This window comes from Mixophyes fleayi, chromosome 11 (assembly GCF_038048845.1).
Source record: "Mixophyes fleayi isolate aMixFle1 chromosome 11, aMixFle1.hap1, whole genome shotgun sequence".
NCBI lineage: Eukaryota > Metazoa > Chordata > Amphibia > Anura > Limnodynastidae > Mixophyes > Mixophyes fleayi.
In genome coordinates, this window is record NC_134412.1 from 51,684,634 (window position 1) to 51,972,991 (window position 288,358).

A 288,358-nucleotide genomic window follows, 5' to 3' on the forward strand; every position below is an offset into this window, starting at 1 on the left:
TCACACAATGGCTATAATCACAGTTACCAAAGGGAACAAATGCTTAAATAGAAAGTTGTAAAACATTCTCATATGTCTGAATTTAAAAAATGGGAAAAAATTAATATACGTGTAGTTCAGATAAAACTAAATCCTCTATTCAGTAAGTGGTAGTTAGCAGATCATGTAAGCTTGTAGTGCCCTACAAATTAGATATCCTTCAAGCTTACATGACATTTAGGATACCCTTTGTGACCAGATGGAACCTTGCCTGTTTAGAGGGAAGAAGAAAGATCTTCCTGCACAGTTTATCTGGGTTTCTCCTACTGGTGTCACCTTGTCACCATACATTCGCCGACTGTGAATGCCAACTGCGCAATAGATATAGCAGAATTCAGCTGCCACCTCTAGGCTTCTTCAACGGCACCTAGAACTGCTTACTTTTGGGTATATGGTATAGCTGCTGCAGTACCTCATTGCTGCGTGCCGACTGGTAACTCCTGACCACTGGGTAGCGGGCAGAGCATTGACACAGATGCTGGGTTCAACACAGGACAGCCAGAGAACGGATTAGGGTGTAAGCTCTTATCTGTTGGTCGCAGGATACAGCAGGTAATAGTTTCAGGCAGAATCTTCAAGCAGTGATGTTTTATTGCTCATTGCTTAGAACAGTTGCACACTAGTTTGAGGTACTAGCGATCTCCAGAAGTTCAGATGATATAAAACGGAGATCTTTTAATACTGATTCTGACACACATGTTGGCAGGGAGTAACCCAGTCCCCTTCTGAGATGGCACCATAACATCTGAGATATTACATTGAATGTTTACCATTCAGATGTAATATTTTCTCTAATCTTGCATTTAGCTTAACAAATTCACATCATTCTGTTATGATTCCTAGAATCAACTCTGTTTTATTGAAACACTTCTGCTTCACCCAAAGTATTTTTATTAATGCAAATATACAAGGGAGCCAATAGGTGCACGGAAACTGAACGGTAACTCAGTTGAAGCAACAAAATGTTTCAGACTTCAGAAATTGCAAGTTAGTCCATAACAACAACAGTTCCAGGATATAATGAGTTAACCGCAGTACAAAGAAGTAGGTCAACCAGGTTTGAGCCACAGATGCAGGGAGTGGATAAATGGTTCAGTCTATAGCAGTGTTGGCTAACCTGTGACACTTTAGGTGTTGTGAAACAACAAGTCCCAGCATGCTTTGCCAATATATAGCAGCTTATTGCTGGAAGGGTATGCTGAAACTTGTAGTTTCACAACACCTGAGTGTCACAGGTTAGCCAACACTGGTCTATACTAGCAACACTGATTCAAGGTTGGGTGTAATGCTAGCTGTGGTCTGTGGGGAGAGATGGTGCTGGAGAGCAACACAGCAAAAGCAGAGGCCAGATCAAGCTGCAAATCTGGATGGTGGAAGACATTGAGCGCAGGTAAGTTCCAAGTAGCGGACACCACAGACCTGAGGCTGGGAAATGGTATCACGGATACCAGGCAGAACACAGGCAAGTCCAATGGAGCAGAGAGTGGACATCATGAACCTGAGGCTGGGAAGTATAATTGCAGATGAAGGGCAGTCTCAAATACCAGGCAAAGGGTCAGTCCAGGAAGAGATATGTGTAATTGGGTTCACAGGCAAAGGTCAAACTGGAGCAGGTTTATCACAAGGCAAGCAGACAAACAGCAGCAGCCAGGAACAAACGAACTGCAAGGAATACTGACTGAGGCAGGTATATAAAGCAGTGGAACAGATGCAGGCACTAATCAGGGACGGAGTTTAATCCTGCAGACAAGGTGGAATGTTCAAGGCAAAACGGCAGCACTTCTGGTGGTATTGAAGCACTGTAGCCAGATAAAAGGCAGAGTTGTAACACATTCTGTGATTTCCTAAATTACTTGCTGGCTGCATTATTCAGACAGGTGCTAAGATAAAGAATGAAAAACGACACAGGAAAGGAAGGTAAAGGCCTACTGTTGTGCATTCAGACTTAAAAAGTATGTTGGACAATTCTGACATGAAAAAATGTAATTGGCATGATTAGCCTGCCATCAGAAGTTGCAAAACAAATTTCCTATTACATAGCAGAAATCAATACATTTCCAATACAACACAATATCAAAATTAGTGCATTTGCAAAGATATACAGCGCACCCCTAATTGAAATAAATATCTACAATAAGTTAACTATAAGTGATCCAGTCCCACCCTTCCTAAATATGATTTGAGTAAACAGTCGTGCAGTGACCTATATAAAAGTATAACTGTAAATTGAGTTAAATTGTTATTGGTGTTCAGATTGCAGATTACTGTGTACATTTAAATCTGTGTAATAAGGTAAAGGTGGGCATTATTTGAGAAAATGTACATACAAATCGCTGCTAGCAACTCATATTGAAGCTGTCTGCAGGTGTCCCTACTGACCACACAACCAGCAAATCAGGGGACAGTTGTGAGAGGCGATGTTGACGGAGTTAAGAAACACTAAAATTGGGCGGAAAGAGAGTGAACAACAGATGGAGACTTAAGGAAAGCAAATGGAGTACACTGTATTTAAGACAGTGGGAGAGGAGGAATGACCAAGAAAACAAATGACATGGGAGACAAAGTGAGGGGGGAACCTAAGAAAATAGCAGGGGGAGTTCAAGGGATATAACTCTGCACAATTGAAGGAATGCTGCAAATCAGAGACTTTGTAGTCTCCTTTAAATAGTATACCAAAAATTAACAAAATTGTGGTTGCATTTCACTCTTTATTGCTGTGATGTACTATGAAACTATACTCAAGGGGCTTGGCTTGGGAGCCACCCTGGATTGTCACATCGTAGAACTGCTATGAGTACCCTGAGGGATTGTACCCCTCCTGCACACCCGCTGGCGGACAAAATGCCGCCCATCCCACGCCTAAAAGGAGCGCCAGTACAGTGGGTGCTTTTGGTTGCCTCCTTTAAGAATTTTGGGGACCTCTCCCTCAGTGGGGCCAGCTGCCTTTCTGGAACAGGGAAGGCGGAGCATCGAATCTCTCCAGCGACAGGGTGTGCTGTGAGTAATGGCGCAGGAACTGTGGGACCCGTGCCTTCTATCTGTACGGCCCCAAAACTGATTTCCGACACCTAATCGAGCCCCTCACCCACCACCCATTATCATCCACTTACCGGTGAGCTATGTCCCCTATTGTGACTGATTGACGAGAACCTTACCTTATAAGTGCAGCAGTCCAGGCACTTGATGCAGCGACGCTGTTCACTGTGGATATCTGGGACTACCACTACCATCACACACAGCACGTCCCTATCTCCATAGACACAATGGAAATGCTAAGGCAGCCATATTCCCTTCTCATCCAGCTGATTAGGTGCCATAATATCATCATCATCATCATCACCATTTATTTATATAGCGCCACTGATTCCGCAGCGCTGTACAGAGAACTCATTCACATCAATCCCTGCCCCATTGGAGCTTACAGTCTAAATTCCCTAACATACACACACAAACAACACAGAGAGAGAGAGACTAGGTTCAATTTTGATAGCAGCCAGTTAACCTACCAGTATGTTTTTGGAGTGTGGGAGGAAACCGGAGCATCCGGAGAAAACCCATGCAAATACGGGGAGAACATAGAAACTCCACACAGATAAGGCCATGGTCGGGAATTGAACTCATGACCCCAGCACTGTGAGGCAGAAGTGCTAACCACTTAGAAACCGTGCTGTCGCCAACATATACTCGGGCAGTCTGTGTATCACTGTTAAAAATCCCCAAAGCGTTGCCTACTGTACAGGAGAATCACTGCTCTGCTGCTAGAGAGTCGTCAGCAAACAAATCCCTTCCAATACTCGACAACAGTCTTACCTGAATCAAGACGGGTAAAGCTTTATTCCATCCCTACATTTATCAGGCTTAGCTAAATACAAGTTGAAGTCCTGAGCCAACACCACCACCTAGTGGTGACAGAAAGAACCATTAATCTAAAGCAAGATCCTGTCTCTCTGAGCCAACAGTTCCACCTGGTGGTGAAAAGTGAATATCAACAGCCTTATCTATTATATAATCAGCCACCCTATGCACTGCACACATTGGTACCACTCGGCTGGCCGCTCACTAGGTGATTGACAGAATGGGTCTCCACTCAGGCCTCATGGCTCCCTAGACCTCTACATGGCGGAGGTGGCTCCATATTTCACTTAATTTATGTAATTCAAGGCTGTCTTTTCTAGTGTGACTATGGTACCACGCTTACCACTCATGAGCAAGAACAGGAAATGTCCTGCAAAACGGAACTCTGGGAAACTGGCAGAGACACCACAATGCTCTGATCTTAGACAATTCCTGAAGACCTCACCACCTTCAACTGCTTTGTCTGCTTCTCCATCGAGCTCCTCTCCTCGCTCCCCAGCATCAGATATATCTTCAGCACCTGACATGGCAACTGTTGGGCACAGCCTCTCAGAACGGTCAGGACCTAGCAGCCATTCTGCAACTAATAAAATCGCTTCCCAGAAAGGAGAAAGTACCGTTGAAAAAGACTACTCTCCAAAGACTTTCAAGTATTGGAGATAAGTCTCCATGAGACAATCCACAAGGAGATGGCCCACCTCCAATCCGACTTCGTCTAACTGGCTGTCTATACTGGAAAAACTGTCTATATTGGAAAGCCATAGAGAGGAATCAGAGGAATGCCAGGACAGACATCAGGAAGTCTTAGAGCGACAGGCTCAGGAATTTCAACTGCTTATCACCAGAGTAGATGATCTTGACAATAGTGGTCTTAGAAACACACTGAGAATCCGCGGTGTTCCAGAGGACATCTCGCTTCAGGACCTGGTCATGTTCCACACAAAAATCTTCAACAAGATTCTAGTTCAAAACCCACGGGAACACATCCACTTTGACAGAGCTCATAGGGTCCTAATACCACGGGGTGCCCAGTCAGATCGCCAGAGAGTCGTTATTTGTCAGCTCCACTACTATGCGCAAAAGGAGGTAACTATACAAAAGTAAGAAGCCTGGATGGGATTGATTATGATGGACAGAAAATACAAATCTTCCAGGACCTCTCCTCTAACTCTGTTGCATGCTCAAGCCACTGAGTGATGCACTTCACAAACGGAGCATTAAATATAGGTGGAGCTTTCCGTTTGGCCTCCAAGTCACACAACAGGCTGACAGAGTCTGTGCACTCTCCATCAGATCTGGCTCCCTTCTGCTCTGCTCTGGACATTCAAATTGTCCAGATTGGCTGGACTACCTTGCAAGACTCCATCCGGTGTGAATAGAGTCATGGCGGGTGATGACAGACTGCTCAGGGTGACCCCGGAGACCTGAAATAATTGTCTGCGACTCCCAGAAGTCTTGGCCCATGATAGTCTGGTTATTCCTTTGAACCCTGCTTCCCTGATAATTTCTGATGTTGTTTAGCTTTGTAACTTTAGCAGGTTTCGTTTTTCTTCTTAAATTGCAGGTCTGTTGAACAGGAGCACTTGTCACTCTTGAGAACGTCTGTGCCTTGAGATTGCTGAACTTTATTGGTTGTATTCAATTTTGTAATAATATGTTTATTGCAGTGTAACCCCCTCACTTAAAGATATGCAAGATAACACCACCTTCTCTCCCCTGAGGAGTAGCTGTCCTTAACTGACACCCAAACCCCCATTAATTATCACTTCAACTGGTCTCTGCTACCCGGGAGCCCATCAGATGTTCTCAGTACCATAGTCCATCTATATATATATATATATTTATATTTCTATGTAACCATGTTCTGTAAAGCTCTATACAGTCTTTCAAAGAATGGAAGCTAGTCTTTCCTAGATATCTTACCTAATTTTTGGATTTAGTAGTTACCTTGGTCACTAATCCCTGTTGACCCCCACTGCAGTACAGTTTTTCCAGAAGATGGGAGTGTCCCCCCTCTTCCTGGAGCTGTATTTTTGATGTTCTTTCAAAGTTATACACTCTATGTCTTCTTCTCTTTTTCTAACTTCTCTTTCTCTATATCCTTCCTCTCCCCACCCTTTGCTTCCTGGAGCTATTTCTCAGATGGTTCAAGTCGGTAGTCTTCAATAATGTTTACCCTAAGTCTAGCCTTCTCTCATGACCGATGTCATGAGTCTAGGTCAATGCCGAAGGCCTAAACATTTACGTGAAGGAGCTGATGTTGTTTTTGTGCAAGAGACACATTTTAAACAAGGGACTTCCCCGGCTTTCCGAGATCATTATTATCCCAACCCGTACTTCAGCAAGAACAGCGCAGGCAAAACTTTTGCTGTGGCCATTATGTTTTCTAAAAGTCATCCTTTTACTATCCTACAGAAAAGTAGACTTGTAGAAGGGAGAGCCCTCATGATAAAATGTAAACTCCAAGACACTATTTATACCTTTGTTAATTTATATGTCCCAAACCAGGGTCAACACGCGTTCCTGGAGATGGTTCTGGAGAAGATGGCAAAGCTGGCTGAAGGTTTCCAGGTGGTGGGAGGTGATCTCAACTAGCCCCTGCATCCTGTTCTTGACAAATCTAATAAAGCTCCCAGGTATCATGGATCCCTACATGGGAAGGTAAGGCGCACTTTACATGGTTCTCAGCTGGTTGACAACAACCAATGGCCAGAGACTACACTATCTTCTCACACCCACATGGAGTTTACTCCCATATTTATTACTTGCTCCTTTCACATAGTCATCTCTCACTGGTACACTCAACATCCATAGGCCAGGTGACCTGGTCAGATCTCGCCCCTATTCCCCTGTCCCTACACTTAGCTCAACCTAGGGTTAAGGGTTGCTTAACGAACTCCTCTTGCAAGATTCTTATTGTAAGGCAAAAATCGAACAGACCCTTTATGACTACATCAAATTTAACAATGCCTCAGAGGTCTCAGTGGTGTCAGTCTGGGAAGCCCTTAAGTGCGTCCTCTGTGGCAAATTGATCCAACTAGGCTCATTTATGAAAAAACAAAAAAAGAAGCCCTAACTGACCAGCTTCTCAAAAAAAAAAATTGAACTAGAGTGCAGACACAAAGCCACTTTGTTCCCCAAGGTACTTGAGGAATTGACTGAATCTAAGACAGCCTTAAACAGACTCCTATAAAACCTGATTTTTGGAAATGCCGCAATTGATACTTCGAGTGGGGTAACAAACACGGCTCCATGTTAGTAAAAGTCTTGCAGGCTGAAAGAGACAAATCATTCATAGCTATGGTCAAAAATGAGAAAGGTAAAGAATGCCTTCTCTCATCGGACATAGCGTTTTCTTTCCACACTGTTGAAGTCGTATAATTGGATGAATAAAAGTATATTGGTTTAATATTGTTTAGCCATGCAAATGCGATCCGTACGCCACGTAACACGTGGCGTAGTGCGTTCGCACGGTAAAATACGCACGCACACACTCGCATTACAACATTTAGTTATTTATATAATTTCATATTGGTTCTGTTACACTGTAATTCAGGAGCAGATAGTATTTGGTTTATTATTAGTCTATATATATATATATATATATATATATATATATATATAGTGATTATAATGTACATTGTAGTGTTATTAAAGGTTTAGGTTATAGGAAAGGTGTCATGCCTGATATCATATTGTTCCCCTAATCATCAGCAGCTGTCCGGTGCAGTCGGCGAAGAGATCGCGCATTGCATACTTTAGTTATTGATATTAGGGAATAATCCTTTGTATGATGCTGGCTATGAAAGGAGCAGACCCCCCTGGAGAGACGACCCCCACCTTTGGATTCCTTAGATTGAATCAACCTATGATCTGTTTACACTGGACCCACCCAACGTCTGGACCTATAGGAACAATCTACGTCATCTCTATTGTTCAAGTGTAACACTGTACTGTATATAATCATAGCTGCACACACCCTGGCCCTCAGTCAACTCTGACACAGTATTCTAACAGATATACTGTCCACCGGGTCCCGTGGGTGCGCAGCGTGCGCAAGCGATTGCATTGGTATGTACTTATCTTTTGGTATTGGCTGTACTGTACTTTATCATAATATAATAATGTATTGAATTGTTGACTATTTACATCTACTATAATAAATCACTTCGTGCTTTGGAAACACATACAATTGAGTGGGCAATGCTTATTTTAAAACAATAGAATTACTTTAATAATTTGGGGGCTCGAAGGTGAGTTACGTTACCGGCAGGTATGCAACGCTTACGTTATTCGGTTCCTCAACAAAGGGTGGATTGACGGACGCGTCGCATAGCAGGAAAGAACGCAGTGTGTTTAAGACCTGTGGTTCACTTTGTGTTGAGAGACCGAATGTCCGTTGTTGCATAGACTGAAGGAACGCTAATTAGAATCTAGGGACAAGAAGGAAAAATGTTTCTTTTTATTGTCGTTTTACGTTTTAAAGTGTATTGCATTGCTGAGCGTATGTGTATTTCCGGCTGTGCATACACAAACTTCCAGTAGATTTGCCACGTGGTTAAACAATTGTTTTGATAGTTATACATGCATAGTATAAATTACTTGTGAAAACCTCTGAGACATTATTACTGTTGTTGGGAACTTTTAATTTTCTGCGCAGAAAAGGTGTATAGTGTGTGATTTTGTAACGTAGATACACTGTTATTATTCATTGTACTCAGTTGCTGTCTGACGAGGCGGATTGCCCAACTGAAGGACGTATACAGGGCAGGTATACCGAATGCGAAATCCGAGTTTTCGCAAAGCGCTACCAATAGATCGCAAGGTTTGCTAATAATTAGTATTGGTAGACTGTGCGATCTAACCGCATGACAACCATCAGTGTGAATTGGTGAAACAGCTAGGAGGAATTATGTTGGAAAGGCTGGTTGATTGAATCGACTTTGTTCTCCCAGTTATAATAAACTCAGCAGATTTTTGTGGTTTAGCCAGGGTATCGAGGAGCTGATAGCCCTTGGGTCCCACAGTGATATTGTCTGTGTTAGGGGTCCTTGTTTAATACAAGAGGAAGTGAGTGGACGCGGCTTGAGCAAATACGTCCACGGCCAGTAAGAGATCTCTAGCGGTAGAGTGATTGTAGCAATTGTTGTTCAGTATATCTGTTTTCCGCATAGAAGGTTGTGGTAGCCGGGCTATCTAAGACACTGTTCAACATGGGTGTTAAGCATACGCTAGAGATGGCCAATGTACTGCCTAAAGAAGGCCTTAGGGATTCAGCAAGGTTTCGTATGTGTAATAAATATGGTGCATACGCAAAGGCTTATTGCAACACAGGGGTCGAGATGACCAAAGAGTGTGTTAGGCCTTTCCCAACAATAGGGAGTTTTAATGCAGAGGTACAAAATAACGTAAAAGATAAAGTACGGTTGATTAAGTCAACGAAAGTGAGAAATGCACATAATCATTGTTTAAAATCATGGCAAATGGAAGGTAACACGTGGCAGAACAGCGAATGCACAGCGGAAGTGAGTGTGGCGAAAAACGAGTGTTCAGCGGAAGTAAGCGTACCGGAAACAAGCATTCTGGAAGTGTGCGTTGCTAAGCGTGGCGAACTGAGCGCAAACACGCCCCCGACAAATTTGGTCGGGGCGGGAAGTACAGCCAATACCAAAAATGTAAAAACTGTAACTACTAACTTGTATGTTGTTTTAAGTAATGTTAAAAGTAATGTTTCAGGACAAATAAGAGGGACGGCCCCACCAGCAGGGGCAGCGGCTGAAAGTGGTGAGAATAATGTAAAGGTTAACACAGAGGGAGACATCCATTGTACTGCAGCAGCAATTTCAGCAACCAGTTCAGAACATAGTCATTTGGTAGACTTACATCCTGTCTGCACTACAACAGCTCCCAATAGGAAAGCGGACAGAGATGGTGACGTTCCCTTAAAACATGTAGCAAAGCATGATACATGCACTAGATCTGAAACATTTTCAATTTTGTCTGATTTCCCTGATCCTAGGAAAGATTTGACCAAATGTCAGCAGTTTATTAGATATTATGGTAATATGTATGAGCCAACTAATAACGATTGGCGAGTATTATTGAAAACCTGTCTTCCTCTCAATACTGATATACAAAAGTTCATTAAGGTTTGTATGTTGGAGGAGGATGAATCATTAACCGAGGATGATAATCAGGACAATATTAGACAAATAATCACACGGTTGGCCATATATTTCCCAGTGATAGTGGACTGGAGTAAAATTTTTACTATCAAGCAAATAGATAGTGAAAAAGCAACAGACTATTTTTGCAGGGCTCTAATAGCGATGGCCAAATATACTGGGGTATCAGACATAAAAGATAGTGTACCCTACAGAGAGGTTGCTGTTAAAGTTCTAATGGATGGCCTCAGGGAAAACTTGAAAAGAAGGGTGCAAACTTCATTACCATACTGGAGAGGAAGTAATGTAAGTGTTCTCAGGGAGTCAGCTATAGGACATGATAAAAATATAGGTAAAGAGGAAAAAGCACTAAGTGATAGGGTAATGATGGTAAGTATCCCAGCATTAGAGGGATTGCACAGTGTAATAACACCTGGGTTAAGGAAAAGAAACAACATGAGTTGAGGAAGTGTTTTCAATGCAATAAAATAGGACACCTAGCAAAAGATTGTGTAGACATGACAAGGACGTGTTTTTACTGCCTTAAGAAGGGACACAGGAGTAGGAACTGTGTAGAGAAAAAAAAAAAAGGGATACCTGGGTTGGGAACCACATAGACACCCACAAAGGAGGCGTACACAAGTTTCAGAGGTTTCCTAACAATTGATTGCACACCCCATAGCCATTAATACTTTGGGGGAGAACTATAACCAACTGTAGAGTTCAGGTCAGACATTGCAGTCCTACAACCAGGGGGGTTTAATCTATGGTAAGTATTAGTGTGTACTTTTAGGAAGAAACGGAGTTTAAAAAGTAATCTTTGTTGATTTTGTTTGTTTGTTTTATGTTGTCAAATGCTTGTTTTCCTAATTGCTGGCCGATGGTAAAGAATGAGAATGCTTGGTTTGTTTGTTGTTTAAAGATAACTATCTTGTCTTTTCTTCACAGATAAAGGCAGACAAAAGAAGTATAGACTAGTGTTTAAAAGGGGTGAGATAGAGAAATAGAAGAATTACTCTTGAAAGACTAATTAACAATAGACAAATGGAACACTCTTTGTTTTAGGCTGCAGTGTCTCATGATAATTTTTTTGGCTGAGAATCATTATCCAACAATGAAGTATATACATACTTTGCTCCAAAATATCGTTTAGGTATCTCAGACGAGTCATCAACAGTTAATTTTTACATTTCTCTATTATAAGTTAGGAAAGTCCGTTGAAAAGGTATGTAGTCAATGAGATACCGAGTTCTTAATGAACAAATGACGGACGACACTGGATTGCACTGTTAAGACCCCCTAGTCAAGTATGGGGAGGGGTCATAGTTAGCAAATAGCTAAGGGGAGCAGTGGAATGAATACAGCCATTTCCCCATAGAGTCAGAGTCCAATCCAGCTGTCATTTTGTTGTAAAAATCTCCCTTTCTGCATGTATGTTTGTATTCAAATCTTTATATTCCCATCATTCATTGCTTTCCTATTTCTCATTCTTTACACAAACGCTAGTACCTCTCTCTCCCTCTCTCCCTCTCTCTCTCCCTCTCTCTCTCTCTCTCTCCCTCTCTCCCTCTCTCTCTCTCTCTCTGCTCTGGTAGAGATAAAATCAGACACAGTCTCAACAATGGGGCTAAAACATATTTTTATTTTTTTACATAAGACAAATCAAGAGATACACACACTAGATTGACATGAGTTACAGAAACAGTCAGGGGTTTTGTTTTCATGTGTATAGAAACTGCTGATTTTAAGCAGAAAGGTTCTGTTGTGGAAATACGATTCATGTTTTATAGATTGCATATCTGTTTTGGTTTTTTTTGTTTTATGATTCGTGCCTCCTGTACAAAAATGTGCCTTTATATGGAGGCACAAAGGGTGGATAGGAGATTGCTGGAGGTTAGGCATACAGATATGCATCTCTGTATAGAACATTGAAGTAGGATTTTTACCACAAGATACGACATAATGTGAAACCCTAGAAAATGTAGAATTTTCATGTTTTATATTTTTTTCACTGTTAGACAGGCATGTACTGGATACTGTTATATTTGAAGAAAGTGTTATAGAAATAGACCCCTTTGCCTTTCCCACTTAGTCAAGTAGCTGAATATGAGGTACTGAGAATGACATGTGAGTTGGCAGAGGGAAAATCGATTGATATACATTGGTCTTCAGCATTTTTCTAGTCTAGGGGGCGATGTTGAGGTGACTGAGAAATCGTTTTATAGCAATACCAGCACATGATTAGGACACTACATAGAGGACTTTATACAGTGACACAGTTACCAACTGAAGTAGCTGCTAGTAAGGTCCACACTTACACACACGACCATACATGGCAGTCACACCAGGGCGAACATAGCTGTCAAATAGACAGCAGGGTTTTATGTGACAGTTAACAAATCTATGTTTTGATTTGCTTTTCGTTGTATTGTTTTAGTTCTAAAAGGTGAACACACACACACACACACACAAACATGCACACATACACATATTGGTTAATATATGAAGATTTGTGTTACCTGAGGAATAAACTGTCTGGAAGGTGAAGAGATATGGTGAGGAGTCTGGTGGACTCTGGAAAGATGGACAAGGTAGACCAATAGAGCCATCCCATATCCCTCCTGCTAATGGGTTTTCCTCCAGGTAAAACAAATACACGTCATCCAATTGCCACCATGCAGAATCCTCAAATATACACTGATGTACCAATGAAAAATGTCTGGGTAAAGGTGTATTGAAATGTGTCTAATGTATTACTGTGTCATACTCAAAGCTTTTGTTATTCAATGTGATAGCCCTAGAGTAAAAATAGATGATAGGGGTATTCATGTTATTGATAATAGAGGTATAATGTATGAGTAGTGGTAACAAATCACATACTTTCAGTTAGCCATAAACCAGTGTGAACATAAAGTAGTGGTACTAGGTAGAACGAATTGAATAGATTAAGAGCTGGAACTTGATTGAAGTGACTGATAGCTTTGGCCACTAGTCCTTTCCCGCTACCAAAAGATCACTCCTGGGCAGACTCCTAACCTGTCAGTTTTTGAAATGTTCTTGACCCCTCGTGAGATGAGATTGTAACTGGGAGGCTAGGTTAGATCTTGAGAGAAGGTAAATAGTGAGACAGCAACCAAGAACGTCCAAAACACTGTTTCCTGAAAAGTCACACTAACTGTCAGAATGTTGGATCGGGAGAGTAAGTTGCGGAGCAGAAATTTCTTAAGCTTAGGTTATTTGACAGACAGGTACCAGGTGTAGGCTACCAGCATCACGGCTTCAAGGGTAGCAGAGACACACTGGTGCCCATTCCACCCACTGCAGAGGGGCCAACACTCAGAAAAGGGTCCAAGGGCACTCATGAGTCTGTACTGGAAGGCCTCGAATGCAGTTAGTAGCACCTGAGCCAAAGGCTAAGACTGTTGTCCAGCATGAAGTTGTAGTTTTTCCTGCTTTGTGTTCTCTCATTTCATTCTCTTCTCAGGGCGGTTAATTCTTTTGATTATTAGCAGGTGACAGAGACTGGTTCAAGTAATGATAAGGAGGTATTGGGGAGGAAGAAGTTAGTAGCATAATCAGTCCAGCCAATTACTCTATTCAATTCAGGGGTAAAGGTAAATTTAGAAACCTTGGAGCTTGGAGAAAGTGCGAGGGGCTATTGTCTGAGTAGCATTACGTCCGTAAGTACGGCGACCCCATGGTTAGAAAAGAGATACACCCAGCGATGCCAGTCCAGTAATATTCGGACTTGAGCAGGCATCCTTGAGAATGATTATCATTCTTGGGAGGGTAAGGTTTTAGACCAAACAAAGTGCTGGGCATGCTCACACGTGCCTTAGTGATTATATCAAGTAAGATTAGTTCTCTTTCCACTAAATATCTTGAGGTACCCGAACTATAGGCGGGAGGGAAAAAGTAGGACACCTAGGTCCCTTAGTCTGAAGTCTCCCCATGCTTTGCAAGACGATCACTGTTAAACCTGAGTATTGGGAGACTGGGAAGAACGAACAGACAATAGCCCGCCCACAAGTGTTGATGAAAAGAACTGATGACATTATTAGAAGTGTGTATATTAACGCAGGCTGAAGGAGATTGCATATGACATTATTGATAGACATAGGATGATGCTATTGATGAACATGAAGTGTTTAAATGTATTCTGAGCTTAAAGACATGCGTTGGACAGAAGAACCTGTTAAACTTGAAGAACTGTAGTAGAGAATTCTGTATAGCTGATACATGTTCTATTGTACCTTGTACCTTTCCAATTAATGTATTAAGTGTTTTATTGCACCCTTGAAGGGCATACAAAAGGTTATCTCCAAGCTCCAGAAGTGTAGGGTTTAAAGTAAAAGAAGAAATCGTTTAGGGGATTAAGAATCTCTCTTATGATAACTTGTTTAGATCTACAAACAGCGTGGTCATACACCAAGGGGGATTTTTATTACATAACAATGAAACGTGGTACTGAGATCCAGCATATAACATCTTTAAGGTGATAGTTTAGTATACTATCAAAGGGTGGACTGTTGAAGTCATATAATTGGATGAATGAAAGTATATTGGTTTAATATTGTTTAGCCATGCAAATGCGATCCGTATGCCACGTAATACGTGGTGTGGTGCGTTCGCACGGTAAAACACGCACGCACACACACACATTACAACATTTAGTTATTTATATAATTTCATATTGGTTCTGTTACACTGTAATTCAGGAGCAGATAGTATTTGGTTTATTATTAGTCTATATATATATATATATATATATATATACACATATATATATAGTGATTATAATGTACATTGTAGTGTTATTAAAGGTTTAGGTTATAGGAAAGGTGTCATGCCTGATATCATATTGTTCCCCTAATCATCAGCAGCTGTCCGGTGCAGTCGGTGAAGAGATCGCACATTGCATACTTTAGTTATTGATATTAGGGAATAATCCTTTGTATGATGCTGGCTATGAAAGGAGCAGACCCCCTGGAGAGACAACCCCCACCTTTGGATTCCTTAGATTGAATCAACCTATGATCTGTTTACACTGGACCCACCCAACGTCTGGACCTATAGAAACAATCTACGTCATCTCTATTGTTCAAGTGTAACACTGTACTGTATATAATCATAGCTGCACACACCCTGGCCCTCAGTCAACTCTGACACAGTATTCTAACAGATATACTGTCCACCGGGTCCCGTGGGTGCGCAGCATGCACAAGCGATTGCATTGGTATGTACTTATCTTTTGGTATTGGCTGTACTGTACTTTATCATAATATAATAATGTATTGAATTGTTGACTATTTATATCTACTATAATAAATCACTTAGTGCTTTGGAAACACATACAATTGAGTGGGCAATGCTTATTTTAAAACAATAGAATTACTTTAATAACTCCTACTATTCCCGTCTCTACAACATCTCGAGCAAAGCCCCTTGGGTAGACTTATCTAATAGGAGCCCCTCAATAAAATCCTATTTACAGGAAATTGCATTTCCCACTGTCTCAAACGTTGACATAGTCCTGCTGGGGCAGCCCTTCACCTATGGTGAATTAGCAGACGCAGTCAAATCTACCGCCCTCAGGTAGATTTGACTGCCAAAATGACTTCTCAATATCTTGCTACAAGGCTTTTAAACATAAACTCTTACTCATGATGGTGCCAGCCTTCAACGCTGTCTCAGAGGACACCCCCTTCTTCACGCAATCCTTAGAAACCCACATCGCAGTGATACATAAAGATGGCAAGGATCTGTCTCAGTGCCTGAGCTACCAGCCGTTATTCCTACTTAATGTGGACATTAAACTATAGTTAAAACTTATAGCCACTGACTGAAACTCATCCTACCGGGAATAATCCATTCTGACCAAGTCAGATTTATCCCAGGCTGGGAGGCAAGGGATAATACCACTAAGGTTTTCGATCTGGTCTACTCGAGTTCTAATACCCCCTCCATGTTATTATCCACGGATGACGAAAAGGCCCTCGACCGTATTAACTGGTCATTCCTGCATTGGATATTATCCTATATGGTTCTATGAACATTTGCCCTCCATCGGATGTTAACTCTCTATCGCACCCCCACAGCCTGCAAAAAATTAACAGGACCCTCTAGGCAGTGTCGGACTGGGGCATGAAGGGCCCACCGGGGGACTGCAACACTAGGGGCCCACCAGAGGGGGTGTGGTCAGTCATAGAGGTGGGACCAGACACTAGAGGGGGAGTGGTCAGTCCACAAAGGACAGCTAGCACCTTAGTGTAGTATAAAAAGCATACAGTGTGTGTATAAAGAATACACAGTGTTGACCTGCCCTTTACATTGGGCAGAACAGTCACCAAAAATTAGGATTGTCCCACTAGATCAGGGTTGGCTAACCTGTGACACTATTGAAAAAGACAGGAAGGACATGAAAAAAGGGGCACTCAGAATCTATAGATGATTAATTGGATAATTGAATAAAACATAACTTTTATTGTTATATGTAAAACATGTATACTCCTCATAATTCCGAAAGGCTAGCGAAATAATAAAATCCAAAAACATATAAAGTGAATTAAAATTGCAGTTCAACTGCAATAGCTCTGTGATCCTGTCCAAAATATATTATACTTTATATAGGACAGTGGATATTCATTGTATAGTATATTATGATAACCCGTCCACTAAATGATTTTACATATCAAAATAAGGAGCTACGCATCCTCTATATCATATCATATGTATTACAAGTTAACCCGTGCATGATACACATGCATTCAAGTCAAATCAAGCTACTTAAGGTGTTAAAAAGGTTCTTGTCATGCATTTGGGCCATAGCCCAGGCCTCAACCACCAACCACTCCCCACTGTCACCTACGGCAACCACCAACCAACCACTCCCAACTGTCACTTCTCCTTCAAGAAATATATATATATTTTTTTTAAATCTTTATAAACACTTTTAACAATTAACAAATTAAATTAACAAATTAAAAACATCTTAGTATACCAAATTGCAGCCCTTTCTGAATTTTTTTTTCCACACACACTAAGAATTTAGTAGGTCAGTGTATAACTCTGCCCAGCAGGTGGCGCTGCAGCTTGGTTTTATTTTTTCCACACACACACAGACAGACTAACACACGCCACTAGACATTTATATTATAGATAATATGCAATCTAGTCTATAGTGATGAGATATCTATCCACTATTATTTCAAGGAAATTAATCCCTTGCTTTTTAACCTATTAGTACAATATGACTCTTGGTCCAATTGGCATTGTTTATATGCCTGTCTGATTTTATTTAAACATATAAAGCACGGAGAGGCTAATTGTATATTTCTCCTTTTATGGTGTATTCATTTTATATCCTTGGCGGTTTTAGATAATACTAATAATCCGCTTATCAGTTATTTATTCAGACATACACAGCATATAGAGATTAACTCTCAGTAGTAATTCGTTTTGTAATGTGATATAGAGGTGTCTCCGTTTGCAGTCTGTTAGTTTAATAATTACCTGTCTAAGTAACACTGGCACTCTGCTTGTCAGCTATTGTTATAGGCACAGGGGGGTTAATTCTTAATGGTGGCTAACTTGAGAATGCAATACTGTATTACGTCTATAGCTTATTAGTTCAGTGTGATATGCAGTCTAAAAGACACTGACGATTTGCCTGTCAGCCATCATTGTTGGCTGCTGATTTATGTAAGGCACGGGGGATTAACTCCCACTGATAATTAACTCTAAAAACCAAGCTAAGAATACTTCCCTATGGAACCTCTTAAGTCAACATAATTAGCAGACTAGATAAGGTTAGCGATCTGCTTGTTAGCTGCTATTGAAACATATAGGGAACGGAGAGGTTGCTTCTTAATAGTGGCTGAATTCAAAACAAACTACTGTGGTTCCTTAATTTGCATAGCCTCTTGATACAATGTGATAAACAGTCTGAATAACATTAACAGTCTGCCTGTCAGCTATCGTACGGAACGTATAGGGCATGGAGACTGATCCTGATTAGTAATTAGGTTTAAAGATTCCCTAGACTAGGGAATCTTTAAACCTAATTACTAATCAGGATCAGTCTCCTTGCCCTATACGTTCCGTACGATAGCTGACAGGCAGACTGTTAATGTTATTCAGACTGTTTATCACATTGCATCAAAAGGGGGCGGGGCTTAACCGCGGCCGGGCCTACCGGTGTACTCTAGGAGCCAGTCTTTATTGATAATGGCACCAGACAAGGATGCCCCCTCTCCCTCTTAATCTTCGTGCTCTGTATAGAAGCCCTGGCCAGGTCCATTAAAGTCAACTCTGATATTTCAGGAGTGCAAGTGGGGAGGGTGGAGTATAAATTAGCGGTTTTTGCAGACAACCTCCTAGCCGTGGTCATCAATCCAATCATTTCAAATCCCAATTCCAACATTTCGGTTCCTTATCTAATTTCAAAATCAATTATTCAAAATTGGTGGCTTTGAATTTATCACTATCCTCCTATGTGGTTGAAGGACTCCAGCAGGCGTTTGCATTTCAATGGCACCCGTCACACATTAAGTACTTGGGTGTGTTCATCTCCAAAGAACTGCCGCAACTGTTAGACCTTAATTTTGGTCTGCCCATAGCTAGGCTGCGTACTGATCTGGGAGAGTGGCGGAGTAAGACCTTTTCCTGGAACTGCAACTCCCGCATTTCCCTTCATACCATAATGCTGCGATGTTGGTGAGAATCCTGGAGTGGTCGAACACTAACAGTGAGAAGCAGTTGGTACACCCTGTGGCTAAGTAAATTACCCCACACTACACACCCCAGCATTGGCCCTACCATCTTAAAATGGTCCAGACTCAGGACTCTTTCCAATCTCTCCTCCAATATCTCGTAATGACTCCTATATTTGAAAATCCACTATTCCCCCCGGGCTCACATATCTGTCTTTCTAAGTCATGGGTCCGAGCAGGGATCATAAGTGTCGGCCAGCTGTTTAATTCCACAGGTGTGTCCTCCTTTGGTGAGATCCAGGCTAAGTGGGAACTTCCAATCTTGGAAATATGGAGATACCTCCAAATTAAGTACTTTTTGAACTCAGGGCTCCCTCGTAGAGATGCAGCAAGAGACCCAACAGTATTTGAATCAATGTGTTTGGCTGCCAGTAGTCCTCCCCACCTGCTCTCTAACATTTACAAACTCCTCATAGAAAATCTCTTTAGCTCCTTGCCCAAGTTTACCATGGCATGGGAACAAGATCTGGGAGATCAGGTTTGAGAGGCAGAATGGCCAGCTATTTTTGAGACCGCTCATGGTTGGTACGCCAGCATTTCTGTGGTCGAAACCCACTACAAAGTGCTATCAACATGGTATAGATGTCCAGCCCAATTAGCAAAGTTTCATCAGCGAGACTTGGATTCCTGTTGGAGATGTCAGAATTCCGCAGGGTCTCCTTTACACATTTGGTGGGATTGTACAGCACTCCGACTTTTCTGGTCCCAGGTCACTGAGGTCTCTGCTAAAATATTAGGAACTGTGGTCCATGAAAGCCCTGCCATCTTAACAAGATCAATTCCCCAATCTCCAGCTTCAAAAAAATCCAAGAATTTCAAAAAGCAATGCTCAAACATATATTGGAAAGTATATATAAAATACACAATTTATTAAAATACATAAAAATATAAAAAGGACAATTGCACTGCAGAGCTACTGATCAACTGTTTCAGCTTAGTAATACAAATAATTATGAGATTTATTTGGGAGAATAACAGTTTATGAATAAGAATAATTATTTTAGCAGCTATTTGAGGTCGAATGAACATGGTTCTTAAATTAGGAGTGTGCAGATAGTAATCGGAAAAGTCCTGTCCCACAGCTAATCAACCAGCAAGCACTCTAGAATAATGAAAGACAAAGGAAAATCAAAAATACATTTTGAAATACAGTTTACTTTTGATTTTCCTTTGTCTTTCTTTGTTCTTTGCTAAACTACTATAAATTGTGTATTAATATGTGGAATCTATACAGCACAATTATTGAAATTTTATGTTTAGGTATTTTTAATAAATTGTGTATAATATATAAGATATATAATATATATAGATAGAGAGAGAAAATAATTTTTTACTAAACAATTTTACTAAACAATTTAGAAAAAGTCACATTGTAAACTGAAACAAACTCAGAAGAAGGTAAGTTAAGACAGTACAATAAAGGCAGTCTTAAAGAGACTGAGGGCTTAACTTCCAGCTGCGAGCCCCAAATCATTAAAGTAATTTCATCGATTTCCAATAAGCATTGTCTATGTGATTTGTGTGGTTCCAAAGCACAAGCAATTTATTTAGCAAAAGCAAAAGTTTAGCAGTTCAATAAATAAGTACAGTACAGCCGATACATGATACATACATACATACGTTGCGCCCGCTGCGCTCTTTGCTGGATCCAGCTAGTCAGTCCTGAAGATTGGTCAGTGTGACTGCCTTAGCTGATTCCAGGGAGCTGTATATATACATTTAGTGATACAGTGAAGACAATACAGGTGACTTGGCAAGTTTCCATAGGTTCAGGCTCCAGGAAGGTCCAGTGTAATGCAGTCCATAGTTCAGTTCAAACAACCCTCTCCGAGGGTGGGAGTCAGCATTCTGAGGGTGGGAGCTCTCCAGATGATGCATTCCAACGTTGCCACCAAGAATCCAGTTTAAACTAGTCTATTTACATTACACAGACAATATCATTCTAAACATTTATTCCCTATCATCGATAACTAAAGTACGCAATGTGCGATCCCTTCGGCGAATGAACCGGACAACTGCAGATAAATAAATGATTAGAATGATACCAAACATGACATGCTTCCCGTGACCTGAATTTTAGATATCACTAAAGTGTACATATAAACTTATAATATATAACTATAAACCAAATAACATCTGCTCATAAACAACTGTGGATTGGAACTATCTTAAATATGAAATATATGTAAGTGAATGTGTAAGTGTGAGTGTATGTGTGCGTGATTTATCGTGCAATTACGCCACGTGTCGTGGCATGTTCGCACGGTAAAACAATATTAATCAATATACTTTCTTTCATCCAGTTATACGACTTTGACAGTATTTTCATTGATAAAAATGTACAGTGAACTACACTCCGGAACCTTTCAACCCCAAGCAAGGATTAATGATGAGATATCGTTAACAATTTTACCAACAACTGAAAAAAAAAGTACCAATCAGCATGCCGATTCATGTGAACACACTAAACATGTTTTTATGATTCACCTTCAGTTTTGTGCTCTTCCTCTGTCATAACTATCAGCTGAAAATATTGTGACTGCACACTTCATAGAAATCTATGGACACTGCAGAATCGGCACAACATTGTTCCGTCGTTCAACAAGATTTTTAATTGGGTTTAAAAATTAAACAATGCAATGTGCTTTGGAACGATAATCATTCATTGCTGCAACTTACACTCTAATGGGATATCGGGCCAAATGGTCGTTTATCGTGTGATTGGCCTGATATTCGACTGAAAACCCTGTTAGTGTGTACCCAGCCTAACTGAGTAAAGACAGATAGTGGCAACAGACTGCAGCATCTCAGAAATACACTAAAGAAAGTACTGTAAGCTGTAGACTGTCTGTACTTGTATGGTGAATATTAGGTTGGATTTTGCTGTCTTTGGTCTGGTGGTTTTATGAGTTACTTTTCTGTTTAAGATACATCTGGCATACTGAGACACAAGTAGAGTGGTGTGTTGATTGCAGATATTTGTAGGGTGTTGTTAGGTGCTCCTTTGAGTGGTAAGTTGTGTCGTGTTTGTATGCTGTGGAGGAATATGCATGTTGAAGGAAGGGGTGTTTATTCTACTTACCTGTATGGTAACATGTTTGTGAGAGGTCCAGAAGTTTGCGGATCCTCTGTAATGTTCTGTGGAAGGAAGGGGGACGAGATGGAAAAAAAGTACAATGTTTATAGCTCTATTTGCTGCTTCCTATAATACTCAGGAAAGCACATCAGCAGCAACAAGGCATTCAGCTAAGGTCCTAACAGTGGAACTAACAACAGTTCCTTAGCTACACAACAAAAATGTAATAACCGCTACATAGCCCACCCACCAACACCAGGACCCCTCATAACCCTGCCTTAACCACCCCTTTCATACACCATCCAGGTAAGTACAATTAACACACCTTACTTCCACAGGTAATTTCCCTACAAGCCCCATCCTTTCCCTAACTATTCCTATTAAAAGTCATCAATTTAAAAGTGTATTGGTACGATACTGTTGCAGATACACTAATAGACTTAGATGTAGTGGAATGTGGTATGTGTATGCGTTATAACAGTGTTGGCTAACCTGTGACACTCCAGGTGTTGTGAAACTACAAGTCCCAGCATGCTTTGTCAATATATAGCAGCTTATTGCTGGAAGGGTATGCTGGGACTTGTAGTTTCACAACACCTGGAGTGTCGCAGATTAGACAACACTGCGCTAAAAGAACAGTCTCCACATTATTCATTAATAGCCATTATATATTTTGTATTTTCTTCTATTCTATTTTTTATCTATTAACTTATCTATATTATCATTATTATTTTCAACTTCTTAATACCCACAATTATGTAAGAATATAAGAATTTCTATAAGCATCTGTATCCCTAGTAGCCTCTTTTCTGACATTACCTGCATACTCTCCAATCGTTATTCATTCAACACTTGCATTACCCAATGTATTATATAATATCTGTCTGTGTTTAAAATGTTTGTTTGTACATTTAGTATCATATTTTTATTTGTCCATATATTTTCATGCTGTTTTGTTATTACAACTGGTATATCTATAGCATAACACTTACACTTCCTGTTTAGCCTACCCATTCTACAATTCTCTCCCATCCTCCGGTCCGTTTGGTTTACCCATTTATTTCTCCAATACTACTATTCTGCCTTGCGTATTCCTCTTTAAACTTTTATGTTTATCTTATAATGTTCTCTCCCTTTCCCCACACCTTGTATGCTTTCCTTCTCAACATCTCACATGGCTTAGTTTATATCAGTGGAAACAAATATGTTTTTTTATTTTCTTTTGTTTTACTCTCAAGCAAAACTGATGCTCTCCTATTTCTGTTTGCAAATAGCCCCTCATGTTTTGTGTAGGGGCATACTAAAGTGACATCTGCCTTTGCCCCACTAATGTCATAAACCCGACCTGGGTGCCCCCTTCCAATTTTTACTGTGCATATTCCCTTAAACATTGAATTATCCGGCCATATACTGATAAACTCGACCATCATTTTTATTTGTGTTATTCTCTAAACCGCTTGAACTTTGTCTTAAACGAATGAAGTCATAAAAAACTAGAGATGCTCACTGACCCTCGTGTTTTGGTTTTGGATCTGGATTAGCTTTGGGTTTTGGTTTTGCCAAAACCGCCCTAGCTATTTTTTATAAAATTTAATTTTTTGGGGTAAAATCACATAATTTAATTATTATTTTGTACCTACATTATTATTAACCTCACTAACACTAAATTCCAGCGATTTCCATTTAATTTTTACCATCTCACAGGTACAATATGCTTTTCATACACTTTCAGCCAAATACTGCAGAGATCTGGCTGGATGGTAAGCGACAGAGCAATGACTCAAAAACACGGCAGTTTCTACCACATCTAGGACACATTGGCACACAGCAGTGGCAGAAAAGAAAAGTGGGACAAGATGGAATTGTCCTTGGATCATGAAACCAGTTATGGTTCATTGGATCGCTCCACCTGTTTCTTGGATAAGTGAGGTAATTCTACAGCTAATACATGGCAACAAGCGCTGACTTCCCTAGGATGCGTGCTTTTATCAGACACACCAATCCAGGGTGCCAGACAATGCACTAAAAAAAGCCATTGAAATTCATAGCAAAAAGCCAGTTCATCAGTGAGCTTCGAATCAGCCCCAATTCCCACAAAATTATAATCTAGTTAGGTGCCTTTCATGTAAAGTGCTGATTAAAAACACAACAAAACACGTGTGGGAGAATGTGGCCTCTAAGAGGCTGACTACTAGACACAAAGACATTGCCTGGATGGCTATCCAGGGATGTCTGCCTCTCAGGGCATTCATGCACTCCCGGAACCTGTGCCGATATGTCCACTGCCCCTTCTGCATCACAAGAAGGAAAACAGCACAGCGTTTTTTTGGGACTGCCCCACTGCACAGGCACTGTTGGATGCCTTGGAACATGAACATAAGGACAGTGTGCCCAGAACTTGCCTTTCATACCATTCGCTATTTTATGGATTATTTCCTGGGACCCACATCATTGGGGCAATCCAAGAGGCCTAGAGCCTAATGAACTGCTTTAAGGACGCTATTTGGCTTGCCAGAAATCGCCTCATCTTGAAAAGGGAGAAGATGACCATCCTGGACAGTCGCAAGCTGATCCACAGCCTACTAAGAGACTATAACAGCATTGACAGCCGTGAGTAAGAGGAAGATGATTAATTTTCTGTCTTTCTCTTCATCATTGACTGTTAGCAATGGAGCACTCGTCTTTGGGTGTATATTGGACTCCATACTTTGTAGTGCAAATTCAGAAAAATACAGTTTAACCACTGCTAGGCTCTCCCTAAACAAGCTAACAATGGGCTTGTTAGAGTAATGGCAGAAACGCACATTAGTGCCAGGAAAGATTAATAGTGCAAAATGGAATTGTCCTTGGAAATATGTTGGATCTTACAAAGGACATGCACACTTTAACAAACCAAGCACTTCAGCGACAAGGACTGCCACTTTTGTGGCTGAAGTGCTTGGTTTGTTTGGGTCCCCACTAAACCAGCAATGCCCTAAAGGCATGTTAGACCAACAGTGCTGTGAAATGAAGTCTACACTGTTAAGATGTTGTCGTCATCATCTTCAGCATCATCTTCACCCTCATCAGTGTGTACATAATCCCTGACTATTAATTTATCTCTGCTGGAATCCGCCATTAGAGAAGTGCCAGTTCTTGGATGTATTTGCCGGTAAAGGCCTTCCTCATGGAAGATGTAGTTCATTTTTATGAACATCATCTTTTCCACATTTTTAGGAAGTAACCTCCTACGTCGATCTGAGTACACACTGGAGGGTGGGCAGCTTAGGTATTGCAAAGCAAGTTTGTACATGGGTTTACAAATGGCTTGTTTTTCCTCCCAGTATGGAAAGGGACTGTCACATTTTGATTTCAATTAACTCTTGAAAATAATCCACCACCATCTTTTGCAGAAAATACAGATTTTTTTATAAGGGGGTATATGAAACCCCCAAACACTTTGTTGTGCAAATTCAGAAAAATACAGTTTAATCCCTGCTAGGCCCTCCCTAAACAATACAGAGCTATAGAATTTATTTCAGCGCTCACAAAATTCAGCTTTTTTAGAAGGGGTATATGACACCACAAACACTTTGTAGTGCAAATTCAGAAAAATGCTTGCTCTATACTGCCCTATTCCTGCTCTATACTGTGACCGAACCAATCTCTCTCAAATGGCGCTAGAACACCATGGAGGCGGGTATTTATTGATTCTAAAACTCGCGAGAACCAAGATCCGAGATCCGACGACGTCACAATGACGTTTTGCCTTGTTTGGAATCTGAACAGTCGACTCGGCTCAGTACTCGGATCCCTGAAGTTCGGGTGGGTTCGATTTCAAGGAAACCGAGCCTGCCCATCTCTATAAAAAACTGTAGTTGTTAAAATAGATCAATTATATACTGGTGCCGTTGACATTACTTCTTACTTCCAGCATCATACAATCCTGATAAAAATTGCTTGGTTCTAAAATATACCTAAAAAAATATCCTTTCGGTTTATTTTACATGGACCATTGGAGAAGTCACTCAGGAGCAAAATATAGGACTAGCAATTTAGTTTAACTATTAATAGTGTCTAACATACATCATCAGTTAAAATATAGCATAATAACAGAAATATATGAAAATCAGATTAAATAATGTTATATAAATATATAAAACATCTCTATCACAGTTATTTTGGTTGGTTTGTTAAGGGGTGGGAAGATAGAAGTGCAATATGCTGTGATCTATAGTTTTTCGGTCTTTCTCAAAGACAATTTAAGACTTTCTTTGCCCTAAAATTCCCAACAGGTTAATGTTAATGTTTATATTTATTTGTAACTGCGTCTATATATCACCTTTAGAAATATATTGGAAGCACAGTCTGAGTTTTTCTGCTGAGAATAGATGCATTGGGTCACAATATCATTAAAGATATATCAAGGCCACAGCCCCACCCCCTTCTATCTATTAAGCTCTCTATCATTCTAAAGCTGGTTACACACTACAGAAAATTTCTCCCGATGAGAGATCTGTAACAATTTAACCAAGGATTGAAAGTCTCGTTGAGCATGCCGATTTATGAGTACACACCTACACGATTTATCTACAGATCTGTGCTTCTCATCTGTTATAACCATCAGCTGAAAAGATTGTGACTCTGCACACTCTACAGATATCTGCCAACACTGCTGGTTGTGTCTGCATGCATACTTCAGAATTTGCCTGACTTTGTGGATAGTGATTTTTAGTGCGTTTATAGAGAGAGATCAATAATTGCTAGACAACTGGGAAACAGAAAATGCAAAGAAAAAAGTGTAGCTATGGTAATTCAGAGGTAAAAAGCAAGACAAAAAACATTTAAATGCTACTGATAGACCTACTGATAATTGAAACACTGAACAAAATTTATGTTTATAGTGGCATATGTATAGAACAAAGTTTGTGTTAAATGATTGCACCCTGAGTTTCTGTGGGCCCACACTGAGCAGCACTAAAAGGATCTTAAAACAAGGATAACAATTATGGACGTTCATGTAGGTGACGGTAAACACAAAGGTAATAGCCTGTTTCAAAAGTACTAGGTAAAAACAGAAATACTGCCTGTGGTACGTTTTCTTCCTCTCCCTACACCTAAATTTTGGGCATGTGTTTATCACGTTGGAGCACATGAGCAGGAAGAGTAACACTTGTAGAAATGCCATTGAGCCTAAAATACAAGTTTATGCAATGCAAACAAGCACATGTAACCCCCTGTCACTGTGTGTAGTGTGGTGTGCAAAGAGTACACAGTGCACCTCCTCCTCAAGCCCTGGCTAGCTGATGGGCATGGGTGTAAATGATCAGGGGGTCCCTGCACATGCAGGTGTTTCTTTGTAGTTAGTGGGACACAGGTGATGTCACTTTGGTGCAGTGTAATAGTCACAATCATTTGGGCGCCAGACCATCTCTATGATAAACTGAACTTTTATTTACACTCCTCTTCCTCCAGCACGATAATCATAATGGTTGCAGCAATAAAGAAAAATATATACAGCTCCTCACTCTCTCCAGCACAGTTCTTAATGTTATCCAGATGTTAAATAACATAATTTTCATGTCTCTTGCACTCCATACTCACTGCAGATCACCCTCCTCTGCAAGGGCACTCACATGGATGCTAATAGGCAGGCAGCTTCTCCTCCATGCAGCTCTGACACACTCTGTGTACCTCTCAACTGCAGCTCATCCCTCCTCTGCGGGGATGATGTCTCCTGTGCTCTGACACGTCACTCTGTGTACTCCCAGCCTCAGGATCTGACACTACAGCTACCTTGCCTCTTGTAGCAGCCCTCACTCCAGGGCATCTTCCATGCGAAGTGTCCCCCTCTCTCTTGGGTAATCTATAGTGGCATGGAGTTCTCCCCCTCATCCAGGGCACACATTCCTTGCCCTGGCTCAGTCACCACGCTCAGACAGCCAGGCAATGCTGGGGGAGCCTGGGAGCTTCCACCCCAGGTCCCCAGCTACATCTCTCCTCTCCTCTGTCTCTCTCTATCTCTATCCCCCCTTAATGACAGCCCCTCCTTCCTTTCACTCAGTCTCACAGGCTGGGCTGTGTTATCACCATGGTAACCAGTTTATGTAACTTTTTATAAACTTCTAGCTTACCCTCTAGGTGACCCCCTCCTGTATTCACTGAAGTGCAGGGTTTTACTAGAACACCACTAGGGGGGTGTTACACACATATTGAAAAGTCACTGGTCTTTGCATTTTTCCAGGAAAAGAATAGTGCATTATGTGTTCATTTTACAAATATATGGCACTATTTTCCAGACTTTTGCCCATTTACAGCAATGATATAACCGTTTTGTTGAGTTATCATACACTATCTCAAATCTGTATTTTGTATAAATAAGCTCAATCACCAGATACACTTTTGCTAAAAGATTTCATCAGCTTCAGACCAGAATTGCCAACTGTAAGCAAATTTGCTGAAATTCAGTAAATCTATAGTAACATTTTGATCTGTTGGAAAAGGCTTGTACACATGGGAGGTTCATTTAGGTTCAATGCACATTCTTAAAGATTATTTAATGCTGATTTTTTAAAAAATAACATAAGCAAATGCAGCTGTACAGACACCCTGTAAAAACGTTCAGTTGGCTTGGCATCAGAATCATTCACAGCCATTAAAACTTGGTAAAATATAATGAAGTTAATAATGTATGTAGACTATGTTGCAGGAAAGCCTTGAGAATATGCTTTGAATGTAAAGGCAAACTACAAGCTTTTAGTATACAACAGAATGATGACAGCGCACCAGTCCCGTGGCTGATATTTACTGGCGTGCTGCTATTAGCGGAGATTCCCAACTTCCTAAAAGTATAACAAAAAACAAACTACAGCGCACAACAAGTTAAACCAAAATTGAACAAATAAAACAAATGTGTGTAACACCAGCAATAGAAATAGTAATAGACTAATGCATTACATGAAGAAAATAAATGATCCTTGATTGATTGTAACATTGATTATTGTTCAGAGATGCATAGTCTGTAGGACTAAGTATGTATAATAGGTGATTCAAGAAGAGATAAAGTGCAATCCAAATATACCAAATGTTGATCCCGAAGGCAAACTGTCTCAATATGAGATATCACTCATGATGACGTCCAAATGAACATGAAAAACAGTGGTGATAAAGAATCAAATAAGCCCCTGGTTTACACAGCCACAATAAGAAGAAACCTGTTACTTACATGTATGCTGAGGAAGTCATTCCTCCATCTACGATCGGTCCATCTCTGTCGGCTGTTCAGATACTGAGGTCCCAAGCAAAATTGACTACATGTGTTTTGTTGATTTTATCGAAATTATTTCTAAAAAGGTAACAGGCAACCTCCAGATCCGTAATACAATTTTATTCAATAATCATCAATAGTAACTGACACAATAACACTGTATCAGTGTAAAAGAGCCATATAAATTGAGACAAATCATTGTGAGGTATAGCCGCTCAACGCGTTTCGTCCTAATTAACAGAACTTTTTCAAGAGCTATCATCATTCACAGCCATTAAAACTTGGCAAAATGTAATGCAATTAATAATGTATGTAGACTATGTTGCAGGAAAGTCTTGAGAATATGCTTTGAATGTAAAGGCAAACTACAAGCTTTTCTCTACCATCATTTATTGTGCCATTTATAAATACCCCATGCCTTCCTGTCCTATGTATAACCTGCTGCCTGTCAGCTGTACCTAGGGCTATATCTTCAATTTTCCAACAAGAAAAATTGCAGTTTACATTTTTCTATTTTTTTACTGATTTAGAGTCAATGGACCTGATTCATTAAGTGTCACGATATGGAGGACTAGGAGTGCCCGACTAGTTTGCCTGGTTTAGCATTACCTTTCTTTGAGGTGCGGAGTTTAATGGAGAGGGAGGTTTTCACCAGAGGCTCCCGCAATGGAGTATGGGCTTGGCGGCTCCCTAACCGCAGGCAGCGGTCCTTTCAGAGGGCAACGGGTGAAACCTGTAGGAGAGCCTGAAATATTGAGGAACAGAAGAGGATGTTCTGCAGTAGTGGTTACTGAAGAGGTCCAGTGGATCTAGGCAGAGCCTATAAGCCAGAATACAGTAGAAAGAGGTTCTGCAGCGGCAGCTGCGGATGAATCATGTGGTGATTGATAGCGCTTTTGAATCAGGAACACTTGAGCAAAAGGCTTCTGCAGTGGCGGCTGCTGATGAATCCTGTGGTGCTTGGCAGCGCCTTTGTATCAGGAACACTTGAGCAAAGAGGTTCTGCAGCGGTGGCTACCGATGAATCCTGTGGAGCTTGGTAGCGCCTTTGTATCAGGAACACTTGAGTAAAGAGTTTCTGCAGTGGTGGCTACTGATGAATCCTGTGGAGCTTGGAAGCGCCTTTGAGTCAGGAACACAAGACATAAAACAGAGATACAGGAGCCAGTACAGGGACACGTCTAACCTGGAGGAGAGACCTGAAGGTCTGGCAACTTGGTAAAAAAGCAGGTGCTTTAAATAGGCAGAGCTGAGAGGCAATTAGCCAGTCAAGAGAGTGCAAGAAGTAATGAGCCGACCAAGTGGGTGCATGCTCACTTTAGCCCAGCAAGTGAATGCAGAAAGAGGGAAACAGGTGAGAACAGACCATAATGCAGGTTTAGCTAATGCAATGTGTGACATTAAGGCATGCAAAGAAAAGAAAGAAGTAAATTTTCTCCTGGACACCATGTTACAATGCAATGGGTGCAAATTAGTTTATTATTTTGCACGTAAGGAAAATATTGGGTGCTTGTTCATGTAGCACACAAATACCTGATAGCTTTATTTTTACATTGAAATTTAAAGTTGATCTAGAACATGCCCGGCCCCAACTATAAATCTGTTCCCACATTTTAAATCTACCTTCCCCTCCAATGCAACATAGTTTTGCCAAGGTGCAAATGTACTCCTTTGTTTTGCTTTGCTTTACTTAATGAATCGGGCCAATTATGTGTGCAATACCACCCACCATGTACCTAAGTAAGTAAATCTTTCAAAGTTAAGTTTGCCTTTCTTTTGCTGAAATCATTCACGAGATTCGGAAACCTGTGAATCAATCAGTAAAAATAACATTTTGTATAGGAAGTGTCTTTGGAGCTAGTTTTGATCTTTATCTTGGCTACTGTGAATGTGAGCTAGGGTGTTTGCAGCATTTTTCAGCTTTTTTCTAATTAAATCTGTACTTTTTTTGCTTATACACTTAATATATTATCCATTTTCAGTTAGATACTTGCTCTGCAAATTAACTTATATTGAATATTCTGATTATAATAGAATAATTTCAACCACATCTACTGGAACATGTTTTTGAGTAAAAAAGAGTTGTGTATAAGGAAGGGAATGTGATGTTTATTTCAATGATAAATAGACATTTATAAGACATGTTATTTAGTGTAAGAATTATAATGAAATATATTATATTGAACCACACCAGTCCCCTGCAGTATTTACTTGATTGCCAATTAGGCATCCATGAGATGAACAATTCAGTGTTTCATTTAAATACATATATTGGATCTGTTATCCAGATTGCTTAATTCTTTCCAGATAAGAGATTTAAAAAAACAATATATTACAATACAACTGTTCTGTTATCATAATGTGTTTTTTAACAAACACATTAATTGCAAGGCATTGCCTAAAGAAAAACTTACCAATATCAACAGAGGTATGACAGGGAAAAATAATTGACATAATCTACAGTAGTATAGTTAGTGTGTTCATTAAAATGTTGTGGAGGGGGGCGTAGCCTGGCAGCCATATTGAGCAGCATATCTTCTGATCTCCATACATATTGGCTCAATAATCTTTATTCATCGGTGTCCCCACCACCCCAAACTTGCCGTACTGCTGCCAAGAGATTCTCCCGACACACACTGGGGAGCCGTGGGACCGCTTACTACCCAAACACATACGGCTCTCCCTGCACGCAGGCCTTGATGTTCCAGCCCAGCCTGCACCTAGCTGAGTGGCATCCACAGAACCAGATCCCCCTCTTGCCTGGGACAGACATGGCACACAACGTGCTGGGAAATACCAGCCACCCTGGTGGATCCTGTGGCTCAAGTCGGAGCCTCCTCATCAGCCCTAGCTTGACGCTCCCATCCCAAGAACATTGTACCAGAAATCCCCTTGCGTGTCAGTACCAGGGTGCCCCTGCTCAATGTGACACTGTTTTCTATGGGGAAATTCAAATGTGAAAAAAAATCTGCATGAGGTGTCGGATCGCGATGGCCGTTCCCGTTCCGGAGACACCTTGCACAGTTTTTTTTGAAGAAGTAACGTTTATTTTTGCTTGCACCCCATAGAACTGCGTGCAAAAATGAGTGTTACTTTTTACCATAGTAATGGTAAAAATGCACAAACGTGATGTTCCTCAGAACATTGCTGCAAATTGAATCTGCCCCTATGACATTGTACTTACCCAGTTCTGTTGCTACTCCCCTAGTAGTAAGCTCTAGCCATCTATGTGACTTCTGTTGGGGCCAGTGAATTGCCCCTGTCACTGCCACACCAGGCAAACAGTCTAGAACTGGCACTAACTCTATGTTGGTAAGCACCATCACCCGCACCCTGAATCACAGGTCCTGGGCTCCATATTGTGCATACATAAAAGTTCTATTTACTGTCTCTCTGCTCATCTGAGCTCCTTTAGTGACTGCATTACATATCTATCATACCACAGTGTCTCTTGAAGGTTTTCGGACTGGTCAAGTCAGTCAAACAAATTGCATTAGTGGGGCCAATGCGTGCAACTTAACTGTTTAACTCCCTGCTGATTATGGATTTCAGAACGGGGCTGTGATGGTCTCCTGCTGCCTTCATACCACAGCTTCACCTAGTGTCCTCCAACAAGTACTTCACTGTACTTCGACTTTGTCCCCCTCCACTCTCTATGTCTCCTCAGTTTGAATTTCTACCTCATGTTCTAACGATCCCCTTTGACTGATCGGGGAGGTCTTTCCTAACTAGCTACTCATTTGTCTCTGAATGGACCTCTCCAAGTGGCCACCACTGATCGATTTTTCTGCCTACAACACCATAATGCACTGACCTTCCTACTCAGAAATTGTCCTGTTCTTGCCTTTATTAATTGGGACTTTACAGAGAACAGAATCCACCAGAACTACCCCAACAAATTTGCCTTGGATACCAGATTGGAACTGCCTGACTCTTCTCAGTCTCCAGTGGACTCTAACTCTGTCGATGATGACTCGGTGCCTGTTACCAAATATGACTTTCTTTCCCTGATTCAGGAAATTAATTTTTTCCGTTCCTTCATTCATACTGAGGTTCAACATGCCCTTCACACTCTTTGGTCAGAAGTAACATCTCTGGGTTCGCACACTGACCATATAGACCTTCGGATGGAAGGTATTTTCTTACATCAGACCGCCTCAGCTGAGTATATATCGCAATTTTGGGGACTAAATGCTATCCATAATCATCAGGTGGACATGAACAATCGAGCCCGGAGAAATAATCTTTGAATCAAAGGGGTCCCTGAATCCATTGAACTGATCTAGCTGGACCCTTATCTATGGAAACTGTTCTCCCAATTGGCCCCTGAAATACCTGAGGAACAACTCTCCCTGGAATGATCCCAAGGGCCCTTAAACCTCGACCGCCAGATCAGTTTCTGCCCAGGGACATTATCCTCTGCCTTCACTTTCATTACAACCAAGGAAGCTGTTCTGCAGGTGGCGAGGAAATTGCAAACTCTAACCTATGAGGGGCATAACCTCTAAATCTTCAAGGATCTTTCCCCCACCATTTTGGCGAGAAGAAACAAAACTCCAGCCTGTGACTTCTGTCCTCCAGGAGCACAATATGCGATATCACTGTGATTTCTCCTTCCGACTCTTTCTCTTGCATCAAAACCAACAACTGATAGCCAAATCTTTGGATGAAGCCCACATCCTACTACTTTGAATCAGCCTCACTCCACAATCTCCTACTGTATCTGACCACCATAGCAATACTGCGCTGGGCCCTTCCACACCACAAGCACACAGGCCCCTAAGGAGAGACTGGTCTACAGTCCCGAAACTCACCAAACCGTGCCTCCATGACCCCTGAACTCCATACTACAATGCCCTCTGTCTTTGGAATCACACTGCCTCCCATGTGCTTCAAGACCCCATCTGAATGGTTCGAAGTAGCGCAAGCTGTGCCTTATATAACTTGCTTCTGTTCTGCTAGCTGACTGTTTCTGCAGCCCTGGAACTCCTACCCAGGGCTGCATCTTGTTGTCTTTCACCCTTTTTCCATCAGTGTTTCTTGAGTCCTTCTTTCCTTGTTCCTATGACTGCCTCGCTGGAAACGAGTTGACTTCATATCTACATTAAATACACTGTTCCCCATAGCCTGTCTAGAGACTTCTTCTGTGTCATGGACTACTTCCACTGGGACCAGGACTGTTGCAGGTGCTGCCTTTATCTCAATCTTGCTCACGGTTTGCTGTACTGTTGTAGTTTTTGTTTGTCTCTCTCCCTTTATGCCTTTATGCCTTTCACAGCTAGCCTCTCTCTCCTTCTGGTGTTGCCTTCTTTCCACAGCTCAGAAGATGGAACCTGCTATGGATGCATGCCTGTTGCTACTACATCCTGAGTTATTTGCGTCCTGTGGTATTGTTACTTTATTTTTCTTCTCTTCTCTCTTTATTATTTTTATCTACTTTTGATCTTGTCATGTTAGAGTTTCGCCAGACACATATCCCCACTGAGCTCTAGGCTCTTTACTGATCCCCCAGATGACTTGTTCATCACTCCCCATTTACTACCAGCACTATACACGGATGAACATTGATTTTATTTGGTCTCCGTCCTTCTTTTCCAACCACACTTCTCTTTCTTCACCCCTGGTTGTCAGTTCTTTTTTTTCCCTTCATTTTTCTCCCTATCGTGGTCTGCTGATCCTCACTCTGTGACCTACCCATAATCTTAAATTTTGTTTCCTTTAATGTAAAGGGCCTCAACTCCACCCAAAAGCAGGCTAAACTGCACTCTTCACTCCAAACTCTGATAGGTGACTTAGCCTTCCTTCAGGAGAACCATTTCATTAAACATCTATAGCCTGAACTCAGATCTAAAAAACACTCCTTGACCTACCATGCATGTGAATACCTCCCGACTGCTCTGATTGGTTGACCTTAAAAAGGGGAGGGGCCTAAGCAGCAATGCATTCAGATTCACAGCAGTGTGTGGGCGAGGCTTGTTTCCCCCTATTTTGTAAACCTATATATTGGGAAGTATACAGTAGATTGACGCAAGACATAGATAATTTTTCAAACCTTTACCACAACATTTGGTGGCTCAGTGAACTAACAACCAGGTTCTGTGTGAGTGGTTGGTGGCTATGTTGTAGGTTCCTTTCCCCTTACAAACTTTTTTTTAAGTTGTTCCTTGAATGCTGCTGTGACATACCTACAGACTGTTTTGATTGGCTGACCTTTAAAGAGGAGGGGCCTAAGCTCCCATGTGTTTCGCTTCACTCCAGTGTGTGTGTGGGGCTTAATTACCCCATGTTATTAAACTAATATATTGGGAACTATGCAGTAGATTAATGCAATACATAGGAAAAGTTCTCAAATTTAATGTAACAAGTCACTAGGCGGTTCAGAAGGCTGTCGGCAAGGTTCTGGTTCTGTGTGAGTGGTTAATGGCTGTGGGTTCAAATCTCCCTGTAGTTTTTTTTTTTTGTAGCTGTGCTTTGAATGCTGCTGTGACATGCCTCCCGGCTGTTCTGATTGGTTGATATTAAAAGGGGAGGGGCCTAAGCAACCATGCATTCAGATTCACAGCAGTGTGTGGTTGAGGCTAGTTCCCCCTATTTTGTAAACCTATGTAATGGGAAGTATACAGTAGATTGATGCAAGACATAGGAAAAGTTTTAAGACTTGTATAAAAGCACTTGTTAGCCCAGTGGACTAATAGCCAGGTCCTGAGGGAGTAGTTGCTTGATCAAATCCCCTTGCAGTTTTATTTTTTTAAAAGTTGTGCCTTGAATGCTGCTATGATGTGCCTTCCAACTGTACTGTTTGGCTGACCTTAAAAGGGGAGGGGTCTAAGTGAACAAGCATTCAGTTTCACACCAGTGTGTGGGCAATGCTTGTTCTCCCCTATTTTGTGAAATTGTGTATTGGAATGTATACAGTAGATTGATGCAAGACAAAGAAAAAGTTCTTCCACTAGCAACAAATCACCAGGTGGCTTAGATAACTAACAGCCATGACCAGTGGGAGTAGTTGAATGTCGTACTGCAGGTTCAGATCCGCTAACAGGCTTTTTTTTAAGTTGTACCTTGAATGCCGGTGTAACATTTCTCCCAACATTCTGATTGGTTGGTTTTAAAAGGGGAGGGGCCTAAGCAACCATGCACAAGTGTGTGTGGGCGAGGTTTGTTCCACCTTATTTTTTAAACATATGTAAATCGAAATACACAGTAGATTGATGCAAGAAATAGGAAAAGTTTTCAGACTTGTTTCAAAACATGTGGACTAATATCCAGGTCCTGTGGGGGTAGGTGCTGGCTTGAAGATGATGATGATAAATATGACGATGAGGAATATTATAAATATGATGATGAATATGATGAATATGAGGATGAAGAACATGATGATGTTGATGATGATGAATCTGATAATAATGATGATAAAGAATATGACGATGATGATATTTATGGTGATGATGAATATGATGATGATTATGATGATGGTGAAGATGAATATAATGATAATGATGATCATGAAAATGTTGCTGATGATGGATATGATGATGATGAAGATGGTGAAAAATATCACAGTGATGATGATGATGAATATGATGATGATGGTGATGAATCTGATGATTAATATGATGATGATGAGTATACTGATGATGATGATGAATATTATGATGATGATGATGATGAATATGTAGATGATGAATATAATGATGATGATGATGATTAATATAATGATGATGAATATGATGATGATGAATATGATGATGAAGAAGATGATGATGAATATTTTAATGATGATGATGATGAATCTAATGATGATGATCATGAGTATGATGTATATGAGGATGATGATGATGATGAATATGATGATGATATTGATGATGATTATGATGACGATGTGTATGAATATAATGATAATGAAGATCATGAAAATGTTGCTGATGATGAATATGATGTTGATGAAGATGATGAAAAATATCACAGTGATGATTATGATGAATATGATGATGATGGTGATGAATCTGATGATGATTAATATGATGATGATGATGATGATGAATATGATGATGATAATGAATATAATGATGATGATGATGAATCTGATGATGATGAATATTATGATTATGAATATATTCTTGATGAATATGATGATGATGATGAATATGATGATGATGAATATGATGCCTATAATGATGATGATGAATATGTAGATGATGAATATAATGATGATGATGAATATAATGATGATGAATATGATGATGATGAAGGAGATGATTAATATGAAAATGATGATGAATATGTTAATGATGATGATGAATCTGATGATGATGATGAGTATGATGTATATGAGGATGATGAATATGATGATGATTCTGAGTATGATGAATATGATGATGATGAGGAGGATGAATTTGATGAGGGTGATGATGATTATTGAGGTGATGATGATGATGATGAATATAATAATGATGATGATGATGATAATGAATCTGATGATGATGAATATTATGATGATGAATATATTCTTGATGAATATGATGATGATGAATATGATGATGATGAATATGATGCCTATAATGATGATGATGAATATGTAGATGATGAATATAATGATGATGATGAATATAATGATGATGAATATGATGATAATGAAGAAGATGATTAATATGAAAATGATGATGAATATGTTAATGATGATGATGAATCTGATGATGATGATGATGAGTATGATGTATATGAGGATGATGAATATGATGATGATTCTGAGTATGATGAATATGATGATGATGAGGAGGATGAATTTGATGAGGATGATGATGATTATTGAGGTGATGATGATGATGAATATAATGATGATGATGATAATGAATCTGATGATGATGAATATATTCTTGATGAATATGATGATGATGATGATGAATATGATGATGATGAATATGATGCCTATAATGATGATGATGAATATGTAGATGATGAATATAACGATGATGATGAATATAATGATGATGAATATGATGATGATGATGAAGAAGATGATTAATATGAAAATGATGATGAATATGGTAATGATGATGATGAATCTGATGATGATGATGAGTATGATGTATATGATGATGAGGAGGATGAATTTGATGAGGATGATGATGATTATTGAGGTGGTGATGATGATGATGAATATGATGATGATGATGATAAATATGATGATGATAAATATAACGATGATGAATAAGATGATGATGATAAATATGATGATGATGATAATGATGATATATATGAACATGATGATGAATATAATGATTATAAATATGATGATGATGATGATGATAAATATGATGATGATGATGATGATGACTATAATGATGATGATGATGATCAATATGATGAATATGATAAAACTTTAAACTTCTGGCAATAACAGAAACATGGCTCATGCAATCAGATGCTGCCTCATCTGCAGCCCTTTCACATGGTGGCCTCCATTTCACCCACACTCCCAGACCTGGAGGCAAACAAGAAGGTGGGGTTGGACTACTTCTCTCCCCACAGTGCACATTCACAGTTCTACCAAATGTCCCATTACTCACGTTCTTTTGAAGTACATACTGTTAGGATTTTTAACCCATTCTCTATGCGCATCGATGTGATCTATCGCCCTCCTGGACCCCACCAACAATTTCTTTCTTTCTTCCTTTCTTCTTGTCACGCCCGAGGATTTGTCTGTACTGGGTTGTGTTTCTGGAGCTGGACTGGTGGCTACGTGGACAAAGCTGGGTGGCCTGATAATGTTCCTCTGCATGTAGTGAATGGACTGGTGCAGATGGTGATTACACTAGCAAGGGAGAGCAAATAGGAACAGGATTTCTGGACCGGACTGGAACCAGAAATGCTGGACTGGACTGTAAGCGGAATGTTGTAACCGGAATGCTGTAACTGGAATGCTGAAAGAGGATTGCTGTAACCGGAATGCTGGAAGAGCATTGATCTAACCTGAATGAAACCGGAATGCTGTGACTGGAATGCTGTAACCGGAATGCTGAAAGAGGATTGTTGTAACAGGAATGGAACCAGAATGCTGTAACTGGAATGCTGGAAGAGAAATGCTGTAACCGGAATAAAACCAGAATGCTGTGACTGGAATGTTAGAAGAGGATTGCTGGAACCAGAATGGAACTGGAATGCTGGAATGGAAACAGAGTGCTGGAATCAAACTGGAGCCAGAATGCAGACTGCACTGTCAGAGCTGGATTAATAGCAAGATTGCAAACTGCTGGGAACCAGGTTGACATCAGAAATACAACGTTGCACTGGCAACAGGTAAGTGCTCTAGGAAGTCCTTTTATAGTTGTTGTTGATTCCTGATTGGTGACCAGGGGCAGGCTGGCCCGGGGGGGCAGGTGGGCCGCTCAGTCTTACCGGTGTTAGGGCCGGGGGGTGTCTATTTTCACCGGTGGCCGCATCACAATATACGTGATACAGCCGCCTCAGCGCCGCATCACATGTCACGTGATGCGGCCGTCTGTGCGCCCCCCGGGCTGACATCTGCCAGCTCGCGCCTGTTGGAGACTGCAATCAGCTGGGCAGAAGCAGCACTCTGAGTGGCTGAGATGGATCAGGTGACTATATCTAAGATGGCAGCTCCTATTGACTGGTTTTGGAGGGAATCTGAAATGCAGGCTGTTATTACCTGATTGGCTGAGAGGAATCATGTGACCAAATCCAAGATGGCCGCACCCATACTCTGGAAGGATCTCTGGAGTGGAGACAGACTTGACAGCATCTTACAGAGAGGTCTGAAACCAGCAGAGCCTGGGGACCGCAGAGACAATTTGGAAAGGCAGTGAAGAGGTAAGTGACAGGACCTGAGAGCCTGGTGTGTGACACTTCTGACATCCCCACCATCATTATGGGTGATTTCATCATCTCCATTGCTAATCCACATTCTAATGCTGCTTCAAAACTGCTCTCTCTAACCTTCTCACTTGAGCTCTCCAAGTGGATTGAATATGCTACTCATCAGGATGGCCTCTGTCTTGTCTCTGTCTTAATGTTGTTTTCTCTAAACTATGCTCAGTTTCTAATTTCCTTAACACTCCTTTGCCCCTCTCGGATCATCACCTTGTTAGGTAACATTAGTTACTCACTCACTTCCAGATCTTTAACCTCCCTGCTGTCAAACTCTTCCAAGCCTCCTCATACCTGCAGGCATTTTAACTCTATTGATTTTCAACAGTTTTCCACCTCTCTCAAACACCTTCTCTCCCTAATTTCTACATTCTCCTCCCCTGATACGGCAGTTCCTCATTTTCACCATACCCTAGCAACTGCCCTTGATCAAGTGGCTCCAGTGACTCTTCATACTCCATGTAGACTTCATTGTCAACCATGGCACACTAAAGTAACATGAATCTGCAAAAACTTTTTCGTAAAGCAGAGCGTCACTGGCACAAATCTTGTACCTCTAAAGATTTCAGCGCATATTCTGCTATCTATCACTCATATCAAAATGCTCTGTACACTGCTAAACAAGCATACTTCCAATCTCTAATCTATGCTCAGGCTTCTAACATCAAACACTTTTTTAACACATTTAAATCTCATCTCAATCCACCCATCCCAAACCCTCCGACTAACATCAGTGCCTAGGATCTTGCTTCCTATTTCAAGAACAAGATTAATAAGATCAGACTTGAAATGGTATAATCTCCCTCAATAAGCAATCAGCTCATTTCCTTCCCAGCATCCTCTGACACCCTCTCTTTATTTGATCCCTGAAATGAAGAGGACGTTTCTAATCTCTTCTTATCTTCCTACTCTACTTCTCGTCCTCTTGATCCCATACCCTCACAAATTGGTAGGTCTCTGTCTCATGTGCTCATTCCACCTCTAACTAAAAGCTGTAATCTATCTCTCTACTGGTATCTCTCCATCACTATACAAGCAAGCAGTGATTTCTCCTATTCTAAAAAAACAAAATTCTGACCCAAACTCTCTCTAAAATTACTGCCCCATCTCTCAGCTCCCATGCTCCTCCAAACTTCTTGAGAGAGTAGTCTATACTCGCCTCACATGTTTCCTTTCTGCAAACAACCTATTGGATCCTCTTTAATCAGGCTTTCACTCTCAACACTCCACAGAGACTGTGCTGACCAAGGTTGTCAATGATTTGATCACAGCTAAAACTAAAGGTAAGTACTCTCTTCTAATTCTCCTGGATCTCTCTGCTGCATTCAACATTGTTGACCACTCTCTCCTCATACAGACGTTACAATCCCTAGGTCTTCAAGACACTGTTCTATCTTGATTCTCATCCTACCTATCTAATTGCTCTTTCAGTGTTGATTTCTTTGGAACAACCTCCACTCCACTTCTTTTATCAGTTGGAGTACCACAAGGCTCAGTCCTAGGTCCTCTGCTATTCTCTATCTACACCACTTCTCTTAGAAAACTAATAAGCTCCTTTGGATTTCAGTATCATCTTTTTGCGGATGATATACAAATTTATTTATCCTTTCCTGATCTCTCAACAGTTGTGTTGTCTCGCATTACTGACTGTCTTTCTGCCATTTCATCTTGGATGTCCTATCGCCAACTCAAACTCAATCTTTCAAAAACAGAATTAATAATATTCCCACCCAACAATAGAAGCTTCCTGTCTGACATTTTTATTTCTGTTGATAACATGACCATAAATCCCACCCCGCAAGACCGCTGCCTAGGTGTAATTCTTGACTCGCAACTATTCTTTGTTCCCCACATCAACTCTATATTTATATCATGCTGCATACATCTAAAAAACATTTCCAGAATACGTACATATCTCACACAAGTCACTGCAAAAACTTTCATTCATGCACTCGTAATCTCCCGCATCAACTATTGTAATTCCCTCCTTACTGGTCTTCCCAAAATCAAACTTGAGCCCCTACAAACTATTTTGCGTGCAGTGGCTAGATTGATTTTTCTTGCAAATCATTTTATACCTGCTGAGTCACTCTGTCAGCCTCTACATTGTTTGCCTGTTTCTCAAAGAATCCAATATAAAATTCTTCTACTAACAAACAAGGCCATCAACAAAACTGAATTGACATACATCTTCTCACTTGTCTCAAAATACCTCCCAACTAGACACCTCCTTTCTGCACAAGAACTGCATCTCTCTTCCATTGTCATTACTTCCTCCCATTCTCGGTTACAGGACTTTTTTCGGGTTGCACCCAGTTTATGGAATTCACTCCCTCGCACAACTTTCCTATAGTCTTCAAACATTCAAGCGAACTTTGAAATGTTGATGATGATGAATATGATTTTGATGATGATGAATATGATTTTGATGATGATGATGATGATGATTAATATGATTTTGATGATGATGAATATGATGATGATGAATATGAAGATGATGATGATGAATATGATGCGGATGATGAAAATAATGATGAATATGATGCATATAATGATGATGTTTGTGTTACAGACTTACCTCTCCTCCGTTCCAACGCTGCTCTGTCTATGTCGGAAGCCGCACTTCCAGGTTTCGCGGTCACATGACCACATCTCGGGGCGGGGGTTTTGAATCTCTTCTGGTATTTAATCTTCACTCTGACACTCGGTGAGTCTCAGAGTAACTTACCTGCTTCCTGGCTACTGTTTTCTCCGTGGATCTCTGTGCTTGCAGCTCCTGTGTGTGAACCCCTGTGTACCAGTACCTGCCTGTATTACTATTCTGGATCTCCTGCCCCTGAGTACCGACCCATCATGCTGACTCTTCCTTTGATTTCTCGTGACCCTGACCCGGATTGTCTGACGTTTCTTTGCCTCTGCCCTGTACCTTTGCCGTCAACCCGTGTACCGAACCTGGATATTCTTCACGCTGAGCCTGCTCGTTGATTCTATACCTCATTGCTCCCTTGTCTACTAGTCCCGGCTGTCTGACTACACTCTCTCTACTTGCTGCTCCTCCTATGATATGGCATCTTGAGGTGAGCCTGAGGACCACCGCATTCGACTTCCGACGGCTAAGCCCATCCCGCCTTGCGGCGGTTCTTGGTGAACACCGGGGAGTTTGTTAGACTACGCACCTCTGGTAAGCCAGCACTAATCAAGATTAGTATCAGATCCAGGTAATCCGTTACAGTTTGCTTTGACCATGGATTCAGCAGCAAGGGACCTCTTGGAGCACTTGGTAGAAAGAGTTGAGAAACAAGAGGCCAATAAAGAGTAGCTTCTAAAATTCCTTCAGAGCTTATCTGCCAGGATGGATACGATTCAGAATACCTTAGCGGCTATCGAACCTCCTGCACCCGTGGTTGCTGCTCCTAACCCTCCGCCCCCAGCGGCGGCTTCTACCTCTCAGTTGCAGATACCTAATCCCCCTAAATTCGATGGGGGCCCTAAACTATGTAGAGGATCCCTGAACCAATGCTCCATTCAGTTTGAGCTTCTGCCAGGGAATTTTTCTTCTGAAAAGGCCAAGGTGGCCTATGTGATCTCGCTCCTGTCTGGTCAAGCCTTGGCTTGGGCCTCACCTTTGTGGGAGCGAAACAACAACTATGCTATCTTCTTGTCTACATTCAAGAAGATCTTTGATGAACCTGGGAGGGTGTCTAATGCTGCCACCGGCTTATTGGGTCTGCGCCAGGGAACCCAGTCTGTGGGTCGGTACGCGGTCCAATTCAGAACTATGGCTTCTGAACTCCGCTGGAACAACGAGGCACTCATGGCTACCTTCTGGCAGGGCCTTTCTGACTGTATAAAGGACGAGCTGGTTTCACAGGAGCTCCCCATGTCCCTGGATGTTCTAATATCCCTCTGTGTCAAGATTGATCTATGTTTCAAGGAACGTAACTCTGAGAAGGGGCAATCTCATCGCAGTATAGTTCGCCTGGCCCCTAATTTTTAGATGCCCGTACTTCCTCCCCAAAGAGCCGATGCAATTAGGAAGAACTCGCCTATTGACCGAAGAAAGCGAGAGATTTCGACACAGGTTGTGTCTGTACTGTGGGGAGAGCGGACACCTTCTGAGTTCCTGTCCAAAAGTTCCTGGAAACTACAAGGCCTAACGAGTTCGGCAGAGGTTTCGTTGGGCCTCCGTAGTCAGTCTCCCTCTACCTGCCATAGTAATGATTGCCTTATTATTCCAATTTCCTTACAGATGGGATCGACTACCTTTTCTCAGTCTGCACTCCTTGATTCTGGAGCAGTGGGTAACTTCATCTCAGCCGCTTTGGTGAAGCAATTCTCCATTCTTACTCAAGCCTTGGAACAACCTATCTCTCTCTTGGCCATCGAAAAAAAATCCTTGAATGATCTATTCTAGTGCGTATTACTTCTCTCATTCTCCAGAATGGGGCACTTCATCAGGCGAGTATTTCCTTCTTAGTGATCCAGAGATCTACCAATCTGGTCATTCTTGGTCTGCCTTGGCTACGTCTCCATTCTCCCACTTTAGACTGGCAGTCCGGTCATATCCTGTCCTGGGGGCAATACTGTCCTACATACTGTCTTCAGAGGGTGGTTCCCAAAGACTTCCCCAAACGTCACAGAATATTCCTCTGACACTTCTACCTGAGCCTTACCAAACCTTCACTGACATCTTTTGTGAAGAAGAGGCCACGAGACTACCTCCTCACAGAATTTGGGATTGTGGTATAGACCTCATTCCTGGTAAACCTGTTCCTTGAGGTCGTGTGTATCCTCTCTCCGTTCCTGAATCTAAGGTCATTAAGGAATATGTTCAAGAGAACTTAAGAAGGGGCTTCATTCGTAAATCTTCCTCTCCTGCTGGAGCAGGCTTCTTATTTGTAAAAAAGAAAGATGGGGGCCTTCGCCCTTGCATTGACTGTAGAGGCCTAAAAGCCATTACCATAAAGAATCGGTATCCGCTGCCATTGAATTTGGAATTGTTTGACTGTATTAAGGGCGCCACCATCTTCTCTAAACTTGACCTCAGAGGAGCTTACAATCTCGTACGCATAAAGGAGGGGGAAGAGTGGAAAACAGCGTTTAACACCCGGAATGGTCATTTTGAATATTTGGTCATGCCCATTGGGTTATGCATGTTAGGAACTTACCTTGTTCCCGTTCCGCTGCGCTGTCAGCGGGAGCTGACAGCGGTGTCCATCTCTTCAGCGCTTCTTCTGTTAGCGCTGCCGCACTTCCGGGTTCTCTCTGCTGCTGATCATGTGACTCCTGGGCGGGGAATTCAAACTCCTATAACTCCCCTGCTCTGACACGCTGCCTGTGTCAGAGCAATGTGTTTCCTGTTCCTGGCTACAGTTCCTTTGTCCTGACTCCTGTGAACCTGCTCCCTGTTAACCCCTCTATTCCTCCTACTCCTGTGTACCTACGTGGCTGTGACCTGACTATTCTTTGGCTTATCCCTGGCACTACGCAACTGGCCTATCTTCTGTGTACCGACTCGGCTGTGTTACCAACTATTCTCTGGATCTCCCTCTGGCACCGCATACCTGATACCTTCTGTGTACCGACTCGGCTGTGTTACCAACTATTCTCTGGATCTCCCTCTGGCACCGTATACCTGATACCTTCTGTGTACCGACCCGGCTGTGTTACCAACTTTTCTCTGGATCTCCCTCTGGCACCGTATACCTGATACCTTCTGTGTACCGACCCGGCTGTGTTACCAACTATTCTCTGGATCCTGCCACGCACCCATTGCCTCCGTGCATCTACCGGTTACTGTTCCAGACCTACTACGCCTGGAATTAACGGTTAGTGCCTGTACTTGCACCGCATTGTCTATTTTCTTGTCTGCCTGCCATCACTTAGAACTTTCTCCCTTACGTCAGTAGGCTAATCTGGGGGCCGCGACCTGCGGTTCTTCGGCAGCTAAGCCCACACTACCTTGCGGTGGTTCTTGGTGAAGACCGGAAGGCCGTTAGACTCCGCGCCCTAGGTAAGCCTGTGCTAATACTGACTAAGGCATCAAAATCGTAACAGTTTGCTCTGACCCCTTATCTAACTGATGGAAGCGACAGGGAATCCCACTGCGAGAGTACTACTGGATAACTTAGCGGATCAGGTTGAGGAACAGGGGAAAAATCAAGAACAGTTATTACAGATTCTGTAGACTCTGTCTAACAGGTTGGATACGCTCCAAGCAGCTCAGGTGGCAGCTCCTAATCCTCCACCTGCTCCGGCCCCACAGCCTGCCCCCGCTCCAAGCGGTTCAGCTGTATCTGCTCCCACCACCTCTCAACTCCGCATACCTAACCCACCCAAGTTCAATGGGGATCCTAAGGAATGCCGAGGCTTCTTGAATCAGTGTGCTATTCAATTCGAACTTTTGCCCGGAAACTTTCCCACACAGAAAACTAAAGTCGCTTATATTATTTCCTTATTGTCTGGTCAAGCGCTTGCCTGGGCTTCTCCTCTCTGGGAACATGATGACCCCATTCTCCATAATTGTGCCACTTTCTTGGAAACCTTCAGACGCATCTTTGATGAACCCGGACGAGTCTCCAGTGCAGCTTCTGGACTCCTCCGTCTGCGCCAGGGTACCCTTACTCTGGGCCAGTATGCCCTTCAATTTCGCACTATGGCGGCCGAACTTCGTTGGAACAATGAAGCTTTAGTGGCCACATTTTGGCAAGGCTTGTCCGATCGTATTAAGGACGAGCTAGCAGCCCGAGAGTTACCCACTACCCTGGATGCTTTGATCTCTCTCTGTAACCAGATTGATATACGTTTCCGTGAACGCACTCAGGAGAGAGAGAGTTCCCGTCGATCTACTTTCCGTTTCGCTCCTCGCTTCCAAAGTACTATTACACCGGAGGAAGAGAATATGCAGTTGGGAAGAGCACGTTTATCCCAGGAGGAAAGAGAGAGGCGGTTCAAGAATCGTTTATGCCTTTATTGCGGGGAACCCGGTCATGTCCTGAGTCAATGTGGGAAGCGCCCGGGAAACGATCGGACCTAACTGATGACGGAGAGACTAAGTTAGGTATGAACATTCTCTCTCCTGTGGATTCTAGTTTTTCTATCCAAGTTATTCTGCAATATACTGATAAACAATTGTCTCTTCCAGCGCTTATTGACTCCGGTGCAGCGGGGAACTTTTTACGAGCTGACATTGTAGAGCGGTTATCATTGCCTAGGCAACCCTTAGATCCACCTATTGCCATTACAGCTATAGATGGCAGTCGTATCATTGGAGGATCCATTAAGAACAGAACTGTCAACATGTCTCTACGCATTGGAGCCTTACACACTGAGGAAATCTCCTTCTTAGTCCTTCCAAAGGCTATCAACCCGTTGATCTTAGGCCTACCTTGGCTCAGACTTCACTCCCCCACTTTAGATTGGCAGAAACCGGAAGTTCTTGCATGGGGTTCAGAGTGTCATTCCCGATGTCTTCCCAGGATTCATAGACCCGCTATGGGCTGTCTTCCAACACCCTCCGGTATTCCTCCTCAATATCATTCGTTTTCTGATGTCTTTTGTGAAAAGGAGGCTTCCAAGTTACCCCCTCATAGACCTTGGGATTGCTCCATTGAATTGTTGCCGGATAAGATACCACCTAGAGGACGGGTATTTCCATTATCTCTACCCGAATCAGAGGCCATGTCCCTATATATTAAGGAGAATTTAAACAGGGGTTTTATCCGGAAATTCTCGTCACCAGCAGGAGCAGGTTTCTTTTTCGTAAAAAAGAAGGACGGCGGATTGCGTCCTTGCATAGACTACCGTGGCCTCAACGCCATAACGAAAAAGAATAGGTACCCCTTACCCTTAATCTCTGAACTCTTTGATAGGATCAAGGGAGCTTCAATTTTTTCTAAACTGGATTTGAAAGGGGCCTACAACCTTATCCGTATTAAACAAGGGGATGAATGGAAGACGGCGTTCAATACGCACGATGGGCATTCTGAGTATCTTGTCATGCCATTTGGACTTTGTAACGCTCCTGCGGTTTTTCAAAATTTCATTAACGAAGTTTTTCAGGATTTCCTGTATCAATTTGTTGTCATCTACCTAGACGATATTCTTATTTTTTCACCTGATATTATTACTCATCGCCATCATGTCTCCTTGATTCTTCAACGCCTTCGGTCGCATCATCTGTACTGTAATGTGGACAAGTGTGTCTTTGAAAAAACGCATCTTCCTTTTCTTGGTCACGTGGTTTCTGGCTCCGGATTACGTATGGACCCTGAGAAATTAAAGGCGATTTCTGATTGGCCCCAACCGGTTGGACTTAAGGCCATCCAGCGTTTTATTGGGTTCTATAATTATTACCGCCACTTTATCAAAGGGTTTTCGTCTGTTATTGCACCCATCACTTCCCTGACCAAGAAATCTGCCAACGCTAAGACCTGGCCACCAGAGGCGGTAGAGGCCTTCAAGTATCTTAAAGAAGCCTTCATATCGGCACCTATTCTTCAACAGCCAGATTCTTCCTTCCCCTTTTTTCTCGAAGTTGACGCATCCTCCACTGGAGTAGGAGCTATTTTGTCTCAGAAGAATTCTACTGGAAAGTTTTCTCCCTGTGGCTTCTTTTCTCGTAAATTCTCATCCACCGAAAAAAACTACGGCATTGGAGACAGAGAACTACTTGCTATCAAATTGGCCTTGGAGGCCTGGAGACATCATTTGGAGGGAGCCAGATTTCCTGTTACTATTTTTACGGATCACAAGAACCTGCTTTATCTACAAACTGCATCCTGCCTCAATCCCCGTCAGGCCAGATGGTCTTTATTTTTTTCACGATTCAATATGATCATTACCTTCAGACCAGGGTCCAAGAACAAGAAGGCTGATGCTCTCTCTCGTTCCTTTGATTCTATGGATACCGAAGAAGAGAGTGTTAGGTCTATTCTAGATCCAGAATGTATTTTGGCTACTACTCCTACTCAGGTGATCATTCCTCACGGGAAGACTTTGGTTCCTCCACATCTCCAAACTAAACTCCTTAAATGGGCTCATGCCTCCCGTTTTTCTGGTCATGCCGGTATAAAGAAGACCTTGGAATTTATCTCCCGTAGTTATTGGTGGCCGGCTATCCGTTCGGACGTTCGACAGTTTGTGACGGTGTGTTCCAATTGCGCTCAGAATAAAGTTCCTCGTCAAGCTCCATACGGTCTGCTGCAGCCTCTGCCAATTCCGGATCGACCTTGGAGTCATCTCTCCATGGATTTTATCACAGATTTACCCTCCTCCAGAGGGTTCTCAGTAGTGTGGGTGGTCACCGATCGCCTTTCCCGAGCCGCTCATTTTGTGGCATTAAAAGGTCTCCCTTCTGCTCCTATTCTGGCTCAACTCTTCATTAAAGAAATTTTCCGCCTACATGGCTGTCCAGATATTATCGTTTCTGATCGAGGAACTCAGTTCGTGGCAAGATTTTGGAGGGCCTTTTCTCGTCTTTGTGGAATTAAGTTAAATTTCTCTTCTGCGTATCATCCGCAAAGTAATGGTCTCACGGAAAGGACGAATCAAGAATTGGAGAAATTCCTCAGATGTTTCATTTCAGCTAAACATGATGATTGGGTTGATTTATTACCTTGGGCAGAATTCGCCCACAATAATAATTCACACGACTCTACCTCCATTTCTCCCTTTTTTGCTCTTCAGGGATTTCATCCTAAAGTTCCACCCTTCAAAGAGTTAACCGCTTCTGGGGTTCCTGCAGTGGATTCCCTTCTATCGGACTTCTCGTCTAGGTGGGATCTTATCAAACGCAAATTACTTCACACCTCTGCCATCAGTAAAAAAGCATTTGACAAAAGAAGAAGACCGTCTCCACTACTTACTCCTTGTGACAAAGTGTGGTTGTCTACAAAGAATCTTCGCTTGTTGGTTCCTTCTAGGAAATTCGCTCCCCGATTTATCGGTCCCTTCAAGATCATTGAGGTCATTAATCCGGTGGCCTTTAGATTAAAATTACCCCCTACCTTGAGGATTCCCAATGTCTTCCACATTTCCCTTCTCAAACCACTTGTTGTTAACAAATTCTTCTCTTCAAGAAGACCTCCTGCTGCTATTTCTGCACCAGATCAGGAATTTGAGGTGAAGGAGATTCTAGATTCTCGGATTTCCAGAGGTTCCTTGCAGTTCCTGGTTGACTGGAAAGGTTACGGTCCTGAAGAACGTTCTTGGATTCCTGCACGAGACCTTCATGCTCCGAGTTTGTTGAAGAAATTCCATACCAAGTTCCCTCTAAAGCCTTATAGGTTGTCCGGAGGCCACCCCTGAAGGGGGGAGTACTGTTAGGAACTTACCTTGTTCCCGTTCCGCTGCGCTGTCAGCGGGAGCTGACAGCGGTGTCCATCTCTTCAGCGCTTCTTCTGTTAGCGCTGCCGCACTTCCGGGTTCTCTCTACTGCTGATCATGTGACTCCTGGGCAGGGAATTCAAACTCCTATATCTCCCCTGCTCTGACACGCTGCCTGTGTCAGAGCAATGTGTTTCCTGTTCCTGGCTACAGTTCCTGTGTCCTGACTCCTGTGAACCTGCTCCCTGTTAACCCCTCTATTCCTCCTACTCCTGTGTACCTACGTGGCTGTGACCTGACTATTCTTTGGCTTATCCCTGGCACTACGCAACTGGCCTATCTTCTGTGTACCGACTCGGCTGTGTTACCAACTATTCTCTGGATCTCCCTCTGGCACCGCATACCTGATACCTTCTGTGTACCGACTCGGCTGTGTTACCAACTATTCTCTGGATCTCCCTCTGGCACCGTATACCTGATACCTTCTGTGTACCGACCTGGCTGTGTTACCAACTATTCTCTGGATCTCCCTCTGGCACCGTATACCTGATACCTTCTGTGTACCGACCCGGCTGTGTTACCAACTATTCTCTGGATCCTGCCACGCACCCATTGCCTCCGTGCATCTACCGGTTACTGTTCCAGACCTACTACGCCTGGAATTAACGGTTAGTGCCTGTACTTGCACCGCATTGTCTATTTTCTTGTCTGCCTGCCATCACTTAGAACTTTCTCCCTTACGTCAGTAGGCTAATCTGGGGGCCGCGACCTGCGGTTCTTCGGCAGCTAAGCCCACACTACCTTGCGGTGGTTCTTGGTGAAGACCGGAAGGCTGTTAGACTCCGCGCCCTAGGTAAGCCTGTGCTAATACTGACTAAGGCATCAAAATCGTAACAATGCAATGCCCTGGCTGTCTTTCAAGGCTTTATGAATGAACTCTTCTGAGACCTCTTGTATCAGTTCATAGTCATCTACTTAGACGACATCCTCTTCTTCTCCACAGACCTGGTATCTCATCGTAGAAACATGTTGGAGGGTCCTCTGTGCTCTGAAAGATAGCAAATAAAATATTTATTTTTGGGTTAGCCACTAAAGGTATCACTCCTAAAATACTTTTGTCTTTTTTGACACGAAAGTATTTAACATCACAATGAATTTTTAAACAAATTCTGGTAGCATGTTAGCATGCAACATCGTAACAATGAGAGTGTGTAGCAAAACTCTACTAAGAATGACCAAAAGATGTCACTATATCCTTTCCAGAATAGTATGATTAGACCTCATTTCATATTCTTTGCATTTCCCTTTGCATTTCCCTTTATTTTCTATTCTTTTTTCACGTCCTGACTAGCTTTTATACTTACTTTTCTTAACCTCTTTCTTTTAGGACAAATAGGCTTTTATTGAAATAAATATTTTTATTTTATACGAATCATATAGTTAGAAAGTAAAATATGATCACTTGTTGTTGTTGAGCCCTCTTTTGATTACAACATTCCATCATTATAGACTGCCATCACAATTACATTTCAGAGTTCTAGAGCAGAATTATTTGCGCTGGGTTTTGACCATAACTACATTTGCAGGTTACAGAGATGGGATGACCTGACTGGAGGTAGGCCTCAGCATTACACTATGGTCTACTGTGTTAATCAAATGCTCTTTTGCTGAGGCCTGATTTTATCTGATGTACTTCCGGTACAGAGGACTCCCATTTTCAGGTGAGAAGAATGAAAAATTAATTCTTAAATCCAAACTTATAGGGCAAATTAACCTTTAACTATGTTCACACTCCTAATAACTTTCATGTAGTTACTGCTATCCAATAAATTTTCCCTAGATTTATTCTATGCTAACTAGCTTTTACCATAGATGCCAAATATGTGTACTCTATTAGAGGTACAGTATGGTCTTAATATGTGGGCAATAATAAAGTGTGTGCACATGTTTAAGTATGTTTAAAATTTGTTTTTAATATTTTTGTAAACCTTTGAATTAAAAGATTTTCATTAATCTCCATTGGGCGAGTCACATTTATATTACAATAGTAAGGGCCATCTAAGCTCAGATTAGAGCATATTGACACATACTCTAGCACCAAAGGCACTATGAGCACTAGGGGGAGTCATTAAGAAGAGCAAAGCATAAAAAAAGGAGTTTCTTTGCATCTGGGCCAAACCATCAGGGCTGCCAAAAGGAATTCAGGGCCCCAATACAACTTCATGGGGCCCCCCTTATAATTGAACATGCAAAAGAATTCCATTTATATATTTTTTTATTTTTAACTTTTTATTTATAACAGCAGGTAGACATAAAGCACAACCATACATAACAATGACATTAATCCAGTATCAAGAAAATAAAGTGCACAGAATTGTAGAAAAAAAAGAGATAAACGAAAAGGACATAAATTGCATAGATGTAACTCTCACAATGTGGTACATTGCAAACGGTAGCTGAGAATTAAAGGCCTAAAGCCAAATATAACAAAAGTGGAGATTTATCCCGTACCAAAGATAGACTATGTAAGGTTGGGAGTAAATATCAAGTAGGGTAATCTGCTGGTTATTTTTTTTTAAGGATTCCATTTTTAATGCCCCCCCCCCCTTTTTTTCATCACACTGTGCCTTTATGCTTCCCCCTTCTTCATAACACTGTACCTTTATGCTCCCCCGATCCTTCTTCTTCACACTGTGCCTTTCTGCGGCCCCCCTTCTTCATCACACTGTGCCTTTATGCTCCCCCTTCTTTATCACACTGTGCCTTTATGCTTTCCTACCACCCTTCTTCATCACACTGTGCCTTTATGCTCCCCCCCTTCTTCATCACACTGTGCCTTTATGCTCCCCCCCTTCTTCATCACACTGTGCCTTTATGCTTTCCTTCCACCCTTCTTCATCACACTGTGCCTTTATGCTCCCCCCTTCTTCATCACACTGTGCCTTTCTGCTCCCCCCCCTTCTTCATCACACTGTGCCTTTATGCTCCCCCCATCTTTATCACACTGTGCCTTTATGCTTTCCTACCACCCTTCTTCATCACACTGTGCCTTTATGCTTCCCCCCCTTCTTCATCACACTGTGCCTTTATGCTTCCCCCCCTTCTTCATCACACTGTGCCTTTATGCTTCCCCCCCCCTTCTTCATCACACTGTGCCTTTATGCTCCCCCCTTCTTCATCACACTTTGCCTTTTCCTTCCCTCCCCCTTCTTCTTCATCACACTGTGCTTTTATGCTTTTCCTCCTTGCCTTCATCTCTTTTAATTATCTCTGTATTGGCTTCTTTTATGTCCTTTTTTTTCTTTTCTTCCCTTCTGTCTTTTTGTTTCCTGCTGGGTTCACTCTGCGCCGCTCCTCACTGAATGTCATCACGTCACGCCCGGCATTCAGTTTGAACAGAGCAGAAAGAAAGGAAGAGGAACGCCGTCGCAGCGATCACGTGAGTATTTTTTTTTAAACTACCCTGCCCCACCACCCCCACCAACGAATGGGGCGGGGTCACCCCCCACCCCTGGCAGAAAAACAAAAAAATACAAAAGAAATAAAAATTTGGGATTTAAAAATAAATAAATAAATTCCGGCAATGAGGGCCTGGGCCAAGACCGGGCCTCCTGGCATGTCCGGGCCTGGGTAAATAGTACCCGCTCCCCTCCCCTCTTGGCGGCCCTGCAAATCATGCTGCATTGAGGGGGGAAGTAAATTTAAAATGGGGGTACAGATTTATAGTTGGGGTAAAGCATGTCCTAAATCAACCTTCAATTTCAGTGTAAAAATATAGCTATCAAGTATGTGTGTACTAGATGAAAAACCAACCAGTATTTTCCTTACATGCAAAATAATAAACTAATTTGCACCCCTTGCATTGTAACATAGTTTGTTCCGAAGATCATTTACTCCTTTTTTTTGCCTTACTTTCCTTAATGACTCAGGCCCTAGATCTTCTGGTGTTCAGGTATAATGTAATACAGAATAAGGTATTTAGCCAGCAGCGCCTGTCATAATATATCGGCAGTGTCAATGCCCCACCATTACATTAGAAAAATAAAGGCCTGTCTCTTTTGAAGGTTCCATTGATTACAGCCCCATGACCAGCCATACCATCCACCCAGACACATAACCAATATCATACTCAATATCCACACACCAGAATCCCTGTGCTGCTCTTTCTCTTTATGTTATGCCCAATGATTATCTTAATGTTTTCTGATCTGTAAATGCTTCTATTTTTAATATAAAATAAAGTATACCTATACTTTGCCAGTTGCATGCCTAAGTTATTCCAAACCCATAAGATTGCTGGGCATCCTCAGCTAGCACATAGGTCTATTTCCATGCAAACCAGCTAGTCTGAGTGACAAAAGAGCTACACAATGCATCTGAGCAGCAAAAACAAGAGGTTGTCAGCATATGAACATGCCTGTCAACTACTTTAAGACTCAATGTCAGCCAATAAGAAATTGATTAGTGTTGGCAGCACTATTATACACCTGTATTTTGAGATCCCGTACCAGTTTATGTTTGCCTGTTGCAATGTATTTATGTCAGTTACAGTACATTGTAGACACTGATTACAAGGGACAACCAGAGATTTAGTCCTGGCAAGTTCAAGCACAGTATAGAGATATCTAGCAATTTACAAATATCTGATCCTGAAGTCCTGTGTATGAAACATTATGAAGCACTGTCTTCACATCTGTCACTAACAAGGAGAGGTTATGGTGTCTATAATAATTTGGCTATATGTCTCTTGGGTAATACAGAAACACTGGGATTTCACTATCCTACATATTACATATATAGTGGTCTTTTTCATCAGCAGTTGTACGTTGGACATATCATAATATAGTTTAAATTTTTAACTGCCTAATTCACTACTTGGGACTTCATAGAAACTGTGGCAAGAGCCCGCTACTGCAGAAGCAAACTTCTTCCTTTTTATGGTGCTTTATTGTCAGGATGGTAAATGTTTTGACACCGTATACTTGCACAGCAATCATGGAGACCCTAAACACTAGCTATACAAAGTCCAGCTCTCTCTCAGGACCAGCCAGCTCACCCAGCGTTGGTCTCCGTGCACAAATGATATAAACAAGATTTTATACCTGATACTCCTCCCCCAGCCTAAGCTTGATGGACAGGAGACACACCCACCTTCTCTTTAAAAGGAAACGCCCATCACTGGCTCTGTAATTCAAACAGACACACTCTGTCTGTTTGCTGAGAGGAAGGATTTCAAGTCATGTAAGTTAAACCAAATTTAAACTATTGCTTTTCATACATAGGTCTTTACATTCAATCTAGGTGCATTACTGCACAAATGTTTTACTCTACTTCCCTGCTTTCTCTGCATATTGCCAGCTAAATGCCTCCTTTTGTTACAATACATATATTAATGGATAAGAGGCACACAAATAAATGCATACTATGTTTCCCTATAAATAAAGGCATTCAAGGATACATATATAATATCATATATGAGGTGTGTTTAGTTTGAATAAAACACGGAAATTGTATCTGATTTAATAGGCATATTTCCATATACTGGATGGTATGGGTTGTTACTTTGTCATAGGACTAACAGATGAGATGATTGGATAATTTTTAAGGCTATATAGTGAATGTGATAATACTAAAGTACAGTACACTGCTACCATACAGTTTACTATTATCCTGAGTTTTCACAATGGATTTGTAGTAGACAAAACCATGTCTAATACTTATTATTTCTCTAGCCTCGGGATTACCTCTCCCCAGGGCTGTAACTAGTCACAATCACGAGGATGAAGATGGTTACTCCTACCAGCAGTTGGTACTACTGAGTACTGAGGAGCGGAGTCTAACACTCCTCTGGTTTTCACCAGGGACCCCCTCAAGGAAGTATGGACTCCGCTGCAAGAGATGTGCAGGTTGCAGCCCTCAGTATCAGTTAGCTGGAGAGGTGACCAATGAGGCAGCGGTGATGGTGCGCCAGAATACAGAATGGAGGCTTGGATGCAGCAATGCACACACGAAGGATAGTTAGCAGATCCGGGTCAAAACCAGAGAGACAGTCACAGCCAAAATCAAAAGCAGGAGAATGGTCAGGAAGCCAGATTCAGGAGCCAAAGGATAAATCAGGAATAATAAAATCCAAATGAGCAACAGGAAAACAGGAACAAATGCTGGAGCAAGGCAGAAGACCAAATACTCTAGTACCCAATGGTGTCCGAGTGATCTTTAAATAGAAGGAAGTACTCCTTGATTGGTGCTGCATTTTTCTGCAGTAAGAACGCAACCAACCACTAAACAGAACAAGAGTGTCTCTTGTTGCTATGCTATGGAATGCGATGCCCTGCGCATGCATGCAGATCAGGACTGGAGAAAGTCTCTTGTCGCTATGCAATGGAATGCAATGCTCAGCGCATGCGTGCGAATCAGGAGTGGAGAATGTCCAGTCGCTATGCAATGCAACGGGACATGGGCATCGCAAGGGGGCGGGCGTCCGTCTAGAAGTAGAAGCAGGACTGCATCTGACACTAGAGCTCTGTGATAAGGGCGACCAACCAGGGCGCAACGCTGAAGGGTGTGCAGTTTATGAATATTTTAGGCTCATTTGGTTAAAATTGAGGGCTAGGGGGGCAGCATTTCGTTTCTCGCCCGAGGCACTAAAATTAAACTGCCAAGAAAGCACCCGGATCACTGATACTTTGGATTACATTCAGTGTAGTAAAGATCAAGGTGTTTTTGAAGACACAAGTTGTGGATTTATTGTTTGCGTTTAGAAATGGTCAATTGCTTGGCAGGCAGGGTGCTGGTAAAAAATGTAAACTCTCTTTAAAATTCTGAAACTTATTAGTTCAAGTTAGAATTGTCTTGGAACACATAAGAGATTTTGAATGCTCAAAATATTTAACTCATTCTTGTATTACTTAGTATCATAGCCTATAATCATTTATGTCTAAGGGCCTGGCACCAGATATCAAGCCTCAAAGTTTTAAGAAGCATGCCCTGGATCTTTGCTTTGTAATATTATTATTTTTTTCACATTTTTTTTCCAGCTGCTAAGTGAAGGATGTTCATATATGCTCATGCTGATAAAACAAGGAATGAAGGGTTTGAAGAGCTGGTTGTAGCGCTGCTCTGGTGGGTCCAGTTGCAAGCCAGACAGCCACTGCTGATAGCTAGGCATGAGAAAAATAAGTTTTAGCAACAGCATGATGAGTACTGCTGGTATATTACTGGGTATTACTGCTGTGTGTATTATTGGACACTAGATGTGAAGATATTGGGTTTATCTGGCTCAATTGCGCTGGCTGGCCATCCAGTGGTGCTTTATTATACCCAGTCCCTTCTAGGGGTTCCCCAAGTTACTTGATAACTGATAAACAGTTATCAAGTATAACTGCACTTTAATTATTACGGAATACAACAGAATGAAAATACACTTTGAACAAATGCCAGACAGGATTAACACACGCCCTATCCCTTACCCTTTTAGCACACCTTTTCTCCTGGATCAATGAGTCCCAGCTGTATGACCCAATTGTCTTCCCTTCTACCAGTGTGTTAGGAATCTGATACAAAGTCCAGCCAGCACTAATCTAGTAGTAGCCAAAAACTCCAATGCATGGGCTATGCGACACAACAGCCTCTGCAATCTGTTTATATTTTTCACTCTGAAAATCCAGGTCTGTATCTCTCCTTTTAAACACAGTTAGATTTCCCATGGCCTTACATAGTGGGACCCTCTGAGAATGGTTGTCTGTCAAAAGAGGCTGTTACATCATCCATCATCAGCTATTTATATAGCAACACAAATTTTGCAGTGCTGTACAGAGAACTCACATCAGTCCCTGCCCCATTGGAGCATGCAGTCTAAAATTCCCTAATATACACACACAGACAGAAAGAGACTAAGATCAATTTAATAGCAGTCAATTAACCTACTAGTATGTTTTTGAGTGTGGGAGGAAACCGGAGTACCTGGAGGAAACCCATGCAAACATGGGGAGAACATGCAAACTACATACAGATAAGACCCTGGTCGGGAATCAAACTCACAACGCCAGTGCTGTGAGGCAGAAGTGCTAACCGCTGTGCACCGTGCTCCCCATCTTGCCTTGTGTCAATAGTGCAGGCTGGTGGTGGTGGTGTAGGGATTGTTATTGTGGCACACATTAGGCCCCATAATAACAATTGAGCATTGTTTAAATGTCACAGCCTACCTGATCATTGTTGCTGACCATGTGTACTCCTTTATGGCCAGAGCCTACCCATCTTCTATTAGATAATGCTCCATGTCACAAAGCACACGTCATCTCAAGCTGGTTCCAAGAACATGACTATGAGTTCAGTCCACTGCAATGGCCTCCACGGTCAACAGATCTCAATCCAATAGAGCACATTTGGGATGTGGTAGAATGGGAAATGTGTAGCGTGAATTTACAGCTAACAAATCTGCAGTAACTGTGTTATGCTATAATGTCAACATTGGCAATGATCTCTATGGAATATGATCAGCACCTTGTGGAATCCATGCCACAAAGTACTAGAAAAGTGTACCTATTAAAGGAGCCATACACAAGTGCACACAAATAAAACCCATGCAAATACTAGAAAAACATGCAAACTCCACATAGATAGAGCCCTGGTTGAAAACATACACATGACCCCAGCACTGTGAGACAACAGTGGTAACCACTGTGCCACACATCTATAAGTAGAGATGGGCGGGCTTGGTTCCCCGAGATCCGAATCCATCCGAATTTCGCCTATCTGAGTACCGAGCCGAGCAGGCTCAGTACTCTGCCGCCCATTTGAAATTGAAATCAAGGCAAAACGTCATCGTGACGTATTCATATTTCTGAGCTCGGTTCTCGCGAGATTTGAAAAGCATAGATACCTGCCTCCACAGCAATCCATCGCCATTTGACAGAGGGAGAGAGCAGGGTTAGGTCAGAGGCTGTATTAGCGCAGGGACAGAGCAATAATTGTACACCATATTCTTTCTATTATTCTTTCATTTCAAATCTATTCAATTCTATTATAAAATCAAATTCTGTTTGCAATTGTTAGAGCAGCAAGACAGGAGGATAGAGGAGGCTTATTTTTCAATTTCTTTGCACTACAAGTGCTTTGGAGTCTCCCATATTCCCCAGTGTTTAACACTAATTTTTCTGGCTGTCAAAAAAAGTCATATTTGTCAGCAGTATCAATATAAGACAATATTTTGCACTACAAGTGATTTGGGGTGTTCAATATTCCCCAGTGTTTAACACTAATTTTTCTGGCTGTCAAAAAAAGTCATATTTGTCAGCAGTATCTATATAAGACAATATTTTGCACTACAAGTGATTTGGGGTCTCCCATATTCCCCAGTGTTTAACACCAATTTTTCTGGCTGTCAAAATAAGTCATATTTGTCAGCAGTATCTATATAAGACAATTTTTGCCACTACAAGTGCTTTGGGCTCATTAAAATGGATTCAAAGCAGTCCACATATGATCAGAATCAGCAACCAGGTTCTGTCACCAGTCGTGGTGGTAGTGTTCCCAGTACGTCATCTGGGAAAGGCGATGTAAAAGTACATAGTCTTTTTAAATCAGGGAAAAAAACACACACCAAAAAACAATTTACTATGTTGAAGTGAAAAAGAAGTGTAACTGAGGAAAAGTTAAGTACCAATAAAAAATTTTTTGCCAACATTCCATTCTACACACGCAGTGGCAAAGAAAGAATGAGGCCTTCGCCTTTCTCTATTAGTGGCAGATTTAAAAATGTTACAGAGCCTTCTTCTTGTATGGTCACTCGTGACCAAGCAAGACCAAGTAATTTGGAGTCTAAAAGTGGTGCACAACGACTGTCACGCGTGAAAGCCGAGCTGCAAGAAAACAGTAAGGCATTAGAGGATAATGTATGCTCTGAATCAGAAACGACACCAATCCCTGTGGAGAGTCCATCCACCAGTGGTATGTCTAATCGTGAGCATTCTGTTAGTGACAGTGTACCCATAAAGAAGGGTCCTTTCAGCAGTTCTGCTGATGTGTGCCTTAACAGCCCGAGTGTAGCCGGTGATACACCAATTGAGGATGCCACTTTGGAATTAGAAGAGGATGAGGGGGAGATTTGTGTGGGCGACAAGGGCACTAATGATTATGTTGATTATTATGATGCAGACAGATACCAAATTGCCTTTGTGATTTCAAAGGGAAAGAGAAAGGGATGAGGGAATAAGGGAAATCCGCTCCGCACAAGATAACAACCAACCTCACTTTTAAATTAAATTTATTGCGTGAGGGGGTGCTTAGGTCACATATATAACATGTAAATTGAGAAAAGAGAACAAAGTAATGGCCTATATAGCACTCCAGGTATGAGTGAGTAATGGGTTAATACATGAAATTTTATTGATATGCATTAAAAATAGTATACAAAGGTATACAACCAATATTAAGAAAGCAAAATTTTAAAAAAAAGTGTTGAAAAGATAGAGTTAAAATATAATGACCCTGTGGAGAGCCAATCTTGTATATAATTTTTGCAATGGGAGAATCTGCCAATTATGAATCCCTTATACATATATACACAGGATTAGTTAATTGTTGTATGGTGAAAAGGATATTAATGGCATTTTAAATATCCTATAGCATGGTAACAATGTTTCATTTTCCAATACACCTTAATACTCCTGTCATATCTATATGGACTCTAGATGGCAGCAGTACATTGTCTATTTCTCCACAATGTTATTCCACTGGAGAGTGTCTCTTAACAATAAGATATATCTTAAGATATAACAAGTGCCTTTGTATATTCAAGTATTCCTGTGCGAAAAAAATCATCTGTAATGTAGCTTTTATTGTTCAAAACATATAGTTATCTCATATATGTTTACTTGCTTGTATTAATGAACTTGTGCTATCCCACTTCAGAGTGTCTACGATTTATTGCTCTCAAGTTTTCATTGCCCATTAGTATTAATATCTGCTGGTTGTTTACATAGCATTATGGTAATGAGTATTCAGAGGCCAATCGTTCGCACAGCCTTTCTATTGGGTAACATTAAGCTACATGAGTTGTGCCTTCATATAGTTCACTATGGTAATGAGTATTCGGAGGCCAATCGTTCGCACATGGTTTTTTCGCACAGGAATACTTGAATATACAAAGGAACTTGTTATATCTTAAGATATATCTCATTGTTAAGAGACACTCTCCAGTGGAATAACATTGTGGAGAAATAGACAATGTACTGCTGCCATCTAGAGTCCATATAGATATGACAGGAGTATTAAGGTGTATTGGAAAATGAAACATTGTTACCATACTATAGGATATTTAAAATGCCATTAATATCCTTTTCACCATATAACAATTAACTAATCCTGTGTATATATGTATAAGGGATTCATAATTGGCAGATTCTCCCATTGAAAGAATTATACATAAGATTGGCTCCACCACAGGGTCATTATATTTTAACTCTATCTTTTCAACACTATTTGTTAATATTTCGCTTTCTTAATATTGGTTGTATACCTTTGTATACTATTTTTAATGCATATCAATAAAATTTAATGTATTAACCCTTTACTCACTCATACCTGGAGTGCTATATAGGCCATTACCTTGTTCTCTTTTCTCAATTTACCAAATTGCCTTTCTCAATTTCTATTTATATTCTAGACTCTATAACGGCTGAATAGTTTTCTATTTTACTCCTAGTGGAGAGAGGTTCTGATGCAGACAGATACCAAACTGCCTTTGTCCATTTATTTTTATATTCTAATTCTACAGTCTATGCAGGCTGTTTTTTTCTATTCAACTACAATTGGAGGGCAGGGGGGTAGGAGGTCATAGACAGCCACCAAACTACCTTGGTCCATTTATTGTTATATTCTAATTCTACAGTCTATGCAGGCTGCTTTTTTTCTATTCAACTACAAGTGAAGGGTGGTGGGGGGGGGTCATAGACAGCCACCAAACTACCTTGGTCCATTTATTTTTATATTCTAATTCTACACTTTATGCAGGCTGCTTTTTTCTATTCAACTACAAGTGAAGGGCGGGTGGAGGGGGGGCAGTAATAGACAGCCACCAAACTACCTTCGTCCATTTATTTTTATATTCTAATTCTACAGTCTATGCAGGCTGCTTTTTTTCTATTCAACTACAAGTGAAGGGTGGTGGGGGGTCATAGACAGCCACCAAACTACCTTGGTCCATTTATTTTTATATTCTAATTCTACACTCTATGCAGGCTGCTTTTTTCTATTCAACTACAAGTGAAGGGCGGGGGGAGGGGGGGGCAGTAATAGACAGCCACCAAACTACCTTCGTCCATTTATTTTTATATTCTAATTCTACAGTCTATGCAGGCTGCTTTTTTTCTATTCACCTACAAGTGGAAGGCGGGGGGAGGGGGGGGTCATAGACAGCCACCAAACTACCTTGGTCCATTTATTTTTTATATTGTTCAGTCTATGCAGGCTGCTTTTTTTCTATTTAACTACAAGTGGAGGGAGGGGGGGGCTATAGAGATTGAAACTAAACTGCCTTTGTCCATTTCAATTTATATTGTACAGTCTATAACGGCTGAATTTTTTTGTATTTTCTACAAGTGGAGGGGGCCCTAGAGAGACAGAAACCAAACTGCCTTTGTCCATTTCTTTATATATTTAACTATAAGTGTAGGGTGTAATATATACCCAAAGACGATGGCTGCATTACCAATAGGCTAGGATGGAGAGGAAGACAATCATATTTGTGTGCAGAATTAAGGACGGCCTACCAGGGATTAAACTGTTTTCTTCCTAATTTATTAGCTTTAGAATTACCTTACTTATCCAAGAAACAGGTTGAGCACTAAATTCGGTTATTTTATGCCCAAAATCATTGATTTTTAAACAAAATTGCAAAACAAAACCAAAACACGCAAGGGCGGTTTGGCAAAACCAAAACCAAAACACGACGGTAATCCAGATCCAAAACCAAAACCAAAACACGGGGGTCAGTGAGCATCTCTATCGATAAGCTAGATTTAAGGTTACATTATGTCTTTTATGAGGGGTGTTGGTGCCAGAAAGGTGAAATCAAATGCTTATTGTGCCCATTACAAATGATAGTGAAATCAGACCCTTAAAGAGGATATCACAGATGGGAGGATCACATCTGTTGTAAGCAGAAACAGTGGCACGAAGGATGCATATAAAATCACAATTTTATTCAGTACATTACAAATATGAATTGACAATCACAAAATACAAACAATCCTCATTCCCTATCTGTTTTCCTCTTAGGCTATGAGATTTATTACAAAGATCCCTAAATTAACATATTCAAGTTAATAATAATGAATAATAATTGAGTGGGCTATGGCTACATCTAGCTGAAACAAAACCAGTTAGTGCACTTATTAATCCACCTTTTGAATGTGTTTTTCTAACAATTATTGTAAGACCACCTCCAAGCCACAGGGTTATCTTGGGATCTGTGGGGGTCCTATGGCAATGACATTTAGGAGAAGCTGTTTTAATCTTTAAACAAAAGTGTATAAATAATGAAACCTTTTTCTTATTCTCTCACAATCCTGATATTAACTTTATTTGTTATTTGTATTTATTTATTTTGACTTGTTTCCAATGTACCCTGGTCTCCAGTATAATACGAAGGGGGTCCATGATAGTGCAGTTTCAGATAGATCAGGAGCTTGTGTGTTTGCAGAATCAGTCCTCTCTCCCCGGTCACCAGGAGCTCCACTGCCTACTCTGTATGTGCTGAACAGGACGCAGTGCATGTCACAGTGAGCCCTACTATGTTTGGTGATAACCTACTTAAGGGATCACTGATATCAAGAGATATTCCAAAACAATTTGGGTGTCTGCGAAGTGCGAACCCTGCAATAAGCAAGTTGTCTCCAAAACTACAAGCACTCAATGTGACACTGGTGCCAACTTTTAACCAAGGAGGATAGTGCTCTGAGTCCACCAGCAAACCAGGCAACACCTCCCTAAATGTATAATTCCCACCTGTGAAATATATTTTTAATAATATGCAAAACAAATGTATTTTTTTTTTGCATGTGGACATAATATGAGGCCCATGAGTTTGTCCAGTCCACATTTAGATTTGGCCTTTTTCCTCCCAGTCAAACCCAACATTAAATCAATAGCATTTACATTAATAAATAGTCCTTGCACTACCCCCATCGAGTCTCGACATTAAACAGCATTCATATTTTATAAATAGCCAATTTCCCCCAAACAGCCACAACATTAGATCAAAAGCATTCACTTTTAATAAATAGGCCATTTTTCTCCCAACCAGCCCCAACATTGATTTAATAACATTCATGTCAGGCGCAATCCCTGCACTTTTGCTCTGTGATTCGGTACCGTATTGTCCGCAAGGCTCCTGACTTCAGTTACCCCTGACCACTCTCCTGTATCTGCCCTTTTGTATTTTGCCATTGCTGGCTTGTAGCCGGTTGTTCTACTAGTCCTGTGTATACTTCATTGCACTGGTGACTAACTGGCAGAACCGCAACCTGCGCACCTCACGCAGCAAGTCCATACCTCCTTGCTGGGGTCCCTGGTGAACACCGAGGGTGCGTTAGACTCCATGCCTCTCAGTCTAGTTGTGCCAATACCAATCAGTGGCAACTCAGCTTTTACTAACATGGCAGTATACTCTGGCCATGAGTATACAGGAAGAACCATCGGCTCAGGATCTACTCTTACATCTGGTCCAGCGAGGGGATCAGGAGGAAGCGAAATAAGCTCATCTCTTGCAATGGATTCAAGGTGTAGTCTTCCGCTTGGATACCCTGCAGGGTTCATTACCAGCTCGTCCAGCTGTCCCTACAGTAACAGTAACCACCTCTACGGCTTCTGTTCCTACCAGTTCTGTAAGCACCAGGGGCCACGAATACCCCTCCAGAAAAATATGATGGAGACCCAAAGAAGTGCCACGGGTTTCTCAACCAATGTGACATACAATTCAAATTGGCACCTGAGAACTTTTCTTCAGACAGAACCAAGGTGGCATACATGATCTCCCTCTTTTCAGGTCAAGCATTTGCTTGGGCATCTCCTTTGTGGGAACGGGATGACCTTCTGCTCCAGAATTCTACAACTTGAAAGTTTCCCTAAGGTCTTCAACGAATCTGGGTGTGTATCCTCTGCTGCTTCAGGCCTTTTAGGTCTATGTCAAGGAACACTATCACCTGGTCAGTATGCGGTGCAATTCCAGAACACCGTTGGAATGACAAGGCCCTTACTGCTACTTTTTGGCAAGGATTAAATGACTGCAAAAAAGATGATCTAGCCTCACGTGATCTTCCTTCCAGACTGGATGACTTGAATTCTCTGTATATCAAAGTGGAAGTGGACATACGTAATCGAAAATGTGCCCAGGAACATGATCAGGGTTACCGCCCCCACAGACGAACCCATGCAGATAGGCCGGTCACGCCTTTCTCTTGAAGAACAGGACAGATGAATGAAAAATTGCCTATGTTTTTATTGTGGGGAGCCCGGACACCTCCTCTCCTCCTGTCCCAAGAGACCGTGAAACGCCTCCTCCTAGGTGATAGCAGGGAGGTCAGACTAGGATCCCGGTCCTTTTCTCCCTGTTCCCAAAAAGAGTCTGAGTTTCTTATGCTGTCACTCTCCTTTCTCCTGATAGTCCTCAACCTCTGTTTGACTTTGTTTATTCAGTGTCCGCTGGAAGCTTCATATCCTCCAGTTTGGTTTCACAGCTTCATCTCCACACGCTCGTTTGCCACAGCTTTTGGCACTCACTGTAGTAGATGGAAACCGAGTTTCCAATGGCTCTGTCACTTGCATTGCTGTTCCTATTCGACTGTTGTTAGGAGCACTTCATTATGAATGGATAAATTTTTTAGTTTTCCAGCAACCTGTCAACCCGATTTTTTGGGGGTTTACTCTGGTTGAAGACACACTCTCCACAATTTGATTGGCATCATGCGCAAGTGGTTTCTTGGGGTCCTCTATGCCAGTCACTTTGTTTGGCGCCAGTTATCGGCTATTTCCTGTCGAGTAAGCTCTCCTCAGGTAATCCTTCCCAAAGACTACTCTGACTTTTTTCAGCAAAGTTGCTGCAGAGCAGCTACCTCCTCAACGTCCCTGTGATTGCCCTATCGATATGGTACCAGGCAAAAGTATACCTGGGGTAAAGCCTTTCCGTTGTCATTACCAGAGATACAAGCGATGTCAGAGTACATTTCCGAGAACCTACAAAAAGGTTCTATCCTCTCCATCCTGCTGGTGCAGGATTTTTTTTGTAAAAAAAAAAAAGACTGTTCCCTTCAACCATGCATCGATTACCAAAAACTCAATGCCATGACTATGAAGAATCTATATCCACTTCTGCTTATTTCCGAATTATTCTATTATTCTATTATCCGTGGGGAACATATCTTTACTAAATTGGACCTAAGGGGTGCTTATAACCTAATCAGGATTCGACAATGAGACGAATGATAGACCGCCTTCAACACCAGAGACGGTCACTACGAGTGCCTCCTGATGCCCTTTGGGCTCTGTATCACCCCTGCGGTCTTCCAAGAATTTGTTAATGAAATTTTCCAGGCCCTTTTATATCTATCCGTTGTTGTCTATCTAGAGAATATCCTAGTCTTCTCTCAAGACCTCTGTGCTCACCGAGCACAGATTTGGGAAGTGCTTCTTTGTCTACGAAAGAATCCTCTTTATTGCAAGCTGGAAAAATGTCTTTTCAAATTACTCCAGGTACCCTTTTTAGGATTCTTGGTGTCTGCCACTGGTCTTCAAATGGACCCAAGTAAGGTAAAGGCCATTTTTGACTGGCCCCGCCCCAACCAGCGGGGTTAAAGCCCGCCCAGCGCTTTATTGGATTTACGAATTACTATCGGCAATATATCACCTTTACTTGTAAAGGTGGTCAAGTGAAAATATGGCCTACTGAGGCTGTTCTTGCATTTCAATCACTCAAAGAAGCCTGTCTTCCGCCGCGATCTAGATACAACCTGATCAATCCAGGGCCTTCTTCTTGGAGGTAGACACCTCTTCAGTGGGGATAGGAGCTGTGCTCTCCCAGAAAGGTCCCTCTGGTACCTTCTTGCCAGGCGGGTTTCTTTCTAAAAAATTTCCTCGAACGAATCCAGTTACGGTATTGAGGACAAGGAACTCCTTGCTATTAAGTTTGCTCTCGAGGAATGGCATTATTTGCTAGAAATAGCGCACTTTCCAGTCACAGTTTTCATGGATCAAAAGAACCTTACTTACCTCCAGTCCGCCCAATTCTTAAATCCCAGGCAAGCTCATTGGTCATCATTCTTCAGTAGATTCCAGCTAGTCTTGACCTTCCAGCAAGGTTCCAAAAATATCAGACCTGATGGCCTCTCTCGATCTTTTGATCCTTTGGATGCAAACACTTCATCTACGGCAAAATCCATCAATCCAGTCAAGATTCTGGCTTTCACTCAATCTATGGCCAAGTCTCCTCCTGCAAGTCGCTCCTTTGTTGATGTCCACCTTCGCCCTAAATGTTTGAAATGGGCCCAAAGCTCTAAGTTTGCCGGCAATGCAGGCATCAAGAAATCTTGGCTTTTCTCTATCTGCATTACTGGTGGTCCTCCTTGCCCTCGGATCTCTGCAAATTCATTCAGACCTGTGAAGTTTGTGCCCGACGTAAGACTCCCAGAAGATGTTTTTCTCCTGGTCTCTTTCTTCCGCTCCTTATACCCGAATTTCCATGGTCCAGTATTAGCATCACTTTAATCCTGACCTCCCATGCAGACACGGTTATAATGCCATTTGGGTAGTGGTAGATAGATTATCTAAATATGCTGACCTTGTGCTCCTAACGGGTTTACCATCCGCTCCTGACCTGGCTCACCTATTCATTGAACACATCTTTTGCATCCACGGCAGTCCTCGCAAGATCATTTCAGATCGCAGGGTGCACTTTATCTCTAAGTTCTGGAGATCTTACTGTAGACATCTTGGGATCAATTTAAAAATTTCTTCAGGGTACCATCCACAAACCAATGGCCAAACTGAGAGGGTCAACTAGGATTTCAAGACGTACCTTCATTTCTATTGTTCCGATCAACAAACCTCCTGGAGTGATTTTATTCCTTGGGCTGAATTCTCACATAACAATCATTCACACAAATGTTCCGGATTTACTCCTGTCTTTACTATCTTCGGAAGACGCCCAGACATACCTACCCTCTCAGAGATACCCGAATCCTCGGTACCTGCAGCTCAGAACATGGTCCACAATTTCTCTCAAATTTTATCCCAGGTACAAACTAAATTACAACAGACCTCAGATCGCTACATATATTTTTTGGACTGTCATCAGAGAAATTTCTCTATGCTTCATGTGGGTGATAAAGTATGGCTATCTACCTGCAATTTCAAACTCCATGTATCATCCATGAAATTTGCACCTCGCTATATTGGTCCATTTCCTGTTTTCCATGTGATTAATCCGGTAACCTTTAAACTCCGATTACCATCCTCTCTCCGGGTACACAATTAATTTCATATTTCATTGTTGAAACAGCTCATACTCATCTAATTTAGCAATAAATCTCATCCTTCTCCTCCCATCCAGACCATCCAGGGTGAAGAATTTGAGGTTGAACGCATTCTTAGAAAGAGAATGCTCAGGGACAAAGTCCAATTCTTAGTTCATTGGAAAGGACCCGAACAAAAGATCATGGGTTAAAAAAGCAGACCTCCATGCCCCCGTCTCAAGGCCGCATTTCAGAAAAGTCTAACGGCCACCTCCAAGAGAAGGGAGATGGCACCATTCCCGCACTTCTCCCAGGTGCCAGGTAGCAGTCGCCTGTCTGACTTCCTGCTTGCATCCTGTTGCTAAGCAATGGGATGCTCTTCCGGATTTTAGCCTCCTTCAGGCTGCGCATGCGCATTTCAGCTGCGTCCCATTGCTGGGCAACAGGACACCTTTGCCGTGGCTCCATCTGCGGTCAGCTGCGCTCTGACTGCCGAAATCACTCTTCTCCTATCAGGGTGTTAGGGCCTGATGCTTTTCTGCACTAAGTCCCTACAGGTGCAGTTCTGAGTTTTACCCACTAGTGGCCGCTATGTGGATTCTGTGTCTTCACTCAGCTGCTCAGTGTTATCTTGATCACCAGACCATAAAGACTGACCCGTGGCAATCATTCCCTGCTGGTTCATTGTTTGTGTTACAGCTCTTGATATCTGCATGTGTTTCAGCTCTGGAACCCTGTTTATGTTACAACTCTGGATTTTGCTATTTATAATTACCTGGACTTTGGACTCTGATTTCACTCTGCATCTCTGGAGCCTGGCAAGTTTAAAAGACTTTTGTTTTGCATATTATTTCTGGACATTTTGTTTCATCCCTTGCCTGGCCCTTCAGCCACTGAGATCCACCCCTGCCTGTATTCACAATAAATATTTAAGTTTACCAGCATCATTGTTTCTGTACATTAATATTGTGGAATATACCTGAGAGCCGTGACACAGGGCTTACATCTTCCTATTTAAGGACCTCACTTCCATTTGTACCTTACCAGAGTATTGGTTCACAAATATCCAGCATTCCAGTATTCTGTTCCCTGTTCCTGTGATTTGCTATTTGGATCCTGACCTCTGGCTTGTTTAATGACCATCCCTTTGTTCTGTGATTCGGTACCGCATTGTTCGCAAGACTCCTGACTTCAGCTACCCCTGACCACTCTCCTGTATCTGTCCTTTTGTACCTCGCCATTGCTGGCTTGTAAGCAGTTGTTCTACTATTTCTCTGTATACTCCATTGCACTGGTGACTGGGAGAACTACGACCTCCGCACTTCACGCAGCCAAGGCCCTAGCTCCTCGCGGGGGTCCCTGGTCAACACCAGGGATGCGTTAGACTCCATGCCTCTCAGTCTAGTTGTGCCAATACCAGTCCGTGGCAACTCAGCTATTACTAACGTGACAATTCACATTCAATACACAGACAAAACATTGCATTAGTAGTTTATAAATATATTAATAGCCTCTGTATTATATTAAGGGTCCCCATTTAACATTAATATCTTCCACCAATTCTCACACACCGCAGTCACCACATAACATTAACCACATACACACACACACTTGTTTTTATTGCATCGTGAGGACCCATGTCTGGAACATGGGGTATAGGGACACCCATTTCCTAATGTCCTGTCGACAGAACAATCATAGGGGTATGTGTAGGAGCGATTTGTCACCAGAGTTACCACATGAGATTTACACTTTGACTTTGCATAAAGAACTAATACAGAATGCAAGATGGGGAAAGTGTCATGTATTTTGACTGTCTGAGGACATCCACTTGCCCGCTTACACCAACACCTAGCCATGGAGGCTACAACCCTGTTCAACCACTTTGCATCATTTCAACAAGTTTGATCCCTCTTTAAAGCTGTTATGCAGTTCTTTATGTAGAATTTCACCCCCAACCAGTTCCGATCTTTCAGTGTGGATGATTCAGCTATGAGGCACATCTGTATAAACCTCATCAGGTGTTTCTCCACAGGCTGGACCTCCTCTCTGTTCCAGGATTTCCTCCGCACTTCTTTGCAACCTGAAAGGAATTAGAGTGGTCCATTATAGCTCCACAAAATACAGAGGAGGCAAAGTTCTTCTGCCTAGCAAAACTGTGTGCTACACCTACCTGTGGAAGCAATGGCTGGGCACTGGTCCCGTGTTGCCAGGTCCATGCACCGCCTCTCTTCTGACATGGAAGTGTCGACTAAATGCTTGGCCCCTTGTCCCTCTGTCACAGGGGATTGCTCATCATCAGACATGTCGCTCTGTAGCTGAACCGGTTCAGAAAAGAAACAGATATGTAAATGACAAAGGTAAAAGTCAAAAGCATACATCAGACACCAGATTTTCCACTCACCGTCCGGATCAATGTGCATCTTGTTCAAATTCTTGCCTTTGAATTCGGCCAGTCTGCTACTCTCGAGCGCCATTAACAGTTTGCTGATCATGGCGAGTTGGAGGATACCTACTGGGAGACGGTAATACTGCTGGTGCACCTTGAAGTCATGCCCAAGAAAGTCTGCTAACTGATCCAGTTCTGTGTCGTTTAGGTTGAGGACCTTCGAGAGAGTGGAAATGTGCTTTCGAAGCTTCATGGAAGACAGCATGTGGGGATGCTTGGCCCCACACTCTCGGGCAAACAGTCGTTTGCAATCGGAGCCTCTGAAGTGTGACAAGACAGCTGGTCTGGCCTATATGTAGACATTTTGGCTATCCACTCCACATTTGTCATGCTTTTCTGCGAGATTTTCCATTGCAGCTTGCATAGCTGGTGTCAGCAGGATGGAGACTTTTCTCCCTCATTTCCTCGGATTTCAATGCAAGTGAACTGTCGACAGAGCTTCCCCGCAACCTCAGAAAGCGCTTGGGACACATCTTCGTGGAGATCCGAGGTTTCTCTTGAGGAGAAGGTAGACAGCAACATTTTTGAAACTTCCCCTTCCCTTCTTTGATTGAACAAGATCACCTGTGCCAGGGTGACTTTTGCAAGTAGTGCCCAGTGGTTAACCGTAGGCTTGGTGGATAGCCCACATCGGTAAGCTTGCTGCTTCTCATCGAGGTATAAGTACATCTTTTTCACATCTTCCATGAAAGGTAAGAGCTGAGGCATGTTCCACTTGGACTCCTTAAGAGTTTTCAAGGCACCAGATCAGATCAACTCGTTCCATCTCGCCTCATAAAGCCTACCTGAAATTTCATATGTTTTCAACCACAGCAGTGCAGCCCTCCATCATGGCTTGGCACTCTACAATGCTCGCTATCTTTTGCAGGCTGTGCCTGGTCTTGATTGCGAGCGAAGGCGTCTTAAATGTACCTGTCTTCACGTTATAGATAGCTACCAGCTTCACAGCGTCTACTATGTGCAGAAAGTTCGATGGGGCGGTAAAGTCTTCCATCCTCTCCAAAGGGATAGCTCATCTGGCCTGTAGCAGTAGGCTGCTGTCACGGCAATAGGGTTTCTAGGATCCGTCTTTGGACCCCTGAGGCTAGCTGTGGCAGAAGTGTAGTGGAAACTGGGAGGCCGGATAATTGCCTTGCTAAGGATGATGGTTGAGATCTGTATACAGCAGACAGGATTGAAGCAGCAACCAACAGCAACTGTGGGAGCCTGGAACCAGGAACTGGCAATTTGCTGAGTGTAGTAGGAGACTCTTATAGTCTGCAGAGGAAGCCAATTGGTGGATGAGATCAGGTGTTCAGACTCAGCAGGATATTTAGCAAATGTCCCACCCAAGATGGCAGCCTCTAGTACTGCAGACATAAATCACGCTTGTCCCAGGATAGAATGCTGCATTTGACTAGGAGGGAGATGTACGGTGATATGGTACCGCTGAGTGGTGGAAACAGGACTAAGACAACGATTTGTGACACCTGCCCATTTCTCTAAGCTTCTGACGGATGTGCTCGTGCCTGCCAACATCTGATCTGACCCGGTTGAACAGATGCTGTCCCATCTGATGCATTGATCATTTTTGACTGCGAGTAAGACTTCATCCTGGGTCATGTCACTCAAGAGCTTCCAAAATCCATCACTCATGTTAGGTGGAACAGGCTGTGCAAAGGCGCACAGTGACTGGACTCTGTTCTTGCCAGGTGTCATCTTGTTGCCCCTTCGGTTTAGCTTACATCTCTTCATGTGTCACCACAGGTATTTCCTTGCAAACAAGCACTGATAGGCTACACAGTGCATGAAGCCTTCAGCATCCATCTCTTTGTCTGGAAGTTTGCTCTGGACGAGAATGCCATGGCCTGCCCTCATTGCCTCAGCATTGTGTGCAAAGTTGCCCCATTGTGTGCAAATGTGCCATTTGCATGCACCTTTCTTTCAAGTGCTTGGGGACTTTCAGGGCCCAACCTGCTTCAGTCTCATTGCAGTGAACATGCTCCATGTGCCGGGCATTTTTTAAAAGGGACTTCTCACAGTATAGGCAGTACTGCTTTTTGTTATACGCCCTGGAGCCATCACTATTTCTGGATAGCGTTTGGACAGACACTGCGTCGTCTCTCTGACCCTCTGTGTTTAAAACACGGCTAGCAGAAGGTTGAGAATGGTCGTACATAGAACTCATCTCTGTGTACCTGCACTCTGCTGCGCTGGTGGGCAACGGGGCATCACCGCTGGTGTCTAAATCGCTCTCCTCCGAAGTGTCAGAGGCATACTCATCTCCATGCTCATGCTCTCTGGGCTATAGTCGGAGCTACCAGTGGGCTCTGTCATGCTTCACTGTCCCCACTTTACATTCAGCAGCAGACGGATTAAATTTGTGTCTTTACCTGCTGGGTGTACAAAGCACTGGCAGGATGCAGTCACTTCTGTTTCCTGATCCTGCTATACATTTGGACGGAATACTGGCCTATAGCGGGGGAAGGCACACACACTTTTTCTCCTCTCCACATTGAACATACACACACTTTTGTTCCGACAAATGTGACTTATGGGGACATACCAAATTTTTATGCTGAGCATATCAGCAAGGTCCCCTGCATTGATTAGCCTTGAGAGACTTTGTGGGGACATCAATTTTTGTCCCCACAGTGTTGGTGTGTAAACAGGTCAATGTCCCCACAAGCATATGAATGCAAGTACACACACACACACCAGTCCCAACCAAACATTAATAGCCTCTCAGTCCCAATAGTATAAGGGGAGGAAGGAGAAAGTGAATGTAGTTGGCTGAGGTAGCTCATGCCACGGGTCAGCCACCAGGAAATGTAGCAATACCCAGGCAACCAATCCGCCCCCTTCCGAAGTGAAAACACAGAGGAGCAAAGTCTTCTGTTTTTTGAAGGCCCCAGGCAGCAGATCAGTTCATCTATGGGCTGTGCAAGAAAGTCTACAATATAATCAACCACAAGGACACATACCACTCTGTCCCCCAGCTTACCCCATACAGAAAGTCAACAACCGATCATTTTTTTCTGTGTAGGTACAGGTGAGCAGGTGAAGATAAAAGAGGGATTCCACTTTCTGACTGGGACCAGGCCCGGCGCTCCCATTAGGCAAGGTTAGGCACTTGCCTAGGGCACCGGGCTCTGGAGGGCGCCACAGAATACTAAAAGACTTTAAAACTGTGCGGCGACCACTGACCATACCTGTCACGGCCGCAGCACAGCATTCAGATACATGGGGAGGGGGGGAGAGGCTATTTTGTCACCACCGCCGCCTCTCTGCTCCGTCTCCTCCCCTCCACTTACTAGTGTCAGTGAGTGGAGGGGAGGAGACGGAGCAGAGAGGCGGCGGTGGTGAGACAAGGTAAGGGGAGGAGGGTGGCGATTTTTGCGGTGGGGGGGGGGGGCGCCGCTTTTTTAAAAATGCCTAGGGCGCCGTGGACCCTAGCACCGGCCCTGACTGGGACAACAAACTTCAGAGATTTTAAATTGATAATTAATACATTTTTAAAAAGCTTAAACACAGTTGTCCAAGGCAAAAGTTGTCTGTTTTATGTACTCTTAGTAGTGGAGACTTGAGACGGTTATAGATAGACAGGCTAGGCATGGATAGTCTTTCTTTTGACATGTGTTCGCTAATAGCAATTTGTGACCATTTGTGTTCTTTTTTTTGTTCAAAGAGCGGCTGGTGAGTTAGATTTGTTTGATAAGGGTTTATTGGAAATGTTGTCTAAATGGATTGTTACTTTAGGAAAAAGAAAAAACGTATTGCTTCATTTATATACATTATTGTGTTTGTGTTTGGAGGTATGAGAGAGTATTGAGAAAGATGCGTTTGTTAGAAGTAGATTTGGGTATAGATTTCTTTATGTCTCCCTGATAGCAAAACAATTAACATTTATATACAATTGTTTTGTTTTGGAAAAATATATTTATGGAGTAGTGTGCAAACTAGATTCATAGTATCTGATTAGTCAATTAGTGAAAGCTGTAGGGTAGCAGCAGTGGAGTAATTAAGAGAAAGGAAGTGACATATGATTGGTTCATATAATATTCTTTGTGTTTAATACTGAGGGTTGTGAGTACAAATCCTACCCTTGAAGAAATTCTAGAGAATAAACATGTAGGGCAGGGGTTGGCAACCTTTTTCTATCAGAGTGCCGGCTAAAATCTAGTGAAGCCCAGGTGTGCCAGTTGGGTGTGAATATATATATATATATATATATATATATATATATACATACATACATACATACATACATACACGGCTGCCTAGAGAAATTCATGGCCCCAGTACAGCAACTTCATGTGTCCCCCTTTATAGTAAAGCATGGTAAAAAAAAATGCTGCGCCGCCGCTCCACAACATTTTTTTACCATGCAAGTGGTCGTACAATTGGGGGTGTGGCAGTACATCATTGGGGGCATGTCTAGCAGGTGAAAAGCACCAGGCCACTCTCTTACAGAAAAATGCATTACTCACACATGCCCCCTTGCTCAGCAGCTTTGCTCACATATGTCCCCTCTGCCCACATGCTTTAGTCACACGTGTCTCCCTCTGCCCACATGCTTTAATCACACTCGACCCCCTCTGCCCAGCACCCTTAGTCACACATGCCCCTCTCCATCACCTTTAGTCACAAATGCCCCCTCTCCAGCACACCTTCTTCTTACCTTATTCTCCACTGCACAGCATGGGAAGATATCCAGCAGCCCACCGAGTACCATGTGACCACTGCAGTCACATGACCTGGCATCTGAAGATACCTGAGCTGAAGGGGATTTAGCCACCACCGATCCCCCCTGCACTCAATAATTTTTTTTAAAAAAAGGACTTTTAAAATAAAAAAATTATTTTCAAAGATAGGTCTCCAGTGAGGACTCGGGTCACCAAGCAGGCCTGGCCAATTTGTAGCCGCCCCCTCCCCTCTCAGCAAAAAAACGTTATGCCGCACAGTAGTGCCCCAGTTCACATCATATCTCATAATTGTTTCCCCAATTCATCTTATGCCTCATAGTTGTGCCCATAATTCATACTTTGACATAGTTGCCCCCAGAAACTTATAGTATACCACAGTTGCCCCCAGAAATATATAGTATGCCACAGTTGCCCCCAGAAATACATAGCTTGCCACAGTTGCCCCCAGAAATACATAGTATGCCACAGTTGCCCCAGAAATATATAGTATGCCACAGTTGCCCCCAGAAATACATAGTATGCCACAGTTGCCCCCAGAAATATATAGTATGCCACAGTTGCCCCCAGAAATACATAGCATGCCACAGTTGCCCCCAGAAATATATAGTATGCCACAGTTGCCCCCAGAAATATATAGTATGCCACAGTTGCCCCCAGAAATACATAGCATGCCACAGTTGTCCCCAGAAATATATAGTATGCCACAGTTGCCCCCAGAAATACATAGTATGCCACAGTTGTCCCCAGAAATATATAGTATGCCACAGTTGCCCCCAGAAATACATAGTATGCCACAGTTGTCCCTAGAAATATATAGTATGCCACAGTTGTCCCCAGAAATATATAGTATGCCACAGTTGCCACCAGAAATACATAGTATGCCACAGTTGTCCCCAGAAATATATAGTATGCCACAGTTGCCCCCAGAAATACATAGTATGCCACAGTTGCCCCCAGAAATATATAGTATGCCACAGTTGCCCCCAGAAATACATAGTATGCCACAGTTGCCCCCAGAAATATATAGTATGCCACAGTTGCCCCCAGAAATACATAGCATGCCACAGTTGCCCCCAGAAATATATAGTATGCCACAGTTGCCCCCAGAAATATATAGTATGCGCATGCGCAGAAGCTCCTTTTCGGCCATCACCGGCTGCTTTGCTGAAGCTGCTTCAGTAATGAAGCAGCTTCACTGTGGCATAATGAAGTATGGGTAATGAAGCTGCTTCAGTAAAGCAGCTGGTGATGGCCGAAATGGAGCTCCTGCGCATGCGCAGAAGCTCCGTTTCAGCCATCACCGGCTGTTTTATTGAAGCAGCTTAAGCGTCGGTGTGTCGGGGGTTGCCGACCCCTGATGTAGGGTATTATCCTCACGAAATAGGTATTCTTTAGAGTGATATTTTAGAGTGATTTTTTTATTGACAGTGTGATACTTCTGGAACAGTTACACCTGCTGATCCGGACAACTTCTAGTGTTCGACCTTGGTATCATCATCACCGTGGACTCAAGATAAGTGTTGTTTTCATGCTACCTTTTGTAAGGATCTTTAATCTTGTTCAAAATAAAAATTAAATGTTCTAAAAGATTTCACACATGGGCAGTTGTATTTCCTACACAGATAATAAAGTGATTATAAGTGAGAGCTGAGGATCCTACCTGTAGTACATATATCAAGTATTTGATAGATAAGCTTTATCTTTATTTGAATAATGTACGTTGCTTTTGTTCAATAGTTTCATTGAAAGTACATTAATTAAGTAATAATAGTTTCATTGATTGTACATTAATTATTAATAATACACCATGAGCGCCCTTTCTTCCTATGTTTTTTATCCTAAATCAGTGATGGCTAATCTGTGATACTCCAGGTGTTGTGAAACTACAAGCCCCAGCATGCTTTGCCAGCTATCAGCTAGTTATCTACTGGCAAAGCATACTGGGGCTTGTAGTTTCACAACACCTGGAGTGTCACAGGTTAACCATCACTGTCCTAGATTATTCCATTTCGGGTGTGGATGTTTAGAAGAAAGGAGTTGCTATTCGCCTTTGGATTTAGACGGGTGGAGCGCAAGCTCTTTAGCCAGCTGCACAGCGGAGACAAGTGGAGAGTAAGCTCTTAAGCCAGCGGAGAAGAGGAGACAGGTGGATCGTTAGCTCTTTAGCCAGCGGCACAGCGGAGATGGGTGGAGCGTATGCTCTCTAGCCAGCGGCACAGCGGAGATAGGTGGGGTGTAAGCTCTTTAGCCAGCAGCACAGCGGAGACAGGTGGAGCGTAAGCTCTTTAGCCAGCGGCACAGCGGAGATAGGTGGAGCGTAAGCTCTTTAGCCAGCAGCACAGCAGAGACAGGTGGAGCATAAGCTCTTTAGCCGGCGGCACAGTGGAGATAGGTGGAGCGTAAGCTCTTTAGCCATCATGGAGCACGCAGGGAGAAACACAGCACGTCTAACACCAGGCTAATAACACGATCAACAGGCACTGAGGAGAAGGTGGAAGTGCTTTTTGGAGCCAAAGTAGATAGCCAGTAGGAAGCATGCAGAGCACATAAAGGATAGAGTCCACGCATGCGCAGATCCGGAGACAGGACGCCAGCAGCTGAAGCATGGAATCAGCGGAAGGCAGGTGAGTTTGTGGGACCTCGGTTATGGAAGCCGAAGGACCGACATGTGACAGTGTGTTTTTAACGCGGCAAGGAAACCAAGAGCCTCCCTTAATTTTATTGATAATTTACATTTTTATTCCTGGGAGTGGTTGTGTAGGTAGGGCCCCAGTGCACTGCTTTGCCCGGAGAGCTATAATACTGTTAAGATGGCCCTGCATGTACGACCTCTGTTTAAAATGGTATTCCTGGAACACAAATTTCCTGTACGTTTTCATGCCCTTATTAATAACACAGGTCTGCAACCAAAAAGCTGTTTTCATAATTTTATCTGATTCTTATGTTTTTTGGTGCGCTGAATTCGAAAATGACCACCGTTTTTTCCTGGGACGTCAGGTTTTTTCACAATCGAAATGTGCCTTGGTCAAACAGGTAGCTGGAAATCGCTAAATTTCAAATTCATCATACTTGGGGGAAAAAAAAACTGAACATGGAAAAACAAATTTATTTTCACTGTCAGTGCTCCCAAAAACATGAAAATACATGTTTATTGGTCCTGATGGTAATCACTGCATTGTTGATTGTGCTTGCTAGAGGGGTTGATGGCTCAGTTCCACATTCAGTATGCTTCTTCTGAATTGAGGCTTTTCATTGACTCTTCCAAAAGAAGCTTAAAAGCAGTTTTACTTCACAATGGTGGCCGTTATGCGTCCATTCCTGTTGCTCATTTGGTGTACTTGAAGGAGACTTATGAGAACTTGGAGTTGGTACTCAAGAAAGTGGGTTATCAAAACCAAAACTGGTTAGTATGTGGGGATTTAAAAGTATAGTGTATGCTGCTGGGACAACAGGCTGGGTACACCAAATACCCTTGTTTTCTATGTTTATGGGACAGTAGAGACCGACAAAATCACTGGAAGCAAAAAAATTGGCCACCAAGAAGTCTAGTTGTTGGTGAAAAGAATGTTCTCAGAGATACATTGGTACCCCCTGAGAAGGTTTTATTACTACCACTCCATATAAAATTAGGATTAATGAAGCAATTTGTTAAGGCACTTCCCAAAGATAGTGAATGCTTCAAGTACTTGGGATCCAAGTTTCCAGGTTTAACTGAGGCAAAACTGAAAGAGGGGGTTTTTGTTGGCCCGGATATTAGAAAACTCAATATCCGACAAAGACTTCATCAGTTCAATGACTCCAACTCAAAAAGAAGCGTGGGTTGCCTTTACTGTGGTCATAAAAAACTTTTTGGGAGACCAAAAGGACCCAAATTACAAGAAAATGGTGGAAACAATGTTGAAAGCGTTCCACAAGCTTGGTTGCTCCATGAACTTAAAAGTCCATATTCTCAACTCACACCTTGACTATTTTCCAGAAAATTTGGGAGCAGTGAGTGAAGAGCAGGGAGAACGTTTCCATCAAGATATAAAAGAAATGGAAAGAAGGTATCAAGGGAAATGCAGTGTTACGATGATGGCTGACTACTGCTGGATGTTGTACAGGGATCTTCCGGAAGCCACCTACAAGAGGAAAAGCTTAAAAAGAAGTTTAGAGTTTAAAAAAAAATGATTTCACAAGCAATCTACTTGAGTGTGGTGTTAATTTTGTCGCCACCTGTGCAAATGAGTTCATATTTTTCATGTAAATAAAATATTTGCGTTAAGAGATTTCTTTAAACGATGACCACCCGTTTGTTCGAAAACCTGACGACCCGGGACAAAATGGCTGTCATTTTTGGATTCAGCGCACCAAAAAACGTAAGAATCAGTCAACTAAACCAAAACAGCTGTCCAATCTAATTGATCCCTGTCAGCAAATACAATTGAAAAACTTCTCTGCAATTAAGGTTTTGGTACTGCATGTTGCATACAATCTTGACCAGATTGCAAGATCATTAAAGAACCAATACCTGAAATAAAATTATAGCTGTAAAGAAGAAATCTGTTATGGTGATTTTACAATTGTGCATCATTAATCACACTTTTCCATTATAAACTATTGTGACAGAAGCACTGGGAAAGTGTTGAATGGCAGAGGTATTCAGTATGTCCCAGGCTTTGTGCTTTGTGTACATTAAAACCTCAGGGAGATTGCTTTGGTGTGTGGGAAAAGCTTCCCAAAGAGTGTTTCTCAGCTGTAGGAATAAGTGATAAAGGCCCTTGGGGTTATAAATGGAGTGAGATGGCAGGCTCCCTTCATCAGGCCCATTCTGGATCTTCTGGGCCTCTAGTCTAAATGTAGGCTGATTTGCAACTGTGCCTGTGTTGTAGGTATATAAAAAGCAGTCAAGCTGGATATGCAGTCTGGGGAGCAGGTTGGATGATTCTGCAAATGGTGAGCAATTACATTTTTATGTTTTGTATGTGTGTGGGACACAAGGTCCTTCACAGGAGAGAGGGTCTTCCTCTGTGTTTAGTTAGTGCCAGACAGGAAAGGTTTTTTTCTGTTTAATAAAACTGGCCAAAAACTGACTTGTGTGACTTCTTTGCTTCTTTCCACTGCCATCTACCCCAGGAGAAGGCATCTGTTCCCCTAATGTGCTTATACTATATAAACCATTTAGCTTTTTACAGCTTTTACACATTGCCATTTGCAGCTATTTATAAATATATCATCTTACGTGCTGCAATTTTATACTTGTTTGGTACACACGCTATTATTAATATATCCCCTAAAAAATTTAACTGTGGGCCAAAATAATATTGTGTAACAAAACCTTTTCTTAATTGTAACTGTTGCAACTTTTTTAAAATAATTCTGCCACTAAAAAGGGGTGTAGCCTGAGTGGGATTCTCAATGGCAAGTTTTCAACATAACAAAAAGAGGACATTTATCAGACATTTGGGCTACATATTTTAGCCTCCAAAAGACACACATTTACCATCAGCAAATACCTGGTGTAGCTCAAGCACAGCAAGCCTTTAAACAGAAACAAGGGGCCTTATTAATTAACAAACAAAATACTGACATAATGTGCATTTCTTTTAAAACGCACATACATCGGGTATAAGCACAACTGTATTCAACTAGAAGCAGATCTGGAGATATATCTGTTGATGAATACGGGTCTAAGTCTTCTCTGCTCTAACAGACAATAAGCTGAAGAATATGTCCAATAAATATGTGGAATATCAAGTCACAAAAGAACGAACAAAAAAAAAAGCATTCAGTTAATGTCACCTATTAATAATATAGTCAATAATGACAAAACATTTGAAAAAAAATGTTTTATTAGTCCCCTTCCCAAAATACATTATTATGTTTGTTTACTGTACATAAAATGCATTTTTACAGTTGCTCCTAAGTGCAAGCACATGTTATAGCATGTATACACAGCCATCATCAGTAGTAATCAGTACTTACTCCCGACCTGTAGCTGTTGCAAGTGATATGACTGAAAATTACGTACCTTAGAGATGCCTAAAGCTTGAATCTGATGTTGCCTCATGTGCTTCAGCTTGGCATGTCCTTACTGTGCATTGACTATGTGCATACGCCCATTCCCCTGCCCTTTCCGCCCCTGAAATCGTAGGCTGTAATAAGGGTCCTTTGTGCTTGAAGATGAATTGGACATTTGTGCGTTCTGTGCCTTGTGGTCTGGTTCTGGGCATAATTGTGCCTAGAGTAATTGTGCGCATTATATGCAACATATTGTCATTTACGCTCCTTAATGAATTAGAACAAAAGTGAGAAGAAGCAATGATGCCATCTGACATTACTATAAAAGTTGTGCAGGTAAGAGGACCTGTTTCAAAACTAAAAAAATAAATAAATGAGTGTGGGTGGGTGAAAACCAGAATAGCATGAATGCCGGAACGCCAAAATGATTTGGCTCCCTGCAGCGCCCTCTGCTGCTTGGTGTCTTGAGTGAAGCTTGTTGTGTTTTTTCCTCCTATAAAGTGCATCCTGTTCTGTTACACAGATATGTTCTCTGTAACATGTGGAACAACTATTCTACATATCATACCTACATATTATATTGCATATATATTGTATTGTGTGTGTGTGTACACGTGTGTACATGTACATATATATATATATATATATATATATACTCATAATATATTTATATATACTTCTGTATATCATAGCTATATATTCTAATTATCCGTTCTACCTGCCTGAATGTATGTCAGAATGGAGCACTGAGTGCATTACCCATCAATTCTGACTGCCGATATGGAGCTCCGAGGGCTCTCAGTATCTTAGACAATTATTCCAGGTGCCGATATGGGGCTGTGAGTACATTATTCGTCCATTTCGGGTGCCGGAATGGGTCTGCCAGTACCTTAGCCATCCATTCCGGCAGAATGGAGCTCCAAGGACTTTAACCATCCATTCCGGCTGCCGGAATGGGATTCTGAACACCTTAGCCATCCATTCCGGCTGTCAGAATGGGTCTGCCAGTACCGTAGCCATTAATTCCGGCTGCTGGAATAGAGTTTCGAGGACCTTAACCATTCATTCCGGGTGCCGGAATTTGGCTCCAAGGACCTTAACCATCCATTATGGCTGCCAGAATGGTGCCCTGAGGACTTTAGCCATCTATTCCGGGTGCCGGAATGGTTATGTGAGTACCATAGCTATTCATTTTGGGTCCCAGAATGAGGTTCTGATTACCTTACCCATCCATTCCGGCTGCCAGAATGGAGCTCCTAGGACCTTAGCCATCCATTCTAGCTGCCGGAATGGAAGTCTGAGTGCATTAATTATCCATTCCTGCACCATGGATGGATGAGTAATATAAACAAAACCCTATTCTGACACCCGGAATGGATCGCTAAGATACTCACATGTATTTTGGCACCCGGAATGGATAGCTAAGGTACTTAAACATCCATTCCTGCACTCAGAATGGATTGCAAAGGTACTCAGATATCCATTCCGGCACCCAGAATGGATGGCTAAGGTACGCAGAGCCCCATTCCAGCAGCCAGAATCGATGGTTAGGGTACTTTGGGCCTCATTCCGGCACTTGGAATAGTTCTCTAAGATACTTAGAGCCCAATTCTGGTAACCGGCATGTATGACTAAGGTACTGAGCATCCATTCCGGCACCTGGAATGAATGGCTAAGGTACTCAGACATCCATTCTAGCACCCGGAAAAGATGGCTAAGATCTCGAGACATCCATTCCGGCACCAGAAATGAATGGCTAAGATATTGAGACATCCATTCCGGTAGCCAGAATGGATGACTAAGGTACTCATGCATTCATTCTGGCAGCCGGTATGGATGCTTAGGGTACTCTGAGCCCCATTCTGACTGCCGGAATGGATGAATAAGGTACTCAGAGCGCCATTCCGGCACTTGGAATAATTGTCTAAGATAATGAGAGCCCAATTCCGGCAGCCGGAATGGATGGTTCTGGTCCTCGGAGCTCCATTTCAGGAGCCGGAATGGATGGTTAAGGTTCTCGAAGCTCCATTCCGGCAGCTGGAATGGATGGGTAATGCACTCAGCGCTCCATTCCAACATACATTCAGGTAGGTAGAACAGACAACTAGGATATATATATATATATATATATATATAAAATTATACTAGGAACTAGGAAATATATATATATATATATATATATACACACACACACACAATACAATATATATGCAATATAATATGTGTAATAATTGTTCCACATATTACAGAGAACATATCTGTGTAGCAGAACAAAATGCACTATACAGGCAAAGAGAACACAGCAAGTGTCACTCAAGACACCAAGCAGCAGAGGACGCTGTAGTAAGCTGACTCATTATGGCGTTCCAGCATTCCAACAGTTCCAGCTTTTACCTAATCCCTCATTTTTATCTTACAAATTATTCCAGCATTTGTGCATAAGAAAATTTAGTCCTAACCAAGCGTTGGTTCTAAAGCTGAGAATAAAACAGCATTGCTATTACACAATGTGTTAATAATAATATAAAATTTAAACACTTTTGCCTTTAAGTGATAGTGAAACGGAGATCTCTGAGATAGGCTGCCAACACAGGTGGTAGGTGCAGAGCTAGAACGGACAGGTGTCGACCTTACAAATGGGCTGTCAAGGTGTTCCAACTGCCAGCTGCTCCCATCCCTTCTTCCTCCTCTCCTGGCCCAGTCGTGGTATGCAAATAGGTGCTTTGCATTGGCTGGTAGCCAAGGGCGCAGGATGTTGGCTTGTGTCGGAGAGGTGTGGTGGCTTCTCTAAACTTGAATTCCGTCTGCCCTCATAGTACCAGCATCTGCCCCCTGCTTCTACCACCTCCACATCAGGCAACGGAATCAGGGCACTCAGCGAAGGTCCCTTACTTCAGCAGGATGGTTAATTTGGAGTACAGTCATCCAGGTATGCACCCTGATTATCCCTTGACTGACTATCAGAAAGCACTCTTTTTATAAGTGGGCTAGGACTTTCTCCAGCAGTGAGTACAGTGTCGTGTGGAGTTATTTCAACACATTTTTCTGAAATATCAGGTTACATATGTTGAGAAAAGAAAGATCACTCACTAATCCTTTCTTCTAGACTGAGGCATCTCTGTTTTTGTCACTCTGTAATAAAAATAGTTTGGATGGTTATCTCACAACATGAATTGTAATTGCTGCTACCTTTAGAAAGTATTTTTTTTTATTAGAATAATGTATGAAGGGCATTAATAAAACTGAATTGAACTGTGATGGTATAATATTAATATCTAATAATAAGTGAATGAAGAAACTGCTTTTTAGTTTATAGACAAACACAAAACATAAGCATTCCATTTTATTACGGAAGAAATTTGTGTTGCTCACCACCATTACTACTATTATTTACTATCTTATTAATCTTCGAATAAATATTTATATATACACATAGAAAAGTATGTGTGTGCGTATGTATATATGTGTGTGTGTGTATACATATATATATATATATATATATATATATATATATATATGTATGTATTTTTATTATTTATTTACTATCTTATTAATTACGGTGCAAGTTCCATCTTCAAGTAAATAAATATATATGTATGTATGTATATATATATATATATATATATATATATATATATATATATATATGTATATATATATATGTATATATATATATATATATATATATATATACACACACATACATGTATTTATCTATCTATATATATATATATATATATATATATATATATATATATATATATATATATAGAATCACTTCAAGATTAATGACCCAATGAACTAGGTGTCCTAAGGGATAGTTGTGGTTCTGTATATGATCTTAGTGCTCCATGATATAATTGGAAGAGGACTTATAATCATTTATATTAGCATGTATTTATTTTGATTGCCTCGCTCATGGTAAGTTAAATGCAAATTGCAGTTTTAGCATATAATACTTTTCTTTAAGGAGCAAACAAATAACATAGAATTTACTGACATGCGCCAACATCAGAAATCAGAGCGAGGGAGTAGACTAATGCAATGATTGTCCGAAATAACTCTTATTCAGAAAAGTCTTTCTAGGGGACTTCAAGTAAGTTTCTTGGATGTAAAGGGTATTTCAGTTCTTCTGAAATGATTGGAGTCAGTCCACCCGTAGTTCATATCACGGCATGAAAAAATATAAAAAGAAAACGAAACAGCACATAGTGTAATCTGTAAACCAATTACATAAGGAATAGACGCCCTTCACAACTAAAAGTGCATCAATAGTAATGGAATCAGGCACCACGTGAAATCGATAATCTTCTTACCCCTAAATTCTATGTTATTTGTTTGCTCTGTTATTGGTATGGTTCGGTGTTACCTACTTTGAATTTGCTACAAGCCGCTTACTGATTGTATCACTGTTGCGCCATATTGGATTTGGTATATTTTGATTTACTTTTCTTTAAGGGTCTAGTGGTTTATGCGCATGCTCAGATAAAAAATAAAAAGCGTATTATACACCAAAAACGCAATTTGCATTCAACTTAACATGAGCCCCTATGAAACAGCTGAGCTCACCACTTTTATTATCCTAATATATAATGTATTTATCTATTTATTTTAGGTTGGTTCGTATGAATACTTATTGAGTGTTCCATGGTAGGGAGATTATATAATTAGTAAAATAAAATCCCTTTTTTTGAAGACCTTAATTTGATATGAAAATACTACATTTTGTATTAACAAAGGAGTGCTTTTTCCTTGCCAATCCAGCTTATCAACTAGATTGCAAGTAGCCTAGAGGTGTCCACACATGGGCATATCTACTGCTTGACCTGAGCACTTCATTTCTGGATCTACAACCAGTTTGGCCACATACCACTGTTGGACCTTTGGAACAATACTATGGAGAAAAATTAGGACCTATTGCTGAGTTAGGAGCAACGCAAAACAAGGACCAAATTTGCACCTTGGCAAAACCATGTTGCATTAGAGGTGGAGGTAAATTTAAAATGTAGGGACAGATTTATAGTTGGGATACGGCAAAAAAGAAAGCTGTCAAATATTTGTGTTATACATGAAAAAACAACCAAAAATTTTTTTTGTGTGCAAAAAAAAAAAAATCAATTTGTACCCCTTGTATTGTAACATGGTTTGTACAGATGCAAATTTGCTCCTTTTTTTGCTTTGCTCCTAACTCAGCATCAGGCCCTTAGTGTGTCGGGATAATGACCACACAAACACAAATGCAGTCATTAATCTGCTAGTTTTTCTGACTTCCCTCTCAACTTTAGAATAATCCCAATCAGATGTTAATTGGGAATGCTGGAGTTCTTCATCTTTTACTGCCATTTGCAGCCAATTAGGTCTATACTAATTGCCTGGCAAAATCATGTCATGTGTGCACAACTTAACTCAGTTACCTGTTTGGTCTTTACCAGCTGCTCTGAATTTAAATCATAACATATTTGGCTGCTCACAACACATATATGCTGCAGTTAATTGCTTTTTGGTTTATATAGTGCAGTCCCACAGTTCCATCCTTCCTATTAATTCTAATTCAGGTACTGGGATGGGAGAAGCAACATAAAGAGACTTGTTAACCCCTTCATGGCGGTGGATACTGTATACCCATTAGAACAGACCACATGTATGTGTTAGTGAAACCGATAATGAAATGTTGACTGCTTTACTAATCTTTGTAGATTTCACATTGTTTTCTTTTTTTCTGGAGTGGTGAGGCAAATAGAGATTACATTTGGTAGCACATTGAAATAAAAATATTTTTACTTTAAAATATATTATTATATAAGGGGAAAATTGCAAAAATAGCTAAAACAAAGATAACTTAAGATGACTCTTCCCATAGTTATATTTACACAACTACTACATCCCCATAATGTTATCTCTAGAAGTAATCAGTTCGTTTTTCTATCATCTCAGCAGCCCTCTTCATCCACACATTATATTAATAATGAATTAATCTATAAGGGTATACCTGTTAAAGGACCTGAAAGATGCAGATTTTTGTGAGTGTGTGAGTTGTTTATATCCCTCAGACTAACACCAGATATACATCCAAAGAAATTTATTTAAGTGTTGAAGTTACAATTAGAAGTCAGGAATATCAACAGAACACACCAGCGGTAAATACAATCACCAAAGGGGTAACAGAGTTCGGCAAGTGGCAGGTTACAGTCACCAAAGTAGATGATTGACAGAAGTCCCAACAGCAATCCAATGGAGCTCTTTTGGCAAGTTTACTATGGCCAGAGCATCACCTCTTAGGCCAGTCTTTCCCAATACGAACACACCTCTGAATTTACAGGGCTCTTTTTTATCCCCCACCCTGGGTGACCATGGGAACTGACAGCCCCACTGCCCTGAGGTATCCTCTGATAGGATAAAACATGTCCCTGGCCAAACCTTATCACTTCCCCCAGAAGCTAGATAACCCCTCCCCCCACTGTTAGGATTGAGGGACAAAGTAGGACAATGGGACCATTGGGGAAGAACAATGAGCCAGTAATGAGGCTATCACATGATTACCACTAACCTGTGAAGTGCTTTTTACTGTCTGTGGGTAGAAAAACGTCACTGATACTTCTGATCAAGGTAGTCTATAACGCCATGTTGTTACGCATCATCCATGTAAACATAACAAGGCCTATAACCCATAACATTGTTCCTAACACATCTCCCACCTGTATGTTCAGTGTCCACATGAGAGGAGTATAATAGGGCACAATTGCAATGTCCCTGGAGGGAATGGACATCGGGTGGAACAACCGCCTCTCTTAATGTCTGCTCATAGGAGGACACTGCTGGTATATTGAACTAACACTTATATATGTAGGGTCAGCACAAAGCTCACTGGCTGACAATGTCCAGTGGTTATACAAATATTCACATCCATTGGCATTGCTTGTTTTATTTTCTTACAGCATGAAATCAAAATTAATTGGTTCGGGAATGCTTACCACAGAGCAACACAAAATATTCTGCAATATCCATTAAAAAAAGCCCTCCAATGTTTTATCTTCATTTATTACAAGTAAAAAGTATATATTAAAACATATTGCAGATATCAGTGTGTTTGGGTCTCTTTTAGCTTTGGACATCTGGATACTGCAATTTTCTGCCATTTTTTTGCAGTATATGCTTAGATACATCAGTTTAGATGGGGGCCATTGGTGAACAGCAATTACACAGATTCTCAATGGGGTAAAGGATTTTACTTTAACTGGGCCAGTCCAGGGCATTGATTTGCTTTTATTTAAACCACTCCAATATATATATTTTGCTGTATGCTTTGGATCATTGTCCTGCTGGAATATAAAGCTTCTACCTGGTCCTAGGTCTCTTGCTGTATATCTTGCTCAATCCATTTTGCAATCTATTTTATATAATTTTTTCATTGCTTGAAGCAGAAAAGCATCCCAATAGCTTTATGTTTCTGCCATCATGCTTCACTGTAGGGATAGTGTTCTTGGAATGATGTGCAGGCTTGCATCATAGTGGTTAGCATTCAGGATACCGGGGATAGTTCAATTCCCAACCATGGCCTTATCTGTGAGGAGTTTGTATGTTCTCCCGTGTTTGCGTGGTTTTCCTCTGGGTGCTCCGGTTTCCTCCCACCCTCCAAAAACATACTGGTAGTTTAATTGGCTGCTAACAAATTGACCCTAGTCTGTGTGTCTGTGTGTGTGTGTGTTAGGGAATTTATATTGTAAGCTCCAATGGGGCAGAGACTGATGTGAGTGAGTTCTCTGTACAGCGCTGCGGAATTAGTGGCGCTATATAAATAAATGGTAATAATAATAATAACGTTTTCAGTGTATAATACGCTTTTTTACATCTGGGCATGCCCACATAGCAGTAATTATATTTGCGGCCATATTTAGACTGAATTGCAACTTGTGCTTATGGCCGCTAGTGGCCCCATGCCATTGAACAAGCCAAACAGGGCAAGGAGGGTATAAGGGCATCTTGGAGCAAAAGCGAGAAATGTAGACTGAAACTCAGACGCCTGTGTGCCTGTTAGGAGACAGGAAACTTGTTTGTGCTCTGTCAGTAGTATAATCTACGAACTGATAATGATGGACATCAGCTTAGATGCATCTGGCTCAATATACCTGTGTAAGATTTGTCTTTTTTGGGATGTAATTTCTGTCTGCGTTTCAGACGGAAATTGCGTGCAATTCTACATGAGGCCCTTAGTAAACAATATTAAGTATGTAACAGCTTTTATCACATGTGCAGGCAATTAAAATTTGGTTGCATTGCTATTTGCTGGGGATGCATGGGGATCTGTACGTGAGATGGGATATTACAAGGGAATGTAGCTGTTTCAGTAGGAGGCGATGGTAATTTGGTGGCAGAGAAGAGGAGGGTCTGGAAACATTCCTTTAAGGTACCTGTCCTCATACAGCATTGATTGCCAGGTTCTTGCTGTCATGCTTCATACTTCTAGCTGCTGGGTATAGTTTGCTAGAAGTATTTGCCAGAGGTAGCTGGTTGTTTTTTATCTGCTATTTGTAATGGAGGAATTTCTCAGTATCATTGTGGCTCTGATCTCTGATTGAAGAATGTCCTCCAATAGAGAGCTATGGTCTTGGTCCACAGTATCAGAACAAATGCGACTGTACTTTATGACTGTAGATAATTGAGTTTTTGTTATGTTTGGGATGGAAGTTTTCCTATTTGAATTGTTGTTAAATGATCCACTGGTATTTACCACCCATTCTCCCTACTGATTAACTATGTGAGAAGCAGTGCCTAGGCCGAATAATAATTGTACCAGAAAATAGGAATGGAAACAAATATTAAGCTGAAGCAGAAAATAATAACTGTTGTTGTGCTGTATATGTTGGGATATACACTTAAATTGTACGCTCCTTTGAGCAGGGTCTTCTCTCCTCCTGTCTTCACCACTTTTAACTCTGCTCGCCAGCTACCTAGCCTTCTCCTTGAGGACCCTCTTCCCCCATCCCCTCTCGCTTCCTCCTCTTCCCCTGGGGGTCTCCCTCTCATCCGTGCCCTCCCTCCTTGGTGCCGTTGTTGGCTGACCTTCCCCCGCCCCTATAGCTGTGCCTTGAGCTCACTGAGTTACTGTGATTATTGTTTACTGCTCTGTGCCGTCTCTCCTCGTATTGTTATTTCGTTTGTCCCTGTACGGCGCCGCGGACACCTAGTGGCGCTTTATAAATAAAAATTAATAATAATAATAATACACCACTGGAACCTTTAGACAATCACACTTTTATTCCAAGTCACTTTCTATCCACTAGCCATACCCCTTTTCTACAAACATTTCTGTAGTTCTTCTGGGTTTGTGACAAAGCAAAATTTAGCAGCACTAACCAACATAAGTCATCTATTGCTCTGTAAAATTGTAAGTCACCAAGACTAGATAGTTACACAAATTTGTATCACAAAAATTCTCATTTACTTATTTCAGCGACCAAAGCAGTAATACCAATCCACTTGTAATCATCCATTCCCACATCTAACTGAGATTGGTTACAAAGACTTGAATGTTATAGAATCATTGATGAATTAACATTATCCACACCTGATAAGTTTACAGAATATTTTGCCATTTAGTGCCCCTGGCTTGAATTCCTTGATTCCGAAAAATTCACCTCCCTATCTATCAAATTTATCTTCATGACGACTCTTAAACCACACACTCTCTATACAAACCAATGTACAAAAACCACAGAATGATGATATTAACCTTTTGATTATTGTAGGAAACACTTTCCCCTTCTCCCTACCATTACATTCTTTCTTTCTCTTTTATCTTTCTTCTTTCTTCCTTCTTCATATTGGCAACACAAAATATATTTGATTATATCATTAAGCCATAATGTATTTTATCTTGATAATTTACCAACTTTGTCTGTAATTGTGGTACAATTATTACTGACATCTTTAAAACTTGATAAAGAAATATTACATTACACATTTCTCAGTTACATTTTTATATTGGTGCTACATCTAATACCAAAGTCAGTGATAGCAAAAAAGTGTGCAGACCTTATCTCTAATGAATACAGGTGCCAAAATATTATGTAAATATTATGTAAAGCTCTTGCCTTCATTAATGTGTATTGTATCTGATTAATAGAGATCAGTATGGGTTTGTGTTAGGCAGAAATTTATGTTAGGCCATGGTATTTAAAGTGTTCACATTTCAATACATGTAAAATAATAATAAATAATAAAAATAATAATTCCCTTTTCATAGACATAACAATTTGCAGAGGTACCTTTGGCACAACAGTCTTCCTGTTTTAATAAGACTAAAGTCTCACATCACTACACTGTGCTATTGGGGATTCTGATCTTTCTGCAAGTCTGGGGTTTTTTGCTTTCCCCAATCAACTCCATCATTTTCCATGCAGGCTTGTCCTAACATAATACCTTGAGTGGACAGATCACTGCATCTCACAAGATCAGCATACTCATGATCTAAATTACTTGGCAGTGGGGGGTGCCATAACACAGTTTCCGTTGGCAACCATGGTAAACCATGTTCAACCAGACAGCTCTTCAGCCTTTAGCTTATTAGCCATAATTTCAATGCGATTATGTGGAGACATGGGGACAACAAATAAATTTGGCACCTGTTACTTAAATTTCTAGAGGGTGTACATTCCTTGAGGAAAGACCCAATACATACTTCACAACTGTCCCAATTAAGTCCCGATTCTAGGGCCATCTCCCACTGTCCCTATAGTCATGAGTTCTGTCCCACTACCGGAACAGTTGGGAAGTATATTGCAAAAACCAGCACTGGAGCGAATAGTAACTCAGGGGTGTTTTTAGGGGAGAACAAAGAGATTGTGGGGGCCAATGCTACAGAAGTGCTAGACATGCTTACGGGGAATGTGGCACCTACCAGTGTATAAAGCCACTCCCCAAGTGAGACTCACTCACTGTCCCAGTTCCCCAACTTTTAGGGATAGATTTCTCAAATCTAAAAAGGAAAGTGAAGGTGTTGCCCATAGCAGCCTATCAGATTCTAGAATGTATTAGCTAAATCAGTAATAGGCAAAGTGTGCTGCCCTCCAGCCTTCAAAGGGGATGCAAAGAGGAAGGAAGGAGAGCACAGTGCTTTGTAGAATGTAAGCATACTATGCATTAGTAATAGAATATAGGCTACATAAACACATATTTTACATTAAGTTAAAAAAAGACATGGGTCCATTAAGTTCAGTATTATTGCTAAGGTCATGTATTGTAGAATCTGAATTGATACATATAAATGCACAACAGAATATCTATGAAAAAAAATGAATAAAATAACATATACAAAATTATGATTCGCTTCAATCCGTTTTTGTCTGTGCTTTGCGGATGTGGCTATACTGTCTCAACCTGATTTTCTAAAGTATATCTGGATAATTTTGCTGCTAAGCAGGTGCATTTAAATACACTGCTCACAGTACTATGTAGGTAAACTATGTTGCTCCATAATTCCCATGATTTTATATAATGAACTGGGCTATATTGTAATTCTTTGTACATTAAACAGTCACCTTCAATTTATATATATCAAGTTAGAGAGACTAGTGAACAAGAATAGAGATTGACAATGGCATTCAGCATCCAGAATAAAATTAACTGAAGTGTACAGTTGGTCAATATTTTAAATAGGTATATTTCTAGGAAATTTAGGACAATTGGCAATTACATATCTGGGTCTGTCTCTTGTGCCTGTGTCTGCCTATCCTGTCTATTTCTATGTTATATCTCTGTAAATCTGTATATTTTAGTGTTTATTTTAGTGTGTGTGTGTGTGTGTGTGTGTGTGTGTGTGTGTGTGTGTGTGTGTGTGTGTGTGTTAAACTTTACTTGTTGATCAAAACTATTTAAAAATGTTTTCTGTAAAAACATGACAAATAAACTGAAAATATCTAAATGATAAATTACATGTTATATCTTTAAAGTCTTTTGACAGTATAAATATTGGACTGATACAAATCAAAACATGATGGATTCAAGTATCCCTGGATACAATTTCCTAATTTGGTGTGCTTATAACTCTCAAGTATCTCATCTTGTCTATGCCAATCTAGGTTAATATACTTCTGTTTTGTTTAGTTTTTTGTGCTCAGCACTATGTTTCTCCCTTGTATCCTGTAAGTGTGTCATCTGACTGCAATAAACATTAGAGTTAGGCTATGTCCTGTGTACATACACATGCATATGATCACATAATAGAAGACAATGATCTTAAACAGAAAAATCAAATGTAGTTTTATAATTCTGTAGTTGAATGAGTAGATATAAGCAGAGTTCTCATATGAATAAGCATTGATTTGTTAAAGACCATACCTACCAACCTAAGACATTTTTATAGCCGCATACCTCCCAACACATATCTGTCCCTGGCAGTCAGACAGGGGGCATGGCACCAGCACAATGGGGGCATGGCCACGTTGCGTCGGGGGTGTTGCCACACCCTCAGAGGGCTGACGCAACCTGTAAAGCTTTATGCTGTCCATTAGATACCTCCCCTCCCCCAACGGGACAGCTGGACAGAGCCCTACAATTGAGACTGTTCCTCTGACATTGAGGCAGTTGGGATTTATGTATAAGGGTAAAGTCACACGGTTAAAACATTGGCTTTTAATCATAGATGTTAATTACTAAAGCTTTGAAACATATTAATGCAAGGAGATTTGAAGACATTGAAGATTCAAATATATATAGTGTATATAAGAAATCTTCAAGTTTCTATTCATTATTATTTATCGATGTTTTAGCAATTTAACACTGTTTTGAAAAGTCAACATTTTATGGTTGATAATATTGGAGGGTATTTATGAATTGGTGGCTAAGTGGTTGGCACTTCTGCCTTACAGCACTAGGGTGATAAGTTTAATTCCCGACCATGGCCATATCTGTGTGGAGTTTGTTCTCCCCATGTTTGCGTGGGTTTCCTCTGGGTGTTCTGGTTTCCTCCCACACTCCAAAAACATACTAGTAGGTTAATTGGCTGCTATCAAAATGGACCCTAGTCTCTCTGTTTGTGTGTGTATGTTAGGGAATTTAGACTGTAAGCTCCAATGGGGCAGGGACTGATGTGAATGAGTTCTCTGTACAGCGCTGCAGAATTAGTGGCGCTATATAAATAAATGGAGATTATGATGATGATGATGAAGACTAGTGTACAGGACAACTGTATTGCTGTCCATAGCAACAGATAAGTTTGTGGCTGCTATTTCTGAAGTACAGTTTAGAAAATGTAACATTTGATTGATTGATCACTATTGGCAACATCTCAGCTTCCTGGTTTTATTAAATGTCTTTAGTTTTATCTCCACTTATTTTCCAATTGGAAAAATCTGCCTGATTTAATTAACTGATATAAATATGCATTGAGCATAAATAAATAAATAGAGAGTTCATACCGTACTAATGCTTTGACTTTCAGAGATTAAATATGCATTTTGCAAATATGTGTGACAAACTCCATGTTCATTTCCACCTAAAGATTACAGTATATAATTACATTTTGAAGACACAAAACTGCTATATTTATCACATACACTGTCCTCATTTAAGGCAATTTATCTGCACCCTGTAAATTGTTCCATCAAAATGTGAATATCCATGTGGTAAACACATGCTGAAAATGATGTCATATACTAGTTTCTATGAAGATTATGAAGGACACTTGGAACCATAAAATAGCTCTGGAAGGTCATATCCAGCCCATGGGCTTGTTGAAAAGCACAGGAAAGTTGTAAACTGAAACGTTAGAATGGAATAAAACACCTTTTGTTACCACATTTGACTGGTTAAAATCCTTGAGTGTCGTCTCACCTGGAATCTGCATTTAGTAGTATCTCCACAAGATAAGCATAGAGGAGGGCAACAGGGTAATGTACATTTTTCCCATTTTGAAATGCCAGGCTCTTGGATATAGATAGATAGATAGATAGATAGATAGATAGATAGATAGATAGATAAAACATTAAAATATACTATCAGAAATACTTTATGCCTGCAGCAGAGCCTGTCAGATTTACTCACTGCAATGATTTTCAGGGTTTGAACATTCCTATTTGTGTGTGATGTGGCTTGTGTAGAAGTAGGCAACAAAGATGGTACAGTAAACTGAAGGTTTAAAACATTGAAGGAAGCCAATCACTGGAGTACCACCCGTGGACACAGTCTTTATTACACTGGCTTCCTATTGAGGCTACTGAATACCCTATATACTATTATATACTAGTGTACACATATATAATATTTAATTTATTTTATATGTGTATATATATATATATATATATATATATATATATATAATGATTATTATAAGATTATATACCAACATAATATGGTAATATGGGTGATATATTAGGGCATTTTGGCCCTAATTCTGCCCACTACACTAGGAAGTGGGCAGATGTGGGAGATTGCCATACACTCCCGGGAGTCCGTGAGACCCACCCGAAATGCAGGAGTCTCCCGGACATTCCGGGAGAGTTGGCAAGTATGAGATACATAAGCCACTAATTTAAGATAAATAAGTTGGCGTGGAATTCTAACTATATAGAGTACATCATTAGGATTCTACCTCCCAATCCTCATAATCTCTGTATAACCAAATGTGTTATTTGAAAACAGTAAGGGTCATTTACACAAGTGAAAAAGCTCAATGCAGACATCATTTTGTCACCTTATGTGCTTACTTTTGCACAAATACATTCAATTTTACAGGCATGTGCAAGAATTTGTGGGCCAAAACTTAGCATTGCTTGGCTTGGGCATATCATGGGAGTTCCTTGCTGATTATGGGCATGCCGACATGCAGAAGCAACAGTTAGTTTTGCATTATGAGATTACTTGGTTAAAATAAAGGAAATAAAAGGGCACAATTAGGGGACTTTGCTAGAGGGTGCACAGCCTTTATGTCTCAACAAATTGACTTCATACTTCCACCAATTCTGAAATTGCGTAGATCGGTTCCCATTCTTGGAGCACTTTTTATATATCTCAGTTTCATTTTGGAAAGCGCATTCCTGTGTGTACTTCAACTAATGCAATAAAAACTTGCAAACACACAAAAGTGTCATATGTAATAAAGACAGTCGCAATGTCTTCTCATTCTCTCTCATGATTCAGTCATGATATAAATGAGGCTAAACAAAGCACTATTTTGGGAGACAAACAAAAAAAGTTTAAACCTATGAAGGTAGCAGCCCTAAAGAAGGAATAGGTTGGAATTTGTAGTGATGTTTCACTCTTTCCACTATGAGGATTTTCAGGAGTATCCAGAAAGCTGGGTGCAGAGCGGTGGCAAGCCCACATATCGGAAAGTGAGCGAGCACATTGAAATGCGTTGGAGCACTTAAACAAAGAAGCAGTGCAGCATTGCATTTATTTAGCGGTTCATTTTTTGAGAGCACCCAACCCTGTATCAGCTCATGCAGATAATTATGTGGATGATCTGTCACTTTCTTTATATACAAATTAATGCGGAAAGACAAATTGCCATGCTGTATACAACTATTGTATTAATTTGAAATGCAACCAAGGGGAATTCGGGCTTTCAGATCCACTAATAAAAAAATGTAATAAATTGTAAAATATATTAATAGCAATATTTAAAACACTGAAAGTTAATTCCAGTGAATCTCTTTGGTATATTGGATGAAATATGAATATAATATTAATATGCATCTTAGTGGATTGAGCCCTGGTCAGGGTACCATATATAGTACTATATCAGAAACATTGGGATGAGTATCCTCTGAGTTGTTTACTAATTTAAAGGCTTTTCATTAGACTGCGTTTTCTTTTTTGCTCCAGAGAAGTTTAAATGCCCTGAAACCAGCACATTGTTATCTTATGCAAATTTTTACTGACTGCTGCTATGTTACTGGCTGCCTAAGGCCTATGCAAACTTTTTCCTTTATCTGTCTGGTTACCTGCATTCTAAGGGTTAAAGGCCTCACAAGGGGGGGTCAGTGTAATTTGTATAAAATATTCCATTTCTCCAACTGACTTCTGTATCACCTGGAAAAGAGAAATAGTGTCCTGAGTGAAGACGCAGCCTCAGATCGCGCTGGAGCTGCTAACTTAGAGTAAATCTGAGAGGTTGTAAAGGATAAATTCAGGTGAGGAGAACAATTTTAAAGCAGGGGAAATGTGCCATGCAAAGGGGGAATTAGTAGCAGGTTTTTATGTGGATATATGAGGAGTTGTTTTGAGCAGCTGAAGCTGGTGTGTTCCCTTTAAGGGTGTTTACCAATGCAAAATGTCACCTGGGTGAACTGTATTAATATGGCAGGTATTAGATATTGAATAAGATCAAATTTAATAATAAAAATTAGTAATATTAAAATTTGAGATCAGAAATCCCAAACAAGTTTTTGGTTGGTGAAACAATTTTATTGAAAATCTACTGACTGCTAACATTTGCGTAATAACATTAAATTATGTAAACTCAACAGTGACTGTTGCTGTAACGTAATCACAGGTGCATTTCCTTAATGTGACAAAACCATTTCATGGTGCCTTGCATGCATATTATTAATAATAATATTATTATTGTTATTATAATTATTAGCAATATGCATAACGTTTACTGTCAGCACTAACCATACTCATAATCAAGTAGATATATGTTGAAGTAGAGCATCTCCTCTCGAAAACAAGAGATAAAATTCCAATTCTCTTCTTTTTGTGTGTTTCATCCACTGAAGCATACACTGATAATATGGGCTCATTAGGTCAGGCAGAGAGGTTAATATATTTGTACAAATTTAATGAAATGATAAAGGTTGTGCCACTCCCCACCTGATGAATATTATAATATGATATGTGCTCCAGAATTTGAAAGTCGAATTAAATGTATTGTAAGACAATGTTTGTTTAGAAAGAAACCATAAACATTATTAAAATCAGGTTTTTTTCTTCTGACATCTCTCAGGTATTAATATGAGCCGCGAACCAGATTCCACTGAGGAACAGAGAAACGGAGGGGGACATTTACAGAATGGTAAGAGACAATGCACGACAGATGGGCCAGGGTCCTCTATCTACATTAGCCAAAAATATATATTTGAAAGTTTTTACTGCTTTGTCTTTTATTATCACAATGTATATTCACAAAGTTATAGGGTGTTATATGGTTACAAAATATTTCTACTAAAATAAAGTATATTTATACTGCTTTATCATTTACTTGTCTTCTGCTTCCAGTATGGTTCTTAGTATGTTTGTTACAATTATTTTAGAATTCTGGTTGATAATTTTCAAATACATGCAAACTGTAATTGTTTTAATGCAGCATATAAATGTTTGATTAACCTGCTCTGTGTTGTAGTTTGAAAATACATACATATTTTATGGTTGTATAATTGGCATTCTGCTTGCATATTACTGCTCTTAGCATCTCTTTAAGTTTTGAAGCTCCGCTGTGAAAGATTGTAGTGTCAAATGTATATCACACACACACACACACACATACATACATACACACACACACACACACACACACACACACACACACAAACACACACACACACATATTATTATCATAGACTTGCAAGGCGCCACAGGGCTACGCAGCACCGTACAGTAGGGAAAACATGCATATGTAAAGCAGGGACATACAAGGTAGACATGTATGTATGTGTGTACATATATATATATATATCTTGCAATCATGTCATTATATATTAAATTATAGAATGATCAAAGGGCATAATGATTTATGCTATTAGTCCCTGCAATCCTAATATTAATATTGTCTTATTATCTACAATACTTTATTTTAGGTTTCCTTCACTTTGCATTAAAAATTTCCATTTGCTGTTTTCAGGCTGTTTCATTTAACATCATGTATTATTTTACCACTATTAACGTTATATCTGGATCTATATCTTTTTTTAATCTATGTTTAATTTTCCATTTTTCGTGCTGCACAAATTGATGCGCAGCATCTACTTCATTTACCCCTTTACAATTTTGCTTCCACATGAGGTACTTTTTAATGAAAGCTGAAAGAATGTAGCTCCAATATGGGTAAACATTTAAAAAATATTTTGGTATAAACAAGTAGATAACAAAAATAAATTTGGATGAATCCCCATAAATATTCTGATGAGAACACGTTATTAATAAGGTAAATAAAGGAATACAATATTTTAAATAAATAAATAAAAAGCACATTAATAGTTATAATTATGTTTGCAATAATACAATAAAAAGCAAATTATATATTATATATATCCAATTGTTATATTATTATTTTTGTTCACTTTCTCGAAAAAAGAATATGATCTGGTTGTACAAGGCAGAAAGCACTAAGTGGCCCTATAGCAAAATTTGTGGATTTTGCATCTGGGGTTTTTGCATTGTAACCAATGTATTGCTAAGAAATTTAATGTTCTTAATTTTGCCTTGAAGACTATTATATGTATTCTATTTGATAGAAATATTTGATTTAGGAAGCCACATGTTACCAATGTGTATTTTGGCTGTAAGTCACTAGAGTCACCTGCTTCCCATTAATTATGTTTCCCTGAAGGAGGGGAATTACAAAGTTTTCTAATTCAATCATTCTTATTACCGCTGACTTACGGTATACTAATGTCATAGAATAGATGTAAGGGCTATAGAGTTTGGTATCTGGTGTCAGACTAGGATTTAGTTGAAGGATCTGCATCCAAGTTCTCAATTTTTAGGATTTTTATATATTTTTGTCCGTTAGTGAATTGCATGATAGGTGTCTTCATATGTTACATTTAAATTGTGCTAATAATATTTGATAAACAAAAGTATAAGAAAAGGATAGATTACCATATATTTGTTTTTGTATTCAGATATGGTGTTTGCCTTAATGCAGGTCAAGGTCCCTGGAAGACACATAAGTGTTACAGATTATCTCTCAATATTTAGTGCCACTAATGACAGTTTTAAGATAAACAGGTTCCAAGGGCGACGGTTGAAGATCCCCCCTGTCAATATACCAGGTTTTTAAAACTAAAGTTCACTATGTTACCCGCCCTCCTGTATGTTCAGAACTCACACAGGCAAGGAGGAAAGATCAGGGCTGCCAAGAGGAATTCAGGGCTCTGGTACAACAAATTCATGGGGCCCCCCTTATAATCGAGCACGCTAAAAAAAATTGCACCGCTGCTAGACAGTGCAAAATTTTTAATGGGTGTGGTCATACAATTGGGGCATGGCAATTCACAATTGGGGCGTGGCTAGCAGGTAAAAATCACTAAGATCCTGAATTCGCCAGAGCGTGACATATGTCCAAACACTCTGACTTTCAGGACATCTAGCACCACAGTGTAATATAGAAAGAATGCAGTGTGTACAGTAAGAGTTCAGTCTTGGCCTGCACCTTACATTGTTCACACTAATGAAAAATTGGCATTGTCGCTACTAGAATCACAACAATTTCACAGACTCTCCTGCTCTCCCCTACCTGTTATTCTCACCTTCACTACCTGTGGCTGCAGGTTTCTTTATTTGCGACTTGTCTGGATCCTGGAATGTTGGGGGCCCTATTTGGGAAAAAATGGCTACATTTAGATAATTCCAAACAACCCCGGTGTTAAATCAATACCACCCACGATTAATAATTAGGCCTTCCTCTAGCTCCAACATTAAAATAATAGTATTCCCATGTAATAAATAAACCCATTACCCTCCCTACAAACAGCCCCAATATATTAATAGTTTTTACATTTCAGAAATATACCTATTTCCCGCAACCATCACTGCCATTAAATAATTCATAGTCACATTTAATAAAGAGACCTTATTCTCCCCAAACTCACCCCCACATTCAATAGCTCCCAAACCACTCCATCTTAAATAGTCCCCAATATTAAATTGCCCCTCCATCGCCCCACAGACAAAATAGCACCCATTGATTAGCCACCACCTACCTCACGCACACTACATTGCCACAAGACCCATGTGCCATCACGCACACAGTACTGTGCCCCTTCATCATCGCCATGCTGTGCCTCCTTATGATACACGCTGCTTTTCCCCCCTTCACCTGGCCCCCCTTCATCACACTATGCTATACTGCTCCCACCCCCTTTTTTCAATCTCACTGCGCCATGCTCCACCACCCTCTTTTTCAATCCCACTGTGCCATGCTGCTCCCCCCCTTTTTCAATCCCAATGTTTCATGCTGCTCCCCCCTTTTTTAATCCCAATGTGCCATGCTGCCCCCCCCTTTTTCAACCCCACTGTGCCATGCTGCTCCCCCCGTTTTTCAAGCCCACTGTGCCATGCTGCTCGCCCCGTTTTTCAAGCCCACTGTGCCTTGCTGCACCCCCCCCCTATTTCAAGCCCACTGTTCAATGCTGCTCCCCCCCCCCCGTTTTTCAATCCCACTGTGCCATGCTGCCCCCCCATTTTTTAATCCCACTGTGCTATGCTGCCCCCCCATTTTCCAAGCCCACAGTTCCATACTGCCCCCCGTTTTTCAATCCCACTGTGCCATGCTGCCCCCCTGTTTTTTAATCCAACTGTGACATGCTGCTTCCCCCCTTTTTCAATCCCACTGTTTCATGCTGCCCCCCGTTTTTCAATCCCACTGTGCCATGCTGCCCCCCCATTTTTTAATCCCACTGTGCTATGCTGCCCCCCCATTTTCCAAGCCCACTGTTCCATACTGCCCCCCGTTTTTCAATCCCACTGTGCCATGCTGCCCCCTGTTTTTTAATCCCACTATGCCATGCTGCTCCCCCCCCTTTTTCAATCCCACTGTGCCTCCCCTCCCCCCTCCCCCCCCCCGTTTTTCTTCCTTTGCTTCCGTTCCTTTACTCACCTTTTCCTTTTCTTCTGTCTTCTCTCTTCTTGCTGGGTCCTGTCTGCGCTGCTCCTCATTGAATGTCAGGCGTGACTTGATGACGTCACGCCCGACATTCAGTGTGAACAGAGCAGAAAGGAGGGACACTGGTGCCCCGATCACGTGAGTATGTTTTTTTTTTTTTTGTTTGTTTGTTTTTTTAACTACCCTGCTCCCCCACCATCGAACAAACCACTCCTCCCACCCCCCCGCCGCAAAATAAAAGAAAAAAAATCAATACACAAAAGAAAAAAAATATAGCTTAAAAAAAATTATTTAAAAAAAATTATTTGAAAAAAATCGTTGGCAGTGAGGGCCCGGGGTCAGCGGCTCACCAGTGTCTATAGGAGTCCCAGAAAAGTTCCCCATCCACCTTAGCCACACAAAAGTTCCACAGCCAAAAGACTCTGTCAACAGTTGGTCCAGGGAGTCTTGGTATCTTGCTAATCTCAGCTGCTTGGCCAACTCTCCATCGGCGTGGTGGGGCCCTGAATATCAGTCTCCCCACTCCTGTGGGTGCACCAGTTTACCCAGGACATGGCAAGTATCCACCGATGGAGTGAGGTGATGGCAGGTCCTAAGATTGAGTAATAACCTGCTTCCCAAGGTAAAGGAAGGCGATGATCACCAGGACTGGTGGTAGAGAACAGAAACTCAACACCAGTCAGCCCCACACCTTTCAGGAATCAATCCTCAGAATAAATATCCCCTCCCCCCGGTGTGGCTCCGTATATCCATGGTCAAAATCCCATAGTGTTTTACTCTCCCCAGGCAAACCCCTGGATTTCTCCTTCTTAAACATTGGTGTGCTGGGCCAGGGGGTGAAGTAGGAGGGGAGATGAGCTGGCCTTTCACAATAGTTCTCCTCTTGTGTCCCTGCCTAAATATCTGGGTCAAACAGTAATACTTATCATTCCCCTCCAGATCTTGGATAACACACAGTCCCTCCTGAAATTAACCTTTTCCATGCTTTTGTTACATGTCAGGGCTGCCAGCTGTCCCTCACATCCAGTTCCTTCCCTCTAAATGTTATCATGGCAGCGTGGTGTGGCCCGTCACACCCCCCCCCACCCCCATGCTCAAATATCTACTCATATAGATATGCCCAGCATGTTATAAAAGTAAAGCTCCAGTTGTTCAGCGCATTATCTCATGACTAGTTTCTCTTACCTCATTATGGGGTCTATTTACTAATACATGGCAATAGTCATGGTGTTCTTTCGCCACTCGTCTCAGCGATAGAAAACCACCCATTGATGATTTCTTATTAAAATGTCACAGAGGTAGCATAGTTAACTTACTGCTTCACCAGCACATCTGAGAGGATCTGATGTGTGAAAACAGCAAAAAAAAATTTTTTTAAAGCTAAAAACATTTTTTTTAAAGAATTTCCATGTAAAAAAATTCTTTATTGAAATAATAAATCATTCTTTCATTGACTTTGAGATGGCGATAACAGAAGACTTATACTAGCACTATGCTTCCCTATGCTTTGCTATCACTAGCGGTGAACCTCTCATGCAAAGGGGGAAATCTGACTGTTCCATATGTCTGGCCCCCACATTATATATAAATATGTGTTCATTATAGTAGTACTAGCCTAATGCATTATACCATTTGCTAAATATGTTATACTTATAGGGCCTGATTCATTATGGAATGAAAATGACGATATGTGCCGTACTTTGCGTAAAATTGCTCTGCGCATGCTCAATATGGACTATACACCAGTTAAGTTTATGCAATTTATTTTCTAACACAAAGGACACTTCTGACAGCCTAAAATTGCAAAGGCTGAACAGTGAAGGGTAGGGGCGTATGCATATAGTCAATATACAGTGAGGGCATGCCAAGGTTGAGCGCATGCACATCTGTCCGATTCATGCACTGGACATCTCTCAGGTACATGATTTTCATCCATGCCACTTGCATCAACTACAGGGCAGGTGTAAATGATTGATAGTGATGACAGTCATGTGTCATGACTGAGTATAGCGTACCTGCTATCGTTGGCACTACTCGGAGGAAGGTGCGGAGTCTAACGTGCCCCTGGTGTTCACCAGGGACCCTCGCAAGGAGGTATGGACTCAGCTGCAGGGAACACGCAGGTCGCGGTCCTTCCACGAGTCAGATAGCGAAGCACGAGAGAAATGTCAGACAGGCCGGTTCAGCAACGGTGCAGGCAATGCAGGTACACGAGGAGAATCCGAAGGGGTGGTGAGTCAAGCCGGGTCGGTAGCGTTCTGGCAGCGAGGTACAAAAGGGGAGATCCAAAAGGGTAGTTAGGCAATCCGGGTCACGAGGGTCACAGGCAAACAACAATAATCAGGAGGCAGGCAAAAGGTCAGGAGATAGGTAATCACAGGAATACACTGGAAACGCTGGATGACATGAGGACCTGAAACTCCGGCACAGGAGGGGGGATCCAGAGAGGCTTAAATAGTGCTGCTAGCCAATAGCCTCAGCACCTGTGGTGCTGTCATAGTCCTAGCACCAAAGCGCTTGTCATACATTAGCTCCGTAGCGCTACCTACATGCAGCGTCCCGTTGCCTGGCAACGGGAACACTTTCTAAACTGTAGCCAGGCGGCCGAGCGGAAGCGGAAGTGACGCGTCTGGTTGCTAGGCAACCAGACGCGCTTATGTGGAAGGACAGGCGGCCGCCGAGCGGCGCCTGACAGTATGCCCTCCTCCTTCTCCCCTCAATTGGAGGAATCTCTTGAGTAACAGAGGAGCATGAAGGTCAGGTTTATCCACCCAAGATCTTTCTTCAGGACCAAATCCCTTCCAGTGCACAAGGAACTGTTGTCGCCGGTAGCGAATGGGGACATCCAGGATCTGGCTGATCTCAAACTCTGTTCCTGAGGAGGTTTGGACTGGAGGAGGACGAGATGGAGGTATGAAGAATTTGTTAAGCACTAATGGTCGAAGTAAGGACACATGAAAGGAATTATGACATTGTAACGAGGCAGGTAACTTTAACTTGACACACACAGGATTGATGACATGTGAGATGGCGTAGGGACCAATGAAACGTGGAGCCATTTTCATAGATGGTACCTTAAGTTTTAAATCTTTAGTGGAAAGCCATACTTGATCCCTTACCTTCAATAAAGGAGTAGCCCTTCGGTGGCGATCTATTGTGGTGCTGTGTTGCCTTTTGCAGAGCTGCTTTAGTTTTGGCCCAAATGAGAATTCTCGATAGAGTCCACCGCTGGAACTGAGGAGGACGAATTAGGAAACGAGTCTGGGATATTAGGATGCATCCCGCTCACAATAAAGAATGAAGAAAACCCGGTGGATTCACGGACGTGGTGATTGTGCGAGAACTCCGCCCAGGGAAGAAATTGTGACCATCTGCTTTGATTGACGGCAGTAAAGCAACGAAGAAAAGTCTCCAAATCCTGGTTGATCCGATCGGTCTGACCATTGGTCTGTCTGGGGGTGATACCCCGACGAGAATTTTAATTCCGTACCCAGCTTTTTACAAAAGGCCCTCCAGAACCGGGAGATGAATTGAACTCCCCTGTCAGAGATGATTTCTCTTGGGCAACCATGGAGTCTGAAGATCTCTTTGATAAACGTGTCGGCTAAGCGACTGGCCGAAGGTAGACCTGAAAGACGAATGAAGTGCACCACTTTAGAAAATCGATCAATGACGACCCAGAGGGTATTGAATCCAGCACTGCAGGGAAGGTCAGTGATAAAATCCATGGCTATACTCTCCCAAGGAGCATTAGGTGTAGGCAGGGGTCGAAGCAATCCAGCAGGAACCTTCCTGGAAGTCTTGTGTTGGGCACAGATGGTACAGGCTGCAATAAAGTCCCATATATCAGCACGTATAGTTGGCCACCAGAAACGATGACAGAGAAGGAATGTGGTCTTCTTTATACCAGCGTGACCCGCGATACAGGAAGAATGGTCCCATCGCAATACCTTGAGTCGTAACTGTGGTTCCACAAATGATCGTCCTGTAGGAGGAGCGTCCTTAACAGTATTGGTAATTGCCACGATGTTAGAAGGGTCGATAATGCATTGAGGCGGTCTTTATCATCAAAAGAATGGGATAGAGCGTCTGCCCGCCAATTTTTAGCACCGGGACAGAAGGTAAGAGTCATATTGAAGCGAGCAAAAAATGATGCCCATCGGGCCTGCCGAGGATTCAAACAGCGAGCTTCACGAATGACTGTCTAATTTCGATGATCTGTGAATATGGTAACAGAAAATAAAGCGCCCTCTAGTAAGTGTCGCCATTTCTCCAAAGCTGCTTTGATAGCCAGAAGCTCTTTGTCCCTGATTCCATAATTAATCTCGTTAGGAAGGAATCGTCTGGAGAAGAACCCGCATGGAGAATGGTTTGGAATAACACAGCACCAATGCCTATTGAAGAGGCGTCTACTTCCACAAAGAAAGGTCGCTGTTGATCCGGCTGGGAGAGAACAGAGGCCGAGGAAAAGGCTTTTTTAAAAGTAGTAAAGGCAGAAACAGCTTCCGGAGACCATATCTTCGGATTGGCAGATCTCCTAGTTAACGCTGTGATTGGAGCGATAATGGAAGAAAAATCTTGGATGAACTGCCGATAATAATTGGCAAACCCGATGAATCTTTGGATACCTTTAAGACCCTGCGGTTGAGGCCAGTCCAAGATGGACGACACATTGGTGGGATCCATTTGTAACCCAGAGCCGGACACGATAAACCCAAGAAAAGACACTTGGAGAACTTCAAAGACACATTTTTCCAATTTGCAATAGAGATGGTATTTGCGCAGTCTTCGTAAAAAACCTCCCTCACTTGTTCTTGATGAGAACTCAGGTTTTTTGAAAACACTAGAATGTCATCTAGATAAACAACTACGGAGGTGTACAACAGATCTTGAAAGATGTCATTAACGAAAGTCTGAAAGATGGCAGGGGCATTGCAAAGACCGAAGGGCATCACCAGGTATTCGAAATGACCATCCCTAGTATTGAAGGCGATCTTCCACTCATCACCCTTCTTTATACGAATGAGGTTGTAGGCCCCTCGTAGGTCTAGTTTAGTAAATACATGAGCCCCACTGATCCTGTCAAAAAGATTGGAGATAAGAGGTAACGGTTACCCATTTTTGATAGTAATACGATTCCGAGGTCTATAGTCAATGCACAGGCGAAGGGACCCGTCTTTTTTCTTGACAAAGAAGAATCCAGCCCCAGCAGGAGAGGTAGACTTGCGAATGAACCCACGTTTGAGATTCTCCATGATATATTAAGACATTGCCAAGGTCTCTGGGCGAGAAAGAGGATAAGTTTGCCCCTTGGGTATAGGTTGATTGGGAAGCAAAGTAATGGAGCAGTCCCAGGGCCGATGGGGAGGTAACGACTCGGCCTCAGTCTTACTGAATACATCTTGAAACTCGGTGTATGCTGCTGGAAGGACTGATTCCGTAACAGTGGACTGAGCAATAACTTGAGAAACGGATGGCAGAACACTAGACAGACATCTATGATGACATCCTGTATCCCAACGGGTAACCTGAGCACGATCCCAATCCATCTGTAGAGAATGTTTTCGTAGCCAAGGTAGGCCCAAGATAAAGGGATTAATGGATTTTGGCAACACCAACAACTGAATCATCTCGCTATGAAGGGCTCCTACCATCAACCGAATGGGAGAGGTGATGAAGGAGATTGAACCACTGCTGACATGGTTCCCATCCACTGCCGTTAACGATAATGGTTGAGGCAAGGTGAGTGTTGGAATTTGAAGCCCAGCAACGAGAGTAGCAGAAATGAAGTTCCCGGAGGAGCCGGAATCCACAAAGGCCGTGGCGGAGAAGGGACCTCTAAGGGTGCTCAGGGTGACTGCCATAAGAAGCTCAGGAGTATTTTTAGAGTAGGGAGCAACTGTGGATACTCCTAAACCGGCCTCCCTGCTACCGTTTAGGAGGACGGGTTTCCCAATCTCTTAGGGCAGACCTTGAGAAGATGTCCGGAATCGCCACAGTAAAGGCAGAGGCGTTGCCTGAAGCGCCTCTCTCTTTCTTCTGGGGATAGGCAAGAGCGTCCTACTTGCGTGGATTCGTCCATAGGCAACACTGGGTTTTGAAATTGTGGAGCCAAACGAGGAACAACCAGCTTAGAGACAGGACGTTCTTGGGTGCAGTCTTGATAACGTAGATCTACTTTGATACATAATGCAATCAGGGTATCAAGGTCAGAGGGAAGACCCCGAGAAACTAGTTCTTCTTTAATACTGTCGATCAGACCTTGCGTGAATGTTGCGACCAGCGCCTCGTTGTTCCACTTCAGCTCTGACGCTAAGGTCCGGAACTGGATAGCATATTGCCCGACAGATAAGTTGCCTTGACGCAGACTGAGCAAACTGGTGGCAGCAGAGGCTACTCTCCCAGGGTCATCGAAGACTCTCCTGAAGGCTTCAATAAAGGAGGTGGTGTTATTAAGAAGATGGTCTTCATTCTCCCACAAAGGCGAAGCCCAGGCCAGTGCTTGACCGCTCAGGAGGGAGATCATGAATGCCACCTTCGTACGTTCTGAAGGAAATGCTCCTGCATTGCACTCGAACTGAATAGGGCACTGGTTTAAGAAACCCCTGCATTTTTTGGGATCTCCGTCGTATTTCTCGGGCGCGGGGATACGCATGCCTGAGGTTGCTGTAGATACGGTAACCACACTAGAGGATGCCACCGAGGAGGAAGTAATGGCTGGAGAAGCTGGCAGAGAGCCCTGTAAAGCATCGAAGCATGTAGTGATACCTTGGACACATTATAGGAGATGTGCTTGGGCTGCTTCTTGCTGTTCTACACGCTGAGCCAAGTGAATGAGAAGGTCCCAGGCTGAGGGTTCACCAGTTCCTTCGGTAGACATCACCAGAGTTTACTGTCACGACTGAGTATAGCGTACCTGCTATCGTTGGCACTACTCGGAGGAAGGTGCGGAGTCTAACGTACCCCTGGTGTTCACCAGGGACCCCTGCAAGGAGGTATGGACTCAGCTGCAGGGAACACGCAGGTCGCGGTCCTTCCACGAGTCAGATAGCGAAGCACGAGAGAAATGTCAGACAGGCCGGTTCAGCAACGGTGCGGGCAATGCAGGTACACGAGGAGAATCCGAAGGGGTGGTGAGTCAAGCCGGGTCGGTAGCGTTCTGGCAGCGAGGTACAAAAGGGGAGATCCAAAAGGGTAGTTAGGCAATCCGGGTCACGAGGGTCACAGGCAAACAACAATAATCAGGAGGCAGGCAAAAGGTCAGGAGATAGGTAATCACAGGAATACACTGGAAACGCTGGATGACAGGAGGACCTGAAACTCCGGCACAGGAGGGGGGATCCAGAGAGGCTTAAATAGTGCTGCTAGCCAATAGCCTCAGCACCTGTGGTGCTGTCATAGTCCTAGCACCGAAGCGCTTGTCATACATTAGCTCCGTAGCGCTACCTACATGCAGCGTCCCGTTGCCTGGCAACGGGAACACTTTCTAAACTGTAGCCGGGCGGCCGAGAAGAAGCGAAAGTGACACGTCTGGTTGCTAGGCAACCAGACGCGCTTATGTGGACATCACGTATGTATGCTTGACCATGTGTTTACAATCAAGAACAACTATGAAAAAGCATTTTATGTATAGTTGGTGTTAATAACATCCTGGTAAATGTATTTCATGTAAAAGAAAAAAAAAATGTTTTTATTAATCACTATATTGTTAACAGGTGTTAACGTATTTAATAATTTTAGTTTTCATCTGTGCAGGATGATAATGGGACTTTATATATACATATACATTGTGCATATCCTGCAGTGTGTTGTGTCTGACTGCATACGGCAAGGCAGAGCGTACTTACACCCGTATTAAGCTAGAAACATTTCTTGAGATCCTCTTCTTGTAGAATAGGGGCGCACCTGCATGCAATTTCTGTATGTTTTTAAAAAACCGCAAGTCGTGTTCACCTTGTGATCCTTAATGAATCAGGCCCATAATCTTTACTCACTACATTATATCAGTCTGCACCCTTTACATTATACCAGGCTTTACTTTCACATTACACCAGCCTATGCCAAATACATGATATAAGGATAATATCATTTATTACCACTCTGTCTACCATCGTTATACCAGGCTGTGCCCCATCACAGAATGCCAACCTGTGTTTAATCATACCAGCATGTATCACATTATACTAACACATGTCCATCACCACATTATATTAGCCTGGGCGACATTAGGTGTACCAGCAGGTATACCATCACACCATCCAATATTATACCAGTCAATGCTGCTTATCTGCCAAGCTGTCGGCTGATGCTTCTCAATGTCAGTAATGGACTAAGAAAGTGGCATTAGACTATAATGTCATTGCCCAGCAACTCACTACCAGACTGAAGAGAGCATAAGACACTGACCCCACTTTTCCTACCCACATTCCAAAGTAAGAAGCCTCTGAGTTGTTCTGTACCCTGGCTGGGAGCACAGTCATTGAACAAGAAAGGACACATCCAATTCTCAATCTGGCTTGAGTACTTATGATGATATCACTGTCAAGGCTTTAACTAGGGCTGTGGGGGCAAAATTACTAGTTAGTCGCTGCATAGGGCTCTCGTGCGATTAGGTTATGAAAGTGATCTATCTAGGCCTTATATCCTCTGGCACTTTCATGCAGATCACAGTAGGCTTCACAATACACAAAAAATTGAACAAATAGCATTCCTAAAATGCTACTGCAACACAATGCAAGTAAAATGCAGTGCACTAAAAATGTATGGAAAATGCATTTAAAAAACATACTCTTCACTCCCAGGCAAAGGTGCAGGGTTTTGGGGAGACATGGGATGCAGAAAATAGTTTATTGGGAATTACAGACTCCCTATTCTCTTCCCAAAACAAGATCATTTTTTTTACAAAAATTACAAAGCCAATGACAGTTGACATTCCTTGACTCTGACCCTCAAGTGGCACCTGATTTGAGGGGCTGTTTCTTCGTCATGGAATCAACGCTACAAATTTATTTGTAAAAAGATGCATATTTTGTTTTCACTCACAGACATATACTTCTATATAGTTAAAGGTCTATGTATAAATGATCACAGAATGCAGCTTATTAAATACCGATAAAACAGCTTAAAGCACATGATAACCCGTTTATGACTGGAACTAGATGGCACCTTTATGGCCAGAACAGTTTTTAGTTTTTGTGCTGCCTTGCCTCCACTTGGAATAACTTTTTAATTTCAAAGTTTAAGTAAGCGAATTTTATATTGGTTTTTTTCAGAAGAGATTCAGTTTATATTTTGTAGTGTGTTGGATCAAATATTTTTTATTTTATGGGTGTTAGATAAAAAATAATGTGACAAATCATAGTTTTCCTGAATTCTAACATAATTTATTTTATGCAAAAAAAGAGCAACCTCTGAAATTTATTCCAGAATGTTATCACCTAGTTTTTATAAGAATGGGAATACCAGGATAGTGTAGTTGGAGGCTCCAATAGGTTTCCCATATCTTCAGCACTGCTTGATCCCATGCAAATTGGTTCTAATAGCAACTATTACAGCAACTACTGCTATATCCATGTTCACCTGTTATACAAAGGACATGAATTCAATGTGAACTCGCAATGATTTCAACTTTAATTAGCTATTAAAGGTACTACCCTCACTTTTGGTTTTTTTCTCTACAGAGATGTTTATTGATTACTTAGAACCCTCCTGTGGGATATTCAATTAATGCATGTGGCAATTATTAATGTATTATTAAGTGCGTAGAGCAAACATATTGAACAGCAATGAATAAAGGAGACTACATACAGGTACCAAACAAATACAGAAGGGGCTCAGGAACAGAATTTGTAAGGAGAAATTATCAAGAAATCCGCTATCTGAACACCAATATCTAAAAAATAACATACTGTACATTCTTAAAGTGTTTAGATACTACACGGATATTAAAAGTGAGACATATTTAGGCATATCTCCTAAAACTAAACATTTTCAGTTTGTTGGCACATTCACATTATATTTTAACTACATTGACACAAATTACACCATACTAAGTATTATCATGTGGATTATGGCAAAACACATTTCTACATTACAGATGACTCAATATTCAAGCTACCACTTGTACTTAATTTACATATTATTCAATATCCATCTTCATTAATTGTGACTGGTGTTGAAATGAAAACTGAAGCAAAGTTGGTCTTCATCTGCACCTCTACCAGTATTGTGAAATCATGTATTTCAGATGAAGACGATCTATGGAATGGAAAGTTAAATGACAGCTACTCTTTCAACATACAAAATTTAATATGTGCCTTAAAGCTGAAAAATTTAATTGTGCAATATATTTCTCGTAAATAGAAAACTAAGAGTTACATGGAACACTCACCTCGACCTTCCTGTCAAACTGGACTCTGCCACTGTCCTACACATCATCACATGGGACACTCCCCCCTCACTAAATGAGTAGAAATCGAGTCTTGTAAGTCCAGCAGGGGGTAAATGTATTAATGTCCGGATTCTTCAACTCCAGCGTGTTCAGCGTCTTCGGCGATTAAATTTAAAGCGGCGCTGCATTGTAAACCCCAGAGGTTTGAAAGCCTGCTGGACAAGACCATCAACACCCCCCACACTCTCCACTATTGCAGGGAGTGCATTATAGAGTTGAAAATAGGAGGGTCTCTGGGGTCTTGCTGTGATTATCATGGGGTTTTCTTGAGCCAGTAGATGTAATAACTGTTTATTGCTCTGCTGATTCTAGCCATATACATTTAGTTTGGTTAGGGTAGGTTGACTATTTAGTTTATTGGTAAATATGTTAAATCGTTTTTCAAATGTCTTGGAGCTGTCCAGCTGTTGTTGAGCTATTTTCCAGCGTACTCTGGCAGCAATAAGAACAAATACAGGTTTGGGTATTTTATTCAGAAAACTGTAATCCAGAAAGTTCCAAAAAACTGAAGACAATTGCTGCTGCTCAGTATTATTGTTAGACATGATCCCCAATGCCGCCTCCAAAAGTTAGCATGTGGAACACTGCTAAAGAATTTAATGAGGAAGTTTGGGGGGGGGGGGGAAGCAGGGGCAATTCATAAATGTAATTTAGAATATTTTAGGCATGGTGCTCCCAATTAAGGGGATAACTTTTATTTGGAAATGAGATTAAGTCCCGATAAAATAATCCCATAAGCAAATCTGTTTTAAATATAAATAGCAATTAAAACATATTTTACTACTAATAATTCCTTTTTATCACCACAAATCAAAACCTCTCAACTTAAAATATATAATTCTTATTTAACAATTTCATCAGAATAATATCTACATGAGTGGTCCCCAATTTTTTTTGGTTATGTGACCCACTTGCTAACATATTTTCTGTCAGGGTTTATGCTATTTGTACTGTCTTTAGTGGCTTGTTGGATGTAAATGGCCGAACAAGTCATAGTAAAAAACTGTACTGTAGCGTTAAGTACAGAGAATGAACTGGGGACTCAAGTATACTCCAGGAATAGCCAGGAATCTAGAGCCAGAAAGGTAATTGCCCAAGAGCTAAAAGTCAGGGTCCATAGGGGTAGTCATCCCAGAGCCAGGGTTCATGAGCCAAGGAGATAGTTGACCAGAAACCAGTGGCCAAAGTATGGGAAAGCAGTCAGGAAGGTTCAGAATTCACAATGCTCTTTCACAGAGACAAGGTTCAATAAACTGGCAATGTACTGTTCACAGGAATCTGTTTATATAGGCTTGAAACTGTGGTAATAAGCCTCAGGTGCTGGCAATTGATTGCTAGCAGATAGTCATTAGGTCATTCCTCATTCCCCAGAGTAGTTCTGTGCAGATGAGGTCAACTGCTCAAGTGCAGCCCAAAGTTAATGGTTCAAGTCCAAATGCACCAGATTCCTTCTGGGCTTTAACATGAAAAATACTACTCCTACGGAGGTGGAGCAGCCACATCATGTAAAAAAAAGCATGATCTCAAATAGTGACCCTGGCATTATAACCGTATGGCCTTCAGGTCATATGAAACTAGCAGAGTAAGTCAGGGACTGCACCAGCACAGAGTCGTAAGTCTTTCATGTTATTAGTTGGCTTGTGACAAAGCCATGTTAGAGTATTGTAATGAATAAAATTACCAATGAATAGATCTTTTTTGTTAATTACCACTTCTGATATTATGCCTATTGCATGGCACCAAGTTTTAAAGCATTTCCCCAAAAACTGTAAATTCTTGAGACACAATTAGCCTACTATTCTTTCAAATTGGTTGGGAGCCAATGAGCTAGATTGCCTGCTTTAGTTGTTTGTATGACTTTTGTATGTAACAAAAGTTACCCAGCTGTATATTGATAGTTGATAATTAGAGTTTGTTGCTGTCCAAAATTGTGCAATCTGAAATTATTATCTCTGTGAATGATTATGTGGAAGTGAAAGATCAAGGCTGAAATCATCAGCCGTGATTTTTTATACAATATGTGACATCATGTTAGTGAGGTTTTGTTTGTGCGATTGCATTCCTAGCTCAGTTTATTTCTCTATTAGTGGATCAGCACCTCAGCCTCTGGGTTTGCATTTTCTGGAAATACGGTTTTTGAATTTTGCAAAGTAATTGTGTTTTATCTTTGGACGTAAGTCCCGATGCGCCACAACTCACAAACGGACCTTATGTTAGTGAACTGAATTGCATGCAATTTATGTCCAAATGCATATGATACTTGCGACTGCCTACTACTTTAAAGGCGGAACGGTGAAGGGAAGAGGCGGAGGACCATAGGCAATGTACAGTAAGGGTATGTGTTTTTTAGCTGCATCACTTGCATCAGCTACAGGGCAGGTGTAAGTGCCGAGTGATAGTGATGACTGACACGTATGCATGCCAAAACATGTTTACAAATGAGAGAAAGTAAAAAGATGCATTTTATGTACAGTATACATTAAAAACCTGTTGAGTTATTTATATCAAGTTAAATAATATATATATATAGCTTGTTTCAAAATGTATTTCTATTAATGAATATAGTATTAAGAGTTGTTTACTTAATAGGATTTTTTCTGACATGCGTTCTGATTGGAATTTATATTGCACATATGCACATATCCTGCAGTCTGTTCTGTCTGCATACAGCAAGTTAAGTATAGCCAGAGTGTACTTATGCTCATATTCAAATGTAAACGTTTCTTGAGTTCTGCTTGTACTTGAATATGAGCGGACATTTGAGCAAGATAAGTCTGGCTTTGTTAAATGCAAGTTACGTTCACATTGAGTTCCAAGATGAATTAGGCCCTCTGTATAGATTCCTGGCTCAAGTCTCCAGACTCAGAAATGAGTGCAGAAAACTCATTATTGCATTTGCATATCTCCTGATGGTGCCTGATTTTGGTGGGACATCCCGATTCGTGGACTGCAAAAGAGGTGGAGCTTCACAGACATGTGGGTGTGTTTTATGCAAATTTGCCCATTTGTGGGCAGAGTTTGGGTAGAATGTGGGTGGGGCTGATTTTGTCTAGCTTTTGGGATTCGTAATGTTGGGAGACATGCATTGGGCTTAGTTAGCGTACAACCCAACTGGACAGGAAGCAAGACCGGGCACTTCCTACTTCCTGCCTGAGAATAAACTGAGAAAGCGTTCTCTCATCCCTTATGAAAAATAAAACTATCATAAACAATTTTGAGTTGCGTGCACTTTAAAATACAAATATTATACATCTTAAATATTATGAGATCTACCAACACTGTAGTAAAAATAATTTATACTTTTTATTAATTATCTTTGTTTTGCTTAGAGTCCAACATTTGGGCTTCAATTCATTTTGGCACAAGTTCATTTGGGCTCCAATCCATTGGGTACCCAGATCTTTTGTGCTCCATTTAAATTTAGATCTAGGTTATTTGGGCAACAGTTCATATAGACTCTGGTTCTTATGGATGCTAGTTTATTAGGCTACCAACATTAAGACTCATTTGGGTAGGCATGTATTCACTCAGCCATGCTCCCCCTTCGCACTGCCATGCTCCCCCTTCTCTGCCATGCTCCCCCTTCTCTCTGCCATGCTCCCCCTTCTGTGCCATGCTCCTCCTTTTGTGCCCTGCTCCCCCTTCTCTCTGCCCTGCTCCCCTATCACTTACCTTTTCTATCTGCTTCTCCCTTTTCTTCTCTTCTGTCTTGCCGTGGTCAAGTGAGTTTTTTTGTTTTTTTTTAAAGTTTCTCTCTCCCCCCACCAACGAAGAGGGGAGCAATTCAGGGTCGGGGCCTACCGGGGGATAGCCCGGTCCCCCAGCGGGCCAGTCTGACCCTGATCACCCTTACAGATTTACTCTGAAATGGTATTGAGGTTAGTATCCAGTTAGCAGCTAAGCACAACCTTGCAGCTACCAGCATATGTTTTCATTTGCTTTGGAATGCAAAAGGAAGTGAGCAAGGGATATGATACCCATTTTGTATTTATTGTATTTTTTAAAGTGTATGCATCAGTGACATCCAAGCTATGGTAAAACAGGATTCAACATGCTGTGACATCGTAGTCTATTTGGGAGAGCTGTTTGGCGGAACTCAGGTCTGTCCCTGGTACAGGTAAACTCCAGTGATAATGTCATGTTTAAACTGCCTTCGTCCTTGAGCTGCACGTGCGTGAGGCCATCTTGCTAGGTAAGCACTGAAATTCCCTGAAAATGTTACAGACAAAGGGGAAATTCAATTCCCCCCGAATTTGTGCAGAGTTAAAACTATTACCGTTATTACGGTAGTTTTAACCCAGCTTTTCTGCAAAAATCCAGTGTTGAAACTACTGTAGTAATGTTAATAAAACCCATTATTACTGTCAGGGGCGGATTGGCCATGTAACCTACCAGGAAAAGTCCCGGTAGACCAACGGCCTAAGAAGGCCGACTGGAGTCTTTTTGGAGGTTTTTTTAAAAAAATAAAAATAAATTATGAGTACCGTCCCCTTTCCCCCCCACACCCGGACCAGCAGGGGATGGGGGTGGAGGGGCAGTGTGGTACTAAATGGCTGGCCCCTCCTCCAAGACCAGCCACCCACCTTAATGTGGCCGCGGATCCTTCTTCCAATTGTTCTCTCCCTCCTCTGTGGCTGCAGCAGTCTCCTACATAGGTCATATGGGACGTGTCACATGACAGCTGCAGTCCGATGTGTACAGTGACAAGAGTCTGCAGAAGGAAGAAGGTAAGTGTATGTCTACTAAAGTGTATGTGTGTGTGTGTGTGTCTCTGCTAAAGTGTGTGTGTCACTGCTAAATTGTTTGTGTGTCACTGCTAAAGTGTGTGTGTGTCACTCTGCTAAAGTGTGTGTCACTCTGTGTGTGTGTGTGTGTGTGTGTGTGTGTGTGTGCGTGTCTCTCTCTGCTAAAGTGTGTGTGTGTCTCTGCTAAAGTGTGTGTGTGTGTGTATGTGTCACTCTGCTAAAATGTGTGTCGCTACTAAAGTGTCTGTGTGAGGGGGCTACTAAAGGGTGTGTAGGATAGGAAGGGGCTACTAAAGGGTATGTAGGATAGGAGTGGGGGCTAATATAGGGTGTGTAGGATAGGAGGGGGCTACTAAAGGGTGTGTAGGATAGGAGGGGGCTAATATAGGGTCTGTAGGATAGGAGGGGGCTACTATAGGGTGTGTAGTATAGGAGTGAAGGCTGCTAAAGGGTGGAATGGTCTTAATATATTGTGTGATATGAGGGAAGGGAGGGGGGCTGTCTTAATAGTTCATGGGTGGGAGGTAGGGTATTAATTTAATGCTGGAGTTTAGGTTGGGGCTAATTATTTAATGGGTACTATTATTTGTGGGGTGATGGTGGGGCAATTTCATTTAATACTGGGGCCTATTAAATAATATGGAGTGAAGAGACCTTTAATTTAATGCTGGGATGGTTAGGGCTATTAATTGAATGTGGGGCTGAGTTTGGGGAGGAGAGTGATTTATTAAATGTGAATATTAATTATTTAATGCCGTGATGTTTGTGGAAAATGGTTATATTAAATGAAAGTGCTATTAATTTATTGCTGGGGCTGTTTGGAGGGAGGGAAATAGGCATAATTATTAAATGTGGGTGCTATTGATTAAATGCCAGGGATGGTTGGAGTTTTCTAAATTTCATGTACCCATTTATCTTTTTCATAGAGTGGTGCCCAGAACTGTACTGCATATTCAAGATGAGGTCTTACCAATGATTTATACAGTGGCAAAATTACACTGTCTTCCCTTGCATCTATGCCCCTTTTTATGCATGCCAATACTTTGTTTGCCCTTGCAGCTGCTGCTTGACATTGAGCACTATTGCTAAGTCTACTGTATACGAGCACTCCCAAATCCTTTTCCATTATAGATTCTCCTAAACTAATTCCATTTAATTTATAGATTGCGTTCATGTTTTTGATCCCTGAATGCATAACCTTACATTTATCTGTGTTAAACCTCATATTCCATTTGGCCGCCCAATCCTACAGTTTATTTAAGTCCCTCTGTAGAGAAGCTACATCTTGCTCTGATTTTATTACCTTACAGAGTTTAGTGTCATCTGCAAAAATAGAAACTTTACTCTCTAAACCATCGCCAAGGTCATTAATAAATATATTAGAAAGGAGAGGCCCCAGCACGGAACCTTGAGGTACTCCACTTAAGACTTTTGACCAATTAGAAAATGTTCCATTTATCACAACTCTCTGTTCCCTATTCTCTAACCAGTTTTCGATTCCAAGTACAAATTTTGATTCCTAGACCCAGTTCCCTTATTTTGTAAACCAACCTCTTGTGTGGCACTGTATCAAAGGCCTTTGCAAAATCTAAGTAGAGCACATCTACTGTCCTGCCCTGGTCTAAGTTCCCACTAACGTCCTCGTAGAAACTAATTAGATTAGTTTGACATGACCTATCCCTCACAAATCCATGTTGATTCCCACTAATAATTTTATTGCGTACCAAGTAATCCTGAATACTGTCTACCAAGTAATCCTGAATACTGTCCCTTAAAATACCTTCCAGTAGTTTCCCCACTATTGATGTCAGGCTTACAGGTCTATAATTCTCTGGTTGTGATCTCATCCCCTTTTTAAACAACGGCACCACATCTGCTATTCGCCAATCCCTTGGTACTGAGCCTGATGAGATTGAATCTCTGAAAATTAAGAATAGCGGTCTAGCTATTTCCGAGTTTAACTCCATAAGGACCCTTGGGTGTAAGCCATCTGGACCTGGAGCTTTATTTATCTTAATATTCTTCAGTCGCCTTTGGACTAATTCCTCTGACAACCAAGTATTAATTAATGGCATGGTTTCATTTCCATTTTTATGTATTACTCCTGCCATTTGTTCCTCTCTGGTAAATACTGAAGAAAAGAAAGTGTTTAATACCTCTGCTTTTTCCTTAGTATCATTTATCAATTCACCCATCTCACTTCTTAGGGGTCCTATATTATCTTTTTAATCCTTTTGCCATTTATATACTTTTTGGGGTTTGTCTTACTTTCTTTTGCAACGTGCCTTTCATTTTCTAATTTAGCCAATCTAATTTCCTTTTTGCATGTTTTATTACATTCCTTGTACCTACGGAAGGACTCCTCTGACCCTTCAGACTTAAACAATTTAAATGCACGCTTCTTCCTTTGCATTTCTTCCCTTACCTTTTTATTTAGCCCTATTGGTTTAGACTTAATTCTTTTACATTTATTTCCCATAGGAATGAACTTATACGTGTATGTTTCCAACAACATTTTAAAGACAGCCCACTTTTCTTCCGTATTTTACCTTCAAAGGCTTTGTCCCAGTCTATGCTCTTTATAGACTCCTTTAGCATATTAAAATTTGCCTTTCTAAAGTTTAAAGTCCTAGTTGATCCCTTATACTGTTGCTTCTGGAAACTAATTTCAAATGAGACCATATTATGATCACTGTTTCCCAAGTGCTCCTTTACTTGAATATTTGATATTACGTCTACATTGTTTGTTATTACTAGGTCCAGTATAGTCCGGTTCCTAGTTGGTTCCTCTACTAATTGGGACATGTAATGGTCTTTTAGTGTGCTCAGAAACCTATTTCCCTTAGCTGTACCGCAGGTCTCAGTACTCCAATCAATGTCCGGATAATTAAAATCCCCCATAATTAAAATTTGACCTAGTTGTGTAGCCTTTTCAATTTGCTGTAGAAGTTGGGCTTCCTCAATCGTACTAATATCTGGCGGTTTATAGCATATCCCTATCAGCAACTTCTCCTTTTTCCTGCCTATGGTCCTCCGCCTCTTCCCTTCACCTTTCCTTTCCACCCACAATGCCTCTATATTATCACCAATATTCTCGTATATAACTTCCTGAATACTTGGTTTTAATTCTGGCTTAATATAAAGACATACTCCTCCTCCCCTTTTATTTACCCTATCCCTCCTGAAGAGAGAATAGCGTTCCAAGTTGACTGCCCAGTCATGTGTATCATCCCACCAGGTCTCCGTAATACCTATAATATCATACTGCTCATTCATTATTATTATTATTTTTTTTTATTATTATTATTATTATTAATTTTTATTTATAGGGCACCACTAGGTATCCGTAGCGCTGTACAGGGAAAGACAGAAACACGATACAGGGTGAGACAGCACGGTACAGTTAACAAAAAGCACAGTAACTCAGAAGCTCAATATACAGCTATATGAGAGGTGAGAGCCCCCAGGGGGGTAGAAGGGCAGGAGGACCTCACGGAAGAGACATGGAGCTGGAGAGCAGAGTTAAGGTGGTGGAGAACAGAAGGAGAGGAGGCCCTGCTCGAAGGAGCGTACAATCTAAGGGGAGGGTAGGACGGACAGAGACGCAATGGTGGGAGGAGGGAATGGGGAGAACGGAGGCAGAGACGGAGAGGGGGGGGAGCTCCTAGTTGCTACTAGTTTATTACTACTAGTTCTAACTCCCCCATTTTACCTGTCAGGCTTCTTGCATTTACAAGCATACAATTAAGTCTATTGCCTCCTTTAGGTATTTCTTTTTGCTTTAAAAAGGGCCTCTCCTTATCGGCCATGCTTCCCTTTCCCCCCTCTCCACCCCCTTGACTCTTGTTAAATTCCTCCTTACTACTCTCAATGTCTATCCCATAAATACTTGCTTGCCCCTCCCTCCCGGAGCCTAGTTTATCATTTTATTGTTTTAAGTTTTGGGATATCAATAACAGGTTACAGTGCCTATTATTTGGAGATGTGCAGATTTGTTAGGCACCATTTACTAGTTATATCTATTAGCGCCAGGTTATTTTTATTTCTGTTCTTTACTAAATAGAACCCACAGCTCTTACCTGATCTGACTGATCAGGTAAAATATATCTACCAAAACTGTACTGATTCCATTAAGGGAGGTGTACTCTATCACTTATGTAAACACTGATGCTTACTTTTAAACATCAGGTATTAGCAGCAGCACTTTGAAAAAGGGAGAAGGTGTTCATAGGGGGTTGATGTGAGGAAGAAAAAATGAAACGGGGCATTGGAGCTTTTTTTTCTTTAAAGTTGTTGGCTAATGGGTGTAGGAAAATATTATCATTATTATTAAAATTAATATCTATTTATGTAGTGCCTGCATATTTCCATAGGAAATCAGCTTGATAAATCAGCTTACTGATAACATGGATTTATAGACTGTGGAACAACGTATGGCAGGGCAATATCAATTAATATTACCAATTTGACCTTTTTCCAGTTGAAGGGGTTAATTTCATTAATTTTATTATTGAAAATTTGCAGTGTTGGAAAACTCAGTACTATTCATAAATATTGATGTAATGTACTCTGCACTGAATGAAAATAAAAATAAACTATTAGTAGTAACTTGCAACATACAACAAAACTTGCAACAGGCAAAAAATTTGGCAGGGGCCATCTAGACCCCTTGTAGCTTTCCGGAATTTGATAGTGTGAAAAAAATATTAGATACTTTTTAACATTATATAGTATAATCTAAACATGGGCATAACATGAGTCTCATGAGTGAACCTAGCCCGCATTTAGCTGTCAGTGCTTCTAATCCACCAAATTTTGCACTCCCTGCAGACATCGCCACTTTCACATGCAAAGTCCATGTATAATGCATAAAATCAGGCACATTCACAAAACAATAGGTGCAAAAGGCACTAGTGGAAGAAAGAGAGATACTGTGTCCTGGATCCCAAGGTGGGCATGTAGGAGTTGAGTGTAAGTCAGTGGTGTGTAATGTCCAGTTCTGAGTACTAAAAGCAAAAAAATCCATATTCTGCTTAGATCTGCTCCTATTTCTGTACTAATCTGTGGTTACTAAACTAGGATGTTAAATTCCTGCCAACTCTTTCCGTATCTGTTCAGGTAAATTGGAAGGACAAATAGCATAGTGTCATGTCAGGTTCAGGTCTGAATATTGTCTCTCTGGTAACCAATATAAATATTCTACACGCCACATAAACGGAATGCAGCTATTATGTAAAGGTCAATATCTTTATTTCTCCAAAATTGAATAATACTACAAAATATGTAATCTGTAAAGCTGAGTACACACTATATGGTTTTCATTAATTATCGTGCCGATCACACGATAAATCACAGTTTGGTAAGATATCGCATTAGTGCGTATGCTTCCACCATGATGTTTTATCGTAGCAAGGCACATGGTATAGTTTGATTTGGTTTTATATGATGGAACAATGTCGGGCAAATATTGAAGTGTATATGCACCCAAGACCAGCAGTGTACTGTAAGCACATCTCTTTAGATGGTCATGAGAGTTGAAGAGCACAAATCTGGAGGCAAATTGTGTAGGTGTGTGCACATAAATCTGCAAAGCTTGACAGCTGTTATGGAACTGTAAGTCCCAGGACACCTGCCAGATACTTTTTTTTATCTAAATAGTATATAGAACAAGAAATCTCTTAGCGCTGGACTTTTCCTGTATTAACTAAACAAATCTAATCATCATATAATTATTTGCAGTCAACACTTAAAATAATTTTTTCAACATTTATAATAATTATTAGAAAAATAAATAAAAATAATAATAATATTAAAAATAATAATAAAAAGAGAAATAAATCAATGAATCTAGTTGGCTAATAAAATACAAGTTGAGTTCTTGCAGCATATAAATCTGGAAGTTAGATTTGTGATCCACCAGCAATGGATCTAGGAAAAAGATGGTAGGTCACTTTAAAAGGGAAGAAGAATAATCAGGAACCAGGATAGGTTTCACTCCTTCTCGTATCACATTCACACAACACAGAAACACATATATGTGAGCTCCCAGGAGAAAACAGCTTCCAACAACGTAATACAGAAGTCAGGCAAATGCATTGACACTCCTAGGGGTAGATTCAATTGGGCACGAGGTGATGTGTCTCCAGAGCAGAATGTAGAGATATGTCGCGTCTGGGTTTCTACAGAAATTTCCGCAAATTTTTCCTTGTGACCCATAGAGGTGCGCAAAAAAATGAGCAAATGCTTCTTACAGTAATAGCCGGCAATATGCTGTCACGGGCACTAGGAGTCTTTACCCAGGGATCACCAGGTGGTAGGCTTACCAGAGCAATGTAGGTGGTAATAGGGTACTCTGGTAGCAGGGTGATCACGGAACAGTAAATAGCAGATGATGAGATGCTCAGGAAAGTCTATGACTAGCAACACTGGTAATATGGAGGTAATAGTACACGAGGAACTGTATGGACAAGGACACGTGAAGGTAGTCAGTGGTCTGCGATAGCAAGTTGTACCACTGCTATAGTGAGGAGGAATGTCCAACAGAAACGAGGAAGTGATGAGAGTCAGCGGTCTGCGGATAGCAAGTTGTACCGCTGTCTGGGTGAAGGAATGGAATCCAAGTGGAGGTATCCGGAGAGTCAGTGGTCTGCGATAGCAAGTTGCACCACTGCTATGTGAGAGGATACTGGAACAGGTGATACAGGAAACAGGAATCAGTGGTCTGCTACTAGCAAGTTGTACCACTGAATATATATGTGAGGAGGTGCACGGGGAGAGACTGCAACACAGGGTAAACACGGCACCTTAACACGATCCACAGTAATATGCACAATATAGATATGTATATATGAATGACTGAACAGCACTGCAAATATGAAAAGTCTCTAGAAGTAATCCGGCACAAGATAGTACAGTCAATGATGGTAATAGTCTCAGCGGATAGTAAACTCCAGAGGAGAACAAACTCAGTCCAGCAAGGTATGCAATACACCAGCACAGTCAATGAGAAGTATGCATACCGTGGTTCAGAAGCAGGCAGTCAGACAGGAGTGCAGCGATACCTGAGCGGCAGGAGGCCGGCAGGATGAGAAGTCCCTGGATAGATGAAGCAGAGGTCTAGTAGGTGCAGCGCACAGGTAAGTAAACCAACAGGGACACGAATCCACAGGAATCGGTAGAACGCAGACTGGACTCTTGGAGGACCCAGGAGAATGGTGATGATCTAGCAGCAGGATAGCGGATGAGACAGGAATCCAATGCTGACAGGCGGGTAGAGACCAGCGGAACACAGGAAGGCGTGGAGAGCGGATCAGCAGTAGATGGACGATTAGCGCTGGTAGCAGCAGCAGGGCTCTGCGGATCCCCGGAGGTAACCAGTAGCAACCAGCAGGTGCAAATAGCGATGGAACACGAGTGAGCAGAGTAGACCAGGAGCTGTTGATCACGGAGAGTAGCGGATGGCAATAATAGCAGCAGTCTCGAGGAAACACGGGAGAGATGAGATGAAGCCTGTAGCGCACAGAGGTAGCGGATAGGAATCAGCTCACAGTCACGATGTTGAAACACAGACGAGTTGCAAGCTGGAGTCTGTAGTGCACGGAGGCAGCGGGTAGGACTCAGCTAACAGTCACGATGTTGAAACACAGACGAGTTGTACGCTGGAGACTGTAGTGCACAAAGGCAGCGGATAGAAATCAGCTAACAGTCACGATGTTGGAACACAGACGAGTTGCTAGCTGGAGGCTGTAGTGCACAGAGGCAGCGGATAGGAATCAGCTCACAGTCTTGATGATGAACAGGTGAGTAGATGTGGAGAGTGGCTGAAGTGCACGGAGGCAGCGGATAGGAATCAGCAAACAGTCACAATGATATGAGATAGAGTTGAAGTGGCTTAGAAGACTGTAGTGCACGGAGGCAGCGGATAGGAATCAGCAAACAGTCACGATGATACAATTGATGGCAGAAGTGGAATGGGAACCACAGTAGTAGAAGTGGTTTGGAAACCACAGAGGTAGAAGTGGTTTGGAAACCACAGGAATCAGCAGCGCTGAACAAACGAGGAAACACCTTCAGAGACTCATGGGGAATGAGACTCCAAGATCAGGCAACGTGGTGTTGACCACAGGTGCTTAATATAGGGAGTGTTGCCTGATCTGCCAATTAAGTTAAAGGGACATACACTGAAGGGTAGGAAAGGGCTGCGCATGCGCAGACCCTCAGGATGGAGGACGGCCACGGTTCCTAAATGTCCGGGAAGAGGCACTCACGGTCCGGTGAGTGACATATGCAAAGTGATGTTCAGCGGCACCTTGCGCTAAATTGTAGTGTAGCTGATCACCTAGCAAGTAACAAGTCTTTCACATTGCAATAAGCTTGACTATTGTCAATTGGAGATCACTTGAGTATAAACAATGTACCAATATAAGGAGAGAGGAGGATGCTGGGTCCTGGGGCGCTGCCGGATTGGTAAGTTTTTATTTATTTTTCACTTCCTGGTCCCCAGGATGCAGAGGGGGCAGAATGAGGGGATGCAGAAGGGGCAGAGTTAGTGGATGCAGGGGCACAGAGTGATTGGATATGAAGGACGGCACAGATTGTGTGGATAAGAAGGAGGGCACAAAGTGTGTGGATATGAAGGACGGCACAGATTGTGTGGATAAGAAGGAGGGCACAAAGTGTGTGGATAAGAAGGAGGGCACAGAGTGTGTGGATATGAAGGAGGTCACAGAGTGTGTGGAAATGAAGGATGGCACAGAGTGTGTGGAAATGAAGGATGGCACAGAGTATGTGGAGATGAAGGAGGGCACAGAGTATGTGGAGATGAAGGAGGGTACAGAGTATGTGGAGATGAAGGAGGGGACAGTGTGTGTGGAGATAAAGGAGGGCACAGTGTGTGGATGAAGGGGCACAGTGTGAGTTAGCTGTAAATTATTCTTTGACAGAAATATAATTGAAAAAAAACAAAAAAAATATTCTTTTCCCTTGGATTTATGAGTATTATTTTTGCATACAACTAAGTAAGTATTTATGTCCTGACCTAAATACTTATTACGTTTTTTTGACCCAACTACTTATAAAACGGAACTGCTTGGTTATTATTTTGGAGGGGTGCCTTGAAAAAATTATGGAGACTCTAAGGGTGCCGTGAACTGCAAAAGTTTGGGAACCCCTGCTGTAGCTGCTTGTGCATAGGTATTTACAGAGATCATACTGAAATCTTCTTTCTATGATGGTAGGTCTGTAAAAGTGTTCAAGAGAGAGTCCTCTCCTGATCCTCCACATTAGAGAATAGTAGAACTATTATGAATTGAAAACCGTGAACATCCTTGGTTCAGTCCAAAAAGATCCCTATTATGTAATCAGAGTGGATCTGATCAATATAAGATTACTTACCCTCTGTCGGTCCATATGTTTTTAATTCTTCTATATTTTGCTTTTTAAACAAGGTATTATAAGAATACTTTGTATGGGTATGGAATAAACATTATTTTTTAATATCTGAAATCTTCTGTCCACATTGGCAATTTAGTATGAGGAACAGACTCAGTATCTCAGTATACTGTACCTGATACTATAAATATTGAAAAATTGGAACTGTAGCCTATAGCAACCAATGAGATTCTAGTTATCATTTATTTAGTACAGTCGACAAAATAACAGCTAGGATGTGATTGGTTGCTATAGGCACCATCTCCACTTTTTCAAAGCCACAGCTTGCTAAATATACCCCCTCGTCTTCCCATGCAAAGAAGGAATTTTATTTTCAGCTTGGCAATCTTGACGTAAACTTTCAACCACTCCCCATTTTGTACCTGTACAAAATGCAGGTACACCAGGTAGAATCATGATTAAATTCTAATATATATATATATAATGTGTGTGTGAGTGTGTGTGTATATATATATATATATATATATATATATATATATATATATACGTATATATAGTGTGCTTTTATATATATATATATATATATACATATATATATATATATATATATATATATATATATATATAAATAATATAGACCATTTTCCCCGATCTGGTGAATCTGACATTCCAACATGACCATTTCCACCCATACAAAATGCTCTGTTCTTGTATGTCCCTCTTAATTCAGCTTTGCCGTTACTTGGACTGAATTATGTCATTTAATAGGGTGTTTTAAACATGAATTTATTGGTTCAGCACCAGTAACTGCTAAGTAAATTAAGTGGGAAGTTTGGCAAATAGAATGTTGTACCAGGTTGAAGGGGTTATGATAGAGAGTCTTCTAAAACAAATGTACTTGCAACCCACAACATTTGTGTGTTATTCATAACTGTCAGGACCCAGCTGCCATTGCTGCAGAACCAGCTACATTTTTATTACTTTGCAGACAGTATGTCAGGGCAGCCAATTAGACAAGCTGTGCATGAACATCATGAAAGACATATTAAGGTTGGCATGTTTTTCTCTCCACTCAATTTCAGACTGTTTCTAGCATTCAAAGCCAGCATAAGGGGGTAAATGTATCAAGCTGCGAGTTTGCAACTCCAGCGATTTTCTCGGGAGAGTTGAAACTCGCCGATGTATAAAGCTGAGTTTTCATACAAAATCGCCAGAGTTCTGCTTCTGTCAAAATCGCTACTTGCAAAATCGCCAGAGATCAAACTCACCACTGTTTGCCACTGCAGCTATACAAGTCTCCAATGTATAAAGCTGCGAGTTAGCATAGCAAACTCAGGAGAGTTTGCTTCTAAACACGCCAGATACAACACGCTGCTTGATAGCAGCGTATGTATAAACACATCACTGTTACACTGCCCTGGCGGTGTTAAAAAGTAAAAGAACAGATAAAAGTTAAAAAAAAAAAAAAGCGTGAGGTCCCCCCACTATTTATGCTTAACCCTAGTGCTGCCTGACTAGTGCTGGTCCCGTGAAAATCGGGGAAAAATTTTGCATGGGGTCCCCCCGATTTTCACTTTACCAGCACTAGGCAAACCAGCCAGGGTTGGCGGCACTATAGCAGGGGGACGCGCAGCAGGGGTCCCCCTGCCATAATGACTAATCAACCCTAGACTGTTCAGCGCTGGGCTGGATTCCCTAGGGAGTGGGGTCCGCTGAAAAAAACGAGCGGGCCCCCCCCTAGAAAGAACCAGCCCAGTGCTGATAGCACTAGGGCTCTTCCTACTACCCCTGGGCTGTGGGTAGTAGGGTAATACGGCGGTAAATGGTTAAAAAAAATAAACTGACACCAATTTTGTTTGTGGAACTACAAGTCCCAGCCAGCCAGGTTGCCAAAAACAGTGTGGCAATGCTGGTGCTTGTATAACTACAAGCACCAGCATATCCACGGCAGCCAGGGCATGTTGGCACTTGGAGAACCACAAGTACCAACATGCCCTGACATCCCAGGCTTGCTGGGCCCCGTAGTTCCACAAAGAAAAAAGTTAACAAAACAACAACACCCTCATACAAACCACACATATTTATTAAAAATAAAAAACCCACAATAAAGACACTAACCACCCTCTTTTTAACCACAACTATTTAATAAAAATAAAAAAAAACAAATACTTACCAATGATGTCTTCTTTCTTGATCCAATGTCCCTTATTATTTGTACATCCATCTTGCCGGCTTGCCCCAGTCCCAGCCATTTGTACCTCCATAAACGAATCTTTGCCAACTGTAACACTTCACCCAGAAGGGGCACATATTTGTAATATCCCGAATCTTTAGTCTTGATTGAAGTTAAAAAAAAAAAAAAAGCCAGGAGCCGCCGCAAACACCTCCTACCTAGTAGGAGGTCCGTTCCGCAATGCTCTTTTGCTGTTTGCGAAAGAGCTAAGTACTGTATTATGGCATTTTCCCACGCTAGTGGGGAAATCACATATTACTGTATTTAGCGCTTACGTAATTAACGTAGCGCATTGCGCATGCGCTACGCTACTTGCGTAAGCTGTAATACAGTAAATACAGCTTATGCAAGTAGCGTAGCGCATGCGCAATGCGCTACGTTAATTATGTAAGCGATAAATACAGTAATATGTGATTTCCCCACTAGCGTGGGAAAATGCCATAATACAGTACTTAGCTCTTACGCAAACAGCATAAGAGCATGGCGGAACGGACCTCCTACTAGGTAAGAGGTGTTTGCGGCGGCTCCTGGCTTTTTTTTTTTTAACTTCAATCAAGACTAAAGATTCGGGATATTACAAATATGTGCCCCTTCTGGGTGAAGTGTTCCAGTTGGCAAAGATTCGTTTATGGAGGTACAAATGGCTGGGACTGGGGCAAGCCGGCAAGATGGATGTACAAATAATAAGGGACATTGGATCAAGAAAGAAGACATCATTGGTAAGTATTTGTTTTTTTTTATTTTTATTAAATAGTTGTGGTTAAAAAGAGGGTGGTTAGTGTCTTTATTGTGGGTTTTTTATTTTTAATAAATATGTGTGGTTTGTATGAGGGTGTTGTTGTATTGTTAACTTTTTTCTTTGTGGAACTACAGGGCCCAGCAAGCCAGGAATGTCAGGGCATGTTGGCACTTGTGGTTCTCCAAGTGCCAACATGCCCTGGCTGCCGTGGGTATGCTGGTGCCTGTAGTTATACAAGCACCAGCATGGCCACACTGTTTTTGGCAACCTGGCTGGCTGGGACTTGTAGTTCCACAAACAAAATTGGTGTCAGTTTATTTTTTTTAACCATTTACCGCCGTATTACCCTACTACCCACAGCCCAGGGGTAGTAGGAAGAGCCCTAGTGCTATCAGCACTGGGCTGGTTCTTTCTAGGGGGGGGCACGCTCGTTTTTTTCAGCGGACCCCACTCCCTAGGGAATCCAGCCCAGCGCTGAGCAGTCTAGGGTTGGTTAGTCATTATGGCAGGGGGACCCCTGCTGCGCGTCCCTCTGCTATAGTGCCACCAACCCTGGCTGGTTTGCCTAGTTCTGGTAAAGTGAAAATCGGGGGGACCCCACGCAAAATTTTTCCCCGATTTTCACGGGACCAGCACTAGTCAGGCAGCACTAGGGTTAAGCATAAATAGCAGGGGGACCCCACGCTTTTTTTTTAAAAAAAACTTTTATCTATTCTTTTACTTTTAACCAGGGCAGTGTAACAGTGATGTGTTTGCCAAACACAGGAGAGTTTGCTAAACTCGTCAGTGTTTACATCGCTCAAAATCGCCAGAGATGTCCAGCGATTTTGAACATGAGTCTCAAAATCGCAGCTTGATACATTTCCAGTTTTTTTAAAAAAAATCGCTGGTAAACACCCGAGATTTGCCGCGATTTCAACACGCTGGCAAACTCGCAGCTTGATACATTTACCCCAAGGCATTTCTTTGCTTGGGGCAGCCTTTCCTAATCCTAGTTCCTATCCCTTTAGAACAATCATTGGCAGAAATTCTAATGACAGGAACTTTAGAAATAATTTATAGGTCTCCGTCTCATTCTACTCTTTGCCATTCTTGCTCTGTCTCTCCTACACTTCCCCTCTTTAAGCTCTTCAATTATTTTTTTACTCTGCCATTCTCCCTTAGCTAATCTGTCGCATCGTTCCTCCAGCTGCCTCTACTTTTTTAGTAATCTCAGCTTTACAATCACTTTCCTTGTTTCTATATTTTATCTCCCTTCTTTAAACACTTCAGCACTTTCCCTTTGTCTGTTCCATTATATAATTATCATTTTAAACTAAATGTCTATTGCACCCCTACCTGGGGTCCTTCATCCAATTTGGATGAAGGACTCCAGCAAAATGATCATAGAAATAGCCAGGTATGTTCCTGTTGTGCTTAATTGGTGATCAGATCACATGAGTTCCTAAAGAGGTGGAACCACTGAAGGTTGGCCGATGGGACTGATTATTTTGCTTGCAAGGTATTCTCTCGCCTATGACCCATGACAGCTTGATCATGAACGCCAAAATCACCTTGTTATAGTTACCAAAGCCAGTACTGAATGATTATAGTATAACCACAGACCACCAATAAAAAGCCTCTGCATTCCAGGCAACATGCTACTTGTGTTCTATGATCCCGATAGATCTATCCCCGCTACCTTACATACTGGGTTTACTTATTTTGCAGGCTCAGGAATTCCCAATATTATGTGTAATATAAAAACTCACCTCCCAGTTCATGTTATCTCCCACTTAAATTAAATATGTAGGAATTTACATTCCTGCTAAATTACATAATTTATATTCCTTTAACCACCCATCATCACTTATGCTTAATTGGCATAATCTTCCACTATCCCTCTTGGGCTGCAATGCTACTATTAAAAGCATCATTTTTCCTAAATTATATTATCGACTTCAAATGCTACCAATAGACCTAACTAAATCTGATTTACATATGTGCACCATATTATTTTCTAAATTTATATGGCAATCCAAGAAACCTCGTATTGCCTGACATAAACTGAATCTTGGAAAGGTTCAAGAAGGTTTAGGACTTCCACACATACTTTCCTTTACACAAGCTGCTTTGTTCCGTTCTTTACATTGGCTCCTTCAACATGAACATTTTACAAACCAAGCACTGGAAAACGCCCATGTTCCCCGGTTGCTTTACTACATTTACCCAGCTTCTTGGTAACTACACATTTCATCATAATATCCTATTCAATGATACTTATAAATCCTGGATTCACATTAAGAAGAAATTTAACTGAGACTTCAAAAAACTAGATTCCTCCCAATTTGGGGCAATCCTGCATTTTCTCCAAGTCTGAAAAATGCTAGTTTCTCGCCTGACGGGTGAAAGGAATAATAGCAATCAAAGAAGTATTTGACCCAGTAGGCAAACTCTATACTTTCCAACAATTGCAAGAAAAAACTGGTATCCCAAATTATATGTATCTGTAATTCTGGAGTCAATACAATTACCGATAATAACACCTGAAAACCCTGCTACCTTACTCAACTTTCTAAAATCATCACCTTATAGGATTAGATATCTATACACTGATCACATCAATACAGACCATGCAGCCACCTGGAGATGAACATTTGAGGCTAGGCAAAAAGATACCCCGAACATGAATGATTTGAACACTTTAGCCTGTTACTTTGAATCCAGATGGAAATTCCTAACTTCAGCTTGTCTTCAGGAGGTTCACCTAAACACCATTCAAAGGGCTTACATTCCTCAGTCCAGACGTTGGTTCATAATTAAAGGGGAAGCGTGGCTATGCCCAAAATATAAAACACAAGTAGCAGATTTAATACGTCATTTTTGGGTTTGTAGTAAAGTCAAAACATTTTGGAATAAGTTTATTAGTTTAATTAATCATATTTTTAAAATATATGTAACTATGACCATAGAATTACTCCTCCTCACTAATTTTGATGCTTGAACAGTTGCTCTACCCTCAACTGAAACGTTTCCTGCCCTAACAGTAATAGTCACTGTGGCTAAACAATTGATTCTAAAGCAATGGACACCCCCAATCCCTCCAACCTTGGGGAAACAGACAGACAGTGTTATTAGACATTATTTATCTAGCTAGAGAAGCTACACACCCTGATATCGAAAAAGGGCTAATAAAGTTTCACAAGAAATGGGGATTGTACATCGAATCATTAGCAACTTCTGTTCAACAAAATATTGTTAAAATGATTGAACTCACTACGTGGTATCTTCTTTGGCAACTGGACTGAAGCTAGATACACCTTGCACTCACAATTATTGATCCCCTACAATCAATAACTGATATATTTAGATTCTTCTTTTGTTACCACCCTTCATATCCCCCCATTTATATATACTTTTTTTGCCTAAATATTTCCTTAGCATTAGAATAATCTGTTCCTACTTTAACGTACACAACAACAATTCCTTCAATCCCCCTATTCATATCTCCTCACTCCCATTTATCCCTAGTTGACTTTCTTTTCTTTTTCTCGGATATCCTTTATTCTTATAAATCATAATATTATAATTGTACATCATTATACACATAATATACCTATTTTGATTGATAAGCTCAAAGAATTTCTAAGCTGGATTTCTCCTCTCACAAGTTAACGTATCTATTGTTTATGGCATCATTATCAATATATTATTAGATGTTTAACTTATGATAATGTCGTCATTTGTATTGTGATTCTTTGACTTATGGAAAATTTAAATATTCAATGTCTTTATTATTCTTGTTTTCCCCTTTTAAAATCAATAAAATAGTTTTAGACATAAATATACATTGCCCTAAATTACAGGAAACTTACACTAATAGAGACCTTTACTAAATAGGATGTGGGAGGCTGGGTATGTGACCACAACCTGCGCACCCCCTAGAATTCTGCACCTTAGGCAAATGCCTCACTTACCCTGCCGTCATCCTAGCTCTACGTGCACTTGCACAGATTCTTCTGGGCAGGGCAGAGGCATTTCCAAAGAAGGGTGAACCAATAATATTGGTAACATATACTGTATGTTGTATTTGTAGGATATGTATGTACATTATATGTATGTACATAGGAATAATATTGTCAAAGTTAAATTTGTAATACCCACTGTCAAAATCCTGTGTGCTCCCCTTGTTGAAGAGACTGGAGTTTTACTATAAGTCATTTTATACATTGATTTATAAGTAACAGAGATGCTCAACTGTTTAAGCCTAGTTATTTTTGGCACTTGGGATTCAGTTTTGAATTACTAATATATTTACTTTTTATTAGTTTACTGCTGGCTATAAGTTAAGGAAATGATTTTATTAATGTTAACAGGAAATAATGTGTGTGTTCAAAATATTATTAAAAGACAAACAAATAGTTCATAGTACACAATAGTTTTGTAAAAAGAAGTGTCTCTGGCGCATTTTTTGGTTTACAATAACTGCTTAGAAAAAGGATTTAATAATATTCGTCTTACTGTATATGTATAGGTATGCAGATGTGATTACTAAAAATATATTTAGAGTGAATCAAGTGACTGCTAAGATGCTTTATAACATTAAAATATGTTAGCTATGTATGGATTTTTACACTTGCTGTTTGCTGTTCACTTTGTGCACTACTGAATATGACAATCTGGGTCCTCCGCCAGCATGGGTAACATAAGAAACAAAGTGAGCTTGGGTAAATCTGCCTCTAAGAAATAAATGAGACTGTGAAAAAAATGATTGCGAAATTTTTAAAAAATAAAATGGGTTTCTATTGGCTTACGATTAGTCAACACCTTTTGGATTAAGCCATTTTCCTTTCATTTTCCCAATTGTTTTGTGTCAAACACCAGGGGAATACAGTGAATGAGAACAGGTGGTTATCATGATTACAGGTTTAACAGACACCTCTTCATTATTTTGACTCTAGCAGAGTGGACATAATGGACCTTATTTGAATTTCAAACACTTGTATGTTTAGTCATAAAAACTTTGAGCCTCATTTAGGGAAATAAGTCCTTCAGACCAAGCAGCAGTATGGAAATGAGCAGGTTATGCAAATAAGTAGAACACAGTTCTCTTAGTAAAGGACAATAGACCCACAAAATACACACATAGCATATATATTATATACAGTATATCAATCCTTCTAGCATGACACATTGTTATACAATAGTTTCCTCCCACCTTTGCCATTAAAAAAAAACCTGGACTGAATAAAATAATTGTTTTAGAAAAGAAACAACGTTTGGACTATGTCAGTATAGACACTTTCCTCTATTTTTAAAAACACTGTAGTCATTTATTTCCTCATACACACATTTAAAATGCCTATTTACAGCATATTTGAAGCATTAAAGTGTTTAAAATATGCTACATAAAACCATTCATCTGGATACAGCTGTATAAACAATTATTTCTTTCAGGTCAGGTTGGTACAAATGGATAAAACAAGACCAAAGCAGACCATTAAGGGCTCCTTAAGGGAAGATTTTCAGAAATTGAAGATATTCAGAGTTTGCTCACGCTACGTTACAAGCAGATTGCAAAGTGTGCAAACTGCTCTGAAAATGGTTTGAGATCATTAATCCCGGGGCCTACATGGCTCTGTTGTTCACATGAGCAGTAGTATGAACTATAGGGCATTCTGAAACATTGGACATTGGTGCTTTCATCTGATCAATAATTAATTCTGTGCACAAATGCAAAACTAAGATATTGCTCTGTGGGCAGAGATATTAATGTTGACTATTTGGAGATATTCTCAGTTTAGTTAGTAGAAACCTTTTAGTCACGGAAAATATCTGATTTTTGCCCCACTTCCGGGCACTGATAAGCATATCTTGAACATCACTATAACACTTTTCAATGGGAACCCTATTGTACAGTTTTTATAAAGAATCATATTAATATACTCCAAAAAAACAACGTCCATAAAAAGTAAACTTCTGACACTTAAAATACAGGCAGCCCTAATGACACTTTACTACTATTAGTATTTTAACACATAACTGAAGCTCAAATGACCAGTATATTCCAATATATATGGAGAAATCTATATAACACTTCCACTTTGAAGAATATGGTGGCCTGAAGCTATCATCTAGGGAGAACAAAATAGTATACAATGCATCTGGGAAAGTGTATGACATGAATGCCCGTCATCCGCATTTAAATATTTAGAATCCATCAAAAGACATACAAATTCCTATTGAAGCAGGAGGACAAGAGATGATGATTTGTAAGAATCTCCTGTGATCCAAATGAGTGATCATTTTCATTGAAACTCTTTAACCAAGATCCATCTTAACTTTGTGAGAAAATTCCAAACCCCTTTCCCTTACCTCAACCATAATGCAAATGCATCAACGAGAACCTAACTTACCCAGAAACCAAAGTCAGAGGAGGAGTTAACAAATAAAGAGGGGGCTGTGGGACATAATGGCTGAAAATGATCAGGAAAGTGGGATCTGAGAATATATTAGACAAAGCTTCTGTTCATACTGATGCATTTGTTGCACTGTGGAAGGGCCACATTAGGAGGGATGTTCAGCCTCTCTGGGATCTATATACATTGCTTATCAGTAAGTGCAATGGATCTAGATTGATATAATGCTCCAGCTTCTTTCAACTTGCTTTCAGAACCAGGTAGCAACTGTAAAAAAAGCCCGATTGTCGGTTCTCGGCCTTATAGCTAAGATCATGTGTAGATGCCCATGTACACAGTGGGGCTTAAAGGCGCCCCTTGTAGGCGATGAGCCGTCACCTGTCCTCTGGTCATTAGGCCGGCTGCTTGAAGCCCGAGGTGCTATGTGCGCTTGGTGTGACTTAAGGGGTTGCTCAAAATGCATATGGTAGCAAGGGACATCTGTGCGCAGAGTACCTCACTTTGCATTAGCACTTTTAATTCAGGTAGCACTATTTTTCCTTTGCCCTAGCGTTTTGGCCAGGGTAAGGGGAGTTTTTGCATATGCCTAGTCGGTAGGCTGGACCTTAATTATTACTATTTATATATCAATTATACACTTACACCACACTTTGCACTTGTCACAATTTCTCTTTGTGTGTGGCACATTTTTGATTTGGGGTTTAGGTATAAACCCTTATGGGCAACCCTCACCCATAGTTATCGGAGGCTCCCTTCTTCTGGGGAGAGCTGAAGATCCCATTTCTAGTGTAAGCTTCAGTCAACTTCGAGAAAAGGTGGACCACCCGAGCCTTGCGGATGAGATGGTCAGGAAGACCCTTGCCCCCTAAGGGGCCTTATGACTCTGGGGGTCAGGGAAGTCAAGGGGTCCCCCTAGTTTTGGTGAAGTGGATCTTGAGACCCTTGTCCCCCTAAGGGACCTTATGGTTTGTGGGGATCGGGAGGAATGGGACACTTTCGTGTCCGAAGTGCCAAGTCCCCAGCTCTGGTTTTTGCACAGCACTGAGTGATTGGAAGCACTGCACCCTGGGCTTCAATAAATAATAAAAGACCTGAAACAGCTTCATTTCAATGGTGACAGGTTGGTTTTGTTACCTGTATCATATAAAAGATCTCTAGCACTGAAGGTTTAAGTTCTCCCTACCAGTTGCTTCGGGCAAACCTCCAATTGTAATTGTACTGCATCTGTTACTGTTTTTAAATATGAATCTGCAATCAAAGCATCAATAAAGCTTTATCTTAGCCTCCACAACTTTTTTTTTCCGGTGCAGTTACTTTTTAATCAAGTGAGAACTATGATTGCTCGACATTGGACACTCGTCCCTCTAGTTAACACCTTAGGCTTTTCTCACCCCTATGTTGAGCCTATTTTGGCATTTTTGGGCTGGTTGCATTCCAACACTAATTGTAGTATTTTGGTATTCAGTAACCATTCAAATTATACCTTGGTATTTTTTTCAGAAAACTTTGAATTATCAGACAATAATGTTAGTTTGCTTGTAGCCCATGACACCACAAAGAAAATCTGAACAAATTGTTCCAAAAAGTTTTTTTTAATTATTTTATTTAAATTGACAGAATGCAAATTAATTTCAAATGTGTGGGGTTTTTTTTTTTACTTAGTTGTTCTTACTCAATCCACAATTTCAAAATATTAAAAATCAGGATTTTACTTATACGTTTTCATAATTAAATATTTTTCTTCTTTTTGCTAGTTTGCACCGTTTTGAATGAAATGCATGATAAAAAAAATATGCCATACCATTTTGAAAACTAGACAACCTATCACATGAGGGTACCCACCATTTTGAAAACTAGACAATCTACTACATCTCATGAGGGTACCCCTTGGTTTATTGGAGCCATGATAGGGGAAATCTGGGCATTCAAACCAATGCCCCCATCTTAACATGTTCCTTATTACTTTATAGCAATCAACATTATCCCACAGAACAAGAGAATACATGATTTCATCCTCGCTGCAGGAATTATAGATAGAAACATGCAAATCAATTCGTCTTTGTCCTGAATATGCAAACTGAACCTCTGTATTAAAAAGTATAGATGTAGCCAGAGATGCAGAGCTATAAATCCAACTTGCAGGCAGTTGTTAGTGTAAAATAATCTTCATTGTAGAATTTTGTGTGTACCTAAGCTCAATGATCCTCCTTTGTAAATAATATAGGGGATAATGTACCCCCAATCGTAAATTATAAGGATATGAGAAGTAGCCATGCTGTTTATTATATTATAAAGGCATGAAGCCTCTGGCCATGGTGACTTCTAATATTTCAATCATAGCCAGGTTTAGCATTAGGACGTACTCTCCTGGAAAGTCTTTGGTTGAATATCTTCTGCTATTGATATTCTGAAATGGGGCAGGCATTCTCTGATGAAACTTAATGTTGTTTTGACCTCCGGTGTCAATCACTTGATAGATATGGAGAAGCCATAACTCCAGTGACAATAACTGTTTGGTGCAGGTATAAAGCTATTGTCAGGTGCCGTCCCTCTGCTCCTTCGGGATGGCCGTCTGTTACTGCCCACACTGCATCTGGTTGCCTGGCAGACGATACTTCCGGCCAGACTGCTGACTCTGTTGCACATGCGCTACTCGGATCGCCTGTGGCGGCTGATGTCATCAAGCCGCTGGCATCTCTATTGGCTAACTGCCCTATTTAAGTCTGACTCTGGCACCATGCGGGTGCCAGAGTATTAGGTCAATCCTGCTCCAGCATCCTTGTTTGTTTCTTGGCTAGTCCTGACTATTCCTGCTCTCCTGTGTTCCCTGCTGACCCGGCTTGTCTGACCTCTCTATTTGGATTCTCCCTGTGCATTGATTACTTTGGAAGTTACCAACCCGGGTTGCCTGAATGCTATTCTGGATTCCTCCCTGTGTACCTCTATTGCTAGCACATTACCGAACCGGCTCACCTGACTACTCTTGTACCTCGCTATACGGCTTAGTAAAGAACCGCGACCTGCACGTCTCCTACCGCAAAACCCATACCTCCTTGTGGGGATTCCTGGAGAAGACCATGGGGTCCGTTAGACTCCGCACCTTCTACTTGAGCTGCGTCAATGTTAGCAGGTACCCCCCGTGTATATTGTGAAAGCTATTTTCCCTTTGATAAATAGAACAATCAGTTTTTCTCTGTCTCGGGACACAAATACAATGATAAGGATGATTTTGTATTTTTAAAGAAAAATCCCTTATCACTGCAATTTATCTAGAAAATTGTGTCAGGGGAACTGAGCAATACTCAGCTGACTCAGCGATACAGCCCTAGAGCGGTAAGTATTAATTTAATACTTCCTTGGGCCAGTCTCTGGAAATATGTACATGTGTAAGCTGGCTATCCCAAGCCCAGATTTGGGTTTTATGTTCTTCTCTTCTGTTGTCATCATCCTGAGATATATTGCGCCAGTACTTGTAGCAGTGCAAAGTCCTAGGAAAACTATTGCTGTCTACCCCGCAGTGCAATCGCCGGCAGCAAATTTTTATTATATTTGGTAAAGCGGAAAAATAGCCATAATGGGTGTTTTCACCGGCAATAAAGCTTCTCTCCTTTGATAAATATGCCCATAAGAATCACAGTATCTCTCCCTATCTTATTTCTTTTCTGTGGATCTGTTTCTTCTCTGCCTTCCCATGCCAGCAGCAATAGGTTAAAAGGTAATAGTAATAGGTTATTCCTGGGTTCCTTGGGTTATTCCCAAATAAAGCACAAAAATGTGAATAATGGTAGGACCACCTAATGTGCAGATTTGACACGTACTCCTCAAGTAGTGAGAGGGATAAACTATGAAGGTGTATCTGAGTAGCTTGTCCTCTTTTGGGTTCCTGAAGTATTGCTTACAGTTTAGCAGATTGGCTCACTGGAATACAGTACTGTACTTCTAAAAGGAAATAATCCAAAATTGTTTAGCTGCGACATGAGATTTTGCTGTTTTGTGATGAGCAAATATTAAATTATTGCTAAATGAGTGTAAGGTGAAATGTTTCATGTGAAATCATCAGTTCCTAGTTTTATTTCACTGAGTACTGGATGAGACTGTGTAGTGGGCCAGAATTCAGCAAGGACATGCCTCTTGAACATGGTTTTGCCAAGGTGCAAAATGGATTTTGCATTAGCTAGATTTACCCCTAACTTTAATTCAATCCCAGTGTGTGTAGGTGATGGGCAAACTGTAAAAAGTGAATGTGTTTATTAAAAAGTCAAGAAATTGCTTTGTCATAAACAGAGCATAATCCAGTAGCAGGAAAATGGATCTGATAAATAATAGTGTGAATATGCATTCTGCGAACTACATTTTTGGCAATTTCTGATTACAAATGTTGCTGATTACCAGGATCTGAAAAAAAAATCTGTTTAGCAATAGAATAATGGGGGTATACTTACTAAACTGCGGGTTTGAAAAAGTGGAGATGTTGCCTATAACAACCAATCAGATTTTAGCTTTCATTTATTTAGTGCATTCTACAAAACGACAGCTAGAATCTGATTGGTTGCTATAGGCAACAACTCCTTTTTTCAAACAAACAGTTTAGTAAAGATAATCCCAGTATCTGTATCTGAATGTTTGGAATGATGAGTTTCTCAAGAGCAAACATCCAGGTCATGGGGATCTACAGTAGTTGCGAAAGAGGTTGTTATATTTTGTTTTTACATGTGTCTAGAGTTCTTTAATTATCCAAATTGTAGACTATTAACTAGTTTTGCTTTCTTTATTCTTTGGAATTATAGTAAACGTTATATTTTATTGAACATGGCATTATTTATAAATACTTTTTTTTTTGAGTTTATGAATGTGTGCAGATGTAATTATAATATAATAGTTGTAATATATATTGAGAATATCCTCAAGTGCATACAGACACAGCTTCTGGACAGCCTGATACTCTTCAAGAGCCACATGTGTGGCAGAGTAACCTTCAAAAGTGCTGCACCTCACTCTTTGTCTCAGAATAAGACTTAGGGTTAAGTTTAGTGGGACATAAAGCAAATAATAAGATCTGGGATTGATTGGACATAAAGTAGAGAAAAGGATTGACAGTGCATAAAGCCGGGCTGACCTGTTGTCCACAGCTGACGGCTCGGAAGGTCCTAAGGTTGCCTATCGCATGTCACTGGTCCATACTTGTCCACTTTCTATTTCTCCCCTACGGGTGATCCCAGAGAGGAGGTGAATTGCAAATGTGGAGGGGGGCAGGTGTCGCAAATCACATAGTTATGTACAATAATATGTACAATAATCTATATATTGCTGAGCTACACAATAACCTTGAAATAACATGTTTTAAACATAACTAATTCTGTCTAGTATTCTGAATGTCCTGTTCTCTAGAGAAAGATGACATATATATTCTTATGAAGGAGGTGCTTTCTATGTTGTCTTGATACATTTCTAGATAGCATAAATTATATTTACAGACTATAGATATGCAGATTCATACCAAGAAAAATGGCTATAATGTCACAGCAAATAAAACTGACAAAGCTATAGCTAACAATGCCAGTTTTCTGTCCTTTTGACAGCATCTTAGAACTCTGCCATGGCTATAGCTGTTCATCATGGTTTAAAAAAACAACTTTCAAACTGAATCGTTGGGAAAACAAATTTGCATTAAGCTTACTATTTTTTTTAAACTGAAATAAATGATTTGCAGAAAATTTACTAAGAGTAAACAATATTGTTCCGAAATAGCAAATACTTCAGCTTTACTCATTGCTAGTACTCATTATTTAAACAGTTATTAGAAAATGCATAATTTTCCTTCTGTATGAATAATCTTTTCCCTGTGTTTTCATTTTAGGTGGCGAGAGAGACTCCCTGGATTTCAGCAGACATGTAAGTTGACACCCAATCTAAGGGAAATCTGAGTGAGCTGGAAATCAATCTCTTATAGACAATACGTTTTTTGTGATGGTACTTAGTACAGCACCTTTTTCTGACAGGTATAATGAAGTGCAGGGCCGGTTTAATAATGTAATATTTAAAAATTCAATCATAGTTATGAGTCATAGTATGACTCATAAATTATGCGCTGACTACCTGACATGTTCAGTGAATTGCAAGCCTCAGCAGGGGAGGAACACATCTTCCCACCACTCACTGTGTGTTATTGAGGACTGTCATCGGATGCCCCCACCTCTAATAATTAAGAATCAGGAGAATGGAGCACGCAAAATGGGAGGAGAATGAAGCGCACAGAGAGGGAGGATAATGGAGCATGCAGAGAGGGTAGAGAACGGTGCACGCAGAGAGAGAGGAGAATGGTGCACGCAGAGGGGGTGGAGAATGGTGCACGCAGAGAGGGAGGAGAATGGTGCACGCAGAAAGGGTGGAGAATAAAGCATGTAGAGAGGGAGGAGAATGAAGCACATAGAGAGGGAAAAGAATGGAGTGTGCAGAGAGGGAGAAGAATGGAGTGTGCACAGAGGGAGAATAGAGTGCACTGAGAGGGAGGAGAATGGAGCATGTAGAGAGAGGGGAGCATGGAGCACGTAGAGAGGGGGATGAATGAAGCAAACAGAGAGAGAGATGACCGGAGCACACAGAGAGGGGGGGGGGGCATGAAAGAAGCAGACATGGGAGAGAATGGTTTAAACAGAGAGAGTTGGAAAACTAGAGCACGCAGAGAGAGGGAACAATTGAGCATGCAGAGAGAGAGGGGAGAATGAAGCACCCAAAGAGAGCACGGAAAAGAGCAAACAGAGAGAATGGAGCACACAGAGAGAGGGGAGAATGGAGAAAATATAGGGCAGAGAGGTGAAAAACTTGAGCACACAGAGAGAAGGGGAAAACTGGAGCCCACAGACAGAGGGGGGGAGGAGGTAATGAAGCTCACAGAGAAAGAGGATAATGGAGAAAAGAGAGGGGTGTATACAGCAGACAGAAAGGGGGGAAATTGGAGCACACAGAGAGAGGAGGGGAGAATGGAGCACACAGAGAGAGTGGAGGAAATAGAGCACACAGAGAGAGATGGGAGAATGGAGCACACAGAGATAAGTGAGAATGGAGCACGCAGAGAGGGAGGAGAATGGAGCACACAGAGAGGGAGGAGAATGGAGCACACAGAGAGGGAGGAGAATGGAGCACGTAGAGAGGGGGATGAATGAAGCACACAGAGAGGGATGGAAGAATGGAGCACACAGAGAGAAGTGAGAATGGAGTGTGCAGAGAGGGAGGAGAATGGAGCTTGCAGAGAGGGAGGAGAATGGAGCACGTAGAGAGGGGGATGAATGAAGCACACAGAGAGGGAGATAACCGGAGCACACAGAGAGGGGGGGAGCATGAAAAGAATGGTTTACACAGAGAGAGGTGGAAGACTGGAGCATGCAGAGAGAGGGGAGAATGGAGCACACAGAGAGAGATGGGAAGAATTGAGCACACAGAGCAGAGAGGGGAGGAAATAGAGCACACAAAGAGAAGGAGGAAGAATGGAGCACACAGAGAGAGGCGAGGAGAATAGAGCACACAGAGAGAGGGTGGAGAATTGAGCACACAGAGAAAAGGGGGAAGAATGGAGCACAGAGAGAGAAAGGGGAAGAATGGAGCACACAGAGAGAGAGGAATAAAGGAGCACACAGAGAGGGGTGGTATTGAGCACACAGAGAGGGGAAGAATTGAGCACACATAGAGAAGGGGGAAAATGGAGCACACAGAGACAGGGAAATGGAGAACAGTGAGAGAAGAGAGAGAGAATGGAACACAGAGAGAGAGAGAGGAGAATGAAGCACACATAGAACATAGAGAACAGAGCCTACAGAGAGGAGGGAGAATGGAGAGCACAGAGAGAGTGGCAGGGGGAATGGAGCACACAGATACTAACAGCAAGCGGCAATCACAAGAAATTGAATGTGCATCTGAAGACTTGTCCAGAGTATGTAAGCTACTATAAATATTGCATCAAATGACTGTGCCCCAGTCCACAAAGCAAGCACTACAAAGACATGGTTTGATGAGTTCGGTTTGGAATAACTTGACTGGCCCGCACAAAGCCCTGACCTCAACCCATTGAACACCTTTGGGATTAATTGGAATGGAGATTGCGAGTCAGGCCTTCTTGTCCAACATCAGTGCCTGACCTCATAAATGCTCTACAGAATGAATGGCCACAAATTCCCACAGAAACACTCCAACATTTTGTGGAAGGCCTTCCAAGAAGAGTGGAAGCTCTTATCGCTGCAAAAGGGGGACCAACTCCATATTAAAGTATATATATATTTAAATACAATGTCATTACAGTCCCTGTCATTGTAATGGTCAAGCATCTGAATACTTTTGTCCATATAGTGTATATTACCAGTGATATACAGAAAGAAAAAGGAAGCGCAGTTCAACTCACCAAAACTTAACATACCACACATTCCATTTCACTTAAAAATGTTTATTAATCAATATACAATCTTTAAACAGCACCTAACAAACAAACAAATAAATAAATACAGTAATTAAAAGAAAAGGAAGAACCCACCACTAATACTCAATGGTTTTAATTTTTTACCTTTACTACTAAAGTTAATATTTGTGCTGTATTAAAATACTACCATCCCTTTTGTGTTATGATGAATGTAGTTTTTTTGCTAACTCTTTTTGCGATCAATTTAATTACTCATTACCTGTGGAGAGAAAGGGTGGTGAGGGATAATAAACAAATGAATGGAGATGATTGGCTAAATCCAGCTGAAAAGAAAGTTCCGAGAACATTGTATATGTCTCATAGAAAATCGAAGTTACATAGAGCAGAGAAACATGTAAGATGAATAAAAAAAGGAAAACTTCAAAGAACTTTTATGACCATAATAATTGCACTAAGAGTGGGAAATCTGCAGTAAAGAGACATGGGTCCCAAAATCTTCTGACAGCTTGTTAATAACAAACAGCTACAGCCGTCCATTTGGAAACAACTAAAAGGAAGCTGTACTAATGTATAATGTATAACCAATGGTCACTGGTCGTGATGGGTGGGGTGAGAAACCACCTGACACGGTATGTGTCGGACTTGGATCTCTACTTATGATCGGAAGCAACAGCTGATTTAACGGTAATCTTCTGCATTAAAGGGAGGTTATTGGTCTGGGGTGATTGGTCTGAGAACTGTTTATACCTGCATTTTGAAGTGTCTATATCTATACTTATAGAATGTCGTGGATATTAATTTTCATATGAGAGTGGGGAATTCTGAAATTATGTAACCCATTATTGAGACTTAGTGTTGGGTTCTTCCTTTTCTTTTAATTAATGTATTTATTTGTTTGTTTATTAAGTGGACTGTTTTAAGATAGGATATCAATCTATATATATATATGCCTAGTGGCGTGTGTTAGTCTGTCTGTGTGTGTGTGTGTGTGTATGTGTGTGTGTGGAAAAAATAAAACCAAGCTGCAGCGCCACCTAGTGGGCGGAGTTATACACTGACCTACTAAATTCTTAGTGTGTGTGGAAAAAAAATTCAGAAAGGGCTGAAATTTGGTATACTAAGATGTTTTTAATTTGTTAATTTAATTTGTTAATTGTTAAAAGTGTTTATAAAGATTTAAAAAAATATATATATATTTCTTGAAGGAGAAGTGACAGTTGGGAGTGGTTGGTGGTTGCCGGGGGTGAAAGTGGGGAGTGGTTGGTGGTTGCCGGGGGTGACAGAGTGAGAGGAGTGTGATACTCAGGACTGCTGAGAGAGATCCCTGTATCTGGATAGACATCTGGATAGATGTGGCGATAAAGATGAAGGATGAGGTGATGGAGAAAAATGATGAGGTGGTGACATGTGGACAAAACCACGTTAAAAAAGGGCGCTTACGTCGGGAAGTAACGCTCTTCCCCTGAGGAGGCCTGGGCTATGGCCCAAATGCATGACAAGAACCTTTTTAACACCTTAAGTGGCTTGATTTGACTAGAATGCATGAGTATCATGCACAGGTTAACTTGTTAATAAATATTTTTAAATGAAATGGGTTGTGTGGTATGTTACGATTTTGTGCGTTGAGCTGCGTTTCCTTTTTCCTTTTGTTTTTTGGTATTAACTTTTGGTAAATTATCAAACAATAATTTATAGCTGAAGCAGCCGCTTCTCTTCCAAAACATATTTATATAGGTATACCAATGATATTAGTATAAGGTTAATTAAAATACGTAATTGTTGTAAGGTGGTATTGTGCACTGAGTATTGTGCCAACTACCTTTAGAGTTTAAAAAAGCTGTTGGAAACAAGGCTTGGAGTCAGCACCCTGTTAATATCCCCTTTTTTGTGGATATTACTGTTAATAATATACAACCTGGTACAGCAGACCTGCTTTCCATATATATATCATTTTAGCTCCAGCCAGGAGCTATATCACGCTGTGAACGCATGTTCTTTGCTCTTTCATGAAGCTGAGCAAAAAACCACTCTCTTCAATAGTTTACAATGTTAAAGAACTTTTATTTGCTAGCAATAAATACAGAAAAGGGCTTACATTGTTGAGCTGATATTAACCAATATAAAATACAAATTTTCTTTTCCATATATAACTAAATGTCTTTTTCATGTCATTTTTTTTAAATTAGAATCATGTTGTAGGTAGTTGCTATGAACTATAGGAAATGCAGATATGCAGCACAAATGTTTCTTCCTGCTTTGTGAGGCCATGCACCAGGTTTTGTTCCATTGTGCCTTCTTTTATGGACAAATGCGCAGATTAGTCAAGCCAAGTGGGTGTAGTGCATCTTGCTGCAGAGTATTGATGGGTGTAGCTGGCCAGAGATGGGAGAATTGAGGTCTGATAAGCAGAATGTAGTATCAGCACTAATATGCCTGATACTGCACACAAATGTAAAACAGAGAGCCCAATTTGTGTGACAGATTATTATAATGAGCTGCATGGGGTGGATAGTGCATGTATTTGGTGGCTTCAAAATGGAGTCCAATTTAATTGTCCCCTGAACCACACACACACACACACACACACAGAAGCGATACTTGAGCTAATGTTTTTACTTTTGTTAACATACAAAATTTTGCCAAAGAATGAAATGAAGCAAAATTAAATAGGTGCATAAGAGATCTTGGAATAAAAAACCTATAGTAGATATGTAAGGCTTATAGAATGTGGTTAAAACAATTATATATATATATATATATATATATATATATATATATATATATATATAGGAAAAGAAATGGGGCGAGCAAAGGATCATTGTGACAAATAGCGACTGATATTATTTAGGATGATTTTCACTTTTAATTAAAACTTGTCTCTATGTTTCATTAAAAGTTCTTTTCTACCTGCCTCTTTCTCTAATCAGGATTTCAGAATTCTATTCCTCGCTCATCTGTCATTTCTGCCCGTGTGTCTCACCTTCAGTGGAGAGCACACCCTGTTTACATGTTTTTGGATTGGGATTTATGTAGCTTGATCTCTGCCTTTGAAGATATTTTTAATTTTTCTGGGAATGTCATGTCGCGTTTGAACATGTTGGGTGTACTTTCAGATTTTATTGTCATACAAACAAGACTGGGAAAAAAGAGCATAACAGCAGATTTCCAGCCTGTATATTGTATCTGATAATTCCACCAGTTTGCAATTTACACAGTTCTGCACACAAGACCACTAGTGCTCATTTACATATGTGCTACATTGTGTGAATGCTCTTTTGTGATGTCACAAGCCTGCTTTTGCATAAATGCTTTCAGTTTTACAGGTAAGCCCATGGATTTGTGGGTGGTATATGCGGGAGGCAAAAGTGTCCATTTGATGAGTGAAGTCGGACTGATGAGGGTAGATTAGTTGAATTAGTCTACTTATGTACCCATATGCAAAAATGGGGTTCTGTTTTGTGAGATCAGATTATTTAAATGAGATAAAGAGGGGCATTTAGAGTGAGATCCCTGCTTTGAGGGAGGGTGTCTGACTTTTTCTCTCCATTGAGGAACTTTTTCCAACACCTCTTAGAGGGTGAATATTGTGTATCATCTTATGCTTAGTGTAAGATGCGTTTTGTATTTTCCAGTTGCCCTTTTCAGATAAGCTAATTTCTAGGAGTACTTCGACCAAAACATTACAACACACAAAAGTGACAATAAAGACAGTGTAATAAAGACAGACCCGATGTTGCATCATTCTCATAATACATTTAAGATGTAAATAAGGCTACACAAGCAGTGTTTTAATAGAAAAAACTGAGAGGTGGATATGAATACAGCTGCTGGTCCTAAAATGGTAGTCGTTTGGATTTTGAAATGATATTTCACTTTGACCACCATGTGCATTTTCAGGTGGATCCACATGTCTGCAACACTAGGCACAGACTGACTTTTGGAGGTCAGTTCCAAGGAACTGCGCTTAGACAACAAGTAGGTCCACTTGCCTAAATAAAAAAGAAGTCTGGCTCCCTTTTTTTTTATATATATATGAGCTGTACTGTATCACTCACTGTTAGCGATCCTTTTTATTTTATCTGTTTCTGATTACTATTTTAATATTGCTAATGTAATGTCAATAGCTACAAAATAATGCAAAATCATAAAGTTACATTTCCACGTTGTTATTAGTACTTGGAAAAGAAATACATCTGATTTTTAAATCTGTGTGGTGAAAATTAATGATGTATAAATTAATCAAAATATTATGGCACCTGAAGGACCTTATAAGACAGGCTCCAGAGCTAGATCAATATTTTAGGGCTTTGAGTAAATGTTATTAAATCTGTCTATACTATGTCATAATACACACAGGGGCTGTGCAACTACTAGTGGGTGAGGAATCAGTGCAAGCTTATCTGAAGACCTTATTTTAGTTAACTCTTAAAAGTAGGGCAACTGGAAAACTGCTGATGAAACAAGGTAGTGTCTTAAGGGTGAGGCAGAGCTGCATGCACATATGAGAGAAGGTAACAAGAGAAGTGTCCACTAAGGTTTTGGGTTTTATTTAATAAAGGTTTATTCCTCAATTGGTACTATGGTTATCACTATCATTGCTCCAACAAAGAAAAAACGTAAAAGATTGTGAAGCGTAATTGCTATTGTAGTGAAAAAGAACAGGAAGGAATCATGACATTCTCAGCTGTCCCACTCATTTTGGGGCTACAAACAGAGGCATTACCTCCAAGCACAGCAATCGTGGATATGCTCATTCATAGTTCTCTAGATAGAGTGTCAGTCACAGCTGAGCTGATCATTACTAAGGCAAGGGTTTGTATCTTTTGATCTGTAGGTCACAGAAATGAGAACTCCGCAATCATGTTAATTGGAGGAGAATGGTTGCTTTTGGAACAAAAAAAATATTATATGGATTTTTTTATAATTTCTGGCTCAAATAAGTCATTATTTGCAGGCAATGAGAGAGGAGGCAGTGCTTTTATGTTGCTTCACAGTTTGCATATGTGTTCAATAGTGTGCACAGAACTTACAGAATTGATCTAATAAAATCATCAGTGCTGCAGGTCTCTAGACAACTATTCCCTAGGCCAGTGGTGGTCAATAGCACAATTGTCAGTATGCTGTTCTTCTCGGACCACAAGATAGGTGGTTCCTAATAGAATGCACATGTCACAATCAGGGTACCCCAAAAATAGATTATAGGACTCATTTTGGGTCCAAACCCATCAGTTACATACCTCTGCCCTAGGATTTGACATTTCTTTACCTTTTCATAAATCCAACTTTGTTTATAGAAGTAATATTACTGATGTGTTTTCTTTTCAAGATTTCACTTAATTATTATTAAGGTGAGTTTCTTTAGGGTCTCAAGTAGAAATGCACTACTTATTTAAACTGGTGGCCGGTTCAATCACCAGTAACTTATTAGCGGGTACAGTCATGATTTACATCTACATTTCATACAACTATTCCCAGCAGTGTATAACTTCAGTATTTGCTTTTCTTGGCCCCATTTCTTTCCTGAAACCAACAAGGAAATGCAGCGGATGAGGAGCAGTCCCTTCAGGGAATTCAGTTCACCAAGCTGGGTCATGTCCTGTTACCTTGGGGAAATAGGAGGGGACAGTCATTAAATAATCTATTTTGTTATTTACCATGTTCAGAAACTAGTCTTAACCTCTTCAGTGCCAGGAGAAACATTTTTCCACTAGATTTACTCATATCAAAGGTGAATCAGAAATGTTTTTATTTTGCAATTACATACAGAAATTCATACTGTATGCATCATAAGTGATATGTGCAATATCTAAGTGGAAGGTGTGTATGTGCATATACAATACTTATAAGGAAATAATATAACTGTCTGTTTAGAACACAATCCATCAATCTGGTGGTTGTAGTAGGGAAAAACTTGGTACACAGTTAACTGTAAGCATTAAAATAGCTGTTTCACTAATAATTATTAATATTATGTACATAATATATTAATATTAAAGGACATGCTTAGTTTCAGACAAGTGGATTCCATTAAAACTGTAAACTTGTTTGGTTTTTTTTGAAAGATGACAGAAGTCATTTTCTACACTGATTGCAAACAGAGTTGTCACCACTGGCTGCTCTCTACCTACCTGGAATGCATCTTAAAATTCCAAAAGCTTTCAGTAGGATTTACAGAAGCCCTTACAAAAGGTGTTTATGGAGGCCACAATACACTAAGCCACTTATGATATTTATTAGGCATATTTTAGCTTTATGACAATTATTATTTAAAGATGGCACAAAACAGGTGTCATCCATGTATGTCCAAGCTTCAAAAACTTAGTTCAACAAATTAATAAAAAGATGTCATGTGTATGCTACATATATATATATATATATATATATATATATATATATATATATATATATACATATATATATGGCAATATAGATATAGAAGGGCGGCGCCTTCACATGTGTAAACAGTGCATATAAGAAAAACACAGAGCAGTCCAGAGGGTATATATAACCAAACAGTGTCTATATATGTGCACCGTAAACAGTTCATGGGGCTGATGTGCAGGATTATAATAGTTAATTCATGGATTGACACATAATCTTGCCGTGCAATATAATATAAAAGTGACGTGCGTACCAGATATATAAAAATAAACCACTTATCTGTATAATGGCTCCTTAGGCATCCCGAAGTAAGGTCTGTAATCAAATCTCCTTGGCGATGGAAAAAGTGTATGTTCTACTAATATCACAACCGCAACACCAATCTCATCCGCTCATCATAGGAAGAAAATATATGAGAAGGCCATATGGTGTAGTATTTTAAGTAGACATTTTAATCAAGTAAAACATTCAAATACAAACTCACAATATATATGCTTTATATAAGCTTATCTGTAAGTAACTGGTCTGCAGTTTAGTCCCCTAGTATGGTAGAAATCCCTCAGCAGGCTCCACACAGAAGCTACGTGCAGAATATTCTAAGAGTGTAATTCTCAGGGTGCAGCAGTGTTTACCAGTAATCTCCAGAGGTATAGTGAAGGGGACTAAACTGCAGACCAGTTACTTACAGATAAGCTTATATAAAGCATATATATTGTGAGTTTGTATTTGAATGTTTTACTTGATTAAAATGTCTACTTAAAATACTACATCATATGGCCTTCTCATATATTTTCTTCCTATGATGAGCGGATGAGATTGGTGTTGTGGTTGTGATATTATTAGAACATATACTTTTTCCATCGCCAAGGAGATTTGATTACAAACCTTACTTCGGGATGCCTAAGGAGCCATTATACAGATAAGTGGTTTATTTTTATATATCTGGTACGCACGCCACTTTTATATTATATTGTACGGCAAGATTATGTGTCAATCCATGAATTAACTATTATAATCCTGCGCATCAGCCCCATGAACTATTTACGGTGCAGATATATAGACACCGTTTGGTTATATATACCCTCTGGACTGCTCTGTGTTTTTTGTATATACACTGTTTACACACCTGAAGGCGACGCCCTTCTATATCTGTATTGCCATTTATTTTCGGACTAACCATCCGTTTCTGAAGGTTGGCTGCCACACGTATATTTGTGGAGTTGTTGCTCTCACTGCATTTTATTTTATATATTTTATATACATGTGTATTATTTATATATCCTTTTTATACTTGTGATAGTATCCATGCATTGGGTTAAGCGCCAAATTTAGATATCTGGTTCTATCTTATATATATATATACATATATATATTGTAACAAAGGAAGGCATTTTTCTGACAAGAGGCAGAGAAAGTATACAAACAGAATAAAACATTGGCACAGTTATGCACCTAGGTTGAGATTAAACCAGGTAAAAACGTATGTGTAGTTTAAAGTTTGTTAACTTACATGATTTCCTCTCAGAAAACAGACAGGGTGTGTCTGTGCAAACAGAGCCACTAATGGGTGTTTTCTTTTAAAGAGAAGGTGGGTGTGTCACCTGTCCATCAAGCTATGGCTGGGGGAGGAGTAACATATATAAAAGCTTGTTTGTGCCATTTGTTCAGGGAGATCAACGCTGGGGAAGCTGGCTGGTCTTGAGAGAGCTGAGCTATGTCTAGCTAGCGTTTAGGGTCTCCAAGAAATGCTGTGAAATCTGTACGGTGTCAAAACATTTACCATCCTGACAATAAAACTACATAAAAAGAAAGAAGTTGTTCGCGTGTGCTTCTACAGTAGCGGGCTTTTGCCACAAGTGGTGTCAGGAGTGGGATGCTCCAGGAAGCAAGTTTCCGCTACCCAACCCGCGCAGACGTCAACATGGAGGAAGTACTGAGAACCCTCGTGAATGTGGCTGCTGCGTAGCAAGAACAGCAAGCTCAGATGCTACGAGTTGCCGAGGCACAGGTGGAAAACACAAGGCTCTTAAGAGAAGAGTTAAGCCAGGTGAGGCATGACAGAAATGAACCACTTGGTCCTGTTCTCCAGAAAATGTCACTAGGTGATGACATAGAAGCATATCTGGTGTCCTTTGAGAGACTTGCAAAAAGGGCAAAATGGCCTCCTAAAGACTGGGCTGAGAGGCTGGCGCCATATCTGACTGGTGAAGCTCAGCGAGCTTATATGGATCTAGATGAGGAACGGGCCTCTGACTATCTGTGCCTAAAGTCTGAGATATTGGCTCGCATTGGAGTTTCCGGGCCAGGCTGAGCCCAGCGCTATTACCAATGGCGCTATGATAAAGAAAAAACGGTCAGAGCGCAAGTGGCTGAGCTTTCTAAAATTTTAAAGAAATGTCTGCAGCCTGAGGAGAATTCGCCTTCTTGGATTATTGAAGTTCTGGCGATAGATCACTGCATCCGGGGTCTGAACCGCGTTTTGCAAAGATGGGTTCTGCAATCAGACCCACAAACTTATGAAGAGCTTGCCACTGTGGTAGAAAGGTTTTGTGCACTACAGCAAATGACTAAAGAACCTGCATTTGTGCCAAAGCCGCTGCCACGCCAAAAGCCAGGTTTGACAATCCTTGCTACAGGGCCCAATGGCAAAACTGCTATGGACAGAGGGCCAGGTGCAAAGCTGTCTAATCTGAAGTGTTTTGAATGTGGTGAGCCAGGCCACTTTAAGGCAGAGTGTCCTAAACTACCGGAACCCATGGACTGTTCCGTGGCACATATTGGGCCTCCTTTTCCAAGCTGTTTTACCATGAGTCCCACATCAGGAAGTCCTTGTTTGTTCCGGGTGACTGTGCTAATCAACCAAAACCTTGTTCTGGCCTTGGTTGACTCGGGGAATGAACTCTCATTGGTTTCCAGCTCTGCCTTACCCGAAACCATAACTTCTCGGTTGCCCAAGGTGAAGTTTTTTTGCGTACATGGTACGACAGAGGAGTATGAAAGAACAATACTACCAGTCACACTCAAAGACAAAACTGTTATGGTGGTAGCTGCCATAGCACCTAAACTCCCATATCCACTCATTTTGGGGCGAGACTTCCCACTGTTTAATGATGTCCTCGGTGAGCGGATCCGGCCGAACATGCCGGTAATTGATGCAACGGTCGGAAGCCCGGTCTTAAAGGAACCGCCTAAAGATCCACAACATCTGGACATCGATCTTTGGGAACCGCCAAACCGGAATGCCATCCTGGGAGTCACAGCAGGAGTTCCACAAAAGCATCCACCTGCGGGAAAACATGGACAGTCCAAACTAGCATTGGTCGGTGATGTCGCAGATGAGCCCACCCCGCCTGTCAGTGAGGATACGGACTGGTCCGCAATACCAATTTTGTTTCCTCTGCAGGACTTTGCTCGAGACCAACTTAATGATGCCACTTTGGAACATGCCTTTAAATGTGTGACTGAGGTAAATGGGGTAGCGAAAGCCGCCCAGCCTGCAGAAGGTATACCATATTTTATTGTTAAAAATAATTTCCTGTATAGAGTTGTTAATGTGCAGGGGGAAAAAGTAGAACAATTAATGGTTCCTCAGGTTCATGTAACCCTAGTGTTAAAAGCAGCACGCACACATGTCTGTGGGGGACACCTAGGGGAGGATAAAACACGGGAACGAGTTCTGCTTAGATTTTACTGGCCCTGGGTACACATGGCAGTGAAAAAGTATTGCCGGTCCTGTCCCATTCGTCAGAGAACCTGTCCCAAACCCATGTACAGGGCACCTCTTATTCCAATACCAATAGTACAAGTTTCCTTTGAACGGATAGCTATGGACCTTGTCGGGCCACTGGAAAAATCCGCACGTAGGCACCAATATATACCAGTGGTGCTTGACTATGCAACCAGGTATCCAGAGGCAATTCCCCTACGAAACATAAAGTCCAGCACCATAGCTAGAGAACTTGTATTGATGTTTACATGTTTGGGAATACCCAAAGAAATTCTCACAGATCAGGGTACTCCATTCATGTCTAAACTGATGAAGGACATGTGACAGTTGCTAGGGGTTAAGGCGCTTCACACCTCTGTATACCATCCACAAACAGATGGCTTGGTGGAACGCTTTAACCGCACATTAAAGCACATGCTCAGGAAAGCAGTGGCTCAAGAGAAAAAAGATTGGGACACTCTTATTCCCTATTTGATGTTTGCCATCCATGAGGTACCACAAGCTTCAACAGGGTTTAGTCCCTTTGAGTTATTTTTTGGGAGACAGCCCAGGGGTATCTTGGATATGTTAAAAGAAGGGTGGGAGCAGCAAGGTCCCAGGGAGCCAAATCTGGTCTAATTTGTGTCCTAAATGTATGAGACGCTAGGAAAGATAGGGCCCATTGTGCAGCAACATGTAAAAGAGGCTCAGGAACGACAGAGGAAAAGTTATGACAAAAGTGCTGTTGTTCGATCTTTCAAGCCTGGGGACAAGGTCCTAGTCCTGGTTCCCACCCAGGAAAGCAAACTTTTCGCCCATTGGCAGGGTCCATATGAAGTTCTAGAGGCTGTCGGTCCTGTCAATTACAGAGTTCGCCAGTTAGGTAGGAGAAGGGAGGAGCAAAAATATCATGTTAACCTCCTGAAACCTTAGCATGATGAGTAAACCTCTCCTCAGGTAGTGAGTACTGCCATTGAAAAGTCTGAAGTGCCCATAGAGCCAGCTTTGTCCATTCAGCAGAGACAACAGACTGAAGAAATGATTCGCCAGAACAGGGATGTCTTCTCTTCCATTCCTGGGCGCACTACCTTAATCGAACACGACATTGTCACTGTGCCAGGAGTCATTATAAAGCAGAAGTCTTATCGTATTCCAGAAGCCAGACGGGTGGATGTGAGGAAGGAGGTCGAGAAGATGCTCCAGTTAGATGTAATTGAAGAGTCCACTAGTGAATGGAATAGTCCCATTGTGCTTGTCCCGAAACCCAATGGGACAATTAGGTTCTGCAATGACTTTAGGCGCCTAAACAGTATGTCGTAATTTGATGCCTATCCGATGCCATGTGTGGATGAACTAGTGGAAAATCTTGCTGGTAGCAATTATTTAACAACCCTTGATCTAACAAAGGGTTATTGGCAAGTTCCCCTGACTTCCACGGCCAAGCCAAAGACTGCATTTTCCACCCCTGATGATCTCTATCAATATAAGGTCCTACCCTTTGGGTTGCATGGGGCACCTGCCACCTTCCAAAGGGCCATGAATAAATTGCTATGACCTCACACAGCTTATGCAGCCACTTACCTGGACGATATAGTGATTTATACCCCAGACTGGGGATCACATTTAGCAAAAGTTGAGGCGGTCTTAGCTTCATTAAGGCAGAGCCGTAACGAGGGGTGTGCGGCCGGTGCCACCGCCCAGGGCGCAAAGCCAAGGGGGCGCCACGGCCACACTTACTGTGATGCTAGATATGTCCCCTAGCAAAATCGCCCCCCCCTCTCCCCGTATCTCTATACATTTGGCCGCATGCTGCCTGTTCCAGTATAGAGGCAGCATGCGACCACTCTGATTATACAGGGGGCGTGGCCTCTTCATGTGCACACTGCACAGGCTCACCCCCTGACCTCTCTGCTCCTGGTCACATGATACCAGCAACGATTCCCCTGCTGTCTGCTGTCGATAAGCATCCACCCCTCCCCCCTCACTTCCCACAGTGTTTCTGTCTGCCTGTCTCTATCTTTCACCCCCTGTCTCTTCCTGCTATTGTGTATGTGTGGCTCTGCTTTCCCCCTTTCTGTGTCTGTGTATCTTTGTATCTGTCTCTTTCTTACCCCTCTTTGTGACTGTCTTTAACTTTGTTGAACTCTGTGTGTCCCCCAGCCCTGTCTCTTCTCCCCTGTTGTGTTTTCCTCTATCTGCTATTTTAGATGTGTTGCTCTGCTCCCCCCTTGTATGTCTGTGCATCTCTGTCTTCTGTGACTGTCTTTCTCTTTCTTACCCCACTTTGTAACTGTCTTTAATTTTGTTGAACTCTGTGAACCCCCGCCCCCCCCCCCGTCTCTTCTCCCCTCTTGTGTTTTCCTCTATGTATGTGTGGTTCTGCCCCCCCCCTTTTTTCTGTGTCTGTGCATCTCTGTGTCTGTCTCTTTCTTACCCCCACTTTGTGTCTGTCTTTAATTTTGTTGAACTCTGTGAACCCCCCCGTCTCTTCTCCCCTCTTGTGTTTTCCTCTATGTATGTGTGGTTCTGCCCCCCCCCCTTTTCTGTGTCTGTGCATCTCTGTGTCTGTCTCTTTCTTACCCCCACTTTGTGTCTGTCTTTAATTTTGTTGAACTCTGTGTCCCCTGTTGTGTTTTCCTCTCTGTCTGCAGTTTTGTATGTGTGTCTGTGCATCTCTTACCCCCACTTTTTGTCTGTGTTTAATTTTGTGCAACTCTGTCTCCCCTTGTGTTTCTTTGCCCACCCTTTGTTTTATCCATCTCCTCACCTTCTACCATTTGCCCCAACACCCACTTTTTCTCTGTGCCCCTCACAGCTACCCCTTCTTCTCCCCTCTTACCTTCTTCCTCCTCTTCTGCTGATGTTGATGGAGTCTTGGTGGCTGCTGATTGGAAGAGCTGCGGACAAACTTGAGTATGGCAGGTAGGCACAATCTTCTTATTATAATCATTTTTTTGTACATTATGTGGCAGATTCAATTACTTGCTATGTTCTGAGGAACATCGCGGCTGTGCATTTTTACCGTTACTACGGTAATTTCTCAGCTGACTTTTCCTTACACCTCAATGGGGGCGTGAGAAAAATCAGCAGATATTTCTTGTAAAAATTCTGGAGCCGCAATGTTCTGAACAACATGGTGGCTAAATGAATTTACATAGCATATTTACTTTGTATAGCGATAAAAGCTTCCCACATGAATGGACTACACTCCCCTGCACTTCTCCGGAGAAGCTACAGAGGAGAAGCAGACAGGACAGAATACCAGATTCAAGGTAAGTAGGCTTTCAGTCAATTACTTTTATCGGTGCCTCTGGCTCTTCAGTGTTGTGGAACTACAAAGCACAGCATGCCCTACCAGAGGGCAAGCTGGAATCTGTCGTTCGACAAAAGCTGGAGAACCCTAGTTAACACTGTATCCAGCCAGCCACATAATACACTTGTGGAACTGTCATCACAGAGAGGAGCCGCTGGTTGTGACGGCTTGTTTTGTGATTGCTAACATTATTTGTTGTTAGAAAGTTGTTTGTGTTTTTCTTGTTTTGTTTTTATTTATTATACAAATTGGGTTTGTAACTAGAGCACTGTGACCTCCCAGGGCGCAATGCCGAGCTTTTGTCACGGCTGGGAGAGACCACCTACAACTACCAAGGTAAGTGTGTGTGGGGGGGGGGGCGCCAGTGCTCTTCCTCGCCCAGGGCACTAAAATTCCTAGTTACGGCTCTGCATTAAGGTCAGCAGGATTAACAGCTAACCCAGAGAAATGTGCCATAGCCATGAGAGAAGCCAAATATTTGGGGTACATTGTTGGTCGAGGGCATGTAAAACCCCAGCTAGACAAAGTGGAAGCAGTCAAAAATTGGACAAGACCAGAAAAAAAGTCGCAGTTAAGAACCTTTTTAGGCTTAGTAGGTTACTACAGGCGGTTTGTAAGCCACTTCGCCACTAGAGCTGCTCCACTTACGGACATGTTAAAAAAAAGGTTGTCTAGATAGATTAACCTGGTCTGACTCTGCAGAAACCGCCTGGTCTGATCTTCGGTTATTTCTTTGTTCCTCTCCAGTTCTACAAGCACCAGATTTTACCTGGAGGTTCTTCCTCCAAACTGATGCTTCTGGTGTTGGCTTAGGTGCAGTCTTGTCACAGGAGAAGAATGGAGTAGAAAACCCTGTCCTGTACCTAAGTCGGAAGTTGCTTCCAAGGGAACAAAAATATGCCACTGTGGAGAAAGAATGTCTCGCCATAAAATGGGCTACAGAAGCTCTGCGCTATTATCTCCTAGGCAGAGAGTTCACCTTAATAACAGACCATGCACCATTAAGATGGATGTAGAACAACCGGGAGGTAAATGCCAAGGTAACCCGCTGGTTCTTGACACTGCAACCTTTTAAGTTCTCAGTAGAACATAGACCTGGGATTCTGCACAAGAATACAGATGCATTGTCACGAAAATATGCGCTCCTCGCGAAGTCCGCGTCCCCCTACTTGGAGACGCTAGGGGGAGGGATGTGTAACAAAGGGAGGCATTTTTTTGACAAGAGGCAGAGAAAGTATACAAACAGAATAAAACATTGGCACAGTTATGCACCTATGTTGAGATTAAACCAGGTAAAAACATATGTGTAGTTTAAAGTTTGTTAACTTACATGATTTCCTCTCAGCAAACAGACAGGGTGTCTCTGTGCAAACAGAGCCACTGATGGGTGTTTTCTTTTAAAGAGAAGGTGGGTGTGTCACCTGTCCATCAAGCTAAGGCTGGGGGAGAAGTAACATATATTAAAGCTTGTTTGTACCATTTGTTCAGGGAGATCAATGCTGGGGAAGCTGGCTGGTCTTGAGAGAGCTGAGCTATGTCTAGCTAGCGTTTAGGGTCTCCAAGAAATGCTGTGAAATCTGTACGGTGTCAAAACCATTTACCATCCTGACAATAAAACTACATAAAAAGGAAGAAGTTGTTCGCGTGTGCTTCTGCAGTAGCGGGCTCTTGCCACAATATATATATATATATATATATATATATATTGTGAGGACACCGGGGTTAGAACCAAAGCTCACTAGATACCCTGTCCTCTAGGTTCACAGGTCACACAAGTAAGGAGACAGGAAAGAAATAATAATCCCTTTTATTAAACAAAGTGTACACACTTAGTAAAATACAACAGTGCTCCCCAAGGAGAAACTTGTTCCCCCACCAAATATATCAAGTGTCAGAAAATCACCAGTGCAAGTAAAAACTCCCCAACCAAGTCCCCAGCAGGTTACCTCCAAGCACAGAGTCCTAGCAGGCCCAAACTCCTGGTAATAACATCCACAGCTGACAATCCAAGTGGGCCACGGTTTCTGATCCTTAAGGTGGGTCTGTGTATCTTGCTGATCCCAGCCGCTCGGCCAAATCTCCACCAGCTTGGTGGGACCCTGGGTATAGTCTCCCTACCGATGTAGGCTCACCAATTCCCCAGAATCTGCGAGTGTCTCCCGATGGAGTGGTAACAGAATCAGTCCTAGAGGTACACTGTCCGATCTCTGTCAAGAAGCTCCTGCCTTAAGCATTCCTTTAAGGCCCTGCGAGAATACGGTTACTCTCCAACAGTCCAAGTCCTCACTGTCTCAAGATTCTCCAACAACTCCCCTTTTGTCCCTTCCACAACCCCCCACTCATTGTCCTCTTGTGATTGGTGGTGTGAAGAGTTTGGGTGGTAACAGGGGTGGAAATAGTGCATGACATCAGTGGTCTCCCCCCCTGCGGTGATGGTGCCATTCGGACTGTGTTGCAGACTTGCTAGAACAATAGTTAGCAAACAGGGAGAGGCCCCCTCCTGATTTTAGATAAGGTCCCGACCCTCCTCTTTTTAACCCGTTCCACTACTTTTTGATGTCACAGGATCCACAGCTGATTCACACTTCCTGTGAGCTGCCTCTCCCCTCCCTCTCTGGACACCACAGCAATAACAGATCTGGCCACCGGGCGGCATTTAATAACAGAGTGGGCCATGGTTGTTCAGTTGGCCCACTGAGGACAGACCGGGTTGGAAGGATATTCTCAATATAAGGCCCGGGTCTGTCACATACCTCCCCCTTATTAAATCAAGGTGACAGTTGGAGTCTGGTGGTCGGGCTCCAGATGTTCTCCTTGGCATGGTGGGTTCCTTAATGAAGGGTTCTCCTCCTCTCTTCTGGAGAGTCCGTCCGCATTTGAGTGGTCTTTCCCCTTTTTGTGCGAGATAGTAAAGTTATAACCTTGTAATGCTAAACTCCACCGTAATAACCTCCCATTTTCCCCAGAAGATCTTTGTAACCAGTAAAGGGGGTTGTGGTCTGTAATTACTGTGAACTCTTGCCCATAAATGTAGGGTTGTAATTTCTTTAGGGCCCACACTATGGCCAGGCATTCTTTTTCAATTGTGGCATAGGCTACCTCTCTATCCACCAGCTTTCGGGATAAATAAACCACTGGGTGCTCATGCCCATCCTCCCCCACTTGGCTGAGCACAGCACCGAGTCCACACCCTGAAGCATCTGTCTGTACCAGAAATCGTTTCTTAAAGTCTGGGGCTGCTAACACTGGGGACTGAGTCAATGCTGCCTTCAGAGCGTCAAAGGCTCCCTCGCACTCTGGGGTCCATTCTATATGTCTGGAGTATTTTTTCTTTGTCAAGTCAGTCAGGGGCCTGGCAACAGTGCTATACTGAGGCACGAATTTTCTGTAGTACCCTGCGATCCCGAGGAACGCTCGTACCTGCTTTTGGTTGGTGGGTCGGGGCCACTGAACAATGGCTTCTACTTTTGCCGGTTCAGGTCGTATGATTCCCCCACCAACACGGTGCCCCAAGTATTGCACTTCTGCCATGCCCATGAAGCATTTGTCTGGGCGAATGGTCAACCCTGCCTGCCTGATTCTCCTCAGGACCTCTGACACTTGCACTAAGTGATCCTCCCACGTCTGGCTGAAGATGGCAATGTCATCTAAGTAAGCCTGGGCAAATTCCTGACACCCCCCCAACAGGTCATCAATCATCTGTTGGAATGTGGCGGGAGCATTTTTCATCCCAAAGGGCATTGTCGTACATTCAAACAATCCCAGTGGGGTTATAAAGGCTGACCGCTCCTGAGCTTTGGGGGTGAGGGGAATTTGCCAATAGCCCTTACTCAGATCCAAAGTGGACACAAACTTGGCTGCCCCTAGCCTATCTAGTAGCTCATCTATTCGGGCCATGGGATAAGCATCAGTGGTGGTGACCTCATTTAGTTTACGGTAGTCCACGCAGAAGCGGGTGGTCCCATCCTTCTTCGGGACCAATACCACCCCTGCAGCCCATGGACTATTTGACTTCTTAATTACTCCTAAGGCCAGCATTTCCTCTATCTCCTTCCGTACCTGGGCCAGTACTGCGGGGGTCATGCGGTATGCTACCTGCCTTATGGGCTTCTCCTCCCCGTGTCTACATGGTGGGTGGCTAGGTGGGTACGCCCGGGCTTACAGGTAAATTGGGCCTGCTCCTTCTCCAGCACCTCCCTCATTTCCTGCCTCTGTCCCTCTCCTAGCTGCGTCCCCACTGTCATTGTCTCCACCCCCTTTTCCTCTCTCACCTCCCCTATCATCTCCAGTAGGGGGTCTACCTCTGTGGGACCCATGGGGGGACAACACACCACCATTGCTGCCATCTGCCGTTCCACATAACCTTTTAGTCGATTGATGTGGAAGGTTTTCAGCCAGGTTTCCTCATCATCCAGCGCTACTACATAGTTGACTGGCCCTACCTGCCTCACCACTTTGTATGGGCCATCCCAGGTGGCTTGAAGTTTATTCCGTCTCATTGGGACTAGCACCATCATCTTCTGTCCTGCGTTCAGCTTCCTATCCTGAGCGTGGGCATCGTACCACTCTTTCTGTCTTGCCTGGGCTCCTTTTAAATGGCCTTGCGCCAGCTGCGCTACCCTCTTCATCCTCTCCCTCATCTTCTCTACATATTTAAGGATAGGCTGCTCATTGGCCTGGAACGTTCCTTCCCAGCTCTCTCTAACCAGGTCTAGGGGGCCTCGTAACCTCCGGCCATACAAAAGTTCGAAAGGAGAGTATCCGGTGGACTCCTGGGGCACTTCTCTGTATGCAAACAGGAGCTGCTGCAGGGCCCTGTCCCAGTCTCTCCCTTCAGACTGTACATATGCCTTCAGGAGGTGTTTCAGCGTTCCATTGAAACGCTCACATAACCCATTGGTCTGGGGATGGTATGGAGTAGTTCGCAGGAGCTTAATGCCCCACTTTTCCCATAGGGTCTGGACTAGGTCCCCTTGGAATTGGGTCCCCTGGTCAGTATCCACTTCCCTGGGATATCCTACCCGGCTGAAAATGTCCACCAGAGCCTGGGCCACATGATGCTCTGCGTCTATGGACGACAGGGCTACTGCCTCTGGGTATCTGGTGGCAAAGTCCACCAGGGTGAGGATGAATCTTTTTCCGGTGTAACTGGGGATGGCTAATGGACCTACGATATCTATAGCCACCCGGGCAAAGGGCTCCTCAATTATAGGCAGGGATTGTAGTGGGACTTTCTTAGGGGCTCTCCCTATTCTCTGGCAGGTGTCACAGTAGGCTTTGTACCGTTTCACATCCTGGGTGACTTGAGGCCAGAAAAAAGTCCGCAACACCCGGGCCAACCTTTTTCTGGTCCCAAAGTGCCCTGCTGCTGGAATGTCATGGGCCAGCGCTAATAAATGGGTCCGGTAAGCCCAGGGTACTACCAACTGCTTCACTTCTGTCCCTGGATCTTGATCTAGGGTGGGGGTGACTACCCTATATAACAGCCCTTTATCCCACACTACTTTACTGCCTGCCACTTCCCCTCCCCCAGCGTCTGCTACACTCCTCAGTTTGGCTAGGGATGGGTCAGTCTTTTGGGCCTTCCTAAATTCCCTTCTGTCCTCCTCCCCCAAATCAATTTCTGGTACAACATCAGATCTTTTAGGGTTACTCACCAACGGTGCTGCCTCTGGCTCCTTGGTTCTGGTTGCCGGGGTTAGTCTTGGTGGTCTCCTTGGTGTTGCGGCTTCTTGTGCAGCTGTGGCTTGCACTCGGCTCTGGCTGTGGGTCACAGCTTGCACAAAGTGAGTGACCAATCCCTGGCCCAAATCATTCCCCAAAATCACTTTTTCTGGTAGTCCATCCAGGATGCCCACCTCCACCATTCCAAATCCCGCCCCCCAATCCAAATATACCCGGGCCACTTGAATATCTGCAAGATGGCCCCCCACCGTGGAAATCCGGACCTGCTGTCCCTCCATAACTTGGGATCTTTTAATTATATCAGGCTCCACCAGGGTCAGGGATGCTCCTGAGTCTCTCAACCCCTGGACCTTGCAGTCCCCCACCCACACGTCCTGTAGATGACCCTGCATATTCCTAAGACTCTGCCTCCCCTCCCCCAAAATCAGGTTCACCACATACACCCCGTCCCTTGCCTCTGGCACATCAGGACAGGGTGGCTCGGCCTCAATGCCGATTTCAAAATCTCCTGGGGCATACTGTACAGTGGTCACTGGTGCAGCTCTGGCTCCTGGCATCGGACCTTTGGTACGGGGACAATCTCTCTGGAAGTGCCCCACCTGGTTGCACCGATAGCACCTCTTTGGATTCAGGTCCCTGGGTCTGGATCGGACTGGTTCATCTCTTGGATTCCGGGCAGAGTTCTCTCTAATAGTTCTCCAGGTGTCTCTAGACTTGCTGGAATTGGTCGGCTCCCCCTCCCTGCAGCTGCTTGACTAGGCATACTAGGGCTCTCCACCTGGGTCGACTCACCACATACTCATCAGCTAGCCCTGCTGCCTCCTCCAGGGTCTCAGGTTTTCTGTCCGCCAGCCATTCCCGGATCTCTGGGGCCATTTTTAGAGTCAGCTGCTCCAGCATAATGAGCTCTTTAATTTGCTTAGCGGAGCGGGCCCCTTTCCCTTTCAACCATTTCTCACAGGCCCTCTGTAGCTGGCTGGCAAATTCCTGGTGCGATTGTGACCCTCCTTTATTTAAAGTCCTGAACTTGTATCTGTAGGTCTCTACATTTAACTGGAATTTTACCATCAGCGCCTTTTTCACCGCACCATAATCCCCACATTCTTGAGGGCTTAGAGCCTGGTAAGCTTCCAGCGCTCTACCAGTCAGGCTGGGTCCCAGATATTTGGACCACTCTTCCTCCTCAATCCCATGGACTCCCATCAAGTTTTCAAAAACCTGGAGATGGGTATCAATGTCTGCATCTGCCTCTTTAAAAATTGGGACTCCACTATATCCCAGCTGAGGTCTCAACCGGGCCTCTCCCCGACCTTCTCCTCTCTGAATCTGGGGTACCTCAGTTGCTACCCCCAACATTGCTTGGAGTACGGCTGCCCTTTCATGCAGGGTTGCCCTTTCCCCCAGTGCTGTCAGCCAATCTTGCAGCGCTGCTGGAGTGCCGGACGGTGGTCTGGGTTGTGTCCCACTGGGGGGTCTCTGTGGCTGGCCTTTGGCCTCCTCCTCCTCCACCTCTGACTCTTCCATCTCCTCAGGGTGAGCCCTTTCCCATTCCATTAATTTGGCCACCAGAACTTCACGCACGTCTGTGTCATCAAAGTCCACCCCTTTGGTTCTGCAGAACCCCTGCAATTGTTGTTTCCTTGCTTTCATATAGAATCTCTCTGTGGCTTTTAAACTGACCTGCTCTGCTTCTGTGGCCATTCCTGCTGACTTCCCAGCTAGGTTCTTTTTTTACTAACACTGGTGCTGACAGACTGTTGCCTTGTGTCCTTACAGAGGATGACCGTATCTGGATGCGAGTCCCTGCGCTCTACCCAAAAGTTGGGACTGTGTGATCCCACTGCTGCCACCAATATTGTGAGGACACCGGGGTTAGAACCAAAGCTCACTAGATACCCTGTCCTCTAGGTTCACAGGTCACACAGGTAAGGAGACAGGAAAGAAATAATAATCCCTTTTATTAAACAAAGTGTACACACTTAGTAAAATACAACAGTGCTCCCCAAGGAGAAACTTGTTCCCCCACCAAATATATCAAGTGTCAGAAAATCACCAGTGCAAGTAAAAACTCCCCAACCAAGTCCCCAGCAGGTTACCTCCAAGCACAGAGTCCTAGCAGGCCCAAACTCCTGGTAATAACATCCACAGCTGACAATCCAAGTGGGCCACGGTTTCTGATCCTTAAGGTGGGTCTGTGTATCTTGCTGATCCCAGCCGCTCGGCCAAATCTCCACCAGCTTGGTGGGACCCTGGGTATAGTCTCCCTACCGATGTAGGCTTACCAATTCCCCAGAATCTGCGAGTGTCTCCCGATGGAGTGGTAACAGAATCAGTCCTAGAGGTACACTGTCCGATCTCTGTCAAGAAGCTCCTGCCTTAAGCATTCCTTTAAGGCCCTGCGAGAATATGGTTACTCTCCAACAGTCCAAGTCCTCACTGTCTCAAGATTCTCCAACAACTCCCCTTTTGTCCCTTCCACAACTCCCCACTCATTGTCCTCTTGTGATTGGTGGTGTGAAGAGTTTGGGTGGTAACAGGGGTGGAAATAGTGCATGACATCAGTGGTCTCCCCCCCTGCGGTGATGGTGCCATTCGGACTGTGTTGCAGACTTGCTAGAACAATAGTTAGCAAACAGGGAGAGACCCCCTCCTGATTTTAGATAAGGTCCTGACCCTCCTCTTTTTAACCCGTTCCACTACTTTTTGATGTCACAGGGTCCACAGCTGATTCACACTTCCTGTGAGCTGCTTCTCCCCTCCCTCTCTGGACACCACAGCAATAACATATCTGGCCACCGGGCGGCATTTAATAACAGAGTGGGCCATGGTTGTTCAGTTGGCCCACTGAGGACAGACCGGGTTGGCAGGATATTCTCAATATAAGGCCCGGGCCTGTCACATATATATATATATATATATATATATATATATATATATATATGTATATATATATATGTATATATATATATATATACATATATATCTATATATAGATATGTGTATATATATGTGTGTGTGTGTGTATATATGTATGTATATGTATATATATATATATATATATATATATATATATATATATATATATCGTGGCAAGAGCCCGCTACTGCAGAAGCACACGCGTACAACTTCTTCCTTTTTATGGTTCTTTATTGTCAGGATGGTAATAATGTTTTGACACCATATACTTGCACAGCAATTATGGAGACCCTCAACGCTTACTATACATAGTCCAGCTCTCTGTCCAGATCAGCCAGCTAGCCCAGCGTTGATCTCCCTGAACAATGAAACAAGCAGGGTTTTATACCTGACACTCCTCCCACAGGCCTAGCTTGATGGACAGGTGACACACCCACCTTCTCTTTAAAAGGAAACGCCCATCCCTGGCTCTGTTTAGACTATCAGACCCACCCTGTCTGTTTGCTGAGAGGAAGCAGCTTTTAAATCATGTCAGTAAACCAATTTTAAACTACACATATGTTTTTACCTGGTTTAATCTCCACCTAGGTACATAACTGTGCCAATGTTTTACTCTACTTCCCTGCTTTCTCTGCATATTGCCAGCTAAATGCCTCCTTTTGTTACAATATATATATATATATATATATATATATTGTATATATTCATTCATCCAATTCCCCACAAATTTGCAAGTCCATGATTCCCCCTCTGTGTATTGACCAGAACAAAAACGCCTCTCTGTTGGTATATAGTTTTGTGTGCTTCACATCTTCCATCTTTTATTTCTTTACTTTTTTAGCTACTTTTTGCAGGAATATTTTTCAGTTCACTAAAGACTAGGTAAAGATGAGAGGTAAACCGACAGCAGGACAACAATCCTAGTATATTACTGTTTTTGTAGAAAAAAAACAATTAAAAAGTGGATATTGTTACACTTACAATGAAAAACATTATTTAAAATATATATAACAAACTCTGATGATAACAATAGCTGCATGTCTTCCCACCTGCTATTACATGTTTAAAGGGCTCTGAACAACAGCCTCTAGTTTGCACTTTTATCCTACACATTTCAACCATTACACTGTATTTTTCAAGCTTTACCTAGCTGCATGCCAAGTCTTTCTTTATATAACAGACCTGGTTCCAGTCAGTGGATGAATGTGTTTCCTTCACCTTTATTAATTAAAAATATTAAGGGGCATATTCAATTAGGTCCGGTGCTCGCGATTATTAACAGGCTGCACAAGTCCCATTGCTGCAACACTGCGGATTTCCGTGCGCTCCCCAGGGGGGAAGAGGTGCGAAGAGAAATCTGTGATGTTGCAATACCGTATCACATTACACATGCAGCCGCCGGACCTAATTAAATATGCCCCTTAGAACTAAAAACATTGTATTAAACAAAGCCACGATTCTAGGATTTATTCCTTTAAACGCTGCTCAAGTCCATTCTCTATTCTCTTATTCATTTTTTACGGATGCCAATAGATATACCGTTCATTAACCATAAATGGTCTCTCTGCTATTGAAAGTCTTACCCTTTGCGGTTGTATATACACAGACTCCCCATGAAGGTGGAGTGGGATATTCTAAAAACCTGGAATGTGGTACCTCTTCAAAATATTGTAAAATTTATAGGTCTTAAACTTCCACCACAGCTTTACATTTTTAATAGTGATCTTGAATTAAAATGTTTTTTATAACCATTTCTCTATATGTATCATTTTATCTGATATTTTAGTATTTACTTTTTCAAAATAATCTTTTAAGTACTCAAACTGCTGCTTCTAAAATTAATAGACGCTAAAGGCAGCAATTGTTTTAGTGCTTAATTGTTTGCGTTTTGTTTTTCAGAATTGTATCTTCCTTATTTAAACCATCCATTTAATAATATATTGAAATTCAGATAAAATATTCCTTTTTCTTCAGATGAAAAGAGGAAGTGTTTAGTTTTTACTATGCTTTTGCTATGTATGGGCAGCACGGTGGCAAAGTGGTTAGCACTTCTGCCTCACAGCGCTGGGGTTATGAGTTCAATTCCCGACCATGGCCTTATCTGTGTGGAGTTTGTATGTTCTCCCCATGTTTGTGTGGGTTTCCTCCTGGTGCTCCGGTTTCCTCCCACACCCCAAAAACATACTAGTAGGTTAATTGGCTGCTATCAAAATTGACCCTAGTCTATCTGTCTCTCCCTGTCTGTGTGTGTGTGTGTGTGTTAGGGAATTTAGACTGTAAGCTCCAATGGGGCGGGGACTGATGTGAATGAGTTCTCTGTACAGCGCTGCAGAATCAGTGGCGCTATATAAATAAATGGTGATGATGATGATGATATTTCTTCATATTGTGAAGTATTAGGGTGAAGGCAGTAAGCTTTGTTCTTATATGGATCATGATTGCGAGTGTAGAAATACCAGCTGTTTTAATCAGTTCATTTTCCAGCAAGTTTTTAAGTTAACATCTATTTTAGTAATTAATTGAGAGAGAGAGAGAGAGAGAGAGAGAGAGAGAGAGAGAGAAAACATTTGTGGTTTAATTAGTGTACATTTTGCAATTCATGAAAAAATTAAAGGAACAAATCCTAGAATAGTGTTTTTTTTAATACACACAACCAGGTGTGTTATATAAAGCAAGACTTGGCATGCAGCTAGGTAATACTTGAAAATATAGGGTAATGGTTGCAATGCATCGGACAAAGCTGCAAACTTGTTTTAAGATCTAATAACATCTTAAAACAACCTGAGCAACAATGAACCTGGGGATATACATTTTATTGGATTTGTTCAGAGCCTTTTAAACATCTGATAGCGGGTAGGAAGACTTGCAACACTTGTTAACATCAGAGTTTGCTATATATGTTTTAATGAACTTTTTCATTGAAAGTGCAAAAATATCCATTGAGGTCATGGGAAATCCTCATGTTAAATATAGCCCTAGCACCGTAAGGAACTCATTATGCGTTGGAAACTCTTCAGAGAAGGGCTAGATAGCGTATTTCTAAAGGTGTTTTTTTTTTGCCAAGCTAGGATCATGCCAGGATCCCGTGGATATATTGTGTGTTTTTTTTGGGGGGGGGGGGTTTGCCAAGCAGGATATCTCTGAATGTAATTTTTTGCTGCCAAAGCCAGGATCCCAAGGATGTATTCTGGTTTTTCTTTTTGCCAAACAGGAAGTCCCTGGATGTGTTTGGAGGTTTTTTTTTTTTTGGACAAGCAGGTTTTTTGGACATGTAGGTTAGTACTACAGAGGGTATTTTTATTTATTTGAAATAAAGTAATTTTTAAAATGGGTGTGTGTGTTTTATTTATATTTTTTCTTGGTGCACTATAGGTCCAAGCGGACCCTGGGTGCCAGGACATTTTATTTGGGATCCAATCTCCCCAGGGAATTCAGCCTGTGCTGACCAGTCTTTAACTGGCAAAACGGTGGCTTCCCTGCTATGGTGCCACAATCCCCATCTGGCAAAACCTAGTGGTGGTACTAGTAAAACTGGGGAGACCCCATGCTTTTTGTCCACCCAATTTTGCAAGTACCAGCCTAGGCTGGTAGCACTAGGGTTAGTTACGCTGTTTAGGGGGGCATACTGTCTTGTTTTTTTTATTTACTGCTGTTTTGTTTTTATAATGTAGTGCTGGCATTAGTGGCAGTGGTGACATTGCCGCTTTTAATCTAATGCATTATGTCGACATTGTGACTGTCGACGATGCAACCTGTCGACAGTCACAATGTCAACACTTTAATTGTGGCACCATAGTGAACATTGACATTCTGAATGGAGACATTTTCATTGTCGCCATTTCGACTGCATGTCCTAAAACTGGTTTCTGGTATACAGAATAAAGGGCGCTGTGTTGCGTTGGATTGCAGTTTGGGTTGGGTTTATGTAGGCACTGCAAATGCATGGCTGTCACGGGCACTAGGAGTCTTTGCCCAGGATATCACCAGATGATGGACTTACCAGAGTAATATAGCTGGTATTATGGTTCTCTGGTAGCAGGGTGACAACGGAACAGGAGAAACAGCAGATGGTGAGAGAATGCTCAAGGAAAGTCTATGACTAGCAGCAACTGGTAATGAGTAGATGAATGTACACGAGGATCCAGATGGACAAGGAAACGTGAGGAGAGTCATTGGTCTGCGTATAGCAAGTTGTACCACTGCTATAGTGAGGAGGAATGTCCAGGAGTAGCGAGGAGGTAGTGAGAGTCAGCGGTCTGCGTATAGCAAGTTTTACCGCTGTCTATAGTGAAGGAATGGAATCCAGGTGAAGGTAGGTAACGGGGAAGTCAGTGGTCTGTGTGTAGCAAGTTGTACCACTGCTATGTGAGAGGATACTTGAAACAGGTGTCACAGGGAACAGGAGTCAGTGGTCTGCGTCAGCAAGTTGTACCACTGCTATATATATGTGAGGAGGGGCACGAGGAGATGAATGTAAAGCAGAGTATACACGGGGCACACAGAACTTGATCCCACGATGATATCCACAATACAAAAATAACTGACCAGCGCTGCTTGAAGTATACAAAGTCTCAATAGCAATCCAGGCAATAGAAAACAAAGTCAATGGTAACAATAGCTTCAGTGGATAGGAGGCTCCGGAGAAGAACACAACTCAGTCCAGATGGATATGCAATACAAAAGCAAAGTCAATGGAAAGTAGGCATACCGCGGTTCAGGAGAGCAGGCTGTCAGAAACTGGAAACATGATGAACACGGGAGAGTTGAGGCGGTCTGGTATCCAGTAGTAGTGGTAACGGAGGAAGCGGAGAGCAGACACGATAAACACAGGAGAGTTGAGACAATCAGGAACTCTGAAGTAGTAACAGAGGCAGTGGATAGGAATCAGCTGAGTGCAGGCACGATGAACACAGGAGAGTTGAAGTGAGCAGGAACTCTGTAGTAGTAACGGAGGCAGCGGATAGGAATCAGCTGAGTGCAGGCACGATGAACACAGGAGAGTTGAAGTGGTCTGGCAACCACAATAGCAGTAAACAGGAATCAGCAGAAGCTGAATACACGAGGAACACAGGAACACCTTCAGAGGCTCATGGGGAATGAGACTCCAAGATCAGGCAACCAGGTAATGATCACAGGTGGTTTAAATAGGGAGGGTTGCCTGATCATCCAATCAATTAAAAGCAACAGGTATTGAAGGCTTGATAAGGGCTGCACATGCGCAGACCCTCAGGATGGCGGACGGTCACGGTTCCTGAACACTCGGGAAATGGCACTCACAGTCCGGTGAGTGACAGAACCCCCCCTTTTAAAGGTGGGCACAGAACACCTGGAACCGGGTTTGTCCGGAAACTTGGAATAAAACTTCTTAAGAAGAGCTGGAGCATTGAGATCTTCTGCTTTGATCCATGACCGCTCTTCAGGACCAAAGCCCTTCCAATGAACGAGGAAACGAAGAACTCGCGAAATTTTTGCATCCAATATGTGAGTAATCTCAAAGTCCTCCTCTTGATGAATTTGAACTGGCCGAGGTGCTGAAGGAGGGACCGAGAAACGGTTGATGATAAGAGGTTTGAGCAAAGACACATGGAAGGCATTGGAAATACGAAGGTTCTTAGGTAGTAGAAGTTTGAAACAAACTGGATTTATCACTTGAATGATCTTATACGGACCAATAAAACGAGGAGTGAACTTCATAGATGGGACCTTCAAACGAATATTTTTGGTTGATAACCACACACGATCTCCGATTTTCAGTGGTGGAATAGCCCGTCTCTTTTTATCTGCAAAAGACTTATATCTGGCAGATGTTTTCTTTAAACAGGTTTTGACCTGAGACCAAATATTTTTGAAGGTCTGACAAACAGTCTCTACAGCAGGAACTTGGGTGGGAGGGAGGGCAGGAAATTCCGGAAAAGACGGATGGTGACCGTAAACCACAAAGAATGGAGTTTTAGAAGATGACTCATGATACATGTTGTTATGAGCGAATTCAGCCCATGGAAGCAAATCTACCCAGTTGTCTTGGTTGGCTGAAGAGAACATCCTTATAAAAGTCTCAAGATCTTGATTGACCCTTTCGGTTTGTCCGTTTGATTGAGGATGGTAGGAGGATGAGAGTGATAATCGGATACCCAAGGTCTTACAGAGGGCCCGCCAGAATCTGGAAACGAATTGTACTCATCTATCTGAAACAATCTCGGAGGGACATCCATGAATACGGAAGATTTCTTTGATGAAATAATTAGCCAGAGTAGATGAAGAAGGTAAACCGGTCAAAGGAACGAAATGCCCCATCTTCGAAAATCTGTGCACCACTACCCAAATAGTATTGCAGTTTTTACTAGGAGGAAGATCAGTAACAAAGTCCATACTAATATGGGTCCACGGCTTGGAAGGAATGGGTAGTGGTTGAAGCAAACCCGCTGGAGTTCTGCGGGGAGTCTTAAACTGGGAACACAAATCACACGCAGCCACAAAATCTTTGACATCTTTCCTCATAGAAGGCCACCAGTAACTTCGAGAAAGAATTTCAAAGGTCTTGCGTTCACCAGAGTGTCCAGAAAAACGAGAAGAGTGAAACCACAAAAGGATTTTCTTCCTAAGAGTAGGAGGCACGAGGGTTCCCCCAAATGGTAGCACCTTAGTGGAAGAAGCAGCCAGAGAAACACATTTGGGGTCTAATATAGAGTGGTTGGGACCATCTTCAACGTCTGAGGACGTCACAAAAGCTCGAGATAGGGCGTCTGCTTTTTTATTTTTTGTAGCTGGTTTGAAGGTTATGATTAGTTCAAAAGGAGAAAAGAAAAGAGACCATCCTGCTTGACGAGGATTCAAACATTGAGCAGACTGTAAATATGACAAATTTTTATGATCAGTAAAAATTGTCACAGGATGACGAGCTCCCTCCAACAAATATCTCCATTCCTCTAATGCTACTTTTATAGCCAGCAACTCCTTGTCCCCGATAGGAAAATTCTTCTCCGCAGGCAGAAGACCCCGAGAGTAAAAGGCACAAGGATGGAATTTTTGTTGCTCCGATCTTTGGGAGAGAATGGCTCCTAAACCAACATTAGAGGCATCTACCTCTAGGAAGAAGGGAAGCGTCACATCAGGCTGTCGAAGAACAGGAGCAGAGGAGAAGGACTCTTTGAGAAACTGGAAAGCTTGAAGAGCCTCAGAGGACCATTGTTTAGTATTGGCCCCTTTACGAGTTAGGGCCGCAATAGGAGATGCAATCGAGGAAAAATCTTGAATGAAGCGTCTATAGTAATTAGCAAAACCTAAAAAACGCTGAATTGCACAAAGAGTAGTTGGCTGAGGCCAATGTAACACAGCATTCACCTTTTCTGGATCCATGTGAAGACCAACTCCGGAGACAATATATCCCAGAAATGGAATCTGGGGCAACTCGAATGAACATTTTTCTAACTTGCAGAATAATGAATTTTTCCGGAGTCTGGAAAGGACCTCTGCCACATGTTGATGATGAAAAGGCAGGTCCTGCAAAAAGATCAATATGTCGTCCAGATAGACGACGACACAAACATATAACAAGTCCCGGAAGATCTCATTAATGAAACCCTGGAAAACAGCGGGGGCATTACATAACCCGAAGGGCATTACTAAATATTCATAATGCCCGTCTCTGGTGTTGAAAGCTGTCTTCCATTTCTCACCGGACCTGATTCGAATTAAATTGTAGGCACCACGAAGATCCAACTTGGTAAAGATCCGGGTTCCCTTGATACGATCAAATAACTCAGTAATTAATGGAATGGGATACCGATTTTTGATAGTTATGGCGTTAAGTCCACGAAAATCTATGCAGGGGCGTAATGACCCATCCTTCTTTTTTACGAAGAAAAACCCTGCTCCAGCGGGAGAGGTAGAAGGTCGAATAAATCCTCGCTGGAGATTCTCTTGGATGTATTCAGATGTAGCTTGAGTTTCAGGTAACGAAAGTGGATACACACATCCCCTGGGAGGAGTCTTGCCAGGTTGAAGATCAATCGGACAGTCCCATGAACGATGAGGAGGAAGACGTTCAGACTGAGTTTTATCAAATACATCGGCAAAAGAAGCATACTGAGGAGGAAGTCCCGGTGAACAATGTGAAATGGAGGATTGCTGTATTTTGAGAGGAACGACTTGAGAGAGGCAACGATGATGACATTCAGACCCCCAAGACGTAACTTGAGGAGTGTGCCAGTCAATCTGAGGAGAGTGACGTTGAAGCCATGGAAGGCCTAATACAATCGGACTGGTAGTAACAGGGAGAATTAAAAATGAAATTTCTTCCTGGTGTAATACACCAATTTGAAGGGTTACTGGAGACGTACTCTGGGTGATGAGACCATTAATAATGCGTGATCCATCGATAGCAGTCACAGTAATAGGTATTTTCAAAGTAATCACTGGTAGGGACCATTGATTCACGAGGGATTTAGAAATAAAATTTCCTGCAGCTCCAGAGTCAATAAGTGCTTGGGACTTAAAGGATTTGGTAGCAAAGGAAACTGTAACATCAAAAGCACAAACTTTTAATTTCGTAGAACATGGAGAGGACTCCAGGGACCCTAACTTCACCTCTCCATAACTGGTTAGGGCCTGGCATTTCCCGATTTTTTTAGGGCATGAATTGAGCATATGAGTAGAATCAGCACAATAGATACAAAGTCTATTTTTTACTCTTCGGACCCTCTCCTCTGAAGTTAATTTGGAGCGACCTATCTCCATGGGTATCGCCGGAGATGAAACTGGGCAAACTTGAGGCTTGAACGAAGAGGTGCTTTAAATGAAGTTGTTTTTTCAGACTCTCTTTCACGAAATCTCATGTCTACATGGTGGCAAAGAGAAATCAAATCTTCTAGAGAAGTAGGTAATTCTTGAGTAGTCAGTGCATCTTTAATTTTATCAGAAAGCCCCTGCCAGAAGGCGGCAATTAACGCTTCAGTGTTCCACTGAAGTTCAGAGGCTAATATCCGAAATTGAATGACGTACTGGCCTACAGTACAAGAACCCTGACGTAGACGGAGGATGCTGGATGCAGCGGAAATAACACGACCAGGTTCATCAAATACACTTCGAAACGTGGAAATAAATTTGGCACTATCCTGTAATAATGGATCATATCTTTCCCACAGAGGGGAAGCCCATGCGAGAGCTTGTCCGGAAAACAAGGAAATGAGATAGGCCACTCTGGAACGATGAGTAGAGAAATTGTGAGGTTGAAGCTCAAAATGAACTGAGCATTGATTTAGAAAACCCCTGCATGTTTTGGGGTCTCAATCATATTTTGAGGGAGTAGGCAGGTGTAGCGTGGAAGCAGTAGACACCTGGGATGGCACTGGGGAAACGGAGGAAGGCACAGGAGCATCAACAGTAGCTGTGATATTTTGCACAGATGTTCTTTGGGAGGCTAACGCCTGGCAACATTGCAGCAAATGTTGTTGGCGAACATCCTGTTGTTCAATACGGGTAACCAGATACTGCAGCATCTCTTTAGCTGTAGGTTCCGCACCTGGGTCTGTCATGGCCTGATCTTACTGTCACGGGCACTAGGAGTCTTTGCCCAGGATATCACCAGATGATGGACTTACCATAGTAATATAGCTGGTATTATGGTTCTCTGGTAGCAGGGTGACAACGGAATAGGAGAAACAGCAGATGGTGAGAGAATGCTCAAGGAAAGTCTATGACTAGCAGCAACTGGTAATGAGTAGATGAATGTACACGAGGATCCAGATGGACAAGGAAACGTGAGGAGAGTCAGTGGTCTGCGTATAGCAAGTTGTATCACTGCTATAGTGAGGAGGAATGTCCAGGAGTAGCGAGGAGGTAGTGAGAGTCAGCGGTCTGCGTATAGCAAGTTGTACCGCTGTCTATAGTGAAGGAATGGAATCCAGGTGAAGGTAGGTAACGGAGAAGAACACAACTCAGTCCAGATGGATATGCAATACAAAAGCAAAGTCAATGGAAAGTATGCATACCGCGGTTCAGGAGAGCAGGCTGTCAGAGCGACGTGCAGCGATACCTGAAGGCTGAAGGCCGGAAGGAGGAGAGACCACTGGAGGGTGGAAGCGGTAATCAGGTTGGTGCAGCGCTCAGGTACTCAGGAAGCAGTAGTAAGTGAACCTGGAAACATGATGAACACGGGACAGTTGAGGCGGTCTGGTATCCAGTAGTAGTGGTAACGGAGGAAGCGGAGAGCAGACACGATAAACACAGGAGAGTTGAGACAATCAGGAACTCTGAAGTAGTAACGGAGGCAGCGGATAGGAATCAGCTGAGTGCAGGCACAATGAACACAGGAGAGTTGAAGTGAGCAGGAACTCTGTAGTAGTAACGGAGGCAGCGGATAGGAATCAGCTGAGTGCAGGCACGATGAACACAGGAGAGTTGAAGTGAGCAGGAACTCTGTAGTAGTAACGGAGGCAGCGGATAGGAATCAGCTGAGTGCAGGCACGATGAACACAGGAGAGTTGAAGTGGTCTGGCAACCACAATAGCAGTAAACAGGAATCAGCAGAAGCTGAATACATGAGGAAACACAGGAACACCTTCAGAGGCTCATGGGGAATGAGACTCCAAGATCAGGCAACCAGGTAATGATCACAGGTGGTTTAAATAGGGAGGGTTGCCTGATCATCCAATCAATTAAAAGCAACAGGTATTGAAGGCTTGATAAGGGCTGCACATGCGCAGACCCTCAGGATGGCGGACGGCCACGGTTCCTGAACACACGGGAAATGGCACTCACAGTCCGGTGAGTGACAATGGCATTAAGGTTCAAGAAGTGAATCTTACAGAATCACTTAGTATAGGAGAGAGGAAAGTCACAAGAGACCAGTCTAATTAAGCAAAATTATATGTAAGTATTCATTTATAAAGTACCAGCAGATTTTGCAGCACTGTGCAAGAAGGCAAAATGTGTTACAAACATACTAATAATTGTAAATGTAATGTATTATTATAGTTACAACTGCTTGCAGGAGTTTGCATTCAAGTCGAATAGACCACAGATATGAATTAAGAATCAAAAGTCAAGTATTTTTCTGTGAAATGTTTTCCTAGCATTGCTGATCCTCATCCATATTTCCTTATGTTATAGATTAAAACAGAAGATTTCAGTGAGACACTGCAGTCTGGAATTCCACATCGGCCATGTCATCTGCCCCAAGGGTCTTTAATGAGTGGAGGGCAAATGCCTGGGGTAAGACATTAAAAGATATCATCAGATATAAAAAAAATAATCTTACAATATTATAATACAGAAAGGGTCCAGAACAGAAATTAAGGGCCCAAATGCTCTCACAACTGTAAACAAAAAGTAACATGCATTAAACATTGTATATGTGCAGTATATGTGCTGTATGCCTAAATGTTCATATCAGAATGTGCTCTTTGCAAAACATAAATTTATGTATAGAGAACATGAGCAGATATTTAGAACTACATAATGATTTCCTCTGCAAGTTCCAGGTTTGTGTCCTCAAATGTTTCCCCCTCACAATGATCTTTATTTATTTATATTTGTGTTTATTTACTTACACAGATTGCCTAGCAGTACTTCCTTTACTTTTGTTCTCATTATTTAGGCTTATCATTTTGAGATTTATTGAAGATAAATATTTAAAATCCAATATGGGTGTATAATGATATCTAGCGGTCATATTTTGATAGGCAGTTGTATGTTTTAATGACCTATATTCATTCTTGAGTGCTCTGATCCCAAACAACACCATGAGAATAATGTTTAAACCCCGATCCTGTGTCCTTCATGCCTTCCACTGTTGGTGCCACTTACTCTAATTATTGATAGTTGTTATACACACCATGTTGGTGGTTTTCATACTTCTAACACAAAATATATAATAATATAATGCTTATTTAATTTACTTGTGCGACTTTTTATGTCAATTCACACATATTATAAACTCTACTTCAGGAACAAGAAAATATTAATCTCTTAAGATTGATGTGATATTGTGCCCCCTTCTGCTAATCAAAAATCTGAAAATAAGACTTTGGAAGCTCCATCATATAGATAACATTGCAAAAGCCTCTTTCCTGTTTTGAAAATAAAAAAACAAGGCTCATACAAAAGATAAAAAGTAAATTAAACAACCTAAACTGATAGAACAAATGTGACACACATGGAACGACATTCATGCAGTCTGTGCATATCCTAATGGATTGGTTCTACATATGAGGGTTTTGAAATTATGTAGTAAATTAGAAAACAAAATAATGCTGATAGTGTTTCATCTTTTTTGTCCTCCTGTAGGATATGACATCTTTACATTCACTCCAACAACTAGTACTGGTTCCCAGTCACTTACAGTCTGCTTCCCAGTTCCTGCTCTCACAGCCACAACCTGTCCAACAAGGTAACAAGACTGGTTCCTCTTGGTGTACTATTTTCTATTAATTCTTTCCTTTTATAATCGTGTTTGTGCTACATTTAATTTTACTTTTGTTAAGAAGCAATAAAAAAAGCACATAATGGAATATACAGATGTCATTTATAGCTGGGATACCCAAGAAATGGGAACTAAAGTCTACTCTATGTTAGGGCTAACAGCTACCTAGATAAACTTTTAGAACAGGTCTGGTAGAGTTCTTCACCTATAGCAGAGGCTTTTCCCATAGAACTGATTATGTTCGGATGTACTTAGATTCCCCCAGGACTTCATACTAGAGTAGTAGACTTAGCGCAGGATGGTGGGCAACAGGAATACAGGAAGCAGATACCAGAGACAGTCCAAAGGTCGTGGGTCAGTAGCAAGCAGGGTAATCTGGAGACAGGCCAGAGGTCAGGGCAGGTAGCAAACACAGGTAATCAAATAGATAGGCAGAGATCAGGGGAAATCAGCATTCAAGCAGGGTCAAAGTCAAGCCAAAGGTCACAAAAGGAATCAGATCAAATGCAGAGTATCCATAGGACAAGCAGGACAGAGCTGGTCAGCAAGTGTGCAGCACTGACACTATAACCGACAGGGAGGCTAAGCCCTCCCTGTCTTAAATAGTAACATGGCCTAATCAGAAAGTTAGGGCATCAGCCATGTAATCAGCCACAGGAGGCTAAATGATTAATGCACTGTAGGCTAATGAAAAATTAATACTAATTACAAACTCGCACATACGCCTGGCTGTCCCTTAATGCTAGGACGCGGTGCTTCTACACAGAGCGTCCCAACCATTGCCTAGGAAACGTCATAGTGACACCCGAGATGTGGCCCGATGTAAATAAAAGCCGCTGTAGCTTGGGGCACCGCCATAGCTCATAACACTATCTATAATATTAAGAAATATGCTAAATTATGAGTTGGATGAAAGTCTTAGGTTCCTTTAACTACTTACACTGTTTTTGTATTTATTGGAAATAAATATGGAAAAATGTTACAAGAATATTTTGATTAGAAATCAAAATATAAATATCATAAAATATTCAACGTTTCTTAATAAAACATAATTATAGAAAACATTCAGTTAAAATAATCTGTAATAGGGCAGAAATTAATAAAGCTATTGTTTTGATAATATGGTTGCATAACCAATACACACAATCTCATTAAATATTTATTTAAACTATACAAACATTTCCCTAGCAGATATAAATAAATATATTTTGCATTAAGGAAGTGCAATGTCGTTTAGAAGAAAAATTACATATCCCACTCATTATTTAAACCATAAATAAAAAAAAATCTAAAAAATAGATTATACTAAATTATTTTAAAATTTGTGGAAGGCGGTCTATGCACACTTATTTGTAGTGCATTGGGCAGGAAAAGTAATATAATGCAGGAGGTACCCAAAAGAAAGAAAAAGTCTCAAGTGGCTAGAATAATAATAAGATCAGTGACTATATTGTACCCACTGTATAGAATTCTGAAGTGAAATACTATACTAAAATTCTAGGGGGAGCTCACTGGTCAATAATACAATCACCTTTAGAAATTCCAGCCAAAAACCTACATCCACTACATGATGAGTAGAATATATATCTTATATTATATTTCACATCTTTGTGTAATTTTAATATTGAACACAAACTGGGACAGGGAAATAACACTGACCTAAATGTCAGAACCATAAATTTAATGTAATTATTAAAAATCCACTATTACAACTTGTATAATGTCATTGTTATCTGTTATCCCAAATAAGTAAATTATCAATCAAATAAAATGATCTATGGAAATTGAATGTGTAACATTCATTAGATAGTGCATTTGCTTAAATACTATAATTAGGTTTCCATAATACCACCCTATCTAGTAGAGTGGGGAAAATCTTACATGTAGTTATATAGTAAAAAACAGTCCAACAACATTAACAAAGTAACAAATGTCTTAACACTTAACAAAGTGTGGCATTGCAACAACACTCCCCAGTAACCTCGTACTCTGGAAATTATATCTAGAATATAATGTTTTAGAAGATACATACAAACTTGATCAGATCCAAAATTACCAGTGCAACAAAAAGAGTCTGTTGAGATCTTTCTCACACTAATTCAATTGGTATGTTTAACAAAGGGTTAGAATTTTTTTTAGCAGAAAAGGGTATCCAGGGATACGGCCGTTATTTAAAATAAAGGACAGTAGTGGATCCAGGAAGAAATAGGACTGCACTATTGGGTCAGGAGGGATTTTTCCCGATTGAAACAGATTGGCGGTTGCTTTATCTGAATCAATTTCAAATATAAGAGAGGGATCACAGGAGATACAAAATAGGCTGAACTTGATGGATCGGTGGGGTTTTTTCAACCTCAACAACTTTGTTACTACGTTACTATGTTACTATTACTGAAGCTGGCATTCTTAACTTTTTTCCACCCATGGACCAAGATTAAATTTGGGGGTCAGTTTAGTAATCCATGTTTCAGTTTTAAGTAAATTAAGCTTTCATTAATTTACTGTTGTCTACAAGTTAAATTAACTGTTTAATAAAAATTGATATTGACACTTATAGGAAATAACAACATCTATTATTAAGACTTTATTATTTGGCAATATGCAGTTGATTTGCCAAGGAGGATTGTGGTGACTCAACATAAAAAAACATGGTGACACGTTTTTGGGTTGTAGACGGCTAGTAAATAAACATCCATCTAAACAATGAGTGCACATAATAAAACCCAACAGCCAAATTATATAGAAATTGAGGTTACTAAGGCATTTTATTACGATTCAAAAGCTAGATGACAATTTAAAACATATATAGATGCAGAGGCAACGGAAATTGGCAAAGTTATATCAGAGAAGAGAAGTAAGGTAATATACTTGGGTTTTGCCTGCTTGTTTCTGGATCTAAAGAGGTAAAGTGTTAAACCTGAAGGACTTTTTCAACTTCACTAATTATATAACTGTGCTTGGACCCTGATCACATAGTTACATGGATAGTAATGTTGAAAAAAGACACCTCTATCATGTTCAATTTTTCATAAATACTAATTCAGTTTTTCTTCCCGCTGTGTTTAAGAATTCAGATTCTAGGCCTATGTTAATGAAGATATGTCAGATTTAGGGGGAAACTAATTAGAAATGTATAATGTAATAGAGAAGTTTTTGCCTGTGCACATTGGATAGGACTGTGTCTGATGACTATAGAAACATTGTATACTTGCTAAACACATTAGTACTTTTGAAGTAGTATCATCCTCTGCTGAAATTAAATCTGTAGTAAGACACTGCAAGGTTGTTCTAACATTATAACATATTTTGTAATATAGAGGTTGGTTATTTTCCTGTTATTCATGTTTATGTGAACATGAATATAGATTTAAACAATGGCAGATTATTTATGTATTTGTATAAATAAGTAGCATTGGCATATTTTATGGGTATTAAGTAAATCAAATTTTATTACTGATATAAGCTTCCTCTTCATTACTAGAGCTCATCCATATGAGCAGAATACTTGTGTTACCGTAAACTGTCCACACGGCCAGCAATGAATTGAAGCAGACACCATTCATTTCTGTTCACTTCCCTGCAGATTATTTCAGTGTGATCTGCATGAACAATACACAGGACACAGCATAAGGATCATTACATCTCTTGCAGGCATTATTACCTAGCAGTATACTCACTTCATTTCATTTGGAACACAACACGCTTATTCTGGTCATGTGGTTGTGCCTTTACACTTTCAGTGGTCAGGATGCAGACTGATCAAATGTGAAGTGACACTTTAATTAGCTAAATATCCCTTGAGCAAGTGAAGACACTTAAATTAGAATATCTAGCTGGTAACTGGGCCTCTAGCCTAATGTTCTGACTGTGGTGAGTTGAGTCGTCAATTTGCGTACACAAGGTAAACCTTTAATTTATGGGATAATTTGCCTTTATATACTAATACACATATTTTGTAGGATTTTAATATTTATGAGGTTATTTTCTATCAATAGTATTGCTCTAATGTGGGCTGTAGTAGTGATGGGTAGTTCATGAATGATCAGTTCAAAATGAACTAATCTCAGTGAACTACCTAATTTAGTTCACACAGCTCTGGCAAAGATTAGTTCACCAGGAACTAAAACAAGTGGGAGGAGTTAGACAGAGATAAAGTACAGCAGCTCCTGCAGGCTCACTCACTGTCTCATTCACAATGGCTCTTTAGTTCCTAACTGTAAAAGGAAAGTAGAAAGCACAACACAGATGAAATAGAAATTTAATTTTAAAAAAACATTTGAAATTGCACTGACTAGCTAAAGCCTATGTGTGTGCGTGTGTGTGTGTGTGTGTGTGAGAGTGTCTGTGTGTGTGTGTGTGTGTGAGAGAGTGTGTGTGTGTGTGTGTGTGTGTGTGAGAGTGTCTCTGTGTGTGTGTGTGTGTGTGTGTGTGTGTGTGAGAGAGTGTCTGTGTGTGTGTGTGTGTGTGTGTGTGTGTGTGTGTATTCCTGCTACTCACCTTTTTGTGATAAAATCACTGTCCTGTTAGTCTTAATTTTGGTTTTGGTACTGGGTCCTGAACTCCCCTCTCCTTATACTTCCTATATGTGCTAAATATGCTACTGGGTTTGTAGGTGCTCATACAGCAGCACTACTATTCAGCTCTGTCATTTAATTCTCATGAGTCAGTACCTCTAAACTACCAATGGTGGCACTGCTGTGTGAGACTCTGTGGAGCTGATCACTGAACTAAGAGTCATGAATCATTCTCCTGGCTCAGAAGTTCAATAGTTTATCTAGTTCTTTTGACTCTTCTGGCTCATTTGACTCTTCTGACTTTTTTGACTCTTCTGACTCTTTTGACTCTTCTGACTCTTCTGACTCTTTTGACTCTTCTGACTCTTTTGACTCTTCTGACTCTTCTGACTCTTTTGACTCTTCTGACTCTTCTGACTCTTCTGACTCTTTTGACTCTTTTGACTCTTCTGACTCTTCTGACTCTTTTGACTCTTCTGACTCTTCTGGCTCTTTTGACTCATTTAGATCATTTAGATCACAAGTCACAGGATACATTCCCTTCCCTGTCAGGGAATGTATCCTGTGTCTCTCGGGATTCTGGGAGACTCCCGAAGTCCGGGTAGGTCTGGGAGAGTTGGCATGTGTTAGGTCTAAGGTAAGTTGTTGTTTTTTATCTAATCACTGTATTTTAAAAGCAAAAAAGTGACACTTTATAATACTCTGAATTTGGGTCTTTTCATTTGCATATTATTGAAGTAAAAAATAACAATGAAAATATAATTACCTTTGCAGAGCTCAACATGTCACTACTAGTTTTCGTATAAGTGATTGACCTTTTTAAAATAATAAAAATGAGCAGACATATTAAACTTATCTGATCATTTTTACAGGACTATAACTCATCTAATGAGGTAGTAGTAGCTATGTCTACAGTATGTGTAATAGACTAAATCTATGTCTCCAGTCACTTCTCCCAGCAGTGTTCCAGAGCCAGTGATCTAACTGAACTAACTGAGCTAAATGAACTAACTGGGTCAAATGAGCCAAATGAACTAACTGAGTCAAATGAGCCAAATGAACTAATCTTTTGAACTAATCTTTTGACTGAACTAGATCAGAATTAACTAATCTCCAAAATGAACTAGATTTCCCATCACTAGGCTGTAGTAAGTTCTCTTTTATATTTTCTATTCTTCACCTAAGCATTGCAATGCTTAAGTTTATGTAATAGCCTCCAGTGATTCTACAACAATGAGTGACATAGTCATGTGGAACGTGTTAGGTAATACCTGTAGACTAAGATATGCTAAAATAATATACCTTGTCTCTTCCAGGTCTTCTGCAACCAAATCTCATTGCTCTGCCTCATCAACAGGGTGGAGCACAATCTGGAATGGGACTGGCTTCCCAGGTAAATATAACATATCTACATAAGTATTTAAATGCTATCAGTATGTTAGTAGAAATTGATTATTAATTATGTGAATAAGCTCTAGTAATAGCTAATGCCTGTCTATAGTCGTACAATAAGGTTGCTCTTAGCAGGACATGAGCAATTTCATCTTTCTACACAGGCAGTGGGACGTCCTGGTCTCCCAGGGTCCTCTATAGAAACTCATTTGGAAATAGCACAACACTTGCATGCCCCAAAACACCTATCGGTGGCCCAAGATGAACCCAGTGATTTAGAAGAACTTGAAAAGTTTGCCAAAACTTTCAAACAGAGGAGGATAAAGCTTGGATTTACACAGGTGAGTTTACATTCTTTTGCCTGCTGTTTAGTTCTGTATACATATTGGGCCTGATCCATTACAAAGAGCAAAGCATATAAAAGGAGTATCTTTGCCTGCGAAAAACAATGTTACATTGGAGGGGGGAGAAATTTAAAATGTGGGGACCAATTTATAGTTGGGGAAGGGCATGAACTTTAAACTTTCAGTGTAAAAATAAAGCTATCAAGTATTTGTGTGCTACATGCAAAAACAGCCAGTATTTAACTAGTGTGCAAAATAATAAACTAATTTGCACCCCTTGCATTGTAACATGGTTTGTCCCGGAGAAAGTTTACTCATTTTTTGCCTTACTTTCCTTAATGACTGTGGTGAAACGAGGTATTCATATCACCCTAACCAGTTTGTCCCTTGTTTCTCACAAAATGTGGATTATACCATGTACTTTTGATAGCCCTTGCTTTTGTTCCCCAGCCCAACAGAGTACAAATGCAGTGTCTAATCACATGTGGATAAGGGGACATTGTAGCTCATTGTAAATATGTATATTGTGTATTGTATATTGATGATGTGGCAGTGAGGTTGTTATTCATTGTCCTCAAAGTGAAGCCAGGGAGGTTATAGGTAGAGATCTGGTTGCAAGATACAGGTGAGGGGGAAGGCTAATTAGTGTTCATTGTTCTCACCATACTAATCCAGACATTTGGTCTACAATCTAGCAGAGGAGTTTCTGTGTAAGTACTGCTCATCTCCACTCCCCTCTCCAACCCCCTAGTCCAGCACTTATCAATGTTTAACAAGGAGAGGCCCAGGGATTTTCCCAGAGAGAGGAAAGCTCTGTGGAAACTAGACCTTAGATATAAGGAGCTACTCCATGTGGGGAGAGATATTCATTTTTAGGATTGATTCATGGAAGGTGCAGTGTAGCTGGTTTTGAGTTTTTGTTCTCTACCAATGGATTACAGCTGCAGCTAAGGGAAGAACACCATGGGTCTTTAAGTCAGGACATCCAGATGACTGTAACTCCTTAAGCTAGTGGGGTAATGGACAGATGATGTGGTAAACCTGCCTGGCATCTATTTACTGTGTCTACATAATAATCTAGTGATTGTTTTAATTACAATAAATGTATTGCTTTACTTTCTAACTGCATTTGCCTGAGTGATTAATAAGAACCTTAGAAGGTACTGGATAGGCTTCCCTGGCTTAGGAAGGCACCCGTGGGTGGCCAGCCAGAGTGAAGTGGGTAGAATTGGGCCAGAAAACCCAGTATCTTCACAATGACTCAGGCCCATTGAGTGGAAACTAGTAGAACTGTAACTAATTATTATTATTGTTTACATAAAGCCAACCCTATTACGCTGCACTGTACAGAGAATATGTAATCATTTGCATCAGTCCTTGCCCCTTTGATGCTTACATTCTAAATCCCTATGACACACACCCACAGTACATACACTCTAGGGTCCATTTTTGTCAGAAGCCATTTTAAACATTATACATGTTTCTTCCAAATGCCTCACCACAATAAATAGTGGACAACCCTATCTATTGTGTAACAATGTAGATGAGATACTGATTTTATTTTATTTGGAGTTTTAACATATTGCAACACTGCAGAAATATTATTATCCCTACTGATAACTATTACGTATGGCTAGAGATGAACAAAATAGCTCAAATCAATTTAGTGATTTGATGGGTTTATTGATATTTTTCTCATTTTAGGTGATTAGCTATGTATTAATGTTTTTCAGATATTAATATTTTTCTTAATCAATCAATCAACCAATCGGATTGAAGAGAATAGTCACATGGTCACATTTATTGATAAGTAACTCAAAAAATGCATTTTTACTGAAGACTGACAATCAAAAAACAAGGCTGTTATCAGTCTTTAAACATAATAATAGTTACTACCACTGACATGACACCATTATGAATTACAAAACAAAGCAGCAGCATTTAGGACAAAGGTCACTGAGGTCTGATGAAGAGTTGCGGTAGTGTCTGATTGGAATCCCAATTGATGTATAATAGTTATAACCAGGGCCACCAAGAGGAATTTGGGGCCCTGGTACAGCAACTTTTTGACCCATCTCCACGGGAAAAGCTGATTCCTAAAATGTTAAACAGATCCCCATCTGTTTAACATTTTCTTCCATAGTGTATTATTGTAGTGTATGTATTAGTGTATGTATTAGTGTATGTAATATATTAGTGTATGTATTATAGTGTATTCTTCCATAGTGTATTATCCAAGGTAAAAATATTTATTAATAATAACAGAGTTTAAACGTACCAGCAAAAAAAACTATTCAGGCACAGATCACACAGCCAGCTTGCTCCTGCTTCTACGCTAACAGGCACCATATAGAGAGCAACTCTTACTGACGATGATTCACATCCACCTCTACGCATTTCATCTATTGAGACTTCATAAGGAGTGGTGGATCCCAGCTGAGCTAACCACTCATTTATAGGGCTACATAGTTTCATTGACAGGTGAACCTCAAGTGTCATTCATTATATCACAACTATGTGAAGATATATCTACTTCCTACATGATTATAAATAAATTAGTGCACAAACATGTATGACACATATTAAAAAATGTGTTGCCAACATATATAGCACATATTAAAAATAATATCTTAAAAATAATATCACATCCTAACATTAAATATATCACGTATTTAAAAAGTTAATATCATAAAATAGTTATTACAAAATGAGAAACAAAAGTTGTATACATATGAGAGACGGGTCCCTCACTCATTTGTCTACATGTATTAGACCACATAATTTTAAATTAAAACCTTACTATAAAACTATAGAAAAGGTTTGATTTCACAACCCTCATTTAATCCTGAGGAGGCAAAGGTATTCAAAGTATATATCCAAAAGGTTTTCCTTTGTGATAGTCTTAAAAGTCGGTCTCCTCCTCTTATATATACCTCAACATGTTCTATTGCTTTAAAGCGTAAGGTTTCGGGGTCTCCATTAATGAGATCTTTAAAAGTGTTTTGGGATATTGTGGTTGTCAACTCTATGCCGAATATTCCGCAGATGTTCAAATATTCGTATTTTTAAAGCTCTCTTTGTTTTTCCTACACACTTTTTTCTGCACTCACATTTGAGTAGATACACCACATATGGAGTATTACAAATCATAAACAACTGAATTTTCCTCACTTTTGTTACACATGCATCTGAGAATGTTTTGTGATCTTTATGATGCACAAATTTACAAGCTTTGCAGTGCCCGCATGGAAAGAAACCTTGAAACGGAATTAGCCAATTAGCACACCCAATAGATACCTCTGTAAGATGAGAGGGGGCTAGGAATTTCCAGTTTTAGGTCTTTTAAAGATGATTTGAGGTTTGACAGGAAATTGAGCAGATAACAAATGTATCGAGTTCCAAAACTGGCCAATGTTTTTCTAAAATTCTAGTGATTTGATAATTAGCTGAGTTAAAGTAGTAATAAACGGACACAGAACAAGATTCTTCTCTCTCTCTCTTTTTATACGTCAACAAATCTGTCCTGTTAAGACCTCTTACTTTTTCCAAGCTAGACAGTAATAGTTTCTCTGGATAACTTTGTTCTTGAAATCGCTTGATTAGTACAGCCGCCTAAATTTCTAATGTTTCAACATTTCCTGTAATGACAGCTGGTGTAAGCAATATAACTATTGCTGTCAACTTTCTTAATGTATGTGTTGTTGTTAATCAATTGTTTTTCCGTATAATGCTCACTATTCAAAATCAAATCAAGGAACTGAATTCTATTTCTGTTAATATTGGAGGTGAAGTTCAATTCATATTCATTATTATTTATTTCCTTAAGGAATTGATCCATTTCTACTGTCATACCCTTCCAAATAATCAGTATATCGTCTATATACCTCTTAAATAGAACAATTTTATCCATATAGTTCGTATTGGTATATATACCATATTTTTGTAAATAATAATCCACAAATTCTGAGAGATGTGCAGAAAGAGAACCAATCCCAGTGACTATTGGACGTCCTGTGGAGTTAACTAATTGTTTGTGTATTTTTGGCAATTGGTAGACTGTACCAATTCTAGGATAATAATTCAACACATAATCAAACTCATTTCTCGTTATGCAAGCAAGGTTCAGACCCTTCTGTAACAACTTTTCCAGTTCAATTAAAAACTTTTTAGTAGGATCTGATGTTAATTTCTCATAAAAGATGATGGGGTAAATGTATTAAGGTCCGATTTTTAGTACCAAAGTCACCAGACGTATTAAGCTGCTACTTTTACACTGATCTTAAAAATCGCTGGTCATCTCTGGCGATTTGCTGAGATTTCAAACACTCCCGTGTTAAGCTAACTCTCCCGTGTTTAGCAAACTCTCCCATGTTTAGCAAACCTTTCTGTGTTTAGGTTAAAAATCCCATAGACAACATGCTGCTTCCTAGCTGCGTGATTAGTAAACACATCACTGTTACACTACCCCTGTCTATAGGGCCTCAAAAAAAAAGCGTGGCCCCTTCCCTCCCCCCGTCCAACCACTATTAACCCTAGCGCTGCCAGCCTACTGCTGGTTCCATGAAAATCTGGGAAAAATTTGCATGGGGTCCCCCCGATTTTCATGCAACCAGCACTAGGCAAACCAGCCTAGTTACACTATAGAAGGGGGAGACACGGCAGGGGGCCCCCTGCCATAATGACAACCAACCCCAGGCTGTTCAGCGCTGGTCTGGATTCCCTATGGAGTGGGGTCCACCCAAAAAAAACGAGTGGGCTCCCCTCAAGGAATAACCAGTCCAGTGCTGAAAGCACTAGGGCTCTTCCTACCCCTGTGGGCTGTGGGTAGTAGGCTGATATCGGCGATAATAAAGGGAAAAAAACAGACGCCATTTTGTTTTGTGGAACTACAAATCCCAGCCAGCCCGGGCTGCCCTAAACAGTGTGGGCATGCTGATGCTTGTATAACTACAAGCACCAGCATACCCATGGCAGCCAGAGCATGCTGGCACTTGGATAACCACAAGTGCCAACATGCCCTGACACTCATGCCTAACCAAGCCCTATAGTACTACAAAGCAAAATGTTAAATAAGCCACAACTCCCTGTTTAAAACCACAACATTTTAATAAAAATAATGAAACTCCAATAAATACACTAAACTCTCTCATTCATACCACATACATTTATTAAAAATAATAAAACCCCAATATACTTACCCATCTGAATTCTTTCTCTTTTGTCAGCAGCTTTTAATCCAAATGTGCTTAAAAACCATGTCCCAAATAATTTGTAATTCCAAATGTCCATGCTTGAAAATTTCTTCTGTTCTTCTGGTCATCAAGACACCCTAGTTGCTTGCAATCTTCTTATCTTCAGGCAACAAGGGCCCCCATATTTGTAAATCCGAATCCGGAACATGCTTGAATAAAATAAGAAACCCAATTTACAAATGACGCAACTTCTTCTTCTACAGTGTACAAACAGACCAACGCTAATGAATAGAATCCAGCCGTGAGGTCTATTTATAGTTTATGGGGAATACCCATGACAGTGTGGGAACTCAGCAGATAATAACAATACAGGCCATTGAGTACACTTAAATATTAATGACATATCCTACAACAGAATAAATGCAATCTTCACAATCTGGTATAATCCAGGTAATAGCTAGGGGCTAAAGGCTAGCATGGAATGGAAAAGGGAAAAGACTGCTGGATTTTCTTTTTTTTTTTTTTTAGGGGAATGAAAGGAAAGGGAATGGGGGTGAGAAGTCTTCAGTGTGGAAGTACGTCCCTGCACAGAGAACCTTCGCAATTACATAAAATGAGGAAGGAAGAGGTAGGCATGAGTGGGGAAAGAGAGAGTAGGGGAAGTGGTGAGTCCTGGAGGTGGATAAAAGAAAGGCTTGAAAAATAAGAGACAAAAGATACAGACGAAGAGGGAAAGAACGTAGACGGCTTAGAGAAAGCCAGGCATTTTGCTATTATTAGAGAAATACCAAGGGCCCCACACTTAATGAAAAGTGGGGACTGTATCGTGTAGGAGACTTGTCACATATTCCATGGAGGCAGTGTGCCAGGTTCAATTTATAACAGCCTCTCTAGAGGATTGCAAATCTTTCTTCCATTCACTAGCTATCTGAAGTTTAGCTGCGTTATATATGTGGCGAATAAATAAGTTTATCCTATGATTTGGAGATCCCTTTGATAGGCTGACACAGGAGCACATATAATAGGTCCTTAGGCACATTAATTGAAGTAACCTGCTTAATCAGGAGCAAGACATCATCCCAAAATTTAGATACTAGAGGGCAGTCCCACAATATGTGGAGGAAGGTACCCACTGAACCACAGTTATGCCAACAAAGATTGGAGGTGTGGGGGTAAATAGAGTGCAGTCTCGCAGGAACCATGTACCATTTAGTATAAATCTTGTAGTTCTTTTCTGGAATGGCTGTGCTAATGAAAGTCCTTGATATCCTTTGTCGAATGAGCGACCACCCCTCCTAATCCAGATCTACTCCAAGATCCTGCTCTCGTGCCCGTCCAAACAGTTATATGGGAGGGAATGAGGAGGACATGAGAGAACTGTACAGGATTTATAGCCTCAGCGTCTCGGGCTATAAATGCAGTGACGTTCAAAGGGCGTTGGGGCCAAAGCTTAGATGACTGTGTCTAGGCCTGTATAAAACTTTTTGCTTGCATATAGTGGAAGTATAGGTTGCTGGGAAGAACATGTTTCTCACGTAAGTCCGTAAAGGAACATGGTGCATGCTCACCCATCAAGTGAAATAAACAGTGTAGACCAACCTTCCTCCAGGGGTAAGCAAAAGCCCTAATGCAACCCAGTGGGTATTGAGGGTGTCTCCATAGTGGAGTAAGTGGTGAGGGGTAGGGGGCCAGTACATATTGCTTGCTCAGTTTGTCCCATATCGCCAATGTAAAATGAATGGAGCGGATTGCATAGGCTGAGGCTGGTCTGATACTCCTAGGGATCCAGGGTAAGAAGCTAACTCCCATGCCAGGGGACAACATTTTTTCGATGTCCACCCATTGTTTTGAGTCCTACAGGCGATAGCCAAGAGATGAGATGAGTCAATTGTGTGTCATAGTAGTATTTATCAAATAGAGGAAGTTCCAGGCCCCCGTTGTGTTTAGATTTGGCTAAACAGAGCCTACTACGTTTGTTTTTTTTTACCTTGCCACACAAAATTACTACAGAAAGACTGAACAGAGCCCAGGAAGGAATCTGGTACTTTGACAGGGAGGATTTGAAATAGGTATAACAACCTGGGCAGGATGTTTATTTTAATGGTATTGATTCTCCCGAACCACGAGATACAAAGGGAATTCCAGGTGAGTATGCCTTGTTTAATAGTAGATAGCATAGGGGGATAGTTGGCCTGAAACAGACTTTCATAAGAAGTTGTAAGGAAAACGCCCAGGTATCGAATTGTACGAGGACGCCACTGAAAATCAAAGTTAAGTTCCAATCATTTCTTAGTGTGAGGCGGAAGGTGTAGTGTGAGAGCCTCCGATTTGGAATTATTCACTTTATATCCGGAGAGAGAACCAAAATTCTGCAGCTCCACAAATAGGTTAGGAAGGTCTGGGGTGAGGAAAGATTTAGGAGGACATCGTCCGCAAAGAGAAAAATCTTATATTGTCTACTATTAACCTGGATACCCTTCACATCTGGGTTCAGTCGTATCCGAGCAGCAAGTGGTTCAATGCATAACGCATAAATCAGTGGGGAAAGCGGGCAACCCTGTCTCGCCCCATTATTAATGCCAAACACAGAGGAACTCAAACTATTCGTCAAGACCAAGAAGGACAGGTTATGGTATAGAGCTTGGATACCTTAAAGAAAATTACTAAAGAATCCAAAGGTTTTAAGGGTTTGAAACATAAATGACCAAGAGAGCCTATTGAAGGCTTTCTCTGCACTAAAATTACTGAGAGGAGTTTAGATTGATTTATATAGGAAATCAAGTCTATTTTCCTCCTGCTATTATCAAGGGCTTGTCTTTTAGGAACAAACCCAACTTGATTTGGGTCGATTAGTTGTGACAGGTTCAACATGTTTGCTAGGATGTTAGCAAATAGCTTGATGTCCATGTTTATCAGAGAAATGGGTGGTGCAAATTGTGGGGTCTTTGTTGGGTTTAGATATGACTATAATAGTGGAACGTGTGGTGTCTTTTTGAAACTTCCCACCATGGAGAACTGAGGTAAAAGTAGAAAGTAGTTGTGGGATCAGAATGTGTGCGAAAAAGTTTTATAGTACGAGATGGTGAATCCATCAGGACCAGGAGCCTTAGATGCTTTTTGGGACTTGAGGGCTACTTTAATCTCATCCTCAGAGATGTCCTCGTTCAATTTGGAAGCTAAGGTCCTATCTAATTTTGGTAGTTTACAAACCTTTAATAATTGCTGAATAATGGCCGTTGAAGAGAATGAAGAGGGCCCATCGATATTCAAATTATAGAGGGATTTGTAAAATCTGTGAAAAGAGTCATTGATAACTGTTGGATTGCAAGTAAATGTACCTTTTTATCTCTTATTGCCAGGATTGACTGTGCTGTTTGCTTAGCTTTCAATTTATTTGCTAGCATAGTATCTGACTTGTTGCCTTTTTCATAGAATTATTGATTGAGCCAGCGAAGGGCTCGTTCAGTTTTTTCCGCCAGTAGGGATTGAATTTCGACCTTGACGGAAAGAATTTATTTATAAACTGATTTTGATTGGTTTTGTTTGTGAATATGTTCAAGCTGCTGCAATTGGGCAGTAAGAGAATTTAATTTCATGGTTTGTTGCTTTTTGCGAAAGAATGCATGTTTCATAATGGCCCCTCTAATGACTGATTTGTGTGCTTCCCAAATGGTGGACAGGATTCAGGAGTCAGATTAAGATTAAAATATTCTTGGAGGTGGGAGCCCATCTGTTCTTTAAACTGGGGAAGTTTAAGCAAGGATTTGTTTAGTCTTCATGGTGATCTGCCTTTATTCAGGAGATCAAATGAAGTCTTGACTACCGAATGATCCGACCAAGGTTTGGGGAGTATATCAGTGCGAGTGAGAAATTGAATAGCTTTTCAGCAACCCATTATCATGTCCAATTTTGGAGTAGGCTTTATTTGGATGTGAATAGAAATTATAATCACGAGATGAGGGATTAAGGGTCCTCAAGGAATCAAACAAACCAGCCCCAGTCATGTGGCTAATTAACGCTTTTGAGTATGTAGTAAGTGGGAGATATGCTGCATATCGGATCTGTCCAGCTCCTCTGACCAAATTGTATTAAAGTCCCCACCGATCAGGAGAATGCCCCTCTGTATTCTATTTAGCTCTTGAAAAAATTTGTTTAAGAAACTAGTCTGCCCTGAATTGGGAGCATACAAATTCACCACAGTAATAGCTTGGTGTCCTACCTGACCCACCAGTATAATGAAGCGGCCCTCACGATCTAGACTATAAGCGGTAAGATGAAAAGGCATGGAATTCCTGATCATGATGGCAACGCCATTCCACTTGGCGGGCAAGGAAGCATATTCCACGGTGTGGAATCTACGAGAGTACAAGGAGGGGTGGTCGCTCTGTTTAAAGTGCGTTTCCTGTAAAAATACAAAATCTGCATTCAAGTTCTTAACAGTTCTATGTAGAAGTGATCTCTTCTGGGGGGTGTTAATCCCTTTTACATTAATGGATACAAAAGTGAGGGACATGGCTCCATGCAGTAGCACTAGGAGACGTACAAGAGGGAACGAAGGGAGGGGGGAGAGACAAGTAAGGTATTGAGTAACAGGGAGAGGAAAAAGGGGAAAGGAACAGGAAGTGGATGCTGGTAAAGGGATAGGGGTAGGTAGTGGTCAACTACTCCCCCCAATAAAGAATGAGGGGAGAGGTGGCCACTGAGATTGAGCCCACGGGAAGTTGGAAATTCGATCTGTCCTGGTTGGAACTGTTCGAATAGGCTCAGAGATTGGGTTCACAAGTTTTTGGAAGTGAAGTATTGGTATCAAGGAGATTATGGGGACTATACCGTCCCCACACTCCTAAAACCCAGAATATAGGGGGTGGGCCGGGCCGGAAAACCCAATCTGACCCATCCAGAAACACACAGTACAATTAAGCATAAACACTATAAAGTGCAGCAATGAAACAGCAAAATGAATACAATTACACATTGAACATTAGTAAGGACATAAAATATGAACCTGGGAAATCTTAGGATTCCACATAACCCGAGATGTTGAGGGGCGGTCAGGCCTTGTAACCAACCTCCAGGAGCCCTGGACAGTGGATGGAATCAAAATCTCTGCCCAAACCAGACCACGGTAGACAGACAGGCCAGAACACCAGGAGGGACAAGAGGCCATGACCGCGGCTCGTACTGTAAATGGCTACACTAAAGAACGATTAAGAAACCAAAATGTGTCAAAAGTATATAGACTCTAGGCATGTAGAAACAGATATAATTAGTGAATATATAAGCATAGACTATGCGTATCAAAATTTTAAATCAGAAATAACAGAACTATGGCAACTAAATTAGTCTCAGCAATTAACTAAAGAGAAATCTCTTAACAGTACTGTTAGGCCCAGAAGTACATGCCCGGGTCGTCACAACACACGGAGTAGGACCGAAACGGGTGCCAGGAAATCACAGGAGCTTGAGTCCCAGCCTGGGGGACTGACATGTAGAAAGTTTTCCCAGATGAAAAGAAGCCAAAAGCTAACATCAAGGTTGGGAGACGGGATTCGGTGCCGTACAGCCCAGGTCAAGCTGTCGCAGCAGATCTTTGCCTTCATTAGGATCCCTCACGGTGAGTTGGCGACCTCCTGCTTCTATAATTAGAGAAGCCACACTTATATTTATATCCATGTTCATTAGTTCTCTGCACTTCAAGATTGTAGAGGGAGTCAGATCCTGAAAGATTTGAACCTTAGATTTTTCAAATAGAATGTAGGAAATCCTGCTTGCTGTAACTATGGTATACTTGGTTTTAAAAGATAAAATTTTAAGGACAACATCCCTGGTTCGATGTCTTTAGGTCTGGGGCGCAGGGCCCTGTGAGCTTGTTCAATATGGATAGCTTGATCAGAGAGCTCGGGAACTAGGGCTTAAAATAGACGAACCAGGTACTGTTCTAGTTGTTGGTGATCCAGTGACTCCAGAATGTTACGGATATGAACATTGTTCCGGCATTCTTTATTTTCAAGGTCCTCTGTTTTATCTTTAAAAAACATCAACTCCCTGTGAAGGTAATCAATATCTTGCGTCTCTTCCTGCAGTTCGAGTCCTCTTTATGTTCAATAGAAGCTGTACATTTATTTAACATCGCAATTTCTCCTCGGAGATCAGACAACAGTTTTTAAATTTCAACTGTAAAGGAATTCTGTAGAGAGACCATCATAGCTTGAATAGTGGCCAGAGCATCTGCAGAGTCAGCTGGACTTACAGAAGTGGCTTGAGGAGATGGGAGGGGGGTGTAGTGTGTGAGGGAGAATCCTGTCTTGTCATATGTTGAAGGATCCCTGTTTGGGTCCCTCTCCTTCCCCTGGAGCTGTTTTTTATGTATAGTGGGTATTGGAACATCAGAAAGGTTTTTTGACAAGAAAAGTGTTTCAGTGGAGGCTGGGCCAGATAGAGTTAGTTGTGTAGACATAGGAGGGAAGGTGCCCGTCCCAAAAACTGTTCCACAGAGGTGACACCAGATGGCTAGCTAGCCTTGTTTTGTATTAGCTGTCAGCCAATGTAGAGTGGTAGCAAAGCTAGTATGAGCCTACAGCTTTGGTAAAAGGCAGAACAAGGGCTGATGGCCTACTCAGACCCAAGCCTTACATATGAAAACTTGTAGCAGACTATCCCTGTGCACTGATCCAGGGGCTGCTGGAGCAAAAGGGGTAATAATGATAATGCCACCAGTAGTAGGCAGAGGCTGTCCCCAGACACTGACCTGACAACAGTCAAATGCTTGTCTCGAACTTAATGAGGATGTCAGTCGCAGGATGTTTTTACTCAGGAATAGCTGGAGAATTCAAGTAGCATGTAGAACGCAGCCCCGCTCTGCTTAGATGAGAAGCTCTGGTCACGGGAGGCAAATCCGGAAGTGCGGGTGTCTGGAAACCTCCGGTTTGGACACAAGGGCAGCTAGGAGTCTACAAGGGGATCGCTAGAAGTCTCCATCGCTCCAAATCCAGCCGACCTCTCCAGCCGCGGAGTCTGTCCTGTCAGCGTGACTGTCAAGCCACGCCCCCCTGGGGTTTTATTTTTAATAAATTTATGTGGTTTGAATGCGGGTGTTTAGTGTATTTATTGGGGTTTTATTTTTTTTATTAAAATGTTGTGGTTTTAAACAGGGAGTTGTGGCTTATTTAACATTTTGTTTTGTGGTACTACAGGGCATGTAGTGTCAGGGCATGTTGGCACTTGTGGTTATCCAAGTGCCAGCATGCCCTGGCTGCCATGGGTATGCTGGTGCTTGTAGTTATACAAGCATTAGCATGCCCACACTGTTTAGAGCAGCCTGGGCTGGCTTTGACTTGTATTTCCACAAAACAAAATGGCGTGTATTTGTTTTTTTCCCCTTTATTATCATTGATATTACCCTACTACCCACAGCCCACGGGGGTAGGAAGAGCCCTTGTGCGTTCAGCACTGGGGTGGTTATTCCTAGAGGGGGGCCCACTGGTTTATTTTGGGTGGACCCCACTCTGTAGGGAATCCAGCCCAGTCCTGAACAGCCTGGGGCTGGTTGTCATTATGGTAGGGGGACCCCTGCCACGTATCCCCATGCTATAGTGCCACTCACCCCTGGCTTGTTTGCCTAGTGCTGGTTGCGTGAAAATCGGGGGGCGATCCCAAGCAAATTTTTCCCCGGCACCAGCAGTGCTAGGGTTAATAGTGGTAGGATGGGGGGACCCCACGCTTTATTTTATTTTTTGGGGGAACATTTATCTATTTTTAAACTTATGACAGCTGCCGGTCCCAATAACTAGTATGGGACATTTCAAAATTCCATGTGGGATTTATGCATGTTAATTTATCCATCCACACATGGAAGAAAGAGGGTATTGATTTAACTGACCCAATCATTCAATTGATGTCAGTTTCATTTTCCCCTTTAAAAAAATATATATAATAGGGAATTTCTATATGCTACATACAAGCTGCAGGAGGATAAATTTATTGTTTTATTGATTTTTACATATTTCTGTATTTATGTGATTACATATAAGTAATAACGATCTCTTTATTAGTCACATATGTGGAAAAAGATGTGCTCTATAAAGAGCCCTACTCAGCCCTTATTCGTATCCCCTGATGAAGTCACTATGACAAAATGCGTAGGGGCCAATGAGAGCTGAGATACGTTACTGTGGTAACAAGACCCAGAAGTGCGAGCCATGGCGATTGGGATATACTCGCGAGTCGCACCACGAGCAGCGAGCACCTGTTTTATTTTTAGAAAGAAACCTTTATATGCATGAAAACGCTTACCAAATGTAAGTTTATTTCATTTTGTTTTACAAATAAATGTTTTAAAATACTGCACCATTGGGGTATCCGTATCTCTTTCTATCCTCCTTTTCTATATGGGAGCCCTACCACGAGCAGTGGACATCCACATTACCATCATAAAGAAACCTTGATGTGTACATTAAGGCTTACTGAATGTAAGTTTATTTCATTCTGCCTTTATTAATACATGATTTTGAAGTACTACACCATCGGGATATCCATTTCTCTTTTTATCTCCCCTTTCTTTATGAAATAACTTGGAGAGAAACTTGGGACCTTAGGAGAAGAAACCTATGTTGGGGGAAATGAATATTACTGACAGGTCCTTGTGAAATTGACTTATTACAGAACTTTTACTCTGGAAGTATTTATACAAGATTGCCAGCATTTCAGTGCTTTTTATTTTATTTTATTCTTGTGTTAGGTTTGTGTCAGGTTTGTGCATGTGACACCTGTTACCTGTACCCTATTATCTCCCTCCACCCTTTGCGCCTGATTCCCACACCCCTTTCTGCTTATATTTTTAAACTTTTGACAGCTGCCGGACCTCCAGCTCTATAGGCAGGGCAATGTAACAGTGAAGTGTTAACTAATCACGCAGCTAGGAGATAGCGTGTTGTATCTAGCAATTTTTAAAGCTAACTAGGGAGAGTTTGCTTAATAGCAGCTTCATACATTTGAGACTTTTATAGCTAGAGTGGCAAACAGTCGCGACTTCGATCTCCATCGATTTTGGAAATGGCGATTTTGACAGAAACACATCTCTGATGATTTTACATAAAATCTCACATTAATGCATCTGCGAGATGAAACACCCGCGAGAAAATCGTGGGATATTCAAAATCGGAGCTTGATATATTTACCCCGATGTCATTTACCAACCTGAGAGTTTCACAGACATAATCAGTTCTATTTAAATTCACCTATCCTTCTCCCTTACCAGCTGGATTAATTATAAGATTTTCATCCTTGGTTAATTTTTCTAAAGCCATTTTTCACTTTTAGACAGATTAGACTTTATCTCCTGTTAAGTATTTATTAATAATTCCAGATCTCTTTTAACCAAATCTCCAAACATGTCAATGAGGGTCCCTTTTGATTCATTGGGATAAACTTTTGATGGCTTTTCAAGCCCTGTGTTGTTCACTTTCATATCCACAATTGCTGTTTTACTGTTCTCAAAGATTTTACTATCTGATTTCAAAAAATGTCTTTTTAAAGTGAGTTTTCTAATGTATTTGTTTAAATCAATAAAAGTTCAAACCATTAGGGGGTACACGTAGGAGCAAAGGATAATCCTTTTGATAATAATTTCAACTCGTCAGTCTGTAGGATTTTTTCTGATAGAATAAAATCCCTTTTGGAGGGGCATTTATGACATGCTCATCTTTTTGGAGCTTTTCTTAGCTCTTTTTCCTCTATGTCTTGTAAATGTCTTTTCCTGGGAGAATTGCTCATATTCCCTAGTGACAGCAGACTGTGTGATCTATGACTTAATTGTATTTTTATCTGGTACATGTAAACTCTGGTATTAATAATAAATATTTTTACCTTGGATAATACACTATGGAGCACCCCTGTCTGTTTAACATTTTAGGAAACATGATTGAGCCTGCCTGATATTTATTACACAATTAGGGACCAATAAAACCCAGGTGATGACTTAATGCTGGTCACTAAATGAAGTGTGGTAACACTAGGTTATGTCTACTTGTTTTATGCTTACAAAGTATTAATATAGGAGGGGGCTCTAACTTTGTTGGGATTTGGTTTATTATGGTACTCTTTATTAATCTAGAATCTAGATTCTAGATCATTGTTACCAATTAGATTCAAGAAATTAAGAAAAAGCTTGGATGCATCATAACAACTACATGTAGTTTACTTTGCAGTGTATTTAAGTTTAACATTTGAAATGTTTTGGTTGATAAGTATGCCAATAATTTTCTAATAAAAATGATAATTCTGGTTCTAATTAAAAAGGGTAAGAGTGATTGATTGATTCAATGGAATTAAAATGAGAGTGTCAGTCATTTCTACTACAAATATGGTATAATTTCTGAGAAATGGTCATCTGGGAAGTAGTACATTGCATGCTCCGCTAGCATGCGATGAACTACATTCATAATATAGGATTTAATACAGTATTGTAATGCTTGCTGCAAAAGCCTCGTGCAGCTAGTACACTGAGAATTCATCACGGCTGGTGGCAATGCAGGCATCACAAATTGGAGGGCACCAAAATATAGAAACTTTCACAGTTGATGAAAGTGAGATTTGAGTATATTCAGTATTGTATGTCTATAATGTCATTGGTGCCAGCAATTTAACACCAGAAATCAGGATAACATTCTTCAGCAGGTAGTGTGCTATGATATTTCCTGCCCTGGACTCGGTACCGGCTCTCTGCAGCCCTACATCATTTTCGCCACCTTGTTTTCATTTCTAACTTACCTTAAGCTTTTTTTATCCTTAGTTTAACCTTATTTTACTGCTATTTAATTTTTGTGTTTTCATTTCTATTTAATTAATTTTTTGTGTTTTCATTTCTAACTTACCGTTAGCTCATTTTAACCTTAGTTTAACCTTATTTTACTGCAATTTATTTTATTGTATTGTACTGTATTTTATATTAATTATTCTATCTTAATTATTGTACTTTATCTTAATTATTGTATTTTATTTGCATTTTTAACTTTCTCCATTTTATTTTAATTCTTTACGGCACTTTATATCGCTTCTGCGACTGCCTTTTGTTCTTGCTCCATTCCTTTGTCTCTTACAGTCCTATCTTTGTTTTTGTCTTACTTTGTTCTGTCAATCCCTAATCTAATTTAGCTTAATCTAACTAGTTTAATCTTACTAAATCTTTGTTTTACTTTACTCCGTCTATCCTTAATCTAACTAAGCCTCTTATCTGCTCTGGTCCATTTCTGTCTCCCTTTGCTGCCCTCACCTCTGTGTTAATTACCCTTGCCCCTTCTATTATTCCCCGTCCATCCCTGTCCCTCACCATGCCACCCCGCTCCTTTCCTATACCCATCCTCTCCCCCAGCCCCCTTCTCTCGCCCATCTCTCGCTGCCCCACCCCTCACCCTCCCCCTAGCTCTATCAACCCTGACAATCTCATCCGCATCTTCCCTCTTCCCTCCCTCCCCTTCTCATGTGCCCTCTGGAACTCCAGGTCCATCCGTAACAAACTGGCCTCCATCCATGACCTCTTCATCTCCAACTCTCTAAATCTTCTTGCCATCACTGAAACCTGGCTTACTTCTTCTGACACTGCCTCACCTGCCGCCCTCTCCTATGGGGGCCTCTCCTTCACCCACTCCACCAGACCGGATGAGCGTCCAGGAGGTGGAGTGGGTCTCCTCCTTTCCCCCAACTGCACTTTTCGGGTCATTCCCACTTTACCTTCCGTCTCCTTCTTTTCCTTTGAAGTACACTCCATCCAGCTCTTCTCCCCCATCCACCTCCGTGTCTCCGTCATCTACCGTCCCCCAGGCCCCTCCTCCCTTTTCCTTGACAACTTCGCTTCATGGCTCCCCCACTACCTTTCCTCTGACCTTCCCTCCATCATACTTGGTGAATTTAATATTCCTATTGACAACTGTTCTGACCCCGCCACCATCAAACTTCTCACCCTCTCCTCCTCCCTAGGCCTCACTCAGTGGACCTTTTCCCCACCCACTGTCTTGGTCACTCCCTTGACCTTGTCTTCTCTCACCTCTGTGATCTCTCTGACTTCTCCAACTCTCCCTTCCCACTCTCTGTCCACCATCTCCTCTCCTTCACTCTGTCCTCCTCCCCTGCCTCACCCAAAGCCACCCACACCAGGCGCAACCTTCACGCTATTGACCCTACCTCCTTCTCCTCCTCTCTTGAAACTCTCTTATCACCCCTTCCCTCCCTGGTCTGTCCTGACCAGGCGTCCTCCCTCTACAATCTCTCCCTCTCTACTGCCCTGGACGCTGTCGCCCCGGCCTCTACTGTCAGCAGACGTCGCATTATTCCCCAGCCCTGGCACTCAAAACTCACCCGCTTCCTCAAAAAGTGCTCTCGCACTGCTGAACGCCTCTGGAGGAAATCTCGTTCCCTGGCCGACTTCCTTCACTTTAAATTCATCCTCTCTTCTTTCTGCTCCGCCCTCTCCCTCGCCAAATAATCCTTCTTTAAGTCCCTCATTTCTTCTCAGTCCTCCAATCCCCGCTGCCTCTTTGCCACCTTCAACTCCCTACTCTCCCCCCCCACCCCCTTCTGTCCCATCTTCCCTGTCCGCTTCTGACTTTGCCACCTTTTTCTCTTCCAAAATTGAGGCCATCAGACTGAACATCTCCTCCTCCCCTTCTCCCGCCTCCCTCTTCGCTTCACCCCCCACCAACACCCAACTCTGGTGCTCCTTCGGCCCTACAACAGGTGAAGAAGTTCGCTCTCTCATTCTTTCCTCTCCACCCTCTACCTGCCCTCTCGATCCAATCCCCTCTCACCTCCTTCGCTTTCTTTCTCCCACTGCCTGCTCTTACCTCGCACACATTTTCAACCTATCACTCTCCTTTGGTGTAGTACCCCTCTCATTTAAACATGCTCTCATCTCTCCTATCCGCAAGAAACCCAATCTCGACCCCACATCTCCTTTGCCAACTATCGCCCTATCTCTCTTCTCCCCTATGCCTCTAAATTACTTGAGCGAATTGTCTGCAGCCGCCTAACCAGGCACCTCTCGGACAATTCCCTCCTTGACCCTCTTCAATACGGCTACCGCCTCCTCCACTCTACCGAAACTGCCCTGGCCAAGGTTACTAATGATCTCCTATCGGCCAAATCCAAGGGTCATTTCTCCCTACTCATCCTCCTTGACCTTTCCGCAGCCTTTGACACTGTGGATCACCCCCTCCTGCTGCAAACTCTTCTCTCTCTCGGCCTCTCTGGTTCTGTCCACGCCTGGTTCACCTCATACCTCGCTAACCGCTCCTTCTCTGTATCCATGTCTGGTTCTTCCTCCTCCCCCTACCCTCTCGCTGTAGGAGTCCCACAGGGCTCCGTTCTCGGCCCTCTACTCTTTTCGCTCTATACTTCCTTCCTTGGTGCTCTCATCTCCTCCTTTGGCCTTCAGTATCACCTTTATGCTGATGACATTCAACTTTACATCTCTTCACCTGATCTTTCCTCCACGCTCCTCGCTCAGGTATCTGACTGCCTCTCCGCCATCTCCTCCTGGATGTCGGAGCGCTTTCTCAAAATCAACATTTCCAAAACTGAACTCATTGTCTTTCCTCCTCCCAGCCTCCCATCCCACCATGACCTCTCTATTGTCGTTAACAACACTACCATCTCCTCTGTCACCCAACTCCGCTGCTTGGGTGTCACCCTTGACTCTTCTCTCTTTTGCCCCCCACATTCATTCTCTTGCCCAAGCCTGTCACTTCCAACTACGCAACATCGCCCGCATCCGTCCCTTTCTCTCTCAGGAGGCCACCAAAACCATCATACATGCACTCATCATCTCCCGCCTGGATTACTGCAACCTCCTCCTCACCGGCCTCCCCCACTCCCGTCTCTCCCCCCTCCGCTCTATACTCGATGCGGCCGCAAGACTCATCTACCTCTCACGCCGCTCCTCCTCTGCCTCCCCTCTCTGCCCTGCCCTACACTGGCTCCCCCTCCCCTACAGAATTCTTTTCAAACTCCTCACCACAACTTACAAGGCTCTCTCCCACTCTACTGCTCCTTATATCTCTAACCTCCTCTCCATTCACACTCCCACCCGCTCCCTGCGCTCGGCCAATGACCGCCGTCTCTCCTCCACTCTGATCACCTCTTCCCATTCCAGAATCCAGGACTTTTCCCGTGCAGCCCCCCTTCACTGGAATGACCTCCCTCGCTCCATCCGCCTCTCTCCTATTCTGTGATCCTTCAAACATGCACTCAAAACTCACCTCTTTCTCAAAGCCTACCAACCATCCACTTAACCACCCCCATCTCCTCCGCTCATTCTCCCCTCTCTCCCATTCCCTCAACTGGCTCCTCTTGTGTCTGGTCTGTTTAACCCTCCCTTAGGATGTAAGCTCACATGAGCAGGGCCCTCTTCTCTCCTGTCTCCTTACCCGTTCTTCTGCTCCGTGTCTATTGCATCTGCCTGCCTGGAGTTTCTGAAGTATTGGTACTTTTGTTTATTGTTCTGTACTGTTATACCCTGTATAGTCTACTGTTTGTACTATGTGCAGCGCTGCGGAAACCTTGTGGCACCTAACAAATAAATGATAATAATAATAATAATTTGAAGTGATGTCAGGTGCTAATGTTTGAAACTAAACTGTTCTTGTAGTCAATTCATAAGCCATAAATCTGTGGAACTGGATAGTCAGTATATAAGCAGAAACTATTATAGCAGAGCTGGCCACACTGTTAGAAAATGCTGGCATTGCTGTTTTTAGATATAGCACATACATAGTTACTAACATAGATACAGTAATAGTGAATAATTGGAGAACTCAGAATCATAATCGGGAAGAGTCCAAGGGTCTGGTATATGATGTAACATCAGGAGCAATGGTGTCTCTAGATACGCTGGCAGGCACACAATCACCTGGCAACCTGGCGGTCAGTACACCGGGTTAATGTAGTGTGTGAGGTGCACCCGGCACCAATGATGAGGCCATCACTGGGACTGTAAAAGAGCTTCCCTAGCAGTCAGATCAGAACATGCTGCCGAGCAGACCACGTAAACTCGCATCCCCAGGCTGCAAGCCAATCACTAAAATGTGAGTGACCTATACTTCATGGAAAGATGTTTGAAATTATAGGCTTTGAGCGAACCCTATATAACCATGGCTGCCCAGGGTTTGAACCAAGGTTGCTGCTGTACATGACAGTTATATTACATGGGTGCCAAAAAGCAAACATGTTTTCCTGGAATTGTAAAAGAATGGCATGAATGAAATATTGATGCTGCTGTGGTTAAACAATAATTTCTTTTTTTATCAGGGCGATGTTGGCCTGGCTATGGGAAAACTGTATGGGAATGATTTCAGCCAAACAACGATATCACGATTTGAAGCTCTTAACTTGAGCTTCAAAAACATGTGCAAGCTGAAACCCCTATTGGAAAAGTGGCTAAGTGATGCAGGTAACAATTATGCTGATATATCTGCAAATTACATAAATGTACACTACTATTATACTGTACAAAAAATGGCTATCTTGAGGTCCGCTATATAAAGGCATTCCTCTGCAGAATCAAGATCCACAAATTCAATACCAGAATTAAATTCATTTAATTATTTAAAACGTTTCTTCATCCAAAAAGTAGATTCCATTATTTAGGGACTGATCCATCAAGGAATGCAAAGCGAACGCAGTTTGCATTTTTTTTTTGTAACTAATGGAAATTGCATGCTAGTACGCCCGTATTCAAGTACAAGTAGATATGAAGAAATGTTTCCATTAGAATATGGACATAAGCACACTCTAGCTATACGGCACGTGCCATATGCAGACAGACACAACACACTGCAGGATACGCACTATGCATATGTGCAATATAAAGTCCCATCAGAACGCACAGAAAAATAAAATCAAAATAAAATTTAACACCAGTTAATATTATAATCATTAATAAAAATACATTTAATTTTTATTATTTTTTTAACATGAAATACATGTCAGGATGTTCTTAATTTCTACTATACATTAAACTTGAATTGCATGCATTTGCATTCGCTAGCATTTCTGAGCATGTGCAGATCAATTACACGCAAAACTCTGCACTCAACGGGACTTACGTTCTTTAATGAAATTTGATTAAACATTTTATTCTTATACTTTTTAGAATCTGCACCATCAGATTCTGCTCTAACACCCAATACTACATATCCACAATTAAGCGAATTGTTTGGGCGTAAAAGGAAGAAAAGGACAAGTATTGAAACTAACATACGTCTGACTTTGGAGAAAAGGTTTCAAGAAGTAAGAGTAATGTTTTATTTTGTCCCTATGTATTTACTATGTATGTCATTACTTGTTAGTGAGCCTGGTTTACACATACATGGTCAATTAACTCTTGCAGAACCCCAAGCCAAGTTCTGAGGAGATCAGCATGATAGCAGAGCAGCTTGCAATGGAGAAAGAAGTGGTGCGAGTTTGGTTTTGTAATAGACGCCAGAAAGAGAAACGAATCAACTGCCCAATTAATTTGCCACTGAAGTCTCCAATCTACAACTCAAGAATGGTGAGATTTTCAGTCTAATACAGCACATTTAGTCTATTTATCAATCTAAATAAATTATATATATATATATATATATAATATCTTGATGATTTAAGTAAGATATTCTATTAACAATTATGACTTTTTTTGTACAAGATGTCCAGTTCATTGGGGTCTCTGGCTATTACTCCAGTGCACAGCACAATGACAAGCACAGGTAAGAAGATGGAAATGTTAACTAATCTTTTTTTTTTTTTTTTTATGTGAATAATGGTGTACTGCCAAACCTTTAATTCTTAATAAATGGCCACCCAACAAAATGTTGATCCATTAAGAAAAGACATTGTGCAGCATTTCCAAATGTAAATATAAAAGGTGCCATACATTGACAGAACTTGAGATATTAGACATATTATTTACATTACTTTTTACACGTGCTATACAGCTGAGTGCAATCAATTCTTCTCTATCATAAGCCATACCAGACTCAGAGAGGGTGGCTGCAGTGTCCTTAACTAGACAATAGTCAGTGTCCCTCAAGGCTTATGGAAAACCTGACCATACTATCCCCCAACATTCACTCATTCAAGCACTTTCTCAAAACCTATATCTTCACTATAACCTCTCCTAGCTCTGCCTGACAGTACTGCCTTTGGCTGCACTACCAGCTACAGTCCCAATTGTGAAAAATGGAAAAAATCTTGTCCCAAGATTATTCTCCTTCTCATTAAATAGCTTAGCAGTGCTCTTCATGGCGATTGTGGGAGTAAGCACTTTGTAATTATGGGACTGATTCATTAAGGAAAGTTAAGTAAAACAATTGAGTAAGTAGTCTCCTGGACAAAACCATGTTACAATGCAAGGATTGCAAATTAGTTTTCTATTCTATTTTTAAATTTCAGTGTACAAATGAGCTATCAGTATTTGTGTGCTACATGGAAAAACTGACAGTATTTAACTTATGTGCAAAATAGAAAATTAATTTGCACCCCTTGCATTGTAACATGGTTTTGTCCAGGAGACTACTTACTCAATTGTTTTACTTAACTTTCCTTAATGAATCAGCCCCTATGTCTGTATGTATGACATAATCAAATCCTAATACACAGCATCTAACCAGTTTAACAGATGTCTGTTCATCACAATAGCAAACTAGCCGAAGGTGAAACTGAAATAATGAAAGTTGGGAGATACAGGTTGAGCTATTAAAAAAGAGAGTTACCAGGCTATGAGTAATGTAAAATGTACAATAACAACATGTGGCAACAATGTTGGATTTTGGCAGAATGTAAATATAGATGAATTGTAATATGCGTGGATAGAATGTCTGTATTAATTAACTCTTACATTACAGTGACTTCATCGTGTTCCCCTGGAAACTCCAGTAGACCATCCTCGCCAAACTCGGGTCTCCACTCCAGCAGTCCTGGACTCTCTCTAAACAGTTCCAAGCCCAATGTCAATGCCTCCAGCTACAGTTCATCTGGGTGAGGATATTTTGCCTATCTTTCTACAACCATGCTCGATCTGGGAGATGTAGTTCATACTTGCCAACATTTAAAAAAAATTCCGGGAGCTGCTAGTATGAGGTAGGCGTGTAGGGGGCGGGGCCCGAAAATCGTGTCATTTAGCCCCGCCCCCGTTACGTAATGACGCAAATTGCGACATTTTACAGTGGGGGTGGGGCCAAACACTGCGATTCCCGGTGAATCGCGGCGTTTGAACTGTATTCTGCCCGCTTCTGGGCAGATCAGGGAGATTGCCACTCTCTCGGGAGTCCGGGAGACTCACGCAAAATGCGGGAGTCTCCCGGACGTTCCGGGAGAGTTGGCAAGTATGATGTAGTTAAGCACAGTTAAAAGTATCTTATGCTTTTTTATCATTAGCTTAGCTGATATGTATTTATGATAAAGATATGTTGACATTTTCTATGACTAGAACAGCATTCCAGTTATAAAGTATAAATATAGTAGAGTAGTATTGCTTTTCAGGATATAGTAATACAAAATTAGTATATATTCATAATTTTAGACCAGTAAAAAAAATTATTACGTTTTCAAAGAGAGGAGTGAAACTAAACTAAAAGTTTCTTCACATACTGCCATATTGGCAAGGGCACTGTATGAGCAAGACTAGAGTGTGCAAGGTAAAAGGAGGTTCGGTACGCAGACATGGTTAACTTATTTACTTGCAGGTGTGTACTAAACACTCATACCTATGACCACTTTCCAGTGCCGTAACTAGACATTTCAGTCCCCTGGGTGAGACAGGGCACCGGCGCCCCCCATCGAACTGGGAGTGACATTTGCCAAGTGGGTGTGGCCAACCTAATGTGGGGGTGTGGCTAGCACTTTACTGAAAGAATTCTGCTACACATATTTGCAAGTGCATTATATATATATCTATCAGAGCCGGATTTACACCTCATGGGGCCCTAGGCAAGATATTGGTTTGGGCCCTCCCCCCTTCACACACACAGTGGCACCTCACACACACAGAGGCCCCTCACATACACATAATACACACACACACACAGTGGCCCCTCACATACACATGATACACACACACAGTGGCACCTCACATACACATAATACACTCACATAGTGGCCCCTCACATACACATAATACACACACACAGTGGCCCCTCACATACACATAATACACACACACAGTAGCCCCTCACATACACATAATACACACACACAGTAGCCCCTCACATACACATCATACACACACACAGTGGCCCCTGACATACACATAATACACTCACACAGTGGCCCCACACACACATAATACACTCACACAGTGGCCCCTCACACACACACACATAATACACACACATAGTGGCCCCTCACACTCACATAATACACACACACAGTGGCCCCTCACATACACATCATACACACACACAGTGGCCCCTGACATACACATAATACACTCACACAGTGGCCCCTCACACTCACATAATACACACACACAGTGGCCCCTCACACACACACATAATACACACACACACACACACACAAAGGCCCCTCACACTCACATAATACACACACACAGTGGCCCCTCACACTCACATAATACACACACACAGTGGCCCCTCACATACATACACACACACACACACACACACACAGTGGCCCCTCACATACACACACAGTGGCCCCTCACACACACATAATACACACACAATGGCCCCTCACACACACATAATACACACACAGTGGCCCCTCACACACACATCATACACACACAGTGGCCCCTCACACACACATAATACACACACTCAGTGGCCCCTCACACACACATAATACACACACAGTGGCCCCTCACATACACATAATACACACACACACACACAGTGGCCCCTCACATACACACACATAGTGGCCCCTCACACACACACAATACACACACACACAATGGTCCCTCACACACACATAATACACACACACACAGTGGCCCCTCACATACACACACACAGTGGCCCCTCACACATACACACAATGGCCCCTCACACACATAATACACACACACAGTGGCCCCTCACACACACACATCATACACACACACACACACACACAGTGGCCCCTCACACACATAATACACACACAGAGTGGCCCCTCACATACACATCATACACACACACACACAGTGGCCCCTCACATACACATCATACACACACAGTGGCCCCTCACACACACATAATACATGCACACACAGTGGCCCCTCACATACACACACAGTGGCCCCTCACACACACATAATACACACACACAGTGGCCCCTCACACACACATAATACACACACACAGTGGCCCCTCACATACACATCCTCACACACATAATACACACACACACACAGTGGCCCCTCACATACACATAATATATATATACACACACAAGCAATATATAACAACCCCCGACCCCAAACTTACCTTTTTTTGAGCTGCGCAGTCTTCCCTCTCTTCACACATGGGACGGCACCTGTCATGTGGTGCACGTCCCATGTGACATAGAGCAGGCCAAACAGAGGAGAGAGGGAGGAGACCAGCCACCACACTAGCCCCTCCCCCCTCTTGCGGCACCCGTCCACCCCCCCCCCCTTGCCGTTAGTCGGGGGAGGGGCCACAATTTTTATTTATTTATTTTTTAATTTTTTTTTACTATGTGCCAAAGAGGGGAAGGTGCTGCGCCCCCCTCTGGCTTGAGCCCTGGGCAAAGGTACCGCCCGCACCACCCTAGTTACGGCTCTGCCACTTTCTTTTAGCTAGCTCCATGACAGGACTCAGACTAGACATAATGGAGCGGTTACTCTAAGATGATGATAAAAATATCGTATTTACAATGATATGTCAAGCAGATCAAAATGTATATATATATAGCTCTGCACCAATGGCACATGTGTCAGGCATATACCCAGATATACAACCAGGTCATAAGCATGAGAAAAATTTGCTAACATTTGTTTTGATAGTGAAAAATGCATTCACTATTAGGTTTGATTTAGATTAAAAAAACCTCTATAATACATCAGGGGGTAAATGTATCAAGGTGAGATTTTGCAAATCCAGCGATTTTCTCAGGAGAGTTGAAAATCACAGATGTATGAACATGAGATCTCATGCAAAATCACTAGAGTTGTGTTTCTGTCAAAATCGCTATTTCCAAAACCGATAGAGATCAAACTTCTGACTGTTTGCCACTCTAGCTATGCAAGTCTCAAATGTATGAAGCTGTGATTAAGCAAACTCTCCTAAGTTTACTTTAAAAATCACTAGATACAACACGCTATCTATGTAGGAAGAGCCCTAGTGCTTTCAGCACTGGGCTGGGTGTCCCTAGAGGGGGGGCCTGCTCGTTTTTTTCAGCGGACCCCACTCCCTAGGGAATCCAGCCCAGCACTGAACAGCCTCGGGTTGGTTTTTCATTATGGCAGGGGGACCCCTGCCGTGCGTCCCCCTGCTATAGTAACACCCACCCAGGCTGGTTTGCCTAATGCTGGTTGTATGAAAATCGGGGGGACCATACACAAAAAATTTCCCCGATTTTCACGCAAACAGCAGTAGGCTGGCAGCACTAGGGTTAATAATGGTAGGACGGGGGGACCCCACGCTTTTTTTAAAAAAAACTTAAATCTATTTTTAAATGATTGACAGCTGCCGGAGCTTCGCCTGTGTAAGCAAAACAGTGTAACAGTGATGTGTTTACTAAACACACAGAAAACACAGGAGAGTTAGCTAAACACGGGAGTGTTTGACATTGCAGCAAATCGCCAGAGATGATCAGCAAGTTTTAAGATCAGAGTAAAAATCGCAGTTTAATACATCTGGCAACTTGGGGACTAAAGTCGCAGGTTATCACCCGCGATTTGCCGCAATTTTAAAACGCTGATAAAATCTTGATACATTTATACCCAGGTATCATCTTCCTTCTTGTGTGTGAATAAAATTAACAAAAGATGAAATCTAGAATATGCCAACCTTATCATATTATAGGCATGAGCAATGAAGAAATCAATGAGGAGTTGCCTCAGATCGCAATTACGTAATCACGCCATTACTGTACTGGGATTGTATTTGCTTTTCCTCCCCTATTCTACCTCCGCAGCTGTACGCCCAACTTAGCATGAGCCCCAAAGTAATTATGTCACAGTATTCTTAGAAGATGTACTGTTTGGGAGGGAGGAGAAAATAAAATTGTAATATTAAACTATCTGTTTTTTTCTTTTTATGAATTATTTTCAGACCATGGTATCGATGGAATCATCCAACATACCTCCACTGAGAAACCTGTTCCAGCTCATACATAATGCTGGTTTGCTTAACCAGGTACTTAGAGCGCATCCCTTAATACAATATCACTGCCACCAGTAGACTGAGGTATCCAATGGACTGAAAGCTACAGACTTTTTCTGCAAAACAATCAGTTTGGAAACATTTAAATGAAGAAGATGTACCAAAGCCTGTGCACAGGATTTTTTTTGTTCTTCAGTTGATGGCCCTACTAGAAAAGTAGTGTGCATCGCAAGATATCATTCTTTTGATCTGTCTTTGATCCTCCTGTATCTGTTTTGTGACAAATTAGTACCACCACTGCAATACATTTTTTGATGTTTAAAAAAATGGAATATACTTACTCTTTTCTCATCCCGACATAGAAACTGATTACCCTTTTTTTTGTTTGTGGGGAAGTTTGTGCACACTAAATTATTTAAACTTGTAAATATTCTCCTTGTTGTTTTTACATGACTTTGTGATTTTTACCTTTGCATTGTAATTCAGAAGAACACAAAACCTGAACTTTGCTGAATGATGTGTTCAATTTATTTTAAAATATGCATTATAAATGATACATGTAAAGATGTAGATGCATCTAACATTATTTCACACACTGTTTTTGCAATTACTGGTGTGTAATTGAAGATGAAGATGTCAGATTATAGAGCAAATGCTGCTTTAATAAATAAAATGCCTGATATGCGATGTTACATCTCCATGTTCATACATAGGTTACAGAGTTATGATCCACCTTTAATAGATGATTTTTGTATACTTATTGTTGCTTATATTGTATTATTACAGATATTTAACAGATGTTTTGAAAGCTCCACAATTTCGATAGTCAACCACCTATATCTGCTAATTTGAAGACATCTTTTTCTAAACAACCATGTCAATAAATCGAGTAAACTGCAATAATACAAGTAGCTAGGTTGGGTAATGGGTATCTTATCTGTAAACATTTTCCAAAAATTCTGAAAAACAGAAATAACCCATAGTAAATACTCGCTGTTCCTCAGTGATAATGTCATAATGTCATAGATCATCAAGTGTTTCCCAGTAGTTACTAGGAGCACTTGCTAAACAATTAAACAGTGTGGGAAATGTTACTGGTTAGTGTGGTGAAAGAAGGAAGTCATTTTTGTACATAATTTACTGTATTTTAAGCGTTTTGCTCTAAATGACATAAAAGCCACTCTTCCAGAAAACCCTAAGCACGGGCATTCTGGATAGGATATCCAAAGCCGCACCAATTGCTAAAAATGTTGGTTTGTACACAATTTTCATATGGGCAAATGAATAGTCCAGCACTTTGAATGCACTAGACTACAACCCTAACAGTGTATGTTTTCCAGATCACATGTGAAATGGTACCACCTGTGGATCTTTTAAAAGTGTCAGTAATGTACACTTCTGTGCTCCAACAAGTAGATATGGAAAACATGCACTGTTAGGGCTCCCTGAGGATTGGATTTGAGAAACACTGTTCTAGTTGAAATTTAAACATTGATGGATGTACCATTATGTATCTGGACATAGTACATGACAAAACCAGAACCAGGGATAAGTTGTGCAGACAATTTACCAATGTAAAAATTACCCAAATTACAGTGCAATATTTTAAAACATGTTGCTTCTATATATTTGTCACATTCGCATATAAAGAAATCCCTCCTGTATCTAGTGTCTGGTCCAGATGGTCAGTATTTGTGCATGTTTTGTACAGTTAAAAGTAATAGTTGCTATTATTATTATTATTATTATTATTATTAACCTTTATTTATATGGCACCACATGTGGTCTGCAGCGCCATACAGAAGACAAATAAAAAAACAATATAAGGTATAATAGTACAATACAATAAACAAATAACACTATAACTCTCAACACAGATACTGATAGGCTGGTAGAGTATGGGGGTGCTAGGGTATATTCAGCGCAAGCATGGGCGCAGCCCACAGATTTAGAGCCACGGAAAGAGGTGCAAAGATTATGCAGGAGTGGAGTCAAGGAGCAGAAAGCCCAAGTGTGCAGAATAGCTGGTGAGCAAAAGTTATAGTTGGTGAGAACAGGTGGGCCCCAGGAATGTCTTTCCCATTGGGTACGCTGGGCAACTGTCCAGGGGCCCCTCGGGCAAGGAGGCCCCATAGGCAGGGCTCTGAAGTAATACAGAAGGAAAAAGAAAAAATCTTTTCTGCGGTTATGTGGTGGTGATTTGGCTCCCACCATGTTCCCCTCCTGCCTTCTGTGCTCACACTGAATGGAGAGATCTGATGGGCATGCAAGGGGCATTTAGTTAGGTTTGATGTCATGTGGAGTGGTGTTATGGGTATGCTGGCCATTTATGACTTTTTGTAGGTAACAATAAATATAAACTTAACTTTATCGATGTCACTCTCACTCTCACAGCTGCCGTGAATTTGGGGTGTTTGTTGTATGAGGTTACACACGATTCCAGCCCGCAATCTCTCTCTACCTCTCACACAGGATATTGACCTACTGAATTGCCCCACACAGCGTTATTACACCCCCTCACACTTCAGGTTTTGCCACCACCTATTGAATATGGGCAATAGGACCCCAATATACTGTCCCACTTTGGCACACAAGGCTTCTGGCTACACACAGGCTAGCAAGCCCACACCAACAAACAAAGGGTTAACTCTTCACACCTTTAGACTGTTACACAAATGTAAATTCAAGCACATACTAGGCTAGTTAGTCAAATGTATTAACAAATCACACACCAGCATTCAAAGGGTTAACTTGGTCGAGCTATATTCTTCTCAACAGACGAATGGATTCGTTAGAGTATCAAGGGCGCCACTTATTAAATTTATAGATTTAATATCCAAAGGTACAGGGCATTCAAATATAAAAAAACAATAACAAAAAAACCCACACAATTAATAAACAATTGACATAACATACAGAAGCACAGCAGTTTACAATAAAAGGGATTATATTCAGATTATAATTTACATCAATTGTATAATCTGTGACATGGGAAATTGGCTAGGAAGATGAACAGTTTATCATATGTGGATTGATTTTCCCAAAAGACTGACAATTTGCCCCTCCCCAACACAGGTAGTTTTTTTGGGGTTTTTTTTTCAATGATAGCTTTTATTGAAAATTTTCAGTTTACATAGTATAAATGAAAACAAACAAAAAATTTAGGGAAGGGATGGGGAAGAGAAGGAAGGGAATTAGGTAAAGGTAAGATGAAAGTACACAGAAATCAATCTAACATTTAGGGGGGTCTTCAATTGTCAGCGAGTATTTTTTTTTGACTGTGTTAAATCATTTTAACGCTGTTTTTTATCATTTTCGTTTTCGAGCGGACTAACTTTACCCGCAATTCAATTCCATTTTAGCGCTACGTTTTTTTCATCAAATGGTCCTCTCGCGCTCCAGTAGAAGGTCTATTGAAAGTATAGGGTGTGCGAGAGGCAGCCGGGGAAAAAGAAAAAATTGCTAACAATTGAATACCCCCCTTAGACTGTATACTTTGATGGACCAAATGGATTACAAATGTAATTTTCACATTTACTTATACTGAGACCCTACTGCGAGGGAGTCCCTGGTGCAATTTCCGTATCTTGAGAGGCTGGACGCTGAAATATATAATCGTTCCATATAAACCATATCATATGGGGTGGGTATGCAGCGGAGGAGTATGGGATGCCTAACGTTTTCATATCACAGCTTAATTGGGTTTTGGTTATTACCTTGACAACATGGGGAAGGGAAGGGAAAGGGATTTCCAAGCTTGGGCAATCACTGCCCTAGTTGCTATAAATATGTGGCCAGCAACATACCACTCTCCATGAGACACTTGCGGTGGAAATAACTGTAAAAGTGCCACTTCTGATGTAAAAGGTATTGGAGTCTTAATAACCTGAGCTACCAAAGCATATACTGCAGTCCACAAACTATTGGCAATGGGACAGCTCCAAAATATATGCATGATATCCCCCGTCCCACCACAATTCCGCCAACAAGCATTAGATTGTGTTGGCCACTTCTTATGGAGCCTATCAGGAGTTAGGTAAAGTCTTTGGAGTAGTTTATAGAACATCTTGGAGTGGTTCAAGCACTTAAAGATTCTATGTGTATTCTGAAAGATTTGGTCACATTGAATCTCTTCTAATACTAAACCAAGGTCCCTTTCCCATGCATATTGAGAGGGCAGCTTCACCAATTCACTCTCGGAATTGAGGAATGTGTACCAAAAAGAAATGGCCGCCCTATTTGCCCCAGTCGTTAGTCTAGCCAGAATATGCGAAGGAGGCTGATGAAGGGAGAGCTGTTGAGAACGTAATGAGGTTAACCAATGGCGGACCTGTAGATATTTTTAAAATTCCTGTTTTACTATATGGAACTGGTCCTGTAGTTGCGAAAAAGATAACATAGTTTGGTCTGAAAACAATGACTTAATAGTGGTGACACCCTTTAGCGAACCATATGTTAAGGATAAGGTGTGGAATAAGTTTTGCTACGGCCAAAGTAGAAAGGTTAGAAGTAGGGAGGGTCATAGTTTCCTCAGCTCTGAACGCCTTATCACACACTATTAGCACATCCATTATAAGTCTAGGGAATTCAGATGGGGATGGACGCCATGACTTAGGGACCCATAAAAGATCAGGCAATGGAAAAACCTGAACCAATTCTCTTTCTAAATCCACCCATGGCTTGTGGGAGATCAAGAGAGACCAATCACGGAGCTGCGCAAGTATGGAAAGCTTCCAGGTAACTAACTATATCAGGAAGAGCCAAACCACCCATCTTTTTAGAGTGTGCCATGACTGTTTGGGAAAGTTTTGGGGGTTTCCCCCTCCAAACATAAGATGTAATGATATGGAGAAGTTTATCAATATAGAACTTGGGTAAAATGAGGGGAATTGTACGAAACAGATACATCAGTTTGGGTAACATTGACATTTTGAATGCCACAATTCTGCCCATCCAGGAGACCTCGCTGCATTGCCATGACCTCACCAGATTAGCCAATTGTAGCTGTAACGAGACATAATTTGCTTCAATCAGAGAATCTATATGAGGGGTAATCATTATCCGTAGGTATGATATCGAGGAGGTTTTCCAAGAGTACGGGTATGATGCCTTCAGGCGAGTTAGAAGAGGGCCCGAAATATTAACAGGAAGAGCGTCAGTTTTGGATGTATTTAATTTATAGTATGAGGCATCACCAAATTTAAGTAGCAGGTCATGAAGAATCTGCAGCGAGGTCTTCGGACTGGTAACATACAGTAAGATATCATCAGCGAATAAACAAAGTTATGAGAAGATGAAGCCAGGGCGACACCAGGTAGCTGGGTATGCTGTCTGATTTTTTCAGCTAAGGGTTCTATAGGAAACAAAAATATGAGGGGTGAAAAGGGGCACCCCTGCCTGGAACCATTGGTAATCCTAAATTTATCTGAAACATAACCATTACTATATACCGATGCCAATGGGCCCTTGTATAATGCTATAATTGAGTCTAGGATTTAGTGGCTAAAACCAAATCGGGCGAGGACTTCCCGCATATAAACCCAATGAAGCCTATCGAAGGCTTTTTCTGCATCCAAGGATAAAATTAACAGCTCATCTAAAGATTTATTAGCCTGTTTCCGGATGTTAATTGTTCTACGTGTATTGTCAGATGCTTGCCTACCCATAACAAAACCCATCTGGTCTGGGTTTGTTAACATTGGGATTAGAGGGCTAAGGCGATTTGCAATTAGCTTAGCATATATCTTTATATCAGAATTAAGTAAAGCAATAGGTCTATAATTTGGACACACAGTCAGGTCCTTACCCGGTTTGGGTATCGTCACTATACGAGACTCAAGCATCTCCGCTGGAAAGCTGCCCTGTCAGGTACCTTCATTATATAATCGTTCTGGATAGGGGCTATGTTCAGACTGAAACGTAGAATAAAAGAGGCTAATAAACCCATCGGGTCCAGGGGCTTTATCCGAAGGAAGTGATTTTATTATTGGCAAGATCTCCACTTGAGTCCATGGGGCAGTAAGGGTCTCTAAGCAATCAGGATCTAAGGGTGGCAGGTTGAGCCCGCTTAGGAAGCTTTCTATCAACAATTGGGTCGGCTGTGGGGTGCTCGGAGATTCAGACAGATTATATCATTTAGAATAGTATTTCGCAAAGGTATCTGCAATAGTCTTGGGATTAGATATTCTCGTACCAGTTTCGTCTATTTAATGTTTCATGCGATTTTGTGCCCTTTTTCCCCTCAGCTTCCTCACAAGCATTCTACCAGCCCTGTTACCAGAAACATAATATTGTTGACGTAGTCTGCTCATTGCCTGCTGAGTGCGGGCAAGGAGCAGCTTTTGAAGTTCGGACTTAACTTTAGCGATACGTGTCTTAAGGTCCACTGAGGGTTGTACCTTATTAATTGCCTCAATAGAAGACAGCTCTGCCTTCAACTTCGTTTGGAGATATAGGGATGCACATTTAAGTCTCGCTCCCGTCTGAATTGCCGTACCCCTTAAAACCGCTTTAAGTGCACACCAAAAATTGAAGACGGAGGTGTTCTCCGGGGAATTAGTTGCTAAATAGATAGTTAAAGTCTCCCTAAGTGTCTCCTTGTCCTCTAGATTGGTAAGTAAATGGAAGGCCAGATGCCAAGAGCCTGGATGTATCAATGAACTGGGATTTCTCAAAGTCCATACTACTGGTGCAAGGTCGGACCACAAAATCGGGAAGACTTTAATTGATTTCATAATCTGGAGTGTCCATTTATTCGTAAGGATTAAATCAATGCGAGAGTAAGAATTAGGAACTAGAGAGTGATAAGTGTAATCCCACTCTAATGGATTTTGAGTTATCCACACATCGTAAAAAGCCCAAACTCAGCTAATAACTTAGAAAAGGCAGCAGAGGGGCCTGATTCGTTATCCACTATACGAGAAGTGGGAGCAGACAGGGTCAGCCACAATGTTGAAGTCACCCATAAGAATAAGGGAACCCCTTCTGCATTTGTCAATTTCATGAAATGTAGCTCTAAGGAAGGGTACTTGTCGGGAGTTGGGGCGTATATAGATGCTATCGTAACTAAGTGACCATCCAGGGACCCTATCACTATCAAGTAGCGACCATTCCTATCCTCAACACTAGTATAAAGAGTAAAATTAACTTTTGCGCTAAACAACAGGGCAACACCATTTTTTTGAACGGAGTATTGGCAGAATAGCATAGTGGGAATTTGTTATCACGGAATACAGGTGTGGCCTTGGCCAGAAAATGAGTTTCTTGGACAGCTACCACATCAGCTCTTTGTTTATACGAGAGGGCCAACCATCGTTTGGTAGGGGAATTTAACCTCTTTACATTCAATGACATAAACTTAACCATTCACGTATACATTGAATAGTAGAGACCATAGCAAAAACAATTATAACACTAAGTAATAGAATTGTATTTTCTTAAGGGGGAAGGGTAAAAGGGGGAAGGGTAAAAGGGAAGGGAAGGGTGAAGAGGTGGAAAAAAAACAACAGAAATAACCCCAATCCTGAGGTTAAAGTAGTTGCCGGGAAGGGAGATTACAGGCAAAATCAATACTTGAGGGGACATGGTCCTAGCCATGAAGTTTCCACCCATACCAAAAACTACACAGTAAAAATAACCTTCAAGAATTCAACAATGTAACATTACATAAACTAATAACAATATCAGTCCTGAGAACAGCAAGAATACAACACATAAGTAAGGGCCATCGAAGGATGCAGACCCTCTTTCCATCGAAAGGCACACCTCATTCCAGAGACAGATCTTTCCGCCCCACCCGTTCAATTAAATTGACCAACGTTTCCAAAAAGATAACAGTTAAAGTTAACAGGAGCTGTAAATAGGACGTGAGTCATCTAGAAATGTGGGCACGGAACCCTCCAGAACGGGGGACAACGAATTAACGGTGCAGACAAGAGGCTTATCATCTTATCTAATATGAGTAGAAATATTTAGTTGGAAAATGAGCTTGACCAGGAAGCCCCATCGGTATTGGATCTGATTATCCCGGGGAGCCTTGGTGATAGATTGAAAGGAACGCCTCTTGGCTACAGTAGCTGGAGAAAAATCAGGGAAGAGTTGCAGGCCCTGAAGGATCTCCTCAACTGTTGATGTTCTAGCCGCACATAAGATCTGTTCCTTAATGTGAAAGTAGTGCACTCACATGAGTGTGTCTCTGGGTGAATATTCTAGACCAAATCTTGGCCTCGGAAGTCTATGTATGCGATCCAAGAGCAGATCTTGTGTAGAGGCTTCAGGAAGCAATTTTTGAGTCCTGACAGATCTGAGTTGTGTACTGATTCCAGAATACCTCTCAGTTTAATGTTATTTCGGCGAGAGCGATCCTAACTGTCTGCCATCTTAGGTGAAGAAGAGACAGTTGCTGGTGCCGGTGTTTTGACCTCCTCTGTGGTCCTATGCTTAGGGACTGCTCCAGATGATAAAGCAGGTTGAGGTTTAAAAAAAATCAACACTCGCCGCATTCTTAGAGGCCTTAATTCTCTTAGGAGCCATCTGGACTTGCAAGTTAGAATTTGCTGTAACGAAGATCACAGAGGGATATCAAGCACTTGAGAGGGCCCAGAAAGGTACAACAGATCTGTTACATCTCAGTCAGGCATGTTGAATTCAAATTGAAGGAGTTATGGGTATGAAACATAGTCGACAGTTAGGTATCTGACATCTCAGCAGGTTGCAGCTTCAGCCACTTAAATACTAGTAGTCAAGCTTATGTGGAGATAGACTCCAGTACTGCAGATGTTCAGAGCAGTTAACAGGATTGCACAGAGACACCACCCAGCGCCGCAGCCCTAGGGTCCGGAACAACAATGAGTGAGCTCCATACTCAATAGCCTAAACAGCTCACCTCAAAAATGACGTGGTCAGGCACCGAAAAAGAAGCTGTAATGGCGTGGAGGGCACTTCCGGTTCGGCGCTGGGGCCAGATCTTCCACCCCAGCCTCCAGATGACAAACAGAAGCTGAGGCTTGCCGAGGCGCCACACAGGTAGGCGCACCAGTGCGCTACTGTGTGGGAGTCGGGTCAAAGGCCTCCGGCGGTATACAGCCGGGTGATGTGCAGCAGTCCGGAGCACTGATGGGAAGTGAGAAAACCCCTCCAGCTGTAGGGATCAGGTCTCCTATAGATAGGACCTCATTTGGGCCGCTTCTCTGATGTTAAGAGCCCCTATAAAGTGGGTATTTTCAGCAGCAGAGACAGAGCTGATGTACTAGCCATCCTGTTGATATGCCTGTCAGGCCAACACAGGTTTTTTAAGCAAAATTAAATGGCATGGTCTTCACAGAGGCAGTGTTGATGCTAATAGGGGGGCAGGGATATCTCCTGGGTGTCACTATAGTTTGCTCACAAATATTCCCACAAATAATTCTTCACAGATATATCCCAGAGACATAACTCCCCCTTCAATAAACCGGTCATAATCTCCCGCACATTTAAATAACAAACATGATGGAATTATGACAATGTGACATACCTTTCCCAATGATATGTGATTATATCTGTTCCCGGATACCGCCAGTACCTGTTATTCACAACCTTAGTGTGATGGCACCCAGATTTCCCAAAATATGAACTATGAAGACATTTTACTTTGTAGCTCATATTTCTATATCCCTGTATAGGCCTTCAAATGCTGCCTTTAGCTGCAAGGATGTCTAGCTGTGACCAGCCCCACAAAGTCTATTCAGATGTCCAAAAACTAACTTGTGTCAGGATATAGCTCACAGCAGGGGCCCTTTGAAGCTGCTACAGGTGACACTGCATGCGCGGCAGGTCTCTAGGAATTATTTTTTTTTCGGGGGCGGAGGAAACCCCCCCAAAAAATCCTCTGTGCGCCCCTGAGTATAAATGGCAGATATGTTGCTGGCTCTAGCAGTGTGCTGGGGAAGTTAGCTCTCAATTTAAAAACACATATGTATGGCCCAAATATATGGGACTTTCATTGTTTAGAGTTAGGACCACCCTATTAGCAAAAGCGCTGTGGAGTGGCGGGTGGCTTTAACATACATTTGCAAATGTGTGCAACTAAGACTATTGCATTTTTATCTATAGTAGAAATGGCAGATATGTTGCTGGCTTTAGCAGTGTGATGTGGGATCTCTCTGTGTGTTTGTTCCTTTTAGGATAACCCCACCCTTTCATGCAGCTGCTATAGCCTATAAATTGATTTGAGCAACTTCCGTTTCTTTATTTACCTAGCCATGGCTAACAGGTTACAGTCATGGTCAACCACTGTGTGTCATTTAAACTAATTTTTACTTCTCATTACAGCAGTTATACAGTTCTTTATGTAAAATTTCACAGCTAACCAGATTTCATCTCTCTGTCCTGATGGCTCAGTTAAGATACATGCAACACAATCATGCTTACCAGACACCCTGTATGTCTGAATAAACTTCACTATGTGCTTCTCCAGAGCATTGACCTCCACTTTGTCCCTGGTTTTATCCACACTTTATGACCTGAAAAAAAGCAGAATTGTCCATTACAGATGAATATGGGAACACAGGAAAAAATCACATGCTTTGAGTACAAAACTGTGGTTTGGTCCCATGTTGCCGGATCCTTACATTGTTTCCCTTCTGAAAGAAAGGGTCGACTGAATGCCTGCCCACTTGTCTCTTTGGTTCAATGAATTGCTCTTCGTCTGATTGTCACTCTGTAGGAGCAGTTCTAAAGAAAGCTGATATATAAATGACTGATTTAGAAGGTAAATATGTTATCCAAATATTAGATATAAGAATTCAAACCTACCACCTGGATCAATGTTCCTCTCTTCAAAATTATTGCCATTGAATTCAACCAGTCCCCCTCTTGAGGGTCAATAAAAGCTTGCTGATCTTGGCGATGATACCTGCTTGAAGGCTGTAATACTGCAGATGAATATTCTGTTTGGTTCAAGGAATTTTGCCAATTGATCCAAATCTGTGTTGTTTTATATTGAGAACTTTTGAAAGGAGAGCAATGCTCTTTCAAAACTTCATGGAAAACAGTGCTTTAGGATTTTTAGCTCCACATTCCTGAGCAAAGAGGAGTATGCAGTCAGAGCATCTGAAATGTGACAACACAGCTGTTTTGGCAAATATAGACATTTTTGGCAGCCACTCCACATTCTTCACGCTTCCCTGCAAGATGTTCCATTGCGCTTTACATTGCTGGAACTTTTCTCCTTTGTTTTTTCAGATTTCAACCCTTGGGAAGTGTTGGCAGACCTTCTTCTCAAGTTCAGAAATTACTAGGGCAACATCTTCCCAGAGATCCAAGGTGTCTCTGGAAGAAAAGGTAGTTAGCAGCATCCTGGAAACTTCCCCTTTCTTATTTTGATTGAATAAGATCATCTATGCCAGGGTGACCTTTGCAATGCCCAGTTTTTAAGCAAAGGCTATATGGATAAATTGCGTTGAGGCGCTTACTGTTTCTCATTGAGATAGAAGTGCATCTTTTTTACATCTTCAGTGAAAGGAAAGTGCTGAGGCACGTTCTACTTCGACTCAGAGTTTTCAAAACAACCGATGAGATAAGCTCATTGCATCTTGCTTCATAGATCTTCCTGAAGTTGCATGCATTTTTCCATTACAGCACTGTAGCCCTACATCATTGCTCAATATTCCACAATGCTCAAAATCTTTTGCAAGCAATGGTTAACCTTCAGTGCCAGCGAGGATGTCTTAAAAGTATTGGCTTCATCGTCATAGCCAGCTACCAGCTTCACCGTCTCTACTAAATGCAGAAAGTTTGGCGAAATGGTAGTCTTCCATTTTCACCAAAAGGGCTAGCTCTTCTGGCATGTAACAGTAATCTTCCCATTTGTCAAAGTTTCTGACGGATGTACTCATGTTTGCCGACATCTGATTTGACCCAGCTGTAGAGATGCTGCCCTATTTGCATGATGCATCGGTAATTTTAAATGGTGGCTAAAAAATGTATCTTGGGTTATGTTGATCAAAGCTTCCAAAAGCCACCGTTGATGTCAGGTGGAACAGGGTGAGCAAAGGTACACAGAGACTGACCTCTGTTATTGCCAGGTTTGGGTTTGTCACACCCAGGGCCAGACTGGCCATCTGGCACTTCTGGCAAATGCCAGAAGGGCCGATGGCAGTATGGGCCGATCCGGCTCCCTGCGATACCCGTTTCAATTAAATACAATTAAATTAAATTAATATTTTGAGCCGCCATGACGTCACACGTCATGACGGCTCTGTGGGCCGACCCTGCTGCAGCGCTTTTATAAAAAATACACTTACCCTAGCAGACTCCGGTAATCCACTGTGCGCCCTCTATAGCCAGTCCTACGCAGCTGCGCGTGACGTCAGACGTCACATCGCGCGGCTGCGTAGGACTGGCTGTAGAGGGCGCACAGTGGTTTCCCCGAGGCTGCTGAGGTAAGTGTATTCTTTCTTTTTACAGGGAAAATGGTGCTCCGAGGGAAGAGGACCCGAAAATGTGCAAAGGGGGGGGGAGGACCCAAAAACATGCGCAGGGAGGGGGGTGGGAGAGGACCCAAAAACATGCGCAGGGGGGGACCCAAAAACATGCGCAGGGGGGGAGAGGACCCAAAAATGTGCAAAGGGGGGTGGGAAGAGGACCCAAAAACATGCGCTGGGGGGGAGAGGACCCAAAAACATGCGCAGGGGGGGGAGAGGACCCAAAAATGTGCACAGAAGGGGGGGAGAGGACATGAAAACATGCGTAGGGGGGAGAGGACCAAAAAATGTGCGCAGAAGGGGGGGAGAGAGGACATGAAAACATGCGCAGGGGGGGGAGAGGACCCAAAAACATGCGCAGGGGGGGAGTGAGGACTCGAAAATGTGCGCAGGGGGGGGTGAGAGGACCCAAAAATGTGCGCAGGTGGGGGGGGAGAGAGGACCCGTAAATGTGTGCAGGAAGGGGGCAGAGAGGACCCGAAAATGTGCGCAGAGGGGGGAGAGAGGACCCGAAAATGTGCGTGGGGGGGGGGGAGAGGGGCTGAAAATGTCTTCAGGGGGGAAAAGAGGGGCTGAAAATGTCTGCAGGGGGGGAGAGGGACTGAAAATGTCTACAGGGTTCATAAAATGTCTTGCGTGGTATTTAAAAAATAGAGCAGCTTTGGGGGGCATGATATCTGTTTTGTGTGGCAGTTACATGGCTGCTCTCTGGTCTCAGCTATTACTAGAATATGAGATGGGTCTGGTAGAGGTAAATATTTTATTGACCACAAATGTTCAGAAATTACTTATATATGCCTGTGCAATGGGGTAGTGTTATCTGTCCATAATGGAGTGGGTTTTTTTTTAATTGAAGAGCCTAATCATTAAGGGTTTGTTAACATTTTGCAATATAGTAACATTTTTGCATTTTTAATACAGGGCTTCCAATTTCCAGAAGCCAGCGAGAAGACAACAAAGCAGCAAGAGAGAAGAGCAAGAAAAAGGTAAGAGACAACGGCGCAATCAATCTAAATTTGAATGCTGAAGAATATTTCGGAATATTTTTATTTAGGAGTATTCCTATACATTGGGGGGAACGGGGGTTGGGAGGCGCTGTTGGTGTATTTGCCTACGGTGACTGAAACCCTTAATCAGGACCTGGGTTTACTGTAGTCGCTTTAGTTTTCGCACACAGTCGGAACAGTATGCTTTTGTAATTCAAGCAAACTGATTTGCACAACAAGGCAATTGATCAGGGTGGGCAGAAGACAAAGTGTGATACACAAGTTTGTGTTGCTGCTTAACATGTTGGACTGCACCAGCAACGTCACTTCAGCGTGCAACAATATCACGCATGGAGTCCACAGCAGGTGGGCCTGTGTGTTTTTTAAATGCCAGGGCTGATTTTTAGTCCCAGTCCGGCCCTGGTCACACCTTTGGTTCAGCCTCTATTTATTCATGTATTACCACAGGTATTTTTTTCCAAACAAGCCTTGGCAAGCAGCACAGTGCATGAAACCTTTGGGAGCCATGTCTTAATTGTTGTTTTCATGGAGTCAGAACACTGTGTCCTATCAGTATAATCTCAGACTTGTGTGCAAAGTTGCCTCTATTACAAAAATGTTTAAAATGCCTGTGCCTTTCTTCAAGTGCTTGAGTAATTTAATGGCCCAGGCAACTCCTGTTTCAGTACAGTGAACATGCTCGATATGTCAGGATCATTTTGAGACAGGTTTCTCACAGTACAGGCAGTACTGCGTTTTGCTATATGCCCGCATTCATTGCTTTTTTTTGCAGTGTTGGGGTGGACATAGCATAAGATTTCCGTCTTTCTGTGTTTAAAAAACTGCCATCAGGTCGAGAACTTTATATAGAACAAGTCTCTGTGTACCTTCTTTTTGTTCCGCTGCTCTGTAATGGTACATCACCACTGAACCACTCTCCCCTGAAGAGTCAGGGACATACTCAGTTTCATATTATATTAATAAAAATTAAATATAATAATCATAAATAATAAAATAGAAAATATACACATATGTATACATGCACGCACACATACACACACACATATATAATATATATATATATATATATATATATATATATATATATATATTGTGGCAAGAGCCCGCTACTGCTGAAGCACATGCGAACAACTTCTTCCTTTTTATGTACTTTTATTGTCAGGATGGTAAATGTTTTGACACCGTACAGATTTCACAGCAATACTTGGAGACCCTAAACGCTAGCTAGACATAGCTCAGCTCTCTCAAGACCAGCCAGCTTCCCCAGCGTTGATCTCAGTGCACAAATGATACAAACAAGCTTTTATACCTGATACTCCTCCCCCAGCCTTAGCTTGATGGACAGGTGACACACCCACCTTCTCTTTAAAAGGAAACGCCCCATCATTGGCTCTGTTTTGCACTAAAGAGACACACCCTGTCTGTTTGCTGAGAGGAAGGATTTCTCTGCATGTAAGTTAACCAAACTTAAACTATTGTTTGTTACACATAGGTCTTTACATTCAATCTAGGTGCATTGCTGCACAAATGTTTTACTTTACTTCCCTGCTTTCTCTGCATATTGCCATCTAAATGCCTCCTTTTGTTACGTATCTCTCCCCCTAGCGTCTCCAAGTAGGGGGACGCGGACTTCGCGAGGAGCGCATATTTTCCTGACAATGCATCTGCATTTTTGTTTAGAATTCCAGGTCTATGTTCTACTGAGAACTTGAAAGGTGCCAAGAACCAACGGGTTACCTTGGCATTTACCTCCCGGTTGTTCTGCATCCATCTCAATGGTGCATGGTCTGTTATTAAGGTGAACTCTCTGCCTAGGAGATAATAGCGCAGAGCTTCTGTAGCCCATTTTATGGCGAGACATTCTTTCTCCACAGTGGCATATTTTTGTTCCCTTGGAAGCAACTTACGACATAGGTACAGGACAGGAATTTCTACTCCATTCTTCTCCTGTGACTGTTAGGAACCCCTCCAGCCGGCACAACACAACCCGGAATCTACTCTGCCAGTCAGGTGTTCACTGGAGCCCCTGATGGTGGGGACAGACTAGGCCGCAGACTGACAGAAGGTCGTGAAGTGCGTACCAGCTGGGGAGAACCCAGGCAAGAGGAGTCAGGTCCACGCAGAGGTCAAGGGCCGGCAGCAGACAACGGTATCGATGAACAAGCTGAGGTCAGGGGTCACAGGCAAATAGCAGAACGGGTAAACAGGCCAAAGATCAGGGTCACAGGAAACACGAGCAAGGTCCAAATCAAAGCCAAGGGTCATACACGGGGAGTCAAATAGAGATATCAGGATACAGGACAGGAACTAGCAGGTCAGCAGACTGGAACACAGAAGCTATAACCGGCAATGAGGCAGCAGACCTCATTGCCTTAAATACCAGTGGCCACCAATCAGAGCCTAGCTCTGAATTAGACACAGCCCCCAGCATAATTAATAGGCTGCATTAATTAGCCCACAGGCTAGAACATATGGTGAGCGCTGCGCCCGGCTTCCTCTCATTGCCGGGACGCAGCGCCGAAGCGTCTTCTCGTTGCCCCGGCAACGACCGGGTCAGGGCCGGAAGTGACGTCCCGGTCGCCATAGCGACGGCCGGGACGCAGGTGAGTGAGTCGCGGCGGCTGGGCACCGCCGCGGCTCGTAACAGTACCCCCCCCTTGAGGAGGGGTCGAGGGACCCCGACATCCAGGTTTTCTTGGGAACCTCCTGAAGAATTCCTTCAATTGTTTAGGGGCATGGAGTTGTCTTCGCGGAACCCAAGATCGCTCTTCTAACTTCTATTCCTCCACTGCACCAGGAAGTGCACCTGTCCTTGCACTTTTTTGGAATCTAAAATCCTTTGAACCACATATCTTAGTGGCTTCCTCGAACTTCCCCCAGGCACAGTTGAGGATTGGCTAGGATACAATACCGGCTTCAACAATGAACAATGAAATGTGTTCGGAATTTTTAGTGAGCTAGGAATCTTCAATCTAAAAGCTACCGGATTGATCTGTTTGGTAATCATGAACGGCCCAATAAATTTAGGCCCTAGTTTTTTACAAGGCTGTCTGAGCCTGAGATTTCTAGTTGATAGCCATACTTTCTGGCCCACTTTGAATGGGCAGGTGGTACGGTGGCGATCCGAAAATTTTTTGGCCGACAATGAGGATTTTTTCAAGGAGGACTGAACTTTCCCCCAAATTACTTTCAGATCAGCAGCTGTGGAATGAATCTCCGGAATACCAGCAGATTTGAGAGAGTACAGAGAATTAGACCTGGGATGGAAACCGAAGTTACAGTAGAACGGGGAAGTTTGAGTAGATGAGTGAGATGAGTTATTGTAGGCAAACTCTGCTCAAGGCAGCAAAGATGACCAGTTGTCATGGAATTCTGAGGAATAACATCGGAGGAACTGTTCAAGTGCTTGGTTAACCCTTTCAGTTTGCCCGTTAGACTGAGGGTGGTATGCAGATGACAGACTGATCCGGATTCCGAGGAGGGTGCAGAAGGATTTCCAGAATTGTGCTATGAATTGTGAACCACGATCAGAAACAATATCGGAAGGAAGGCCATGGAGCCGGAAAACATGTTGTATGAAGAGAATGGCCAGATCTCGAGTTGTAGGAAGCCTGGTTAATGGGATGAAATGTGCCATTTTACTGAAACGGTCCACCACAACCCAAATAGTATTATGTCCTGCAGAAGGTGGCAAATCAACAATAAAATCCATGGACAAATGTGTCCAAGGTTTTGCAGGAATGGGCAATGGAAGCAATTGACCCACCGGGCGAGTCCTGGGGACTTTGTTCCTGGCACAAATTTCACACGAGAGGACATGACTCTTGACGTCAGCGGACAAGGATGGCCACCAGACCGTACGGGAAAGGATCTCCAGCGTCTTATAAACTCCAGGGTGTCCAGCAAACCTACTATTATGCGCCTCTGCAAGAACCGCCTTCCTTAGATGGACTGGAACAAAAAGACGTTGTTCCGGAGTAGTATCAGGGGCTAATTTCTGGAATCTCTGAAGTGTGATACTCAGATCTTGGGTTAATCCAACATGGATTATGGAAGGAGGAATAATAGGCTCTGGGTTCGAAACTGGAACGTGGTGTGCCAAGAAACTTCTGGCCAGAGCATCTGCCCGGACATTTTTGGAACCCGGTCGATAGGTGATCAGGAAATTGAACCGGGTAAAGAACAACGACCAACGGGCCTGTCTGGGATTTAGACGTTTGGCCGATTGTATATATTGCAAGTTCTTGTGGTCGGTAATGACAGAGATCTGATGTGGAGCACCCTCCAGCCAATGTCGCCACTCTTCGAAGGTCCATTTGATTGCCAACAGTTCCCTATTCCCGACATCATAGTTGTCTTCTGCTGAAGAGAACTGACGGGAGAAATAGGCACACGGGTGTAGACGATTAGTATGAGGGTCCTTCTGTGATAGTATAGCCCCAGCACCGACGTCAGAGGCGTCGACCTCAAGAACAAATGGTTTAGCTGGATCCGGGTGTCTAAGGACCTGAGCGGAGACAAAGGCTTTTTTCAGGCTTTCGAATGAGGCTACTGCTTGAGGCGACCAATTAGTTGGATCCATCCCTTTACGGGTTAGGGCGACAATGGGAGCCACGATGTCCGCAAAACCTGGAATGAACCTTCTATAACAATTGGAGAAGCCCAGAAACCTCTGCACCGCCTTAAGGTTGTTTGGTTGCACCCAATCTAGAATAGCCTGAACCTTAGTTGGATCCATGGAGAATCCCTCAGAAGAGATTATGTAACCTAAAAAGGATACTTTCTGCACCTCGAACTCACACTTTTCTAGTTTGGCGTAAAGGTGGTTCTCTCGCAGTCTTCGTAGAACTTGTTTAACGTGATTCTGATGTACAGCCAGCGATCTGGAATAGATGAGGATATCATCTAAATAGACGACCACGAAACTACCAAGGAAGTCCCGAAGAACCTCATTGATTAAGTCCTGGAATACTGCAGGTGCATTGCTAAGACCGAACGGCATAACCAAGTATTCATAATGGCCAGAGTGCGTATTGAATGCCGTCTTCCACTCGTCTCCCTCCTTGATACGGATGAGGTTATACGCTCCACGAAGATCGATTTTTGAGAAGACAGTAGCACCTCTCAGCTGATCAAATAATACGGAGATGAGCGGAAGGGGATAGGTATTCTTGATTGTAATAAGATTCAATCCCCGGTAATCAATACAGGGTCTTAGTCCTCCGTCCTTTTTGGATACAAAGAAGCATCCTGCTCCTACGGGAGATTTAGATGGCCTGATGAAGCCCTTTTCCAGATTTTCTTCAATGTATTCCTGCATGGACTTGGTCTCCGGACCAGAGAGAGAGTACAGGCGACCCTTAGGCAACTTGGAACCAGGAATAAGCTCGATGGCACAATCAAAGTCACGGTGTGGTGGTAAGGTGTCAGCAGCTTTCTTTGAGAACACATCCCAGAACTCATGATATTGTGAGGGAAGCTGCTCCGGAATAGACTGAATCACCCGCAGGGGCAGTGACAAGCAGGACTGTGTACAGTAAGAGCTCCACTGGACAATTTCTCCTTTTACCCAGTCCATGACAGGGTTATGACGGGAAAGCCATGGGTGACCCAAGATCAAGGGAACTGATGAAAATCGATAAGAAGGAAGGTTATTGACTCTGAATGGAGAGCTCCGATTTTTAATTGTAGTGGCGAGGTCTCCCAGGAAATCTTGCCACCAGGCAACGGACCTCCATCTAAGCCACAGACAGTAATAGCGGACTTGAGTTTTACCATCGGAATTTTAGCAGCGCGGGCGAACCCGATGTCCAGGAAGTTGCCTGCAGCTCCACTATCAACGAAGGCAGACAGGTCCATTGAACGAGCACTAAACATGAGCTGTGCAGGGATCAATACGGCGTTTTTCGGGGAGACAATCTGCAGACCTAGGTGAACTTTCCCCTCGTTCCCCCGGCTTATTCGGGCAGGAACGGGAGAAGTGGCCTTTTGTGCCGCAATAGAGACATAGGCCCTGTGATCTTCTCTTGTCTCTTTCCTCAGGGGAGAGACGATACGCCCCCAATTGCATGGGTTCCTCACCATCCGTGGGAACAGGAATGAAGCCGGATAGAGGTGATGATGTCTCCTTTTCGATTTTCCGCTCTTTAAATCTCCTGTCGATTTTAATGGAGAGGTGCATCAGATCCTCCAGAGAGGTAGGAGATGGGTACTGCACCAAAGAGTCTTTGACCTGTTCCGACAGGCCAAGACAGAACTGACTCCGCAAGGCAGGATCATTCCATCCACTATCAGGTGACCATCTACGGAATTCAGCGCAGTATTCCTCTGCCGAGCGCCGGCCTTGTTTCAAGGCCCGTAGATGAGTTTCAGCGGAGGCAGTACGGTCCGGGTCGTCATATAGTAGACCTAACGCCTCGAAGAAAGCGTCTACTGACTGCATGGCAGGACTGGTCTGCGGCAAGGAAAACGCCCAGGACTGGGGGTCACCCTGTAGAAGGGAAATGATAATCCCGACTCTTTGATGCTCTGACCCGGAGGAGCGGGGTCTCAATCGGAAATAGAGCTTGCAGCTCTCCCTGAAATTCCGAAACAGGGACCTATTTCCAGAGAAGCGATCCGGCAAGTTCATCTTAGGTTCACAGACGGAACTTGGAGTGGGTTGTGACACTTTTGCGGCTTCTTCTTGAACAGACAGACGCTCAGCCAATCCCTGGATCATCTGATATAAGGACTCAACATGAGCTGCTAGGGCTTGTGCCGGAGACGGTGAGGATCCACTTGCATCCATTCCAACCTCGTCTCCGTGAGTGGGCCGGTTATAATATTAGGAACCCCTCCAGCCGGCACAACACAACCCGGAATCTACTCTGCCAGTCAGGTGTTCACTGGAGCCCTTGATGGTGGGGACAGACTGGGCCGCAGACTGACAGAGGGTCGTGAAGTGCGTACCAGCTGGGGAGAACCCAGGCAAGAGGAGTCAGGTCCACGCAGAGGTCAAGGGCCGGCAGCAGACAACGGTATCGATGAACAAGCTGAGGTCAGGGGTCACAGGCAAATAGCAGAACGGGTAAACAGGCCAAAGATCAGGGTCACAGGAAACACGAGCAAGGTCCAAATCAAAGCCAAGGGTCATACACGGGGAGTCAAATAGAGATATCAGGATACAGGACAGGAACTAGCAGGTCAGCAGACTGGAACACAGAAGCTATAACCGGCAATGAGGCAGCAGACCTCATTGCCTTAAATACCAGTGGCCACCAATCAGAGCCTAGCTCTGAATTAGACACAGCCCCCAGCATAATTAATAGGCTGCATTAATTAGCCCACAGGCTAGAACATATGGTGAGCGCTGCGCCCGGCTTCCTCTCATTGCCGGGACGCAGCGCCGAAGCGTCTTCTCGTTGCCCCGGCAACGGCCAGGTCAGGGCCGGAAGTGACGTCCCGGTCGTCATAGCGACGGCCGGGACGCAGGTGAGTGAGTCGCGGCGGCTGGGCACCGCCGCGGCTCGTAACAGTGACAAGACTGCACCTAAGCCAACACCAGAAGCATCAGTTTGGAGGAAGAACCTCCGGGTAAAATCCGTTGCTTGTAGCACTGGGGAGGAACAAAGAGCTAACTGAAGATCAGACCAGGCGGTTTCTGCAGAGTCAGACCAGGTTAATCTATCTGGACAACTTTTTTTTAACATGTCCGTTAGTGGAGCAGCTCTAGTGGCGAAGTGGCTTACAAACCGCCTGTAGTAACTGACTAAGCCTAAAAAGGTTCTTAACTGCGACTTTTTTTCTGGTCTTGCCCAATTTTTGACTGCCTCCACTTTATCTAGCTGGGGTTTTACACGCCCTCGACCAACAACGTACCCCAAATATTTGGCTTCTCTCATGGCTATTGCACATGACTCTGGGTTAGCTATTAACCCTGCTGACCTTAATGAAGCTAAGACCGCCTCAACTTTGGCTAAATGTGATCCCCAGTCTGGGGTATAGATAACTATATCGTCCAGGTAAGCGGCTGCATAAGCTGTGTGAGGTCGTAGCAATTTATTCATGGCCCTTTGGAAGGTGGCAGGTGCCCCATGCAACCCAAAGGGTAGGACTTTATATTGATAGAGACCATCAGGGGTGGAAAATGCAGTTTTTGACTTGGCCGTGGAAGTCAGGGGAACTTGCCAATAACCCTTTGTTAGATCAAGGGTTGTCAAATAATTGCTACCAGTACGATTTTCCACTAGTTAATTCACACGTGGCATCGGATAGGCATCAAACTGCGACATACTGTTTAGGCGCCTAAAGTCATTGCAGAACCTAATTGTCCCATTGGGTTTCGGGACAAGCACAATGGGACTATTCCACTCACTAGTGGACTCTTCAATCACATCTAACTGGAGCATCTTCTCGACCTCCTTTCTCACGTCCACCCGTCTGGCTTCTGGAATACGATACGGCTTCTGCTTTACAATGACTCCTGGCGCAGTGACAATGTCGTGTTCGATTAAGGTAGTGCGCCCAGGAATGGAAGAGAAGACATCCCTGTTCCGGCGAATAATTTCTTCAGTCTGTTGTCTCTGCTGAATGGACAAAGCTGGCTCTATGGGCACTTCAGACTTTTCAATGGCAGTACTCACTACCTGAGCAGAGGTTTCCTCATTATGCCAAGGTTTAAGGAGGTTAACATGGTATATTTGCTCCTCCTTTCTCCTACCTAACTGGCGGACTCTGTAATTGACAGGACCGACAGCCTCTAGAACTTCATATGGACCCTGCCAATGGGCGAAAAGTTTGCTTTTCTGGTCGGGAACCAGGACTAGGACCTTGTCCCCAGGCTTGAAAGATCGAACAACAGCACTTTTGTCATAACTTTTTCTCTGTCATTCCTGAGCCTCTTTTACATGTTGCTGCACAATGGGCCCTATCTTTCTTAGCATCTCATACATTTGGGACACAAATTGTACCAGATTTGGCTCCCTGGGACCTTGCTGCTCCCACCCTTCTTTTAACATATCCAACATACCCCTGGGCTGTCTCCCAAACAATAACTCAAAGGGACTAAACCCTGATGAAGCTTGAGGTACCTCACGGATGGCAAACATCAAATAGGGAATAAGAGTGTCCCAATCTTTTTTCTCTTGAGTCACTGCTTTCCTGAGAATGTGCGGTTAAAGCGTTCCACCAAGCCATCTGTTTGTGGATGGTATACAGAGGTGTGAAGCGCCTTAACCCCTAGCAACTGGCACATGTCCTTCATCAGTTTAGACATGAATGGAGTACCCTGATCTGTGAGAATTTCTTTGGGTATTCCCAAACGTGTAAACATCAATACAAGTTCTCTAGCTATGGTGCTGGACTTTATGTTTCGTAGGGGATTTGCCTCTGGATACCTGGTTGCATAGTCAAGCACCACTAGTATATATTGGTGCCCACGTGCGGATTTTTCCAGTGGCCCAACAAGGTCCATAGCTATCCGTTCAAAGGGAACTTGTACTATTGGTATTGGAATGAAAGGGTGCCCTGTTCATGGGTTTGGGACAGGTTCTCTGACAAATGGGACAGAACCGGCAATACTTTTTCACTGCCATGTGTACCCCGGGCCAGTAAAACCTAAGCAGAAATCGTTCCCGTGTTTTATCCTCCCCTAGGTGTCCCCCACAGACATGTGTGTGTGCTGCTTTTAACACTAGGGTTACATGGCCCTGAGGTACCATTAATTGTTCTACTTTTTCCCCCTGCACATTAACAACTCTATACAGGAAATTATTTTTAACAATAAAATATGGTATACCTTCTGCAGGCTGGGTGCTTTCGCTACCCCATTTACCTCAGTCACACATTTAAAGGCATGTTCCAAAGTGGCATCATTAAGTTGGTCTCGAGCAAAGTCCTGCAGAGGAAACAAAATTGGTATTGCGGACTAGTCCGTATCCTCACTGACAGGCGTAGTAGGCTCATCTGCGGCATCACCGACCAATGCTAGTTTGGACTGTCCATGTTTCCCCGCAGGTGGATGCTTTTGTGGAACTCCTGCTGTGACTCCCAGGATGGCATTCCGGTTTGGCGGTTCCCAAAGATTGATGTCCAGATGTTGTGGATCTTTAGGCGGTTCCTTTAAGATCGGGCTTCCGACCGTTGCATCAATTGCCGGCATGTTCGGCCGGAACCGCTCACCGAGGACATCATTAAACAGTGGAAAGTCTCGCCCCAAAATGAGTGGATATGGGAGTTTAGGTGCTATGGCAGCTACCACCATAACAGTTTTGTCTTTGAGTGTGACTGGTAGTATTGTTCTTTCATACTCCTCTGTCGTGCTATGTACACAAAGAACCTTCACCTTGGGCAACCGAGAAGTTATGGTTTCGGGTAAGGCAGAGCTGGAAACCAATGAGATTTCACAATTCTCCTCAGGCTGCAGCCATTTCTTTAAAATTTTAGAAAGCTCAGCCACTTGAGCTTTGACCGGTTTTTCTTTAACATAGCGCCATTGGTGATAGCGCTGGGCTCGGCCTGGCACTGAAACTCCAATGCGAGCCAATATCTCAGACTTTAAGCACAAATAATCAGAGGCCCGTTCCTCATCTAGATCCATATACGCTCGCTGAGCTTCACCAGTCAGATATGGCGCCAGCCTCTCAGCAAAATCTTTAGGAGGCCATTTTGCCCTTTTTACAAGTCTCTCAAAGGACACCAGATATGCTTCTATGTCATCACCTGGTGACATTTTCTGGAGAACAGGACCAAATGGTTAATTTCTGTCATGTCTCACCTGGCTTAACTCTTCTCTTAAGAGCCTTGTGTTTTCCACCTGTGCCTCGGCAACTCGTAGCATCTGAGCTTGCTGCTGTTGCTGCGCAGCGGCCACATTCACGAGGGTTCTCGGTACTTCCTCCATGTTGATGTCTTTGCAGGTTGGGTAGCGGAAACTTGCTTCCCGGAGTATCCCACTCCTGACACCACTTGTGGCAAGAGCCCGCTACTGCTGAAGCACACGCGAACAACTTCTTCCTTTTTATGTAGTTTTATTATCAGGATGGTAAATGTTTTGACACCGTACAGATTTCACAGCAATTCTTGGAGACCCTAAACGCTAGCTAGACATAGCTCACCTCTCTCAAGACCAGCCAGCTTCCCCAGCGTTGATCTCAGTGCACAAATGATACAAACAAGCTTTTATACCTGATACTCCTCCCCCAGCCTTAGCTTGATGGACAGGTGACACACCCACCTTCTATTTAAAAGGAAACGCCCCATCACTGGCTCTGTTTTGCACTAAAGAGACACACCCTGTCTGTTTGCTGAGAGGAAGGATTTCTCTGCATGTAAGTTAACCAAACTTAAACTATTGTTTGTTACACATAGGTCTTTACATTCAATCTAGGTGCATTGCTGCACAAATGTTTTACTTTACTTCCCTGCTTTCTCTGCATATTGCCATCTAAATGCCCCCTTTTGTTACAATATATATATATATATATATATATATATATATATATATATGCACATATACACACATAGGAATAGACATATAATGCAAATAAAATATATAATATACACATATATATATATATATATATATATATATATATATATATATACATGCACGCACACATACACACACATATATATATATATATATATATATATATATATATATATATATATATGCACATATACACACATAGGAATAGACATATAATGCAAATAAAATATATAATATACAGAGAAAACAAAATTAATAAATAAATACAAATAAAAATAAATATAAAAAGTGAGTATGAAAACTCACTATGTACGTATAGCAACAGATGACAAGCTGCTGAATTTACAAACACGTATAACTGAATTACAAAAATATATAAAATAAACTATTTATAAGTACCAATCATTAAATTCAAAAATATCATTTAATCCATCCGGTGAAAGTGTTTGAAAACGGAAGATCCATGACGCTTCTCCACGACAAAGATTTTTGTATTTGTCACCTCCCCTTAAGGTATTTTCGAATTTCTCAACACCTATAACTGTTAATCCCACTGGTGAAAAATTGTGTTTATAATAGAAATGACGAGACACACTGTGAGTCAACAAACCTTTTAGAATATTCAATCTATGCTGTATGACGTGTGGCGGGTGTACCGCCCGGGTGAAAGGGATTATACGTATTTTTCACATGTACATATTTCATATTCTAGAATAGATATGGTTCTATCTGACAAATGGTCCCTCCAACGTTGTTAAAAAATTGAAATCCTTCCTATTACATGGTCGGATCATGCCGACATAGTGTGGCACCTGGAGTCCATTGCTGGGAACCGACCGTCTAGACCCTGGAGATTGGCAGAACCCATACTGGCTAGTATGGAGGGCTCTCGGATAATGAGTGACACCTTGGAGTCCTACTTAGAAACTAATAAACCCGAAAACACCACTGTATATACACACTGGTGTGCCCTTAAGGCCGTTATGAGAGGGTCAGCAATACAGGCTGCAGCGACAATTAGGAAAACGCAAGCAGAGGTACTGACTTCTTATGAGTCACAATTAGCGTCCCTAGAAGCTCTACATAAACGTAACCCCGAGACACTAGGGTTAAGGATGAAATAGCGAACATGCGTAGGAAAATTAACAAAATGTCACTGCTACAAATAAATAATGCCATAGCTAAGGTAAACCAGAGATTTTACACATTAGGTAATAGAGCTAGCAAATTGCTGGCCCGTAAACTTTGCGGGAAGAATGCTATCAATAGGATCAAATCTATACGTAACCCAGAGGGCATTCATATTTCAAATCCTCTCTCTATAGCAAACAGGTTTGCATCTTATTATGAGCATCTGTATAACCTAAAGAAAGACGTAACTCTGACCCAGCCCTCTAGTGAAGTAATTAACAATTTTCTTACATCTGTCTCACTTCCATCCTTATCTCCTGAGGAAGCGGAAGCTCTGTGTCCGGAATGGAGGAAGAGATAAAGGCCGCTATAAAAGCTATGAAGCGTGGGAAGACTCCAGACCCGGACGGATTTACCCTGGACTTCTATTCCTCCTTCCAGTCCGAGCTAATCCTGGTTCTCACCAAATTGTTCAACTCTGCCACTAATGACACGTTCTTTCCAGCAGAAATGCTTGAGGCCCAAATAGTCACCATCCCAAAGCCTGGAAAGGATCACTCACACTGCCACAATTATCGACCTATAGCGCTTCTTAATCTAGATCTTAAAATTTTTGCTAGGATGATGGCAAACAGATTAAATCCTATTCTATTGCAGTTAATCCACCTAGATCAAGTGGGTTTTGTACCAGGAAGCCAGGCCCAAGATAATACTAGGAGGGTCCTGAACATCTTAGAGACTCACTCAGCTAGCTCAGTTCCCTTATTATTGGTGTCTTTGGACGCGGAAAAAGCTTTTAAAAGAATTCACTGGGAATATATGGTTGCATTCCTCTCCAAATTTGGATTTGGAGGTTTTTTCCTTCAAGCCATAACTACCTTGTACACTATCCCCTCAGCCAGGGTTCTCAGCAATGGATTTCTCTCCTCGGCCTTCCAGATCACTAACGGTAGCAGACAAGGTTGCCCCCTTTCCCCTCTGATCTTTTCTTTGGCTATAGAACCCTTGGCTGCTAAGATCAGATCGTCCGAAGAAGTTAAGGGCATGGTTATCGGTACATACCATCATAAGATTTGTCTTTTTGTTGATGACATACTTCTATTTATTACAGATCCTGATACTTCTATCCCTGCAGTATCTAGAATCCTGAAAGAGTACTCAGAAGTATCTTATTATAAACTAAACAGTGTTAAAACAGAGGTTTTAGGGGTGGCCCTCACACAAGAAGCTTTGAATTCTTTGAAATCGCTTTATAATTTCTAGTGGTGTCCCCTTTACATGACATACTTAGGCATATGCATACCTATGGATCCTAAGCTAGTCATTGAGTGTAATTACCAGCCATTATTGGGGCAGTTTGATAAGCTTGCAAAGTCATGGTCAAACTATGAGATATCTTGGATTGGCAGAGTGGCAGCGGTAAAGATGATGTTGCTCCCGAAGATACTGTATCTGTTCTGCTCTAGTCCCTTTATAACTCCTATGTCCCTCCTTAAGAAATGTTATACTATTGTGTTCAAGTTTATCTGGAACAACAAGAAGTCTAGGCTCTCTAGAGAGAGAATGTTTAGATCTAAAATAAAAGGTGGCTTAGCCGCTCCTAAACTGGAAGCATATCAGCATGATCCTTTTGGATGAGCTTAGAGATCGGCAGGCCTCCCCCCCCCCGCTGAAAAAACCATGGGTGGACATTGAACAGCATAGTCTCTCTCCATTCCCATTAGCAGATCTATTATAGCTGGACAAACCTAGTAGACCTAAACCAGTCCCCACATTAAGGAGCATAAGAGATTCTCTCACCACCTGGGATAAGATAATGTCCCTTTTCCCAGACTACCAGCTCCCTTCCTCTAGCCTCTCTACTATGGCACTGTCGCAACTAATTCCAGACCTCCGTCTTGACTCTTGGCACAGGCAGGGAGCTAGACGTGTGCAGGACCTCCTGGAGGGAGGGTCTCTTCCCCCTTTCTCTCAATTACAAGCTAAGTATGATATCCCTGTCCGCGATTTTTACAAATATCTTTAAGTAAGGCACTGGTTACAAACACGTCCCTCGCACTTGGGGGTGATGGGACCCCTCCCCCCTGGTATCAAGGTGATTCTCTTCCCCACATCCCATGCAGGTGGTATTTCCCTATGGTACCGGACACTCTTAACTCCTATTGACAATCGTCTTTTACTGATTCAAGCTGTCTGGGAATCTGACCTAAATATCACTATTTCAGATGAGATCTGGGAAAGAATCTTCCTAAACATATATAAGATGTCAAAGTGTATTAACCATTCGGAAATGTTGACTAAAATTGTTTACAGGTTATATTTTACTCCAGATAAGCTGCATAAAATCTGGCCATCAGAATCTAAATATTGTTGGAGGAATTGTGGTGAAATTGGTACGCCTATGCACATCTTTTGGTCTTGCTCGAAACTTCAGCCATTGTGGACCGAAATATTTCATTTAATCTCTCAGGTCTCAAAAAATAGTATCTCTCCTTCCCCAGATATGGCTTTACTTCATCTGTATCCTAAACATCTCTAGCGGCATAATCATTATGTCACTGGACATATTCTTATTGCAGCAAGAGCTGCAATAGCCCAGAACTGGAAATCATCTCTAATTCCAGCACGCCCTAAAATTATTAACAAGATCTAACATAGCTACAAAATGGAAACCATAGGTTTTAATCAGTTTACAGGGGCTTCCTCCACGCTTGTTAAGTGGTTTATATGGTATGAGTACTTTACGGATCATAGTTCAATCTTTGATCCGTGAGTACTGTGGAATGGTTTTTGAGTTAGGTTGGGTACTTGGGCTAGACCCACTAGTACACTTTCTATAACCAGATAGTCTCTTGTCTTGTCTTGTCTCCCCTCCCCCCCTCTATCCGTCTGTTTTTCTTATCTGTTCTCTTTGCCGTCTTCGGCTTATGTACACTGGGTCATAAGATGTGTTTTTTGTTTGTACCAATATTTTTTCTCATTTTTATTTACTTGTTTGATTGTTTATCTAAGCAGTGTGGATTGTTCAATATAACTGATCTGCTGTATCCACTCTGCAACCACTGCTATGTTTGTAATATGCTTTTTTAAAAAATTCAATTAAAAGCTTTTGAGTTAAAAAAAAAAAACAAATATTCAATCTATGTTCATGGAACCTAGTTTTCAGGGACCGTGTGGTACGGCCCACGTACTGGAGCCCACAAGGGCATCTCAGCATGTAAATTACGTACCCTGTATCACAATTAATAAAATGGTTAATTTCAAATTCTGAACCATTGCTAGTGGATATTATACCTTTTTTACCGTTTTCCAAATGTTTACAAGTCAAGCAGATATTTTTATTACATCTATAGCACCCTGTCAATCTCGGTGGTAACCATGTGGTTTTGCTTTCACAATCAACATTTATTGAAGAGGAGATTTTACTTTTCAAGGCACTGGGAGCCAAGAAGTGTCTAAGATTTTTATTTTTCTTAAAAACAATCCTAGGCTTTGGTTCCAATATATTGCCCAAGACTGAGTCATGTAGTAAAACTTTATAATTTCTTGAAACTTTATTTCTAATTTGGTAGGATTGGTTGTTAAACTTAGAAATAAAGACAGGTAATTGGTTATGGTCAAATGTAGTTTTGCTATAATTTTTTTTAGGAACCAATAGGCTACATCTATCACGTTGTAATGCGAATTGCTTTGCCTCTTTGATTATACCTTCTGGATAACCCCTATCTAAAAGATTATCATACATGATATTGGCCTGTGAACTAAAGTCTTCCAATCTAGCACAATTTCTTCTCAATCTATTCATTTGTCCCTTAGGGATGTTCATTATACATGGTTTGTAACGACTACTAGTATAGTGAAGGTATGTGCTGGAATCCACTGGTTTGTTGTAATTCACTGAAACAATGGAACCATCACTCACCGAGAGAGAGATATCCAAGAAGGTGATAGATATGGAATTGAATGTGTGTGTAAATTTTAGCCCATATAGATTTGTATTAAGATAGGAAACAAAGTTCTGAGCCGATATACCATCACCATCCCAAATAATAAATAGATCATCAAATGTATCTGCCATAGAGGACCAGATTCCCACCGAACAGTCCCCCCCACACAAGGTCATCTTCCAACTCCCCCATGAAGAGGTTAGCAAAGCTCGGCGCAAATCTGGTCCCCATGGAAGTGACCTTGATCTCTGCCTGGCTATTTGAATTTTGTTTATCTGATCTCTGCTTTAACCCTGGACTCTGTCTGCTTCCCTGGACAGCCTTGTGCCTTCTGGACTGGAGTAAACTTATAATACCTGTTCCTGCCATTTTACTATACAGTCTCTTTTGGAACCTGTTCTTATCCATGGATTTGAGTTATCTTTGTTTATGTATTTACCTGAATAAAGACACTTTGCTTAATGCTTCCGTTGCTCTTCGTGAATGCACTAGGAATCATAACAAACTGTAAGCCATGGAGCCGAAAGATGTGTTGGACAAAAAGTGCCGCCAAGGTCTGTGCACTAGGGAGTCTGGTTAAAGTTATGAAATGGGCCATTTTGCTGAAGCGGTCAACCACTACCCAGATAGTATTGTGGCCTGCTGAGGAAGGGAGCTCCACAATAAAACCATTGACAAATGTGTCAAAGGTGTAGGAACAGATAAAGGCATAAGCTGACCAGAAGGACGGTTCCTAGGGGTTTTGTTTCTAGCACAGATTTCACAGGCCATAACAAAGTCTTGAACATCTGAAGACATGGTGGGCCACCAAATGGAGCATGAGAGATTTTCTGTGTTTTTACAGATACCAGGATATCTGGCAGTTTTATGGTCGTGGGCCTCAGTGAGGACAGCCTTTTGAAGATGGACCGGCACAAATAAGCGGTTTGCGGGTGCCTCAGAGGGAGACAATTTTTGGAATCTGTGAAGGGTTATACCCAAGTCCTGAGCTAAACCGGCGTGGATAATTGAAGGTGGTATAATCGGCAGTGGTATCGGAAGTGGTGCATGATGAGAGGCAAAACTTCTGGATAAAGCATCAGCATTAGTGTTCTTAGATCCTGGTCTATAACTGATAACAAAATGAATGCGAGTATAGAACAATCACCTTGGATTCAGCCGTTTTGCTGATTCAATATATTGCAGGTTCTTATGGTCAGTGAAGACTGAGATGACATGGATTGCTCCTTCTAGTCAGTGACGCCATTCTTCAAAAGCCCATTTGATAGCTAGGAGTTCTCGATTACTAACATCATAGTTGGACTCTGCAGCAGAAAACTTCCGGGAGAAGAAGGCGCTAGGAAACAGTTGGTGATCACATGGATTTTTTTGAGAGAGCACAGCGTCTGCACCAATGTCAGAGGCATCAACCTCCAGAATAAAAGGCAGCTCACGATTAGGATGTCTGAAGACAGGGGCGGAGATAAATGCCTTTTTTTAGAGCCTCAAAGGAATTAATAGTGTCAGGTGCCGTCTCCGCGCTCTCCACAGGCGCCGCAGACGGACATCTTCTCTCCGCAATCCTCGTCCTGTTGCCTAGCAGCAGAACTCTATATCTACTCACCTGTCTGCAGCCAGCATGTCTTAACCGCCTAAATCTCCCTAACCCTATCAGGAGGGACCTTAGAGTACTTAAAGCAGCCTCTGACACATGTCTAGTGCCAGAGTATTGGTTCTAACCAGCTCCAGCATTTAGTTTATATTCCTGTTCCTGACCTCCTGTGTATTTGACTCCTTGGTTTGTTTGACCTCTCTTCCGGATATCCCTTGTACTTCGCTGCCCGCACTGGTATTGACCTTTGGACCGTTCCTGACTACTCTTGCCTACTCTCCGTGGTACCTCGCTTCCTTGGTTTCGACTCGGCCTGTCTGACTACTCTCTAATCGCTGCACTGGTGACATCCTGGGAGAACCGCGACCTGCACATCACACGCAGCAAAGCCCAAACCTCCTTGCGGGGGTCCCTGGTGAACACCGGTGGTGTGTTAGACTCCGCGCCTCTCAAGTTAGTAGCGCTAATACCAGTCAGTGATATTCCTTGTGTAAAAGTGTGACAAATAGCTTCTGAGGACCAATTACCAGGATCTGCCCCCTTTGTGGTGAAGGCAACAATGGGAGTCACCAAGTCGGAAAAACCTTGAATAAATCTTCCGTAGTAATTGGCAAAGCCCAAAACCCTTTGTACAGCTTTCAGGTTAATGGGGCGCACCAAATCTTGAATATCTTGAACTTTACTTGGGTCCATAGAAAAACCAGTAGAGGATATAATATATCCAAGGACAGATACACTCTGAACTTCAAACTCGCATTTTTCAAGCTTGGCAAACAAATGATGGTCCTATAATTTATGAAATACTTTCTGAACATGGAGCCAGTGCTGAATCAGCAAAGGGGAATATATCATCCAAGTACATTACCATGAACTGATCAAGAAATTCCCGGAGAACTTCATTAATGAGATCTTTGAAGACCACTGGAGCATTACAGAGACCGAATGGCATAACCAAATACTCATAGTGGCCGTAATGGGTATTGAAAACTGTTTTCCACTCATCTCCTTCCCTGATGCAGATGGGATTGTATGCCCCGCGAAGGTCAATTTTGGTGAAGATGGTAGCACCTTTAAGTTGGTCAAACAGAACCGAGATGAGAGGAAGTGGGTAGGTGTTTTTAATAGTGATTTTGTTAAAACCTCTGAAATCAATATAGGGACGTAGTCCACCATCCTTCTTGGAGACTAAGAAACAGCCAGCTCCCGCTGGAGACTTTGAAGGCCTAATAAAGCCTTTTTGTAAATTCTCAACAACGTATTCCTGCATGGCCTCGGTTTCAGGACCGGAGAGTGAATATAGTCTTCCTTTTGGTAATTTAGAACCCGGAAGTAATTCGATGGCACAATCGAAATCCTGATGTGGAGGCAGAGTGTCAGCCACTTTTTTAGAGAATACATCCCAGAATTCACGGTACTGAGGGGGAAGTAATTAAGAAGCAGGCTGTAGCATCTGAGGAGGCAAGCTCAAGCAAGTCTGAGAACACAAGGAACTCCACTGGGTAATCTCCCCTTGTGCCCAATCAATTATAGGGTTATGAAGACGCAGCCAGGGATGCCCCAAGATCACTGGTACAGACGGGCTATTAATAAGGTGGAAAGACAGAGTTTCTGAATGAAGGGTTCCCACTGTCAGGCATAATGGGGGAGTTTCATACAAGTGTCACGATCTGCCTGCAGCATACTGCTTTGCCTGGCAGCTCCTGCCTCCTGGACTATCAGACTTTATCATTGGTGTTCATTTCATGTGTCAGCAGCAGTACCTCTGATCACTAGAGGTGCTGCTACTGTGCCTGTTGTGCTCCTAGTTCCTTAGGAGTTAACTCTGCTTCACTCATTATCTCATGCACCTGGGTGTGTTCCATATATACCTGTCTCTCCCAGCATTCAGGGCTGGTTATTGTTGTCCTATCCAGTTGTCACATCGTGAGGTTATTCTCTGTGGTCACTTCCTCCTGTTTGTGCTCCTGGATTTATGCTGCTGGAGATCTATCTCAACATACAACCTGCTGACCTGTTCCTTATGTGAACCTGGGACTTATCTGTGCATTTCCCTGTACATGCTGCCTGGAATATTTCCTCACCTCCCATTTACCTGCAACTGCTGTATATCTGGTAAATTCTGCAAGCTATTTATGTCATCAACTGTTCATACTCTCCAGCAATAAACATTGTTTGTTTTTAACCTATCCATGGCTCCTTAGCTGTATTTCTACATTGTTCCATGACAACAAGACCTTGCCGCCTGGGAGTGATCCTCCATCTAGACCATATAAAGTAATAACTGTACTGATAATCTTGAAGGGAATTCCAGAAGACTTGGCGAAATCAATGTCTAGAAAATTTCCAGCAGCACCACTATCAATCAAGGCTAAGATATCAACGGAACGAGCACCATAAGTGATGTATTTTTAGAGGAGATAATCTGCAGACCTAGATGAACTTCCTCTTTATTTCCTAGGCCAACTTTTTTCCCAGCAGCTTTAATCCCTGAAGAAGCCGCAGTGCGAAACGCGTTTGTTTAACTCGCCAAACACCAGCCATTATCTCCCCCTAAGTGGCACTACACACCCGCTTCAGACCTCCACTTCAGGAGAAGCGAACGGATCTTTTCTGGTGCAAGTGCATGCGCTATCTTCCCCCGAGACTGACCGCGACTTCCGCATCAGTCATACAAGCATACAGCGGGAAGGCACAGGCGCTCTCACGGCATTAGACCAAATCAGTATCAAGCAGGATCCCTGGAGGACATCGCCAGTCCGTCTATGTGAGGGTAAGTCCTCAACCATCAGCCTGCCTCAGGCTTTATATATTGGAACATTTTGTCAACTGACACACCACTAAGGAGAATTCCCATTGACCACATAGTTACAGGAATTTACCTTTTCTTGTTGCTTCACAACAATAGTGGACTTTATTAGCTCAACAGAGAATCGTTCTAACTGTGGTATCCGTGGATTATATGTAATATATCTTGCTTGCCATTTCTGCTAATTTCATACTCTCGATGTGCCTGATTGCTGTTCAATTGTATATTGATTATTTTTATAAGTGTATTAGGTAGGGTTGCAACCCATCTATACTGTTATATCTAATAAAATTTTATTTTATGTACTTCATAATTCACCTTGTCCACTCTGTCCCATGCGCCCAGGTAGTGTTGCATCAATTTTCCAACTTTTTTCCCGACTTGTTAGGGCAGGAATGAGAAAAATGTCCTTTGATGCCACAGTAAAGGCACAGACATTGGGTCCATCTTCTGTTTTTTTCTTCTGCAGAGAGACGATAGGCTCCTAATTGCATTAGTTCTTCCGTGTCCAAGGACGCAGAAACAAAAGCAGATGATGAACAGGACGGTGCCTCTTTCTCCGCCTTTCTCTCTTTGATCCGTCTATCGATTTTGATGGCGAGCTGCATAAGACTCTCCAAGAATGTCTGAGAAGGGTACTGTACCAAAGCATCTTTGATCAGTTCCGACAAACCTAAGTGAATTTGACTGCGTAAAGCAGGATTGTTCCATTCACTGTCAGTAGACCATCGCCTGAACTCAGCACAGTATTCCTCAGCAGAGCACCGACCCTGTTTAAGGCCCTAAGGTGAGCCTCGGCTGAAGCCACATGATCTGGGTCGTCATAGAGCAGGCCTAAAGCATTAATAAATGCATCAACAGACTGTAATGAAGGACTTGCAGGAGCCAGACTGAATGCCCAGGACTGGGGATCACCTTGAAGAAAGGATATAATAATACCGACCTATTGCTGCTCCGAACCTGAAGAACGGGGCTTTAGCCGAAAATAAAGCTTACAACTTTCGTTAAGATTGCGGAATAAAGCTCTCTCCCCAGAGAAACAGTCTGGCAGGTTCAATTTTGGTTCTAGAACAGGTGCCAGGGAACCTTGCTGGGCTTGCGAAGTCCTAGAGGCTTCCTCTTGTGCTGATAAACGATGAGATAGTTCTTGGACCATCTGGGACAGGGTGTGGATCTGCCCTGCTAACACTTGGGCTGGAGAGGGGTTCGTCCCGTTTTCTTCCATGAACAATCCTCTTCAGTAAATTCACTGGCCGGTTATAATGTTAGGGCCCACGACTACCAGGATGAGCTTTTAGAACAGTAGTGTAGAGATCTTCACCTTTAGCTGTCACCTTTCCCATAGAGCTATATGTGCTCACAGATGCCCTCAGAGTAGTAAAAGCAATCCAAGATGGCCGCAGCGTAGACGGAACCGGGGGCGCTATCCCAGACTGCAGCGGGTGGTCAGAGGCAGGCCGAGATCATAGGTCCGAAGCAAACAGCGAAGTCCAGAATACAAGCCAAAATGTCAGGGTCACAGGCAAACAGCGAAGTCCAGAATACAAGCCAAAAGGTCAGGGTCACAGGCAAACAGGCAAGGTCCAAGGTACAGGCAAGGGTCACAACAGCAGGTAAATAGATATCAAACAGCAGGTCAGTACAGCACAGGACTGGAACGCTATAACCGGCAGGGAGGCTAAGCCCTCCCTGCCTAAAATACTGAATGTAGCCAATCTTAAAACTAGCCCCAGGCACTGCCTAAATAATTAATACAAAAGATCATTAACTACCAGGCTGTTTCAACTTATCGCGCACAACCCCGTCCGGTACTGCCAGCATGTGGCGCTGAGAGGCTTGGCCGTTGCCCTATCGACAGTCGGGCTGGAACCGGAAGTGACGTCCTGGTCATCAAGAAGATGGCCGGGACGCCAGGAAGTGAAGGGAGCGAGCTGCAGCGGTTATGGACACCACTGCTGCTCGCATTACAAACAGGATCAGAGAAGGTGTAACGTTCTGCACGCTGGAGTACACACAGGTCCAGGTAAGCTGACAGTTGGGATAATGGATTAAAGGAGGTGTAATGGTCTGCGGGCAAAAGTACACGGAGTTCCATGTAAGCTGAGAAACTTGAAGCAGGAAAGCAGGTGGTTTAACAGTCTGCCTGCATAGAAGCTGGATTGCTTAAGGTGCAATAGACTGCAGGCACAGGAGCTGGTTTGCTAGAGGTGCAATAGACTGCAGACAGAGGAACTGGTTTGCTAGAGGTGCAATAGACTGCAGGTGCTTGAGCTGGTTTGATGGAAGTGCAACAGACTGCAGGAGCTGGATTGCTAGAGGTGCAATAGACTGCAGGCACAGGATAACAGGAGCCACAAGGGTCCCATCTGAATAAGCTGAGAAACTCACAGGAGGACCAGACAAAAGGGTCAGACAAGCCAGGGATCAAACGATCAACCCCAATACCAGGGAGAAAGTAGGAGAGAAGTCACAACAAAGCTGGGTCTCTCAAAGATGAGGTGCAAAACAAAGGGACAAGCAGAGGTCAATACCAGGAAGTAATTTAGGATCCATAAAAAGGAGAACCAGCAGCAGTTAAGACAACAGGTGAACTGGCTCAGTTTGCAGGAAGAGTCAGTCTTATAAAGGCCAGCCACAGGTGCATGGGATCCAAGCAAAATGAGCTAAATTCCTGTAGGAAGGAGAATAGTCCAAGTGCAACAGCAGCCCCTTTGGTGGTATAGCGGTACTGTAGGTTGGATAGAAATACCAGTACCCAGGGCCGGATTAAGGGGGGGCACAGGGGGCATGTGCCCCGGGCACCCCTCTCTCAGGGGGCCCCCCGGACCAGCTGTGGCTCTTTTTGGGAGGGGGTGATTTATGGACAAGGAGGGAGTGATTTATGGACAAGGAGGGGGTGATCTATGGACAAGGAGGGGGTGATTTATGGACAAGGAGGAGGTGAATTATGGACAAGGAGGCGGTGATTTATGGACAAGGAGGGGGTGATTTATGGACAAGGAGGGGGTGATTTATGGACAAGGAGAGGGTGATTTATGGACAAGGAGGGGGTGATTTATGGACAAGGAGGGGGTGATTTATAAAAAAGGAGGGGGTGATTATACACATAGAGGGGGTTGCAGAGTGACAACCCAGGAAGGGAAACCAACGCTGATGAGAAGGGGGTTGAAGATGCTAAGTAGGTGGGGAATGAGGAGTGAGAGGGAAGATAGAGGATTAAGATGAAGAAGAGGATTGAGGAGTGGGATGTTGGGATATAAATGGAGAACACAGAAGTACAATGTGCTCAGACCTAGATTTTCTATTTATTGTGGACCCTCTCTCCATGCCCCAGGGAAGTAGCATTTCTAAAAGTGGGCATTATGGGAAAAATGTCAAAATTAAGGCCACTCATTCCGTTAGCTTTCCTCAACTGGACATATACTTACTTTATATGAAAATGTATAATGTAAAAAATTTAATATGCCTCCATGCTAGCTCTGTTGCCTTACCACAAATTCAGGCCTGCTAGTGCTTAGCTGGACTAGGCTGTTAGGGATAACCAATATATACTTACATAAAGTAACGTTATTTTGTTAATTATTTGTGGAGCAATTGTGAGGTATTTAATGTGTGCTTGAGTTTGGGGAGAAGGAGTGCTATTTATTAAATGTGAATATGAATTATAAAATGTTGGCAATGGTTTTGAGAAATAGGTTTATTTATAACATGTAAATGCTATTCATTTATACCAGGCTGTTTGGTGGGGAGAGAAATAAGTTTATTTATTAAATGTGTACGCTATTAATTTAATGTCGGGGCTGCTTGGGGAAAATAGTTCTATTATTAAAAGTGAATAGTATTAATTTAATTTACTTCCAAATTTTGGGCTGGTTGCAGGGAGGAAGGCCTAATTATTAAAGGGGTGCTATTGATTTATTAACAGGGCTGTTTGGGGACTCCTAAACTTTATGTACCTGTTTTTGTTTTAAAATAGGGCCCCGACATCCCAGAATCTACACAAGCATCAACTGAGCTTAAGACACCAGCAGCCACACATGGGCAAACGCAGGATTTTTAAGGGGGGGTTTCCAAATAGTTGAATTCTGAACAAAGCAAAAATACAACTTAAAAAATAAAGCGCCACAATAAGATAATAGCATTGATAACACACACTAAAACTAGCAATGATACTCCACATTAAAACTAACACTGATACCGCACATCAAAATAGCATTGATAACACACATTAAAACTAACAATGATACTCCACATCAAAACTAACACTGATACCGCACATCAAAATAGCATTGATAACACACTTTAAAACTAGCAATGATACTCCAGATTAAAACTAACACTGATACCGCACATTAAAATAGCATTGATAACACACATTAAAACTAGCAATGATACTCCACATTAAGGGGCATATTCAATTGTTAGCGAGTTCGCTGAAATACTCGTGCTCCAAAAATATTACCGTTAATACGGTAATATTGCGTGTAAATACCATTAATACGGTAATTTACTCGCTGTATTTCAGCTCGCAGCTCAGGGAGTCGCGAGCTGAAATTCAGTGAGATATTACCGCATTAACGGTAATATTTTTGGAGTGCGAGTATTTCAGCGAACTTGCTAACAATTGAATATGCCTCTAAAACTAACACTGATACCGCACATTAAAATAGCATAACACACATTAAAAATAACATTGCTAATGTACATGAAAAAAACAAACATTTATAACATGACACAAGTTTGGAATATAGATATATATATATATATATATATATATATATATATATATATATATATAATATATTTATTTATAGATTTGTAATTGGTTTACAGGGTGAAATCAGATACTGGCCACAATCAATCTGATGTAGTTTTTTTTATTAATGGACCAGAGACTCCATCTCTGGGGAGCCTGCAGGGTATGCAGAGCTGTGTTATTGTATATAAATATTGTGTTATAGGATTAAAAAAGTAGAGGAATCCTCTACTTTTTTTAATCCTGTAATACAATATTTATATACAATAACACAGCTCTGCATACCCTGCAGGCTGCCCAGAAATGGAGTCTTTGGTCTTTTAATAAATGAACTACATCAGATTAATTGTGGCCAGTATCTAAAGCGCTATTATTATTTAATGTTTGCAGGGACACTTGAAATAGCCCTACCGTGCCCCAGGGAAGCCAGCCAGTGATGCTGGGTATTCAAGGGAGGAGCTGCTGCGCTCGCGCATGCGCAGCAGCTCCTTCTCGCCGAACGAGAGTTATACAGCAGCCGCGGCGCTGTGACAGAAGCGACGCGGCGTTGCTGTAAGTGAAAAACTATTTGGCTGCTTTTAAAAGATCCTTTTGCCCGACCGATCCGCGGAGGGGGGTTTCTGGAGACTCAGAAACCCCCCCCTGCGTGCGCCCCTGCCACAGGTGGTGAAAGTGACAACAGCAGGTAGGAGAGAGCAGGACCATCTTCCAACTGTTCTCAATATGGTGGGACTGTCCAGAATTTGGGTGACTGTCTCACTTAGTCAGGATTTGGTCTGACTACAAGTACAGTTGGGAGGTATGTCCTACTTCACACTGTTATGCTTGTGAAGGCAGAGTTGCGTGCATCTAACAGTAGTGCACACAGCATTGCCTGTTTATTTGTTTAAAACGAATACCATATTCGACAATATGGGGCCCCCCTGTCTTAAGTGCCCCGGGTCCCCCAGAACCTTAATCCAGCTCTGCCAGTACCTTCTAGGATTCGTATGGTCACTCAGGCAAATGCAGTTATAAAAGTACAACAGTATATTTATTGTCATACAAACAACACTAGAATATTATGTACACACAGTAAATAAATGTCAAGCAGGTTTACCACATCATCTGTACCTTACCCCACTAGTTTAAGGAGTTATAGTCACCTGGCTGTCCAGACTTCATGACCCATGGATCTCTCTCAGCTGCATATATAAACTCCAGTAGAGGACGACAACGCAAAAACTAGATCTTGCACGCTTCATGAATGAAATCCCAGAATGAACACCCTTCCCCCCCTGGAGTCGTTCCTTAGATCTCAGGTCTAATTTCCACAGTCTTTCCCCTCCCTGGGCAAATCCCTGGGTCTATTCTTCTTAACCATTGGTCAGTGCAGGACCGGAGAGGGGTTTGAACAGGGCAGTGAAGATGAGCTGTCCTTTCACAGAAACCCCCTGCTGGGATGCAGACAGAACGTCTGGACTAGTCCTAAGTAGGGATGTGCACCGGCGACTTTTGAGGTCTCGTGTTTTGTGTTTTAGATCCGGATTTTCTCGATGTTTTGGGTTCGGATTTGTTTTGCAAAACACCTGCCGAAAGGTTTTGCTTCGGATTTAAGGTTTTGGATTCGGATTTTTTTTGAAAAAAACCTAAAAAGTGTAAAAATCAAGTTTTTGGGCTTATTTTCACTCCTACGCTATTATTAACCTCAATAACATTCAATAACAATCATTTCCACTAATTTAAAGGCTATTCTGAACACCGAACACCGAACACCTCACTATATTTATTTTTTTTTAGTACAAAACGTTGCAACGAGGTATCTTTCTGGACTGCATAGAGGAGTGTTCCCCACAATATAATTAAAAACCCATCAACTGGTCTGAATTACACCCAAAAATAGTATCTGGACTGCGTAGAGGACTGGCCACTGGCCACCACAATATAATATATAGAAAACCTTCAACAGGTCAGAATTACACCCAAAAATAGTATCTGGGCTGCGTAGAGTAGTGGGCACTGGTCACCACAATAAAAAATATATAGAAAACCTTCAACAGGTCTTCATTACACCCAAAAATAGTATCTGGACTGCGTAGAGGACTGACCACTGGCCACCACAATATAATATATAGAAAACCTTCAACAGGTCTGCATTACACCCAAAAATAGTATCTGGACTGCGTAGAGGACTGGCCACTGGCCACCACAATATAATATATAGAAAACCTTCAACAGGTCTGAATTACACCCAAAAATAGTATCTGGACTGCGTAGAGGACTGGCCACTGGCCACCACAATATAATATATAGAAAACCTTCAACAGGTCAGAATTACACCCAAAAATAGTATCTGGACTGCGTAGAGGACTGGCCACTGGCCACCACAATATAATATATAGAAAACCTTCAACAGGTCAGAATTACACCCAAAAATAGTATCTGGACTGCGTAGAGGACTGGCCACTGGCCACCACAATATAATATATAGAAAACCTTCAACAGGTCAGAATTACACCCAAAAATAGTATCTGGACTGCGTAGAGGACTGGCCACTGGCCACCACAATATAATATATAGAAAACCTTCAACAGGTCTGAATTGCACCCAAAAATAGTATCTGGACTGCGTAGAGGACTGGCCACTGGCCACCACAATATAATATATAGAAAACCTTCAACAGGTCAGAATTACACCCAAAAATAGTATCTGGACTGCGTAGAGGACTGGCCACTGGCCACCACAATATAATATATAGAAAACCTTCAACAGGTCTGCATTACACCCAAAAATAGTATCTGGACTGCGTAGAGGACTGGCCACTGGCCACCACAATATAATATATAGAAAACCTTCAACAGGTCTGAATTACACCCAAAAATAGTATTTGGACTGCGTAGAGGACTGGCCCCTGGCCACCACAATATAATATATAGAAAACCTTCAACAGGTCTGAATTACACCCAAAAATAGTATCTGGACTGCGTAGAGTAGTGGGCACTGGGCACCACAATAAAAAATATATAGAAAACCTTCAACAGGTCTGCATTACACCAAAAAATAGTATCTGGACTGCGTAGAGGACTGGCCACTGGCCACCACAATAAAATATATAAAAAACCTTCAACAGGTCTGCATTACACTGCACATACGGCTGCTCCTCCATCCTCTCCATCATATACATGTTGGAGTTTCAGCGTGTGAAAACCTCTTGTTTTTGATAATGTCAGTGCATTTTGAATATTTTTCAATTTGCCCCACAACACTGAATGTACTTTATCTATGATACGCATCTATCTTTCTTGACTGCGTAGTGTGGTGGCCCCGGTACACAATTTGGTACCGAGGCCACCATATAATTAAAAAACCCTCCACGGGTCAGAATTCCACCAAAAAAGGGTATGGATTGCGTAGTGTGGTGTGCCCGGAACACAATTTTTTACAGCGCCAACAATATAATTAAAAAATTGGGTATCAACTGTCACCGTTGTTTAATATCTGATACACCTAAATATGGACTGCACAGTGGAGTGGCCCCGGTAGTAAATTTGGTGCCGGGGCCACAATACCTCCTCCAACTTCCAAGTGTAGTGTTTATAAAGACAGACAGCGTCGAAGTGTTATTAGTTGACTTTCTTAACCCTAAAATTGTCCCTGTTGCAAATATTCGTGCAATTGAGAGTTACTTTTCATTGAAAGACTCAAGCTTTCAAGTGTGGTGTTTATAAAATATAAACAACAATACAGTAGTTCTAGAGCACGTCAATCCCTCTTGTTTTAAATTATGACAGGGCATTTTACTTTTGGTTTAATTTCCTGAATTTGTTTAAATTTGGTTTTCCTTTTTGAACATGGCAAACGACTGTTGATTGGTCATATAATGCAAAAAAAAAGTTCCAAGATGGAATTGTCCTTGGGCCCTCCCACCCACCCTTATGTTGTTGAAATAGGACATGCACACTTTAACAAACCAATCATTTCAGCGACAGGGCCTACCAAACAACTTTGGCTGAAATGATTGGTTTGTTTGGGCCCCCACACCAATAAAACAATTCATCTCTCCCTGTACAAACTAAACAGGCTCTACTGAGGAAAGATGTCGTCCTCATCCTCAACCTCTGATTCCTCTCCCCCTACAGTGTGTACTTCCTCCTCCTCATACATTATCAATTCGTCCCCGCTGGACTCCACAACCACAGGTCCCTCTGTACTGTCTGGAGGGCAGTGCTGTACTTCATTGAGGAATTGATTATTCATTTTTATAAACATCATGTTTTCAACGTTGTGAGGAAGCAACCTCCTTCACCGCTCACTGACCAGGTTCCCAGCTGCACTAAAAACTCTTTCCGAGTACACACTGGAGGGGGGACAACGCAGTTAAAAAATAGAGCCAGTTTGTACAGGGGCTTCCAAACTGCCTTTTGGAGTTCTACCACGTCACTACCTCTAGTTAATTTAGATTGCAGGGCTTGTAAATATAAATACTTTGAAGATAAAAAAAGCAGGCTGCACAGACTGTGGAGCTAGAAAGTGTAATTAAATGGACCACGTTACTTTGGTGGCTATCTATGCCCCCCCCCCCCCCCTGCCCTACACTTGTAGTTGAATATAAATAAAGCAGCCTGCATAGACTGTATAACTAGAAATTCATATATACAAAGAAATGGACAAAGGCAGTTTGGCATCAGATCCCCTCTTCACTAGGAGTAAAACAGAAAACTATTCAGCCGTTATATAATCTAGAATATAAATAGAAATTGAGAAAGGCAATTTGGTATCTGTCTGCATCATAATCATCAACATCCTCCTCAGCGCCAGCTACATCAATATCCTCCTCCCGGTGTACAACATTCACACCTTCATTAGCCAAATCTGTAACTGGACTGTGGGTGATCCTTCCAGCATATGCAGAGGGCGTGCTGCAAATGCTGGATGGAGTCACCTCTTCCCGTACAGTGATGGGAAGGTCAGGGTTCACAACCAACAACACCCTTGGACTCGCCTTGGGGATTTGTGATGTCATCTGTTTAGAAGGCAGAGTTCTTTGCTGTTTTGTTGTTGTTGCTGACAGCATAACTCTCTTAAATTTTTTGTACGGGGGGGAGGAGGAGGGCTTAGATCCTTGGGTGAAGCTGGACCACTAGTCATGAACACGGGCCAGGGCCTAAGCCGTTCCTTGCCACTACGTGTCGTAAATGGCATATTGCCAACTTTACTTTTCTCCTCAGCTGATTTTAAGTTTCTCTTTTTGCTATTTTTTGAGAACTTGGGCTTATTGGATTTTACATGCCCTGTACTAGGAGATTGGGCATCGGGCTTGCCAGACGACGTTGATGGCATTTCATCGTCTATGTCATGACTAGTGGCAGCAGCTTCAGCATAAGGAGGAAGTGGGTCTTGATCTTTCCCTACTTTATCCTCCAAATTTTGGTTTTCCATTATATGTAGCACAAGAGAGCGTACCCCTAAGCCACACACACTCGGCAAAGCCTTTAAAAATTATATGCGGCACAGGAGAGTAGCACTGGACTTATACTGCTGAATCAGTGAACTTTGTAATAGCAGTACCACTGGACTTATACTGCTGAATCAGTGAACTTTGTAATAGCAGTACCACTGGACTTATACTGCTGGATCAGTGAACTTGGTAATATTGCAGTACTAATGGGCTTATACTGCAGGATTGGTTTTGCAAATTTTGTTGTAATTAATTTTTTTTTTAATTATTTTTTTGTATTTTTTTTTATAACTTTTTTTTAATTTTTTAAACCCTTGGGAATAATGGGGAAATAACTATGCCCTTAAAAGCACAGAGCACAGGACACAGCACCACTGGACTGAACAGGACACAGCACAGGACCCAGCAGCACCACTGAACTCAAAATTGACAGAGCACAGCACACAACACCACTGGACTGATACTGCAGAATGTGTGAACTTTGTAATATTGCAGTACCAATGGACTTATACTGCTGGATTGTTTTTGCAAATTTGGTTATAATTATTTTTATTTTTAATTTTTAATTTTTAATTTTTTTATAACTTTTTTTTTATTTTTTAAAAACTTGGGAATAATGGGGAAATAACTATGCCCTTAGAAGCACAGAGCACAGGACACAGCACCACTGGACTGAACAGGACACAGCACAGGACCCAGCAGCACTACTGAACTCAGCAGGACAGAGCACAGGACACAGCACCACTGGACTGATACTGCAGAATGTGTGAACTTTGTAATATTGCAGTACCACTGGACTTTTACTGCTGAATGTGTGAACTTGGTAATATTGCAGTACCAATGGGCTTATACTGCAGGATTGGTTGTGCAAATTTTGTTGTAATTAAAAAAAAATTAAATTAGTTTTTTGTATTTTTTTAAATAACTTTTTTTTATTTTTTTAAACACTTGGGAATATTGGGGAAATAACTATGCCCTTAGAAGCACAGAGCACAGGACACAGCACCACTGGACTGAACAGGACACAGCACAGGACCCAGCAGCACCACTGACCTCAGAAGGACAGAGCACAGGACACAGCACCACTGGACTGAGCACAGCACAGCACAGCAGAGCACAGAACTGAACAGCACAAGATATAGCAGGACATAGGACCACCTAACACACCCTCCCTCTACCCTGATCAATGCCCGAGTGAAGATGGCGGCGACTAGCGGGGAATTTATAGCATCCGAGTATCGCGAGATCCGACAACGGGATTCTGAGTCAGAGCCTCAGTTTCAGATTTGAATTTGGCGCCAATACCCGGATCTGTCTCGGATCCGACTCGGATCGGCAACGTTCGGGTGGGCTCGGATTTCATAAATCCGAGTGCGCTCATCTCTAGTCCTAAGGAGAACAATTGATGCTAATTGGCTTCCCCTACTTCCAAGAATAAGGTAGCAGTGAGCCCCTCTTAAAATTAACCCCTTACACTACTTTGTGATGTCACAGGGTCCCCAGCTGTTCCATGCTTACTGTAGAGGAAGGAGGGGGGAGAATGAATGCAGCTCCATCCCTCTTACCTGCATTGTGGACACCACCTCATCTTTACCCATAACTAGAGATGGGCGGGCTCGGTTCCCTGAGATCCGAATCCTACCGAATTTAGCCTATCCGAGTATTGAGCCAAGCACGCTTGGTACTCTCCCACCCGTTCGGATTCAAAATCGAGGCAAAATGTCATCGTGACGTATTCGTTTTTCTGAACTCGGTTCTCGCGAGATTTGAAAAGCATAAATACCAGCCTCCACAGACATCCATCGCCATTTGACAGAGGGAGAAAGCAGGGTTAGGTTACACTGGCTATATCAGCACAGGGACAGAGCAGTAATTGTACACCTTATTGTTTCTATTCTATACCATTCTTATCTTAATACCAGTTGTTACAGCAGTAAGAGGAGAAGAGAGGAGGGTTTTTGTTAAGTTTCTGGCACTCCAAGTGCTTTTGGGGTGTCCCCCATTCTTTTGCAGAAATTTTTCTGGCTGTCAAAAGTCCTATTTGGCAGCAGTGTCAAAAAAATATATTTAGCACTCCAAGTGCTTTTGGGGTGTCCCCCATTCTTTTGCAGATTTTTTTCTGGCTGTCAAAAAGTACTATTTGGCAGCAGTGTAAAAAAATATATATTTAGCACTCCCAAGTGCTTTTGGGGAGTGCCCCATTTTTTTGCATAAATTTTTCTGGCTGTCAAAAGTCCTATTTGGCAGCAGTGTCAAAAAATATATTTAGCACTCCCAAGTGCTTTTGGGGTGTCCCCCATTCTTTTGCATACATTTTTCTGGCTGTCAAAAGTCCAATTTGGCAGCAGTGTCAAAAAAATATATTTAGCACTCCCAAGTGCTTTTGGATTGTCCCCCATTCTTTTGCATACATTTTTCTGGCTGTCAAAAGTCCTAATTGGCAGCAGTGTCAAAAAAATATATTTAGCACTCCCAAGTGCTTTTGGGGTGTCCCCCATTCTTTGACATACATTTTTCTGGCTGTCAAAAGTCCTAGTTGGTAGCCATCTAAAAAAATAATATTTAGCACTCCAAGTGCTTTTGGGTTGTCCCCCATTCTTTTGCATGCATTTTTCTGGCTGTCAAAAGTCCTGTTTGTCAGCAGTCTAAAAAAATTAAATTTGGCACTCCAAGTGCTTTTGGGGTGTCCCCCATTCTTTTGCATTAATATTTCTGGCTGTCAAAAGTCATATTTGTTGGCAGTATCTAAAACAATTTGTAGCACTACAAGTGCTTTGGGCTCAGAATGAATTCAAAGCAGTCCACATAAGAGCAGAATGAGCAACCAGATTCTGTCACCAGTCCTGATGGTAGTGTTCCCAGTACGTCATCTAGGAAAGGCGATGTCAAACTACACAGTCTTTTGAAATCAGTAAAAAAAACACACACCCAAAAAAAAAATTACCGTGTTGAAGCGAAAAAGAAGTGTATCTGAGGAAAAGTTACGTGGCGATAAAAAAAAAATTGCCAACATGCCATTCTACACTCGCAGTGGCAAAGAGAGAGCTTTATTAGTGCCAGATCAAAAAATGTTACCGAGCCTACAAGTGGTGCACAACTACTGTTACGCGTCAAAGCCGAGCTGCAAGATAACAGTAAGGCATTAGAGCAGTGGTTCACAAACTTTTGCAGTTCGCGGCACCCTTAGAGTCTGCATAATTTTTTTAAGGCACCCCTTCAAAATAATTACCGAGCAGTCCTGTTTTAGAAGTAGTTGGGTCAAAAATTTGTATGTAAGTATTTAGGTCAGGACAGAAATGCTTATTTAGTTGTATGCAAAAATGCCCCCTCTGCATCCAGACACTCTGCCCCCACTGCATCCAGACACTCTACCCTCTCTCTCGCTGCCCCCTCTGTTCTCTCTCACGCTGTCCCCCCTCCTCTGCCCTCTGTCACACTGTCCCCCTCCACTGCCCCTCTCACGCTCTCCTCCTCCTCTGTCACGCTGTCCCAGCTCATCTGCCACGCTGTCCCCCTCCTCTGCCCTCTGTCACGCTGTCCCCCTCCTCTGCCCTCTGTCACGCTGTTCCAGCTCTTCTGCTATGCTGTTCCAGCTCCTCTGCCACGCTGTCCCAGCTCCTCTGCCCTCTGTCCCCCTCCTCTGCCCTCTGTCACGCTGTCCCAGATCCTCTGCCCTCTGTCCCCCTCCTCTGCCCTCTCACGCTTTTCCCCTCCTCTGCCCTCTGTCAAGCTGTCCCAGCTCCTCTGCCCTCTGTTTCCCTCCTCTGCCCTCTGTCACGCTGTCCCAGCTCCTCTGTGCCCCTCCTGTCACCCTGTCCCTCTCCTCTGTCCCTCTCCTGTAACGCTGTCCCTCTCCTCTGTCCCACTCCTGTCACACTGTCCCTCTCCTGTCACGCTGTCCCCCTCCTCTGTCCCCCTCCTGTCACGCTGTCCCGCACCTGTCACGCTGTCCCCCTCCTGTCACGCTGTCCCTCTCCTGTCACGCTGTCCCTCTCCTCTGTCCCCCTCCTTTCACGCTGTCCTTCTCCTCTGTCCCTCTCCTGTCACTCTCCTCTGTCCCCCTCCTGTCACACTGTCCTTCTCCTCTGTCCCCCTCCTGTCACGCTGTCCCTCTCCTCTGTCCCCCTCTCCCTCTCCTCTGTCCCCCTCCTGTCACGCTGTCCCCCTCCTGTCACGCTGTCCCCCTCCTGTCACGCTGCCCCTCTCCTCTGTCCCCCTCCTGTCACGCTGTCCTTCTCCTCTGTCCCTCCCCTGTCACTCTCCTCTGTCCCCCTCCTGACACGCTGTCCTCCTCCTGGCACGCTGTCCCCCTCCTGGCACGCTGTCCCCCTCCTGTCACGCTGTCCCGGCTCCTCTGTGCCCCTCCTGTCACCCTGTCCCTCTCCTCTGTCCCTCTCCTGTAACGCTGTCCCTCTCCTCTGTCCCCCTCCTGTCACGCTGTCCCGCTCCTGTCACGCTGTCCCCCTCCTGTCACGCTGTCCCTCTCCTGTCACGCTGTCCCTCTCCTCTGTCCCCCTCCTTTCACGCTGTCCTTCTCCTCTGTCCCTCTCCTGTCACTCTCCTCTGTCCCACTCCTGTCACACTGTCCTTCTCCTCTGTCCCCCTCCTGTCACGCTGTCCCTCTCCTCTGTCCCCCTCTCCCTCTCCTCTGTCCCCCTCCTGTCACGCTGTCCCCCTCCTGTCACGCTGTCCCCCTCCTGTCACGCTGCCCCTCTCCTCTGTCCCCCTCCTGTCACGCTGTCCTTCTCCTCTGTCCCTCTCCTGTCACTCTCCTCTGTCCCCCTCCTGGCTCGCTGTCCCCCTCCTGGCACGCTGTCCCCCTCCTGGCACGCTGTCCCTCTCCTGTCATGCTGTCCCTCTCCTCTGTCCCCCTCCTGTCACGCTGTCCTTCTCCTCTGTCCCTCTCCTGTCACTCTCCTCTGTCCCTCTCCTGTAACGCTGTCCTTCTCCTCTGTCCCTCTCCTGTCACTCTCCTCTGTCCTCTTTCACTTTGCCCCTCTGCTGCACGCCAGGCATAAAAAAACCAAACAGAAACACCAATCCGCGCGGCGCTGGGACTCAGCATCCTCCTCTCTCACGCAGCTGTCACGCAGCAGCTGTCACTGATATGACAGCTGCGTGAGAGAGGAGGATGCTGGGTCCCAGTGCCGCGCGGATTGGTAAGTGTTTCTGTTTGTTTTTTTTATGGCTGGCGCGCGGCACCCCTGAGACACCGCCGCGGCACCCCTGGGAGCCGCGGCACACAGTTTGGGAACCGCCGCATTAGAGGATAATGTTTGCTCTGAATCAGAAATGACACCAATCCCTGTGGAGAGTCCATCCAACAGTGGGATGTCTAATCGTGAGCATTCTGTTAGTGTACTCATAAAGAGGGGCCCTTTCAGCATTTCTGCTGATGTGTGCCTGAACAGCCCAAGTGTAGCCGGTGATACACAAATTCAGGATGCCACTTTGGAAATAGAAGAGGATGAGGGGGAGATTTGTGTAGGTGACGAGGGCGCTAATGAGGATGTTGATGAGGATGAGGTTGTTTGTGTAAGTCCTGCACCAGTGGCAGCAGTTCTGGCACGTGACAAGAAAAAGGCCATTGTCATGCCAGGCCATAAAACCAAAAAATCCACTTCTTATTTGTGGAATTATTTCTACCCCAATCCAGACAACAACTGTATAGCCATTTGTAGTGTATGTCAAGCCACAGTCAGTCGAGGGAGGGACCTTAACCATCTTGGAACCTTGTCTATGTTACGCCATTTGATGAGAGTTCATGGCAAAGTGTTGGGAAAAGTTGAAAGTTCTTCCAAAAAAATCACAAGCACTGCATCGTCAGCTAGGACAAAATACACCCACCACACCATCCTCATCAATATCCTCAGTGGCGCTCGGAGTTAGCCTTGCATCTCACTTATTAAGGCTGGATGACTCCTGCACTATTATTGATTCCTGCTGCTGCTGTTGCTGCTGCTGGGGGTGAATCGTCAGCCCAGAGGAAAGCCAAGAAAAAGAGCAGTCCTACATTTCAACAATTAACTGTGAAACAATCATTTGCAAGGGGAAGCAAATATGACAGCAGTCACCCAGTCGCCAAGTGAATTACAGACGTCATGGCTGCCACGTTAGTGTTAAATGATCTGCGTCCAATATCCACAATAAACGCAGCTGGTTTTTCACAGTTAATTGAGGTTTTGTGTCCGCGTTACAGAATTCCATCGCGACACCATTTTTCCCTTAAAGCTATTCCACAACTATAACAAAATGTGTGTACAAATGTAGAGATTGCACTGAAAAATGCCATTCTGCCCACTGTCCACTTAACCACAGATATGTGGACAAGTGGAAGTGGTCAAACCAAAGACTATATGACTGTGACAGCCCACTGGGTTGGTCATTCACCTTCACCAGCAGGAACAGCAGCAGCATGTACACCACTACTTAACATTTGTCACAGGCAGGCCACTCTTTGTATCACCGGCTTCACTAACAGGCATACAGCTGACAATTTGTTACTCAAACTAAGAGATGTGATTGTTACATGGCTTATACCACTTGGACTCTCCATAGGATATGTCATTTCGGATAATGCCAACAATATAGAGCGAGCATTACAACTGGGTGGTTTCCAGCACATTCCCTGTTTTGCTCACACCATCAACTTGGTGGTGCAGAGCTTCCTACAAAATAATCGTGCGGTGCAGGAGATGCTTTCGGTGGCCCGTAAAATTTCAGGCCATTACAGGCATTCTGCCACAGCATGTAGGAGATTGCAGCAGCTCCAAGAGCAGTTTAACTTGCCCTGCCACCAACTTAAGCAAGAGGTGGTAATTAGGTGGAATTCCACCCTGAACATGCTGCAGAGGATGGAGGAACAGCGCAAAGCCATCCAAGCATATTGCACAAGCCATGACATTGGGAAAGGAGGGGGCATGTATTTCACTCTTGCACAGTGGGGAATCCTTTCAGTGCTGTGCAAGGTGCTGAAACCATTTCAAGTTGTGATGTGTGAAGTGAGTGCAGATTGTGCTAGTTTGAGCCAAGTCATTCCTTTAATTAGACTATTGGAAAAGCAGCTTGAGAAACTGAAGGAGGAGATGAAAGAAAGCAATTCCGCAAAGTATGTTGGCCTTGTCGATCAAGTACTTAATTCGCTTCATAATGATCCTCGAGTTATTAAGATCTTGAACTCGGATCAGTACGTTTTGGCCACTGTGCTTGATTCAAGGTTTAAGACCTACATTAAGTCTTTGCTTCAAAATGAACGAGATGTGAACTTTTGCAAGGAGCTATTGCTCAGCAAGTTGTCCGCTGAACTGGGCCTTGGCTTGCCGACGTGTCCTCTTTCAGTATCTCAAGCAGCTGCAGCTCGTAAAAAATTTAATTTTTAAAAAATAAGCAGGGAAGACGCAGAGGGCAGACCAGAACAGTTTAACATCTGGGCTGGTTTGAAGGATTTTTCTAAAAAATGTGTGACCTTACCCATAACTCCATCCAATATGAGTATTAACATGCAAAGGATTGTGGAGGATTATTTTCAAGAGGTAATTGATATGGAAATGTCAGACAGTCCCTTTCCTTACTGGGTAGAAAAGCAGGCAATTTGGAAACCCATGTACAAACTTGCTTTGCAATACTTAAGTAGGGATGTGCAACGGCGACTTTTGAGGTCTCGTGTTTTGTGTTTTGGATCCGGATTTTCTCGATGTTTTGGGTTCGGATTTGTTTCGCAAAACACCTGCCGAAAGGTTTTGGTTCGGATTTAAGGTTTTGGATTCGGATTTTTTTTGAAAAAAGCATAAAAAGTTAAAAAATCAAGTTTTTGGGCTTATTTTCACTCCTACGCTATTATTAACCTCAATAACATCCAATAACAATAATTTCCACTAATTTAAAGGCTATTCTGAACACCTAACACCTCACAATAATTTTTTTTTTTTAGTACAAAACCTTGCAACGAGGTATCTTTGTGGACTGCGTAGAGGAGTGTTCCTCACAATACAATTAAAAACCCATCAACTGGTCTGAATTACACCCAAAAATAGTATCTGGACTGCGTAGAGGACTGGCCACTGGCCACCACAATATAATATATAGAAAACCTTCAACAGGTCAGAATTACACCCAAAAATAGTATCTGGACTGCGTAGAGTAGTGGGCACTGGGCACCACAATAAAATATATAGAAAACTTTCAACAGGTCTGAATCACACCCAAAAATAGTATCTGGACTGCGTAGAGTAGTGGGCACTGGGCACCACAATATAATATATAGAAAACCTTCAACAGGTCTGCATTACACCCAAAAATAGTATCTGGACTGCGTAGAGGACTGGCCACTGGCCACCACAATATAATATATAGAAAACCTTCAACAGGTCTGAATTACACCCAAAAATAGTATCTGGACTGCGTAGAGGACTGGCCACTAGCCACCACAATATAATATATAGAAAACATTCAACAGGTCTGCATTATACCCAAAAATAGTATCTGTACTGCGTAGAGGACTGGCCACTGGCCACCACAATATAATATATAGAAAACCTTCAACAGGTCTGCATTACACCCAAAAATAGTATCTGGACTGCATAGAGGACTGGCCACTGGCCACCACAATATAATATATAGAAAACCTTCAACAGGTCAGAATTACACCCAAAAATAGTATCTGGACTGCGTAGAGTAGTGGGCACTGGGCACCACAATAAAAAATATATAGAAAACCTTCAACAGGTCAGAATTACACCCAAAAATAGTATCTGGACTGCGTAGAGTAGTGGGCACTGGGCACCACAATAAAAAATATATATAAAACCTTCAACAGGTCAGAATTACACCCAAAAATAGTATCTGGACTGCGTAGAGTAGTGGGCACTGGGCACCACAATAAAATATATAAAAAACCTTCAACAGGTCTGCATTACACTGCACATATGGCTGCTCCTCTATCCTCTCCATCATATACATGTTGGAGTTTCAGCGTGTGAAAACCTCTTGTTTTTGATAATGTCAGTGCATTTTGAATATTTTTCAATTTGCCCCACACCACTGAATGTACTTTATCTATGATACGCATCTATCTATCTTGACTGCGTAGTGTGGTGGCCCCGGTACACAATTTGGTACCGAGGCCACAATATAATTAAAAAACCCTCCACGGGTCAGAATTCCACCAAAAAAGGGTATGGACTGCGTAGTGTGGTGTGCCCGGAACACAATTTTTTACAGCGCCAACAATATAATTAAAAAATTGGGCATCAACTGTCACCGTTGTTTAATATCTGATACACCTAAATATGGACTGCACAGTGGAGTGGCCCCGGTAGTAAATTTAGTGCCGGGGCCACAATACCTCCTCCAACTTCCAAGTGTAGTGTTTATAAACACAGACAGCGTCGAAGTGTTATTAGTTGACTTTCTTAACCCTAAAATTATCCCTGTTGCAAATATTCGTGCAATGGACAGTTACTTTTTTATTGAAAGACTCAAGCTTTCAAGTGTAGTGTTTATAAAATATAAACAACAATACAGTAGTTTTAGAGCACGTCAATACCTCTTGTTTTAAATTATGACAGGGCATTTTACTTTTGGTTTAATTTCTTGAATTTGTTTAAATTTGGTTTTACTTTTTGAACATGGCAAACGACTGTTGATTGGTCATATAATGCAAAAAAAAAAGTTCCAAGATGGAATTGTCCTTGGGCCCTCCCACCCACCCTTATGTTGTTGAAATAGGACATGCACACTTTAACAAACCAATCATTTCAGCGACAGGGCCTACCAAACAACTTTGGCTGAAATGATTGGTTTGTTTGGGCCCCCACACCAAAAAAGCTATTCATCTCTCCCTGTACAGACTAAACAGGCTCTACTGAGGCAAGATGTCGTCCTCATCCTCAACCTCTGATTCCTCTCCCCCTACAGTGTGTACTTCCTCCTCATCACACATTATCAATTCGTCCCCGCTGGACTCCACAACCACAGGTCCCTCTGTACTCTCTGGAGGGCAGTGCTGTACTTCATTGAGGAATTGATTATTCATTTTTATAAACATCATTTTTTCAACGTTATGAGGAAGCAACCTCCTTCGCCGCTCACTGACCAGGTTCCCCGCTGCACTAAAAACTCTTTCCGAGTACACACTGGAGGGGGGCCAACTCAGGTAAAATAGAGCCAGTTTGTACAGGGGCTTCCAAACTGCCTTTTTTTCCTGCCAGTAACAATATGGACTGTCTGACATGTCTACTTGGATGGTGTCAGCAAAGTAATCATCCACAATTTTTTCTATTGTGACAGCATCCAATGCAGCGAGAGTAGACATGTCTGCAATGGTTGGCAGGTCCTTCAGTCCGGACCAGATGTTATCAGCATCCCCGCCAGTGCCTCTTTTGGGAAAACTGAGCTTTTTCCTCGCAGCCATAGATGTGGAAGAAAATGAGGGTGGAGCTGTTGGCATGTCACGGTCCTCTTCAGAGGACAATCTCCTGACCAGCAGGTCTTTGCACCGCTGTAGACTTGTGTCCGCCATAAACAGAGACACAACATACGCTTTAAACTGAGGATCGAGCACGGTGGCCAGAATGTATTCCTCTGACTTTAAAAGAGTGGCCACCCTCGGATCCTGGCAAAGCATACGAAGGGCTACATCCACAAGAGCTACATGCTTGGTGTAATCGCAATGGCTTACCAGCTCCTCCCTCACTTTCTCCAGCTGCTTCTGCAACAGCCTGATCAGGGGAATGACCTGACTCAAGCTGGCAGTGTCGGAACTGACTTCTCGTGTGGCAAGTTCAAATGGCTGCAGAACCTTGCACAACACGGAAATCAGTCTCCACTGCGCTTGACTGAGGTGCATCCCCACTCCTTTGCCTATGTCGTAGGTGGCTGTGTAGGCCTGAATGGCCTTTTGCTGCTCCTCCATCCTCTGCAGCATATAGAGGGTGGAGTTCCAGCGCGTCACAACCTCTTGTTTGAGGTGATGGCATGGCAGGTTCATGCTTTTTTGATGTGCCTCTAGTCTGCGGTAGGCACTGGCTGAATGCCGAAAGTGTCCAGCAATTTTGCGCGCCACCGCAAGCATCTCCTGCACACCCCTGTCACTCTTGAGGTAATGCTGCACCACCAAATTAATGGTGTGGGCAAAACATGGGACGTGCTGGAAATTGCCCATATTTAATGCCCGCACAATGTTACTGGCATTGTCTGACACCACAAATCCCCATGAGAGTCTAAGTGGGGTAAGCCACTGGGAGATAATTTCCCTCAGTTTCTCTAATATGTTGTCAGCGTTGTGCCTCTTATTAAAGCCTGTAATACACAATGTTGATTGCCTTTGCACGAGCAGCCATTTTGTAGATGCTGCTACTGATGCAGCTGTTGCTGTTGCTGCGGAAGGGGATGCATCTACCCAGTGGGCTGTCACAGTCATATAGTCCTTCGTTTGCCCAGAACCACTTGTCCACATGTCCGTGGTTAAGTGGACAGTGGGTACAACTGCATTTTTTAGAGCACTGAGGACACTTGATCGTACTTCTCTGTACATTATTGGTATCGCCTGCCTAGTGAAGTGGAATCTCGACGGGATTTGGTACCGGGGACACAATACCTCCATCAACCCTCTAAATCCCACTCCACTGATGGCGGACACCGGGCGCACGTCTAACACCAACATTGCAGTTACAGCTGCAGTTATACGCTTTGCAATACTACTATCGTATTTTGTGGTCATGGCAAACGACTGTTGGAGGTTCAATTGTTTTGTGAAAGACTTAGCGGTCTTACGACTTCCCCTCTGGGAAGATGACCGACTAACAGCAGCAACAGCAGCAGTGGCAGTAGTAGGCGTACCGCTGCAGGATTCCTCGGATGAATCCCGTATTGAGGAGGACTCAGTCTGGCTGCTGACTTGGGCTGCAGGACTGAATCTGATGGAGATTGTGGAGGAAGTTGACGAGGAGGGTGTTGCTGGTGTGTATCCAACTGGACCACGGGATTTAGGTGTCCCTGTACCGATGACGGTCCTAGCCCCAGTTCCTGAACTAACCACTGAACTATGAAGGTTATTCAGGTGACGTATAAGGGAGGATGTTCCTAGGTGGGCAAGATCCTTACCCCTGCTTATTTGAGCTTTACATAAGCTACATATGGCCATACATTGGTTGTCTGGATTTGGATAAAAATAACTCCAGACCGAAGAGGTGCATTTTTTGGTCTTCTGACCAGGCATGACGATGGGCTTTTTCATCCCATGGACATCAGCTGTTTCCCCCCCTGGTGCCTCATTTACAATAACCACATCACCATCCTCATCATCAAGTTCCTCCACAGCGCCACCTACATCATCAATAGGCTCCTCCCGATCCACCTCTTCCCGTACAGTGATGGGAAGGTCAGGCTTGACAACCACCAACACCCTTGGACTCGCCTTGAGGATTTGTGATAATTTCTCTTTAGAAGGCAGAGTTGTTTGCTGTTTTGTAGCTGACAGCATAACTCTCTTCAATTTTTTGTAGGGGGGGGGAGGAGGAGGAGGGATAGGATCCGTGGGTGAAGCTGAACCACTAGTCATGAACACGGGCCAGGCCCTAAGCCGTTCCTTGCCACTCCGTGTCGTAAATGGCATATTGGCAATTTTACGTTTCTCATCAGATGATTTTAAGTTTCTCTTTTTGCTACTTTTTCTTAACTTGGGCTTTTTGGATTTTACATGCCCGGTACTACGAGATTGGGCATCGGGCTTGGAAGACGACGTTGATGGCATTTCATCGTCTATGTCATGACTAGAGGCAGCAGCTTCAGCATTAGGAGGAAGTGGGTCTTGATCTTTCCCTACGTTATCCTCCAAATTTTTGGTCTCCATTATATGTAGCACAAGATACTGCAGAATGTGTGAACTTGGTAATATTGCAGTACCAATGGACTTATACTGCTGGATTGGTTTTGCAAATTTGGTTATAATTCCTTTTTTTTTTTAATTTTTTATTTTAATTTTTTTTATAACTTTTTTTTTATTTTTTAAAAACTTGGGAATAATGGGGAAATAACTATGCCCTTAGAAGCACAGAGCACAGGACACAGCCCCACTGGACTGAACAGGACACAGCACAGGACCCAGCAGCACTACGGAACTCAGCAGGACAGAGCACAGGACACAGCACCACTGGACTGATACTGCAGAATGTGTGAACTTTGTAATATTGCAGTACCACTGGACTTTTACTGCTGAATGTGTGAACTTGGTAATATTGCAGTACCAATGGGCTTATACTGCAGGATTGGTTGTGCAAATTTTGTGGTAATTAAAAAAAAATTAAATTAGTTTTTGGTATTTTTTTAAAGAACTTTTTTTTATTTTTTTAAACACAGGGGAATATTGGGGAAATAACTATGCCCTTAGAAGCACAGAGCACAGGACACAGCACCACTGGACTGAACAGGACACAGCACAGGACCCAGCAGCACCACTGACCCCAGAAGGACAGAGCACAGGACACAGCACCACTGGACTGAGCACAGCACAGCACAGCACAGCACTGAACTGAACAGCACCTGTTATGGCCTATAAATTGATTTGAGCAGCTTCCACTTTTGTATTTGTCTGAGAGGCATGTTGGTGTCAGTAGCTGAGGGGGAGTGCTGACATTGGATTGCTATTTGGAGGCTTCTGGGGTACCTCTTTGGTAAGTTAGCTCTCAATTTAAAAACACATATGTATGGCCCAAATATAGGGACTCTCATTGTTTAGAGTAGGACCATCCTATTAGCAAAAGCGCCTTGGCGTGGCAGGATGGCTTAAACATACATTTGCAAATGTGTGCAACAAAGACTTTTGCATTTTTATCTACAGTAGAAATGGCAGATCTGTTGCTGGCTATAGCAGTGTGCTGGGGAAAAAATGTTGTGTGTATGTTCCTTGCAGGATAACCCCACCCTTTCAGCACCTGTTATGGCCTATAAATTGATTTGAGCAGCTTCCACTTTTGTATTTGTCTGAGAGGCATGTTGGTGTCAGTAGCTGAGGGGGAGTGCTGACATTGGATTGCTATTTGGAGGCTTCTGGGGTACCTCTTTGGTAAGTTAGCTCTCAATTTAAAAACACATATGTATGGCCCAAATATAGGGACTCTCATTGTTTAGAGTAGGACCATCCTATTAGCAAAAGCGCCTTGGCGTGGCAGGATGGCTTAAACATACATTTGCAAATGTGTGCAACAAAGACTTTTGCATTTTTATCTACAGTAGAAATGGCAGATCTGTTGCTGGCTATAGCAGTGTGCTGGGAAAAAATGTTGTGTGTATGTTTCTTGCAGGATAACCCCACCCTTTCAGCACCTGTTATGGCCTATAAATTGATTTGAGCAGCTTCCACTTTTGTATTTGTCTGAGAGGCATGTTGGTGTCAGTAGCTGAGGGGGAGTGCTGACATTGGATTGCTATTTGGAGGCTTCTGGGGTACCTCTTTGGTAAGTTAGCTCTCAATTTAAAAACACATATGTATGGCCCAAATATAGGGACTCTCATTGTTTAGAGTAGGACCATCCTATTAGCAAAAGCGCCTTGGCGTGGCAGGATGGCTTAAACATACATTTGCAAATGTGTGCAACAAAGACTTTTGCATTTTTATCTACAGTAGAAATGGCAGATCTGTTGCTGGCTATAGCAGTGTGCTGGGGAAAAAATGTTGTGTGTATGTTCCTTGCAGGATAACCCCACCCTTTCAGCACCTGTTATGGCCTATAAATTGATTTGAGCAGCTTCCACTTTTGTATTTGTCTGAGAGGCATGTTGGTGTCAGTAGCTGAGGGGGAGTGCTGACATTGGATTGCTATTTGGAGGCTTCTGGGGTACCTCTTTGGTAAGTTAGCTCTCAATTTAAAAACACATATGTATGGCCCAAATATAGGGACTCTCATTGTTTAGAGTAGGACCATCCTATTAGCAAAAGCGCCTTGGCGTGGCAGGATGGCTTAAACATACATTTGCAAATGTGTGCAACAAAGACTTTTGCATTTTTATCTACAGTAGAAATGGCAGATCTGTTGCTGGCTATAGCAGTGTGCTGGGGAAAAAATATTGTGTGTATGTTCCTTGCAGGATAACCCCACCCTTTCAGCACCTGTTATGGCCTATAAATTGATTTGAGCAGCTTCCACTTTTGTATTTGTCTGAGAGGCATGTTGGTGTCAGTAGCTGAGGGGGAGTGCTGACATTGGATTGCTATTTGGAGGCTTCTGGGGTACCTCTTTGGTAAGTTAGCTCTCAATTTAAAAACACATATGTATGGCCCAAATATAGGGACTCTCATTGTTTAGAGTAGGACCATCCTATTAGCAAAAGCGCCTTGGCGTGGCAGGATGGCTTAAACATACATTTGCAAATGTGTGCAACAAAGACTTTTGCATTTTTATCTACAGTAGAAATGGCAGATCTGTTGCTGGCTATAGCAGTGTGCTGGGGAAAAAATGTTGTGTGTATGTTCCTTGCAGGATAACCCCACCCTTTCAGCACCTGTTATGGCCTATAAATTGATTTGAGCAGCTTCCACTTTTGTATTTGTCTGAGAGGCATGTTGGTGTCAGTAGCTGAGGGGGAGTGCTGACATTGGATTGCTATTTGGAGGCTTCTGGGGTACCTCTTTGGTAAGTTAGCTCTCAATTTAAAAACACATATGTATGGCCCAAATATAGGGACTCTCATTGTTTAGAGTAGGACCATCCTATTAGCAAAAGCGCCTTGGCGTGGCAGGATGGCTTAAACATACATTTGCAAATGTGTGCAACAAAGACTTTTGCATTTTTATCTACAGTAGAAATGGCAGATCTGTTGCTGGCTATAGCAGTGTGCTGGGGAAAAAATGTTGTGTGTATGTTCCTTGCAGGATAACCCCACCCTTTCAGCACCTGTTATGGCCTATAAATTGATTTGAGCAGCTTCCACTTTTGTATTTGTCTGAGAGGCATGTTGGTGTCAGTAGCTGAGGGGGAGTGCTGACATTGGATTGCTATTTGGAGGCTTCTGGGGTACCTCTTTGGTAAGTTAGCTCTCAATTTAAAAACACATATGTATGGCCCAAATATAGGGACTCTCATTGTTTAGAGTAGGACCATCCTATTAGCAAAAGCGCCTTGGCGTGGCAGGATGGCTTAAACATACATTTGCAAATGTGTGCAACAAAGACTTTTGCATTTTTATCTACAGTAGAAATGGCAGATCTGTTGCTGGCTATAGCAGTGTGCTGGGGAAAAAATGTTGTGTGTATGTTCCTTGCAGGATAACCCCACCCTTTCAGCACCTGTTATGGCCTATAAATTGATTTGAGCAGCTTCCACTTTTGTATTTGTCTGAGAGGCATGTTGGTGTCAGTAGCTGAGGGGGAGTGCTGACATTGGATTGCTATTTGGAGGCTTCTGGGGTACCTCTTTGGTAAGTTAGCTCTCAATTTAAAAACACATATGTATGGCCCAAATATAGGGACTCTCATTGTTTAGAGTAGGACCATCCTATTAGCAAAAGCGCCTTGGCGTGGCAGGATGGCTTAAACATACATTTGCAAATGTGTGCAACAAAGACTTTTGCATTTTTATCTACAGTAGAAATGGCAGATCTGTTGCTGGCTATAGCAGTGTGCTGGGGAAAAAATGTTGTGTGTATGTTCCTTGCAGCACAAGATATAGCAGGACAGAGGACCACCTAACACACCCTCCCTCTACCCTGATCAATGCCCAAGTGAAGATGGCGGCGACTAGCGGTAAATTTAAAGGATCCGAGTATCGCGAGATCCGACAATGGGATAATGAGTCAGAGCCTCAGTTTCAGATTTGAATTTGGCGCCAATACCCGGATCTGTCTCGGATCCGACTCGGATCGGCAACGTTCGGGTGGGCTCAGGTTTCATAAATCCGAGTGCGCTCATCTCTAATATATATATACATACAAGTTAACCCGTGCATGATACTCATGCATTCTATTATTATTATTACTATTATTATCATTTATTTGTTAGGCGCCACAAGGTTTCCGCAGCGCCGCACATAGTACAAACAGTAGACTATTCTAGTCAAATCAAGCTACGTAAGGTCTTAAAAAGGTTCTTGTCATGCATTTGGGCCTAGCCCAGGCCTCCTCAGGGGAAGAGCGTTACTTCCCGATGCAAGCGCCCTTTTTAATGTGCGTTCATGAGGTAAAATTACCTCACAAAAATGAGTTTGACCCCTCAACTGGTAAATTTAGCCTTTACTACCCCTCCCACGGGGGGAAGGGGGGATGATGGAAGTTAACCGACTTCACTATTCTAATTTTTTTGTCAAATAATGTCAGTATACCACATTTCAGGTCAATTGGATGAGCCCTTTCTGAGAAAATAGTTTTTTCCACACACACACACACTAACACACGCCGCTACACATGTGTGTTCATGAGGTAAAATTACCTCACGAAAATGAGTTTGAGCCCTCAACTTGTAAATTTAGCCTTTACTACCCCTCCCACGGGAGGAAGGGGGGATGATGGAAGTTAACTGACTTCACTATTCAAATTTTTTGGTCAAATAATGTCAGTATACCAAATTTCAGGTCAATTGGATGAGTCCTTTCTGAGAAAATAGTTTTTTCCACACACACACACACACACACACACACACACACACACACACTAACACACGCCGCTAGGCTTTTACTTTTATATATTAGATAATGCTAAGAATTTAGTAGGTCAGTGTATAACTCTGCCCAACAGGTGGCGCTGCAGCTTGTTTGTTTTTTTTCACACACAGACTAACACACGCCGCTAGGCTTTTATATTATACATATATAGATAGATAGATAGATAGATAGATAGATAGATAGATAATAGTTGCAAAGAGGGAGGTAGGGTGCCATATTTTAAGAGGAATTGTAAGAGTTTGACTGGCAATCTTCAGCTTAAGGTTGCAGATAGGGTTAAATTCTTGCAGAGTGATAATAGCTTTTTATTTTGCACATAAGGAAAATACTGTCTGTTTTTCCATGTAGCACACAAATTCTTGATAGTTTATTTGTACACTGAAATTTAAGGTTGATCTAGGAAAAAAAAGCCAGTATTTTCCTTATGTGCAAAATAATAAACTAATATGCCCCCCTGCCATTGTAAGATGGTTTTATCCAGGAGAAAACTTAAGTAAAAATATGAGTACTCTCCTTAATGAATCAGGCCCTATAATATGATCAGAAGACATTAATTGAATAGGTTTTTTTTTCTGTGCATTATTTTGTGAATTTATATTCCATATATGTATTGTGGCAAGAGCCCGCTACTGGTGAAGCACACGCAAACAACTTCTTCCTTTTTATGGTTCTTTATTGTCAGGATGGTAATAATATTTTGATACCGTATACTTGCACAGCAATTATGGAGACCCTATACGCTTATTATACATAGTCCAGCTCTCTGTCCAGATCAGCCAGCTAGTCCAGCGTTGATCTTCCTGTAAAATGAAACAAGCAGGGTTTTATACCTGGCACTCCTCCCACAGGCCTAGCTTGATGGGCAGGTGACACACCCACCTTCCCTTTAAAAGGAAACGCCCATCCCTGGCTCTGTTTAGACTAAGACACACCCTGTCTGTTTGCTGAGAGGAAGCAGCTTTTAAATCATGTAAGTTAACACTCCCAAAACTACACATATGTTTTTACCTGGTTTAATCTCCACCTAGGTGCATAACTGTGCCAATGTTTTATTCTGTTTGTATACTTTATCTGCCTCTTGTCAGAAAAATGAATCCCTTTGTTACAGTATGTATGTAAGTACAATTATTAGGAAGAGGGGACTTTCATTAAACTTCTTAGATAAAATGTATATATTTTTAATGCCAATAAATGTGTTTAGTGGGATGGGGGGCAGTGTTTTATTGGGACATATTTATGTGTTCTTAATATGTTATAGGGATAATTGCCTAAGATTATAGTCTTGGTTATTGTGTCTTTGTAAAGTAGAAAACAATGAAATTATTTCTTTTTTTGTCTTTTAATAACTGCAATCTTCTGACAGTTATGGACCTAATGAACAGTTCATTTAGAGGTCTAGAAATAAATTAAAAAGAGTGTCAGATAAATTATATATATTAAATGACAGTATGTGATAGGAGTTGAGTGAAAGTAGATTGGAAGAAAAGAAATTCTTGGTGCAGAGGACTATATGGACAGATGTGTGATAAATAGCCTGTGGTCTTTGCCTCTTTATGGAATGTTGAGCTGACTGAGGTCATGATGTGACATCATAATGGTAACTGCTGATATCACTGCTTGAAGACTCCACCCTCTGTCACACACAGCCAGGACGCTGACCCAGCACCAGCATACATCCCCAGCTCTCCAGCACAGACTGACTACATTATCTGCACCTCGCCATCCTCTGACATTTACTACAGAAAATTGTAGCCATCTCTCCAAAAGAGGCCAACATTAGGTAAGTATGGTGTCATAGACCTGTGGATAAGCCTGCAGACTCGGAGCTTGATTACCCTAAAATTTCACCTTCACATGCTCCTGTGAAGTAAAATGTGTGTTGATCATGTAAAGGTGAAATGTGTGTTGATCATGTGAAAGTGAAATGTGTGTTGATCATGTGAAGGTGAAATGTGTGTTGATCATGTGAAGGTGAAATGTGTGTTGATCATGTGAATGTGAAATGTGTGTTGATCATGTGAATGTGAAATGTGTGTTGATCATGTGAAGGTGAAATGTGTGTTGATCATGTGAATGTGAAATATGTGTTGATCATGTAAAGGTGAAATGGGTGATGATCATGTAAAGGTGAAATGTGTGATGATCATGTGAAGGTGAAATGTGTGTTGATCATGTGAAGGTGAAATGTGTGTTGATCATGTAAAGGTGAAATGTGTGTTGATCATGTGAAAGTGAAATGTGTGTTGATCATGTGAAGGTGAAATGTGTGTTGATCATGTGAAGGTGAAATGTGTGTTGATCATGTGAATGTGAAATATGTGTTGATCATGTAAAGGTGAAATGGGTGATTATCATGTAAAGGTGAAATGTGTGATGATCATGTGAAGGTGAAATGTGTGTTGATCATGTGAAGGTGAAATGTGTTGCTCATTCACCTTCACTTGATTAAAACACATTTCACATGGTCAACCCACATTTCTGTTTTACACGAACAACACATATTTCACCCTCACATGATCAACACACATTTCACCTTTACGCGAACAACACACATTTCACCTTCACAGGAGCAACACGCATTTTACCTTCACAGTAGCAACAAGCATTTCACCTTCACAGAAGCAACAAGCATTTCACCTTCACAGGAACAACAAGCATTTTACTTTCACAGGAGCAACAAGTATTTTACTTTCACAGGAGCAACAAGCATTTCACCTTCACAGGAGCAACAAGCATTTCACCTTCACAGGAGCAACAAGCATTTCACATCCACAGGAGCAACAAGCATTTTACCTTCACAGGAGCAAAAAGCATTTTACTTTGACAGGAGCAACACGCTTTTCACATTCACAGGATCAACAGAAATTTCACCTTCACAGGATCAACAGACATTTCACCTTAATATGTCAATATTTTATTAAGGCTCAGTAATTTAACTCTGCATAGCCCCTTAATGCCCAGAGGGAAGGGCAGTCCTTGCAGCCATGGTTCCCCAGAGGTTTCCTCCACAGGGGGTTTTTCCTCTCCTGAGCGCTGAAGGATGACTCCTCGTGAGTCCAGGGGTATCCGCTATCTTGGTTCTCTTATAGAACAAGTTTGTAAGAGCCATGTGCCAATTTCGACCATATGTTCTTTTTCTTTAATATGCAGAATAACAAATGTATGTTTTGATTTTAAAGACAACTTTAATAAATATATTTTAAAATACTGAATATTTGCATGATTTTCCTTTTGTTTTCTTAATAAATGCTCCTGAAATGGGAAGAGAAGTGCTGTGTGAGATAATGACTGGGGGCAGAGATGGTAATGGGGGGCAGTACATGGGTAGCTGAAAGAATGAAAACTCAGCTTATTAAACATAAACCACAGGTATAGAGAAGATAAAGGTTAGAACAGGCAAATCTGATGGTTAAGGAGGAAAAGATTAAGGCTAAGTGCACACAAGTGATTTTAATGCATCCTTGTTATTTCCAGTTTTCTGTCTTCTGTAGATAGACAAGATAAGACATGTCCTTTCTATCCACAGTAGTCTTGGTCTTTGTGAACAAACCCCCTTTGTGCACAGGAATTGTCTCTTCTCATGTATCAATGACCCCTAGTGCCCCAGTCTCACCCTAATGTGTCTCCTCCATCTACTGATAGAAACATGGGGAGCACCATGGACACTAGATCTAAGGAGGGAAGATGATCACCTGAAAGAGGCAGCTGATGTTTATAAGACGTCATAAGAACTAATGATACATCTAAGAGATATGTGGCCAAAGAGAGGTAGCAAAAAAATCTGTGTGTAAATGAAAAATATATCAATGTCATATACAGCTGCTGCTTTTATCCACCGGTTTCCTGTCTGCTTGGAGTGACTTCACCTGAAGAGGGAGGGGGCGGTACAGCCCCCCACCTCCAAAACATTGTGTGTCATGGCACCCACCTGTATCACAATAAACCAGTTCTGATCAGCATTTGAAACATATGCCATATATGAGGTGTGTTGTTGATATAACGATTATTATTGGATATATGATTGTGAAGTGGAGGAGCCCAGAGAGCATATTTAGGCACCACCGCATCCCATTGGACGTGGAAGAAGGAGACAGACCCGACTGTGAGTGAGTGGAAAGCTGCACAGAGGATCCTAAAACATGTTGCAGCCTTTACAAAGAAATATAATATCTGACAATAAAAGTAAAGACAACAACAGTCAGGATCAAATAGTTATATACCGTATATATATATATATATATATATATATATATATATATATATATATAATTTAAATGGCTAGTGGCGTGTGTTAGTCTGTCTGTGTGTGGAAAAAATAAAACCAAGCTGCAGCGCCACCTGCTGGGCAGAGTTATACACTGACCTACTAAATTCTTAGTGTGTGTGGGAAAAAAAATTCAGAAAGGGCTGAAATTTGGTATAATAAGATGTTTTTAATTTGTTAATTTAATTTGTTAATTGTTAAAAGTGTTTATAAAGATTTAAAAAATATATATATATATTTCTTGAAGGAGAAGTGACAGTTGGGAGTGGTTGGTGGTTGCCGGGGGTGACAGTGGGGAGTGGTAGGTGGTTGAGGCCTGTGCTGTGGCCCAAATGCATGACAAGAAACTTTTTAACACCTTAAGTAGCTTGATTTGACTAGAATGCATAAGTATCATGCACGGGTTAACTTGTGTGTGTATATATATATATATATATATATATATATATCTTGCTTTTTATTTTTATAAATGTTTTTTACATTTTTTAAATTAAATTTTGTTTTCTGTCAGTGGTCATTGACACCTAACATATAAGACACATAAGCATCAAAGGTAAGATATATTAATACTAGGGATGAGCGGGCTCGGATTTTAGAAATCAGAACACCCCCGAACAGTGCCGATCCGAGCCTGTTCCGAGCACTGTTCGGCTATTCCCGCCGATCGCAAAACTCAAAACGAGGCAAAACGTCATAATCCCGCCGTCGGATCTCGCGAGATCCGGATTCATATTAGTCCCCGCTTGCCGCCGCCATCTTCACTCGGGCATTGATCAGGGAAGAGGGAGGGTGTGTTAGTGGTGTCCTCTGTCCTGCTCGTTCCAGTGGTGGTGTCCTGTGCTCTGTCCTGCTCAGTCCAGTGGTGCTGTCCTGCTCAGTCCAGTGGTGCTGTCCTGTACTCTGTCCTGCTTAGTCCAGTGGTGCTGTCCTGTACTCTGTCCTGCTTAGTCCAGTGGTGGTGTCCTGTGCTCTGTCCTGCTCAGTCCAGCAGTGGTGTCCTGTGCTCTGTCCTGCTCAGTCCAGTGGTGGTGCTGCCATAATTCCAGTGGTGCTGTCCTGTGTCCAGTCCAGCGGTACTGCTATATAAGTTCACTGATCCTGCAGTATAAGTCCAGTGGTACTGCTATATAACTAAGTTCACTGATCCTGCAGTATAAGTCAAGTGGTACTGCTATATAACTAAGTTCACATAAAAACAATATTGTGAGGTGTGATGTGTTCAGAATAGACTGGAAATGAGTGAAGATGAATGTTATTGAGGTTAATAATAGCGTAGGAGTGAAAACAAACAAAAAAAACAGTATTTAGTAAAAACAGTATTCAGCTACCACCTTTACGCTGACGACACTCAACTATACCTCTCTTCTCCTGATCTCTCTCCCTCCCTCCTCTCTAGGGTGTCCGCCTGCCTCTCTGCCATCTCCTCCTGGATGTCCTCTCGATTCCTCAAACTTAACCTTGCCAAAACTGAGCTCATAGTTTTTCCTCCCTCTCATACCCCATCCCCTTCTGACCTCTCCATCACTGTCGACAACACCTCTATCTCCCCTGTCCCCCAACTTCGCTGCCTTGGTGTCATCCTCGACTCCTCTCTCTCCTTTGGCCCCCACATCCTCTCTCTTGCTAAATCCTGCCGCTTCCAGCTGCGCAACATCGCTCGCATCCGGCCCTTCCTCTCCCAAGATGCCACCAAATGCCTTATCCACTCTCTGATCATCTCCCGCCTGGACTACTGCAACCTCCTCCTCACTGGCCTCCCCCACTCTCATCTCGATCCCCTTTGATCCGTCCTTAACGCTGCAGCTAGGCTTATTTTCCTCTCTCGCCGCTCCTCTTTTGTCTCCCCCCTCTACCTAGCCCTTCACTGGCTCCCATTCCCCTTCAGAATCCTCTTTAAGCTCCTCACACTCACCTACAAGGCCCTGGCCAACTCCACTGCGCCCTACATCTCCACCCTCCTCTCTATTCATGCTCCATCCCGCCCTCTCCGTTCTGCTTCTGACCGTCGCCTCTCTTCCCCCCTTATAACCTCCTCCCACGCGCGTATCCAAAACTTCGCCCGCGCTGCCCCCCTCCACTGGAACAAGCTCCCTCCCTCCATCAGAACTTCCCCTAATCTGTCCAGCTTCAAACGGGCCCTAAAAACCCACCTTTTTCTTAAAGCCTTTCTGTCTCCCACTTAACTTCCTACCTTATCTTCTGCCTCTGTCCCCCTACTCTCCCTCTCTCCCCTGCATCTCTCTGTCTGTCCACCCCTCCCCTTAGATTGTACGCTCCTCTGAGCAGGGCCATCTCTCCTCCTGTTTCCACCACTTCTAACTCTGCTCTCCAGCTACTTAGCCCTCTTCCTCGAGGGTCCTCCACCCCACGTCCACTCTTGTTCCCTCCTCCCCCCTGGGGGTCTCCCTGTCTTCTGCGCCCTCCTTCTTGGGCCCCGTCGTTTGCGGATCCTCCCTCCCCCTTCCCCGCCCTCTCTAGCTGTGCATTGAGCGTACTGAGTTGCTGTGTTTACTGTACTGTGCTGTCTCCCATTGTATTGTGATTTTGTTTGTCTCTGTACGGCGCTGCGGATGCCTTGTGGCGCCTTATAAATAAATATTAATAATAATAATAATAATAATAATATTTTAGTAGTTTTTATGCTTTTTAAAAAAAAAAATCAAAACCCAAAACCTTGAGGGGAGTGTTTTGCCAAAACCCATTAGAACCCAAAACCTTAAGGTAATCAGTTACCAAAACCCAAAACACGAAAAGTGGCCGGTGCACATCCCTAATTTATACCCATCTGCTGGGTCAGATACATCAGCGGATACATCCAGCTCTGCACCAGTCAAATATGCACCAGGATTTGTTTTGACAGTGAAAAATACATGCACTATTAGGTTTGAATTGCATGAAAGAGAGACAGCAAGGTTAATCTCCCTTCTTGTGTAGGTAAGAAAGTAGCAAAAATTTAAATCAAAATAGGCCCAGGAAATCATATCAATGATGGAAGTTAACTGACTTCACTATTCTAATTTTTTTGTCAAAAAAAGTCAGTATACCAAATTTCAGGTCAATTGGATGAGTCCTTTCTGAGAAAATAGTTTTTTACACACACACACACACTAACACACGCCGCTACACATGTGTGTTCATGAGGTAAAATTACCTCACGAAAATGAGTTTGAGCCCTAAACTCGTAAATTTAGAGTTTACTACCCCTCCCACGGGGGGAAGGGGGGATGATGGAAGTTAACTGACTTCACTATTCTAATTTTTTTGTCAAATAATGTCAGTATACCAAATTTCAGGTCAATTGGATGAGCCCTTTCTGAAAATAGTTTTTTCCACACACACACACACACACTAACACACGCCGCTAGGCTTTTACTTTTATATATTAGATAATGCTAAGAATTTAGTAGGTCAGTGTATAACTCTGCCCAACAGGTGGCGCTGCAGCTTGTTTGTTTTTTTTCACACACAGACTAACACACGCCGCTAGGCTTTTATATTATACATATATAGATAGATAGATAGATAGATAATAGTTGCAAAGAGGGTGGTAGGGTGCCATATTTCAAGAGGAATTGTAAGAGTTTGACTGGCAATCTTCAGCTTAAGGTTGCAGATAGGGTTAAATTCTTGCAGAGTGATAATAGCTTTTTATTTTGCACATAAGGAAAATACTGTCTGTTTTTCCATGTAGCACACAAATTCTTGATAGTTTATTTGTACACTGAAATTTAAGGTTGATCTAGGAAAAAAAAGCCAGTATTTTCCTTATGTGCAAAATGATAAACTAATATGCCCCCATGCCATTGTAAGATGGTTTTTTCCAGGAGAAAACTTAAGTATAAATATGAGTACTCTCCTTAATGAATCAGGCCCTATAATATGAACAGGAGACATTAATTGAATAGGTTTTTTTTCTGTGCACTCTTTTGTGAATTTATATTCCATATATGTATTGTGGCAAGAGCCCGCTACTGGTGAAGCACACGCAAACAACTTCTTCCTTTTTATGGTTCTTTATTGTCAGGATGGTAATAATATTTTGATACCGTATACTTGCACAGCAATTATGGAGACCCTATACGCTTACTATACATAGTCCAGCTCTCTGTCCAGATCAGCCAGCTAGTCCAGCGTTGATCTTCCTGAACAATGAAACAAGCAGGGTTTTATACCTGACACTCCTCCCACAGGCCTAGCTTGATGGGCAGGTGACACACCCACCTTCCCTTTAAAAGGAAACGCCCATCCCTGGCTCTGTTTAGACTAAGACACACCCTGTCTGTTTGCTGAGAGGAAGCAGCTTTTAAATCATGTAAGTTAACAAAGTCCAAACTACAGATATGTTTTTACCTGGTTTAATCTCCACCTAGGTGCATAACTGTGCCAATGTTTTATTCTGTTTGTATACTTTATCTGCCTCTTGTCAGAAAAATGCCTCCCTTTGTTACAGTATGTATGTAAGTACAATTATTAGGAAGAGGGGACTTTCATTAAACTTCTTAGATAAAATGTATATATTTTTAATGCCAATAAATGTGTTTAGTGGGATGGGGGGGCAGTGTTTTATTGGGACATATTTATGTGTTCTTAATATGTTATAGGGATAAATGCCTAAGAGTATAGGCTTGGTTATTGTGTCTTTGTAAAGTAGAAAACAATGAAATTATTTCTTTTTTTGTCTTTTAATAACTGCAATCTTCTGACAGTTATGGACCTAATGAACAGTTCATTTAGAGGTCTAGAAATAAATTAAAAAGAGTGTCAGATAAATTATATATATTAAATGACAGTATGGGATAGGAGTTGAGTGAAAGTAGATTGGAAGAAAAGAAATTCTTGGTGCAGAGGACTATATGGACAGATGTGTGATAAATAGCCTGTGGTCTTTGCCTCTTTATGGAATGTTGAGCTGACTGAGGTCATGATGTGACATCATAATGGTAACTGCTGATATCACTGCTTCAAGACTCCACCCTCTGTCACACACAGCCAGGACACTGACCCAGCACCAGCATACATCCCCAGCTCTCCAGCACAGACTGACTACATTATCTGCACCTCGCCATCCTCTGACATTTACTACAGAAAATTGTAGCCATCTCTCCAAAAGAGGCCAACATTAGGTAAGTATGGTGTCATAGACCTGTGGATAAGCCTGCAGACTCGGAGCTTGATTACCCTAAAATTTCACCTTCACATGATCATGTGAAGTAAAATGTGTGTTGATCATGTAAATGTGAAATGTGTGTTGATCATGTAAAAGTGAAATGTGTGTTGATCATGTGAAGGTGAAATGTGTGTTGATCATGTGAAGGTGAAATGGGTGATAATCATGTGAAGGTGAAATATGTGTTGATCATGTAAAAGTGAAATGTGTGATGATCATGTGAAGGTGAAATATGTGTTGATCATGTAAAGGTGAAATGTGTGTTGATCATGTAAAAGTGAAATTTGTGTTGATCATGTGAAGGGGAAATGTGTATTGATCATGTGAAGGTGAAATGTGTGTTGATCATGTAAAGGTGAAATGTGTATTGATCATGTGAAGGTGAAATGTGTGTTGATCATGTAAAGGTGAAATGTGTGATGATCATGTGAAGGTGAAATGTGTGTTGATCATGTGAAGGTGAAATGTGTTGATCATTCACCTTCACTTGATTAAAACACATTTCACATGGTCAACACACATTTCTGTTTTACACGAACAAACACACATTGCACCCTCACATGAACAACACGCATTTCACCTTCACACGAACAACACCTCAAAACGAGGCAAAACGTCATAATCCCGCCGCCATCTTCACTCGGGCATTGATCAGGGAAGAGGGAGGGTGTGTTAGTGGTGTCCTTTGTCCTGCTCATTCCAGTGGTGCTTTCCTGTGCTCTGTCCTGCTCAGTCCAGTGGTGCTGTCCTGCTCAGTCCAGTGGTGCTGTCCTGTACTCTGTCCTGCTCATTCCAGTGGTGGTGTCCTGTGCTCTGTCCTGCTCAGTCCAGTGGTGCTGTCCTGTGCTCTGTCTTGCTCAGTCCAGTGGTGGTGCGGCCATAATTCCAGTGGTGCTGTCCTGTGTCCAGTCCAATGGTACTGCTATATAACTAAGTTCACTGATCCTGCAGTATAAGTCCAGTGGTACTGCTATATAACTAAGTTCACTGATCCTGCAGTATAAGTCCAGTGGTACTGCTATATAACTAAGTTCACTGATCCTGCAGTATTTAGAACACAAAACCCAAAACATGAAAAGTGGCCGGTGCACATCCCTAATTTATACCCATCTGCTGGGTCAGATACATTAGCGGATACATCCAGCTCTGCACCAGTCCCATATGCACCAGGATTTGTTTTGACAGTGAAAAATACATGCACTATTAGGTTTGAATTGCATGAAAGAGAGACAGTAGGGTTAATCTCCCTTCTTGTGTAGGTAAGAAAGTAGCAAAAATTTAAATCAAAATAGGCCCAGAAAATCATATCAATCAAGAAAGCTGCAGAGGTGAATCACAATCAGAAGCCATTAGCACTGGCGACTATCATCACCATCCTCAGTGTGTATTTTCACCAGCCCTACTCAGAGGAGAGTGGTAGCCACGAGGTAGGGGGTGATGTGCAGGCCAATCACTGACAGAGAACTTCTATCAACTCTGGATATTCTGGGATATTAAAGCAGGACAACCAGGGGACAATCTTGTCTGGTATTAGTCCAGAATGTTAATACCAATATGCATCTGGAAGGTGCTGTAAACGATAACAAAACCAAATTTAGATGAAGTGGTTTATTTTAAATTTAATTAAGAAATAAAATTGCCCTTATATACAGGAGGTGATAAAAGAACAGTGGGCCATTTGTAGACTGTTTTCCACCAGAATATGTTGCAGGTAACCTGGATATCCATCCTTTTTCCATTGGCTCTGGAACACGTATTATAAAATGTTGCACTAAAAACGAACAAGTAAACTCAAGTTAAATGGTCACAAACATCTCCTAGGGCTGGAGTAACAGGCTTGTTGATGTCACTATTAAACAAAGGCAAATCATTTTAACCAGATAAGTACAGAGATTATTGCAACATGCAGATGCTTTTTATAATAGGAGAACAAGGTGGTGCCCTGAAATCCTCAGGCTGTAACTGAGCAGCTATAAGGGAGTCTAGCAGTCAGTAATGGGTGTATGCTCCATACAGCTATTATGGGGCTAATTTAGAGACGCACCTAAGTGCTTTTGTGTGACACTTACTACATTTTTGGAGGTGAATTTGGGATGGACCTGGTCCTCTATGGCCGTTATATTGACAATTTGTTTATTATTTGGGGAAGTGGTGAACACGAAGTGCTGGAATTTGTTAATTTTCTTAATACTAATGATTAAATTTGTGCACAAGTATTACAGCACCTCTACTAGCTTCCTGGACCTGTTTCTTTTGGTCAGAGATGATACCATAATCATGTCCACATGTAAAAAAAAGGATTGAAAATGTCAGAATACAGCGTCTCAACATTTTTCTAATGTGGCTTTTATCTCCATATTCAATTAGGCTATCATATGAAATGAAGCTGATTAACAAAAACAGTTATCCAATCTTAAAACAAGATGCAACAATAAGACCTCTATTATCTCTATTCCAGTTGTTATATTTCAAAGAGGAACCAACCTAACAAATTTACAAGCTCCCTGTTTTTTAAGGTCGGGTTTACACCAGGCTTTAGCTCAAAAACAAGTATGAAATGCAGTTTTACTACTAATACAATTGCTGAAATATTAGATAAAGGAAATACCAAAAAGTTTAAGATCTGAGGTTTTACATCTTGCAAAATTCACTTTGCAATACATTTGTTGCGCTGTAGTTGTGACTTATTACATCGGTAGAACCACAAGGTCTCTCAAATACAGATTTGATGAATGCACAAGTAACATTAAAAACAGATCAATAACACACACTGTGTCCAAACATTTTCCTTTATAGGACACAATTTGCATTAACATTACAGGGGTGGAACATATTAGGTCCACCAAACATGGAGGGGGTAGATATAAAAAAAACTATGTAGACAAGAAGTGCTCTGGATTCACTAATTTAATTCCCTTCACACTTGAATATAATAACTTTCTTTGAACCATATAATTAGATTTTTATGATATTTATGTTGGATCATATTACAAATCCTTGATTTTTGTTTATGTGGTTTCGATATTTTAGCGAAGACTAGATACAGAGGTTTATTTCTGCATGTATTTAATTACAACTATTTGTTTACGTAGTTAGACATGTTAACCATTACAAGTCTGACAAGTCGGACTCTTATTTTAAGACTGCTTTAGAACCACTAGGATCAGTGGCTGACTGGCCAGGGTGTTAGCTTGCCCGATGGCAAGTGGGCCCTGTGGGCCCCTGAAGTAGACAATATGTTAAAAATGTTAAAGACCTTTTAGTAGCTTGAAAATATAATAGAAGAGCCAATGTTATTAC

At 42.0% G+C, this 288,358-nt stretch overlaps 1 protein-coding gene and 1 long non-coding RNA gene across 5 annotated transcripts; one reads left to right on the forward strand and one right to left on the reverse strand.

The window, feature by feature from the left end:
* Nucleotides 1–20,314: 20,314 nt before the first annotated feature.
* LOC142107695 (uncharacterized) lies at nucleotides 20,315–84,908 on the reverse strand. Its single transcript, XR_012679997.1, has 3 exons — nucleotides 84,639–84,908; nucleotides 21,912–21,967; nucleotides 20,315–20,844 (listed from the first exon to the last, which is right to left on the reverse strand). It is a non-coding gene; the product is annotated as an uncharacterized LOC142107695 (long non-coding RNA).
* On the forward strand, nucleotides 84,798–213,669 carry POU2F3 (POU class 2 homeobox 3). Of its 4 annotated transcripts, none has more exons than XM_075191265.1 (14): nucleotides 84,798–84,933; nucleotides 98,950–99,018; nucleotides 142,641–142,675; nucleotides 149,088–149,165; nucleotides 178,301–178,402; nucleotides 179,477–179,579; nucleotides 185,443–185,519; nucleotides 185,683–185,859; nucleotides 206,352–206,493; nucleotides 207,196–207,332; nucleotides 207,433–207,594; nucleotides 207,730–207,790; nucleotides 208,928–209,060; nucleotides 213,320–213,669. In XM_075191265.1, exons 1-14 carry the CDS (start codon nucleotides 84,906–84,908, stop codon nucleotides 213,357–213,359), a joined length of 1,344 nt encoding a protein of 447 aa, XP_075047366.1. In that variant the 5' UTR covers nucleotides 84,798–84,905; the 3' UTR covers nucleotides 213,360–213,669. The 4 variants fall into 4 exon arrangements, with proteins under 4 accessions (XP_075047366.1, XP_075047369.1, XP_075047368.1 ...); XM_075191267.1 differs by lacking the exon at nucleotides 84,798–84,933 and adding an exon at nucleotides 84,944–85,009; XM_075191268.1 differs by lacking the exon at nucleotides 149,088–149,165 and having other exon boundaries at nucleotides 84,801–84,933.
* The last annotated feature ends 74,689 nt before the right edge of the window (nucleotides 213,670–288,358 follow it).

Coding starts and splice junctions, on each gene's coding strand:
- POU2F3 (XM_075191265.1), top strand. CDS start 84,906: ATGGTTAATTTGGAGTACAGTCATCCAG. Junction 84,934..98,949: donor TTTGGAGTACAGTCATCCAG/GTATGCACCCTG, acceptor GACATCTCTCAG/GTATTAATATGAGCCGCGAA. Junction 179,580..185,442: donor GCCACAACCTGTCCAACAAG/GTAACAAGACTG, acceptor TGTCTCTTCCAG/GTCTTCTGCAACCAAATCTC.